Source organism: Podarcis bocagei, assembly GCF_964188305.1.
Source record: "Podarcis bocagei genome assembly, chromosome: 11".
NCBI classification, from domain to species: domain Eukaryota; kingdom Metazoa; phylum Chordata; class Lepidosauria; order Squamata; family Lacertidae; genus Podarcis; species Podarcis bocagei.
This window is the reverse complement of record NC_138136.1, coordinates 2,206,361-2,464,592: the sequence shown is the minus strand read 5'-3', so window position 1 is coordinate 2,464,592 and position 258,232 is coordinate 2,206,361. Positions and strand designations below refer to the sequence as shown.

General features: G+C 43.7%; 4 protein-coding genes across 9 annotated transcripts in view; 3 read left to right on the top strand and 1 right to left on the bottom strand.

Moving 5' to 3' along the window:
* Positions 1–28,266: 28,266 nt before the first annotated feature.
* On the bottom strand, positions 28,267–53,082 carry LOC308597792 (uncharacterized protein C9orf85 homolog). The gene is made up of 4 exons (XM_081213929.1): positions 52,848–53,082; positions 34,383–34,489; positions 32,006–32,119; positions 28,267–28,627 (listed from the first exon to the last, which is right to left on the bottom strand). The coding sequence occupies exons 1-4, from the start codon at positions 53,043–53,045 to the stop codon at positions 28,456–28,458; spliced, it is 591 nt and encodes a 196-aa protein (XP_081070055.1). The 5' UTR covers positions 53,046–53,082; the 3' UTR covers positions 28,267–28,455.
* A 169-nt stretch (positions 53,083–53,251) lies between these two features.
* Positions 53,252–68,980, top strand: ABHD17B (abhydrolase domain containing 17B, depalmitoylase). The gene is made up of 4 exons (XM_081213865.1): positions 53,252–53,301; positions 57,981–58,455; positions 63,541–63,720; positions 64,336–68,980. The coding sequence occupies exons 2-4, from the start codon at positions 57,989–57,991 to the stop codon at positions 64,553–64,555; spliced, it is 867 nt and encodes a 288-aa protein (XP_081069991.1). The 5' UTR covers positions 53,252–53,301; positions 57,981–57,988; the 3' UTR covers positions 64,556–68,980.
* A 10,017-nt stretch (positions 68,981–78,997) lies between these two features.
* Positions 78,998–143,769, top strand: CEMIP2 (cell migration inducing hyaluronidase 2). Of its 4 annotated transcripts, none has more exons than XM_081213548.1 (24): positions 78,998–79,020; positions 94,532–94,874; positions 98,718–98,858; positions 100,817–101,378; positions 107,733–107,902; positions 110,722–110,910; positions 113,666–113,835; positions 114,403–114,612; positions 115,712–115,917; positions 121,203–121,272; positions 124,911–125,039; positions 127,352–127,440; positions 128,222–128,353; positions 128,568–128,603; positions 128,922–129,077; positions 130,470–130,647; positions 130,791–131,006; positions 133,360–133,571; positions 134,343–134,522; positions 137,433–137,652; positions 138,913–139,011; positions 141,288–141,436; positions 143,055–143,158; positions 143,371–143,769. In XM_081213548.1, exons 2-24 carry the CDS (start codon positions 94,544–94,546, stop codon positions 143,565–143,567), a joined length of 4,146 nt encoding a protein of 1,381 aa, XP_081069674.1. In that variant the 5' UTR covers positions 78,998–79,020; positions 94,532–94,543; the 3' UTR covers positions 143,568–143,769. The 4 variants fall into 4 exon arrangements, with proteins under 4 accessions (XP_081069674.1, XP_081069672.1, XP_081069673.1 ...); XM_081213546.1 differs by lacking the exon at positions 78,998–79,020 and adding an exon at positions 82,395–82,511; XM_081213547.1 differs by lacking the exon at positions 78,998–79,020 and adding an exon at positions 83,044–83,066.
* A 64,197-nt stretch (positions 143,770–207,966) lies between these two features.
* The window catches only part of TRPM3 (transient receptor potential cation channel subfamily M member 3), a gene marked incomplete at its 5' end in the record, with an annotated part of 449,010 nt that continues 398,744 nt past the window's right edge, over positions 207,967–258,232 (top strand). For 2 of the 3 annotated variants that reach the window (XM_081213522.1, XM_081213517.1), the window contains one exon: positions 251,876–252,058. In XM_081213522.1, coding sequence (XP_081069648.1) covers positions 251,876–252,058 — 183 coding nt within the window. Of the gene's footprint in view, positions 208,193–251,875; positions 252,059–258,232 lie in introns of those variants that run through there. The other variant, XM_081213521.1, reaches the window with a different exon arrangement.

Here is a 258,232-nt window from a genome sequence, read left to right as displayed (position 1 = left end):
GTAGTTTTGTGGTTTTTTCATTATTATTATTATTAAGGAATTTTCTTTTGTAATTTTGGTTGTCTATATTTATATGTATTTGTTTAAAGCAAAATAAAAGTATTTTTAAAAAACACATACAAAAACCACTTGATCCCACTGTGATTGGTTCACTTTGAGAGCCATTGCTATCTGCAATTGTTGCTGTCATATTATCATGGAGGAGTTGAAGGACGTTCACAAATTTTCTGGGCAGCCAATTTTCAGAAGGACAGTCCACAGGGCATTACGATTTACGGTGTCGAAGGCCTTAGTCAGGTCAATAAGTGCCATATACAGAGGTTGGTTTTGCTCTCTGCATTTTTCTTGAAGGTGTCGAGTGGTGAAAATCATGTCCACTGTCCCCATAGAAGATTGAAAACCTTTTTGGGATTCAGGAAGGGTAGCCTCTGATATTGTTAGGAGACGGTGTGCTAAGATCCTTGCAAGAATTTCACCGGCCGCAGCTAATAAAGAGATGCCTTGATAGTTTCCACAAACCGTTCTATCACCTTTTTTAAAGAGATTGATAATTTTGGCATCCCTAAGTCTGCTGGGATCTCCTCTCTCTCCCAGATTTTTTCGATGAGTTTGTGAAGTTGTTGTGTAAGTTCAGTTCCGCTCACTTTGAAGACTTTGGCAGGTATCCCATCAGGTCTGCTGGCTTTGTTGTTTTTCATTTGGTTAATAGCCGTACACAACTCTCCCAGATTTGGAGATACTGCAAGCTCATCTCTAACTTGTTTTTGCAGAATTTGTGAGAGGACCTCAGCAGCTACGTGGAGTTCACAGAGAAACTTTTACAAGTTAGCACAGGCTTCCTTAACCTCGGCCCTCCAGATGTTTTTGGACTACAACTCCCATGATCCCTAGCTAGCAGGACCAGTGGTCAGGGATGATGGGAATTGTAGTCTCAAAACATCTGGCGGGCCGAGGTTGAGGAAGCCTAAGTTAGCACATACCTATCTCCACATGGAAACAATGCGCAGAGCCTACAGTCGTACCCTGACGTACCCAGCATGGGTGTCATAACCCAGTTTTTATTTTTCAAAGATAGAATAGGTTTCTAGCACTTGTAGAACTTCAGATATGAGGCAAAATATATGAGCACTGTTGTAATTTGTTTTGTTAGCTTGCCTTTCAGTTGTATTTCTTTGTTTGTTTGGAGTATTCACTTCCCTGCTCCCTGAAAATATTTCTGTGGATGTCCATGGTACCCACAATAAGGTTTCTAGATTTCTTTCAGATTCTATATCTGGTCTTAATTCTGGAACAGTTGTATAAAGTTAAGTTTCATTTAACACAGAGTTGGTTGCATTATTGGTTTCTAAAATCTGTGACATCTTTATACCACTTACTTATCACCCCTAACTTTGTAAATGATCCCTTATGTCCTTGACAAGTGGTACTTGGTGAAGAAAAGGACTAGGTTCAGATTTAGGGATTTTTACAAAAAATGAGACTCCTATTACAGTGGTGTAAACCACTGAGCCTTGGGCTTGCCGATCGGAAGGTCAGCAGTTTGAATCCCCTCGATTGCGTCAGCTCCTGTTGTTTGGTCCCTGCTCCTGCCAACCTAGCAGTTTGAAAGCATGTCAAAGTGCAAGTAGATAAATAGGTACTGCTCCGGCAGGAAGGTAAATGGCCTTTCCGTGCATTGCTCTGGTTCGCCAGAAGCGGCTTAGTCATGCTGGCCGCATGACCCGGAAAAACTGTCTGTGGACAAACGCCGGCTCCCTCGGCCAATAAAGTGAGATGAGCGCCGCAACCCCAGAGTCGTCTGCGACTGGACTTAACTATCAGGGGTCCTTTACCTTTACCTTTTTACAAAAATGAGACTCCTATTACTTTTCATTGGCAATCTGTATCTTAAAGGTCAAGGTCAAGGTACCCCTGACCATTAGGTCCAGTCGCGGACGACTCTGGGGTTGTGGCATCTATACTCAGGTAGGCATTTGCATATATTTTTTTAGCTTAAGGTGGTGGCGGCCACCATGAATGTGAGCCAGGCTTAGCTCCCATTCAGAACTTTGCCACCTGTCCAAGTCCCCAGTGGAGGATGGTGAGTGGCACTCCACCAAAACAGAGGCAGCAGAGAAAATGCATGGTGGCAGCTGCCATAGCCATGACAAGCAGGGCTGAACCATGTGCTGGTTGGAGGGTCTTTTGTTGGTGCCATGCCAAGGGGATCCAGAAGTCTGACACCAGCTCTGTGGAAAATGGGAACACCATGTAACTAACGCAGTATGTTATTGTGAGAACGGACAAGGTAAGAAAGAACTAAAATGTGCTGTGTAAATTACCCACAATTATTAAAATGTTTCAAATATATGTTATAATAATAATATGTTGTTGTTGTTGAACTTAAAAGGGAGAAAGAAATCTACCCAAGTGTGATTTTGTACGTTGCCTTTAATAACTATGTTATTTCTGTATGTGGTTTGCTTTGAGGATTACTCTTTGCTGCCTTTATGTTATGCTGCATTTCAGTAGCAGAAATCTTTGTTATAAGAACATGGGAAGCTGCCTTATATTTGTCCATACAGCCCACTATTGCCTACTCTGTCTGGCAGCTGTCCAAGGTCCTTAGACCAGTGTTTCCCAACCGGTGTTCCGCGGCACACTAGTGTGCCGCGGGTCGTTGCCTGGTGTGCCGTGGGAGGGAGGCGGGCGAGTCGGGCGGCGAGAGGCGGGGCGGTGGTGGCGAGGATCCGCGTCGAGCCGGGGGCGGCTCCACGGTGGTGGTGCCGAGGTTTCTCTCTCCATTCTCCCCTCTCACACACACAGGAAATAACACAGGATCAGCTGACAGGACCCGGCCAATGGGGCGGCGGCGGGGCAGTGCGCGCAAAAGGGAGGAGCGCGAGACGGCGGCAGCGCAGGGCGGGAGGGCGGCGCATTGCGCGTGCTCAAACCCGCCCTCCGAGGCGCAGAGGGGAGCTGGGCAAGCGCCTTCTTCAACCACGCGCTCGTTTAAAAGTTTCTCTTTCAAAAAGGAAACGTGGGTTTCTTCCACCCCATTGGCTGCGACTCCACCCACTCCGTCCTCCTCCCCCTTGCCCGCCCGCAGCGCCTCGCTCCTCAGCCTCCGCCATGTACCGCTCGCTCCGCTCCCTCCAGCGCCTGAGTTGCACCAGGGGCGCCGCCGTCCACGCGCGCCAGAGGGGCCCGCCGACCTGCAGCCGCCACGCGCAGCCACGGAGGATGGTGAGCGGCGCCCCCCCCGCTGCGCGCGCAATGGAGGGAGGGAGGGAGGCGCAAGGGTGTCAGAGGTGACCTTTGCCGGCCTCTTGCGGGACAGGCGCCTCCTGCGCGGCTGAGGGGCCCCTTCCCGCCTTTGTGGGCCTGACGCGGCCCCAGGGTTCCCTCCCTCTCTCCACATATATAAATTGGCTTTTATTATTAGCGCTTTCGCATTCCTTTTTCTCCCTCCCAGGAGCTCCGGTGGGGGGGGGCGGGCGGGGCTCCCCGCCATTTACCCCCCACAACAACCCTGTGAGGGAGGCCGGGCTGAGAGGATTCCAACCCGCGTCCGCCCCCGCTGCTTCCTTCAAGTGGCGTCCTGGGCGAGGACAACATTTGACGGCCCCTCCCTCAAATATCCCTCATTTTCGCAATAATTCATTTTGGTACAGCTGCTTTTTCCAACGGATCTGTTCAGTGTTGTTATTTGCGCCCCTCTGCCGCCAGCAGCATCCCAAATCCAGCGCTGCTCCCCTCCTTAGGATGCCAAGCACTCTGAATTGGGAAGTGGCCCCCTTGGGAAGAGGGAGGCTTGCCTCCAAGTAAAGATGAATATGAAAGTACCTTGTTTTTAAGGGCCTGTGGTGGTGGTGGCTGTTTAACATCCAAGGCTCACAACACAAAAACACAAAACTACATTACATGGGACAGTGGTACCTCGGGTAACTGAGGCTTCAGGTTACAGACTCCACTAACCCAGAAATATTACCTTGGGTTAAGAACTTTGCTTCAGGATGAGAACAGAAATCGTGCTCCAGCATTCAATTTTTTTATAATAATCTAAAAAAGTTAACTACAGCTTTGAAACTTCCCAGGAGAGGCCGCCCAGCGCGGGGCTCTCACCGTCTGCCTGCCTGGCTGCCTGCGAGCTCGGCGGGCAGCGCCTCCGTCCGCAGCGCCCGCCTCGCGGCTCTCATCCCCTGCCCCTGCCAAAGCTCACCCAGCCAAGCCGCGCTCTCCTTCCTTCCTCGCTTTGCTGCCTCCCCCCCCCACCCCAAAGCTTGGAGGTTCCCTGGCGCCGGCCCGCAGGTTTGACCCCCTTCTCACACCTGTTCGTGCTCCTTGCACGGAATGGGGCGGATGGGGAGGAACGGGGCTCGCCGCTGCCTCCGCTCGCCCTCCCCCCTCCCCCCCTCCGCCGGCGGTCCCGCGATTCTTGGCTTTTTGGCGGTTGGCACAGAAGGAAGGCAAGGGGGGGGAATTGAAACTTACACTTTCGTGCGTCCCTCCCGGTGTGACGCTGCGCGCTGACGTCACGGGGCTGTGGTGTGCCTCGAGATTTTTTTCATGAAACAAGTGTGCCTTTGCCCAAAAAAGGTTGGGAAACACTGCCTTAGACAAATAACTTTGCCATCGCTTGCTACCTGATCCATTTACCAAGACCTCCCAGAGGTTGGCGCAGAGACTATGCGCTTTTCCACTGAGTGGGGTTCCATCCCTTTGCTTTCTTGTGCTGAGGCTAGTGTTCATATTCATATTGGAAACTAGGTTGCACAAGCAATTACTGCACAAACCATTCTTTCAACAACAGCAGTAAGAAGGCCACAGTTGTAGAAGGTGATAATTCATCTGTTCCTTTCCTTTCAGCTGTCTGAATCCTCTTAGTACATTGTACTCACTGTTGTACAGGAAAATTATTTAAATGTGTTGTTTTCTGGTAGCTGCTAGGTAGAATAAATAAGACCCCAACAGTGTTTCTAGCAGAAAGAGATTCACGTCAAGCCTTGCATTACTATGGTATCATAAATGTGGACTGATGGCTAGTCTTTGTCCATAGTATACACATTTTGTATACTTTGTGGATTCAACCAGGACTTAGCCTGGTTCAGAGTAGACCCACTAGGAATTACTAACTTAAGCTCCACTTATTTCATTGGGTCTAATCTAAGCACAGGTAAGTCTGGATCCAATTCTGCGACATGAACAGAAAATTCTATGAACCCATGGAATTTAAAGCATTTCCTTGGAAAATAGATGTTCCTCTTTATGGTAGTTAATCATTATCCTACCACAGAAGCCTGCTAACTTTATAAGTATAGGTCTTGATTATGCAACTGGGTTACAATAAAATATTTATCAGCTGGAACTTTGAACTCTCTTTGTTCCAGGCACCCCAGTCCCCAGGCTGTACCCTTCAATAGCTCTGCTTCACACCCTTCATGGGAGTTTTTGCCTAGATGGAATGTGTCATTTAATTTTGATTTTAACAACCTTGCTGGTCTGGTTAGAGAATAGAGAGGGCACATGCAAGTGTGCATTACAAAATTAGCCTTCTCTAGAAAGGTAACATATGTTGCTTGACCATCTTTGCCTCAGCCGTTTTTTACCTTTGGCCAGGGGAGTCAACTTGGGCCCCAGGTTATGGGTGCCCAGTGCGCATGACATCATAACATCACGTGCAACATGACGTCATGACGTCACAAGCACAAGCTTCTGTGGCACTGGAAGTCGGGTTCCGAAGTCTCGCAAAGCCTCAGACATCATCTCTGATGCCTCACAAGGCCTCAGAGATGCTATCCGAGGCTTTGTGAGACCTCAGGTGTTGTGTTGGGGCCCTGCGGTGTGGGTGCTGAGCACCCACAACAATTTTTTTGTAGGTGCTCAGGCATCCAGAGCCCCCTGTAGTTGGCGCCCCTGCCCTTGACTTTGTTTGCAGGGGTGTCCAACCACCTGCCCTCTTGATCTTTGCTCATGTTGACTTCTCATAGCTAGCCCTCTTGACCTTGGCCATTGACTGGATGAGTCGGGTAGGGAATCCAATAAAATAATAATATCCACAACACAGCTTTGAAAAGATAAGATGACAAAATGGAAAACTGAGGAATAGAGTGAGCCAGCAGCATCATTATCTGTATATTCTGGGGAAACTAAGTGAACAAGTCATAAAGGGCTGGTTTGGAAGCAATCTATGTATGACATAATTCCGTTGCACACCAAAATAGTGTGAGATTCCAGTGGTCTGTGTTTCCTTTTGGAAATGAGGCTCAGCAAAGACTGTGGTGTCTTTTTGATATATGGTTTATTTACACATACATACATGGCATGCTGGTTTGGTATCTACAGAGTACCTGACAGAATGATGTGGACAATACTCCACACAATTGTCTTTTGATCCTCATCTTCTACTCAATGTTATGCCAAGCTGAGCCACCTGGTGCTGTTAATTGCAGAACCTACCCAGTTCCTGGAGAGGAGAGCACCAGCCCTTATTCAGAGTACGCTGCTCTGCGTTTTCAAAATCATAGAATTGTAGAGTTGGAGGGGACCATGAGGGTCATCTAGTGCAACCCCCTGCAATGCAGGGATCTTTTTGCCCAACTTGGGGCTCAAACACACAACCCTGAGATTAAGAGTCTCATGGTCTACGGAAACGAAATATTTTTTTAAATAAAAAAAATATAGATTCAAAAATATATCCAAGCATCTAGAGCACTTCTTCAATTCCTCTGTGGGGCATGTGCACACCTGGCTGCAGATGTGATTTAGAGCTTGTTGTCAGTGTTAGGGACAGATTTTGGCCAGTCTTTGTTCTTATTGTGGCATATGTTACCCATTGCCAAGGTCACTCTTCTCTCATATGTTGATTGCTTTGCTGTAGCTTTTGTGTGTGTGTTATTTTCACTTATAGTGGGAACTAGCTGCCGCTTTTCAAGTGCAATTTCAGATCTAGATTTGTCTAGCTTGTATTTATATTGCAGCTTTCTTCCTGCTTGTGAATGTCAGATTCTGAAGATTCAAATTTCCTTTCAGTGTTGTTTAGCATTTCTTATAACTGGCTGAATGCAGTAGAGAAATGATGCCATTGCTTCTGTGATGTTGCCTCCTGATGTCTTCCTAAAAAGGTTAAACCTTAGAACCTTCCTGACAACAAAACACAATCCTAGTCATGCTTACTCAGAGTAAAGCCCACCACTCAAAGATAAGATCCATTGAACTAAGTGAGACTTTCTTCTGGGTACATGTGCATAAGACACTTTCAAGAATGCGGTTAAATATGGCTGACCACACTGGAGAACATGTGCTGTACTGTTCCATTCAGTCTTTGATGCTGGATGACACAGTAAAAGGGAGGCCTCTCTAGTGAAACGGTCTAGTTTTAGTTTGGTCACAATTGTTAATGCCACTTCAAGGATACTAACATATCTCTCTGAAGGATATTGCTGTGACTCACAATTGACATGACTCAGAGAAACTTCTGGTGTAGATGTGTGTTCCAAACCTTAAATAGCTATAGCGAAGAACAAAAGTTCACGAGTGATACCTTTTTTAAAAAATGAGAATGCCACCCTTGAGCACTTTGTGTTCATTCAAAAGCTTCCTGTGTTAAAGTGGTTTTTTTGGAGGAGGGATAGTTTTGCTCAGGTACAAAAGATATCCAAAAACAATAATAGAACTTCACAGCTTCATTTTCTTACAAAAGAAAAATAAATACAGCTACCTATGCAGCTGTGGGAACAGAGTGAAGATCAGGGGAGCCAACTTGGGCCCCAGGTTATGGGTGCCCGGTATACATGACATCATGATGTCACATGTGATGTGACATCATGATGTGTGCTTTTTTTAATAAAAAAAATTATACCATAACCTTGTGAAATTAATGGCATGAAGCTACAAAATTAGCAAATGCTTTGAAATCTATATACAAAACATAAATTACCTCTACTTTTAAACTCAGTTTTTTGTGCACCACTTAGAAGTATTTTAAAGTGGCACCCAAAATAGCCATATACCACTCTAAAAAAGGAAATTGTTCCGTTAATATCCTACCCTCCCATTTCTCCCAACACTCAGATCTCAATACACAACTAGTCATCATGTTCACAGACATTTCCAAGGTGATATTTCATGTTCCGTTCTCATAACTTCTGGTTGTCGGAAAACCCATGCTTTCCTTGGTTGAAAGAATTTGGTCCTACTGAGGTTGGAGTATCACTTCCAATGTTCTTCATGCACATTTTAGCTTCTGGTGGCATCAAAAGAAAATTAGAGGCCAGAAGAAGAAAGAAGTTTTGGATGAAATAATTAAGAAAAAGAGTTAGCTTAAAACCCAAAAAAGGAAAGCATTAAACAGACAATTAAAATATTACAATCACAATATTCAATGATAATTAATCAAGAAGTAGAATGGAAAATTAAAATACTAAAGCAAAAGAACTTGAGTATGCAAATAAGCCAGGAATATTACTAGCAAGGCAATTAAATAAAAAGAAAACCAATAACCTGATCAACAAGATAAAAGTAAATGACAAAATAATAGATAACCCTAAAGAAATTAGAAATAAATTTGTTAAAGATTTGTCAGATCTATACCATAAAGGCCCAAAAAACAAAATAGAAATTGAAAGATATATACAACAAAAAATGATAAATTAAAGTTATTAAATGCTCCAATCAGTAATCAAGAAGTTTTAGAAGCCATTAAACAAACCAAAACAAGTAAAGTCCCAGGCCCAGATGGGCTGATGGCAAAATGTTATTAAAAATTACAAAAATGGCTTGTTCAACCATTACAAAATGTAATGAATGGAATATTAGTAACAGGGAAAATACCAAAGACCTGGGAAGAGGCATAAAAAGGTAAAGGGACCCCTGACCATTAGGTCCAGTCACGGACGACTCTGCGTTTGCGGTGCTCATCTCACTTTATTGGCCGAGGGAGCCGGCATACAGCTTCCGGGTCATGTGACCAGCATGACTAAGCAGCTTCTGGTGAACCAGAGCAGCGCACAGAAACTCGTTTATCTTCCCGCTGGAGCGGTACCTATTGATCTACTTGCACTTTGACGTGCTTTCAAACTGCTAGGTTGGCAGGAGCAGGGACTGAGCAACGGGAGCTCACCCCGTCACGGGGATTTGAACCACTGACCTTCTGATCGGCAAGCCCTAGGATCTGTGGTTTAATCCACAGCGCCACCCGCATCCCATGTACATTAATGTAATGTATGGGAAGAGGTATACATTACATTAATTCCAAAGCAAGAGGTAGATAGATTGGAAGTTAAAAATTATAGACCAATTTCATTATTAAATTGTGATTATAAAATATTTGCAAATATTTTAGCAAAGAGAATGAAAGGTCTACTATTAGAAATAATCCATCAAGACCAAACAGGATTCCTCCTAGGTCGACAAATGAAAGAAAATATTAGAAATATAATAAATATAATTAAACATTTGGAGGTGAGAAATGATAAACAGGCAGCATTGATATTTATTGATGCGGAAAAAGCTTTTGACAATGTTTCATGGACCTTGATGTTGAAGGCCCTAGGACGGAAAACTTTGAAATTACATTTGTAAGAGGCATAGAAGTTATCTACAGTGGTACCTCGGGTTACAGACGCTTCAGGTTACAGACTCTGCTAACCCAAAAATAGTACCTCGGGTTAAGAACTTTGCTTCAGGACGAGAACAGAAATTGTGCAGCAGCAGGAGGGGGCCTTAGCTAATGGGGCATTAGCTAAAGTGGTACCTCAGGTTAAGAACAGGACCTCCAGAACAAATTAAGTTCTTAACCCGAGGTACCACTGTATTCTAGGCAAAAGGCGAAATTGATAAGTAATAATATTTTTAGTGAGTAATGTAAGGCAGTGTTGTCCACTCTCCCTGTTATTGTTTATTTTAGTATTAGAAGTTTTGATACGAAATATCAGAGCAGATGAGAAAATTAGAGGAATAAAGGTAGGAATTTAAATTGAAAGCATTCACAGATGATTTAGTAATCACTGCAGAAGATCCAGTAATGTCACTTGAAGAGGTTATATATAAGATATATATAAGATATATATATGTTTAGACAAGTTGTGGTTTCAAACTTAATAAAAATTAAACGAAATTATTAGTTAAAAATATCCCAAAACAGGATAAAGAAAAAATTCAACAACAAATAGGTATAAATATTCACAACAAAGTGAAGTACTTAGGGATATGGCTAACACCAAGGAATATCAATATATTCCGAATCATGTCATGCGCGTGTGCAGACGCGGTGCTGCGGGTTGCGAACGTGCCTCCCGCACGGATCACATTCACAACCCGAGCGTCCACTGTAGTTACAGTGGTGCCCCGCAAGACGAATGCCTCGCAAGATGAAAAACCCGCTAGACGAAAGGGTTTTCCGTTTTTCGATGCGCTTCGCAAGATGAATTTCCCTATGGGCTTGCTTCACAAGACGAAAACGTCTTGCGAGTGTTCCGATTTTTCCCCCGCTCCCCCCCTTTTTCTAAGCCGCTAAGCCGCTAATAGCCTTTTAGCCGCTAAGCCGCTAAGCCTTTAATAGCCGCTAAACCGCTAATAGCGCTAAGCCGCTAATAGGGTTGCTTCGCAAGAAGAAAAAACCGCTAGACGAAGAGACTCACGGAACGGATTAATTTCGTCTTGCGAGGCACCACTGTATATAATTATTGTAGCATTATAGTTGTAATGCTAATTATTCAACTAAACAGAACTGGAATGGGTGAGGTGTTTGTTCCCACATGGGAATTCACCAGCAGATGAGCTGAACTGAGAAAGAAGATTCTGGAAGACTTTCTGGGTGGCTCGGCTGACTGAAACCCCCAAACGACTGACAGACATGGTCCCTGGCATGGTGCCCTGGCCGTGGAAGCTCAGGCTCAGCGAACTGCGTCTGCCTGCGCTAAGAGACGGCCAAAGTCCGTCAGGGCCAGGTGGGGAAAGGCCTGCAAGGCAGGGAGCCGGTCTTCCAGATCTCACAGCCAAGATGGCCAGTTGATGATGGGAGAGTCTGGGTCAGTTTTTATGGGGAGAGGCGGTCTTTGAGGTATGAAGTCCTGAGCCATTTAAGGCTTTCTAAGTCAAAACCAGCACTGCTGCTGTGATGGAGGACAGAAATTAATAGGAAGCTGTTTGCCCTTGCCCCCAACAAGATCTTTCCCTTCATCATAGTCACCAGGGCCAGTCCTAAGAATTTAATCAAAATATTGGGCCAAAATATACTTCATGAGGCTCACAAATAGGCTGCCTGATTCCTAATTGTAGCAGGTTCCAGTTACAGATAGATAGCCGTGTTGGTCTGCCATAGTCAAAATAAAAAAATTCCTTCCTGTAGCACCTTAAAGACCAACTAAGTTAGTTCTTGGTATAAGCTTTCGTGTGCATGCACACTTCTTCAGATACCCATCTGAAGAAGTGTGCATGCACACGAAAGCTTATACCAAGAACTAACTTAGTTGGTCTTTAAGGTGCTACAGGAAGGAATTTTTTTATTGTAGCAGGTTCAGTTATTGCAAAGCTAGTCTGGATCAGGAAATGCTTTATTGTTAATGTTAATGATTATATATATATTTATTATATATATTGTGGTTTTTATCTTTTCTGTGAACCGCCCTGAGACCTCCAGGTATAGGGCAGTATATAAATTATTATTATTATTATTATTATTATTATTATTATTATTATGAACAACAACAACAACATGTCAGTACACTCTAGAATGCCATATTTTGTCTCCGCTTTTTGATCCAGTTCTTCATACTACACACACACACACACCAGCCAATGTATGTTGGTTCAGTGCCCTAGATAGCTGTCTTATATCCTTCCACAGTGAAGGTGGAATTATTTCCATCTTCCATTATTTCCAGCTTCCAGCTTCTTTGCAATATCCATATTCCACTGCCTGTTGGTCCAAGCACTTTCCTGCTCTGTCTCCTCCTCTCCGCTGATGTTGCGCAGGGAGGAGGAGGCTGAGCGCGGAGCCCAACTCTGTGCTCCCCATTCCCCACCTGGTGCGCAAGTGCCGGCATCGCAGCGGTGGGACGCCCGCACTCTCGTGCTAGGTGGGAGCGGGATGCATCACGTGATGTGCCCCTGCAATATGGTCCCTTGACTCCAGCGATGGAAGGGCACTGAGCCCACATCCAACAGCCCCTCAACTGGCCTTTGGATGCACCAACATGATGACCTGTGTTCCTTGCCTCTAGATACACATTGGCATGAAGGAAGGACTAAATTAAACTGCATTACCAGAGAGGCAATGTCTGTTCACAGAATACTGACAGTTTTGGATAGTGCACTGTTAGATTTGTATATAAAATTAGAGCTGCTGCAATCACCATGGTTACCTACTCTGCCAAACAAACACAGTGCTTCTGGAATATAAATTGGGCTGCCCACACTTGGGCTCCAGTTCCCTCCTCCCTCACATTTCTTTGGCTGGGTGTTTTGCACCTCAAAGAAAAATATCGACAGAATATCAACAGTGAGTCATTTTCAGTACAGGTGGATGTCCTTCTGGGAATAAGGGTATGGTGGGAACAAAGTGTCGTATCTTCCATTGAAGATAGGGCCGGCTCACCCACAAGGCCACGTGAGGGGGCCGCCTCAGACAGCATGGTCCCCAGGGACAGCAAATATTGATGTCAATCTCCCCCCCCCTTGTTCCTGATGTAGATCTTCGTACACTTGGCAAAATCTCCAGGTGTCCCTATTTTCCGGGGACAGTCCCAGATTTACGGAAGCTGTTCCGGTTTTTTTATATAATCCCAGAATGTCCCGCTTTTCCTTAGGATGTCATTATTTTCATCGGATAAATGTTGGAAGGTATGGAGTTATGCAACCCCTGAGCCAAGAAATGCTTCCCCACTTCTCTTCACAGGAGAATTTGATGAGTAGAACTCTGCTTGTGGATCTCTGGATTCAATCTATTATAGTTGACTATACTAGTACATGTAAGATTTGCAGCCAGATTATTCAGGTCCCAGTGACTGTCAAAGTTGGTTAGGAAGAACTAAAAATTAGGCCTGTTCAAATTCCTCAGAGGGGCACCAGGCACCCTTGGCCCAGAACACTTAGTAGCAATCTCTGAGAGTTGTGGTAAGTGTACTACTCTTGGTGTGCTGCATACACCTACATCTTTTCTCAAGTTTGAGTGAGAACTACAATGCATGGCTGGATTGTGGTGCTTACAGAGATGAACACATAAATTTAAAGCAACATCACACATTCAGGGCAGTTGTGGTGGATCATGCAGGCAAATATTGGCATCTGCTGATTTTATAGCTCAGAACAATCTTGGGAGCAAACATTCCTTCCTTTACTTCAGTGACACCTAGTGTCCTAAATAATTTCTGCACAACAGACATTAACATAAAAAGGTAGGATGCTAATTGCGTAGAAGAACTTCTTTTTTTTATAAGATATTTATTAAAGTTTTCAATATATTACAAAAGAAAAAACAAAGTAAAATCAAAAGGAAATACAGAAGATAAAAATAATTAACAAAGTAAAAAGAAAAAGTAAAAAGCAAACCCCTTCCCACCGTATAAAAAAGAAGAAGAAAAAAAGTTCAATAGAAAGAAAACAAAAAAGTGGCAAAAATACAAAAAACCTAACCTTTAAAAACATTTAAAAACAAATTCATTGTTTTCAGACCCTTAACTGTCATAGCCTTCTTTCTTAGACTTCCTCCTCCTCCCTTCCTTTGTATCCTAGTTATTAATTATCCCAGCAAATCCTTTCCATTCCATGTTTCATAAAATCCTGTCATTACATTACCCTAGACTATTTTGATCCTATCTTTCTATAATAGAATAAACCTTAAAATTTAAAACTTAAGTCTTAACCTTACCAGCTTCTTATAATCATAATATTCTTTCATAACTCTTTAAGCATCTTTGCTAAAGCCAGGTAATTTCTTCCAACATTTTTTCTATCATTCATCAACTTTATAAAACATTCTAGTAATAAAAAAAGAAGAAAGGTACAAACAAATCCAATTTTTTTCCAACGTCCCTTCCTCCTGGTTCCGGGTTTTGTCAGTCCTTATTCTCATCAGACTAGCCCATTAACCTGGCAGTCTTATGTCCGAGGCCCTCAAGTCACTTCCATGGCCCTTCCGCGGCTCTTCTTCATATTTATAGCTGTAATTTCCCTTATCCCCTGCTCGTGGTAACTCCAGCTTGACAATGTCTCTTGCTCGTGGTAGCTCCCACTTGACAAAGTTTTTAACCCTTCTCGACAGATCAGACCCTTTTCCATATTCGTCGCTGAATTCCATGTAGAATTTAAAAGCATGTTTCAAGGACCCTCCAAAATTGAGAGCCCCCTGTTCTGTCAAAACACACTCCTGGTTTAAATCCTGAGTGGGCTCCACATGTTTTCCCACTGTCTGGTCAAAATGTTCCACTGCCTGTTGAAGATTTCTAGTTGAAGTCACCATCCAGTTCACCTTTTCATGTAATTTTTCCAGTAGAGCATTTGTTTTGTAAAAAGCACACAACAAGGCTTCTGAATGCATTGTCCTACAAGGTCACGCACTTGTTCCCACAGTTATTCTGTAACAGCTGTCAGTTCCCTGGAGTTATTTACAATTTCACAAGCTTCCCCTAGGGGGAAGACTTATGTTTATTCTTGCTACAGAATTTCCTTTTTTGAGATACTTTGAAATACTTTTGAGATACTTTGTCCATATATATTCCTTTAAAATGCAAAAGGGAGCAGTAGAACCGCAAAATTTCTCTTTTAACTATCTGTCAAAAAGCAGTTGTCTTTGGTCAATGAACTTCCACGTCAGTCCTGACACCCCGCTCCAGGGTCAGGATGGAGGAAAATTACTTCCCTTTAAAATCACTTCAAACAATCCCAAAAAAAAGATTCACAATTTACTTCCTGTTTAACCCTTTCCGTTCCGTACCAAATTCAAGTTAAGTTTTTTAAAGTCCGATTCTGTCCTACTCACACATCTTTGTTTGATATTGTTCAAACTCTCAGTACTCACAGGTGCTTATTTTAGAGTCCAAATTGTCCCAGGAAAAAGGCAGCGCTCTCCGGCAACAGCTATGCGGCTTCGCTCCACGGAAATAGCGATTGACTCACAGCACCGCGCCGCTTCCCCCTCCTCGCTTCGGAGCCCGTTAGTGGTCTCCTTAGCGGATTGCGGGGGCGCTAGAGGTGCCCGCCGAGTCCCACGGTCACAGGCTTCATCCGCCTGTGATTTTAAAAGGGTCCCCGCTTCGCCGTAGCGGAGAAGACCCTGTTTACCGCGGAGCCAGTCCCTCCAGTTCAGAGGGAGTCCGCCATTGCCGGTGGCGCCACCCCGGAAGTCCTGCGTAGAAGAACTTCATTTGTTGACGTATTAGAGGTATATCCTGCCCAAATGTTAAAATCTAGTTTCCTCAGCTACTTATTGTCACCAACCAAGCTTAATTACAACTGCAGTTATATGCAGTCCTTTCAAAATATGGGGTTTCTTCTTCTGGTGAACTGTTTTTGCACTTGAAGTAAATGACACTTGGGACAGTTTTAAAGGTCTTGGTTTTTCCAATCTGTGGCCAACATAGTGTTCCATTACTCTGCGTCAGACCTTAGCTAGATGCATTCATTGTCTGCATTTCTGTTATTTTTATTCTCTTGAAAACTAATGTTTAAGGCAAGAGTAACCAATGTAATGTCATCCAGAAGTTGTTGTCCTCTAATTCCCACCCCCACCTGAGCCAACATGCCCAATAGTCAGGGGTGATGGGAGTTGTAGGCCAAGCTGCTGATTTAAAAGGATTTGGAAATATGTCACCACAGAGATGGCTCACGTGTAGCCCTCCAAATGTTCCTGGGCTATCCATTCATCATCCATTACCATTGATGATGGTACCAGTACCCATCATCCATTACCATTGACTAAGCTGGCGCCAATATCTAGAGGGCCCCAGGTTAGCTATCCCTGCCCTATGGGATATTCAAGCAGGCCTGTGGGGGTCCAGTTGGTTGCAGAGTCAATGATGTTGGAGGGGGTGTGGCCTTATGGGAAGGAGCAGCTGGGGGAAGGGCATATGCCCTATATATTAGCACTTAAGGGGTTGGGCCAAAGGAATGTCAAATAATTTCTGGCGTATAATATTCTAGGAGGATTGTTGGCTTTTGGCTGCTGTTATAGTGCTATCTGTATAGATATGCCCATAGGTCCTCTACTTGTTCTGATATTTGAATACAGCCACTGGGGCCTGGTTTGCACATTGGCTTAATGTGAATGCATGAGTCTGGGGCTCCCAAAGAATTCCCAGCTGCACAACTCAAGAAACACAGCCCAGAATAACGAAGGAGATAGTACAAGAATACTTGGCTAGTTTAGATGTATTCAAGTCTTCAGGGCCAGATGAACTGCATCTAAGAGTATTAAAAGAACTGGCAGAGGTGATCTCAGAACCACTGGCAGTCATCTTTGAGAATTCCTGGAGAACAGGCGAAGTCCCGGCAGACTGGAGGAGGGCAAATGTTGTCCCTATTTTCAAAAAGGGGGAAAGAGAGGACCCAAATAATTACCGCCCAGTCAGTCTGACATCAATACCAGGGAAGATTCTGGAGCAGATCATTAAGCAAACAGTCTGTGAGCACCTAGAAAGGAATGCTGTGATCACCAATAGTCAGCATGGATTTCTGAAAAATAAGTCATGTCAGACTAACCTGATCTCGTTTTTTGACAGAATTACAAGCCTGGTAGATGAAGGGAACGCAGTGGATGTAGCCTACCTTGATTTCAGCAAGGCATTTGACAAGGTGCCCCATGATATTCTTGTAAAGAAGCTGGTAAAATGCGGTCTTGACTATGCTACCACTCAGTGGATTTGTAACTGGCTGACTGACCGAACCCAAAGGGTGCTCATCAATGGTTCCTTTTCATCCTGGAGAAGAGTGACTAGTGGGGTGCCACAGGGTTCTGTCTTGGGCCCGGTCTTATTCAACATCTTTATCAACGACTTGGATGATGGACTCAAGGGCATCCTGATCAAATTTGCAGATGACACCAAACTGGGAGGGGTGGCTAACACCCCAGAGGACAGGATCACACTTCAAAACGACCTTGACAGATTAGAGAACTGGGCAAAAACAAACAAGATGAATTTTAACAGGGAGAAATGTAAAGTATTGCACTTGGGCAAAAAAAATGAGAGGCACAAATACAAGATGGGTGACACCTGGCTTGAGAGCAGTACATGTGAAAAGCATCTAGGAGTCTTGGTTGACCATAAACTTGACATGAGCCAACAGTGTGACGCGGCAGCTAAAAAAGCCAATGCAATTCTGGGCTGCATCAATAGGAGTATAGCATCTAGATCAAGGGAAGTAATAGTGCCACTGTATTCTGCTCTGGTCAGACCACACCTGGAGTACTGTGTCCAGTTCTGGGCACCACAATTCAAGAAGGACACTGACAAACTGGAACGTGTCCAGAGGAGGGCAACCAAAATGGTCAAAGGCCTGGAAATGATGCCTTATGAGGAACAGCTAAGGGAGCTGGGCATGTTTAGCCTGGAGAAGAGGAGGTTAAGGGGTGATATGATAGCAATGTTCAAATATATAAAAGGATGTCACATACAGGAGGGAGAAAGGTTGTTTTCTGCTGCTCCAGAGAAGCGGACACGGAGCAGTGGATCCAAACTACAAGAAAGAAGATTCCACCTAAACATTAGGAAGAACTTCCTGACAGTAAGAGCTGTTCGACAGTGGAATTTGCTGCCAAGGAGTGTGGTGGAGTCTCCTACTTTGGAGGTCTTTAAGCAGAGGCTTGACAACCATATGTCAGGAGTGCTCTGATGGTGTTTCCTGCTTGGCAGGGGGTTGGACTCGATGGCCCTTGTGGTCTCTTCCAACTCTATGATTCTATGATTCTAACTCCTCTCTGGCTGTTTTGCCATGCTGAGCTTCGTGTGTCATTTGAACCCTGGCTTGTGGTTTAGCTCTCTATTGTTTACAGCTCATGGTTTTTCTGGGAGAACTAAACCACAAACCAGAGTTTGGACAGCACACTTAGCTCAGTGCAGCAGCAAAAGAAGTGGATAGAAATGTGGCTAGGAGCCTCTCTCCAGAAGCCAGAATAGTTTGGCTAAGTGTGGTGTGTAAACTAGGCCTGTCTGAATTTCAGTGGCCACTCATAGCAACCTCATCTGAAAGGACAACATCTGCTTTTCACTTGCTTTGATGTACATTTTTATATGCTTTAATAAATTATATATTATGCATGATAGTTTTTGCTGCCCAGGGACTCCATCCAAGTGCCTAAAGATTAATGAGTTGGAGACAGAGGCCTGATTGACAGCCCTGTAAGATACCGAGGAGCAGTAGCTGCTTCTTACTGAATTGTGCAAATTGACTGGTGCTGTTTAAATGAGATGGTGTGCAAATGCAATTTTTGCCATTGTGAAGTGTGCTAAGGATAGTGTTCGTTTTTAAAAGAGAGAGAAACTTGAAGCTTCACTGTTGCCAGGCCTAAACTGAGGACTGCGTTCAGCTTAGCAAATCTAGGCAGAGGCTTTTTTCCCCTGAAGCTGCACAGAGCAGCCATTAAAATCAATGAGACATTTTGCTTGGAACAAAGGAGCAATGTGTACCTTTGTTTTTAACGGCGTCTTGCATGGCACACTGAGGGTGACAAGAATGCCTGCATTTCTCAATTGATATTATTGAAAATGGCTGCATTTATGAGTGCCGTTTCTTTGGCCTGGATGGGAGCAGATGGCCCTCCAGATGTTGTCAGACTCCAGCTCAGCTCCACCCCAGCCAGCATGGCCAATGGTCAAGGATCCTGGGAGCTAAAACACAGTCAGGTGAAGGCAACACAGCCTAGCAACCGATTTTGAGTGTCTGGTGACTTTAACTATGTCGATGCAGATGGCTTGTGTTGTTGTGCTTAAAAGCTGTGCACAGGAAGCCCCATACATGAACAGCTCACCATGTAAAGCTGCTTCTACATTTTGAACAAGCACCCACACCTCTGTTACCTAATTGTGCCACATTTATTAGACATTCCAACGGCTGTGCTGGTGCCTACTGTAAATGAACCACATTCGCAACCTGTTTGCATATGCATCTCCCTAAAGGGTTTGGGCAAATTTTAATTACCTGGATCCATGCTAGTCTGGGTTGCGGTCTAGATTTGGGACCAAACCAGCCCTGGTTGCCCTGATTAAATACCTTTATCAAGAGGAGGACAAATGTGGGTGTTGGTGCATCTCTGCTCCCTTTGCTCTCTCGGCAGCTTTTGATACCATGGTATCCTTTGACTCTTGTGGGTTGGGTATTGGTGGCACTAAGCTTGGGTGGCTCTGTTCCTACTATTTTGTCCCCAGTATATGAAGTGATTGGGAGTGGTCACCAGGAGTTCTGGGGCAAAATATCATGAATATTCTGATGACAGTCAGCTCTATTTCTCCATTATGTTTGAGTCAGCAGACACTGTGCAAGTCCTGGAGCGATGTCTGGATGCAGTGGTAGACTGGATACAGCTCAATAAACTGAGTTTGAATCCTGGAAAGGCAGAAGCCTTGTTGGGTGGGTGGTTCCCGTGTCTGGGACATGGGTCAACTGCCTGTTCCGGGCAGGGTTGCATTCTGAAGGAGCACGTATGTGGTTTGGAGGTAGTCCTTGATCCATCTGAGACCCAAATGACCTCTGTGGCCAGCAGTACTGGAATGAGCTCCAACTGCTACACCAGCTGCAGGCATTCCAGGACTGTGACAGCCTAACCACAGTGCCCTCGTAACCTCAAGACGTACTTGCAGTAATCAACATGCTTTATGTGGGGCTGCCTTTGTATCTGGTCTGGAAGTTCAGCTGGTGCAGATTGCCAGCAACATGCTATTCTGCTGCTGAAAACTGCACTAGTTGCTAATTTGCTACCGCACCAGGTTCAAAGTACGTACTTGTGTTAATTCACAAAGCCCTACACAACTTGTGAATAAAAGTGCCTTAAGGAATATCAGATCCCCTATCCTCCACTTCGCTCACTGAGATCTTCTAATGGGGAACTGACAGAAGATGCCCAAAGTCCCCAAAACTCAGTGGGCCTTTACTAGAGTGGCAGGCCCTGCCCTGTGGAAGTCAGTGCCAGAAGAAGTTTGGCAGGCATCTTCCATGCTGTCTTTTATACTACTTCTAAAAACAGTATTGTTTAGACAGACCTTTGCAATATGGTTTTATTTTTCATTTTAACCAACCAGTATTTACTGCTGTTTTTACTGCAGCATTTACTGATTTCATTATAATCTTTTGTATGTTGCATACTGCCTTGATGTACTTTTATGAAAGTGTGCATTATAAATACTACAATAAATAAAAAATAAGCACAATGCTGCAAACAACTTTAAAAAAGGATGACATGATTTAAATAAGCCGCATATGGAACAACTCCACATGGTTACTTTTTTAATAGGTGTTCACAAGGCTGTATGAAAATTTGATTTGGGGCTATGCCAAAGAAATGGTGCGAGACTCTGCAGCCAGCATTTTGGTAATGTTTCTAGATAGATAATATTTTATATTTAGGTATCCATTAAGTTTATGGCAGATATAGATAAAGGGTGTAACAGAAAAGTCACATTGTAGGAAGAACTAAATGTCGTCTTTCCTCTACTCCCAATTCCTGTTTTGGCGTTTGGGGCATGCCATCTGCTTGCTATGCTTTGCCAGCTGTACTAATAGGCTTAGTCACTATTACAGCAAAAAACCCGCACTTTAATTCTCAGAGACTGGCAGTTCTAGGATGTGTTTTCCTACCATAGCAGGATTTCCTCTCACCTTTGGGTGTAATGGGCTGCATCATTAGCAGTTTTTTCCAACAACATGGAAAGGATGCTTGTCATATGTATATTACTCTCTTGAGTAAAAAACTGGTTGCATTTGACAGTCAGGATTCTAGTTTCTGAGTTCCATGTCAACATTTCCAAGCAGGTGCAGTTATTTTTCGATACGCTAGTACCTGCACTGATGTAGAGACTGTAGGAAGGTAGGCAATACCTGCTGCAGCCCACGTCAGGAGGACCCCATGGGAGAATTTCTTTAGATAATAGTGAAATTTGTTTTTCAGTGTCAGAGTCCAAATTCCACTTCCTATTTGACCAGACAGTCCAAGCCATAAAGTGCTGAGTTGTTGTTTATCCTAGAAATGGTTTTAAAAGTCTTTGAACAAATTGTTCCACATTGAAGCAAACTTTCATTTGCTTTTTATCCATAAAAAATATCACCACCATTTTTTATCAATTGCCTTCTATACAATCTCAATTAAAAACAGCAAAAAAATTAAAACACAAAAAGCAGATATATACATTTAAAGCAAAACTAAGACCAAACAAAATAGACACTTGAGGCAAAGACCCATTTAGCCAGCTGGGAAAGCCAGCTGAAACAAAAATGTCTCCAGTCATTTCCCAAAAGTGCAAATTAGCGGGGTGGAAGAGCTGGAAAAAATTCAATTTTCTTTCATGTTTGATGCTGTAAAATTGAATGGGGGGGTGAAGGTTTATGATCATTTTGGGGGGGACAAGATGGCCTTTGGGGTCCCTTCCAACTCTGTAGTTCTATGGTTCTATTATATTGGGGGGGGGAGCTAATCCTGATGTATATTTTGCTCTAGGTGGCTTAGTTTGGTCAGAATCGAGAATTCACTTCCAGAGTTAATGCTAAATACTCATCTGCCAGAGGGCCGTGGACATGTGTACTGAACTTTTTAGACTCATCTGCCCATGTAGTACCTTGGCTGTCAGGTGTGAAATATATTGGCATTATTTTCAGCTCTCTCGCCCCACTAGATAGTGGGTACCTTTTGTATCTGAACAAAAATGCCATTCCACAGAACAAGGACAGCCACACTAGAAGCCCTGGTTAATGTTGCTTCTGAGATCTTTGGAACTTGCAGGATAAACTCTCCTGCAGACTACACACACATGCATTTATTTCCACTGTTTCAAATACTGGAATTAGCTATTTTATATTTTAATGTACATTCTGCACCATAAATGGGTAACTTATGTTCTGAGGCGAACTGGTCCTAAAGACAATTTTAACTCAGCTCTAATGTTTCCTTAAGGGAGGTGGCTGTAAAACTCTCCTTGGAGCCACAAGATTAGAGGCTTGTTGCTATTGTTCTTTTTCCTGGGCATGTTGCCCAAGTGGTTGCCATGCAACTCCAAACCTCCTGGATTAGTTTCCTCCCCACCCTCCCTCTCCCTGGACTCCTTTCAATTAGGCTTTAGGCCAAATATTGGCACAAAAACTGTTTTGCTCAGCCTGGGAAGATAAGGGGAGTGGAAACCTCGTACTTCTTCCTCTTATCAGCTTCTAATACCTGCAATCAAGTGATCTTTCTAGACCAAGGATAAGGAATCTGCAGCCCTCCAGACATGGTTGTACTACTGGTCTCATAATCCCTGACCATTCGTCTGGTTGGCTGAGGCTACTGGGAGTTGGAGTGGCAGCATCATCGGGGAGGGGGGGCAAGTTCCCCATCCCTGTTCTAGACTGACAGGTTTTGCTGGGATAGAGGGCACTTGATTATGGTGGTTCTAAGACAACCATTTCCAGAATGTGCAGCTGGGGGACTCCAGGTTCACTCCATGGATTCAACATGGGGGCCAACGTGGCTCACCTTGCCTGCAGGCTCTTTAGCTTCTATCTCAGGGTTGGGTGACACAGGGCCCCCACGGTGTGCAACAACCCCACTATCGTTGACCCATTAGTCACATTCGATGGGGCTGATGGAGGGGCACAGACAGCTGTTAAGGAATGGCACCTGGAGGATGGCAGTAAGGTACTGTCATTTATATAAATGTTTGGATCAGTAATTTCATTCTTAACATCTTCCTGATCCAGGTAAAAGGCATAACAACTGAACTTCAAATTTGTGCTGTTGCCATATTGGTTGGAGCAACCCTGTCACACCAACACCCCTGGAGTTCTGTATTTCTGTATTATGGAAACATTATTAATTTTCTAACTGTACACATACAAAAGCACACCTTCAAAGTAAATTAAGAAGTCTGGTCTGGATAAGATATAAGGACCTACTTGAAAATAAAACCCCAAGGTGGTTCTCACCGATGGAAGCGAAGGCTCAGAAAAAGCTCAATATGGAGGCCAAATGGCCGAAATATTGGGAAATTTTGGAACAAGAAGGAGACATATTGAAATTGCAGAGTTTCGAGAAATTAAAAAACAAAGTGAGAGATTGGTTTCATTATTATCAGATAATGGAGGCATATAATTTGGATAAGAAAATTGGCTTCCAGGTGGAAAAATCAAAACTAGAAACAGAACTGCTAGAACCCAAAACTAAGAATTTGTCAAAAATGTGTAACTTGCTGTTGAAATGGAATACTCAGGATGAAACGGTGAAATCTGTTATGATTAAATGGGCACAAGATGTTGGACATAATATTATGTTTGCTGACTGGGAACAGTTATGGACCACAGGTATGAAGTTTACGGCATGTAATGCCTTAAGAGAGAATATTATGAAAATGATATACAGGTGGTACATGACCCCAGTCAAGCTTGCAAAAAATTATCATTTGCCCGATAATAAATGCTGGAAATGTAAAGAAACGGAAGGTACATTCTTTCACCTTTGGTGGACGTGCCCAAGGATTAAGGCTTTCTGGGAAATGATATATAATGAATTGAAAAAGGTATTTACATATACCTTCTTGAAGAAACCTTTCTTCTGGGCATTGTCGGCCTTTCTTCTGGGCATTGTCGGCCAATTGGTGCCAAAGAAGGACAGAACTCTCTTTATGTACGCCACACCAGCAGCAAGAATACTTATTGCAAAGTATTGGAAGACACAAGATCTACCCACTTTGGAAGAATGGCAGATGAAGGTGATGGACTATATGGAATTGGCAGAAATGACTGGCAGAATCCGAGACCAGGGAGAAGAGTTGGTGGAAGAAGACTGGAAGAAATTTAAAGACTATCTACAGAAATATTGTAAAATTAATGAATGATAGAATGATGTTGGATAGCAACTAAGGGGTTTCCAGCTGTAATGATTTAAGAGAATATGAAAAAAGGGTTATAAATGGGTTAAAATCTAATGGTAAGGATTTGCTGAACCAATAAATTGAAGTGGAATACAAAAAAGGGAGGTATGAGGAGGTCTGGGAAATAAGCTAAAAGAAAATAAGTAAAAGAAAAAATGTATGTTTTTAACTGTTTTTATTTTGTATTTTTCTTTTTTCTTTTTCATTTTTACTGTTATATTTCAAAAAAAATTAATAAATATTTTATAAAAAAACAACAAAGTAAATTAAGAAGTCTGAATATTTTAATTCAAACTGTGAAAATAGAAATTAAAGCAATTACAGAAACTGATCACTAGGTGATGCTCTCACTTTCTCCTTTCTAAGAACACAAGCTGTCAGTGAAGTGATAAGAGGCAATGTCTAGGTAAGTCAGTAATTATTTCAGGTAACCAAAAAAATGTATTTTTGAAATAATCTGCTTTAAAAGGAAAGCTGAATTTAACATGCTTAAAGCCTATGCTTTAATGATTGTCTATCAAGCACCGTATTAAAGAGCAGTAGTAAAGGCTGCTCTTCTACACAAGATAAAATGCTATTAGTAATAAAATACAGAACATCAAAATGCTTGACCTATGATGTTATTTCTGAGATATACGTCACAAAGAATAATTGCTTATGAAGGTCAGTCAAAAACAGGGCTTTCAAGCTCACGGCACCGTGTAAGCCAACAGAAAGTGGCTCCACAATCCTCTCCAGTTTTCCCCCTGAGGACCATTTCTCATTTGGCAGCTTCTACTGTGAGAGTGAATAGAAGAATGGTGGTCAGGACAGTGTTGGATGGAGGGACAAGTGGCATGTTGAAGGACAGTTGAGAGACAGTGAGGGACAGAATGAAAGCAGAGGCAAAAAGAGCGAGGAGAGTCATGTTATTAGATATTAATAATTACCAGAAAAGTCCTTTCTAATGTTTCCCTTTCATCAGGATTAGAAACATTCTTTCCACAGTGGTCCCAAAATGCTGATGACAGGAAGCCTGCTATTCTAACAGGCATTGGCACTACGGCTTTCAATGGGGTCACCAGCCTTTTTGGATTAGTGGAGACATTTGCAAGCCAGAGAAAACTGCCATGGGCACCCCACACACCATTTGATTTGCTACAACCAATGGCTGCTTTCAAACCCCATCTCCCCAGGGGCAGGAGCCCATGGGGCCATGTTGGTGAACTCTGTTTTACATCCTCAGCACCAGAGATCTATCTATCTTCCACTTCACTCACTGAGATCTTCCGATAATAAGAAGACAGGTAGGAAAACGAGACAGACAGGGAGGTCAGTAGGAAGCCGGGTCTGTTTCTTTCAGGCTGTTTGTGAGATTCCCAGAAGCATATTTGTGTCATTGTTGGAAGGAGGATGCTGCACTAGCTTAACGTTTGGTTCAATCCTGTGGAGTTACTGTTACAGTCTTATGGCAGGCCTTGATTTTTTAAAAGTAGTGATTATTGGGCAGAGAAAGGGTTGCTAATGACAAAGATATACAAAGATGGAACAACAATGATTCAGACAAGGCCTTGTTGATTTAGTCAGAACAGAGAAGAAAGCTGAAGGAGCAGAGTGAAGTCCCTTGACTTACCAGGCATGTTTCGCTCCAGGTGCAGGCCCAATTGTGACTGCGTAGAGATTTCTGGGTGTCAAGTTGGCAACTGACTTCTCCACTGAGCGAGTCAACTCATGGGCAGCAAAAGACACCTGCCTTGTGCCTCTGTGCTGCCACACGAATCATGCACCCCTTGTTGGGCATCTGAGTCCTCCATCATCAAGGAAAGTAAGTGGAGGGCTGAGTATATTTGACTGTGCTGCAGCCTTTCCATAGACCAGTGTTTCCCAACCTTTTTTGGACAAAGGCACACTTGTTTCATGAAAAAAATCTCGAGGCACACCACAGCCCCGTGACGTCAGCGCGCAGCGTCACACCGGGAGGGACGCACGAAAGTGTAAGTTTCAATTCCCCCCCCCTTGCCTTCCTTCTGTGCCAACCACCAAAAAGCCAAGAATCGCGGGACCGCCGGCGGAGGGGGGGAGGGGGGAGGGCAAGCGGAGGCAGCGGCGAGCCCCGTTCCTCCCCATCCGCCCCATTCCGTGCAAGGAGCACGAACAGGTGTGAGAAGGGGGTCAAACCTGCGGGCCGGCGCCAGGGAACCTCCAAGCTTTGGGGGTGGGGGGGAGGCAGCAAAGCGAGGCAGGAAGGAGAGCGCGGCTTGGCTGGGTGAGCTTTGGCAGGGGCAGGGGATGAGAGCCGCGAGGCGGGCGCTGCGGACGGAGGCGCTGCCCGCCGAGCTCGCAGGCAGCCAGGCAGGCAGACGGTGAGAGCCCCGCGCTGGGCGGCCTCTCCTGGGAAGTTTCAAAGCTGTAGTTAACTTTTTTAGATTATTATAAAAAAATTGAATGCTGGAGCACGATTTCTGTTCTCATCCTGAAGCAAAGTTCTTAACCCAAGGTAATATTTCTGGGTTAGTGGAGTCTGTAACCTGAAGCCTCAGTTACCCGAGGTACCACTGTCCCATGTAATGTAGTTTTGTGTTTTTGTGTTGTGAGCCTTGGATGTTAAACAGCCACCACCACCACAGGCCCTTAAAAACAAGGTACTTTCATATTCATCTTTACTTGGAGGCAAGCCTCCCTCTTCCCAAGGGGGCCACTTCCCAATTCAGAGTGCTTGGCATCCTAAGGAGGGGAGCAGCGCTGGATTTGGGATGCTGCTGGCGGCAGAGGGGCGCAAATAACAACACTGAACAGATCCGTTGGAAAAAGCAGCTGTACCAAAATGAATTATTGCGAAAATGAGGGATATTTGAGGGAGGGGCCGTCAAATGTTGTCCTCGCCCAGGACGCCACTTGAAGGAAGCAGCGGGGGCGGACGCGGGTTGGAATCCTCTCAGCCCGGCCTCCCTCACAGGGTTGTTGTGGGGGGTAAATGGCGGGGAGCCCCGCCCGCCCCCCCCACCGGAGCTCCTGGGAGGGAGAAAAAGGAATGCGAAAGCGCTAATAATAAAAGCCAATTTATATATGTGGAGAGAGGGAGGGAACCCTGGGGCCGCGTCAGGCCCACAAAGGCGGGAAGGGGCCCCTCAGCCGCGCAGGAGGCGCCTGTCCCGCAAGAGGCCGGCAAAGGTCACCTCTGACACCCTTGCGCCTCCCTCCCTCCCTCCATTGCGCGCGCAGCGGGGGGGGGCACCGCTCACCATCCTCCGTGGCTGCGCGTGGCGGCTGCAGGTCGGCGGGCCCCTCTGGCGCGCGTGGACGGCGGCGCCCCTGGCGCAACTCAGGCGCTGGAGGGAGCGGAGCGAGCGGTACATGGCGGAGGCTGAGGAGCGAGGCGCTGCGGGCGGGCAAGGGGGAGGAGGACGGAGTGGGTGGAGTCGCAGCCAATGGGGTGGAAGAAACCCACGTTTCCTTTTTGAAAGAGAAACTTTTAAACGAGCGCGTGGTTGAAGAAGGCGCTTGCCCAGCTCCCCTCTGCGCCTCGGAGGGCGGGTTTGAGCACGCGCAATGCGCCGCCCTCCCGCCCTGCGCCGCCGCCGTCTCGCGCTCCTCCCTTTTGCGCGCGCTGCCCCGCCGCCGCCCCATTGGCCGGGTCCTGTCAGCTGATCCTGTGTTATTTCCTGTGTGTGTGTGAGGGGAGAATGGAGAGAGAAACCTCGGCACCACCACCGTGGAGCCGCCCCCGGCTCGACGCGGATCCTCGCCGCCGCCGCCCCGCCTCTCGCCGCCCGACTCGCCCGCCTCCCTCCCACGGCACACCAGGCAACGACCCGCGGCACACTAGTGTGCCGCGGAACACCGGTTGGGAAACACTGCCATAGACCACTCAAATGGAGCTCATTGACCACCGTTAAAAAAACTCTGCCTTAGTCCATTGTCAATACCATTTCCCTTCCTACTGTGTGCGCTTCTCCTCCTTGCATACTGGGACAAGTGATTTGTTGTAAAAGCAGACTATAGTCAAGCAATGTGGTTGAGATCGTGGAATCGTAGCATTGGAAGGGACCTCAAGGGACATCCAGTCCAACCAACTGGTGAATAGACATTCTATTGTAGCGACTGTAATCGAGGTTTCAGGTGTCTTTGGTGCCTAGCTTATCTATCTGAGCTTCTTCCACTGTCACCTACAGTATGTTTTGGGAAAGGCGAAGGGGCAGGCGCCCGGGGGAATCAACAAGCAATGAAGACACTCATTTGAATGCACAAAATTACTCTAATCCATTTTTAAAGAAAAGTTTATTAAATGGTAGTATTCTCTAACAAATTTTAAGAAAATGCAAGCATAAGATTTGTGCTAACTATTCCTGATACCGTGAACCTTAAACTGCAAAAGTGTCCAATAATAAGCAATCTCCTGGCTGGAAATGGAATTTGTACTCAAATCTTCTCCCTGGAGAGATAATTAGACTCAGGTCCTTTCAGGCTTTAAGTTTACAATTTTCTTCACCAGTAAATCCAGATCTTCATCTTCCTCGCCACTTAAGTCCAATTCATGGCTTTCTTCAAATTCAACATTTCTGTTTCTTGCTTGATCGTTTTTGGAAGGTTCATGCTCAGTGTTCTCTAGACTTGTCTGAATCCTATGACAAAATACACAAAGTATCATTTCTCCAGCTTTCATCCCTGAATTTTGAAACTGGGATGTGATGCAGGAGGAGAAGAGACTTTTCATACAAATATTTCATACAAATATTTTTATTTACTTACGTATTTAATTACTTACTTACTTACTTACTTACTTACTATACCCGCAGGTCTCAGGGCAGTTCACAGAATAAAATCAAAATATAAAACCACAAAATACAATATCAAAATAAAAACAACCACCACCGAATAACCTCCCCCCCTTAAAAAAAACCACATTTTGATATCAACCAAATCAACCAAAGGCCTGGTTAAAAGGGAACATTTTTGCCTGGCACCTAAAGGTGTACAATGAAGGTGCCAGGCGAACTTCCCTGAGAAGAGCATTCCACAGACGGGGAGCCACTGCAGAGAAGGCCCCTCCTCATGCTGCCACCCTCTGGACCTCTTGAGGAGGCGGCACACAAAGGGGGGCCTGGGAGATGATCTCAGGGTCCGGGTAGGTCCCTATGGCATAGATTAGGGCAGGCATGTCCAACTTGGAGTAGCCTGTGGTCTACGATCCACTATAAAAACTGGCAGTTATCTACCACCCAGGGGTGCAAGGTGGGTGGGCGCGCACCGCCAGCTGCTTCTCCTGAGGAGGCAGGGATGGGTGGGCACTGACTGTTTCCCGAGGGGACAGAGATGGGTACAGGCTGGGCGGGCACTGGCTGCTTCCCCTGAGGGGGCAGGGCTGGGTACAGGGTGGGTGGGCGCTGGCTGCTTCGGCGGATGCCAGATGCTCCCCCCGCCCTTGTCAAAGGGAGCCGTGCAGGCAATCCTGATCCCGCCTCCCCCCTCAAAGCAGATGAGCTGCGGAGCTCTGGGCGATGCTTCTCCTCTCCCCCACCCCACCCCACCCCCCAACCAGCGCTCTCTCTCGCTCTCTCTCTCTCTCACACACACACAGAATGCCTTTCCGTCTGCGTGTGCCTCCTCCGCCCTCTTCCTCCTCCTGCCGGCTTCTCCTTCTGCCTTTGTTGTGCGCATGCATCTTTCACGCCCATCTCTGGCTGCCTCGGCCCGCGATCGACCAAGATCAACCCCGCAATGGACCAGTCAACTGCGGTCGGCAGGTCCGACATGTCTGATCCGGGGCAACCATGAGGGTAATGCAACCTCAACCCATCAGTCATGCTGGCCAGAACAGCACAGTAGTGCTTCATGGGAAGCAAGGAGAAACTGCTGGTGTGGGAGTCAGAAAGAGAGCTGTTCTGCTCTATATAGGTCCGGTTTCTCTTTTTTGTTTAATGTATTAACTATGAAGCCTCATTTGACACATCTAAGGCATTTGTCATCCATTTTTTCTCTGTCTCAGGATCGCAATACCTCAAGGACCACTTCTCCCCATGGGAACCAACCTGCAAGAGATTTGGAGGGTGGCAACATGAGAACGGGCCTTTTCTGTGGTGGCTCCCCACTTGTGGAATGCTCTCCCTGGTGAGGCACAGTTCTCTTTTCCCAGGTCTTTGGCTAATTAAACAATCTATGGCTTTTTAATCTGGGGGGAGGTAACTGTTTTTGTTTGTTACCATGTTATTCATTTGGGGGTTTTTATACTGTTAATTGTCCTGTGATCCTTGGCAGAAGGGCAGCAGAAAAATTTACTAAATGAAATAAATAAAGAAATAAAATTTTGTTTAGTGTTTGCATGTGGGCAACAGTTTTAATCATAGGCAGTTGACCAAAATGGGAAGGTATTATTTTGTTATTAAAAAAAAAAGAGCTGTGCTCTCATGCCATTAAAGGAGAGTGCCCACAATTCACATAGCATATCACTGAATACCAGTATCTCCTCCTGGTTTATTTTTTAATGCCTAGATAAGTGCTGACCCTGCTGTAATATTACTGGAAACAATTAGCCTCCAGATCTGGAAGCATTTCAGAATATAGGAGTTCCTGAAATGACCCAGATATTATGTGTTTCGAGTGAGAGAGAAGAGATTGCTCACTACAAGTGAGGTCAGCATCCAGGTAGTTATCAGTCATATAACCAATTTCTGTAAAAATGCTATAGATATGCTAGTTAGGAAGAAAACAGCATTTTTCCAGTAACACATTGCTGTCTGACTGTTGCAAAATTGATGCATATCAGAACAATTATACTGAAAAAACTCATAGCACGTTTTAAAAGCTATTGTGCTAAAAATCAACATTTGGTGAGGTGCTTAAAAATGATTTCCACAAACAGCTCAATTAGGTTAACTCTGGTAGTTCCAGCCTAGGCATGTATATAAATAGATGCAGCCAAGGTGTGAGCATTTGCATTACTAATGGAACTCCTTTATGTAACCAAACTCGTACAGTTTCATCAGTGTGCCCCATTTTGTTGTAGCAAATTACCATTTGGCCACTTTACTGGAAAAGGGAAGGGTCCAAGCTTGTGGTTAAGATGGCAAACCTAGGCATCCTCATGTGGAAGCACTGAAGTTGATGACTCCTCCTCTCCCACAACTGTCTAGCAACAATCATTCCATCAGGATACAAAGACCTAGGAAGCAAGGCCACTCTGTTGGCTCTACTAAGAGACCAGATTCCTCTGGTTCCCTCACTCTCTTCAAACAGTTTCCATTCATGCTGGTTATTATGAGACTTTGGTGACTTCAATAACTGGTGCCTGACTTTGTTAGTTTTCCTCTTCCTTCCTCTTCCTGCCTTTTGGATTGAAAGCCCTAGGGGAGGGGATGCCTTGTTCATTACTGATCTTTTGTACATTGCTCTTGGCGCCTATAGGGGTGAAGAGCAGGGTAAAGATGCTTTAAATACTAAATTTAGTGTCATCATTACTGAAAAGCTGAGGAGGAGGAGGAGGAGGCGTAAGAGGCCACACTTAGTTCTCCAACCAGCACTGCAACACATCTGCCCAAAGAGAGATGGAGACGCTTCACATGCAGGAACAGCATTTGCACGGCACAAGGAGACTGTGCCAAAAGACACAAGACCTGCATTTAGGCCGTGATAAACAAGACACATGGAGCATGGCAGATGCTTGCGTTTCCTTCCCCTTCCATCTCACATTCAAAGCTACTCCAAGACCAGTTAAGATGATTATTACACACATCAAATCTAAGGTACAGATCACAAAATAATCCATAGCATAAGCAGGGCTGGACAATTTAACTTTCACTGCCACGGTGAGGAGGAAGCTGTTACTTCCTCCCAGCTTTGGAGCTTGGTCCAAGCCTGGATTCTGATGTGGCTTTGAACTTGCTCCTGCCTGCCCATTAGGCAAGGAAGGTCCAGGCATCAGAATGTTTCTGGCTGGACACCAAAGTTTGCCAACACCTGTGTGAAATAAACTGGGATACACAAATGTTAAGTGAAATGCTTACGGAATCACGATTTCTTCTTTCTTTCCACATTTAGCACATAGCTCTAATTCATGAGCACACAGTTTGCAGATGATGTGGTAAGAATCTTTTACAGTCTTCTTCAGACATTTGACACTATTAAAAGGAACACAAAAGTTGAATTAAAATGGTTAACCAGACTGTTTGTTACAAAAGATCGCTGCATATCTTTCAAATTTCAGATAGCCAAGTAAGAGAGATGTTTGAATGATTTTCAGAAGCTTTGAAATCCTGTGAGAATGAGAGGGTTTTGCTTGTTTCTTTCTTCTTCATTTTGCAATATGTAATACCCCTTTTCTTCCCAAAGGGGTAGAGAAGGTTCGCCTCTCCTGCATTACATTCTACATCCCTGGCACAAGGCTTCTTCAAAGCAGATTTCCCAGCTGCACATATTCCCCAGACGCACAAAATGTTAAAAAGACAAACCAACACAAAGAACGCTTTGCTCGTTGCTTATACCCTGTATCAGTGGCACTTTCTTCAGGAGTCAGTAGTTCTCATCTTCTCTACAGTAAGGTAACAGTCCAGTATAAATCCCAACTCAGTGACCCTGAGCAAGGGCCACTGGCTTACTCTGAAAGTTATCTATCAAATTCTGCTACCGTATTTTTCGCCCTATAGGACGCACTTTTTCCCCTCCAAAAATGAAGGGGAAATGTGTGTGCGTCCTATGGGGCGAATGCAGGCTTTCGCTGAAGCCTGGAGAGCGAGAGGGGTCGGTGCGCACCGACCCCTCTCACTCTCCACGCTTCAGGAAGCTATCCGCAAGGCTTGCAAGCCCGTAGGGATGTCCCGCGGGCTCGCAAGGCTTGTGGGCAGCAGCCTGCAGCCCCACAAGCTCGGGGGATAGGGGGATGGTGGAGCGCCGCCACCCCACTATTCCCCGACCTGATCTGGAGGCTGGGGGGGGGGGAGAAGCAAGCTTGCTCCCCCCCCCCGCCAGCCCCACAAGCTCGGGGGATAGGGGGGTGGCGGAGTGTCGCCACCCCGCTATTCCCCGACCTGATCTGGAGGCTGGGGGGGGGGAGAAGCAAGCTTGCTTCCCCCCCCCGCCAGCCCCACAAGCTCGGGGGATAGGGGGATGGCGGAGCGCCGCCACCCCGCTATTCCCCGACCTGATCTGGAGGCTGGTGGGGGGGGGAGAAGCAAGCTTGCTTCCCCCCCCCGCCAGCCCCACAAGCTCGGGGGATAGGGGGGTGGCGGAGTGTCGCCACCCCGCTATTCCCCGACCTGATCTGGAGGCTGGGGGGGGGGGAGAAGCAAGCTTGCTTCTCCCCCCGCCAGCCCCACAAACTCGGGGGACAGCGGGGCAAGCTGTCCCTGAAGGCAGAAGAGGGAGACGGAGTGCTGCGTCTCCCTCTTCTAGCTTGGGGGTGGCTGCGCAAACCTGGGGGGGAAATAAAAATTTTTCCCTTGATTTCCCCCCCACAAAACTAGGTGCGTCCTATGGGCCGGTGCGTCCTATAGGGCGAAAAATACGGTACTTCATCAAACTTGGGCCACCAAAACATAGCCCTTACTTCTAAACATAAAATTGCCTTGTACGTCCCAATGAGTTTGGCAGGACTCACTCCTATGGAAGTGTACATAAGAAAGCAGCCTTAGTCACAAAGGTCGTTTCAAACACACCCTTTCCTCCTCGCAATAGAGACTTTGAGTGATACAACACTTTCAAAAACAAAGGCAAGCCCAAAGATTGTTTATAACTGCAAGGCGTTCCTCTGTATGAATCACCTAGTTATGCAAAGGTATTACTCCTTCTGAGAAGCAAATGACACATTGAGCAAAAAACAAGTCACAAAGCCCAGATTTTTGTTTTGTATTAATGAAAAGCAGACAGGCTTGATTGTAAGTGAATGGAAAGGGAGTGCTTAAATCTCTCCCTCTCAAAACGGTTTCCTCCCCATGCAGGGTCCTGCATACCCTATCATTGCCCTGCTCAAAACTGCAGACTCCTGAGGCTGCTTCTCATTTAAAAATGAAGCTTATTTACATGCATGCCTGCATACATCATTTGTCTCTGAATGTATGGAAGAGCAACTAATGATTATTCAAGCGATGGAGGTCTAAGATAGTTCAAAGTCCACTGAAGACTATTCACCTAGATTAATTTTAAGGAAGTGTTCCATAGCTCCAATTTAATGACAGTCTTTACTTTGCATGGCTTTTGTATCAGCATTTCTTCAGCATGCCTCACTACTCACAAATTTATTTCATGAAATCACAAGACTGTGGCTGTGTCCACACCTTGGGTCATCTTGACATCTGAATACAGTCAAGTATCTTCAGTACATACTGGTCTGCACTGAGCACATGTAATAACAGCAAAGTGGTAAGCTATGGAACAATATTTACTCACCATTTTTTAGGTTGCGTTAGTGGCTTGTATTTGTTGAATTTTACACGCCATTCCAGGACTTCCTTACAATGCTGACATAGCCCTTCATGGATTTTTGCATTAATTTTCTAAAAGGAATATGAAGAGTTTGCATTTACTTAGTTGAACTTGAAATACAAAATCTCACAAATCAGTGACAACTTCATTATTTCTAGTTTTGAAAACTTTAAGAAACCATATGCGATGTTGTGGCATCTGAATATAGACTGCATTTTTAATCAAGGCATATATTGGCTTATATCTTGATCAGGTTCCTAAATTAAATGGGCTTAGATTTTCAAATGTTATGCCAGGCTGAAGACCAACTGCCTAAGTACTTTGGCAAGATGTTTATCCCCCTTGATTTATAGCAGAAAACAATTCTCAAAGTCGTAAAAAGCTGGAATTACAGGCTGAAGAACAAGGTTACACAGACCAAACATAAATAAAACCGTTAAACTTGAGCCACAGGACAAAAGGCCAAGAGCACATGGAAACAAAGCAACTGGCTGGAGAAGGGGGGGGGAGTGTAAGCAGGGGAAGAGGCTTTTTTCCCTATTTTATTTTGAGGCTGTAAACTGGTCCATCCTTTCCTTTGAGAAAGCTTATTCTTCTTAAAAGGCTACCTATGTTATGTATTAAATATATTTGCTTAAATGTAATTATACAAAGGATCTAGAAAGAAAGAAATGTTAAATTCTTATTTCATAGAGTCATATTGCTGTAGGAGACCAGGGGGGCAGATGAGCCTAGCCCCCTGCCAGACAAGAGACGCCAATCGAGCACTTATGACAAATGGGTGTCAGGCCTTTGTTTAAAGACCTCCAAAAGGAGATATTTCATTGATGATGCATGAGAATATGCACCCAAGGTCTCTGACATCTGTTCAAGATAAAATTTTAAAATTATTAACCATCTGTTTTGGAGGGCAAGGAAGGCAAGAGGTGAGCTGGTAATTAAGATTCCTTGTTGAGACACATGTAAGATATATTACTACTTATTTGTCATTTATAGATGTAACAATATATAGCTCTTTGTGTTCCATATAAGGACAGGAGGATATGGGTGTATCTTTTAAGATTGGTTATAGCAAACAACCAATAGAAATTTCAACCAGGCTGATTGAACAGAGGCAGCCACAGGAGGAGCAAAGGGGGGTGGATTAAGGAAATATAAGTGCTGGCCATAATGGCAGGAGGCCAGGCCAGAGCTTGGTAACCATATACCACTGTGCCTCTCATTTATTTGTCTGACAAATAAATTATTATTTTAATTTCTCTATTGCTGCGTTGAATATTTCATTCCAGCTAAGCGTTAACCACAAGCAGGGTGCTACAATGTAATGTGTATGATCTATGAAAAGCTGTTTGAAATTTTGTCAGCATTAGTTACACTGTTTTCTGGATTGCTTGAGGAAAGGCACATGCTATGATTTTTATGGAAAGAATGAACCAATCTACTTATTGTCTGACTGCAGACTTAGTTGGGTACATTCAAAAAAGCTTTCTGGATTGCAGCCAAAAGCCTTAGAAATACCTGGTGAGATTTCTCACGTCACTCTTTTAACCAAACACACAGTTCCATATTAAACAGCTTTTGAAAATCCCATCAGCTGTGAGTCAGACACATGTTGTCAGACACAGACAGCTGAAGAAAAGAACTAGCAATATTATAACACCACCAAGGGCTCCAAATAAAATCACAACCATTCTCGGCTTGGCCTCCGTCACTGCAAGGATGAAGGGAAGCATTTGCAAATGTTCTCTCTAATCAGTCAAAATTAACACTGCTCGCAACTTTCTTATTAGAGATGTTTACAGTAGTGTTAAGCATCATGTATTAGCCTGTGAACATCACCATGCTAGGCTAGTTTGACACTCTGGCCAAACATCAGTGCATAGTAAATTTCCCCTTGTACCTACTGAGAGAGAGAGGTGACTCAGCTATTCCAACCGTGAGCAGGAAGCTACTCATCCTACGATCGCAACATTATCTCCGCAAGACCTCGACTCCTTGTTGACTCATCAGATTTAACTACAGAAGCCTCACTACAGATGCCTCATATATTCCAGTATCCTGTTCTCACAATGGCCAACCAGAAGCATGTGGGAAATCTGCAAGCAGGATCTGAGCACAAGAGCAGACTTAGGGTTGCCTCCTGTAGAACACAGGACTGTCCTGTATTTCAATGTAAAATGTAAAATTCAATGTAAAATCCATGGTGTGTGTGTGTGTGCATGTGACAAATTCCAGAGATGCAATCCAGTTAGGTTGCAATAGATTGTAATGGGTTGCTTTCAAGTCACTTCAGCACCAGAATTTTTTAAAAAAATTGTCCCCCAACCGCACCGCCCTACTCTGTCCTGTATTTTGCCAGAACAAAGGTGGGAAGCCTAAGCTCACTCGTCTCCTGTGGCTTCTAGCAACTGGTATTCAGATGCATTGCTGGTGTAGTGGTTAAGAGCAGTGGAGTCATAATCTGGTGAACCGGGTTCACGTCTCCGCTCCTTCACCTGCAGCTGCTGGGTGACCTTGGGCCAGTCACACTTCTCTGAAGTCTCTCAGCCCCACTCACCTCACAGAGTGTTTGTGGTGGGGGAGGAAGGGAGAGGAGATTGTGAGCCGCTTTGAGACTCATTCGCGTAGTGATAAAGCGGGATATCAAATCCAAACTCTCCTTCTTCCAGCTTTGGAGGCACATCATAGTAAGCTCCTCCATGAATTTGCCTGATCATATAGTCCTACAGGTTGGTGGCCATCACTGCCGCCTGTGGGTGCTGTGTGAAGAAGTATTTATTTTTATCTTCCCTGAACCTTCCAACCTTCAATTAAATTGGATGTCCATGAGTTGTACTGTTAGAGATGGATAAAAACTCTTCCCTATCCACTTTTCCATGCCATGGATAATTTTATAAACTTCTCTAATGTCAGCTTATACACAGATTCAGAATTCAAAATGACCATAACAGATTGGAGAACTGGGCCCAAAGTAAGTTTCAATAGGTACAAACAATAGGAGTCAAACTTACAAGAAAGAAGATTCCGACTAAACATCAGGAAGAACTTTCGGACAGTAAGAGCTGTTTGACAGTGGACCGGACTCCATCAGGACCTTGTGAGCTCTCCTTCCTTAGAGGTTTTTATGCAGAGGTTGGATAGCCATCTGTAAGGGGGTTGTGCTAGATGACCCTTGGGGTCCCTTTCTAACTCAACACAATTCTGATTCTATGAACATTTGGGAATCACATGTGCAGCTGATGGTCCCAAACTGCCAAGCGAAGGCTCTGATGAGTATTAAGATTGCCTTTGCTGATGTATTGCAGAAACAACAGTGAAAATTATATTTCATTAGGTACATGCACAATTCCTTTAGCCCCTTATAAGCATATTCTTTCTTGTATTCATCCTGTCCTCGGACCGTTAGGACAGCGTGGAGTTAAGACTGGCACTATGCTCTCAAGTTTATTTTTCACAGCCATAAGAACCAGAAACACAGTTTAAGAAACAAAGCAACAACTACCGGTAAATGTGAAAGCTGAGCTTTCACAATTATGAATTCCACATCTGCTACGGTTACCCAAATGATATTCAGTACAATACAGCAGCCCCTTCATGGATCACTGCCTTGCCGTGGCGAAGGAGCTTGAATAACTCAGAGAAGCTATGAGCTATGCCGTGCAGGGCCGCCCAAGATGGACAGGTCATAGTGGAGAGTTTTGACCAAACGTGATCCACCTAGAGCAGGAACCGGCAAGCCACTCCAGTATCCCTGCCAAGAAAACTCCATGGACAAAGGCAACAGGCATATAAAAGCTATGACGCTGGAAGATGAGCCCCTCAGGTCGGAAGGCGTCCAACATGCTACTGAGGAAGAGCGGAGGACAAGTACAAGTAGATTCAGAGCTGATGAAGCGGCTGGGCCAAAGCCGAAAGGACGCTCAGTTGCGGATATGCCTGGAAGCGAAAAGAAAGTCCAATGCTGTAAAGAAAAATATTGCATAGGAACCTGGAATGTAAGAACCATGAACCTGGGTAAGTTGGATGTGGTCAAAAATGAGATGGCAAGAATAAATATTGACATCCTGGGCATCAGTGAACTAAAATGGACGGGAATGGGCGAATTCAGTTCGGATGACCATCATATCTACTACTGTGGGCAAGAATCCCGTAAAAGAAATGGAGTGGCCCTCATAGTCAACAAAAGAGTGGCAAAAGCTGTACTGGGATGCAATCTCAAAAATGATAGAATGATCTCGATACGAATCCAAGGCAGACCTTTTAACATCACAGTAATCCACGTTTATGCACCAACCACTGGTGCTGAAGAAACTGAAATTGACCAATTCTATGAAGACTTACAAGACCTTATAGAAGTGACACCAAAGAAGGATGTTCTTCTCATTATAGGGGATTGGAATGCTAAAGTAGGGAGTCAAGAGATAAAAGGAACAACTGGCAAGTTTGGCCTTGGAGTTCAAAACGAAGCAGGGCAAAGGCTAATAGAGTTCTGTCAAGAGAACAAGCTGGTCATCACAAACACTCTTTTCCAACAACACAAGAGACGACTCTACACATGGACATCACCAGATGGGCAGCATCGAAATCAGATTGATTATATATATTCTCTGCAGCCAAAGATGGAGAAGCTCTATACAAGTCAGCAAAAACAAGACCTGGAGCGGATTGTGGCTCAGATCATCAGCTTCTTATAGCAAAATTCAAGCTTAAACTGAAGAAAGTAGGAAAAACCACTGGGCCGGTAAGATACAATCTAAGTCAAATCCCTTATGAATACACAGTGGAAGTGAGGAACAGGTTTAAGGATTTAGATTTGGTGGACAGAGTGCCTGAAGAACTATGGATGGCGGCTCACAACATTATACAGGAGGCAGCAACGAAAACCATCCCAATGGAAAGGAAATGCAAGAAAGCAAAGTGGCTGTCCAACGAGGCCTTACAAATAGCGGAGGAGAGAAGGCAAGCAAAATGCGAGGGAGATAGTGAAAGATACAGGAAATTGAATGCAGATTTCCAAAAAATAGCAAGGAGAGAAAAGAAGGCTTTCTTAAACGAGCAATGCAAAGAAATTGAGGAAGACAACAGAATGGGAAAAACCAGAGATCTGTTCAAGAAAATTGGAGATATGAAAGGAACATTTCGTACAAAGATTACCATAATAAAGGACAAAAGTGGTAAGGACCTAACAGAAGCAGAAGACATCAAGAAGAGGTGGCAAGAATACACAGAGGAATTATACCAGAAAGATATGGATGGCTCGTACACCCCAGGTAGTGTGGTTGCTGACCTTGAGCCAGACATCCTGGAGAGTGAAGTCAAATGGGCCTTAGAAAGCACTGCAAATAACAAGGCCAGTGGAAGTGATGGTATTCTAGCTGAACTACTTAAAATTTTAAAAGATGATGCTGTTAAGGTGCTACACTCAATATGCCAACAAGTTTGGAAAACTCAGCAGTGGCCAGAGGATTGGAGAAGATCAGTCTACATCCCAATCCCAAAGAAGGGCAATGCCAAAGAATGCTCCAACTACCGCACAATTGCACTCATTTCACATGCTAGCAAGGTTATGCTTAAAATTCTACAAGGAAGGCTCAAGTAGTATGTGGACCGAGAACTCCCAGAAGTGCAAGCTGGATTTCGAAGGGGCAGAGGAACCAGAGACCAAATTGCAAACATGTGCTGGATTATGGAGAAAGCTAGAGAGTTCCAGAAAGACATCTACTTTTGCTTTATTGACTATGCAAAAGCCTTTGACTGTGTCGACCACAGCAAACTATGGCAAGTTCTTAAAGAAATGGGAGTGCCTGATCACCTTATCTGTCTCCTGAGAAGTCTCTATGTGGGACAAGAAGCTACAGTTAGAACTGGATATGGAACAACTGATTGGTTCAAAATTGAGAAAGGAGTACGGCAAGGCTGTATATTGTCTCCCTGCTTATTTAACTTATATGCAGAATTCATCATGCGAAAGGCTGGGCTGGATGAATCCCAAGCTGGAATTAAGATTGCCGGAAGAAATATCAACAACCTCAGATATGCAGATGACACAACCTTGATGGCAGAAAGTGAGGAGGAATTAAAGAACCTTTTAATGAGGGTGAAAGAGGAGAGCGCAAAATATGGTCTGAAGCTCAACATCAAAAAAAAAGAAGATCATGGCCACTGGGCCCATCACCTCCTGGCAAATAGAAGGGGAAGAAATGGAGGCAGTGAGAGATTTTACTTTCTTGGGCTCCATGATCACTGTAGATGGTGACAGCAGTCACAAAATTAAAAGACGCCTGCTCCTTGGGAGAAAGGCGATGGCAAACCTAGACAGCATCTTAAAAAGCAGAGACATCACCTTGCCAACAAAGGTCCGCATAGTTAAAGCCATGGTTTTCCCAGTGGTGATGTATGGAAGTGAGAGCTGGACCATCAAGAAGGCTGATCACCGAAGAATTGATGCTTCTGAATTATGGTGCTGGAGGAGACTCTTGAGAGTCCCATGGACTGCAAGATCAAGCCTATCCATTCTTAAGGAAATTAGCCCTGGGTGCTCACTGGAAGGACAGATCGTGAAGCTGAGGCTCCAATACTTTGGCCATCTCATAAGAGAAGACTCCCTGGAAAAGACCCTGATGTTGGGAAAGATGGAGGGCACAAGGAGAAGGGGATGACAGAGGACGAGATAGTTGGATAGTGTTCTCGAAGCTACAAACATGAGTCTGACCAAACTGCAGGAGGCAGTGGAAGATAGAAGTGCCTGGCGTGCTCTGGTCCATGGGGTCACGAAGAGTCGGACACGACTAAACGCCCAAACAACAACAACAGCAACAACAACACAATACAGCAGATCAGGAGAAAGTAAAGTTAAATAGATAAATAGATAAATAAATAAATAAGAAAAAGTCAATGAAAAATACCTGCTTTAGAATGCAAACAGTTTGTTTCTGTTTGTAAGGGTGGTTTAAATTGCCTGTATTCATCCCATTAAAGTTTCTTCATGGAAACAGTGTAAGCACTGAGAAAACTAAGATGACTCAGACTTCAAGGTCAAGCGTTGGCAGGAAAAACAAAGCAATTTTTAAAAAGAAAAAAATGCTTTGCATATTACAAATGTATACAGTTAAAATTACAAACAAGTCACATCACAGAAAACACAAAGCAAAGAAGAATTTGCAGGGGCATGATAATAGCATCAGTAGAGATATAATGTGAAAAGAGCTTTTGTTTTTTGCAAAGGCAAAAGAAAAACTTGGATAAGCCCAGTTCAAAAGCTAAGGTTGTAAGGCTTGGAGTGGGAAAGATTAACTGTAAGCTAATTTATTGCAAAGGCCATTGTGGCAATCATGATGGGTACAAAGATTTTAGACTACAAGAGGAAAAGAGAAGTTAGCTTTTAAGTCATTTAATTCACACTTCCTGAATATATTAGCTAGAATTGTGAGGTTTTTATAAGGCACTTAGCTAATTTTAACTGCACAATCCAAAGAAAGATGCTACACAATGAAAACTGTCTAATTCCTTCCTACAAGAAGCCTTCAGTATTTTGTTATATGGTTGTTTCAATTGAACTAATTACAATCCAATAGATGTATTTATGTGATTGCAATCACAATTTGTTATAACAAAATGTGATTTTAAAAAATATGAATTGTCAACATTCTGAGGATTGTAGTCTATACATTTGAGAATTCTACCATGATCCCCATCACTTGATTCAAATGTTGTCACTATGTATTATTACATATTAAGAAAAGATAAAAGCGCTATTCAGTTTGTTAATGGTTCAGAAACTTGAAGGCAGAAGGTAAATGTGGAAAGACTAGAAGCAGGGACCCAAAAATGAGATGCTTAAGGGACACTTGACTAAATGAGGAGAATTGTAATGTCAGCATTTTTGTTGCATTGTTGTCACAGCTCGTGAGAAATGGGGAAAGGGCTGTGCTACCACAAAGCGTGCTGGTAGTCACATTACAGCCTTCAACTTATGCGAGACAATAGAATCAGAAATATTTATTTACCTGATCTACTTAGTGACATTTGCTTGTCTAGCCTTCCAAGTTCTATTATCAAACAAGAATTACAGCGGTAACTCAACTACTGAAGAGCCACTGTATTGCGGTTAAGGCTTACAGTCATACCTCGGGTTACAGACGCTTCAGGTTGCGTTTTTTCAGGTTGCAGACCGCCGAAACCCGGAAGTACCGGAATGGGTTTCTTCCGGGTTTCGGTGGTCACGCATGTGCAGAGGCGCTAAATTGCGCTTTGCACGTGTGCAGACGCGCCAAATCGCAACCCGCGCATGCGCAGACGTGCCGCTGCGGGTTGCGGATTGCAAATGTGCATTCCACACAGATCACGTTCGCAACCCGAGCGTCCACTGTACAGGGAAATGATACATACAGTTGTACCTCGGGTTAAGTACTTAATTCGTTCCAGAGGTCCGTTCTTAACCTGAGGTACCACTTTAACTAATGGGGCCTCATGCCCCCGCTGCCAGAGTACAATTTCTGTTCTCATCCTGAAGCAAAGTTCTTAATCCGAAGTACTATTTCTGGGTTAGCGGAGTCTGTAACCTGAAGCATATGTAACCTGAAGCGTATGTAACCCGAGGTACCACCGTAATGAAATGAAAAAGATGTTTAAAATAATGTTTGTAAAAAACCCAGCAGCTTTTCTCTTGGGAATTACAGGGACAAAACTACCTAAACTGTACAGAAACTTATTAATGTATGCGACTACAGCAGTAAGAATGTTTTGTTGTTGTTTAGTCATTTAGTCGCGTCCGCCTCTTCGTCACCCCCTGGACCAGAGCATGCCAGGCACTCCTGTCTTCCACTGTCTCCCGCAGTTTGGTCAAACTCACGCTGGTAGCTTCGAGAACACTGTCCCACCATCTCGTCCTCTCTCGTCCCCTTCTCCTTGTGCTCTCCATCTTTCCCAACATCAGGGTCTTTTCCAGGAAGTCTTCTCTTCTCATGAGGTGGCCAAAGTATGTTAGAATGTTACTTGTATGTAAGAATGTTACTTGCCCCAAAATGGAAAGAAGTAGTATTCCCAGCAAAGGAAGAATGAATACAAAAATGGAATATGTAGAAATGGCAAAACTTACTGGAAGAATAAGAAATCAAGATAACCTTTTTATAAAAAAGATAACCTTTTTATAAAAGAATGGAAATGGTTTATTGAATATTTAGATAAATTGTAAGAGTATATTTTTAAAGAACGCTCTGCCTCATGAGACCAGGGCCTTGCGGGATCTGATTTCTTTCCGCAGGGCCTGTAAGACAGAGTTGTTCCACCTGGCCTTTGGCTTGGAGTCAATTGATTCCCTCCCCTCTTTCTTTTTTCCTTTCTCCTCCTGTGATGAGGCTGCATTTTAATATTTTAATGTTTAAATATTTTAATGTTGTATTTTAATTCTTGTTTTTAAGTTGCATTCATTCAACTTGTTTTTATTATTGCTTGTTAGCCGCCCTGAGCCGGGGAGGGCAGGGTATAAATAAAATTTATTATTATTATTATTATTAATAATAATAATAATAATAATAATTAGTGTTGTTGTTGTTGTAATAAAATCATCATCGTCAAGGTTGTGGAAGGTGTTTCAACAACAGCTATTAGTAAGCTTCATTCTTTTTTAAAAAGGTGCATATCCCCTTTTGTAGGGCATATGTTAAAGACAGCAGGACAAGCCATAAATTCCCCGGTTTTAGCAAGATTGCCAGTCTTCTGAATAAACATATAAGCAGAACACTATGAGAAATAGTTTTAAAATTCACAGCTAGCTTCTACTTACTCTTCCTCACATTTCTGGTTTGTATTCATTAGTATGCAAAAGCAAACAAATGAAAAGATACCGTATATTGTATTCCTGAGAGCATTCTGGCATCTTTAACCATTTTAATAGTTTGGGGAGGCACCAGGCAAACTTCAAAACTGTTCTAGGCTTCAGCACTGAAAGAAAACTTGATGTTGCTAAGCAATGTCCTCTTTGAGGGGGGAGAGCTTTCCTTCCAAATACTTTGCTATTCCATTAAGGGAGTATGACATCACAACTGGAAAGGGAAATGTTTCAAGGATAAAGGCAGGCCAGAAACGTTAATGTACTTGAAATGCAAGCAGGCATGGCCAGAAGTGCTCTGTCTGAGCAGCTCTGAGAGGAGTGCAGACATTTCCCAAGGGCTACGTAAAGTCATTCATTACCTACAGCTTGTCAAACAGGAATCTATGATAAAGCAAGAGGATCATTATTTTAATGGTAATGAAGCATGAAATACTGTAATTATGAAACCGAGGCACAACACTCACTTCCTGTTTGACCTATGCTTCCTACTCTAGACTTCTATCTCTCTCTCTCTCTAGCAATCACTGGATACATGCATTGCTTTACATTAATAAGGAAGTATGTTTAATTTTCTTTTTAAAAATCAGCAGTATGTTTTTCTTTCTGTAACTCTTCCGTTTATGCTAAGGCTATTCTAAATCTTTATATTTGTAAATTATAGGAAGAGTAGAACTTCACCCTCCACTTTCTTTTTTTTAAAAATGGATTTATAGCTATGAGTAGGAATTACTATTATCAGTTGCTCTGCGTAACTGCTGACAAAATGAACAAGCTATACGTCACTTAACTGCACTGCAGCAGCGCTCAACTACATATTAGCACCTGGCTCCAAGGAACAATACCATACACAGAGCAACCCCAACTGCAGTCAGCCAGAATTAGAAGATAGTTGTCTATAATAAGAGTTGCCCCTTTTAAATGATAGGCAAATCTAGGCACAAAGCATTGCCAAGTAATCAAACAGAATTGAAAATAACTGCTTACAAGGAGATGCTCAGAAGCTGCAGCCAAATTAAGAGAAAAGGAAATCAATAAGATTCCAGGCCCACACCAGCGGCCCTCAGAAAAGGAGGGGTGGGGTTGCTCTTAATATCCCACTGCTGGGGAAACTTCTTTGAAACAAAGGAAACTTTGCCAAACAAAGAAAAATAAATCTTTGCCCACAAGGTCGGCTCAATATCAGTTGATTGAAATAAGGGTACTTAAACAGACAAAAGACTGCAATTGGTCAAACTGCTGGATAGTTAAACTGACAATGCAACTAGAGCTGCTGAAAGAGCAGAGAGTTGAAAAACCTGTCTGGCAACTGTGATGACTCTGGCAAGAAGCAAAGGGAACTCCCAAGACCCCGATGTATCTCCTGAAAGGGTGGGGGGGAGGGAGGGAGGATGGGTGGAGGGAGGAGGAAAGCGTGGGGGGGGAGTTGGGAGGGGTGAGGGGTGGGGGGAGTAAAATGAACATGCTGGGCAAGGAAGTTTTTGAAGAAAAGGAAAATAGCTGTCCTTTACAGTGAGCCAAAAAGAAATGGAAATATAAACCGTGGGTTAACCTGGACTTTTCAGTAAGGTACTATAAGCCGAAAACTTTTGTTGTTGTTGTTGTTGTGTAAAAGTGGTTTTCTTAGGGAGCCTGTACTGGCAAGTGAAGCCAGTGACAAGAACCAGGCAAAGGCACACCCTCAAAGGTTTTAAACGTATAGACATGGAGTGCTGAGGAATGGTTCCCTGATCAGAAAGCCCTGAGTTGTCTACCCCAAGCCCTGCCCTATTTCTTCCCCCAAACATCAAGCGAAGGGGGGGTGACTTAGAGAAACCAAGAGGGGTGAGGTTTAAGCGCACAGTCTATTCCAAGCCCCGGCAGCCTTTAAAATTTTTCAGGGGGCTCCCGCTTCAAGTGCTACCAATGGAAGGGATGGCAGGGTAAATTAAACCCACACTAGAAGAGTAATAAATAAATAAACGGCAGGCACAATAAACAGCAAGCACAAACACACGCTGCAAGCACACACACACACACACACAACTTAAAATTAGAGAGGAAGAGGAAAGGGAACCCTGAGGATCATCTAGTCCAACCCAAGCAATGCAGAAATATTCAGCTGTCCCAAACAGGGATCGAACTTGCAACCTAGGCATTGTCAGTGCCATGCTCTAACCAACAGAGCTATCCAGGCTCTCAAGGACAATGGAGAGGGAAAACGCGCCAGCACACTGGCCAACAAATTAAAATGTAAGGCAAACCCACTCAGTCACCCAGACCAGCCATGCAATTGGACAGGTAAGGGCAATAGAGGGGAAAACGTACAAGCACCCTGGCCAAAAATTAAATAAAAACGCACTGCCACCAAGGCAGAGGCAGGGTAAGGAAAGCGAGGATACGAGGAAGAAAGAAAGACGGAGCCACACTCACACTCAGACCTCGCTGGGGGCATGTGCTGGGCAAGGGAACAAGCTGCAGCTTAAGAAAGGTTAATTCGCACTCAGGCTGCACAAACAAATCAGGCACCAGGAGTGGGGGGGAAATAGAAGGTTAAATGTAGGTTTTTACCCGGAAAAGAAGACACAGCAAGGCAAACCTGGCTGCCTGGGTTTTTAAAGTTAAAAGGCAAGCCAGGAACCAGGCAGCCTCCACACACACAGACCCCTCCCCCGACTCCAAACCTCATGGCTCTTCCCTGTGATAACTGAGATGACTCCTAGCTGATGACTCGCTGAGGGACTTCCCGAAGAGGCGACGACGGAGAATGAGGCCGGGGAAAGGCTGTCGCTGCAGCAAAAGCTGCTGAACACGCCCCCTCAGTGGCACCTGGTTGGGTGGCCCTCCGAGGGGGCGTGAGCGCCAGCCAGGTGAGCTGAAGGCAGGGGGCTACGCCCCCTGCTAGGCGGGGCTCAGGCTCCCGACCACAACCCCTCCCCTCTCTTTCAGGGAGGAGAGTCTTTATAGGAAGAGTAGAACTTCACCCTCCACTTTCTTTTTTTTAAAAAACCCACACACAGAGACACAAAGACACGAAGATGGATGGAAATGTACAGATTTATTGCAGTTAACACTACAAGTCTGAGAAAGAATATATATTTGAAGATCACACATCATTTCAGACAAGGACTACAATCTCTAGACTCTAGAGCAGTGTTTTCCCCTTTGAGAGTCTTGTCTTCCTGGTGTAACACTTCTCTGGGGGTAGTTTTAATAATACTATTTTATCCTTGAATTGTTTTCTTCAGCTAAAAAACTAGGAAAAATTACAGAGTGTACCATCCAAAACCCTTTCAAACGGTACCACACTGTGGAATGGCATTCTTTTATTTCACACACAGCGAATACTGTAAGACACTTTTCAGACAAGCATCATCACAAACTTGGTATATCTTGCAATTGACTTGAATGTCATACATAATCCTTTTTCTTATGTTAACCCTGCTGTGTTCCTTATATTGCCTTACTTACTTACTGCTATATTCATATTCCATACTAGGGGCTGCCATTCACAACACATCTTGCCCTGCATGTGGCCAACCCCTTTCCCTTTTACATGCATGCGTGACCAAGGCAGACAATGCCTAGTACCTAAAGGATGACAAAGACAGTACTAGGTGGGTATGTCTAGGGAGGGCGTCCTACAATTTGGGAAACGCCACAGAAAAGGTTCTTTCTCCAGTAGCCACCAGCATAACCTCTGAAGAAATTACAATGCTCTTGTAAGCCAATGCAGCTTTCAGAAAAGTAGAACCAAAATTCTAAAGTCAGGTGCAAAGGTAAGGATGAAGACAAAAAGTACTGAACACCTGAATGGGGCTATTTTAGAAGCACTTGATTCTCGCCGCCCCATGCCATGCATGTGCCCAGTAAAGACCAAACCCGGTCTATCTGCACAGCAGAAGTGATGGTTATGGAGCCATGCCAAACACCTGCTCTAATCACGTAAGATGAAGTCAGCATAGCTTCTTCTATGCAACAATCCTCCTTATTTGGGCCATTTCTCTTGTACTTCAAGTTTGGTGCCAGCATGTCAAGCCTGGAATGAAAGATGTTCCTGAGCAGATGGAGCCAGGGCCACGGAAGAGCCTGCCTGCTATACTGTTCTCATGCCCTGCCTTGTGCAGTAGTGCTGAAAAGTGAAAGTGACTCAAGTCTCAGCAGAGCTCAACCGCAGGATAAACAAGAACTGTAAAGGATTGGTAGGTAAGATATGTGCACATGATAAGACACATGCTTATTAAGCATACAGTAAGTCATATGACAAAAGCGGTTTCTTACCTGATGACATTTGCAATAGAACATCTCAGTTTCTGAGTACAAACAGAAAACTGCCTTGTTCTTTTTTAAAAAGTAATACTATAGTTCAGAGTAAGTCTTAAACTTGCCTCATGGCTACATTTTTGCTTTCAAGAAAGCCAGGTGTACAGCATTAAAACTCAGATTCAAAAGGGGAGTGTACTAAAAGAGGAAACACTAAGATATTGTGCACTGGTGCTCTATCAGTCATGGAATCATAGCAAGAAACTGAGGCATACGCAGAAAAGAGAACTTGGTTGTATTCATCTATTTTAACATGTCCCCTCTCACCACTATACCACAAATCCATTATATGTTCTTTTGGATTATTTGAATTGTGAAGTACAGGCGCAATAATATATTTTAGTTGGAAAATTAAAAACAGAAGCAAAAATAAATAAAAATTAATTACAACCAAATGGCTTATACCAGGGGTCAGCAAACTAAGATCCGTGGGCTGGACAAGGTCCGAGGGGCTCTTTAATACAGCCTGAGGACCCTGCTGCCCGCCTGGTCAGTCCCCACACTAAATTGGCATTGCGCAGCGACGCCTCACTGCACGGGGACTAACTTCCACGACAGGCACACAGGCAGCTTCGGATTGGCTCCAGGAAGTTCCCACAGCCAATCCAAAGCCACGGATGCCGACGGTGGCCAATCCGAAGCTGCACCGGGTTTCCTCAGCGCGCGGGCGGCAAGGCTTTGGATTGGCCAGCATCGCAGCCATGGGCAGAGAGGCTGGTGGGTGTGTCACGGGGCTTCGGCTGGAGCTTGCAACACCTGCTGACCCCACGCCGGGTGCCCGGGAAAGCTCTCCCAGAAACAAGAGGCACCACCACCATCGTCGGCTCCCAACCACTGCCGGAGGAGATAGGAAAGCAGGAGGAGGGGCTGGGGGAGAGAGAGCAGCCCCCCTCCGTCCGTCCGTGTGCACATGCATGCGTGTGTGGTCCGGCCCGCCAGAAGATTTGAGGGACAGTAAGCTGGCTTGCTGGTAGAAAAGTTTGCTGATCCCTGGCATATACCAATTCATACCCAATGAAAGAGTAGCAGTGGGGATGCCCAAATTTACAGAATTTATATGGTTAAGTGATGGTAAAAGAGAAGACACCCATTTGAAATGCTTTAGTCTCCCTATGCTATACTAGATTCAGTACGTAACCGTGTTGGTCTGACACAGTCAAAATAAAAATTAAAAAATTGTCTAGTAGCACCTTATAGACCAGGGACGCAGGTGGCACTATGGGTTAAACCACAGAGCCTAGGACTTGCTGATCAGAAGGTCGGCAGTTCGAATCCCCGCGACGGGGTGAGCTCCCGTTGCTCGGTCCCTGCTCCTGCTAACCTAGCAGTTCAAAAGCACGTCCAAGTGCAAGTAGATAAATAGGTACTGCTCCAATGGGAAGGTAAACGGCGTTTCTGTGCGCTGCTCTGGTTCACCAGAAGCGGCTTAGTCCTGCTGGCCACATGACCTGGAAGCTGTACGCCGCCTCCCTCGGCCAATAAAACGAGATGAGCGCTGCAACCCCAGAGTCGGCCACGACTGGACCTAATGGTCAGGGGTCCCTTTACCTTATAGACCAACTAAGTTTGTTCTGGTATAAGCTTTGCATGCACAGGAAAGCTTATACCATAACAAACTTAGTCTATAAGGTGTTCCTAGACAATTTTTTACTTTTTTATTTTTATTTATACTATACTAGTTATATAAAGCCCCCCCCATGGAATTGTTCAGAGCTTTATGCTCTGCAAAAATAAATGAAAAATACTTTTAACATGTTTTAAAATCTGCTCCATCTGTGGCCTTTGCGCACGCATGCGCGCACATCCACACACCCCGTGTTTCAACTTTAGTTAAATATCAATGGTGCTCTTTCTTCTTTATTTGCGATATGTAGATTGGATTGCATCCAACAAAGGTGCCCATTAGCACCAGGTGTTCCACCTGCACAAACAGGACCTCCTCTTCCTCTCCTCTATCCCAATTTTTATTTTCACCACCGGCTAAAACACTCCACCTTTCTCATTAAATGCCAGAAACTGACCTTTCCCATAGCAATGTGGTTTAGGTGTGTGATCAAACTGGACTACTGTCTGCAGTGTACAAATGTTTCTCTTTCAAGCCCTGCCATTAAGGTATGCAGCTATAGATCAATGACATAACTCTATCCCGCATGGAATGTCATAATACAAGAACACCCCTACAACTGCATCTATTCATGGTCAAAAACATGGTTGCCCAATAAGTAAATAACTTCAGAGGGTGGAATCAGCAACAGACTAACACATTTCCAGAGCAGCAAATGTCAGAAAGTAGAATGTCCACCATTTATAAAGACTCTCTACATATCTTCAACGTGAATGTAGAAATTATTGGAAAGCTGCCCTCATGCAATTGTAGAAACAACAGTTCTATAGTAAAAAGTACTATTAAAACTGTTAAATAAAAATATTACTCATTTAATGTTTGCAGGCTTAGGCAATTCTAAATCTTATTGAAAGCACTGGTATTAATATGAACAGTTAAAGGCCTTAGGCTACATTTCCAAGGACATATATTTCAAAGTACCAGTAAATGCCAACAGGTCACACTATCAAACAAATATAATCACAACAGGAGGATCAGTCATATTGACCACCATACACAACAGGCACACACAAAGAAAAGAGAATTCAGATGACAACAAAGCTATTTATTCAGCAGTACACCCATGTCACCCTGCTTGTACCTTAAGCTCTGCTTTGGAGGTTCTCTTTGTGTGCCCACCCATTCCGTCAGAAAGTTGTGTGGCCATGACGGAGAGATCTTTCTTTAGGGTGGCTCCACCGCTGTGGAATTCCCTTCCACTGGACCTGCACCCAATCTCTTTGCTGCAAGCTTTTTGGAAGGCCCTGAAAAATTTTCTTCAACTGATTTTCCAGGCATGATGCCCATTCGTTGGGTAAGGTTTTTAAATGTCTAGTGTTATGAATTTGGTGTGTTTTAAATATTATAGTGTTTCTATCATTTGTTTTTATTACAGTAATAATTGCTTGGGGAAATTGTTTGCTCAGAAAAGAAGCCTAAAATATTTGCATTGTTATCATCTTGCAGTATCCTGAAGTTCATTGCTCAATGAGTATTTGAGGCTATTTAGTTGAGAAAAAAAGGTAAATAAAAAGAGCTTGAGACAGACGTTCATGAAATATCACATGATATTATATTATATCACATGCATAGCAGCTTCTTGTGCCTGTAACTGGTTACTCCGATTCTGCCAACTGGGAAACTCAGGTACCAGAGACAGTAGGAATGAAATTAAACCCAGGAATTTGGGCCTGTGCTGCAGTCCCTATTGAAACTCATTCACCCATAGGTGGCATATTGGGAGAAGCAAGGTAGAGGGCCTGACATGAATTTAACCAGAGAGGGCTTTCTCATTTCTGGCACCTTGCTTATATGCTGCCTTCCCCATTAAGGCTCACCTGGCATCAAAACAGATGCTCTTCCAGTGCAGGTAGAAACTTGATTTACCTAGGCTTTTCAGCATCTGATTATTTTTATAGGCTGCTACTGGCTTTTATTTGTTCTGCCATTATTAGTTTACATTGTATTTATTACCATTGCAAGCTAGTTTTGTTTAAACATGTAAACAAACTCAGAACTCTGCTTGCTTAAAAAATCCTCCTTGTTTTCAAAATAAAATTGGTAAGGCTCATCATTCCTTAGTCCACACCCAAACAAGAACTTCCACCTTAAACTCCGTCACAGGTGCATCTTCAGCCAGCCAACACTTCATAAGGGATGGTTACAGTGATGAGTATTTAAATTACACTTGAAAGATGCTGCTTTCTATGCATTGTGGGTCCTGCCTGACTAGAGAGATCAGTCCGATTAAGCCATGCAGAACAGGAACAGCAACCTGGGGCTGCAGTTCTGTGGTCACACACTTGGAAGCCAGTTCCATTGAACCCAAACATGGACAGGCCTGGATTACATTGCATTTTAAATAGTTTGATGGAATCTGCCCAGAGTGGCGGGGAAACCCAGCCAGGTGGGCGGGGTGTAAATAAATCATGATGACATGTCAGACCATTATTAGCCACTCTTCCTACCGCACACCTTCAGCCACACTTTCTCAACTCATCTTCGGGGGGGGGGGCTCTGGCCCTCGGGCTGCTGGGGCTTCAGCTTCTGTCCGCCTGGTCAGTGTTCCTTGGTTCCACCCAGGCCAGGCCCGGACCACCTGGAGGGCCAGAGGCTGCCCCGGAGCCTGAGGGGGAGACGCGCCAGGCGCGCCCGTGGTGCTTCCGAGGGGCCCCCGAGGGCGCGGGGCGCCTACCTTGCGCCGGGCGCTGGCGTCGTGCCTGTCGTTGCGGAAGGCCTGCGCGTTCCGGTGCCGCTGCGGCCTCGTGCGCGCCACGTTCCCCCGCTGGCAGCTCATCCTCCGGCCCGGAAGTGACGCTGGCCGGCTTCCGCCGCTCGGCGCCCCGCGACGCCGAATGGGCCGCGCGCCGCAGTGTCTCCTGAGCGCCCGCATTGGCCCGGGGACGCCGGCGCGAGGCCGCGGATTGGCTGCGCCCGCGCAGAGCCCGCCCTCCCCTCGGCATCCCGCGAGGGCGACGCGGAGGCGACGGCGCCGCTCCATTGGTCGCTGCTCGGGCTGCCTCGCTCGCCCCGCCGCTCCGGCCCGAGTCCAGCCTCGCCTCGCCCCAGCCCGGACGCCGCCTCATCCCCGCGCCTGAGGGAGCGAGCGCGGCGCCCCGCCGGAGAGGCCCCTGAGGCGGAGCTGCCAGGTGAGAGTCGGGGGGGGGTCTCGGGCCTGGCGGGGAGGGAGGTGCGCGCGCAGCCGAGACCCCCGCCGCCGCCCCCAGCCCCTCGGAGGAGCCCCGGAGCCCACAAGGAGCGGCGCCCGCGCTCTCCCGGGGGGGGGGGTCGTCGAGTCCGTGAGAGGCAGAAGCGGGCCGGGGCCTCGCTAGCCTGCCAGGCGGCCGGACTCGGCTTCCCCCTCGGGGCGGGGGCGGGGAGGGCCGCCTCCCTTGCTGCTGGGAGCCGGCCTTCCTGCCCTCTCTCCGCTCCAGGTCCCTCCTTCTCTGCCCCGCGGGGTCTCAAGACTCGGCAGCCTGGAGCGGAGTTGGAACGAGGGCAGGCTTGTAAACAAGCATCTTTTGCTGCTTCCACTGGGCTGGAAAACACGTTAGTGTGTCCTTGCTGCTGAGGCTGTGAGAGTCCCCAAGTCTTGTGATGGTGCGAAGAGGTACCAGTCTGGGATGGTAAAAGGCACACAATGTAGGATTTCAGCTCTTATGAATGGGCAGATTGTGTGCTCTTTTTTCTTTTTTTAAACAGAAAGTGCTATAGTGTAGTTCTTTGGCATGTGAAAATATTGAGTTAGAATTAGTTGCAGTATCATTCCGTTTCATGGACTTTTCTTGGTAACTTCATTCTCTTCTTGGGGAGAAAAACTTTGCTTACTTGAAACAGATCAGGTGTTCTTTAGGACTTTGAGCTAGACTTCTTGTGACACAAATCAGGAAAATGTTTCTTAATATTACTTGCCGTTAATTTCTACAGGAAGCATGTGTGTTAGTTCCCAGTTGCAATATACAGTGGTACCTCGGGTTAAGTACTTAATTCGTTCCGGAGGTCCGTTCTTAACCTGAAACTGTTCAGCCAGATAGTGGAGGTGTCAGTTGCCAAATGTGACAACAAGACATCTTCATTTGGTCACAGTCGTGAAACGCACCTGATGCCTGGGGAATTTCGAACACTGTGCCTGGTACCTTCCCATCAGTGAGCATTTGTGGATTCTTTTTAAAATAATAATAATAGTTTTTTATTAGTTTTACGTAAAGTTATACACAATAACCGTAACCATTCCAAAACATGAAAATAAAAAAGGTTCTTTTGAACCTTCAGACCTCCTTCCCTCCCTCCATGGATTCCATTTCAAAAGGTTTATTCTTTTTTTCCTGCATCTTTTACCGTTATCCATCTATTACATAATCATAGTAACCAAAGTTCATTTCACTTTATAAGTGTCATTGTATTCCTGCCAATGATTTCAACTGTCTACAGTGGTCTTTTAAATATATTTAAAAATTATTCCAGTCTTTTAAGAATACTTGGTCTTCCTTGTTTCTGATTTTCCCCGTCAGTCTTGCTATTTCTGCGTATTCCATCTGTTTGGTCTGCCACTCTTCTCTGGTCGGTACTTCTCCTTCTTTCAATCTCTGGGCTAGAAGCATCCTTGCTGCTGTTGTTGCATACATGAACGGTCTTTTATTTTGTTTTGGTAGTTCCTCACCTATTATACCTATCAAAAAAGCCTCTGTTTTTTTAACAAAAGTTTTCTTAAACATTTTCTTTTACTCATTATATATCATTTCCCAGAACACCTTTACCATTCCACAGGACCACCACATATGATAAAAGGTACCTTCTTTCCTTTTACATTTCCAGCACAAATTTGAGCTGGTTCTATACATTTTCGCAATTTTAATCGGAGTCAGATACCAACGGTACAGCATTTTCATATAGTTTTCTTTCAACGAACAGCAAGCTGTAAACTTCAATCCTCTTTCCATAACTTTTCCCATGATGAAAGTTGTAGATTATAACCAAAATCTCTTGCCCAATGTATCATCACTGATTTAACTTCTTCATCTTTAGTAAACCATTCCAAAAGTAATTTATACATTTTTGAAAATAATTTCACATTATTTTCCAACAGATCCCTTTCAAACCTTGACATCTCTGTCAAAACCCTTTTTTATCTACAGTGGTACCTCAGGTTAAGAACTTTGCTTCAGGATGAGAACAGAAATCGTGCGGCGGCAGCAGGAGACACCATTAGCTAAAGTGGTACCTCAGGTTAAGAACTGTTTCAGGTTAAGCACGGACCTCCGAAACGAATTAAGTACTTAACCCGAGTTACCACTGTAATTTGAAAACATCATTTAATTGATGATATTGTAACCAATATGTTAATAACTTTCTAATGTCTTCAAAAAAATTCAATTTTAATTGGTCTTCCACTTCTATTAGCAATTCTTTGTAAGTTGCCTAATCACCTCTCATATTTAATTTTTTAACCGATATTGTTTCTAATGGGAAGAGCCATGGTGTCCTCCACTCTAATAGATTTTTATACCTCTCCCATACCTCGTAGATTGATTTTCTTATCAAGTTCAGGAATCCCTTATGCACTCTTGTTTTTCCATACCATCAATATGCATGCCACCCATACCTGTTATCATGACCCAACAGGTCTAATATATCTGTATTTTTAACACTATCCAATCCCAAAGCCAGCATAGGCAGGACGCTTCATAATATAACTTCAAGTCTGGCAGGGAGAAGCCACCTCTTTCTTTAGAGTCTATCAACAACTTATATTTAATCCTTGGTTTTTCCCCATGCCAGATAAATTTAGATATCATTTTTTGCCATTCTTTAAAGAGGCCTGCCCTACTGGTCACAGGTATTGATTGAAACAGAAATAACATTTTTGGTAGCACATTCATTTTTATAACCGATATCCTTCCCCAGAATGATAAATTCATCCTTCCCCACAGCTCTATTTTTTATTTATTTATTTATTTCCATGTAGGTATGTAATTGTCCTTAAAGATATTTATATTTTTTGTGGTTAACCACACCCCTAGGTATTTGACCTTCTTTTTTACACTTAATTCTGTGATCTGTTGTAGTAATTCTTTAGATTATACTGTCATATTTTTCACCAAAATTTTGTTTTTTATTTTATTAAGCTTAAAACCAGCAACTTGTCCAAACTCCTGAATCTTTTCTAATACCTTTGCTACACTTACCAAAGGTTCCTCCACTGTTATTACAAGGTCATCTGCAAAGGCTTTCAGTTTGTATTCTCTATTCCCCACCGTAATTCCTTTTACTCCATCATCTGCTCTTATGTTCCTTGCCAGGATTTGTGGATTCAAATAGTAATCAAACACTGGCATTGGAAGAAGTTGGTATTGTTAGTGGTTCTTGTAAGCCCTTTTAGGCTGAAGAGCTGGATAGAAAGTTTGCATCAATACAAAGAAACTTCTCGTTCTGAGCTTTCCCCAAATCAGGTTTGTGGCGTTTGATCATGTCATGAATCCAAAGTGAGTGTCTTCTGTTATTTTTGTGGCCATTGAACACACTCATTTGTTGACAGGTGGCACCCCTTTAAAAATGGTTTAATAGGTTAATTATCCCGTTTTGCATCTATAGCATAACTTACATATTGTATGGGTTTTCAATTTGAGCTTATTAATTTGGTTTTCAAATTATCAAGATAAGGTGTTTTTTGGTGTGTGTTTTGAGACTCTTACTTGAAAAAGTGTATAGTTCCTTCCAGATGCGTTATCATCTCCAAACTTGATTTACTATGCTCCATTCTTGACTGTTCATCAGTTAAAATAATTCTTGGAAAAGCCAAATTGTACTGTATGCAGAAGAGCCACCTGGGCTGTGAAACAGCAATATCTTTAGAGCAGGGACAGGGAATCTGTGGCCTTCCAGGTGTTGTCTGATTACCACTCTCTTGACCAATGTCCATGCTGTCTGGTAATGATGGGAGTTAGAGTACAACAACTCTGGAAAGCCGCAGGTTCCCCATTTCCTGCTTCAGAGAGAGAGAAGATCTGTTAGGAAGTTGCCTAAGTGGTTTCAACCTGACTATTTTTTCTTGACTTGGATGCAACAAACAGAGCTGCTTAACAGATGCCTAAAACCATCTTGAATTATTTATCCTAATATTGCTTTTGAAATAACTAAAATATCTCACTTAGAATTTGAACTGCTTTAAAAATTACCAACTTAAGAGTTCATAGGAAGAGTAGGTAAGCCCTTTATTTAACATGCTCCTATTTCTTAATATAATCAGAAAGAGGGTAATTTCTGCAGTGGTATACTAATAGTAAAATTCTCTTTCCGGACAAATTATCATGGCATTGACATTCCTTCCAACGTATATGCTGATGTTACTCTATATGCTTTCTTTTCTTACCTGACTTGTATGTTGGCTTTTTATTTTTGTAAGCAGCTTTCAATAAAACTTTAAGTTGAAGAAATGTGTATACATTTCTTAAATAAGTATCTAGTTTTGTTTGATATTACTGGCTTCTCAGAAAGATATAAGCACTGACCAAGTACTAACCTATAACAACCTAACATTTGCCTAACATTGAAAAAGAAAAATAGAATGACAAGTCTTTAAACGAGAATCAGTTGGGTGATAGCATACTTCACAATGGACCCACTGAAAAATGGACTTAAATTAGTAATGTTTGCTGATTTTGGTGACTAATTCTTGGTTTGATGGAACTTAGCATGTTTAGCTTAGATGTGAAAAGTTTTTTTGTTCTGCAAATGTAGACAGGCAAAAGAATCCCTGGTCTGTTAGTGTTTGATAACATGCATGTATGGGAATCTTACTAGAAGCTCACACTTTTCTCTCTTATTTCAGATTGGAAGATGAATAATCTTTCGTTTAGTGAACTGTGCTGCCTATTCTGTTGTCCACCATGTCCAGGAAAGATTGCTTCCAAACTGGCATTTTTGCCCCCAGATCCTACATACACACTGATGTGTGATGAAAGTGGGAGTCGCTGGACACTACATCTTTCTGAACGAGCAGACTGGCAATATTCCTCTAGAGAAAAAGATGCCATTGAATGTTTTATGACTAGAACCAGCAAAGGTAACAGGATTGCCTGCATGTTTGTGCGTTGTTCCCCTAATGCCAAGTATACTTTGCTCTTCTCACATGGGAATGCTGTTGACCTGGGCCAAATGAGCAGCTTCTACATAGGACTTGGTTCACGGATTAACTGCAACATATTTTCATATGATTATTCTGGATATGGAGCAAGTTCTGGAAAACCAACCGAGAAGAATTTATATGCTGACATCGATGCTGCTTGGGTAGCTCTTAGAACAAGGTAAATAGAAATGCATTATTTGTATGTGTATATGCATATGTATTTATGTTTAATTTGGATAAATGTTTCCATTTAATCAGGTGAGCTTTGTACATCAGTAGTCTGTCCCATATTTTGCCCTTTCACCTATCAGGAAGAGAGAGAGAATAATACTAATTCATTAAATAGCAAAGAAAAATAACAGTTTATATTGGCAGAGCCCATAGCAAATGGATTAGTTATTTCGTAATTTTACATCAGGAAGGAGAGCCAAGTGAGAGTCTTCTTGCTCGAATTCTTACTGCTGATTCATCTGTTTAGAAAATATATATTTCTGTTCTGTAACTGAACCATTTCAGTCCAGTGGAGATTGAGTGTTTGAATGTTTCCATATTTCAGAAAAGAATCTGCAGATATGTAGAGTCTGCATGTTAAGAATTGGAATTCTAGCCAGCCTTCTTTCTGGCTTGCATACCTATAGCCATTCATTTGTGTTTACCAACACTGGGGGTCCTTTTCTAAACAAATGGCTCTGAATTCTTAAAAGGCAACTTTTCAGTCCAGCTGACTTTAAGCAAGTCTTGCAAATCTTAGTTTTCCTGTTCGCCGCCATCTTTCCATTCACTTACATTTACATACATCTGTGTATACATTCAGACACAAGCACACCTACTAATTTTCTGATAAATTCGAATTTATCAACTCCCCACTTTCTTCTTGTAATTGTGGTTGTCGCTCCTCACTCTTCAAGGGTGGAAGAGACACTTGTTTCTCCATGATGTTTTTGACCCAAAGAATGAGCACTCTGCAGCTGTGTGTACAGCCTCTCTGACCAGTAAGGGTTAAGCTGTGCGTGTGTCACACGTTCCAGGCTGGAAACAGCACTGTAGTGCTAATTACTCTTTGAGAGACAAAATAGAGTTTGTGGAGACTAGAACATGTTATTTACCTTGGACCAATTGCTATTGGCCCTAGTAAGTAGTGAAGTGCTTCTTCAGCTGTCACTGCAAGAAACAGGCAACATTTGTGAAAACCTGAAACTCAAATCTCTCAAATGTCTACTGAAGTTAGATATTGTTAAAAGTTGAACAACTAAGGGTGCTTTCTGATCAAATAGTTAAGATTTCTTTAATATGAGGAGGCTGTTGTTTGTCCTTCATTTAAAGGAATTATACATTTAGACTGGTTGATATTTCTGAGGCATTGTGCAGAGATTAACTACTTTCTGCATTCATTATCTACAGGTGAATTTTTAAGACCTTTCTACTGCCAGGTATTTATCCTCTGCAGTGATCTAACATTTTAATTACTTGAAAATAAATCTAAGAGTAGGAAGAAGCTTTTAGGCTTGGTTCTGCTCTACCTTCTAACCTTTTTTCCACCTGGTAGAACATTTGAATTTTAAATACTTGCATATATATAGATATATGAGTAAAAATAGAGCTATATTTTTATTGCATAGGTTTCTGCATAAAATAGTGTAGAAAAAAATGTGCAAATTGTATATTTTGCTAAGATTTGTGCAGCTTTTTGTGTTCTGATATTTATTAGGAACTGGTCATGCACGTATTGACTAGAGGTGTGTAGGTAACACTGGATGTTAAGTGAAAGGATCTGGTAGTTGCACAGATACTGCAAAGCATTCCCTGTCCTACAAGTTCCTGGGAGTCTTTCTCAGAAACCTTTTGAATTCATAGAATCATAGAGTTGGAAGAGACCACAAGGGCCATCGAGTCCAACCCCCTGCCAAGCTGGAAACACCATCAGAGCACTCCTGACATGGTTGTCAAGCCTCTGCTTAAAGACCTCCAAAGAAGGAGACTCCACCACACTCCTTGGCAGCAAATTCCACTGTCGAACAGCTCTTACTGTCAGGAAGTTCTTCCTAATGTTTAGGTGGAATCTTCTTTCTTGTAGTTTGGATCCATTGCTCCGTGTCCGCTTCTCTGGAGCAGCAGAAAACAACCTTTCTCCCTCCTCTATGTGACAATTCATATGGCTCCAAACATTTAGGGAGTGATTCAGTGTCGTGTGAGTCGGTGTCAGCTCCTCTATTGAGACTTCTCCTGTCTGCCTTTCCCTGTCCCCGTGGGACCATCCATAACAGATTGGGGAGGGCTTGAGGGGGAGAAGAAGCTGAACGTCTGGTTGTACAAGTAGATTTGCTTTGCACAAGATAATGAACATCAATAAGTGTCACCTTAAGAGATTTATTTTATAGCAATAAGGGCTAGTTTTTGATAGTCATGAGTAACACATATAGGTAGTTGAGTGGTGGTATTAAAACAACTTGATAATGAGGCAAGACAGGCATTTTTTGGGAGGGTTTCCTATCATTGGTAAATTCAAATTTGGAAGTGAGACTTAAATTTGAACAGAGAAAGTGATAGTTGTGGTGTAGAACATTATTGAGGATTCTGCGTTGTGGTAGTCAAAGATCCTAAGCTTAAAAGCTGCATATTGAAAGCTTTGGGTTCCAAAGTTACAAGGCTGCCTCCCCAACCCCACCATTATTCACCTTCCATTTTTCTTTTTACCCTAAGATTTATATGCCTGCCAAAATAATTATACCAAAGAACATTCACAATATGCACTCATATTGGTTGTGAGGCCAACACCAACATTTTCTTTATTGTTTCCTCCTTTCTAATATGGAGCTAGGAAACAGAAGAGAGAATGGAAAAAATCTTTTCATCCTAAAATTGTTTCCTAAACATTTTTAATGATTCATTATCTACAGTCTGGCTGCCCATAAGGTAAAGATACCCCTGCCCGTACGGGCCAGTCGTGTCCGACTCTAGGGTTGTGTGCCCATCTCACTTAAGAGGCCGGGAGCCAGCGCTGTCCGGAGACACTTCCGGGTCACGTGGCCAGCGTGACGAAGCTGCTCTGGCGAGCCAGCACCAGCGCAGCACACGGAAACGCCGTTTACCTTCTCGCTATAAAGCGGTACCTATTTATCTACTTGCACTTAGGGATGCTTTTGAACTGCTAGGTGGGCAGGAGCTGGGACCGAAAGATGGGAGCTCACCCCGCCGCGGGGATTTGAACCGCCGACCATGCGATCGGCAAGTCCTAGGCACTGAGGTTTTACCCACAGCGCCACCCGCGTCCCCTGGCTGCCCATAACTTTTATAATAAATGGTATTGTCAATATACTGTAGGCAGTGCCATGAGCCCCTTGATTATAGAAGTCTGCCATTTTAGCCAGTCGACATTAAATTAGTATCGCTCTTTCAAAGACCTAAGCACAGGCTATTCAAAATCATATTGCTGTAATTTAACTGGTGTGTACTCTGCACCAACTGCCGTGTTCTAATTTTAATTTTATGTAATAATCATTCTCTCCATATTGTGTATGTTCAGGCATGAGTACTCTTGCATAAAACAGCACCTCTCATTCATACAAGGGGGTATTGGTAGCCTTGGGGTACCCCAGGGTTTGCCAAAGTACAATTTCTTGCCTTTGGAGAAAATTAGTTGATGCTGTAAAACACCCCCACACACCCTCCCTCACCCTTGCTGCTGTATTTTATTAATGATTGGTTTTAAGTATTGTACCCTATTGGCCTGAATATAAGACACACCTGCAAATAAGCCCCACCTTTAAAAATCAAGGCTTATTTGCGGGTGTGGCCTGCCTCCCAGCACTACCGCCCTGAACGGGGGGTAGCTGGCGCTGAGCGCCCTGCTCCCCAAGCCAGCACTGATGCTCGATTTTGAGTGTGCTGTGCACCCACCTCCTGGCACTACCGCCCTGGGCGGAGGGGGGAGCAGCTGGCGCCGGCACTTGCTTCCAAGTGCGCTGCGTGCCTGCCTCCCGGCTCTACCACCCTGAATGGGGGGCAGCCAGCGCCCTGTTCCCCAAGCCAGTGCTTTGTTCCAAGTGCGCTGCGTTCCCACCTCCCAGCTCTACCGCCCTGAAAACTTAGTGTTCTATGGCCAGTGAACAGTTAGTTTGCAGGTGGTGATGCAATAGAAAACTGGGTGGATAGGAGAATGAACTACCACGCAGAAGGGATGACTGGCTGCTGGCATGGCCAGTGAACAAGATATGGCCAGTGAAACTGCCATATTTTGCTGCCGATCCCACCAGTGTATCCTGCTTTCTAGCTTTGTTTCATGTTTGATACAATGAGTGCCTATTGGGTTTGAGTTGGTTGCAGTATGAAGGGAAAATGTTTTCTGTGTCTAAAAGGAGCAATTGGAGAGTAACTGGAAGGTTTGAGTCCCTCTTAGTTTCCTTGTCCAACTTCACAAGAGACACCACGCTAACAGTAAGTTGCGCCGGTCTCCCGAGGGTTGCGCAGAGCTGCCTGCATTCTGAAGCCTGGGGCGCGCTGAAGAGCGTGCCCGGGCTTTGCGCAGCTCTCCGCAAGCCTGGGGAGACCTGCGCGACTTCCCGCCGGGCTCCCTAGGCTTGCAGATAGCAGCCTGTTCTCGGGGCTGGGGTCGGGGGAAGCTCAGGCTTCCCCCACGCCTGGGGGGGAAATATATTTTTTCCTTTATTCCTCCCCCCCCCCAAAAAAAAACCCTAGGTGCGTCCTATGGGGCGAAAAATACGGTATTTGAGGAGTTCTCTGTAGCCTGGACACAGCCACTTGTAATATTTCTCTATAGAAATGTATTTGCCGGCCTTTTTATTACCTTCCCCTTCTGGCACACCCTCCAAGGTAGGCAATAAGGCTTGGATGTGGTTTTGGTTGCCCTTTTTAGACTAGTTTAGAAAATGTGTGTTTGTAAATAGTTTTTATTCCTGAATTTGAGAAAGAAATACAGACCCTTCTGCCATGCAAATAGTGAATGCCACTTTCATACAGAATGTGCAGGCTGTTTTTAAGAAGGAGCAGCATCTGCTGCATTGATTGGGTCTCAGAAGTAGAATGTTTTACCTACACCTTAAAAAAACACCTATTTTTTAAAGCAATTAATTTTATCACAAATTGCAGTATTTGCAGAAATCAAGTTATTTCCTGCCAAGTTTGTTACACTTGATGAAAGAAGGAAAAATGATTTATGCTTTGGAGTTTGTATGAGTTTTCTGAAGTGAACATTTATATATTCAGTAATTTTACTCATGGAATGACATGCTACTTACTTTTTCAGGTACGGAATCCGCCCTGAAAATGTGATTATATATGGACAAAGTATAGGAACGGTGCCATCTGTGGATCTTGCTGCTCGTTATGAAAGTGCTGCTGTAATTCTTCATTCTCCTCTGACCTCTGGAATGCGTGTAGCTTTTCCTGATACCAAGAAGACCTACTGCTTTGATGCATTTCCAAAGTAAGCTGTAGTATTTTCATACAGTTAGATGAAGCACCTAGTAAGCACTTCGTAAACAATGAGTAGGGAAGTCACTAAGCTTAAAATAAAGAAGCCTTAATCAGTTCAAAGCTGCTTGACTTTGAATTTTGCTGTGAATGAGACTGTTTAAAATGTCGTGGTCAAAACAATTCCCCCCCCCCTCGTCAAACTGGTAACTTCCATATGAATACTTACTACTTTCTAGTATGCCTCAACAGTCTCCCTGTTGGCATTGTGTCAGTTAAATAAGGCACACTTCAGATAAACAAAGAATTCAAAGCTAACAGGTGATAGCCAATATCCGCTAGGGTGGAGGGGCTTACCCTTCCTCTCAAGACCCTGCACTCCCCACATCTGCTCTGGAGGGACCACCAACATGCTGGATCAGATTTGGCAGGCATACAGGCAGCTGCCAGGGGGCTTGGAAGGGGGCGCCTCAGTCTTCTCACCAAAGCCCACCCCCTTCACAGGCAGGCCCAGCTGGATATTGCCCAGGGTGCATCAACAAATGTCCCAAGGATGGCTATTTGTGAAGTTGTATACCTTTGCATACTGATTTGTTGTTGTTTTTTTGTTTTTTTTGTGTTCCTATAGCATTGACAAGATCTCTAAAATTACATCCCCGGTGTTAATAATCCATGGGACTGAAGATGAAGTGATTGACTTTTCACATGGCCTAGCATTATTTGAGCGCTGCCAAAGACCCGTTGAGCCACTGTGGGTAGAAGGGGCAGGACACAATGATGTTGAGCTTTATGGACAGTACCTTGAAAGATTAAAACAGTTTGTATCACAGGAACTGGTGAATTTGTAAATTGCTTTATATATTATTTGCTGTTGAATTTCATGGCAGAACTGTATATCTTTATAGCCACAGCATAAAACCTGATGGTTTTGTTTTCAAATTGGGTCAGTTGCCTTCAAGCGCGTACAGGTAATGATTTGTAAACCTAATTAATGAAGATTTTAATACCAGTATTAGCTGGAACAGTGGATGTTGGGGACAAGCTTGCGTAGTTCATCTATTTTTTGCAAGTTTTCTTAGACTAATACATAAGTCAATTTGAAAGTTTTTCTTAAGATGTACAAAAACCATAGAAAAGAAGGAAAATTTTAATTATGTAAAATCAAATGCTGTAAAAGTGTTGCCAAATGCTTTAGCATATCAAACAAGTTTATATACAATATTTTTAAAACATCTCAAACTGTACTGTGATCTACTCTGTTGCACAGGTATAATTGAAGCAGTTGTAAAGTATAAATAGCCATTATATTTGAAGGAATAGGAAAAAGGAAAAACAACCACTGGAATTTACAGGCCCTATTATATAGGGAGCAAGTCAAAACATGTGTTTTATTATCTTTCATGTCTTGTTCTCAATGTTTTCCTCTTTTCCTGAATGACTAATGGCCAAAAATACTTATTTAGCCATTTGTGTTGCTCTGCAAAACAAAGGCACAAAATTGTGATTTTTAGAACTACCCCTGTTAACAGGGTACATAATAAGCAACTAAATGCAGTGGTTTCTCTTAAATCGGTATGAAATACGAATATCATTGTAAATGGCCATTTTGGAAATCATCATGTAAAGAAACAGAACTTAATAATAAACTAATATTTCTCTAACTTTTTTGTACTGGCAAACATGCAAAGTTGCAGTTGTCATTTCAGATTTGATTTGAATGTTTGTAAGTGTAGGATTAATTGTTTCAATTATTATGAAAAACCTACTAATGTACTCCTATATAGTGAAATGAATGTTGACAACTCATAGTAAAATAAGTTGCCTTTCCCTTGAAATTTTTTGCTTGAATAAAATATAAAATAGACCTAAAATGTAGCCTAATTTGTAAACAAAGTAATATTCAAATACACACTGTGCTTCTCATTTTAAAGCCTTACATAGTTTACTTGTTTGGCTCATTTTTGTGATTGTCTGGGGAAAATGTATTTTGTATTGTGAATGCCTAGATTCTGATATGTTTAACTCAAATAACAGAAATTCCACACACTTGATACTGAGCTTTTCCTGCAAAGCATAAACAGCAAAGTTCCTGACATAGCACAATTCCCTGTGTGACTAAAACATCTTGCCAAAATCTGCTGCTTCCATTATCTTGACCTCTTTCTCCAGTTCTTTGCTATTTTCATAATCCATTTCTGCTTGAGAGAGTCAGCTTGTCTCAGTGTACACTTTGCTTAAATGAAGTCATGCTAGCTTCTAATTAAAGCTTAGAGTAGCTTTAATGTTTTCATAAATGAAGGAGTGGACATATTAAGCATACAGGGTAAATGATTTATGGCTTGTCACAGTGCGTAGCAAATATGCTGAAGTTACTGGTTGGATTCAGAGGTGTATCCTATTGGTCCGTTCCACTGTATATAAACAAGCATGCAGTATGGTAACACATTTTGTGCCCCTCCCCAATAAACAGAACAAATTATGCCATGATCTCCGTCCTTGTTGCAGGCATCCCCCTGTTCCACCTGCATCACACTGAAGTTGTCCCTTGACTATGTGGAGAGTCAGTTGCAGCAGGTGGGGGGGGGGGTAAACAAGCAGACAGCATCTATGAACTGACCTGGAGTTGTGCTAGTTGAGTTAAAAACTTTCTGCTGTTGCTATTTGAAAGAACACACACACTGTGCTTAAGATTTTATAGATGCCATTATGATTCTGTTTGTTAAATAAGTTGAGACCACAAATTAGAAATGTATGCACTAGCGTAGCATCATACTCTTTGAGGTCGTTTGACTCGACATAATGTTAAGTGCCTATGTAAATTTTGGCTTACAATACTGCAAAATATGCATACATTCATATTAGTTTGGCCTTTGAAAGAGTCACTGAACTTACTGGAGCTGTTATATACTGTGAAAGTTGAGTTTTTGTAGCTTGATAAGGAACTATAAAGTACGCGGGTGGCACTGTGGGTTTAACCACAGAGGCTAGGACTTGCTGATCAGAAGGTCGGCGGTTCAAATCCCCACGACGGGGTGAGCTCCCGTTGCTCGGTCCCAGCTCCTGCCAACCTAGCAGTTCGAAAGCACCCTTAAGTGCAAGTAGATAAATAGGTACCGCTCCGGCGGGAAGGTAAACGGCGTTTCCGTGCGCTGCTCTGGTTCGCCAGAAGCGGCTTAGTCATGCTGGCCACAGGACCCGGAAGCTGTATGCTGGCTCCCTTGGCCTATAGAGCAAGATCAGCGCACAGCCCCAGAGTCCTCCGTGACTGGACCTAACGGTCAGGGTACCTTTACCTTTTTAACTTCACAGGTATCTCTTTACTCCTCTGCACTAGTGAAATTAGTTGTTATACTTTACTGAAAGCAGAAATCTATTTAGTCATCAAACTCCAGCTTCACTCCTGTGTATTGTTTAAACATTGAGTAGTTCTAGAGAAGCTCTGCTAAATTTTCCCTCTATCTGGTCACTTTATCAGAAATCCATCCCTCAAACATCATTCCTCAAATTGTTTTTATCCAGATGGCCTGTTTTGACATGAGGGGGCAATTGGCTCAGTTAATTGCTGAGAGAAAGCTTAACAGTTGACTTTCACCTCATATTAGTACAAGACATATAAGACTGTGTTCTTTGTTTTCTGTTTGTCTGTTCTGTATGATTCAAAACCTTAATAGTTTTTCACATGAAAAGCTGCTCCAATAAAACTCAACTTAATTCCAAAGTACACCATCACAGAAACTTACATTTATTCTAGGGGTTGTTTTATTTTTTTTAATGAAGTAAAATCAGGGCAGCGATATAGGTGGCCATATAATAGCTGTTAGAGCTATCCGGGGTTGGTAACTTAAATTAGTCTACATGTGAAATTCACATTTGTCTTTGGGTAAAGCAGCTTGTAAATTCATGGTAGGATTACAGTTGTATTATTAATATATAACTTATAGTTGTGTAGGAAGCTAACTTTTATTATGTCCACACTATCCCACATTTCTGATTGTAGCTGCGAAGAATGTGGGAGAATTTACCTCACTGTATAGCTTGATGCTACAGACAGCCACCCCCCTGGATGGCGCTGCCTTACAGTGACTTGACAAGTGGCTGCTATGTGCCATTGTCCTCTCCTGTCCATCCTGGAGGGTGTTGTGGGCAAAATGATCCATTTTTATCAGCTAGTAAAGAGGCAGGCTGCAGCCTCTGGATGTGGTTGGCCAGAAGATAGTAATTATTAGTGTGAAAAAGCATTAATATACTCCCCCCCCCTTTTTATATTTAGAGAAGTATGATGTGCTTTGCCATGCCAGGACTAATTCCTAATGATTTAACAAACTTGGGTCATGCCCAACATATTAGCTGTGGAAACATTGATGCAACCTAGTAATCTAGACATAGACTACCATAATATACCTTTTGAAAATACTGGAAATAAGTTCGAATTTGCTTATGCTTAGGTAGAATCAAATTACACTACTCAAAACACATTTTGCACGAGGCATTGGGGTTGGGCTTTTGGTCAAGAGCGGTAAGTATGGCTTCTAAAAATGTATTACAGTAGAGCTTTGCATGGGCATTAATGCCAAGCCCTGTCGCCCAGCATACACTCCATAGTTCCAAGTAAGGCTTGATGCTCATTCTGTACTGATACTTTTTAAATGTATACAGTATAGGGCTGATAGTGGCAACTGGAATAACTTTTGCAAATGATCACTGCATCTTTTCACTGTCAAGTGAAAGGGTAGTGGCCAGAAAAAGCTTGTCATCTTTATTTTAGAATTGGTGCTAAAAAGCAGTATGAACTAGGAGATTCATTTCATTCCTGTGCGTTATAAGCTTGGCAACGCTTGATGTTCATGATTTTGGGGTAATGAAGGTGGTTGAGTTGGATCCTATAGCCTGAGAGCAAAATGGGCACATGATGTGTGACTTCAGGCTGAGCACTACCTCAAACTGGTCTGGTTACTTAGGGATATTTGAGACCCTCACAATTGAAAGTGTGCTTCAAATACAATTATGGAAGTGTTGCTTTGGTAAAGAGGTTAATTAATGTTTCTACAGGCAATGCAAGGAATTATCTGAAATGGAAACTATTTGCATTGACTTAAATCTAAACCACGTTAATGCTACTAATGTTTTGCTTGTGTTATTTCTCTTCTCTTAAAATTCGGTTTATCTAAAGTTGGGTCTAAGCTTTACCCGCTGTTAACTGTTTAAACATTCTGCTGATTATTGTACATGAAGACAACTCAAAGACAACACAAATAAAGCCTATCTTTTGACTATTTCATTGTTTCAACATTTTTGTTGTGATTCTTTACAGCTTTACAGAAACTGATTGGAGCAAATGTTCATGAGATCATACATTTATTGTATATGAGCCAGTGGATGCTAAAGGTGTATTAGTACAAACATTAGAATATGAAGATGGATTTGGTTTTTGCTACCTAGGAATTAGCAAATCATTTCCTACCTGTAATATATAAAGTCTATACAAAAAAATACCCTTTCCCCCTCTGTCGTGGAAGCATATTAGTATAGTATAAGTGCCCTGCGCCATGGCTGATATATGGTACCAGTATATGTCAGAGATGAGTGGTCTCTGGCCCTCCAGACAACAGACTATGATTTGCATAACCAGTGATCGTTTGCCACATGGGCTGGGGCTGAGGAGCACTGAGGAGTCCAACAGTATAGGGAGGACCACAGGTTTCTCATTCCTATTATCTGTAGTTGAAATCTATTTTTGCAGGAATTAGCTCACTTGCAACATAGAAACGCAGGTGACGCTGTGGTCTAAACCACCGAGCCTCTTGGGCTTGCCAATCACAAGATCAGCAGTCTGAATCCACGTGATGGGGTGAGCTGTTGCTGTGTCCCAGCTTCTGCCAACTTAGCAGTTCAAAAGTATACTAGTTCAAGTAGATAGGTACTGCTGCAGCAGGAAGGTAAACGGTGTTTCTGTGCACTCTGGCACTCATCATGGTGTCCTGTTGTGCCAGAAGTGGGTTAGTTATGCTGGCCACCTGACCCGGAAGGCTGTCTGTGGACAAATGCCAGCTCCCTGGGCCTGAAAGCAGAGATGAGCGCCACCCCGCATAGTCGAATTTGATTGGACTTACCGTACTTTTCCGTGTATAAGACAAGGTTATTTTATTTAAAAATTATGTTAAAAATTGGGGGTCATTTTATACACGAATAGTGCATGGGAGGGATGTGGGATTGGTTGCTGCCCGTGAGCCGTAGATTGTCAGCCGGTATTTGGCTTGTTATTGGTGGCTGCGGCAAGTGCTGATGTTGATTGACTGTCGCTGCGGCACTAGGACGGGCGAATGGCAGCTTCTGCTGGCGTGGGGACAGACGGTAGGTGTGTTTTGGGAAGCGTGTGAGTGGCACCGTAGGTCAGGTGGGTGAGCTATTTTCGCCAATCCCCCCTAAAATAAGCTCAACAACCCTGGGGCACCCCCCCCCTCAAAAAGCTCAACAACTCAGGGAAATCTCCCCCCATTTAAAAAATTTTGTGTCTCCCAAAATAGGGGACATGTTATACACAGAAAAATACAGTCCAGGGGTCCTTTACCTTGCAACATCTACTTGTTTTTTAGCCAATGATCCCCACCCACCATGGCTAACAAATAAGAACTCTGGGAATTGTAGTTTAGCGAGTTGCAGTCTAGCAGCATCTGGAGGGCTCCAGGTTCACCATCTCTAAGCTGCCCCAAGCACAGGAGGTAGAAGCAAGGTGATCTGGGAGAATATACTGAAGATCACATGTATACAAGATCGGTTGTATTCTATTTTTTTTTAATGATATTTATTAAAAGTTTAACAATTACAGGGGAAAAAAGAAAACAACACAAAATTTAACAAGACATACATTACAATACATAAAAAGGAAACCATAAAAAACAATACAACAATATAACAAAAAAGAACATTAACACTAAAAATCCAATATTCCATATCTTTATCTTTCATTTACTTGTTTCATCGACCTCCTCACACCTCCCTTTTTGTATTCTAGTTCAATTAATTGTTTCAGCAAATTCTTTCCATCTTTCTCAATTTTTGTTCTATAATTTATCTTAACAGTCTAACCTATTTATTAACTCAGCAAATCCTTTCCATCTTTAACTGTATTCTGTCATTAAATTACCTTAATTTATTTTAACCTTATCTTACCATAAAAAGCCTTAAAACTTAAAACTTTATACTTATTTATACATAACTCCTTATATCATTTCTACTAAAGCCAAGTAGTTTCATTCCAACATTTTTCCTAACACTCATTAATTTTACACTAATTCTCAAAATGAATTTTTAAAAAACTTTCTTCCAATCTTCATCCAACGTCTCTTCTTCCTGGTCTCGGGTTATGTCAGTCCTTTCTATCCATTCCATCTAGTCCATCAACCTGGTGATCTTCTGTCCGAGGCTCTTAAGTCTTTTCCATGTCCCTTCTGCAGATCTTCTTCTTGTTTATACCTGCACTTTACTTTGTCTTTTGCTGATCTTATTCTTAATTTCCTTCCTTTCTCATTGAGGAGTAGGTCTCGGGGAGACTCCAGTCCAACCATGTCTCCATCCCCCCTCGGCAAGTCAGCCCATTCTCCACAGTCAGCACTGTAATCCAAAAAGTATTTGTAGGCATGTTTCAAAGTCCCTCCAAAGTTAAGAACCCCCACAACTCCAGACTCCCCCTGGCCCAAAACCATATCCCAAAAGCCGAGACATCCCTGCATAGGGGGGTCCATCCAACTTCCCATCTCCAAACCAAACAGTACTCCATCTCTCCAAATCTGACTTTCTCCAGATTCAGTTGTCAAAGACAGCAGCTTATGTTCCAACAAGGCCTCGGGTCTCTCCATTTGTGTTACTTGAGGTTCAACAACAACCTCCTCCATTATCTTCTGTAAAAGCAGATTCCTGGGTTGGTTCCTGAGTGGTTTCTATATGAGTATTCACTGTTTGTCCAAAATTACTGACTGCAACAGTCATCAAATCCATCTTCTCATGCAGCTGCTCCAACAAAGCACTTGTCTTGCAAAAAGCAAGCACCAAAACTTCTTCTAAGCACATTCTTATCCAAGGTCAAAGTCTGGTCTCACGATCCTTAATCTCCACAGCTGTGGAATTCCCCAGATCGACTCCAGCAACAGTTTAACAAGCTCCCTCTAGAGGAGACAATTTCAATTTGTATCCATCTTTTGAAAGCAGGTCCAGCAAGAAAGAAAAAAAATACTTTCGTTTTTCAAATATTTTGTTTCTTTTAAATGCAAAAGGCAACATTGGAATCAATATGTTTCTCTTTTTTAACTATCTGTCAAAAGACGTTTCATTCACAGTCGATGAACTTCCCCAAAACGTCTGTCTCTGACACCCCGTTCCCAGGTTCGAGACGGTGGAAATTTATCTTTCTTTACTCTCTCTCCTGCACGTTTAAACAATCTAAGATTCCCCCCCTCTTCTCCTGCTTCCAATAGGGGTTTTGGTAATTTTAACTGAAGGAAATTTAGTCCTTTATAGGACTTTCCAGACTTTAGCTTGCAAAATTTTTGCTTCAGTCTATTTACAAAAGCGGAAGGCGGACTTCCTGTTTAGAACCTTCCCGCTTCGGTGCCAAATTAAAATGTTTCGTAGTCCATTTTTCCGTTCTACTCATGGGTAGTTGTTTAGAGTCCAATTGTCCACAGAAAAAAGTCAGCGCTCTCCGGCAACGGCTATGCAGCTTCACTCCGTAAAAGTAGCAGTCGATTCAAAACACCGCGCTACTCACCCCACTTCGCTTCGGCTCCCCTAAAAAGGGTTTCCCCGCGAGTAGAGGAGGCGCTCTTGGTGTCAGCCGAATCCCACGTTCCCAGGCTTCCTCCGCCTGGGATTTTTTTTAATGATATTTATTAAAACAAAAGAATTTTTTAAAATTACACAAGAAAAAAAGACAAAATTACAAAAAAGAGAAAAAAGCAAAAACATAAGAAGAAAAAGAAAAAAGAAAACCATCCTTTTCAAATTCTCCAATTTCCATTACCTTCTTTCCACAACCTCCTCCTCCTCCCATCTCTTGTATCTTGATTATTAATTGTCACAGCAAATCTTTTCCATAATTCATAATATTTTATCATTACGTTACCTTACTCTATTCTCATTTTGTCTTATAAAAACGACCTTAGAGCTTAACACTTAAATCTTTTTTACTAACTTCTCATAACCATTACCTTTTTGCCAAATTCTTTAAACATTTTAACAAGAGCCAAGTAATTTCATTTCAGCATTTTCCCAACATTCATAAAACATTTCTAGTAATAGTAATACAAAAAAGGTACAATAAAATAAAAGCAATCCAGTCTTCTTCCAGTGTCCCCTCCCCCCGGTCCCGGGGTTGTCAGTCTCTCCCCCCCCCCCATTAATCTGGCACATTAACCTGGTGCCCTTATGTCCGAGGCCTTCAAATCTCTTCCATGTTCCTTTCGCAGCTCTTCTTCATATTTTCCTTTCACTCGCGGGAACTCCAGCTTTGTAGTGTTTTTGACCCTTTTCAACAAATCAGCCCCTTTCTCATAGTCCAGACTAAGCTCCATGTAATGTTTTAAAGCATGTTTCAGATTCCCTCCAAAATTGGAAATCCCAACAGCTCCAAACCTCTGACGGCCCATTTCCAGACTCGGAAAGTCCAAACATCCCTGCATAGGGGGATCAGTCCAACCCCCCATTTCCAGTTCAATCCAAACTTTATCTTTCCAAGTCTGGTTTTTTCCAATTTCATTTATCAAATCCAAAAGCTCACTTTCCTGCTGGGCCAAGAGTCCCTCCATCCCTGGCGTCCCAGATTCAGCAAGGTCCTCTTCTTTCTGTTGTTCTGTCGTGGCACACTCCTGTTTTAGTTCCTGAATGGGCTCCATATAGTTTTCCACTACCTGATCAAAGGCTCTGGCAGCTTTTGTCATAAAATCCATCTTCTGACTTAACTGGTCCAATAGGGCACTTATATTACAAAAAGCACCCAACAGTGCTTCTGAAGGCATTGTCCTGCAAGGTCACAAAACTCTTTCCCACAGTTGTAATCAGTAAACAGTTGCAAGTTCCCAGGATTTAGTTACGGTTTCATAGCTCCCCTCTAGGGGGAGAGACTTCTGGTTGTTCTTTTCCTTGAAAACAATAGCAACAGAGTTTCTTCTTTAAGATATTTTGTCCATATTTGTTCTTTTTTTAAAAAAAGCGAAAGGAAACAATGGAATCACAATGTTTCCCTCCTTTTAACTATCTGTCAAAGCATTTATTTCTGGTCAATGAGCTTCAATCGTCAAATCTGACACCCTGCTCCAGGGTCAGGACAGTGGAAAATTACTTTAACTTTATTTCCACAGGTTTAAACAACTCAATAAAAGTCCCCCTTCTTCTCCTGCTTCCGAAGGGGGGTTCCACAATTTTGAATGATGAAAGACGATCCTTTAAAAGTGATTTTTAAGGCTCTAGTTTACGTTATCTTTGCTTTGTTGTAGCTACAAGAGAACGGAAGGGTGACTTCCTGTTTATCCCTTTCCGTTTCAGTACCAAATTGGGGTAGATTTTAGAGTCCAAGTGCCTTTTATTTCGCCAATTCTTGTTTAGAATCCAGGTATTTAGCGTTCCAGTACTCACGGTTAGTTATTTTCAATGCTAAATTGTCCCAGGAAAAAGGCAGCGCTCTCCAGCAACGGCTGTGCGGCTTCGCTCCGCAGAAAGAGCAGTCGACTCACAGCACCGCGCCGCTTCCCCCTCTTCACTTCGGAGCCCGTTTCTGGGTTCCTTAGTGGGTTGGGGGGGCGCTAAAGGTGCCCGCCGAGTCCCACGGTCACAGGCTTCATCCGCCTGTGATTTTCAAAAGGGTCCCCGCTATGCCGCAGCGGAAAAGACCCGTTTCATGCGGAGCTTGTCCCTCCAGTTCAGAGGGAGTCCGCCATCACCGGAGGCGCCACCCCGGAAGTCTCCCACCTGGGATTTTTGAAGGGTCTCTGCCTTCGCCGCCGCGGCAAGACTCGATTTTCACGGAGCGGGTTCCTCTCGGTCAGAGGAACTCCGCCATTGCCGATGGCGCTAACCCGGAAGTCCAAGATCGGTTGTATTCTAATCCATCTTCCCTCATGCTGCCAATAGTGGTGAATTAAAGTTTACAGTATTTTTATCCCATGAGTTTTCACATCAGCTGCTTTCTGAACTGAGAGCTGATTTGGGCACCTGAAAAATAATATATGCAAGCTGAGTAAGAAATGCATGACAAAAGACACCTGAGTGGGGTGCTAGGTTTATTGGGCCTCTAATGGGGGGGCTTTGTTACTATGCTTAACCCATAAGCTACTCTTCTGGTGGGCTAAAAATGGCAGTTTCATAATGGACATCTGTGAATGGATTGTTGCAGACAAAACACTGCACTTAGGTGCCAGCCATGGCGGGCATAAGAGTCTAATGTAGGCTGCTTCAGTAATGTGAGCACCAAGCTCAACCAGACCTTCTGGGCAAATAAATGTTCAGAGCTGAGGCAGGTTTTTATCCTCGTCCTGTGCCCACTTCACTTACATTGTTCAGGAGCAAGGGTTGCAATGTCTGTAAAATAACACTCCCAGTAAGACTTCCCTCCTTGTATTTGGTATCCTAAGGGCTGCTTAGACTAAAGGAAATACTTCGTTAAACTATGGAATTCACTGCCACAAGAAACAGAGAGGGCTGTCCAACTTGGTCAGCTTGAAAAGGACAACTTCATGGAGAATAAGTCTGTCTATGACATGTTTATAAATTACCTCTGGGAGAGGCATGTTGCACCCAAATCTGGTGAGCTTCCTATAGGCATTGGATTGATCCCTGTGGGAACAGACTTCTAGACTAAGATAAGCTTTTGGTCTGATCTAGTGGGCCTGTTAGATTCTAGCATCTGTTGTGGCATAACCTTGCTTGCACTGGAGTCATTGAAAAGCTCATGTGATAACAAATCTTGCAGCTGTTAAGGCGCCCCAAGATTCATTCTTTTTGTTGCAACAGTCTAACAGCTACCATGAAAAATGACACTGCGCTTCAGAAAGATGGCAAAGCTAGAACTCTTCTCTCTGACTTCTAAGTTTGAGGGATTAACATTTTTTTCTGAAGCACCTCAGTGAAAATACAGCGTTTTGAAGTGTAGCTTAAATCAAACCTGTTGGGCTTTGTTAGAATGAATATGCGTGCCCTCTGCTGACGTATTGCTGGAATGACTAATAATAGTTAACTCTCCTAGAAGTGTTTGTAACCAACCATAAGCTCATGTAATGCATACATGTAATGCACGAAAACTCAAAAACCCAGTTTGAGTCTTACAAATTAAAAACTCGAGAGGGGGAAACTACCCTGTTTAAACAAATTACCAAAAATCCCCACTTTAAATCCCATATATAACTTGTCAACTTTATGAATTTAAAACCAATAAGATTATTTTAAATTTTTGTGTTACTATATTTATGGATTTTATAAATTGATTTTTATTTTACACTTTTGGTAACATTGTAACAGTAGTTCCTAAATCAGAAGCAATGAGACATTTCAAAGTACCTACCAGTAATACGTTCTAAATTGAGGCAAATAGAAGAGAAAGTATCAATATATCACCCTTATAGCTGCTGTTACAGTAATTTATTTTTTAAAAAAATACCATCTTTCAGTAAATCTTGACTTCCAAAGTAATTTTTCAAGCTAATTTCTTTGCATATAACTTATATAATTTGTTTATTGGTTGAAGTAATTGAAACTTTCAAATTCAGATTTTGTTCTTAAGTAAAAATATTTGCACATCAATTTATTCATGCACTATCTTATGTGAAAACTGCAATCATGCATCCATATTGTTTTTCACTGCTACATAGAATTACATCTAGTTACCCCCTACTACAGTAATTCCTGTATAGCAGTTAATGATTTTAGCTTCATAAGAGAGAGATAGCCCAGATTCCATGTGCTGGTATCATGGGTGTAGTCAAGGGGGTAGTGCAGGGGGGGCAACTACCCCCCCCAGTCAATAAAAATACTTAACTGAGGTTCTGTCTCCCCTAACAAAAGCCTGCCCCCCCCCACAAAAATCCTGCTACGCCCATGGCTGGTACACTGTTCATTTTTTAAAAAAGCCAGAAACTGCTTTTTATTTTTATTTTTTAAAGTTTTTTATTGGTTTTACAAAATTTTTATAAACGCAAACAAACAAACAAACAAACAAACAAACAAACATGTATAATTTCATACCCTTTTTTCCCCCTTAAACCTTACTTCGTCGACTTCCCCATACCTCCCCTTTCTACATTCCAATTTCCAAAACTATTTCAGCAAATCCTAACACTTGATTTTATCGGATTTTTCCCTTATTCTTTTCTTTACTTAGTCTTTTTCAGCTGTAAACCCCTTTTTCCCTAAGATCTCGACATTTTAACACTCATTAATTTTACAATATTTCTTAAGATAAACTTTGAATTTCTTCCAATCTTCTTCCGCCGTCTCTTTCCCCTGATCACGAATTCTGCCGGTCATTTCAGCCAGTCCCATATAGTCTATCACCTTCATCTGCCATTCTTCCTGCTTTTTATGCTGATCACCTCCACCTGTCTGCTATTTAGTTAGATTAGAGGAGTTTGTCACCTGTCATCATGGTTTTGAAGATGATAAGGAGCTGGCTAAAAAGTTCAATAAATAAATGGTTATCTTATCCCCATGAAGTGAGGATCTTTTACTTTACTGAAGTAATATGGTGTCTGTGCTTAAAACCCTTGAGATTGAGGCTACCCTGGGTTCTATGCAGTGACTGATCACGTAACATATTGGAACTCACAACAAGGCAGCAAATTCACAGCTTAAAGTGGTTTTTATTTGAGAGCCAGGAAGAGAACGAGTATTCTGAAAGAAGCCCATGTACAATAAGGGGACACAGATCAGTGGGACTTAGATAAATATTCCAAAGTCATGTGTGTCTTCTAATTAACCAAATAGAGTGGAAGATGAGGAGTCACAGGGGTTGGGAGTGAATATGTATGAATTCAACAGTGCTTACGGTACTTTATTTTTTGGTTGCTGTTAATATTGTTTAAAGGTTATGAATGCTGTAGTACTTTGTGAATCCTGTAATATAACTTTTGTTGCAATTGAGCCATTTAGCTTATTTTTTCAGTTGTTTTTCTAATAGTTTTATAAATTGTAATTGTCTAACTAATGATTCGTAATTGCTTAGCCAATTATTTGTTAATTTTTCTATATAATTTCTGTTGTATTTATGATGTTCTATTATGTTATTGTTATTTGCTGTTTGTAAGTCGCTTGGCCATTCCGTTGAATGAAAAGCAGCATAGAAATATAATAAATCAAACAAATCCAATCTGTCATTTGTATAACTGCTCTAAAAGGCCAAAATGTTGAGCTGCTAAATAATGTACACCCCTTTCTTTCTGTGTTGTACCGTACTGAAGGTAGCAGGAGCAAAAACAGTTGAGTATTTTTGTCTTGACATAAAACCACTGGAAGTGGCTAAATGAAATTGAACTGAAACTTATAACCTGACCTGATTCCTGTCAAATTTGGATGTTCAGTCTTTCCCCTTTTGCATATCAAAATGTTTCAGACTGGAGACTTGATAGAAATAGCATTGATCAACATGTGCGCAGATTTCAAGGCCTACTGTGAGATCTGGCTGCCACCAATGTCTGTGATGATGATATAATTTCATTATTTGTACCCCACCCATCTGACTGGGGTGCCAGTAAGCACATTCTGTGGGGGAGGAGGCAAGGTTCTTTGCCTTCTAAAGCAGCAACAGCTCCTGACTTTGCATGTTTCCTAGAGCTGCTGTGGTGTAGTGGTTAGCATGCCAGGCTAGCACCTGGGAGACCGGAGTTCAAATCCCTACCTGACCATAAAAGCTCACCTTGGACCTCTCAGCCTAACCTATCTCACAGGGTTGTTGTTGGGGTTAAATGAGGGAAAGAAGCTTGAGTTCCCTGGAGAAAAGGGTGAGCTGTAAATGCAACAAATAAATAAATAATAGACAAAGCCCTTGCATTTATTAAGTAATTAAGGCTCTATCCCATCATCTCACATGGTGCTCCCATGGAAACCGGCTTGTGGCTAATAGGCATTCTGAATCAGCGGATGTAATCATATGTGTTGAGATGGACGATCCTCTCCCCAATCTATTTTTATTGTTGCCAAAACAGCAACAAAAGCTCATAGCTACTGTGCCGGGAAGTACAACACGGAGGACCCACCCGTCTCAACTTCCCGCTTGCTTGCCCGCTGCTGCCACTGCTGACTGGAGTGACGTCTGGAGCTCCTGTCCTCTGTTCTGGTAAGTGACGGCCAAAGAGATGACTGCTAATCAGCTCGCTGGGGAGACTGGGCTTGCTTTTGCTTTTTACTATTATGTTATGTGTCTTGTGCTTTTATGTTCTAAACAGCCACGAGATCTTTGGAAGCAGGGCGGTGTGTGTGTGTGTGTGTGTGTGTGTGTGTGTGTGTGTGTGTGTGTGACGGGAATGTGCTCTCCAGCATTTCAGCCTGGACTCTTTCCCCGTTCCATCAGGAGATGCTAGTAACTGACCTTATGCATACAAGGCAGATGATCTACTTCTTAGCTACGTATGGCCTTAATCCTAAATTAGCTCTAATCATGACCATATATTTTCAAGTTATAATAGCCTTTTTAAGAAAAAGAGGAGGAAAATGTCTTTTATGTACATCTTGCATTGCTGTCAAAGAATCCCTGCTTATGAGATTTTTATTAGAAGCAGGAACAGCAGCAAATAATAATATTTTATTGGTTTTGGCATTCTTCTGCATAGCCCAGTGAGTTTTATGGGAGGTAGGAGCTGAAGTTGGTCCATCTGGCTTGTTTTGTTAGTGCATTTTTGTAGCATTAAAACAAGGGATATTAAATCTAGAAATATGGAATGAAAGTTTTTGTAAAGGAGAAAACATTGGTTGAAACTGCAAGCGGGGAAAAGCGCAACCCACCCGTAGTTAACTTCGAATGCCACTGACTGCATCAGCGCAGTGTAGTGGTTAAGAGCGATAGACTCGCAATCTGGTGAACCGGGTTCGCTTCACTGCTCCTCCACCTGCAGCTGCTGGGTGACCTTGGGCCAGTCACACTTCTCTGATAGATAGATAGATAGATAGATAGATAGATAGATAGATAGATAGATAGATAGATGTGAGGGTGATCTGGCTGCGACATCTGTCACCCCATTGATCGCCAGGGTTGATTCGGCTGATCTGGCTGGCTAGGCGGGTGTCCCCTTCCTCCCTCACCACTCCATGTGCGTCCCTCCCAAAGCTGCGCGCTTGGTGGAAGAGGACGACCATCCCAGATAGAAGGAGTGTACCGTTCTTCGGTCAAGGGTATACGATAGCTGCGCTCCCCTGCTAGAACCTCCAAACAAGCTCAAGTTCTCTGAAGTCTCTCAGCCCCACTCACCTCACAGAGTGTTTGTTGTGAGGGAGGAAGGGAAAGGAGAATGTCAGCCGCTTTGAAGGGAGTGAAAGGCGGGATATCAAATCCAAACTCTCTCTCTCTCTCTCTCTTAAAATCAGTGGGATTTTAAAGTGCTGAACTTTGGCTGAATCATCCACAAAGCAATTATGAAGAGGCCATGAAATTAGTTGCTTTCCTCCATGTTATCTCATCCTAATGAAATTCAGTATTATGCGTACCCCCCAAAATAAATTTGAGATTCCAGTTACAAATTATAGCATGCCTCTTTATGATTTTTTTCATATGTCATGTATATCATGAGGCAGCTTTCCTGGGTTTTATTTTTCCGGTAGCTTTACACTCCTCCTTCAAGAATTAAAGGCTAATGTCATGTATCATTAAAAGGTTTGCACATATGTGCAGCTGTATTCAGAGAAGTTCTCTAGGGACTCATGAATCATACTGCATCACAAACATTTTAGCTTTCCAGTAATTGTTGGCATAGTTGCCAGGGACAAGAACACACCAGCAATTATATTCAAACCCTATTTGACTTTTCCAGTTTTATTTGTGGAAGAAAACAACTTCTTGTGAAAGAGGCATATAGGTAAAATTGAACAGGTGTGAAGTAACCCGAGTTTATTTCTGGACTGTTGGAGGCGGCATTACCTAATTAAAATATCCCATCCAATGTAGTCAGTACATTCAAATGATATACTGTATGTGAAATTGCAAGAACTGGTTTAAGCACCGTTGCATTGTGATCTTATATGTGTTTTCTTAAGTGCAAGGGTCACTGGAACTTTGCAAAGGATTGCCGACTTAGCCTTAATCCGTTTAAAAGAGAGATGGGGAGCCTGTGCCTAGATGCTGCTAGACTGCAACTCCCATCATTATTGGCAATTGACCACACTGATTGGAGCTGATGGAATTTGGAGTCCAACATCATCTGCAGGACCAGACTCCTCATGCCTGGAGGGTTCTCTAAATGAGGGGAAGTAGTTGTGTTCATCATTGCGCATATACAGTCGTGCCCCGCAAGACGAATGCCTCGCAAGATGGAAAACCCGCTAGACGAAAGGGTTTTCCGTTTTTGAGCTGCTTCGCAAGATGAATTTCCCTATGGGCTTGCTTTGCAAGACGAAAACGTCTTGCGAGTGTTCCGATTTCCCCCCCGCTCCCCCCTCCTTTTTCTAAGCCGCTAATAGCCTTTTAGCCGCTAAGCCGCTAAGCCTTTAATAGCCGCTAATCCGCTAAGCCTTTAATAGCGCTAATCCGCTAATAGGGTTGCTTCGCAAGACGAAAAAACCGCTAGACGAAGAGACTCGCGGAACGGATTATTTTCGTCTTGCGAGGCACCACTGTATAAAATTTGCTTTATCACAGTTACCAGATTAATTCAATGAGGTACTGAAGTGTAAAATACTAAAAAGAGGTGCCAGATGTCACGATTCAGATACTCACAGTAGCCTATAGACTTAATGCTATGTCAAAAAAGAGAACTTTGTGAAGTAGTCATGCATCAAACCCTGAGTTAGAGTCTGCAGATTGCAACATTTAAAATATATCAAGAATCGGTATTTTGTTTGGTTTGAACATAAACCAGTTTTCAATAAAATAAAATAAAATTACAGTGAAGATAAAACTTAAACCAATGTACTTAAAACGGTTGTTCCCTGAAAGAAATGTTACCATCAGTATCTCCATGCCAACCCAGTGATTTCATTATTTCAGTTTTACACATGGGAAAGTGAGATAGTGATTATCCTGTGAATCCGTGACCTAGCATGGATTTGAGCCTTAGTCCATGTACAACCGTCTGCCCAATGGTTCTGTATCCATTGTTCTGATGCTGAGCAATTGCATCTCTCTAGAGAAAGAGGGATCTATTCATAATCAGCAATACCAAATATATTAGCTCAAGTAAGGGATGAAGTCTTTGCATTTAAGGCAGCAATTGCCCTAGGAGCAAGCCCCACTTTATCGGGGCTACTTCTGCCTAGGACTGTGATTCAATTCATTTTACACTGAAAAGTATCACCGGTAGTAATAAACCATTGGATTTGAAATGGTTGCACAATCCCTTGACCAACAATATTTGGCTTGCATGGATGTGTCACATGAGACAATTCCTGTTTTTGTAAGTCAGAAAAATAAGAATCTGCCGTGACATCCTGAACAGAGAGGATGATAGATAATGCTTTTCCTGTTAGCAGCGTCAAGCCTTTATATTCATTCCCTGAAAGCTTAGATTGTTTGCTCATTTGTTGACTGTCCATATAGACAGAAAACTGCAGCTATTGTGTGTGAGAAAAGGATTTCTAGTTCTTTGCAGATCATTAAGTGTTTTGTATACTCCTAACCAGGTAAGTGTAAAAAGTATTTTATTCTGCAATGTTATTTTGAAAGTTATAATTAGGTACTCAGATATTCTATTAAAATATTTTCACTACTGTTGTATCAGAATGTGCAGGATTGTGACAACTGAAAGTTCAAGTGAGCTGCACTTTACTTTTCAATAAATATTTGTGTCTCAGGACCTCTAATTCTCGCTTATGTTTTATTTTTGTTTCATTCTGTTTCCAATTTTGCCTATTTTGCCAATACTTTACTCCCTACCTGAAGTGCCCATATTTATCATGGTTACTGAACCTTACTATGTTTTCAGTGAAACAAACAATGCTGTTTAAGGATATATGCATCCTCTCACAGGAAGTTAACTGACTGCAAAATCCAGATTTCCACTGACCCAATAGCTACTAGTTGTCAATAATTAAAGAGAAATTACACCTTTTTGTTTAACAATTTCCATTGAATTGATGCTGCAAACCTGTGCTCAGGTAAAGCGACCCCTGACCGACTCTGGGATTGCAGCGCTCATCTCGTTTTATTGGCCGAGGGAGCCGGCGTACAGCTTCCAGGTAATGTGGCCAGCAGGACTAAGCCGCTTCTGGCGAACCAGAGCAGCGCACGGAAACGCCGTTTACCTTCCCACCGGAGCAGTACCTATTTATCTACTTGCACTTTGACGTGCTTTCGAACTGCTAGGTTGGCAGGAGCAGGGACTGAGCAACGGGAGCTCACCCCGTCGCAGGGAGTCAAACCGCCGACCTTCTGATCGGCAAGTCTTAGGCTCTGTGGTTTAACCCACAGCGCCACCTGCGTCCCTTTTACCAGTTGCCTGGTAGTAACTTTTAAATGGGTTTACTTCTGAAAACACACAGGATTGCACTGAAAACGTGCAAACATATTAAACAATAGCTGTTCTCCAACTTTGTAGTGAAGCTCTTTTTAAAATAGCATTTAATCCACTACATTATAATTGTGGTGCAATTACTGTAACTTCTTATGTTCTAATTTTCAGAAAGAACTCTACTTTTTTGTTTTTCTTGGATCCAGAAGATAATTTTCTGACATGGCATCAGTTCAAACTGTAAATACCAATTGCATACAAAATGGCATTTTGCCATAAGGTCATATAACCTTCAGGAAGAAAAAGTTGAATTCCATGCTGCTTATTTAAGCAGAATGCATATCTGTGCAAATCCTTCTTTATTTGCTTTGGATAAATAAATAGTATGTAGTGAATACTTTGATAATGACACAGCAGCAGAAAAATGTCAAACAAATATACATGGAAAGAGAAGAAAACAGAAACAGGGACTGCTTCTCAGATGGTAATCCCAGCACCTGCTTTTCTGGGCACCTGATGGCAGTTTTAACTTCTACATTGTCAGCCACAGAGCTGTACAAGCTGGCATGTGAAAACAATGAAACAATTATTTGCTTTTACTGGGGTGAGTGTTTTAGGAAAACTTGCACACAATGATCCTGTTCTCTACTTTATCCATACTGAGCAAGATAGAACTGACCCAAAGTGTGGCCCTGAAATAGCACAGCATGGCAATGTCCACTGGGGTAATGCTACTCTTCCAGCAGCAGCAAGGTACCTTGGCCAGTGGTGAAAGGGGGAAATTAGTGCTGAGGCGTTTTTCACGAGGAATCCCTTGCTTGGCTGTGTGCCTAGGGAGTCGCTCTGTTTGGGTTCCAGCCTGATGTCTTCCCTGCACCTTCGGAACCCCAGGTCATTCTTGCCGGCAGAACATCCAAAAGGGAAGCTTGGCAGCGTGGTGGGACTCAGCCCCACATCTGGCTTTCAGGCTTCACTTGGGCATCTGGCTGGGGAAAAAGGGGGCTGGGCCAGAGGGCCCTTTTCCCAACCGAGCCGGGCTGCTCCTGCTTCCCCACGGCAATGCACTTCCCTCGGGTTACCAGGCTGCTGCTGCTGCTGCTGATCCCTGGCACCTTTCTGTGGCGGTTTCTGCTCTTGTGGTTGCAGCCTTTTCCCTAGCAAAAAGTTTGCCATGTCACTAACCCAAGTCCCTGCATGTGTGGAGCTGTTCTGAAGGGGGTTTGGGGCAGGGCCAAGTCCCAAGGGAAGTCCGGCCTGGCGCGCAGCACAGGAATCCGGGCAGCCCCCGCGGGGAACTGGGTCGCGTGGTCTGGAGGCCGCTTCTCTCTCTGGCCCCCGGCGGCGGCGCCAAGCCCTCGGGGCCGAAGGAGCAGCGCTGCCGCCGTCCGCGCCGGGAAGGGAAGCGCGCTCCTTCTGGCTTGGCGCTGCGCTCTTCCCCTTCCGGAGCCGCCCCAGCGCCTCGCCGGGCTGCGCAGGGGATCCTGAGGGCAGCGCCGCCTCGGGGGAAACGGCGGGGGCTTGGCGGAGACCAAGGCGCCCAGCGCGCCGGCCTGCTCTGTTCCCCGGGCGGCCCTCGGCGGGCTCCGCCTCGGGGCGCTGGGAGGACGCCAAGCGAGGAGGCTCCTCCCGGAGGGCGGGGCGGGGCCCGGGCGGCGAGGCGAGGCGGCTGCGGCGGGGGAGCCGGCGGCGTCGCTGCGTGAGGAGGGAGCCCGCCATGCCTCAGCCCCCGCCGCCCTGAGCGCGCCTCCTTCGCCGCCTCTTCCGCGCTCGAGGCCTCGGTGAGTGCCGCCCCCCCCCCGCGCCGGGCTCCAGGCCCCCTTCCTGGCCCGGCCTCCGCGCTCGCCGCCCCTCCAGCCCCGCCTCGGCCGCCTCCCTCCCGGGCTGCTCGCGCCCCCTTCCTCGCCGCCCCGGCCTCCCCGCTCGGCGGCAGCCAGACTTCGCCGGGACTTCTCCCTCGGCTTGGCTGCTTTCTCCTGCTCAGAACTCCTTCAGATCAGTTGGGCAAGAGCCGGGCATTCATCTTCTAGGAATCCATATGGAAAGGAGGAGGGAAGGCAAAGGGGGCGGCCTGGTTCTCTAAGCCCCCCCGCCCCCGCCCGCGGAAGGAGCATCTTCTTCCTGGAGGTCGGAGGGTGTGAGCCATTGGGTGAGCATTTGATTCCTGTGCAGAGGGGTTAGATGGCATTGCACCCCACACTTTTCTGTCATCTCCCTCATCACTTTCCTCATTGCTAACAAAAAGAGTGGAATTGGATTATTGAGCAACACGTCCTAATCAACTGTAATGGCACAGCACGACTTTTAATGAGGTTGAATCCCATCTGAAAGTACAGGCAATGACCATTTTCTGTGTGTTTAAAGCACTTGCGACCATGCACATGCACAGTGCCACAAACCCAGAAGTGGCAGGAAAAGGGGGCAGGGCACGCTAATGTGCATTTATTTTTATACCTGCTCTGCCATCGTGCACAATGACCCAGAATGCAACCCCCCCTCCTGCAAATTCCCTGTATCAACAGTTCCCACATTCCTCAGCAGTTTCTCATCTCAAACAGCAGGGACACTCCCCCCCCCCAAATCTTCCATACTTCACTCTGAATCTGAATCTGATCTGCTCTCTTGGGGGAGGGACTGTAGAAGTTTGGTAGTAGAGCATATGTGTTGTATGTAAAAGATCCAAGGTTTAATGGCTGTACGAATCACTGGTCTGATATCTGCTGCCAGTTAGTGTAGAAAATGCTGGGCCAGTTAGACTTTCTGTCCATATCTGTACAAGATGGGTTCCTAGGTTCCTGACCTTTCCCAGCCCTCTTGGCACTGCAAGAAGGAAGCAATTTACAAGTTGACTTGTTAAACTGAGAGGGACGGAACCTGGCATCCTATACTATGTTGCCCATAGGAAGCCCATAGGAAGTTGACTTGCACTGAGTGGGAAGGGGCAGCTAGTCCAGCTCCAACAGTGCAGGAATCACAGCTACATGGATCAGCCTAGTTCAGTATTGTCTTCTCTGACTGGCAGCAACTATCCATGGTTTCCCAGCCTTTACCCAGAGATGCTGGAGTTTGAATCTGGGATCTGCTCAGCTACAGTTCTTCCTTTGTTGGAAGTGGTGATGCAGAAACAAAAACCAGTCACTACAGTAAGGAAGAGACTTCTCCCATCTCTCCAGTTATCCTACCTATGCACACACCTACTTTTGCTTGAGACTTGGCAGTCAAACTGAAAACTCCCTCCAAAGGTGAGAGCTGGATGGAATAAGCCAGCAGTCACTTACACTTGAACGCAAGTGTGCAAGGATTCTTGGCTTCTCATACATATATGAAAATTCTTGCATGTTGGGCAGTGTCCCTATTTATGGCCATTGCTTGCTGCTCATTTCATGAATTGTCTGAGATGCTGCCAAAAGTACTGATTTTGTTGCTGGAGCCCATTCTTCACCCCACGTTCTCTGGTACCCCCAGATAAAAGTAACTTGCTTGCACTTAATCTGCATTCCCTTCATCAGATGTAAGTTACTAGCTTTCATCTTGTTTTGATCATACTGTTTGATCAAGTATGAAGAATTACATTGTCAGCAAGTATGTTGATCATGTCCTCATCTGCTAACAGTACAGAATAAAACTTAGTTGGTGTTGTATGGTTCACGTTATTTGAGCCACATCGCATGCATTTAGACTTTCATGAAGCCATATGAAAGCATGCAATGCAAAAGACATTTCCTATCATATTGTAGATAACCTTTATGGTGTGTGCCAGTCGGGGCAGTGGATATCTCTGATATCTCTAAACGTAGTGCTTTTTCTCAGGAAAAGCTCTCAATGTGAATAATCGTGGCAGAGCTGAAATAGATTGTTGTTTCTAGGGATGGGTGGACCACAGCAAGCTTTCCTCCTGTATAGCTTTTTCAAAACAATAGAGAAGAGCTACAACTTGGCCTCATTCACAATCATGGCTAAGTAGGAATTAACCCGTGTGCTGGTGCACAGTTAGAAAATCTTGGCCACTTCCCTCCTCCCCTGCTCCCAGTAGTGCAGCCGAAGGAGGGGAGGAGAGGAGCAGCCGTGAAGATCTAACTGCACCAGCACACGGGTTAATTCCTACTTAGCTTTGGTTTGGTTTGGCTTAGCATTGCATTCAAGCCATTTCAAGGTTTAAAAGAATGTTTTTCTTAATACTGAAGTTGTGTCCAGTGGTACATCAAATAACCCATCAAATGTGCCATGGACCTTGTAGTATGAGATTCCTTGTTTTGAAAAGAACTTGATATGGAAAATCAAAATATTCCATTAGGTTGCATCTTTGTGCCCACAGAGTAGCATCACTCCCCAAACTCTCTCTCTCCCTCTTGATGCTACCCTAACACACACCCCCCCGGCTTCTCCATCTCTGATGTTCTTTGTTACAAGTGAAATGTCATTTATTTATCTGGGGTATTTTAAGTCTGCCATTCATCCAAAGGTCCCAGGAAAGAATTAAAAATATCACAATTAATATTAAAGATTTAAACAAAACAACAGTATAATACCAGAAGAAAAATATTGCCATGTACTTATTCCCTCCCCGTCCCCCACCGCCTGCGAAAGGATGGGGAAATGACACTAACTGTACCACTTTGAATGAAAAATGTTTTTTTAAAAAAACCTACTCTCTTAATTGAGGTTAATGTTAATTGGCAGAAAAATATATCCTGTTGGCTCCCAGTCTCTGGAATGCCCTTCTCTATATGTCTACTTCATGTTGTTTTTGAGCGTTCGGTGCCAGCTTAAAAAAATATTATTTGCCCAGGCCTCTTAATTCAGCTGTTGCTGTTTTCTTGCTACTGATTCGTATGTTTACGGCATTACTTTCTTTCTTTTTTTAATTGTGGTTTTTATATTCTAAAGTCTCATTGGAAGTTGTTTTGAGGTGATAAGGATGTAGTAACTTCTTGGCCAGAAATGAATCAGCTGTCAAAGCAACTGCACAAGGACACTGAGCTCTGTGCCTGGCTGCTGACTTAGAACTTATACTGGTATATAAATATCACAGTGTATTGATTGACATGAAAACGTAATTGTAAGTACAGCTAGATGGCAGATAGATAAAGACATCTATTCTAAAAACCCAACCGTATGCACCTCTGTTTACTCCCAGGTACAGTGGTGCCCCGCAAGACGAAATTAATTCGTTCCGCAAGTTTTGTCGTCTAGCGAATTTTTCATCTTGCGAATCACGAAATCCCATAGGAATGCATTGAAAATCAATTAATGCGTTCCTATGGTCAAAAAAAGTCCAAACAAAGCCAAATTTGGTACAACAACAGTTTATTAACTGCTCTTTAAAGTCACACATACTGTAAAGAGCAGTTCAAAAATTGAAGGGAAAATAAATTAACTTTATAAACAAAACATGTCTTTGTTTTTAGACAAAGGAAACAAAGTCGCGAGACGTTTTCGTCTTGCGAAACAAGCCCATAGGGAAATTCGTCTTGCGAGGCAAATCGAAAACGGAAAAACCTTTCGTCTAGCGAGTTTTTTGTCTTGCGAGTCATTCGTCTTGCGAGGTACCACTGTAAATGTAGGATTGCAGCCAAGTAGTCTGTTCCCCAGCCCTATTTTAGGGTACTTAAAATAGGGTACTTTATCTACAGTGATACAAATGTCACATACTGTACTTAAGGAGTGCAGGTGTCTGTATTTTGCTTCCCCTTGGGGAGTGGGTAACTTAAAGGCCAACGAAGGTGCTTGGCAGAAAAAGTCTATAGCAATGGCCTTTAATTTCTGAGGGCCTTCATTTCATGCTGACCTGCACCAGAGGACCACTTAAAACAAAGTCACAGAGCAAATCTATGCATGAGCTCAGAAGGTGGTAGACTCTTCTTCATTGGAGAGCAAAGGCTGGATGGCCATCTTTCAGGGATGCTTTAGTTGTGATTCCTGCATTACAGAGGCTTGAACTAGATGATGATGATGATGATGATGATGATATAATAATAATTTTATTTATACCCCACCTTCCCCAGCCAAGACCGGGCTCAGGACGGCTAACAACCAATAATAAAAACAAGTTGATTAAAAGAAAATTTAAAAGATTAAGACACAACATTAAAACATTAGGATGCAGCCTCTTCACAGGAGGAGAAAAGAAAAAGAAAGTGGGGGAAGGAATCAAACTGATTCTAAGCCAAAGGCCAGATGGAACAACTCTGTCTTACAGGCAGCGGCATAGCGTGGGTTATCAGCACCCGGGGCAAGGCAAGTAATTTGCGCCCCCTAACCCGGGGCAAGGCAATTAATTTGCGCCCCCTAACCCGGGGCAAGGCAAGTACAATAATTTACTCTCCCAAGCAGCAGCAGCGAGGCTTCTCTTTCCCCCGCGCTCTCCTGGAGCTGCCTCTTTCCTTTCCTTTTTTCCCTTTCTCCAAGGCTTTTCGCTTTCTCTCCTTAATTGATTCCTCCTCCACACCGCAGCGTTTCCTGGCTGCTCCCCCCCCTTCCCCTCTCTCTCCTCCTCGCTCTGCTTGCCTTGCCCTGCCCTGCCTGAGGGCGCCCTGAGGAGACTCCGCTCTCCTTTTTGACCAGGCGAGGTGGAAAAGTCTCTTCCAGTCCCCTCGCCAGACTCCCTGCTCGGCTCGGCTCACTACCCAGGCGGCCAGTGGAGAGAGAGCCGCAATTACCATAAAGCTCCTCTCCCTCCGCTTCGCCAAGCTGTCAAAGCCCGGCAGCAGCGGCAATGGCAGCAGCAGGCGCAGCCAGACCCCCGCCAGCCAGCCAGCCAGCCCGCCCGCCCCCCCGCCCGGCTTCCTCTCCTTTTTTTGCCCGCGGCAGAAGGCTTCGCTCTCCCCCTTCCGCGACCTCCTCGCCAAGCCGAGCGAGCGCGGGCTCCCTAACCCGTGGATTTTAGTAGGGGCAGAGAGCTGCTAGTGCGAGCGCGCCCCCCGCCCATGTTGCGCCCGGTGCGGCCGGCCCCCCTGGCACCCCCACGCTACGCCACTGCTTACAGGCCCTGCAGAAAGAAATCAGATCCCGCAGGGCCCTGGTCTCATGAGACAGAGTGTTCCACCAGGCTGGAGCCAGTGTTGAAAAGGCCCTGGCTCTGATTGAGGCTAATCTAACTTCCTTAGGGCCCGGGACCTCTAGGGTGTTGCTATATATGGACCTTAAGGTCCTCCGTGGGGCATACCGGGAGAGGCGGTCCCGTAGGTACGAGGGTCCTAGGCCGTGAAGGGCTTTAAAGGTCTGACCCTGTACTCCACCGGGAGCCAGTGCAGCTGGAAAAGCACTGTTCCCATGGCAGAGACCCCGTGAGGAGCTTCACTGCAGCATTCTGCACCCGCTGGAGTTTCTGGGACAGCTTCAAGGGCAGCCCCGCGTAGAGCGAATTACGGTAGCCTGGAGGTGAGTGTGGCCAGGTCGGGGCGGGAAAGGTCCAACTGCTTGATACAGCGAAGGTGGAAAAATGTCGCCTTGGCTGTTGTTGTTACCTGTGCCTCCATGGAAAGGAGTCCTGCAGATATTTTAATCTCCTGCTCAGTGATCACCTCCCTGTGACTTTACAGTTTTATAAATGTTTCTGATTCTGCATTCATTTGAAAGAGGAAGGAAATACTGAATACTTTATATTCTGAAGTTTCAAAATTAGAATAGCTGAAGGAAGAGAGAATATGTACTCTACAAATAAGTAATCTGGCATAAAAATTCTTTTGTTACTGCTTCAAATTAGGGGGTATGGGTGGGGATTTGGCTGAAATTTATACTGTTTTTTGTCAGGCTCCAGAACAGCACATACACTTGTGCTGAAAGAGGACTCTCAGAAAATGGCCCCAGGACATAATTTGTATTATAGGTTCTTACTGTTATGAGCATTTGCCACATTTGGAAATGTGTGTGCTGAGGCCTGGGCTGTTCAGAGAATTTACTTGACTGTCCTGTGATTTGTGTCTGCTTTGTTTCTTGTTTAGAACAAAGGAAATGGGTTAAACACACCATGTCCAACTCCTTGGTTTTTATACTGGGCCGACCATTTTGACTGAAGCCTTGGTGACACAGGGAACAGGTGCAAGAAACATGAAGGACTTGTCTACCCTGTACTCCTTTTAATGTTTTGATCCTGTCTGGCAGGGCATTGTCTCCTCTGAAAGCATTGGGCACAATGATCTTATCGCAGTGATGAATTGGACTCTGCAGCTTTGACATTACAAAGAAAGAGTTCTTGCTATGTTTCTGCATAAGATTTGAGATTAGCTGCTATATTTCATTTGTTTTTATTGTTGGCCCGTTTCAGTCCTTCTGAGCATGCCGTCTATAGTTGAGCACACCGGGCATCAGTTGGCATACTCTGTACTTTCTTTTTTTACAGGAATTAGAGCTTCATAGAAAGGTATCTGGGTTTAGGGTTAATCTTGCTTATTCAAGTTAAAGGCATCAAGATTCCATCTAAGGAAATGAGAGACCCACAGTGATTATCCGCAGTTACAGGGAATATTTAAAACCTGCTAATACTTAGGAGGGTGGTTTACCCCTGGTTGGAGGGAGCAGGAAACAAGGCCATGTTCTCTTATTTGCAAGCTTCCAGGGGCCTCAACCCATAGTTGAGTGGGGGGCAGATGCTGGTCTTCTCTGAAACAGGAGATGCTGCACTAGGTGGACTTTGGATCTGATCCAGCAGGGCTCTCCACGTTTTTATATGGACCATATCCTGGTAATAGAGGAAATAAATTATCACATTAGCCTGTGTGTACAATTGGGAAACAGATCTGCAAGTGGAACTGAAAGTGGAAGACTGGCATAACATTTGAGAGAGCTGTTCATCTTTTATTATGTGACAGTTTTAAATAGCTGTCTTAAAAATCCAGATGGTAGGTGGCACATGATCTCTCTCTAGCTCATTTTTAAACCACTGTTGGGGCAGGTCAGTGCTTGGGAGGAGGTATTTCAAATAGCAGATTTTCAACATGTGGTGGTGTGGGATAAAGAGGTCAGAAAAGCTTAGCAGGAATGACCATGCCTTGCTGTAACTGCTTGCATGGCAAAGAAAGAGGAAACTTGTGATAAAACATTAAGAAATCACTGAGAGTAGCCAAAAGGTAATGCCTTATAAGGTATTAGGACGGTTTGTGGGTGATTCAAAACCACAAGGGAAAAAGGAGGAAAACAGTTAGAAAGCTATTGCACTTGCTTAAAAGGGCTGTGAATATTAGTCAAGCCGCCCCTGGTGGAGCTAAAGCTAATCAGCATGAAGAAGGGGGGTATGTAACGGTGGAGGTACATATCAAGGGGAAAACATGAAATAGGTGGACCAGGAAGTTGGTAAACTGCAATTTCCTAAACAATAGGAGATTGTAGGAGGGAAATTTGGACGGGCTTTAGCGTATAAAGTACCTTTGATGTGCCCTCTTTGCAGCATGAGGTTGGGGAGTTGCTCGCGCAGCGCTGTCTCAGGAATAAGCAACCTTTGGTTTTGCCTGATCTCAGTGTCCGACTCCTTCTTCTCACAGAGCAATTGACTCCCTTTAGGGAAGATTCCTGGGGCAAATTTGTCCAACAGGTGGGGATCTGAAATTTGTATAGGACTTTTGGTTTGAACAGCAGCCAATTTCTCTGCTCCCCGTCACTTGTCTTTTTCTTTTAACCATCTAGCCTGCTGAAGAGTTCTGGGGACCTTGAAAGCTTGCACACTATTTTCTGGCATCTTGGTTAGCCTAATAAAGATGTTTTCTTAATATATATTGGACTTGATTGGCACATCAGAAGCTCCAGCCTATATCTTGCTGTATTTTAATGCCCTGAGGATGATACCATCACCAGTCCACCTATTGTTTCTTATTTAATGTTGGCAGCTCAGCCAGAGTTAGCTTAAAGTGGAATTCTTGAAAGGTAAGGTGTAGAATTTCTTCACCGCCGAGATGTTGCGGACAGTGTGTTTACTTTCCTTGAATCTATTCATTGAATATTCGAGATATCCTGAAAAACCAGAAAATTGTATAATTTTTTTCGGCAGGAGGAAGGAGGTCAGCTGCTAAAACTAATTCAGTTTTATTATCCTAATAGTTTACTTGCGATTGCAGTTTATGATAGTCCTGTTAGCATGGCATGAAATGGAGTAATGGTTTTTAACAGTGCTATAGATTTTGAAGCAAACTCCTTCAAAGGTTATTCCAATGGCTATAAAGACAAATCTTTTGTGTGTGATCTTGTGCAAATGTGGCAGAACCTGGATGAAAATTGGCATATGCTTTTGAGCTCTGTTTTTTTGCAGAAAAAGTCCTCTAAATATTTGGGACTGGCCAGATGCTGACAAGCGTGCCCTGGGTGAAGGGGTGCTGCAGACTGGGGGGGGGGGCACTGGTCTGTAGGGACCTGTACCAGGCAAGAGGCAAGAGTCAGAATCAGAGGAAACTTCAGAGCTGGAGGAAGAGGCAGACCAGGCAAGTGAAGGAGAGGGTGCCTCTCCACCCTCCCCTGTACCACTGTCTCCAAGAACCAGGAGAGAGCAGAGTGAGTGCAGCCCGTCAGGGAAGGTGCATCAACTGGTGGAAGGGGGCTGGTCCCCAGTTGCTGCAACAGCGCCATAGAGTTCAGACCTAGGAATATCTGGCTAGCCAATAGAGTGATGCGCGTAGGTTTCCAGAGCTGTTATCTTGGATAATAAAAAGTTAACTTTCTGCTGTGTCCTTGGCTAGGAAGCACCATTGGCACTACATTAGCTTTGGAGTAACCTGGTAGAATACATAAAAAGGTAAAGGACCCCTGACAATTAAGTCCAGTCGCAGGCGACTTTGGGGTTGCGGCGCTCATTTCGCTTCACAGGCCAAGGGAGCCGGCGTTTGTCTGCAGTTTTTCCGGGTAACGTGGCCAGCATGATTAAGCCGCTTCCGGCTCAACGGAACACCAAAACCAGAGCAGTGCAAAGAAACGCCGTTTACCTTCCCGCTGGAGTGGTACCTATGAATCTACTTGCACTTTGGGGCGTGCTTTCGAACTGCTAGGTTGGCAGGAGCTGGAACCGAGCAATGGGAGCTCACCCTGTCGCGGGGATTCAAACCGCCGACCTTCTGATTGGCAAGCCCAAGAGGCTCAGTGATTTAGACCACAGCTCCACCCGCGTCCCTGGTGGAATACATACTCCCACATAAATAATTTCAGGGCATAACTAAAGCGACTCCTCTCACACTTCAACATTAATCTTTTTCCCCCCTTTTGTTTTTAATCTAGTGATTGCATAACATGCAAGCCGCTGATCCCAGAGGGAGGACTCCTGCCTTCCTTCAGCCTCAGAATGGAAGCAGCCATAAATCTTCTGGCTATTTCCCTGGAAGAATTGTCCCATTTCGTCCTCCTCCTCCTCCAAAGAACCAAGCTTCAGCCAAATTTACCTCTGGAAGACAGGAAGCTCGTGCAACAGTAGCCTCCTCAGCAGATGAGCAGCGCAGTCAAGCGGAAGCGAGCAGAAAGAAAAGACACAAAAACACACTCATCTGCTTTGCTATGTCTAGCTTTTCATTTTTTATTGCACTTGGCATTATTTTGGGGATAGCATCAAAATATGCTCCTGATGGTGAGTTTCCATTTCCACTACTTAGTACCACTACTAAGTGCCAATAGAAAAATCCAAATATTTGTACTGCTGTTTTGGAAGAAGATTGATAGTTTTTAAAACTAGTTTTTGTATAATTTATAATTGTATAATTTAAAACACACATAATTATTCCTCTGTTGAAAAAGCAAAAGAAAGGGACCTTTCTCTATTGTTGACACTAGTGACTGTGATAAAGGCCCATTGGCTTCATCTGTTCTCACGTTCTGTGCTTCCACAGCAAAGTTACATAACGTAGCAGTAGAGAACTATTTGTCAGCATCCATATAGTCCCGCTCAAGGTGGCATTTTCCAGAAAAGTGTGTACCGTATTTTTCGCTCCATAAGACACACTTTTTCCCTCCTAGAAAGTAAGGGGAAATGTGTGTGTGTCTTATGGAGCGAATGCAGGGGGGGGGCAGGCAGGAAAAGCCCCCCCAAAGCCGCACACAAACTCCGTGCGGCTCTTGCGGGCTTTTCCTCAGGAGGGAGAAGGGACTGACGCGGCCAGTCAGTCCCTTCTCCCTCCTTGTAGAAAAGCCCGCAGGAGCTTTTGCGGGAGGTGGGGGTATTGCCATAGCCGCATGCAGCTATGGCTCTTTGCTCTTTGGGGCTGGGGGGGGGGACCTGGGCTTCCCCGGCAGCCCCAAGAAGCTCGCGGAGCAGCGGGAAGGCCGCGCGCCTTTCCGCTACTACCCAACCTGCTTTTTGGGGCTGTTGGTAGGCTTCCCCCCGCCAGCCCCAAAGAGCAGGTCGAAATGAACTCCCGCCGCGCTCCGGAGGCTTCGGGTTGCCTTCACTGAAGCCTAGAGAGCGAGAGGGGTTGGTGCGCACCGACCCCTGTCGCTCTCCAGGCTTCCAAGGTAGCCACCTGAAGGCGACTGAATGCACCTTGAATGGCACATTGTTTTAGAGGGGGAGAACAAGAGGGGAAAAATTCTCCCCCCTCTGCGCAGCGCCTCCTGCCGCTTTGCTGAAGGGGCGCTGGGCAGAGAGGGAGAATTTTTTTTTCTTGTTCTCCCCCTCTAAAACAAGGTGTGTCCTATGGTTGGGTGTGTCCTATAGAGCGAAAAATACGGTAAATGTCTTTCCTCGTCTCATTACATGAACAGTGTTTTCTGAACAAAATACAGGACTGCATTGTACACACTGCAGTAGCAGCATGTCTGTCAAGAACACTGGCAGGAACAGCAAAGAACCAGAGCAGAGTTTCTCCAGGTGACAAGTATTCTTGTGCAGCGTCATCACAGCTGATATTCCTTCACCCCACGTGCCCAACAGCTAGATGTCATCATGCATTTAGGGTTGGATTCCCATAATGAGCCCCTTCAGCGGAAGCCCTGCACAAGGACTTTTGCTTGCACAGCGAGACTTCCTGCCCCACCTCTTACCCCTCTGTGCCCCACCCACACTTCCTGAGGTTGGGGGGAGAAATCATTCCATCTGAACATAAAATTCCTCACGTAAACCAATTATTTATTTATTGCATTTATAGTCCAGCCTCCCAGGAGCCCAAGGTGGTGTACATAGTTCTCTTGCCCATTTTATCCTCACAACAACCCTGTGAGGTAGTTCGGCTCAGAGTGCGTGACTGGCCCAAGTCATGCAGTGAATTTCATGGCTGGGTGGGAATTTGAACCCTGGTCCTGCTCCTACACTCTAACCATGCTGCTTATTTGACTAACCCTGCAGTTCTTGCTTGGTGGTAATTAAAGTAACTCCTCTCCTTATTAGTTCTGAGATTCACTCCTAGAATGTAAATCAATTACAATGAAGGGAGAAAGAGCTTCTAACCCATTTGAATCCCATGTTTATTTCTATACTGTTATTGGGCTGTATCTCTTATGTTAACGTGATAGAGTTGACTCCAGAGGAGAGACTGGATTAGAATTGTTTAAAAAATGCATCTACCCTCCTCTTCAAACACATCCAATTATTTCTTCTTCTTTTAGCCTTCCCTTGGTCATTTAATGATCCCACAGTGGGTTACAATGTATAAATAAAACAGATCCAATCAGAGATCCCAACCACATAAAAATGCAAATGATAACAGTATTGCTTGCAAACCTGCACTCAGTAGGGGGCCATATTAAATCAAACTCCTGCAAAAACCTTGAGGGAAGAGATGGAGTTTAGACAGTGCATTTAAAACTAAGTCTCTCATAAAAATTACTACAGTGTCAAATAACATTTATCAAGTGTTTCTGATAACTGAAATAGTCAACAAGAATTGTCTAATTACTAAAATTCATTAATATAGTTTTAACCATCATTAGCATTTGCATTGATAATTGGCACAGATGGTTTGAAGAAGTGTGCTTAAGATGAGTGATGGGGAGAAATTCCGAATCTCAGATAACCGGGAAAGGGCAAAAGGGGAGGGATCACAAATGCAAGATCACACTGCAGTATTGCTGAGAACCAGTAGTACTACAGGTTGATTTATCCATGGTCTTTGACTGGCGGGTCATGGTCCTATCAGAGGTTAGTCGTAACAGAATACGACCGCCATGCAAGTATAGGGTGAAAGATTGAGGAATGAAGTTCCCAAAGCATGTTTGGTTAAAAGTGGGTCCTTGGTCTGAAAAGGTTGAAGATGAGAGGATTGGAAAAAAGACGGGCCTTCCAGAACTGGACCAAATGTCCACCTAAGATTGTATTAAGTTTACAGCAATTGGTTTGTCACAAATGACTCATCCTCATGTCTAAAATTGTGTGGTTGTTTTGTTAAAACATTTATTTTGCAATTTAAGCTGCTCCTGGGAATCTCTATAGTGAAAAGGGGGGTGTTGCATATTTTAAATAAAAAGCACAGTCATTTTTTTTCATTTCAAACTGCATTCAGAAGGGTTTGGGTTTTTTGGCAGGGGAACTCCACATGCACGTGCAAGTGAGCAAGTGGCCAAAGTAACAAGAAGCTAAAGAATAATAAGAAATCTATTGTAATTAAGGGGGAAAGCACTAAGCAAGAGAGGGAATCCAAAGTAATTATGTTTCATCAGCATGAGCCAAATAAGTTTAATAGCAGGAAGCAACTCCTAATAGTCAAGTGAAACGTACTGTAAAGCTTTCTCTAAAAGGAAACAGGAGCAACATGAGTGTAATTTTCACAATTTTATTGCATCCAAGTAAAGTATTGTATCAGGAAATGTTGAATCACTGGTAAGGAAGAATAGAGAGAAGGGAAATGAGTAGTTTGGCTGAATGAGTCAGTAACTTGTTGATATTGTACATGACTCATTGCAGTACATGGGGGCAGAATGGAGCTAATGGCTCCCTTTTTTCACAGAAGGGCTGAAAAGGAGGCCATTGCAGGCTGTGATTAAAACAAACAGAAAATGGGTATCTTAAACAGTAAAAAATGGCAATTGGATGAAGATGCCCTGTAAACACTGGGACACATATAAAAATGGTCTTAAGGTGGGCCAAAACTCATAAGCTGAAGAGCAATGGTATTTCCTAATGTGAAATGTATACCCAAATGAATTATGGGAACAGCTGAACAGAGAGAAGAACTGAACAAAAACCCCAGGCATTTTGCATTGCCCTCTGAAACTCAAAGAGGGCATGCTCCTTTTCAGGGGCTATAAAATGAAAAGGTAAGAAAGACTGCTGAGTATTGATTGGCTAATGTGAAAGTGCAGATCACTTTACTTGAACTTCATTCGGATTCAGAGGATTTTTCTTATTCTCATGGGTAGAATGGGGAGCTTTTTACTGTGTCTTTATTCAAATCTGATACCAACAGAGTTGGATAAAAATGCTTGAAGCGTGAGTTGGCTGCCTTGATACTTCAGTTATAAGTGTTTCTTGCTTCTATTGCAGAAAATTGTCCAGATCAAAATCCTCGCCTTAAGAACTGGAATCCTGGACATGATCGAGAAAACAGAGTTGTACTCAGACAGGGAGATTTGTTTCGCCTCAGTGTGGATGCTACAGTGCACTCTATAGTGATACAGGATGGAGGTATGTAAAGTGACATCCCAGCTTCAACATAGCTTAGGGCCAAACGGACAAGATGAAGGAGCTGTGTTGACTTATTCCTATGTTTTTTCCATTTACAAGGAAAAAGGAGTGTGTGTGTATAGCCTAAATTTTAGAATGGTATAGTAATATAAGTCTAGAATACGCAATTTTAATAAAATACTTTTATAATTACAATGTTTTATATTTTATTTATTATAAAGTTACGATCACACACACACAGTTTTGTGTGTGAATATAAAAAGGTGTAAAGTGTTGGACTAGGACCTGGGGGACTCAGGGATGAAGCTCGCTGGGTGGCCCTGGGTGCTAGTCACTGCCTCTTGGCCTAGCCTGCCTCACAGGGCGGCTGTGGGATTTCAGTGAAGGAGAGAGAGACCCATAGGCTTTACACTGTGCTCCTTTGGGGGGAAAGGTGGGGTCTTGATGTCGTCATGTGGCTGAAGGGGGGAGCTGCACACTCCTCACTCTTCTTGGTTGTGCTTGGCCACCAAGACATTTTTCTGGTATCAGATCTGGGCCTTCAGGAGGAGATGGACAGGATTCTGCTCCCCTCATAGGCATAAGCTTTCTGTTGTAAAGAAACATCTCCATCCCTACTTCCCCTCATCTTTTGTTCTGATAGTTTTGGGGAGGTGTACTAACACATTGAAAGGATATCCTGGGTAAACAGTGTGAGGAAAAACTAACACTTTATTTTTCTCAATATTTCTTCCTATCTAAGGCATTTTCTATCGCAGCACTATATAAAATAATGTTGCACATAATTGGTCCATTTTTGAAATTGTTTTTTAGAATATAGCGTTTGAAAAGATATTTGGCGTGAGGGGAAAAACATATGTCCCTAAAACGTAACTTGTATTGTTATATTTGTGGATATTAACAGATCTCCAAGAAATGACTATCATACTGCAAATGACATAATTTTTTACTGTTTACATTCAGTACAAGTTATATTGGAACAGGGAGCAGGCAGAGCTGAATAACAGAGCAGCTTCAGAACAGGCATTTGAACCCAATCCATCCAAAAGGAAGTTTCCTCCCAGTTTACTTCCTGTGCAGTGGAGAAAGAAACATTCTCTTCATAGCAGTTAACTTAGAGCATTTGTAGGAAAAAGCAATGGGAGAAGTTTACACTGAGCTCTGCCACCTCTCCCTCCCTTACCTGGGTTGCTCCTGTGGGGCAGGTGGGGCGCTCATTGGGGCCTCTTTGGTTTCCGCTGCCTCACCCCATGCCATGGGGGGACCGCCTCTGACTTCAGATGGCCTACAACTTCCGTCAGCCTCACGCTGTAGTCCAAAATATCTGGACACCTGGTTGGTGGTTTCTGTTCTAGCCATCCTTATCCTGCTAAATCCTCAGAGGAAAGTAAGCACGGCCATGTTACTTTTACAACTGTTTTCACTTAATTTGCTTCTTCCTTTTAATATCCTTTCCAAGTCTATACATCTGCATATCTTCCCCATCTAGCTACTTCTTTGTTATTATGTTGTCGTTCTGGTCTGTTTTCAACATTTATTACTCCTGACTTCCTTCGGTACATTTTTTGCAGCTGTGCCAGGCATATCTAATACCTGCAGATTAAAAATACTGCTTGGTCATCAGTGTTTAAGAGCCTTACACAGCAAGATTTGTTTGGTAACTTTGCAAGGGCAAGATCCGGCTCGTAGGATGCAGTGCAGAATGTTTTGTTCAGCTGCTTTTGGTTCTTTGTACTTTTCCTTCCTCTGATAACTCCTTGACAAACTGAGTCATGCAGTTTTCCTTTTGAAAACTGCTTTGTGTATTGAAATATAATGCTCACTAATTTTTTAAAGCTTTGTTATTAATGCAGTGATTAGTGTTTTTTTTCTATACCACAGCAAATTTTTATTCCTCAAAAAATAGTTGGTTAATACTTACTTTATTGGTTGCTTACCAAAAACATTGTTCCCTATAGGATTGCTCGTCTTTGGAGATGATGAAAAAGGATCCAGAAATATAACACTACGAACACGGTTTATCCTGATAAAGGATGGTGGAGCGCTTCATATTGGAGCAGAGAAATGTCGTTATAAATCCAAAGCAACTATCACCTTATATGGCAAAATGGATGAAGGTGATTATGTGCCAACATTTGGCAAAAAGTTTGTGGGTGTTGGCCCTGGTGGAACACTGGAATTGCATGGAACTCAGAAGTTATCATGGACTTCTTTGTCAAAGACTCTGTATTCTTCAGGATTGGCCTCTGGCTCATATACTTTTGAAAAGGATTTTTCCCGAGGCCTTAATGTGAGAGTTATTGATCAAGACACTGCACAAGTTTTGGCAATGGACAGATTTGATACTTATGAATCTCAGAATGATAGCAGGAGACTTCAGGATTTCCTAAAAGGCCAAGATTTTGGTCGCATTGTTGCTATTGCTGTGGGAGATTCAGCTGCTAAAAACCTACTAGATGAAACCAGAACAACAATACAGAATCTTCTGGGAAGTAAGCTTGTCAAAGGATTGAGTTACAGGTAAAAAATAAAAAAAATGTATTCTGTGCTCTTGTGGGGGAAAAGAAACTAATTTAAATTTCCTTTGGAGTTCAACCTGTATGTTCTAGCTCATGTTTTGACTTCTGCAAATGTATGAATATGATAGGTTGTGCTTCAGAATATATCTTTGGAGGCAGCACAAGGAAGATGGTTAGTTTAATATTTTAAAGTTATAAACCCTTGTGAATTATAACAACTCAGCTTGAAGTTGTAACTGTATACCCTTCCTCCCTCGAATTAGGGTATTTCAGTAATATGACCATGCAACACTCCAAAATTTCATGCATATATTTTCCTTTGGGTATTCGTCATGCTGCACCCCTATATTCAAATTTACATTGCATCAAAGTCTTCCCCCTCTGTTATTTTGGTTTTCATTGCAAGAATTAATACTAGCTATACAGACAAGTACCACAACACTGCTTCTCTTCGTTGTTTTTGAATGTCTGTGTGCCAGTATTTGAAACTGTAAACTTGGTATGCAAATTTTTAGAAATTTTTATTTTAAAATTGACCTTAAATATTTATTTTCTTACATTTCTTCTATCATGGACACCAAAGCCCATGGTCCCTGGGTGGTCACCCATCCAGGCATTGACCAAACCTACCTAGCCTTCAGGACATGCTCTAGGAATATTGGAGGTTTTGGGCTGGGGGAGAGCCAGAAGTTGCTAGTTGAAACCATATACATATTTATTGTGGATCGTTTGGTATAATAAAAGTAAATTCCTTTATTCAGTTCTTTGATTTGTGTATTTAACAACTGATAGTATGAAAGCAAAGTCTTTCCTTCGCACATGAGTCAACTAATCCACCCCTGCATACATGCACTGCAAACATGACACATGCATTTGTTACATGGTACATGTAACGTACCTACAGTTTTCCCACATACAAATACTATATGTGCAGGAAAACCATCTTCTAAGAAGCAGCCATAAGACTCACTTTGAATTATGTCCCTTCTGTGAAAGATCTTGAAAGCAGACCCATCCTGTAAAATTCCCTGGTGTGCTTTTACTCTGCCCTGAAACGGCATCTAAAAGTCATGAGGAGGAAGGGAAGGGATTCCAGGTATAATGATGAAACATGCTGTGATTGGTTTACCTTCAGCTCTTGTAGTCCTGAAATTGTTTAAAAGAAAAATGTGGAAAGTTTATTTCATTTCTCTAGCTAACCTCTGTGCAAGATTCCTCTGACTGTCCAATTGTTTTAGAAGACAGATAAAACCCTTTTCATTTTTCAAAACATTTTCTTTTATTGTTTGCTTTAATTTTTTTATATGATATTTCTGGATTGTATAAAAGGGTACTACTGCTTTATTTCAGTGTGGATTCATTTCAGATTGTTTTTATAGTTCGTTGTAGGCCACCGTGATGACACTTATTGTGAAAAGACAGGGTAGAATTGTTTAAGCCTGTGCCAGTCCAGTGTATTTGAAATAATAGAGGAGACAGATTCATCTCACTACTGTGTGCAGCCGTTCTTTCATTTCAAGTGAGAGGTATCTCACTCTTGGTGCTATAATGGCATTAGAGGAAAGGTTAAGGAGTAGATTGCTTTCCAGTGTTGTTTCCTAAGTGAAGTGGTGATTCATGCTGAGCATGAATTAAGAAGTGGGGGATATTTCTGATGGATTAGAGAGAGAATGTCTTGTTGCATGGCCTCCCTAGTACAGTGGTGCCCCGCAAGACGAATGCCTCGCAAGACGGAAAACTCGCAAGACGAAAGGGTTTTTTGTTTTTTGAGCTGCTTAGCAAGACGATTTTCCCTATGGGCTTCGCAAGACAGAAACGTCTTGCAAGTTTGTTTCCTTTTTCTTAACACCGTTAATACAGTTGCGACTTGACTTCGAGGAGCAACTCATAGCACGCGGTGTGGTAGCCTTTTTTGAGGTTTTTGAAGACTTTGGTGATTTTTGAAGCTTTTCCAAAACTTTTCCGATACCGTGCTTCACAAGACGAAAAAAATTGCAAGACGACAAAACTCGCGGAACGAATTAATTTCGTCTTGCGAGGCACCACTGTAAATGTAAATTTGACTACTACTTTAACTTGGTGTGTTTTAGCAGGCTCTTTTACTTCAGACTTGCGCTTCTTTGCCTCATGGGGTGACTGGGCTATTCAGAACCAGAGCTTTGGTCATCTTTATATGTCACCTGAAGATACAGGCATTGGAAGTTGAGCTAGGAATTTCCTTCTCATTCTGTTTGTCCCCCTTTTAATTTTTTTTAAAAAGCATGTTCATCTTAGCAACTTGGCTGCTGGCTTGGTAGCTGGCTGAGTACAGGCCTGAGATGGGCAGCTGACTTTGGCCAGAGGGATTTGTCCCCCGGGGGCACTACACCACATTGACTCTCCTATGAGAGCCAGTGTGGTGTGGTGGTTAAGAGCCAGTGTGGTGTGGTGGTTAAGAGCGGTAGTCACGTAATCTGGGTAACCGGGTTCGCTTCCCCACTCCTCCACCTGCAGCTGCTGGGTGACCTTGGGCCAGTCACACTTCTCTGAAGTCTCTCAGCCCCACTCACCCCACAGAGTGTTTGTTGTGGGGGAGGAAGGGAAAGGAGATTGTTAGCCGCTTTGAGACTCCTGAAGGGGAGTGAAAGGTGGGATATCAAATCCAAACTCTTCTTCTTCTTCTTCTATGCTGGCTAAAATTCTAGCCCTGCGAGGGCCTGTACTTGACAGTTGCACCATGTGGATCTGGCTCCAACAATACTGAGCTTTTCCTTGCGCTTGAAAGGCAGAAGCTACAACTGCTGCAGAGCCAAGGTCACAAGCAAGCCGACTGCTGCTCATTGCTGTTTCATACTTAACTCCTTGCTGAAGGCCCCCTACTACACTCCTTGAACTTTCCAGCTAGTGGGAGGGTTGCATTTGCAGTCCCTCTTGAATCATGCCCCGTGCTTATACTAGAGAAACACTATAGAGTTGTATCCATGGGTGTTCCTCACACGGACAGCAGGGTCTTTGATCCAGTGGAGGCTTCCCTCAATGGAATAGGGTTGGGAGGAAAGTTTCACAGTTTTCCTATTTTCTCAGGAGCCACCCAGCTCGGAAGCAAATTTTGGGGCATGTGGGGACTGATGGGGGTTGATGAGGATTTTGCAGATACTGCCTTTCTCTTATCTACAGCCAGAAACTTCTACTGGATCAAACAACCTTCCATTATCATGAATGCACCATTGGATGCAACGTAACCCAGTATCTTATATTCTTAAATAGAATTGTAAGAAAACTATTCCATTGAGTTGAAATTCTTGGATAATTTGAAATGCAGCATCAGCAGACTTATGTGCCCAGCAAATGTATTCTGTAGTTCATAACCATGTTACAGTGGTGCCCCGCAAGACGAATGCCTCGCAAGACGGAAAACCCGCTAGACGAAAAGGTTTTCCGTTTTGGAGGTGCTTCGCAAAACGAATTTCCTATGGGCTCGCTTCGCAAGACGAAAATGTCTTGCGAGTTCCTGTGGTTTTTTTTTCATTCCCCCCCCTTTTTCCCAAGCCGCTAAGCCGCTTATCAGCTGATCCGCTAATCCGCTAAACCGCTTATCAGCTAATCCGCTAAGCCGCTAATAGCGCTAATCCGCTAAACCGCTAATGGGCTTGCTTCGCAAGACGAAAAAACCGCAAGACGAAGAGACTCGTGGAACGGATTCTTTTCGTCTTGCGAGGCACCACTGTATATGAATGATGTAACATAGAGTGAAGACCTACTAAGAGCTACTGTTCTAGTTTCAAATAAGAATGCCAATTTTATAGCAGTTCGAAAGCACGTCAAAGTGCAAGTAGATAAATACCGGTAGGTACCGCTCCGGTTGGAAAGTAAACGGCGTTTCCGTGTTCTGTGCTGCTCTGGTTTGCCAGAAGCAGCTTAGTCATGCTGGCCACATGACCCGGAAGCTGTCTGCGGACAAACACCGGCTCCCTCGGCCAATAAAGCGAGATGAGCGCCGCAACCCCAGAGTCGGCCACGACTGGACCTAATGGTCAGGGGTCCCTTTACCTTTTTATTATGAAGCAACTGGGTTAAAAGCACTGGTCTGGGGGGGGGGAGTAGAAATTCTATCTCTTCCCCCCTTTCCTAACATCTTGCCATTCTCTATGTTGTTATTAAAGCTTAATTTGTGAGTCGGATCATTTCAGGCACTTTGCTGTACCAGCTGCTTCTCTCCCAGTTCCAAACAGATATTTCAAATGAAACCATTAATTCTGCATAAAAAGTAACTCTCCCTGAAAGCTTAAGCCTTTGCTCCAACTGAGGGTGAAGACAAAAGTCCTGTCTAAATATGCTGGGAGCCTTGTGCACACATTTTCTGTCCTGAAAACTGATGCCTTGGAATGCAGTAAATGTTCATTCAAGGCATTTCCAGTCACATTTTAGGGAGCCTGTGTGTTTACCTTAACACGGCCAGTTCTGCATCTACTGACATCCTTGTGCAGCAGCCTGCACCCTCGATGCAGTGTTAGGGTTTTGTATTCTGTGCTAGGTTCTTTGGTAATGCTCAGTTTGTGTCTTGCCTCACACATGCTGCCTGTGGTTCTCTATCAAGTTCATCTGGCGAATCTTCCTTAGCATTCTTGTGTCTTGGCAGGGAGGGGAAGGGCTGTCCCTCAGCGATGGAGCATTTGCAGAATGCCCTAGATATCTAGGTATAGGGCTGTTTGAAAGCCCTAGAGAGCAACTGCCTGTCAATGTCAAAAATACTGAGCTAGTCTGATCTGATTCAAGGCAGTTTTTAAAGTTTCTATGAGGAGCTTATAATGTGGAAGCTGGAGGGACCTGGAAGCTCCTTTTAAGAGACACCTTCTCTCTCTCTCTCTCTCTCTCTCTCTCTCTCTCTCTCTCTCTCTCTCCCTCTCCCTCTCCCTCTCCCTCTCCCTCCGCCCCCCTCATTTGCATATGAGATGGGGAATGTGTGTGCTCTTATGGTGTTTGCAGAGCAGTTCATGGTTTTGGAGCGCAGTCTTGCAGAGTCCTCACTGCTCTGATTTTGAAAGGGAAGCAGTCTGCTGTTGCCACTCCCTTGTCCCCTTTAAATCCATAACCTGCAACATTGCAGAGGTTCATAGTACAGTCTATGCTTTTTCACTGTAATGGTGTCAGCCCTCTCCGCAGGCATCCTAGCCAATTCAAACGAGAGTGGATAACATCCATATCTGAGGTGCCTGGACTTGCAGTTGGACTGTTATGTTTAAAACTGGTGACTGTACAAGCTTTTCATAAAGAACACTGAGCTAAAAATATCACACAACAGTTTTCTTGAGCAGTTGTGTGCTGTTTAAATTTAGCTCTCCACTTGTGGAGGTTCTAAATGTAAGAATTGCTGGAAATGTTGATACCAGTTGGCATGCAACTTGAAGGAAAAGAGGGATGGTTGGAAGAAAACGAAATCCCTTGGTTTTGGTGCTGCCAAGTCAGAGCTGGCTTAGATTAAAGCTAATAGGAAAATCAGGAGTAACTAGAGGCATGGACGTAATGCTAGGGCAGTATAGCTTTTCAAAGCTGGGGTTAGAGAAGAGAGTCTGGAGGAGGCTCTTGGCTTGCCTTCTGCTCTTGAACACGTAATTTATGGGGTGTCTGCAATGAGGGCTCCATGCCAGCCTACTCAAATGTCCAGCTGCAGCGCTGGCAATCTTTTATCAGCAAGGCTCCAGAAAATATAGGCATGGAAATGTTTTTCCATTATTGGTCTTCAGCATGGACCTACCAAAGAGTTATGGCAAGGCACTGTGGTTCAAAATGCCAATCCTGTTTGCCTCTTTATCAGTGAGGCATAACACCCTCTCCATCCCTACCAGTTGTTTCAACACAATAGAAAATGTAATGAATTTCACAGAGTTAGGGATGTAATATCATTTACTCGTTTTATGATTTTCCTTTTTATTGGATAATATACAAATATATGTCATTGGTTTCCATTTAGAGGAGAAAGTACTCCTTTCCAGACAATTATGGGATTTAATTAAAGTCTAATGTTTCCATTTCCCATACTGAGAGCTGGGCTTGCACTACTTCTTCACAAGCAGTTGTGAGTAGGACACAGCAGTCTATATACATCCTCAGGGTTTTTTGTGGGGGGAGGGATATGGCAAGTGTTGCAAATTTTTGTGACTTCTGACAAGGGAGATGATAGCAATAGTACTTACAGCCTTATGCCCCAAAGTTATAAAATTATTTCTCCTTTTTTAAAAAACGGATTTTGAAGAATGTTTCAGAAAACTAAGAATAACAGTTTCTATTACATTTGTACATGCTGCATTCTTGCTACTTGTAAACACCTGCACTAAGGAAGAATTTTGTACTTAAACATGTATTTTATTTTTTCCAGGCAGGCCTGGGCTTTAGTTGGTGTAATTGGTGATGGAGATTCATCGTGTAGTGAGTCTGTGAGAAACTCTGAAAACCACAGCACGGGAGGGAAAGCTATCGCACAAAGAGAATTTTTTACTGTGGACGGTCAGAAGTTTGCTGTGAGAGCTTTCAGTGAATGGGATGATGGTATGAATATACTTTATTCTTTTTAAAAAAAGCAATACAGGTAATGCAATAATTGAAAACAATCTTGTATAGCTGGAACTACTTAACTCTGAACGCACCTTCCTTCCATGCACCTGTGCTGTCCACTGTCTGCTGTGATCCTGCTGGAAACCAGAAGTGTCTGTTCCAAAGCAAAAATCCAAAAGGGAATGTAGTTTGTATTATTCTGTTCATGGAATCAAAGAATTGTAGAGTTGGAAGGGACCCTTAGGATCATCTAGTCGAACCCGCTGCAGTGCAGGGATATGCAGCTGCTCCATAAGGGAATCGAACTTGCAACCTTGGCATTATCAGCAGTCCTGTGCTTATAGCCAAAATAATAGAATACAGCAAGATGGAAGGATAGATCAACCTGCTGCTCCAGAGAAGCAGCTCCAGAGAAGCGAACACGGAGCAATGGATCCAAACTACAAGAAAGAAGATTCCACCTAAACATTAGGAAGAACTTCCTGACAGTAAGAGCTGTTCGACAGTGGAATTTGCTGCCAAGGAGTGTGGTGGAGTCTCCTACTTTGGAGGTCTTTAAGCAGAGGCTTGACAACCATATGTCAGGAGTGCTCTGATGGTGTTTCCTGCTTGGCAGGGGGTTGGACTCGATGGCCCTTGTGGTCTCTTCCAACTCTATGATTCTATGATTCTATGATTCTATGATTCTATGCTGCCAATAATAATAATAATAAAGTTAAACTTATTTGCAGATGTTGAATATTATTATAATTATTTGTTTCTATATATATTGAGTTGTTGTTTTGGAAAACTGTCAGAAATGTGCAAAAGAAAAAGCGTCCCAAAGCGCCAAAATCCTGACACACTTTTTCCACACAAAAGGTGGCAAACATATACCATCAGTCCTGGAAGTGTTCCAAGCTAAATCCCTAGCACAGCTATTATATGGGGCTCAGATCTGGACTGGCACTTACCTTGTATCTACGTAAGCTGTCCAATCAAAGTTTCTAAGGCAAATTATTTCTGTGCCACCCTGTGTCCCAAACCCATCATTACACTTAGAGGCCAATCTCCCTTCGGAAGAATTACGGATCTGGCGCAGGAGATTTGACTTCTGGCTTCGCCTAAAATCCCCCCGGTCTAATATCGCTAGTGCTGCAAGACTGTCACAAGAGTGCCTGATCTAAAATAGTCTATCAAAAACTGCACAACCCCACAACAGCTACTCACCGTGGGTTATAGTAAAGCAAACAGTCTAACTTGTCAATGCCTAAATGATATCGATCGTCAGAACAACTTGGCCACAATAAGGAAATTTTGCCCATGGTATGACCACTTTCCCACTTTGATTCTCTGGCACCCTGTCTGCATAACCTAGCAATTCCAAAATACAGACACGCTTTTGCTCTCGCAAGATTGAATGTCTTGCCCTCGGCTGGACTTGGGGGACGATTCCAACAGATTCCATACAAAAAACGCTTATGTCACTGTGGAGATGGCAGCACCGAATCAGTGGTGCATGCTCCCCTGGCTTGCACTTTTTACAAAGACATTATGACATTATCACCCCTCTTTTATTGTCCATTCCGGGTCGCCCAACCACTGCCACAGTGTCTTGTCTCCTGGCAGATCAAGAGGAGCAGATGACAGCAAAGGTTGCAAGGTTTCTAGCTGGGGCAATCAGAATAAGGTCCGCAATTTGACTGCTGATTCAGCAGTGTGTGTTATATAATTGACTGCTTATTTTGTTCTGTGTATGCCACAATGTTTTTTTGTTGCTATGGCTGATGGCTGACGCAAAAAAAGTTTTCATTCATTCATTCATTCATTGATTCATTAAACTTACTGTTTAATAAAAGGTCAACAACTTTGGGACACCCCCCTCAAAACTAAGCTCAAGAACTTTGACCTGCCCCAACCCCCCCATGGGTAGATCACTGCCACCCCCCCCAAGTAGATCACAGTCTCTTGGGAGTTGAACGTCCCTGAGATAGATGGTTCACTCTTTTTTCATTGGTCTTTTCCTCTGTCTTTAGTTCCCCACCATTCCATTCTCCTTCCTACCTCGTTTTCAGTTTGTTTCCTCTTAATCAGAATTGTGTGGTTATTGAGTCTCTATTTAGGCTGGTGTTTTGCAGGGTGTTTACCCCTTAGGATTGTTGTTGTTTAGTCGTTTAGTTGTGTCCGCCTCTTCGTGACCCCCTGGACCAGAGCACGCCAGGCACTCCTGTCTTCCACTGCCTCCCGCAGTTTGGTCAAACTCACGCTGGTAGCTTCGAGAACACTGTCCAACCATCTCGTCCTCTGTCGTCCCCTTCTCCTTGTGCCCTCCATCTTTCCCAACATCAGGGTCTTTTCTAGGGAGTCTTCTCTTCTCATGAGGTGGCCAAAGTATTGGAGCTTCAGCTTCGGGATCTGTCCTTCCAGTGAGCACCCAGGGCTGATTTCCTTCAGAATGGATAGGCTTGATCTTCCTGCAGTCCATGGGACTCTCAAGAGTCTCCTCCTTTTCTACTAAAGACTTTTTGTTTTGCATTTCTGTGAATTTTTAAGTAAACCACAAGTCTGCTGACACCTCCCTCTGAAGCATGGATGGTGCAGTGTTGTCTTTGCTTCAGTAAGCATGGGAATATTTTGGGGGGTGGGGGGAGTGGATAAGGAATCACATGAGAGAATAAGCAATTGATAATTTCCTCTTAGCTGCTGTACAATGTTTTTAATCTTGTTTATTGGTTTTAATGTGTAAATGTTTGAGCATTTGCGGAAATAGTATTCATATGTTTTTAAAATAAATTAATATGTTTTGTTTTATTTTATTTATTTATTTGTTTAAGGTGTTCCAAAGTCAGGTTTCCAGGTGGAAGCAGTGCATGGTGTGATACTGGATCTGTCAGAAGATGTTAGTACCTGGAAGCCTGAAGACCAGATTGTTGCTGCCAGCACTGACTATTCTATGTACCAGGCAGAAGAATTCACCCTCCTTCCTTGTTCAGAATGCAATAGATATCAAATCAAAGTTAAAGGTATGGTGCAAGCTTTTGCTTTCCCTGTGTCTGTGGTCCTGATGCCTAGTATAAATGCAGTCACATTGACTTTCCGGCATTGATAAACTTTTCCAGCTGCTTAACATTCACTGCAGCCTAAGATCCTCATTTGACCCTGACATGACACATACACACACCATTGTACGTATCAGCACAAAGGAAGGGAAGTTTCATATCTCAAGTGTAGCATATGTCAGTGCTAAATTGTGTTTTGCTCTGGACATGATTGAAATGCAGCTTGCCCTTTTGTGCAAAACAGCTTCCCTTTTTACTGATTAATGTCCTATGCACTTTCCTTTCGCTCAGTTGTTTTGGGCTGCTCTCTTAACCACACAGGCATTTATCATTCTTTGCTGTGTCACTGCTCTTTCTTCCTTCAGTGTTTGTGCCATATCTGCAACATTAACAGCTGGAGATCTCTTGTATGGAGTTAGGAGATCAGGATAGTAGTTCCCCTCCCTCCCTAGATCATTTATTCTGTTATCGCCAGGTTGGGCATCGCTTTCTCTTGGGTGAAGACAGAGGCAAAGTTCCGCCTTTTCTCTGTCACCCAGTAGCATCTCTCCATCTTCCCCATGCAGAGGACCTACCACTTGCTTGTTGAGCTCCAGCTAGGAAAAGCAAGCTGATCTGTGCAGCTTGGAGCTGTGGTGAGACTGGGAGTTATGGTTAGGTGATCACGGTAGAGATGGTTGGTGGTGTATATTTGCGGTTCAAGGCTTGGATGTGGGGTGGCAGGAAGAGTTGGAACCATCCATACCTGGACCTCGTAACTGTAGGGGGAAGGGAGAGGTAATTCAAGCCAAGAGATGCAGGTAGCATTTGGATACACATTTAGCTGTGTGCAAAGGTAAATAGCCTAAAGTTCTAGGAAGTGCTGTCTTAGAAATTTTTATTTCCTCTTGTGGTCTGTGCAAGTTTCATATGATTTCTGAGGATTCTCTGGGGCAAAACCTTTCTGGTGTGCCCAGCTGCTCCTTTTGCTTGAAATACATATCTCAGCATCTTACTAGTGAAATTTAATTTCTGCTTCTTGGACTTCAGCATCTGCAGATGCCCTCTCAGATGAATGAGGAAAGGCAAGCAAATTACTCCCATATGGAAGCAGTTCTTCAGCTTTCTGTTCATTTAATATCCAGTTTCCTTCAGTGTTCCAAAAATGTGTCAAGAGCCTCATCCCTTCCTACTTTTCAAACGTGTACAGTCTTGCTAGGTTTTGATGGGAGAAATAAACTTAATTTGAGCTGTTAACATCTGGAGGTGTACATTAAGTTATTTTCTTTGTTACTTTTTGTAGTTCGCATGCTAACGAGTTTGATTTGAAACTGCATCTATGCTATGTGCATTTAGAAAAAAATATGTTCCCTACATGGTTATGAAAGAGCTGTTGCACAGGTGGTCAATAAAAGTTTTACAGAACTTGCATAGCTAGACTGAAGTGTTAGCTGGACACTTTCAGAAAAGAGTAATTTGGAACTTAAAGCTTTTATTGAAGTGAGACCAAGATACATGATAGTTTAGCTTTTTTCCATTTTGGTGCTTTGTTATTGTTCTACTCTATGCCATGAAACCAGCCCACTTAGTAAAGAGAATTTTCACTATGGCAAAAGTGGATTTGGTAAAAATACTGGATTCTGCTAGATAAAAGACCACTTTTAAACAGGAGAAGTTTGATTTTGGGTTGTTTTTTTAAGGCGAAGTAAAGGAATATGTGATAAAACATTGGAAAGAGAGAGAGAGAGAGAAATTAAATATTATATTTATTTGTAAAATTATTCCTAACTGTATCTATGAGGCCTGGGAAGCCATATCATATTTTCAGCTTCTGAAGCTACAGTGGTGTCCCGCAAGACGAATGCCTCGCAAGACGGAAAATTCGCTAGACGAAAGAGTTTTCCGTTTTGGAGGTGCTTCGCAAAGCGAATTTCCTATGGGCTTGCTTCGCAAGACGACAATGTCTTGCGAGTTCCTGCTGGTTTTTTTTTCCTTTCCCCCCTTTTTCTAAGCCGCTAAGCCGCTTATCAGCTGATCCGATCAGCAGATAAGCCGCTAAAAGCCGCTAATAGCGCTAATCCGCTAATCCGTCAATGGGCTTGCTTCGCAAGACGAAAAAAACCGCTAGACGAAGAGAATCACAGAACGGATTCTTTTCGTCTTGCGAGGCACCACTGTATTAAAGTAGCTCACTCACTTTCCTTGTCTAATGTAAGTGTCCTACCCTAAATTTTGGTGTGAATGTTAAAACTACATAAATTCAGCATGATAAAGGATTTGGAAGAAAGTAATTCTTGACTGCCACATCAACCGTCTCTCATCTCCCATTTATGTTTTTGGTCATCTATCTGCACATGGCCATTTTAGACCACTTTTCATTCCAGATAGTGTTCTTAGAAATAATTTGTATGGCAGAATCATCTGTGAACAAAAGAATGAACGCTTGTATGGGCTTCATTCCTCAAATTTGTACAGATCCTAGGAAGGTTTTCATAAGATCAAACCATATGTGGAAACTTCAGCATACCTGTTCATTTTCTTTCTGACACATGGCAGGCATAGGACTAGATCACATGAACTCCAAGGTGGGACAAGATTCATCTTCCACTCCATAGCTCTGCCTTTCCAGGAATGAAGCTTAACTGTGTTAGCAGGTTGCATACATTCACAACAGATAAGAATCAGAGACCTCCATTTTTCACTTGCTTTGCCTTTGAACATGAACTTTTCTTTCAAACAGAAATCCCTCAGTTCCTTCATATAGGAGAAATTGTTGATGGAGTGGACATGAGGGCTGAGGTCGGAGTTCTCACTCGGAACATCTTAATAAAGGGAGAGATGGAAGATTCCTGTTACACTGGCAAAGAGTGCCAGTTCTTCCATTTTGATACTTTTGGTGGACATATCCAGGTATGGACGGGGGGGGGCATGCATGTGGGGGTGCTAAATTGCTACCTGTCATTGCCCCAGTAACTTTTGCTGATGCAGACTTTCCATGGTGATCATTCCCTTCCTGTTTTGAGATATAATATTTAAGTTGCCATATATATTTCAAAAAGTAAAGGCCAGGACACTCCAAAGTTGTTGATCCAGGAGAAAGCACTGGCTCGGACAGGAATTCTGCTTTTGAAATCCTGGTAGTGTCCAGGAAAATCCAGACGTATGGCAGTCCTATTACATGTACAAGTAAGGCTTTACACTGAATACAACTATGGCAGTCTTGCCTATAGCAGGGGTAGCCAATGTGGTGCCACTCGTGACTTGACCTGGAGCCTTACTCGTTTCAAAACTGTGCTCTGTTTATTACTCTTCAGTGTAATTGGATTTCCAGTGTAATAGTTTTGATGCCGTTCTGTATTGTTGTGTGTTTATCTGGGGGAAATGGGTGCTTTAAAGGTTGTAAATCAATGAACTGTTGTTGATCTGGGGGGAAAAATGAATTGGTAAACAATGAGATTATTTTTTGTGCTCTTCCAGATTCTGAAGAATTTCACCTCTGTTCACCTCTCTTACGTGGAACTCAGACAAATGGGTCAGCAGGTCCATGGAGCTTACCCTGTTCACTTCCACCGCTGTGAAGATGTGGACGAGAAAGGAGGGTACAACTACAGGACTTATGTAGAAGGCCTCTCAATTCACCACTGCTTCTCTAGATGTGTGACTGTTCATGCAACAAACGGCTTGCTGGTAATAGCAGTGCTCCTTCGCCTTCCCCTCTACTTCAAACCTCCTCTGTTATTGACCTCTTTGGATCATGCCATGCTAACCATGGTTAGTTGCAAACTTCTATTTGCAACTGTGGTTAGAAATGGTGTTGCAAACTGCCAGTGGTGCAGGCATAACACGAATCAAGGTTACAGCTGCAAAGGGAAGGGAGGAGAGTCTCTGGGGCACTCAGGATCACATGGTCATGGTTAGGAGATCGGGCAGTATTTTCATCTGCACAAATCTCTGGATGTGGGTTTTTGGATTTATTACTGTGCCTTTCTCTTTCAGTCCCTATGGGTATTAGCGTTTGTGAGGAGGTTTCGCCCTAACTGTAGGATCTGATAAACATGAATTGGGCAGTTTGTAATCGTTTACTTTTCTTCAGCAAAGAGGATGCACAGGTGTATGGAAGACACATCATTGCTTGGCCTAAGCGTCAGCATCATCTAGAAGCATTTTAAATTTGATTGACTGGTCTAAGTTTTGATGATAACACTAAGACCCACTTCAGTGTTCTTGGCCCTGGGAACCTGGAATCATGAGATTGCCTTTCCATGTTATCAGTTGCTAGTATGAAGTGTTGGCTAGATGATTTGATCAAGTGCTAACCATGTCATGGAAATAATATTGGGGAGTGGGACAGGGCTTTCCTAGCACATCAACCGAATAACATGCCACTGGCTTATGTGTCCCTATGAATACATGTGAAAATAGGGTTTAATGTTTTCATAAGTTTTTGTTTTCTTTTGGGAGTATGCTAGAATATTTTTTTATAATTTTTGAAATCTGCATTTTGCTCCTGAACCTTATGATTATTGTCAGCTATCTATCAACACATCTGGATAAAGTGATGTATGAGACATAGTATATAAACATATCTGGCAAGAACTTGAAGCCTAAGTTCATCCTAAAGTTCTGCATTGGTGGGCAGAAAATGTGTGTGGTTCATTATTCTGATTTAACTATTACATTGCTAACAGTAAAGTGTCTGTCCTACTGCAGCTGTGTCAAAATAGTGGAGATGTAATGCAGTTCTCAATATAGGCTTTGGGAATGACATAAACTTTTATTTCTGCAGATAAAAGACACCATTGGATATGACACACTAGGTCATTGTTTTTTCCTGGAGGATGGCATTGAGCAGAGGAATACACTGTATCATAACTTAGGGCTAGTCACCAAGCCAGGCACACTCCTTCCTACGGACAGGAACAGCACAATGTGCCTGGCCATGAAGGATCATGTCTATGGAGCCTATGAGCCAGTTCCAACCACAGACTGCATGTGAGTGACTGGCTAAATGGTTGGGAGGTGGGGCTGGAATTTCAGGTGCTGATTATTTGATTGGTATTCTATACAGAGGTAACTTCTTTTCAATAAACTACCCACAGTCTGTGTACGTGGCTTAAGTCAGTGTTTCCCAACCACTGTTCCGCGGCACACTAGTGTGCCGCGAGATGTTGCCTGGTGTGCCGCGGGAAAAATTAAAAAATTCGAAAGATTTTTTTTTTTTAAGTCAAATTTTCGATTGGGGCGCCGTCACTAGATGACCCCTGGGGTTCCCTCCCTCCCTCCCGCTCTGCGCCTCCCTCCTCCTCCTCCTCCGGGGAGGCCCTTCCTGGCTCTCGGCCAAGGCTTGGCGGCTGCCACTCACTCGCTCGCCCATCCGTCCCTCCATCCCTGCACCCGGCCTCTCCCCCTCCGTCCCCGGCGCGGGGGCTGACGGGATCCGTAGTCACCTCGCCCTTGGGCTCCGCGCCCGTGCGGGGTGCGCAAACTACGTTTCCCAGCGTGGCCTGGCGGGCCGGGCGTTTTGTTTGAAGCGCTCTTCTCCCGGCCATGGAATGAGCGCAGCTGCGGCGGCCGGGCGGGCAGGGGCTCTTCCGCGCAGACCCCGCGCAGCCTGCCTGCGCCCCCGCGGAGATCGGGCGGCAGGATGGAGCCCGGGGATCCCCGCGGAGGCGGAGCGGCGGAGGCTGCCCCCCAGGTAGGGCTGCGTCGGGGGGGGGTTATTTTTGCAATGCTGCATCCGCGCCGGAGGGGACGCATCGGACCGCGGGGAGACCCCTTGGCGGGCGTGCAAGGCAATGCATGCGTGCAGGCGTTGCATGGAGTGCAGTGCAATGCAATGGCAACGCGGCGCCCTGCATGCATGCATGCAACTTCCACCGGCGCTCCGGACTTGGCAGGTGAGGGGGGTCCCCAGTGGGCGGCAGAGAGAGCCGGGAGGGCGAAGGGGAGCCGGGGGGAGCAGCGCTGCTCCCCGAGCCGAGCCCGGGGGGAAACTTCGGCGTCGTTGCGCCGGGTGTTGGAAGCGGAGGCTGGCGGGGGCCCCTCACCTGCAAAACCTGGTCGCCTCTCATATATTTCGTGCATTGCATTCATCGCCCGCTTTCTCCTCCAAGGAGCTCCTGGGGGCGCGCGTGGTTCTCCCCGTGTTATCCTCGCAACAACAGTCCTGTGAGGTGGGTCAGGCGAGTGGCCCAAGGGAGCACCCAGGGATTGTCCTGGCCAGGTGGGGTGATTTGAACCCTGCTCTCTGCCCGGTCTTCGTCCTCATTTACCCCCCACATGTGCATGACTGTGCATGACTGAGGTTTTCCCCCCCTCGTCTTGGCTATGGTGTGAGTCTGTGCTGTTAATTAATGGGGTTCTGCCTTCGGAGAAGATGAGCCAGCCCTCAATAAGAGACACGGGGGAATGATTAATGGACTTCAATGTCTGTACACTAATGCGCAAAGCATGGGAAATAAACAAGATGAGCTTGAGCTCTTGGTACAGCAAACTAAATATGACATAATAGGCATCACTGAAACCTGGTGGGATAAGTCCCACGATTGGAATGTAATAATGGGGGGATACAATCTATTTCAGAGAAACAGACCAGACAAGAAAGGAGGAGGAGTGGCGTTATATGTCAGGGATGTGTATACCTGTGAAGAGATCCAAGATTTAGAACCTCAAAGCCAAAGTGAGAGCATTTGGGTCAAAATTAAGGGAGAGAAGAATAACAGAGACCTCATTGTGGGAGTTTACTATAGATCCCCAAGCCAAACGGAGGACATAGATGATGCCTTCCTGGAACAGATGGCCAAGCATGCAAAAGGAAGGGAGATAGTAGTAATGGGGGACTTCAATTACCCGGATATTTGTTGGATGTCAAACTCAGCCAAGAGCATAAGGTCAAACAGATTCCTCACTGGCCTTGCAGACAACTTCATTGTCCAGAAAGTGGGAGAAGCAACAAGAGGAACAGCCATTTTAGATCTGGTCCTAACCAATGTTGATGACTTGGTTAGTGGGGTAGATGTGGAAGGATCATTAGGCGCGAGTGATCATGCTCTTCTGAAGTTTACTATACAGCGGAAAGGAGCAGCCAAGCATACTAGGACTCAATTTCTTGACTTTAAGAAAGCCGACTTCATAAAACTTAGGGAAGTGCTGGGTGAGATCCCATGGACAGCAATACTAAAAGGAAAGGGAGTTCATGATGGCTGGGAGTTTGTTAAGAGGGAGATAGTAAAAGCACAACGTCAGGCAATACCATTGAGACGGAAACATGGAAGGTGCCTAAAGAAGCCAGGGTGGCTATCTAAAGAACTTTTAACTGAATTAAGATTAAAAAAGGATGTGTACAAAAAATGGAAAAGGGGGGAAACCACCAAAGAGGAATTCAAACAAATAGCCAGCACGTGTAGACACAAAGTCAGAAAAGCTAAAGCACAGAATGAACTCAGGCTTGCTAGAGAGGTTAAAAACAACAAAAAAGGTTTTATGGGTATGTTCGTAGCAAAAGGAAGAACAAAGAAACAGTGGGGTCACTCAGAGGAGAAGATGGTGAAATGCAAACAGGGGACACAGAAAGGGCTGAACTCCTCAATGCCTTCTTTGCCTCAGTCTTCTCCGATAAAGAAAACAATGCCCGACCTGAAGAATTTGGAGCAAATGATTCAGCAAAGGAAACACAGCCCAGAATAACTAAGGAGATAGTACAAGAATACTTGGCTAGTTTAGATGTATTCAAGTCTCCAGGGCCAGATGAACTGCATCCAAGAGTATTAAAAGAACTGGCAGATGTGATCTCAGAACCACTGGCAGTCATCTTTGAGAATTCCTGGAGAACAGGCGAAGTCCCGGCAGACTGGAGGAGGGCAAATGTTGTCCCTATTTTCAAAAAGGGGAAAAGAGAGGACCCAAATAATTACCGCCCAGTCAGTCTGACATCAATAGCAGGGAAGATTCTGGAGCAGATCATTAAGCAAACAGTCTGTGAGCACCTAGAAAGGAATGCTGTGATCACCAATAGTCAGCATGGATTTCTGAAAAATAAGTCATGTCAGACTAACCTGATCTCGTTTTTTGACAGAATTACAAGCCTGGTAGATGAAGGGAACGCAGTGGATGTAGCCTACCTTGATTTCAGCAAGGCATTTGACAAGGTGCCCCATGATATTCTTGTAAAGAAGCTGGTAAAATGCGGTCTTGACTATGCTACCACTCAGTGGATTTGTAACTGGCTGACTGACCAAACCCAAAGGGTGCTCATCAATGGTTCCTCTTCATCCTGGAGAAGAGTGACTAGTGGGGTGCCACAGGGTTCTGTCTTGGGCCCGGTCTTATTCAACATCTTTATCAACGACTTGGATGATGGTCTCAAGGGCATCCTGATCAAATTTGCAGATGACACCAAACTGGGAGGGGTGGCTAACACCCCAGAGGACAGGATCACACTTCAAAACGACCTTGACAGATTAGAGAACTGGGCAAAAACAAACAAGATGAATTTTAACAGGGAGAAATGTAAAGTATTACACTTGGGCAAAAAAAATGAGAGGCACAAATACAAGATGGGTGACACCTGGCTTGAGAGCAGTACATGTGAAAAGGATCTAGGAGTCTTGGTTGACCACAAACTTGACATGAGCCAACAGTGTGACGCGGCAGCTAAAAAAGCCAATGCAATTCTGGGCTGCATCAATAGGAGTATAGCATCTAGATCAAGGGAAGTAATAGTGCCACTGTATTCTGCTCTGGTCAGACCACACCTGGAGTACTGTGTCCAGTTCTGGGCACCACAATTCAAGAAGGACACTGACAAACTGGAACGTGTCCAGAGGAGGGCAACCAAAATGGTCAAAGGCCTGGAAACGATGCCTTATGAGGAACGGCTAAGGGAGCTGAGCATGTTTAGCCTGGAGAAGAGGAGGTTAAGGGGTGATATGATAGCCATGTTCAAATATATAAAAGGATGTCACATAGAGGAGGGAGAAAGGTTGTTTTCTGCTGCTCCAGAGAAGCGGACACGGAGCAATGGATCCAAACTACAAGAAAGAAGATTCCACCTAAACATTAGGAAGAACTTCCTGACAGTAAGAGCTGTTCGACAGTGGAATTTGCTGCCAAGGAGTGTGGTGGAGTCTCCTACTTTGGAGGTCTTTAAGCAGAGGCTTGACAACCATATGTCAGGAGTGCTCTGATGGTGTTTCCTGCTTGGCAGGGGGTTGGACTCGATGGCCCTTGTGGTCTCTTCCAACTCTAGGATTCTATGATTCTATTCTATGATTTAAGGAGGTGATTATGTAATTTGCTAGCAATTCATGTCCCTCCCGGCGTGACGCTGCGCGCTGATATCACGGGGCTGTAATGGTGGTGTGCCTCGAGATTTTTTTCATAAAACAAGTGTGCCTTTGCCCAAAAAAGGTTGGGAAACACTGGCTTAAGTGCTGGTATGTTGAAGGAGGCACTGTCGTACAGTGGCTAGCTCTCTATGCTGAGCCATTGAAGACTTGGATTCAAATCAGTGCTGAGCAGTGTAATTCATTAGGCAACTTTAGGCTAGCCAAAGAGATTGATTTGACAGGTTTGTTGAAATATGAGCTTAGCTGAATATATATTGCAACATTTAGCCTGTCTGAAGTCCGTGGAATGCAGCAGGAAAGGTAGTGGGACTAAGACTTAGTGGCTTGGATCCAGAGCTGCCATGCTCCAATTCTCAGGGCTCTCTTCCATTCACGGAATGGCTTTACTCCAGTGGAGGTTTCCACCGGTGGAGAGGAAGGTGATTTTCGTTGATTTCCCTTTTCCCTTGTAGCCACTTCCCATGCTGCTCCAGAGGGTCCCCCACTCTCCAGAGCACATTTGGAGAAACTGTGGGGAGAATTGGTGAAAATCATTCTCCTCTACCTTTTCCCACCAGCAGGTGCATCCTGTGAGAGGCATTCCACTCCTGAGATCTCAAGATCCAAGCCAAATATTCCTGTTTTAGGAAACAAAATGCATAGCGTTCCAAATGACAAAAGGCTATTAATGAAGAGATTGTGTTAAATACATCCTCTCTTCCACAGATGATTCAGATAGTATGTGATTTTACTTCAGGGCCTTAAGTTTAAGTATAGGAAAGCTATATTTGAATTGTTTGTTTATCTACTCTTTTAAGCATTGTTGCTCAATCTGCAGAGATCCCTCACCCCAGTAAAAATGAACGCTGCAAATTTACGCTCTTACTGTGAGACATATGAGTATCCGTAGGACCTGCTGCTTACACTCTTTCCATTTGTGTCACTTTGCAGGGCTGTTTCCACATTTTGGATTGCTCATCCCAACAATCACCTTATAAACAATGTGGCTGCCGGCTCCCAGGTGAGGCTCTTGGAGCACTGGGTTAACTAATTCTACAAAATGGAAGCATACTGGAAGCATATAACGTTCATTCAACTCCCTTCGTTTTCTTATCATAATGTCCTCATTTTTATATTTAATATGCATAAATGATGCACTGTTCAGAAAAGCTCATAACACCTATATTATAAATCACAGGTTGAACTTGAACTAAGTTAGTTGAACTCAATTAGTTTCAGTGGTAATTAACAGGGCAATCCTAACCCATTTCTTATTAAATTCACTGGGGCATATTTCTAGGTAATTGGGATTAAGTTTGCAGCCTAAATTCAGCGAATTTAGCCTGGATCCATTCCCATGTATTTTGCTGAATAATATTTTTCACTTTGCAGACCTTTTCCTTCATGAACAAAGATGTTTAAAGAAGATTTGTTTTTATCTTTTACAAGCCAGTAAAACTGTGTTACTTCAAATGCATTGAAAAATCTCCCTATTCCAAAGAAAAAAGTTACTTTTTGTAAATGAGAGGTTGTTAATTTAAGCATAAATCTCTGTGGTCCAACTGGTTGGATGTCTGTTTATTTTAAATGGTAGCTTAGTTTTAGTGCTGCTGAGATCTAAATTGGTTAGATTTTATTTGAAAACTCATTTGACTCAATATTTTACTTACACAGGTAGAGTGCTGTACTATTCACTATGCAGTAAGAAACAATGAAATTTACATTTTCTATTCTTACGGTATTCGTTAGTGGGTTTTGTAATGAAGCTGGAGATTAGGGCCTAAGACTAATCTTGACTCAGAAAAAGGCCCATTGAATCCATTGGAGCCTACAGACAGGGGTTGATGGGGAGTTGGGGGAGGGGTAGTGCCTCGGCTTGTGCTCCTTCTGGGGTAGTTGGTCCACTTTGTACGCCGCTTTCTGGCAGCTCCTGCAGCCAAGCTGGTGCCCAATGCCTTGCTCTGCTTTCCTTTGGACCACATCAGTGAGGCTGAGAGGGGTCTTGGCACCTGGGCAGCCCAGGAGCTCCAGACACGCGGCCCAGGCTTGTGTCCCAGGAAGGCCACTTCAGTGCTGCTAATGGAGCAGTGTGACTTCACCCCCAGAGGGACACTCCATTGTCTCCCAAGGCAAGCAGATGCCAACAACTCTCAAGTAAGTAGGGGTAGGAGTGCAGCCTTAAATGTAATGAGAAATGTAAAGTGTATCAAGGAAAAGGAATAACACTTGTGTATTAGAATTCAGAATAAAGATGATCGTGGTGATAACTGCATTTTCCTTTAAAAGAAAAGAGTATTTATGAGTTGCTATCGAACTAGATAATAAGTTGGGAGTCCCAGTAGTGGTAATGTTTGTTTGGCATATGAGTTAAAAAAGCAGAAGCTGTCCTTTATTGTCTGTCAGTTTAAAGACAGTTTGAAGGGTTGAATCAGAATTCAGGATGAAAAGACCAGATGTGAAGAGCTTATGCATGAACCAAGAGCGCGTGCTTACATGCGTGGGAGTTCATAGGTTAGTGGGGAGCACTGAAAATTTGGGTTGTATGTTAAGGCAAGCTTAACTATTTTGAAATTTTGAGGTGTAAAATATATGGGGAAATCCAGGGAAGATTTGAAACTGATGAATAAATATTGTGAAGGTTTCAAAGAAGCTAGAGCTTTGCCCAGGGCGTTCTCTGCTGAGAATTTTCCAGGCTGGGTCTTAGGGGTACAGATAGTGTTTTCCACTCAGGCTGCAAGGTGACCCTGGAGAATCACCATGGAGAGTCTTCTGAGCTGTGGTCACCTTTTGCAGCCACTCTTAGAGCTGCACTGCTTGTTCTGGTTGTTTTTTTGCAGTGGCCTCTTTGCGCCCCATGGTTATGGGTGCTTTTCTGTCCCCAGACTCTGTGCTTAAAAAATGGAAACGATTTCTGCACAGCCTCCTGGGCTGCAAATGACAAAGAGATTCATGCAGCCCAGGAAAAGTGTCTCTCACATGTGCAGCCAAGAAGGCTTCACTCTCAGGAAAGGAGGGGAAAGAACTAGGTGGCTTGATGGTTTAATTCAAGCAGACCACTGAGAGGGTTTCAGTGTGTGTGTCTGGATGTTGTTGTTGTTGTTGCTTTCTTGCTTGCATGCTTGTTTACTTGATTGTTTGACTTGACTGGTTCACCATGCAAACCTTCACTTGCCTCAACTTGGACTGGACAAGGAGACATATTGCAAGGGCCAGGGAATTTTTTGTTTGATCCTGTGCTTCTTGAATCTAGAAGGAAAAAGCTTCTTGAATCTACTTTCCTCTGAAGGAGAAAACCTGTCAATAATCCTTTAAGAACTGAAAAGGTTTTTTAAATAGCATTGCTTTCCTTGGCAACCCCAGGAAGAACAGTAGGAAATGAATTTTATAACAACAGCATGATACGAATGATATAAAAGTAGTTATTGTTAATGTTTTAAGATAAGACCATGAGAAGAGCCCTGCTGAGTCCTCCTTGTCCAACTTAGTCCAGCAGGAGTTTGTTGAATTAGGGGCCATCCCCGTATCCTGGGGTCGGCATTCAACAATGTGCTGTGTGAAGAATTAATTCTTTTTGTCTGCCCTGAATTATTCCTCTGGTTGGAACAGAAAGACCCCTCTCTCTACATCCTGTACAGTTCTATAAAGCTTTTATAATGTTCCTCCTTACTCACCTTTTTTTCTAAACCTGAAAGCCCTGATAGGTGTCACTTTCTGTAAAGGGAAGGTGATTCAGCCCCCTGATCATTTTTGATGCCTCTTTCTGCACTTCCCCAGCTCTTCATGCTGGTTCTTGAGGGGTAGTTAACAGAACTTTAAGCTGTATTCCAGGTGTGTGTAAAAGTGTTACTATACTAACTTTTTAAAAAAATCAATCTCTGGCATGGAATTCATTTTACTCAGTGAGCAACAGCTTAAGAGAACATTTTTACTGAGCTGTTCACCACATTCTTAAGAGTTTTCTTAGCTAGTAACCACCAGTTTTTTTATTTTTTTTATTTATAAAATTTTCAAATGTAACAATAAAAGAAGAAGATTCCATTTGAATTATACATCCAATTCTAATCTTTCCAATTTCAGACTTCCTTCAGTCTATCTGGGAATTTTCATGTTTTCACAGTTATTCACATTTCTTGCATCTGTATTGTATTGTTATTGTTTTTTAACCCAATTAATCTTAGCAATTATTATAAAACAATATTTCTTTCCATTATTATCACAGAGCTTCTTGAAAACCTACAAACGTTAATTGACCTTCGCTAGTAACCACCAGTTGACACCCCATCAATGTGAAGTTGGGGGGGAGGTTGTCCCAGTGTTCAACACTTGCTATTTTGTTGCCCATTCACCTATTTTGGAGAGATACTTTTTGAACTCATTGCACTATATTTTGGTTTTTACTACCCTAAATAATTTGCTAGCATCTGTAGCTTGGGTCCCCTTGTTGCTCACCCCTAATGCCAGAAAATTTATGAACAAGTTTAAAAACACTCACTTGTCCTTATACAGATCCTTGGAGGACTGTAATTAGCTGGGAGTAAGAAGCATAATGTGCTTTCTAGGATTAGAAAGCGCATTATGTAGTAGTAATTATGATTGTGTTGCTGTGTTCCTATCCAAACGGATCCATGACTAAGTTTATTTATCACCTCTTGTTTCCAGGATGCTGGCATATGGTACATATTTCATAAAGTGCCTACAGGAGAGTCTCATGGGTTGTTTCCTGAAACCAAAGCTGAACTAACACCACTAGGAATTTTCTATAACAACAAGGTGCACTCCAACTTTAAGGTAAATAATTCTCCAAATGAACTGAAAAATTATGTATGACTTCTAGTCTAAAGTACTATATTTTTCTCTCTATAAGGCGCACCTGACTATAAGGCGCACCTAGTTTTTAGAGGAGGAAAACAAGAAAAAAAGAATATTCTGAATCAAATGTTGTTGGAGAGGAGTTTTAGGTAGGGAGGGAAGAAAAAACACTGAAGGGACAAGGAGCACACATGGGGTGTATGGAGAAGGAGGTGGCTAATGATGCAGGAGAGGGGTTTAAGGGGAGGGAGGAAAGGAAGGCAAAAGTTCTCCCCCCCCCCCGCCCAAGCCAGCCCTCTCTCTCTCTCCCCCTCACCTGCATGTTTTCTGGCACCTGCGTGTCCATGGCATGCTTCCCTGGACGCAGCACCGGAGCACAGAGAGGAGGAGGCGGCGACAGCTGTCATTTGCGCTCCTAGCCGCCGGAAGCTGAGCTGGGTGGGCTGGAGCCTGCGCGCCGTCACCTCGCAGCAAGCAGACACGCTGAATAAGGGGAATGGGCCATCACTGGCCCGATCCGAGCAAACACAGCAACCGAAAACACAAGAGGGTGGGCAGTAAGACCCTGAGGCAGAGGGCAGGAAAGGAATTCACTGCATCTGTGTGCTCCCTGCCAGAAAGGTACAAGAGCAGCAGCTGACTTTAACCGCCCAGTTAAAATCGTACACAGCGGGGAGCGCAAACCAAAATAGGAGTCGCAATTGAATCCTTAGGAAGGTGCTACAATAATTAGAGAAGGGGAACAGGGCTGATGAACAAACGGTAGCCTTGGGATGCCGTACAGATCGAGAGGCTCCACACACAAGGACACTCAAGCACCCTCTTTAACCACGCACTCTCCCGTGCAGCAACACGACTCACACTCCTCCACACACACACCAAAATATGCTCGATACAGGAACCCCAGCAGCCTCCTCTCTGCAGCCTTCCCTCCTCCGTGACACACGATCCGATTTTCACCCCTGCACTCTGCCGATTCAGCTCCAGGGACCACACATTCACTCCATAAGACGCCCAGACATTTCCCCTTACTTTTTAGGAGGAAAAAAGTGTGTCTTACGGATTGAAAAATACGGTAATTGCAAATGATGATGATGATGAATACTATTTACCGTACTTTTCCATGTATAACATGCCCCTGTGTATAACACACACACACCCCGCCAATTTTGGGGGACCAAAATTAAGAAAAGGGGGGATTCCCCAAGTTCTTGAGCTTTTGGGTGGGCATAGTTGTTGGGCTTTTTTATGGGGAAATGCAAAAAGTCACTCACCCGTCAGACTGACAGTGCTGCTTGCGCACGTAGACAAAGCAACCTATCCTCTTTCCCATTGCTGAAAAAGCCAATGGGAAAGCGACAGCCAATCAACAACAGCCCTTTCAGCAGCCACCAATAACAATCTCCAACTCGTGGCAGCAACCAATCCCATGCCCCACAATGCACTACCCATGTATAGAAGACCCCTAATTTTGAACATGATTTAAAAAAATAGGCTTATACATGGAAAAGTATGATAATTTTTTACATTTCTGTACTGTCCTTCATCTGAGGATCACAGGGTGGTTTACAATATAAAAACACAAAAATGCATACCATAGTAACAAACAAAACCAATAACCTCCTCCCTGACGCCCTCTCCCCAAATTGCAGACAGACCCATCTTTTCTCAGGATTTGTGGCCAGATAGACATTCTGAGCATCTCCAAAGAGCCCAGCAAAATCATACTACTTGACTACATTCAGAAATTGACTATGACGAATTGCCTCATTGGAATGAACTTGACATTGCCATAATTTTTCATATTCTTGTCATCTTTCCCATTGGTTTTTGATGTCCTTCCAACATTTTCTTGGTGTTCTTCCAACACCAGCCAAGCCAAAGGAAAGGCTTCATATTATTGTGGACATGCTAGGTAGGTTCTGCAAATAGAAAGAATGCATGCTGGCATTGTCCAGTTCATTGTCCTGGAGTCCTAGAATTTTAGCTGAAAACACATTCCAAGTCTTAGGTGTGGTAACACGAACTCTTCACATCCGTGAGATGGCTGCTTGAGAAGAAGATGGCATTTTACTGGCTATGGCCTAGGATAGTATAGTGGGTGGAATATTCTGAAATGTTCAGTTTCTAATGCAAGAGACAAGACTCCTGATTTATTTCAGTCTGTGAAAGCTTCAAGAATATGTTCCCAGGCACTTTTTCCTTCTCATATTAGCTGTTGTCATTAAGAACTGCAAGACTATAAACACCATACTGGTTATAAAGTTACTTGTATCTTTTTATTATTGCAGGCTGGATTGTTCATTGATAAAGGTGTGAAAACTACCAATGCAAGTGCTGATGATAAAAGGGAGTATCTGTGTTTGGACAATAACGCAAGGTAGAACATACTATGTGGAAGGAAATGATTGAGGATTAAATACAGGAGTGTTGTTTTTGTTGTCCAGAATTTGCAAACCCTAGCTTAATGCACATGGAATGCCTTAATGTAGTTGTGCACATGTTTTGGCTGTTGAATCCACAATTTTTGCAGTCTTATTAATCATCTGGATAGTGAAACACTTCCAGTTGTTACTCCCCCACCCCCCAGAGGCTGCCACTGAAGTGCAAGCATGTTGTTGCTACCTCACTCTTTCATTCAGTTCTGTCTGTTCCTGTTTGTTGAATTGCGGTCCATGGGCACACTCACTATTGGGGTGTATAGAGAAGGGTTGGTCAGTCTCCCAATTACCATTACCTCTGCACAGCCCTCTGTGTAGATAGAAGCATTCCAAACACCACTGGATTTTGTGTTCTAGAATTAGGTAGCCATTAAGTACTTGCAGCATTTTTCTTACTTTTTTCCACACTCTCATAAATAAAAGGGAGGAAAGCTTCAGCAATAAATTCCCTCTAGGACTGAAGCATCTGCATCTGTGGGTATGTTGTCCTTTTCCAGTATGAGATTACTGGGGATTGCTTTATGCTGTGGGAATTAGGTTTTGCTTAGTGACAAAGACCCTTGGAGTTCAAAAGTAAAACCTGTTTCTTTTTTGCCGTATGCGTGTGTGCATGAGCTGATTTTTTGTAAGCATTTGTGTGAGGCGCTGTCGCTTTTATACTGATGTACGCAGACTTGCAGGTGTGCAGGTCCATTCACACCCCCTCCCTTCTTTTCCAAGGTTTCGACCACATCAAGATGCAGATCCTGCAAAGCCCCGAGTTGCTGCTCTCATAGACAGGCTAATAGCGTATAAAAACAATGACCATGGAGCTTGGGTCAGAGGAGGGGAAATCGTTATTCAGAACTCTGGGTAGGTGGCCCTTCAGCAAATACCTGCACATTGTTACAAGTAAATAAAACAGCTGCCTTGAACAGACTTCCACAAGGTGACTGTGCAGGTAAAACTTTGTCCTGCCAATTTCTGGAAATGTAAACTATCGTCATTTTCACCTATCTGGATTGGGGCTTTAGGTTTAGGTTATTGGTGTTTTTCCTGAAATAATTGGTTGTTTTTTCTCTTCTAGCTTTGCTGACAATGGAATAGGCTTAACCTTTGCCAGGTTAGTGCTGTTTCCTTTTTGCTACTTTTGTATTAGTCTGTCTCCTTTGAAGTTTTAAATGTCAAATCAGAAAACAGATCCTAACAAGTCTGTGCCTAAGTTATTGTTGGACTCCAGGTCAGAGGCAACGCTGCCCTGCTGGCTTTCGCAGATAGCTTCAGTAGTTTTTAGCTGCTGTGTTGCACAGGTAGAGAATATTCTCTTCAGGTTCTTAAATAAGCAAGGTTGTAGTTGAAAGTATTATTATTATTATTTATTTTATTGTTGTTGTTGTTGTTGTTGTTGTTGTTGTTGTTGTTGTTGTTATTTTATTTGTAGTGATGGAAGCTTCCCAAGTGATGAAGGCTCCAGCCAGGATGTATCAGACTCTCTGTTTGTTGGTGAAAGCAATAATTATGGCAATTCAGGCGGCCAAAACAAATACTGGGGCACTGGAGGAATAAACAATAAAAATCGTACTTTGCCTAGAAACCGGTAAGCATACAGTGCCTGAAACAGAGTGACCTTTCCAGGGGCGCAGCTCTCGTTACCCTCCCTGTGAGAAACTCTACAAATATCTCACTATAAATTTCTGACTTGAAGTTGGGTTTCTCCAGCTCTCTTCTTTTTATTTTTGGCACATGCCAGCCCCCCTTGCATTCTTAGTAACACAGGCCCGCCACCCTGTCCAAGCACATTCATGTCTGGAGAGAGACTTCTGGATCCCATCTTCTTCCCACTGACTTGTTCCTGAACCTTCTTGCTAGAGCCGACATGCACTTGCGCACTGGGACATTCATGTGGGCAGGCCTCCAAGTAATGCTCTTCTAAATTACCTTTTGTGTTTCACAACTCCTGCAGTTTTTCTTACACAGTGTTTGCATTTCTGTTAAAGGAGATGAAAGAGCTCTAGTGACCTTTTAGGGAAAATGTTTGTTCAGCTTTGGGAATGCCAATTTGACTCCGCTTTGCATTCCTGTCAGTAAAAGAGTCTGGATCTCTTGCTGACCTTGCCAGGAGACCTGCTTGCTTAAAAAAAGAATATTTGCTGTCTCCTAGAATGATAGCTTCATGTCAAGGTGCAAGTAGAACCACATACACAAGAGAGTTGATGTGGAGGGAGTCAGTTTAAGTCTGCTAGCAGCTGTCAGTGGCGTTGGACAATGAGCATTTGTGACCAGTTTCCTGAAGCTGCTTGCAAATAAAGTCCTTTGGAGGTTTGGGCACTCTAATTAACAGTATTAACAAGTTTTAGGCTTACCATGCTAGTCTGAATGATAGGCTAGAACTGAGCAAGATCAAAGTGCAAAAGTTGGACTATTGCACAACATCTACCTGCTAATTGGTACCTCTTCAATACTTTCCTCCACTTTCCTATTTAACCAGCTGCAGGGGATTCAGCTGTCTGCAGATGCCCTTAGGATAATTAGAGTAGAAAGAATAAGGTTAGAGTTCATAAATTCCTATATTTAAATAAGGATCATTAGAGATACACTCACTTTAAAAAAAGGCTGAGTCCTGAGCCCTTGAGATAGAGTAGAAATAGGAGTTATATTAATTGGGTGTGGATATGGCCAGAATAAGCATGCATTGCTTGCAATTAGAACCTAAAAAAAACACAAATACTGTCTCAGCATTGCATTTAAATTCAAAAAATTGCTACAATTTTAAGGCTATGTTAGTATCTTTTAGCCATGAATATTTTATATATACAGCTTAATCCTATGCATGTTTACTCAGAAGTAACTCTCACTGTGTTGGGTGGAGCTTACATCCTCGTAAGTGCCATGGATATTGTCTGCCTAGTCCATATCTAAGTAAATAAGTGTACTTGGCTGCTGCAGGCAAAAAGGGGTCTCTAAATATGTACCTATCTACTTTTAACAGGACGTATCCCATCAGAGGCTTTCAGATTTACGATGGACCTATACGTCTCTCCAAGTGCACATTCAACAATTTTGTGCCAACTCCAGATAGATTCACTAGTGCCATTGGGTTCCTAATGAAAAACACCTGGCAAATTACCCCCCAAAACAATATTTCTCTTGTGAAGTTTGGTGAACAGGTAAATTTTCAGATTGAAGCTGTTTTTCCCAAATGGGTAAAGGATGACTGAGCAATGTTTGGTGGAAATGCAGGGTACAACAAACAAATATTTATTGATAAAAGATTATTGCCATAAAATTAATGTTGCTCTTGTCTTTTAAGGTTTCTCTGAAAGTCTTTTTTGGTAAACCTGGGCCTTGGTTTGAAGAGGCTGATCTGGATGGCGACAAGAACTCAATATTTCATGATGTTGATGGATCTGTGACTGGCTACAAGGACACCTATGTTGGCAGAATGGATAACTACCTGATTCGACATCCTGACTGTGTTAATCTCACCAGGTGGAATGGTGTGCTCTGCAGTGGGACCTTTGCTCAGGTGAAAGAGAGGCCATTGTTAATATGCATAAAACTTGAGTAGCTGATGTTACTGTTTACCCATTTCTTCCAATTTTTATAAAAGTTATAGTAGAATTCTTTATGTCAAGGGATGGGCAGTCCCCCCCCCCTTGTCTTTGTATACTGTCTTAGTTTCATGATGTTAGCTGCCCTGAGCCCGGCTCCGGCTGGGGAGGGGAGGGTACAAATAAAAAGATTGATTGATTGATTGATTGATTGATTGATTGATTGATTGAGTTGTCTGTCTGTCTGTCAGAGAGGTGGGCCAGACCAGAAGCAAAAGTGGCTGAGGGCTGTGTCCCCTGTTTCTGTCTCTCTTTCTGCCCCTGCCCTTTCCCTTCTTTTCCTTTTGTTGCTTATATGTGCATTAAATTAGACCAGGGGTCACATGACATCAGACTGAGGGCAGCCTGTGCTACTTGGGCCCCAGCTTGTCATTTCTGATTTACATCCTTATTTATATTCAGAGCTCAGCCTACTGAATGGGTGCTCTCTTTCACACTCATAGACCATCTCCCTGCTCCCAAATTGTCCGCTATTTTTAAAACAATGAATAGGAAGAGGGCAAACACTTTCATCAAGTGCAGGATTAGATGTATGAAGACAGAACCAGCACTCACAGAGAAAAAAGACTTCCTTTATCATATTTGCACAGCTTAGAGGCGGGAACCTCAGAACTTCATTCTCTGTTATCATTTCACACAAATACTGAAAAAGGCATTGGGCAAGTCACTTTATTTTATTTTTTTACTTTAGCTCTTGGTCTGTGATAAAGTACTTCCTTTATTTAAAAAAACTGTAGAACTACTATGGTTCCATATAAAGAGTACAGTGTTGTTGTTTAGTCATTTAGTCGTGTCCGACTCTTCATGACCCCATGAACCAGAGCATGCCAGGCACTCCTGTCTTCCACTGCCTTCCACTCCCTTCTCCTTGTGCCCTCAATCTTTCCCAACATCAGGGTCTTTTCCAAGGACTCCTCTCTTCTCATGAGGTGGCCAAAGTATTGGAGCCTCAGCTTCAGCTTCACGATCTGTCCTTCCAGTGAGCACTCAGGGCTGATTTCCTTCAGAATGGATACGTTTGATCTTCTTGCAGTCCATGGGACTCTCAAGAGTCTCCTCCAGCACCATAATTCAAAAGCATCAATTCTTCGGTGATCAGCCTTCTTGATGGTCCAGCTCTAACTTTCATACATCACTACTGGGAAAACCATAGCTTTAACTATATGGACCTTTGTTGGCAAGGTGATGTCTCTGCTTTTTAAGATGCTGTCTAGGTTTGTCATTGCTTTTCTCCCAAGAAGCAGGCGTCTTTTAATTTTGTGACTGCTGTCACCATCTGCAGTGATCATGGAGCCCAAGAAAGTAAAATATCTCACTGCCTCCATTTCTTTCCCTTCTATTTGCCAGGAGGTGATGGGCCCAGTGGCAATGATCTTCGTTTTTTTGATGTTGAGCTTCAGACCATATTTTGCGCTCTCCTCTTTCACCCTCATTAAAAGGTTCTTTAATTCCTCCTCACTTTCTGCCATCAAGGTTGTGTCATCTGCATATCTGAGGTTGTTGATATTTCTTCCGGTGATCTTAATTCCGGCTTGGGATTCATCCAGCCCAGCCTTTCACATGATGAATTCTGCATATAAGTTAAATAAGCAGGGAGACAATATACAGCCTTGTCGTACTCCTTTCCCAATTTTGAACCAATCAGTTGTTCCATATCCAGTTCTAACTGTAGCTTCTTGTCCCACATAGAGATTTCTCAGGAGACAGATGAGGTGATCAGGCACTCCCATTTCTTTAAGAACTTGCCATAGTTTGCTGTGGTCGACACAGTCAAAGGCTTTTGCATAGTCAATGAAGCAGAAGTAGATGTCTTCCCCCCAATTCCTGGAAGTGGTTTTGTTTCTACCTGCTCTGTCCAGGCAGTCATGTCTTGGGGGATCCAACAAGTCTCTTCCTCTCTCCTGTGTGGCCCCTTTCTCCACTTCGTATTTAACACTAGCCATAGCTTGTCATCATATCAAAATTTTATTACTATTATTGAAGGGGATGGTGTAACAGCAGCTAATACCACCAAACGATGGTTTCTGATCTTGGTTTCCAACTGAGGTCTCGTATGAGCAGAGGGACTTTATCAAAACTTTCCATTAAGTATGTCATGTAATCCAATGGTAAACAACCATTTTTTTCTTAATTCAAAGTTTTTGTTATCCAAATATATTTAGATATCCTCTAGGGTAGGCCATCCAGACAACTGAAAGCTGGACTGTTTGCAACTGATGTGGTATAATCTATCCTAGTTTTTACATATTCTGTTTTGATAACTGTTAGGTGTACATTCAGACACGCAATCCACAGAATCTTACCATGACTATGGTGCGAGATGAATACCCTTCCAGTCCTATGATACTGAGAGGGATTAATAATCAGAAAGCTGACTACCAGCAATACCAGCCTGTGGTGATGCTTCAGAAGGGCTACACAATACATTGGAATGGACAAGCCCCACAAACAACATTTCTGTACCTCATTAACTTCAACAAGTAGGTTGCCTTTCAATGTCCAGTTTTGTTTAAAAATGCAGATATATTCCATGAACTCTCATCTACCTCATAAAGCAATGTGAAGCATGTATTTCTTTGTTAGTTTTTGAAGTATAATAATGTATTATTACAAACTGAGCAAAACTCTTATCAGCTGTAGACAAACAGCAATGACAACAAAAGGAAGAACACATGGTTTATATCATAGCATAATCCTCATTGACAGCACTAACAATGCAAATTGGCTAGCTTGATTTAATAAATGATTTAAACTTCCTCTCAGATGAGAAAACCAAGTTCTGTGGCACAGGTCATCAGCTGTCCTCATGTGCAAGCCACGTTGAATGTTCCTGTGTCCTTATCAAAAGAACATTGTGCAGCAGAATATTTTTCTCTTTTGTTCTAATTTTCCCAGCAGTCCTTTCAACCTTTCAGTAGTATTATGTTGTGAACAAATATGCTCAGTATACAGACAAAATGAGTATGGCATGGTGGACAGAACTTTGGAAGGTCTTGGTTTAAAATTATAGCTAAAATAGTTCCCAAAGAACTTTGTTCATTCTGCTGCAGCTAATTTTACTTCCACATCTGTAAACTAGGAATTACAGTTGAAACTAGGAATTGTCTTGTTGCTGTGGTAAGGACACTTATAAACAGTATTAGAAATCATTTTAGTACTATATGGTCATGCTGAATGATAACCATCGCAAGCAGCAAATGAAAAAGCTTTTATAAGCATATGGTAATGTTTTTGTCACTTTCTGTTTTCAGGAATGACTGGATTCAGGTGGGTCTCTGTTACCCACCAGACACTACTTTTCAAGTAACTTCTGATGCATTCCGAAGGCCTGCACCTCCCAATAGTGTGGAAGATTATGTGTCTGTATCTTCAATGGCGGAATTGCAGAAGAGTCGAATGGAGAGAAAGTTTTATTTTGATAACAGCACTGGGTAGATATTTGCCACAAAACCAAAATTTGTAGTATAATTAAATGTTCAGTTTTTCAGTATCTATAAGAACTGGATGACTTGGTTTTTTGTCAGTGGAGAGCTATAGCATGAATGTAATTCTAAGAGGAATCGTCAGGATTTGTGGTTATGTATGCAGTAGTTTATCAAACTGTCAATTCCCCAAAGGTCACTGCAGTGTAGGCTGTTCTGAGTACACAGAAAAATATGGAGTTTACATTCAACAAATGCTTTTGTTATCCATCTCAGGCCATTCTGGGTAGGGCTTTCCCCCACCCACCCAAGATTTGAATGCATTCTTTCAGACCACCAGGCTTCCCAGCAATCTGTGCAAACAGTGCACTCTGCACAGAGGAAGAATTGCAGACTACATCTTACTTCTTTCCTCCCCTTCCTCTCTATGTGGTTATGCACTAAAGATGCAACATACAGTGAGGGGGGAAAGTATTTGATCCCCTGCTAAATTTGCCTGTTTGCCCTCTGATGAAGAAATGACCAGTCCATAATTTTAATCGTTGGTTTATTGTAGCTGTGAGAGACAGAATAACAACAGGGAAAACCCCAAAAACCCAGAAGACAAAAGCCAGAGATTGATGTGCATTATAATGAGTGAAATAAGTATTTGATCCCTTTGCAAAAGATGACTTAGTACTTGGTGGCAAAACCCTTGTTGGCAATTACAGAGGTCAGATGTTTCTTGTAGGTGGCCACCAGGTCTACACACATCTCAGGAGATATTTTGTCTCACTCTTCTTTGCAGATCCTCTCCAAGTCAGTAAGATTTCGAGGCTGATGTGTAGCTACTCGAACCTTCAGCTCCCTTCACAGATTTTTGATGGGATTAAGGTCTGGAGACTGACTAGGCTACTCCAGGACCTTCATGAGCTGCTCCTTTGTTGCCTTGGCCGTGTGTTTTGGGTCATTGTCATGCTGGAACACCCATCCTCGACCCATTTTCATTGCCCTGACTGAGGGAACGAGGTGCTCACCCAAGATTTGACGATACATGGTCCTGTCCATCATCCCTTCGATGCGGTGAAGGTGTCCTGTCCCCTTAGCAGAAAAACACCCTCAAAGTGTCCCCCTCCATGTTTGATGGTGGGGATGGTGTTCTTGGGGTCATAGGTAGCATTCCTCCTCCTCCAAACACGGCGAGTTGAATTGATGCCAAAGAGCTCGATTTTGGTCTCATCTGACCACAACACACTCACCCAGTTCTCCTCTGGGTCATTCAGATGTGCATTGGCAAACTGCAGACAGGCCTGTACATGTGCTGTCTTGAGCAAGGGGACCTTGTGGGCTCTGCAAGATCTCAGTCCTTCATGGCGCAGTGTGTTACCAACTGTTTTCCTGGTGACTATGGTCCCAGGTGCCCTGAGATCATTGACAAGTCCCCCCCCCCCATGTAGTTCTGGGCTGCTTCATCACCGTTCTGATCATTGCAACTCCACGAGATGAGATCTTGTATGGAGCCCCAGACCAAAGGAGGTTGACAGTTATTTTGTGTTTCTTCCATTTGCGAATTATTGCACCAACTGTTGTCACCTTCTCACCAAGCTGCTTGGCAATAGTCTTGTAGCCCAGTCCAGCCTTGTCCCTGACATCCTTGGACAGCTCTTTGATCTTGATCATGGTTGCTAGTTTGGAATCTGCTGGATTGATTGCTTCTGTTGACAGGTGTCATAGAATCATAGAATCATAGAATCATAGAATCATAGAATCCTAGAGTTGGAAGAGACCACAAGGGCCATCGAGTCCAACCCCCTGCCAAGCAGGAAACACCATCAGAGCACTCCTGACATATGGTTGTCAAGCCTCTGCTTAAAGACCTCCAAAGTAGGAGACTCCACCACACTCCTTGGCAGCAAATTCCACTGTCGAACAGCTCTTACTGTCAGGAAGTTCTTCCTAATGTTTAGGTGGAATCTTCTTTCTTGTAGTTTGGATCCATTGCTCCGTGTCCGCTTCTCTGGAGCAGCAGAAAACAACCTTTCTCCCTCCTCTATGTGACATCCTTTTATATATTTGAACATGGCTATCATATCACCCCTTAACCTCCTCTTCTCCAGGCTAAACATGCCCAGCTCCCTTAGCCGTTCCTCATAAGGCATCGTTTCCAGGCCTTTGACCATTTTGGTTTCCCTCCTCTGGACACGTTCCAGTTTGTCAGTGTCCTTCTTGAACTGTGGTGCCCAGAACTGGACACAGTACTCCAGGTGAGGTCTGACCAGAGCAGAATACAGTGACACTATTACTTCCCTTGATCTAGATGCTATACTCCTATTGATGCAGCCCAGAATTGCATTGGCTTTTTTAGCTGCCGCGTCACACTGTTGGCTCATGTCAAGTTTGTGGTCAACCAAGACTCCTAGATCCTTTTCACATGTACTGCTCTCAAGCCAGGTGTCACCCATCTTGTATTAGTGCCTCTCATTTTTTTTTGCCCAAGTGCAATACTTTACATTTCTCCCTGTTAAAGTTCATCTTGTTTGTTTTGGCCCAGTTCTCTAATCTGTCAAGGTCGTTTTGAAGTGTGATCCTGTCCTCTGGGGTGTCATCTGCAAATTTGATCAGGATGCCCTTGAGTCCATCATCCAAGTCGTTGATAAAGATGTTGAATAAGACCGGGCCCAAGACAGAACCCTGTGGCACCCCACTAGTCACTCTTCTGTCTTTTGTACAGGTATTGTAACGAGCTGGGATTACAGGTAAGACCTCTCCCTTACAGCAGGTGCTTCTAATCTCAGCTCATTACATACAGTGAAGATACCAGGTAGCCTGACTTCTGGCAAATGGCCTCATGGGAGCCATGTGAAATAAGGAATAGTGCCAGCACTGCTGGTTTTGTAATAAAGTGTGATCTGTTCTTTGTTTTTGTGTGTTCATGTACAGGCTGCTGTTTTTGTTTCTTCAAGCCAAATACCACAGGGATGGCCACAGTTACTGTTCCTTTCGGGGATGTGAAAGAGTCAAGATTCAGGCCAGCTTTCGGCCAAAGTCTGTCAGTAACTGCTTGACAAAAGCTTACCCAAAGTACTTCCAGAAGCCAACTGTGGTGAAAAGAATGCCCACAAAGACTACGGGCTCCTGTCAGAAATGTGGCTCCACTCAGGTGGGAAAAGGGCACAGCATCAAGAGCGATATGGTTGATTAGTGCATAACCTCTTGCAGTTTCTCCCAGGGTTTTCAACCGTGTTGACAGGACACTCGCAGTCATGAGTAAATGGGGCAGGATTTGAATGTAAGAAGAATGAGGTGGCCTGATGGATCAAAGCAGAGACTGAAGGATGGGATGGATAGAGATGAGATGAGATAAGATGAGAAGTTTTAGGAAATCACATTGCTGAACAGCATCATGTTTAAAATCTCAGCAAAACTTGAAATCAATTGGAAATGACTGCATCCGCATGATATGTATATTTTGAAAGAATAAGAATAGAAGGCCCTTCTAAATTAGGCCAGTGGTCCATCTAGTCTAGCACCCTGTTCTCACAGTGGCCAACCACATGCCCATTATGGGAAACCCTCAAGCGGCAGCCAAGCAGGGCTCCATTATACAGGAAGTGGATAGACAACAGTTTCTCTCTCCCTCCCTCCCTCCCTCCCTCTCTCTCTCTCTCTCTCTCTCTCTCTCTCTCTCTCTCACACACACACACACACACACACACACACACACAGGAGGGCTTTTGCCCTCACATTCTGTTCATGGGTTTCCCATAGGCATTTGAATCACCATGGTCAGAAATGGGATCCTAGGATAGATTGACCTTGGTCTTATCCAGCAAAATTCTTCCTAATAGCACTGCATCTCAGTGTTAGCTGCTAGACAGATACGCAGGGTGGTGAATGTGCCTGACCAGAAACTGCACAGCTGGACCTTATTTGTAAGGGAATCCTAAGTGGGATTGGGGAAGAGCAAAGCAGCAGATCCAGCCCTGCATCCCAACCCTTCCTAGGGGGCAGGTGTAGCTGAGGATCCTAAAGATCTAACTTGGGGAAAGTTGAGGAAAATAAGCCAAACAGAATCACTTTAATCTTGCCTTTCCATTATGCTTTTCAGGCTTTTGTTTTTTCTTTCTTTCACGTTTCTCTGTGCTGTGCTGTTTTTTTCTGCGGTGTGTTTTTGAAGCTTTCCTTTTACAGGAAAAAAGGCTTTTAATGAACTGAACAACTTTTTAAAGCTTCAGCAGGAATATAAGGTTTTCCATCTTTTATTGTATGATGCTGTACTTGTGAATATACTTTTTCTAGTCCTCACCCAAATCTCAGCACAGTAGGCTTCTGCTGCCTGGCATTCCTGTTCTAAGGTAAAAATTATACACTATACACTCATATAATGGCTACTTTTAAACATTAATTGTATTCTATTCAGATGGCATTTACCAGTGATCCTCATAAAACCTACCTCCTTGTGAAAATTCAGTCTCCGGACACAGTTGAATTGCAAAGGAACGAAGAATCTTATGTCTCAGTAAGTATTCTTGCAATCTTGCTTTACCACAAGCCTTTATTAACATCATGCAGGAATGCCATTACCTGTGTAGGTGTTTGAAAATGGATCATTTAGGAACAAACCATATCAGCATAAGCTTGGGGGAAAAGAATAAGAGAATAATTTGGCATCCTCAACATTCCTGTTATTTGCTGCATCTTTGCATATTGATTTGTTTTCAAAATACCATTGGTAAAATTTAAATTTAAAGTGTATAATAGTGATTTAGAATAAGATACACTCAGGTTTCTTGAGACGTATCCCAAGTTCAGTCAAGTAGGAGACAATGTGTGCAGAACTAGGTTTACACATGATGGAATATTGGTTGTGGGCCAGCACTATAAAATACTGGTTGCATTGCCATTGCCATTGCCAACCTTCGAGTCTGCTTCTTTCTTACTTAAGGACTCTTATAAATCCAGAGGGTTTCAACTCAGATCTTTTGGTATTGCCTTGGAACTCTTGTATAATTCAGGTGATCAATATATTTATGGCAATATTCAAGCCAGATTAAGGGACATTGAAAAACAAAACATCGAGTCAGGTGTAAATAAAATTTGGTTCCCCAAGTTCTATGATCCAGCAGATAACAGGGTCACTTATATTTCAAAAATAATAATTCCAGTCCAACACATGGCCTTTATGTTAGCCCAACTGAACATTTTCCCCTCAGCTTTTGTCAAGGGCAGATATTTAAACATCCCCAGAAATTATATACATTGCGGGTGTTTTTTGAATGTGCCGGACACTGTAGAACATCTTCTTTTGTGCTGTCCATTGTACAACCAGCTATGCAAATGCTTGCTGTCCCCCTCTTTGGGTAGTCTGACATCGTGGCACAGTGAAAACATCAGATTCTAATCTGTCTGACATTAACCAGGAAGCAACTTCAAGGGGGCTGAGTTTTTGTCAATACAGTGGTACCTCGGTTTAAGGACAGCCCTGTTTACGAACAATTCAGTTTACGAACTCTACAAAACCGGAAGTAGTGTCCTGGTTTGCGAACTTTACCTTGGTCTAAGAACGGAAGTCGAACGGTGGGAGGGCACTGGCAGCGGGAGGCCTCATTAGGGAAGGCATGCCCCGGTTTAAGAACGGACTTCCGGAATGGATTAAGTTTGTAAACTGAGGTACCACTGCACTATTTCTTAAAGTGATGGATGTCAGTAGTGCACTGGGCTTCTCACAATTACATGTTCAGAGGGGTGTGGAACCTGTGGTCCTCCAGAAGTTGCTTTATCTTTATTTATTAATTACCCACCCTTCACTCTTAAGGTCCCCGGGAAGTTGCAACACTTAAAGCACAATATTGCTGCAACTCCCACCATCCCTGACCATTGGCTGGGCGGGTGAGGTTTGTGGCCCTCCAGGTGTTGCGGGACTCCAGCTTCCCCACCTCTGCCTTAAAACTATGATTCAGTCAGAGGATAGAGTGCTGTCGGTGGGTGGCCCTCACGAGGCAGACCCAGGAGGGGGGAGCTGCTCCTGAGCGCCAGTCCTGAGTGCAGGTTTCCCACAGGCCTCTGGCTGGGCACTGAGAAGAGGAGGCTGGACTGATGGCCTTGGCAGGATCCAGCAGGGCTGCTCTTACGTTCTTAGACGGCTGAGATGGGGATATTTACTTCAGCTCTAAGGGGTTAAATGTAGTGATGAAAAATTAGTTCTGGTTTGGGGCCAAATGTGCGGCTGGGAAATGAAGGTCTACAGGCATCAGAGTTTGAAGGTTAGAACTGAATCAGTGGGCAGGTAATGCACTTGAATCTTTCAGAGAAATTGGAGAAAAATAGAGTTGCAGCATTAGCATTTTTAATTGCCTTAACATGGCAAACTGAAGCTTCTGAGAATGGTTCTCATCTGATTTTTAAAAGGGGCTTTGAACCCCTTTCACTGATGACAGAGATGGCCTTCCTAAGACTAAGCAAAAGAATAATTGGAGCTCTGTAATCACTGGATCCCTTATTACAGGGTCCAAAGGGGGTTTGTTGAAAGGACATGGATATGTGTCAGTGGCTTCAGTCACACAAAGAAAACAGGAAAGCCCTAACCTGAGGGCCATAGAAATCTTATCAGCAAAGATTTTGAAGAAAAAGACTAATTCATAGGAAATTGTTCACTGCCAGGAATACACTATTGCCATCTGTAAGCCAAATGATGATAAATGCAGTTGAACTGTGAATTTACAGCAGATTATTGTATTTACAAATTACTGGTTTGGGGAAAGGGGGGAGTGTGATTTATGAGGTCTGTAATTTCAGGTCCGTGGCATTAAGTTTCCCTTGAGTGCTGTGGGTGTTCTTACTGTAGTCATTGATGCCTGCACTGGCAAAGTAACAAAAGAGAGATTTTTCTCTGAAGCAAACGTAAGGAATCTAGAAGAATATGTCAAAACTGGAATTCCTCAAAGGTATGTGATACAGAATAAACACAAGCTTGCAAACAGCATTTTTGTGGGAGTGGCATTTAAGCTATTTTGCATATCCTTTTAAAAATGCACATAGGTGCTTCTTTTCATAATACTTAAATGTTTTTCAGAGAATGGTGCTTAAGGTACCTGTGTTACTGCTATGAATTGTTCATATCACCTCACTTTCTGTGTTTGAAATTAAGGAAAGAACTCTTGTACTCTGTTACAGTGGCATCTGATGCGAATGGGATCCGTTCCGGAGCCCCATTCGCATACTGAAGCGAACGCAACCCGCGTCTCTGAGTCGCGATTTGCCGCTTCCATGCATGTGCATGACGTCATTTTGAGCACATGTGCGAGCAGTGAAACTCGGAAGTAATGCGCTCTGTTACTGCTGGGTCGCCGCAGAGCGCAACCCGAAAATGCTCAACCCAAAGCTACTTCACCCCGAAGTACGACTGTACTTAAAAAGCGGGTGGGGTAGTAGGAGTTGTATTCCAGGGCACATCTTGCATATGCTCGAAAGAAATCTAAATTCTGTGTCCATAAAAGCTTGATTCTGTAACTTTTGCAACTAAGGCATGTGATTTGTGTTCACCTAATTCTGTTTTTGTTAGCCATATAAGAGGACCAATTCAATAAACATCACTGAATCCTCATCTCCACAAGGCTTCTGAGACTTCTTCAGGAACTGCCCAAATGTTTCCAAGATGACCTTTGCCAGCCCCAAAAATTAGAAATTTGCTTTTTTAGGAAAGTAGAAAGTTCCACTCCTATGCAGGTCTACTCAGAAGTAAGCCCCACTGGTTTTGGTGGGCTTACTCTCAAATAAGTATTCAGAGGATGTTTCTGGTACAGACAGACAAATAAAGCTACTGTTCTGGAAAGCAAGTGAAAACAATCCCTTCCTAACTTCAGTGTGATTCCTTCCTTCCTTCCTTCCTTCCTTCCTTCCTTCCTTCCTTCCTTCCTTCCTTCCTTTCTCTCTCTCTCTCTCTCTCTCTCTCTCTCTCACACACACACACACACACACACACACACACGGCAGAAGCGTATCATTACCCTCCCCCCCGCACATCTGGGAAGAAAAAATAGCGTTTTCCTCAAGCAATACAACCAGGAAAATGTAAATGGAAAATTTTTATCTTTTTATCAAATGAAAAAGAAGTAAGAAGGAGATTGTGATTGCTTAAATTGTGTCACAAATGTGTTAGGCATTATGGATATTATAATTCAGTATAAATTCATACAAATTGATTGTTAGAGGTCTTGTTTTTTGTTACCATGTTTAACAAAATGTAGGTATAATGTGCTACACCTGATTAATTTGTTATGGATATGCAAATTTCGACATTTGCAAAGTAAGCATGATTTTTATTTGTAAAAAAGTTTGCTTTCTCCAGATGGCAATTTATTATAGAAAAGTGTGTTAGTCATATTGACGTTCCACATTTACGGCTCTATGAATATGATGTCACCAATTTTAACAATTTTATATGCTGCCTTTCCAAAGCAGCTTACAACAGATATCTACTTGAAACATGATACTTTTTTAGTGGCAGTAAATCAATGTTATTCTCTCCCCTTCAACCTTATCCCTTCATTTTCTTTCTCTCAGGTCTATAGTTGTATTAAGCACCAGAGGGAATATAAAAAACATTAACATTTCTCAAGCTTTAATGACCCTGGGAGCAGCAAAACCAGCAAATCTTCACAACAAGGGTGTGTTCTTCTTTTTACATATTGAAATGTGCCTTTTCCTTTTCTAGAAATGGAATGCAAAAGACGCTGTGCAAGTTGCTGTTTCATATTCAGTGTTGATAAATTTTCAAAGTTTGCTATGATATTGGAACAGAACATTTTAAATGTTGAATCCGTTGCCCGTTATTGATGATGTGTATTCTGTTCTGAAACATACATTTTCCCTCTTTCAGGGAGCATAGGCTTCTTTGGGTTCAGAGGGAACTTCAGACCATCTTGGATCAAGCTATTGACCAGTCCTGCAAGGCAGGGTCTGGGGCAGATGGAAAAGTATATCCCCCTGCAGCTGGAAGAGTACAGTTGTGCCAGAGCAAATACCAGCCGACGGAAAGATTTGGAACTTCTAAAGCAGGCTACAAGAACACAGTAGAAATCAAGGTGCATATGCACACTGAAGACAATGTGAACTAATTTATTTATTTTATGGAATTTTAAAGTGTACTATTACCCAAGTACATCACTTTGCTGTTTTTGATATGGACATTTGCCTACGCTGAATGCTTGAATGCCCATCTGTGCACCTTTTGGATTGTACAAAATATTAAAGAATTAAAGTATTTGTTTAAAAAACAGTTTTTGTAAGGGGGTGTTATTTCAATGTTTGTCCTTTATTATAAAAAGCCTTTTGTCTTCTTTTATATATATATATATATATATATATATATATATATATATTGCATTTTTGAAAGGAGAACATTGGAAGTGTCAGTCATCTTGAAGGATGGATCAGAAAACATAAAATCTTACCTTTAGATTGGCTGAAATTCTTTAAAAACATACATATATGTTTGCAATGTGGGTACCAGTTTATACATCACAATTTGTCACTTATTTTCTTTCTTTCCAACTGAACCGTGTGGTTTGCATATATGTACAGTGAACATAAGAGCCTAGGAGCTGATGGAATAGGCTATGAGATTTTCTGTTCTTTTTTTATTATTTAAAAGTTTATATCCCACTTTTCAACATGCAGGTCTAATAGTGGTTTACAACAATAAAACATAAACTTAAAATATAAATTAAACCTCCAGAATTTAACGATCCCAAACACACAAAAATATAAAACTCATGAAAAGCAATCGGCATGCAAAGGTCTCCTGAAATAAAGTTTTGACCTGGCATCTGAAACTTTGTAGGGACAGTGCCTGTTTAACTTCTTGTGGGGCAGAGAGTTGGGCCTATAACACTGAACCCACAACTCCTCATTGGCCCATAGAGGCCCATAGAGAAGCAGAGATTTCCCTGTTTCCACGACATTCTCTATTCACATGGTAAATGAAATGAAATGAAATTTATTATTACGGTCAGAGACCAGCTCGTAAAACACAAATGGAACTACAATCCCAAGAGCAAAACAAGCATTTAAAACAATATAGAACAATGGATTTTAAGTTTTAAAATGTGGTAGGCATATAACACACAAAAACTTTAAGATAGACTACCATAGAGAAATGACCGAGAGTCGCCCGTGGATCCGAGTTTGGGAATTTTCTTAACAAACTAGTTAGTCACATGGTATGTATGAGTAAGAGCTGTCTGATGAGGTGGGCAGAAAGCTAGCTATTACAATGCATGAATTTACCCCAAGGTTGATTAGTTAGCCAGACCTTGGATAGCTTCATCCAGTTATAGTTCATGTCTACTAAACAAATTTTAATGAATACATTTGCTTTCCCCTTCACTAGATGAAGGAGCATTAAGAAAGTTTTAAGTGAAAATATTTAGTAGCCTCTTCAAAAGTTCCCATGTGGTGACTCACATGGCTCCTACTCACATGGTTGGGTTAGAAGAAGTGAAGGAGGCAGGTCTGAAGAGGAAACAGACCACAGCACAAGAGGCCTTCTGTGTGGAGGGCGGGGAAGAAGACCCAGGTAACTACCATCCAGTGAGCTTGTACCAGGAAAGGTCCTAGAACAGATAGTTCAAGCTGGTCTGTGAGCATTTAGAAAAGGATGCTGTGATTTCTAAGACCCAGCATGGGCTTCTCAAAAATAAGTCATGGCAGATGGATCTCCTTTTCTTTTTTGATGGAGTTACAAGCTTGATGGCTAAAAGGAATGCTGCGGACATAGTGTATCTTGATTTCAGTACGGCTTTTGACAAAGTCCCCCATGGTAAGATGTGGGTTGAGCAAGGGAAGTATTAGGTGGATTTGTAGCTAGCTGACGTGACAAAATCCAAAGAGTACATATCATTGGTTCCTCTTCATCCTGGTCAAAAGTGACAAATGGGGTGCCATGGGGTTCTGTCCTGGGCTCATTGTTGTTCAACATCTCTAAAAACGACTTTGACGAAGGAATTGAGAGGATGCTCATCAAATTTGCAGATGACACCAAACTGGGAGGGGTAACTAATGCTGCAGAAGACACAATCAGGATTCAAAATGACCTTAACAGATTGGAGAACTGAGCCCAAGCTAAGAAAATGAATTTTAATAGGGACAAATGTAAGGTGCAATGGGACTTGCTTCCAGGTAAGTGGGGTTAGGACTGCAGGTTTAGCCACTTTTACATTGTTCCATAAGAGCTAGTAGTGCGAATCTCACCTGAGATGCATTGTACGCACACTCCCCTCCTTCAAGAAATGTTTGCCCTTCTATAAGACATCACAACCTCTTGGTGATACTACATCAGTCATCAGTTTTTAAAAGTTTGTTTAAAGACTGCATGGTGTGTCCCCTTTTCTCAGTGACGCCTGTGCCCTCTGCAAAAAGCCAGTTGGCACCAGACCTCTCAGGAGCAGCTGGCACAGAAGCACTTCGGACAATCAAAAGACTGGGAATGGACTGCTGCATCCAAAACTAGACACCCCCACCTAACAAAGCTCAGTTCCTGATCCTTACTAAGCTTTGTATGAATCTGCATACAATGTCATCATAAGTAGTAGCAGAACTTCGATTTTTTGCTAAGGAGGGGAAATGAGTGAGCCAAAGACTCAAATTCAAGAAACAGAAGAACAAGTATATAAGAAGAGTCCTGCTGGATTCATCTAGTTCAGCATCTGTTTTCCACAATGGCTAGCCAGATGCCTCCAAGAAGCCCCCCAAAGGCACCAACTCTTAGCCTACTCCCAATCATTAATCTTCAGTATGTACTATCTCTGAATCTGGAATCTTTGCTTAGCTGTCATAGCTAATAGCTTTTAACAGACTCATCATACATTAATTCTTTTCAAACATTGTGAGTTTGGTGGCAGCCAGTGCTTTTTTTCTGGGGGTATGCAGATCCCTAAACATTTTGTGATTCTAAGTTTGGCCTCATTGAAGGGCAGTATTTCAATATGAGTAGGAAAATAAGAGGACCCCTAAACACTTTGTTTGGGGAAAAAGCCCTGGTTGCAGCAACTGCAATAGGACCTTCATTATACAGTACTACATGCAGCACAATGAGAGATCAAAAGTTCACTTAAACATCAGCTCAGGTTAATTATCAGTGGGTGCACCATGCTGAAATATTTTCTTCTTCCATAACTGGGAAGGGGTGTTTTATAAAATCTTCAATCACGTTTGCTCCCTTCACTTCCATAAGGATGAAATTATGGACAGAAGCATCTAGAGCAGAGTTTCAGCGCAGAAAGCTACTGACATAATACTAACAAAGTCTGGTCTATCTAACTGACCAGTGTGCCTTTTTCTGCTTGTGCTCCTCTTTGTTTAGGATATCCTTAAGCTTTGCCCTGCTGATAAACTTTGGCTTCCTCTCAGGAAGTTCCATAACTTGCTCCAGTTACTATCTTTTCCTTACTTCCTCTTTATCCCCCTCCCTTCTCTGCAAACCAACCACTCTGTTTCAAAAGCAAAGAATAAGATGATGTCACATAAGTGCAGTGCTCATATTTGAAATGTTTTAAATTACTGTTTTAAATCATTGTTAAGATTGGGGAGACCTTGGGAGGGCTTTGCCCTAAAAGTCAGTCCATAAAAAGTTGAAATAAGTACTGATTAATCTGATTTCTTCATCATATTTTTGCTGGCCATCTCATATTATGTAAGTGGCACTTTTAAAGTTTTCCCTCTGCACTTCCCCTTTTCAAAATATTTAAATTACCTAGGGTAAAAGGGTTTTAAGCTAGTTTTGTGATTTATGCATTACCTGATAAAGAACGCATACCAACTGTTTGCTTGAAACAATTAAAACTAACACCATAGTTTGTTGCAATGAAACAGACCACTCAGGAGCTCAATCCAAAACCCTGATCAAGCAGCTCATGTGCTTTTGCCATGCATCTCCTCAGCGACAAAAGGGTATTTGTGAAGTTATGGAAGGTGTGAGGAAGCTTTGGCACCCCCAATGTTGCCCAGCTCATGCTCCCTCCAGCCAGCATGGCCAATGGACAGGGACGATGGGAGCTGCACTTCAGCAAAATCTGGAGGGCCAAAAGTCCCGTCCCCCCCCCCCCAGGTTACAAGATTCACTTTGGCTGGTCCCCTCCTACACATGAAAGGAAGGTCAGTGGCTCTGTCTGAAGACAGACTTCCAATCCTGTGCCCACTTCCCTAGGAGTAAGTTTCCTTGACCTCAGTAGGACTTACATACATCTGAGAAGACATACCTATGAGTGTGCTGGATTGTGAAATAATAAGTGCCCAGAACTTTATGGGAGCAAAGCCTGGTAGTTACTGTGCAGAATGTTTCTTCGTGAAGTGGGACGTATCCATGCTATTTCCTTGATATAAATATTGAAATAAACCCACTGTGTGAGCTCTTGTGGCATATTTAAGGTTAATGTCAAAAACATTTTATTCTCCACAATGTGATATTTTACATAGAAAGGCACACATTAGGTCTTTGTGTTACCATGTCATGAATTCAGTTTTAAGAGTTTATGTGAAGCTAAACAAATTCCACATTAAACTCCACTTTAAACCAGACTATTTTAAAGTAAATAAAATATACTTACTACCTCTGCATTTTCTTTTTTTAAAAAAATAGTGATTTTTATCCACTCTGACAGCTTTTTTTTACCTTTGGGCATTGCAAATTTATGTGCCCAAGTTATATACTAAAGAAGCTCAAGTGGAAAGTGGAAGATCCATTTTCCATCATTCTTGCATGTGTGCAGGAGCACACATGCACACTCTGACTATGCACCCATTACATGCAGTCACTCAAGGGAGGCTGTAATGAAAAGCGTGAATAGTAAATGCCAGAAATTTATCCCACACTCCTCCAGAGCCAATTAACACAATAAAGCAATCTAATGTTGTAGATGTTGAGCTTCCTGTCAGAGCCAGGAGACAAGCCTGTTAGCGTTTTCTGTCTTGAATAGGGAGTTTGTTAAGTGTCACATTAGGCTTGATTTGACGGCAGCTAGGCAATAAGAATAAATAGCACTATTGATTTTAGAAAACATTGATTCATTGGTCTTGCTTTCAATGGTCTTGCAGTGTGCTACACATTTGCCTGCCAGACCTACATAATTAATGTGAACCATTTAAAAGCAAGCACAGGAGATTTCATGACACCTTTGTTAAAAGTTACACATGAGTCTCCTTCAAAACCAAGGTTAGTAAGTTAAACAAACATTAATGAGCACGTGCTAACAGATGCTGTTTATGGAGTGCAATAAAATGTAGAGCAGAACAAAGTATTCAAGTGACTGCTGGTGAGTGCAGGATTCTATAGATACCCACATTGTTTCCCACTTAGCCCGTGAGGGCTTACAAGGCAGAGCTGTTTGTTTTGGAGCAAAACCACTTACACTTAGCTATGGGTTAGAGTAATTCCCTTTCCTGCTTATCCCATCCTCTTTTCTTGCTTAGCAAAATGAGACTGACCTGTGCCTAATACAAGTACAGTGGTGCCTCGCAAGACGAAAATAATCCGTTCCGCGAGTCTCTTCGTCTAGCAGTTTTTTCGTCTTGCGAAGCAACCCTATTAGCGGCTTAGTGGATTAGCACTATTAGCGGTTTAGCGGCTATTAAAGGCTTAGCGGCTTAGCGGCTAAAAGGCTATTAGCGGCTTAGCGGCTTAGAAAAAGGGGGGGAGTGAAAAAAATCGCAAGACTTGCGAGACGTTTTCGTCTTGCGAAGCAAGCCCATAGGGAAATTCGTCTTGCGAAGCGCATCGAAAAACGGAAAACCCTTTCGTCTAGCGGGTTTTTTTTGTCTTGCGAGGCATTCGTCTTGCGGGGCAACACTGTACACCACATTACTTACACTCTCTCTCTCTCTCTCTCTCTCTCTCTCTCTCTCTCTCTCTCTCACACACACACACACACACACACACACACACACTATTGACTAATTTTAAATAATTTTAAAAATAAATGATGGCTGTCATGGGCCAGGAGTCGGCTTCACCTGCTGAGCAGCAGCCTGAAGGAGCAGACGGTGAAGTGACTTGCTGCTGATCAGCCTTCTTGCTCCTGATGAGAACCAGCTGGCTCCAGCTTTCTTAAGCAGGGTTTCTGGCCTCAGTTAGTTGTTGGAAACAACATTCATTGTTCCTGGCCAGACCTTGCTGCTTCTTGTGACCTTGGACCCTCGACTTTCTTGACTCTCGGATCATCTGACTACATGAGATGCTCCTGACCTTAGGACTAAGCTGGACCTTGCATAGGGACTCTGTCTCCAGGCAAGTACCCCGCTGAGAATTGGCTGGTTAGCTGGCTTCTTCCTCCACTGAGCTCCGCTGTGGCTGGCAGCACAGGTCTGCAGCAATGCCTTTCCCCCTATACACAAACAATTCTCATTTTAAACGCCAATGGGCAGCTTGCTTTTGGGCAGTTTGCTTTTATCAACACCGTTTGGAAGCTGTCACTCAGGTTGCGTCTGGTGCAGCCAGAAAGGGGGACAAGGGGAGTACTGACAGTTTCAGCTGGGCCAGTATAATTTTATTGAAATGATGGTCCTCCCAAGTTCAGGAGCAAGCTTTCTTTTTAAATATGTAACACCCCTAAAATGTGTTTGCCTGTGATTTGACTCCTGCAGTTTGGCAGACATAAATGGGTGCTTCTCAGGGTTGAAGATGGGCAGGCTAGTCCCATGTGCCCTAGGAAGAGCAAGGAACATGGCTGGGGTCTGCTTTGTGTCCTGTGCATTGCTTTGCCTGTTTGTTTTACAGAATGGAAGTAATTGTGGGTAAGTGGGAAGTGGCAGAGTTTGGTGGTTAGATGCCCTGGAGCACCAAACAGGATGGTGTTTCATCTTTATATTATTTTTGTAAGGGCCTCAAAATCCATGTTAACTGGGATGGTATTCTCTGGGAGGTTGCCAATGGATTGTCCTTTCCTCAGGAAGTCAGTAGTATCTACAAGTAACTTGGAGTATTGGAGGCATACTCATACATCAATCCAGTTAATGTTCTTGATACTGCTTGCCTTTGGGGAATATTCAGGGCAAAGGAAGGAGAACCAGCACCCGTTGCGGGCTGTCGGGGGGCGGGGCATGTGCATGCGTCATATGTACACTGCATGCGCAAAGCTGCTACGTACAGTGCATGCGTGTGCACCGCTGTATATGGTGCATGCATGCGCTGCTACGTACGGCACATGTGCACCATACATAGTCCAGTTTGCCAACGGTGCCGTACGGTGTCATACGGATGATGGCGGGATCCCTCCACCACCGCTGCAGCCGCAAGCAGAGGATCCTCCGCACGCGGCTGCAGCGGTGCGATGGCAGCGGGGCAAGCCCCCCGCGGGGAGCCTTGTCACCCCCCTCAGAGATGGCACCTGGGACGGCCCGCCTCCCTCCCACCCACCCCTTCCTTCGCCACTTGCATCAGTTTTCCTATGTTCCTTTCACGCTGCAGTACCTGCTATGTTATGGCACTATGGCTTTTTGACCACTCTAGGAACAGGTCATGCTAACCATCATTCATACCAGTGGGCCTGGTGTGACACAACAAATGCAATTGGTCAGCTTCCCGTCCCCCACTTCTTCCTGTGTGTCAGAGCGCCCTGCTCTTGCCACTTACAATCTGGCCTGGGGCGGGGCCTGAAGCCTCACAAGGACTGCTCTGCTGCCCAGGAGGACTCCCCTGTGTGAGTGCTCCTTCCTGCCACTCACCACCTGGCCCAGGGCGGGGCCTGAGAGGCCTCACAAGGACTGCTCCTGCCACTTACTATCTGGCCCAGGGTGGTTGTTGCCACTGATGCTGCTACTGCCCAGGAGGACCCGAAGGGGTGCAGAGTTCTTTTTAACATGTTTTAACATGTTTTAAAATTTCCCTTTCCCTTTAGATTTTTTATATATGGGGGTGGGAGGAATGTTTGGGTGGGCTTGGGAATTTGTTAGATTTTGATGAATTTGTAATTTTTGTAGTTTTTATTTGTATTGTTTTATTGTTTTTCTGGGTTGTTTTTGTTTTTGTTTTTATTGTTTTAAGGTTTTATTGTTTTAGGCTGCGAAAGAATAACATTAATTGCCATCAATGGAGGTTACTATGAGGCTTGGGATTGCTACCGTGGAGGGGCGAGGGAGGTATGGCGGTGGGGGCAGATGTTATAGGCGAAGGGGATCGAGATATGGATATGCTCGTACCCCTTCCAATCTGCGCCCCATCCCAAGGGACGAGGGTAGGGTGAGCAAGGATTACTCACCTCTGTCACTGGTGTTGTGCAATGCCAGGTCTATAGGCAACAAAACCGCCACCCTGCAAGATTTCTTCACCTCGCAGGGGGTTGACCTGGCTTGTGTGATGGAGACCTGGGTGCCGAAGGGGAAACAGTTACCTTACGAGAGAAGGCGCCCCCGGGTTTCTCCGTCCTCCACCAGTCGCGGACTGTGGGCCGGGGGGGAGGGGTGGCATTATTAATCCGGGAAGATTGTTCTTTCAGGGCTCTGCCATTGCCATCGATCCCTGGCATTGAATGTGTTGGCCTAGTGTGGGGCTCCGAGGAGAGCTTGGCTGTCTGTCTGGTGTACAGCCACCCTGTCAGGCCTGCTGGAGGCAGTGGCCGGTTGGGCCTTGGAGTTCCCTAACCTATTGGTATTGGGGGACTTCAACATCCATGCTGATGCCACTCCCTCCTCACAGGCTCTGGACCTGGTGTCTTCCATGGCAACACTAGGGCTCTCCCAGTTTGTTTCGGGCCCCACACATCAAGCAGGCCACACGTTGGATTTGATCTTTGGCGTAGGTATAGATGTGATCATGTCTCCTTCGATGAAGGTGCCATGGTCTGATCACTACGCTCTGAAAGCCAGGATTGACTTTCCACCCCCACCCTGCTTAGGTGGCGAGCCGATTTGGGCTCGCCCGCAGAGGCTGATGGACCCTGATAGATTCTGTCAAGCCTTGTGGGACCTTGCTCCCCCTGGCGACTCACTGACTGACCTTGTTGAGGGCTGGAATGCCCAGCTCCTGGCAGCCATCGATGAGATCGCACCTAAGCGCCCTCTGCGACCCCGCAGAAACCGGGCTCCCTGGTTTACCGAGGAGCTCCGGAAAATGAAGCGGGACCTCAGACAGCTAGAGCGAGTATGGCGGGGTGCCCGTGACGGAGCCTCAAGAACATCTTATAGGGCTTTTATGAAAATCTATGAGATGGCGGTGAAGTCTTACTTCTCGGCCTCCATTGCATCCGCTAGCTCTCGTCCGGCGCAATTATTTAGTATAATCAGGTCTTTAACGTCCCTTGAGGGACAGCCAAATTTAAATAACAATTTGGCACACAGCTGTGAGGCATTTGCGAGCTTTTTTTGCGGAGGAGGTCTTGTTGCTCCGCCATGACCTCCCTGCCAATTTGGATACAATAAAGGAACTGGAGGCCCCTCGACTGTCCTCTGGTCCAGTATTGGACCACTTTGACCGGATATCCCCAGCCAATGTGGACAGACTCCTCTGAGCTGGAAAGCCCACCACTTGTCCTCTCGACCCGTGCCTGTCTTGGCTGATTAGAGCGTGTCCAGACGAGGTGCGGGCCCTCCTGGGGGATATCATCAATTTGTCCCTTGGCACGGGGACATTCCCAGGGGAACTGAAGGAGGCAGTGGTGCGCCCGCTCTTAAAGAAAACATCATTAGATCCTTTAGATCTATCCAATTACCGCCCGGTTTCGAATCTTCCGTTCCTGGGTAAGGTGATTGAGAGAGCGGTTGCTGAACAGCTTGGTGGGTTTCTGGATGAAACATCAGCTCTGGATCCATTCCAGTCTGGCTTCCGCGCTGGTCATGGGACCGAGACGGCTCTGGTTGCCCTAACAGATTATCTTCGTAGACAGCTGGATCGAGGCGGGTCGGGGCTGCTGATTCTTCTAGATCTGTCAGCAGCTTTTGACATGGTCGATCACGAACTCCTAGACCACCGCCTTGCCGACGTGGGGATCCAGGGCACAGTCCTTCAATGGCTGCGCTCGTTTCTCTCTGGTCGGGGACAGAGGGTGGCACTTGGGGGGGAATTGTCATCGCGCCGCTCCTTGGTGTGTGGAGTACCTCAGGGTGCGATATTCTCCCCGATGCTTTTCAACATCTTTATGCGCCCCCTCGCCCAGCTTGTCCGGAGTTTTGGGCTGGGTTGCCATCAGTATGCCGATGACGCCCAACTCTATCTGTTGATGGATGGCCATCCTTACTCGGCCCCAGACACACTGACCAGATGTTTGGAAGCTGTGGCTGGATGGTTACGTGGGAGCCGGTTGAAGCTAAATCCTTCGAAAAAAGAGGTCCTGTGCCTGGGACGGGACGATATGGGATTGGGGGGCAACTCCCATCTCTTGTGGGGGCGCAATTAGTGCCAGCACCGTCCGTTAAGAGTTTGGGTGTAATCTTCGACACCTCCCTTTCCATAGAGGCGCAGATTGCAGCTATAACAAAGGCGGCATTTTTTCATCTCCGCCAAGCTAAGCAGTTGGCTCCTTATCTCTCTCGCCCTGACCTAGCCACTGTGATCCACGCGATGGTCACCTCCAGGCTTGGTTATTGTAACTCGCTCTACGTGGGGCTGCCCTTGAGACTGACCCAGAAACTCCAGCGGGTGCAGAATGCTGCAGTGAGACTCCTTACGAGGTCTTCGCTGCGAGATCACATTCACCCGGTGCTATACCAGCTGCACTGGCTCCCGGTGGAGTATAGGGTCAGGTTTAAGGTGCTGGTTTTAACCTTTAAAGCCCTATACGGCCTAGGACCCTTCTACCTACGGGACCGCCTCTCCTGGTATGCCCCACGGAGGACCTTACAGTCTGCAAATAATAACATCTTGGAGGTCCCAGGCCACAGAGAGGTTAGGCTGGCCTCAACCAGAGCCAGGGCTTTTTCGGCTGTGGCTCCGATCTGGTCGAACGCTCTGTCACAAGAGACTAGGGCCCTGCGGGACTTGACATCTTTCCGCAGGGCCTGCAAGACAGAGCTGTTCCACCAGGCCTTTGGCCAGGGCACGGCCTGACTCCCTCCCTTGGCAATCTTCGCGGAGCTCTGGCCCAATTGTTGCCAGTGGCTTGATTTGAATTAATTTTATAATGAATGATTTTAGAGTGTTGTTTGTGCTGTACGTTTGTACTGTTTTATTGTTGTTAGCCGCCCTGAGCCCGGCTTCGGCTGGGGAGGGCGGGATATAAATAAAATTTATTATTATTATTATTATTCCACACATATAGCCTCCTGTTCCCCCATGAAAACAGCAGGCCCTGAATTTTATCACTTTACTCCCACGGTTTTGAGGGTTAAGGGGGCTGTAAATTGATTTTTTGTGGAATCGAATAACACGGAGATGAGTGTTGTATTCCATTAGTTTTCCTGAAGTGGCTTTTATGTCATGTGAAAGTTCAAATATAATACAGAAATTAAAAGTTAGGGAAATGCTGAGGAAATGGAATAAACTGCTGTGTGAACGCAGCCTTTGTTAGAGTGTGTGTGTAAGCGCATGTGCATGTGCACGCAAAAGAGAGAATAAATATAGTGGACAGAGTAAGGACTCGGCAAATACATAAACTCTTGAGACAAAGGCGAGTGCCTGCAAAGGTCACTTACACTCCAGGAGGCAAGAGTCTATTCCTGGCAAAGTTTCCCACCTATCCTGAGTGAATTAACTGTTGCATGCCCTGTTGAATCCAACCTCCAACCTCCAGCCTCCCCATTCTCTGTTCCCTTTGCCTGGGCAGGGATGGAAAGCCTGCAGCTCTCCTGATCTTGTTGGGCTACAGCTCCCATCATCCTTGCCCGTTGGCTGAGACTGATAGGAGTTGGAGTTCAGCAACACCTGAGGGCAACAGGCTCCTCATCCCTGGCCTAGGAGGAATCCTGCTGCAGGTCTTCACAGAAGCCTGTTATTAAAGCAGTTGTTTACCATCATCTGTGTGTGGTCCAAATCAAATACTTATTTAGTGTACCTATTATTACATTTCTGTCCCACATTTCCCTGAAGGCGCTCAATGTGGCATACGTTTCCTCTCCCTCGTCTTACAACAGTCCTGTGCGGTAGGTTTGGCTGAGTGACAGTGACTGATTCAAAGTTACCCAGAAAGCTTCATGGCTGAGTCAGGATTTGAACTCTGGTCCCTCAGGTGTTAGTCCGAGTCCAGCACCCTAGGCACCACGTGACACTGGCTCGCTATTTATAGTTCAGAACAAAAAAACCCCCTAAATTTGCTATTAACTCTTCCCTGCAGCGCCCCGCAGGTGGCGCTGTGGGTAAAAGCCTCAGCGCCTAGGGCTTGCCGATCGAAAGGTCGGCGGTTCGAATCCCTGCGGCGGGGTGCGCTCCCGTCGTTCGGTCCCAGCGCCTGCCAACCTAGCAGTTCGAAAGCACCTCCGGGTGCAAGTAGATAAATAGGGACCGCTTACCAGCGGGAAGGTAAACGGCGTTTCCGTGTGCGGCTCTGGTTCGCCAGAGCAGCGATGTCACGCTGGCCACGTGACCCGGAAGTGTCTTCGGACAGCGCTGGCCCACGGCCTCTTGAGTGAGATGGGCGCACAACCCTAGAGTCTGGCAAGACTGGCCCGTACGGGCAGGGGTACCTTTACCTTCCCTGCTCATGCGTTGATTTATTTAAATGAATGTACATTTCTAAAGTGCCTAAGCTAAACAACAGATGGGTGTAAAAATTAATAGCTCAAAATTAAAATGCAAGCAACATCCATTCCCCAAAGATGCTGCAAAACTTCATTATTTCTTATGTCAGGCACAAAAATTGTGAACCACATGTAACCCATTGCCCCTTAAAGGAAATATTCAAGCATCATTAGAGTTCTGCACAATGATACCAGACAAACTGGATATAGGGAGCAAAATGTAGAAATTATTCCATTTTAAGGGATTAATCCATTTTATTTAGCCCAGCCAGCAGCAAAATGGAAATAATTCCTCAGAAAGGAACTGGTCTGAAGCTTGGTATCTGACTGGGCTCTTGCTAGTTTGTTTGCAGGCCAAGCTACAAGGTACAGTACCAGATATCTCTAGCAATTCCAAGAACAGCCACACTGAGAACTGAAGCCAAGAGAAAGACCTTGGTAGCAGCAACCACAGGTTTACTCCGAGCGTTCTCTGTGAAGAAGGTAACATGGCAGTACAATCGCTTGTATGCAAAGCACTCCCTTGATGTTGCTGACTATATTAACATAACCAAGGATTAGGCTATGCCAAGAGTTTACTACATGCTCTGTGATACATGATTCAGCTGTAAACAATTCACATTATTATTATTATTATTATTATTATTATTATTATTATTATTATTAAAAATTTGTATACTGCCCTTCATCCAAAGATCTCAGAGTGCTTCACAGCATAAAAATACAATATAAAAGCATAAAATACATAATGAAAAGAAGAAGCAAAACTACACAAACCAAAATAAAAAAATTCCTTCCAGTAGCACCTTAAAGACCAACTAAGTTAGTTCTTGGTATGAGCTTTCGTGTGCATGCAAACTTCTTCTTTCGTGCATGCACACGAAAGCTCATACCAAGAACTAACTGAGTTGGTCTTTAAGGTGCTACTGGAAGGAATTTTTTTATTTTGACTATGGCAGAGCAACACGGCTACCTATCTGTACACAAACCAAGAATACCACAAACACATTTCACATAGAATGTTCATCAGCCAAAGGCCTGGCTGAAGAGGATTGTTTTCACCCAACACCTAAAGGCATAGAGAAGGGGCCAGGCAAGCCCCCCCCCCCCGAGAGCATTCCACAAACTTCATAAATGTGTGTAAGATGTCACTTTGTTGAGCACCCCAGTCTCTTGTACTTTTTAAAAAACAGAAACAAAACAGAATAAAATAAAATAAAATAAGAACAGCTTATTTGTCTTACCTTCCTAAGGGAACTTGAATAATATGTGTGCCTGCGAGATGGGAGAAAGGCTACATGCACACCATATATTTAAAGCACATCTTCCTCCATATAAGCCTGGGAACTATAGTTTGTTAAATGTGTTGAGAATTGTAGCTCTGTGAGGGGCAAACACTTCCCAACACTTCTTGGGAGGGAGAGAGAAGGTGCTTTCAAAGTATGGTGTGTACACAGTCAGAGATTAGTTCCGCCATCCCTCGCAACTCCAGGAAGAAATGTTGAGATTGCGCTGAAGGAATGGTTGATTCAACCATTAAGAGAAGTTTGTAATGAGATCCTTGAAGGAAAAAGGGCACCTGAATCGTGGAAAGAGGCATATATTTCACTCATACCAAAGTCAGAGACTGAAAAGACCCAACTCAAGAACTACCGCCCAATATCATTGCTCAATGTGGATTACAAAATTTTTGCAGACATTTTGGCAAAAAGACTCAAAAGAGTTTTGATGGAGATGATTCATAAGGACCAAGCAGGCTTTCTCCCTAAAAGACACCTGGCAGACAATGTAAGGAATGTTATAGACATTCTGGAAAAGCTAGAGGTGAATATAAACACTAAAGCAGTATTGATCTTTGTGGACGCGGAGAAAGCCTTTGACAATATTTCTTGGAGTTTTATGAAGAAGAACCTTCATAGGATGGGGGTAGGCCGGGGTTTTGAGAATGGTATGGCTGCAATATACTCTGAACAAAAAGCCAAACTGATTGTAAATAATGTTGTGACTGAGGAACTTAAGATAGAAAAAGGAACACGACAGGGGTGCCCAATTTCCCCATTACTCTTTATTTCAGTTCTGGAGGTGTTGCTGAATATGATAAGAAATGACCAGCAGGTTAAAGGTGTGCAGGTCGGAGCTAAACATTACAAGTTAAGAGCGTTCGCAGATGACTTAGTATTGACTTTGCAAGAGCCAAACACTAGCACGAAAAAGGTATTAGAAATAATACAACAGTTTGGCCAGGTAGCTGGATTTAAGTTGAACAAGCTAAAAACCAAAGTTTTAGGGAAAAATCTAACAGATATGGAAAAGGAGAAATTTCAAGAGGAAACAGGTTTGACTGTGGTCAAGAAGGTCAAATATCTAGGGGTTTATCTAACATCCAAGAATCAGAATTTGTATAAGGACAATTATGAAAAATGTTGGTCAGAAATTAAAAAAGATTTAGAAATATGGTCAAATTTGAAACTGTCAATGCTAGGCCGAATTGCAGTAATTAAAATGAATGTATTGCCTAGAATGCTATTTTTGTTTCAGACCTTGCAGATTATTGATAAGATGGAATGTTTTAAGAGGTGGCACAAAGATATCTCGAAATTTGTCTGGCAGGGCAAAAAGCCCCGAATTAAATTTAAAATATTGACAGATGCTAAAGAAAGAGGGGGCTTTGCCCTGCCGGACCTAAAATTGTATTATGAGGCAGCAGCTTTTTGCTGGCTCAAAGAATGGATGCTCCTCGAGAATACAGACATCTTGGATCTGGAAGGTTTCAATAACGCTTTTGGTTGGCATGCATATCTTTGGTATGATAAAGTTAACAGTGTCTTCAAAAATCACATTGTCAGAAAAGCATTGTTTAATGTTTGGATAAGATATAAAGATCTATTGGAAAACAAAACCCCTAGATGGGTGTCACCAGTGGAGGCTAATGCAGTGAAAAAACTCAATATGGAGGTCGGATGGCCGAAGTATTGGGAAATTTTAGAACAGGATGGAGATAAGTTCAAATTACAAAGTCAGGAGAAATTGAAGCATAAAGTGGAAAATTGGTTCCAATATCGTCAAATAATGGAATTTTTTAAACAGGACAGGAAAGTCGGCTTCCAGGTGGAAAAATCAAAATTAGAAACCGAATTGTTAGAACCCAATACTAAGAATTTATCCAGAATGTACAACTTGTTGTTGAAATGGAACACACAGGATGAAACAGTTAAATCGGCTATGATTAAGTGGGCTCAGGATGTTGGACATAACATTATGTCAGCTGACTGGGAATGGTTATGGAACACCGGTATAAAATTTACGGCATGTAATGCCTTAAAGGAAAACATTATGAAAATGGTATACAGGTGGTACATGACCCCAGTCAAGCTGGCAAAAATCTATCATTTGCCCGATAACAAATGTTGGAAGTGTAAAGAGACTGAAGGTACTTTTTATCACCTTTGGTGGACATGCCCGAAGATTAAGGCCTTCTGGGAAATGATCTATAATGAAATGAAAAAGGTGCTTAAATGTACCTTTTCTAAAAAGCCAGAGGCCTTCCTCTTGGGCATTGTCGGCCAATTGGTGACAAAGAAAGATAGAGCTTTTTTCATGTATGCCACAACAGCAGCAAGAATACTCATTGCAAAGTATTGGAAGACACAGGACCTACCCACTTTGGAAGAATGGCAGATGAAAGTGATGGACTACATGACATTGGCCGAGATGACAGGCAGAATCCGTGACCAACGAAAAGAGACGGTAGAAGAAGAATGGAGAAAATTTAAAAGCTATCTTAAGGACTACTATAAACTTAATGAATGTTAAAATGTCGTAGTTTCCAGAAACAAAGGGGTACAGGGACATAAGGTCAGAGTGTAAGAGAGGACTAAGATGATAGAGATTGGAAAGTAATAACTGGGAGTTGCTAGTTGAATTATGGACATTGGGATGCAGAGAGGGGGGGTATGGGGAAGTCCTAGAAAGGAGGTTTATGAAAATATGTTTGAAACTATACGTGTATGTTTGTCATTTTTAATGTTTGTCTGTTTTTCTCAAAAATGTTGTAAAACCAATAAAAATTTTATAAAAAAAAAAAAAAGAAATGTTGAGATTGCACAGTTAATGAAATCCTAATTCCTCCTGCTTTCAGAACCATATTTTGGCTCATCCTGGGATCTGAGCTGCACAGTTATGAAGCCTTAGCTGTTAATTTATCTATTTGTTTAAATAATAGATGAAACATAATATTTCATTTTATTTTGCAAGACCCCTGAAGCAAAGAGACATTGCAAGCTGCCTCCCTGGCCTCTCAATGACCTCTATGCTGAGAGTCAGCTGCGGACCTCACAGTTAAAGCTTCCTAAATCATTGCATTCCCAACAGTATCCTGATGAGTTTGTTACTGCCAATTAACTGCCAATATTCTGTCAACAGTTTTAATGTGCTAAGACCCTTTGGGGACTTCACATTTTAGCCAATGGCTAAAAGGGGAACAGAGAAGGAAGAGAAGCTGCAATCTTGGCAAAAATTGCCAGTTGCAATAACAGCGACCAAACTTGTTGACAGCCAGGAAGCTTCCAAAGAATGAGTGTGATGGTGAAGTTAGGCTGAAACTCTTCTTTTCAAAGAGAGAGTGTGCAACAAGCACAATGGATTCTTGTAAATGAAGAGGCTTTTTGTAAACAGCGTCAAAGCACAAAGTGTATCACGATGTTGCAGGAACTTTGAAAGTGCAAGAATACTCAGGCAGTTACGGGTTTCTTCCTCTGTTTAACCACTATGTATCTTCATGTGAAATTGCTCTGAAACAACAGCCTGTGCATCTTCCAACACAGGCTGTGACAGATCAAGATGCTTTTAATTTGCTTCTTTGAGTGGCCAGATGAGTATCATCAGACAGAGACTATTCAAAGAGAAATGTGTTCCTGTGCAAGCAGAATCGTTTAAGGGAAGCTACAGACCTGCTGCTTGGGGTGGGCGGGGGGCAGACAGCGCAGGCAGGCAATGGCCTTGATGTCCTGCCTGTGGGCTTCCTCTGGGCGGCGCCTGGTTGGCCTCTGTAGGAAACAGGATGGACTACACCAGGGAGCCTGAGGGCCACTTTTCCTCCTGAGAAACCTTCATTGGGCCGCACCCCACAGGGAAGTGAGGCTAAAGGTCTCAGTGGGTCCCTCTCTGTCGTCCATGAACCTTCAAGGGGGGTGCAAAGCCAGGCTGGTGAAGGGTGTGGCCTGAAGTGAGTCACAAGGGCCTGACTGGGAGCCCTGAAGGGCCACACTGGGCCCCTGGGTCTGACATTCCCCATCCCTAGATTAGATGGTCCGCAGGGTGCTTCTGATGTGAAGAGCAAACATGTAGCTCTTTCTTTTAAAAGCCACCTCAGAAGGGGTGATTGAGGCCCCAAATAAATATGTGGGCATTTATTTTTGTTTTGGTGCAGAGAAGCCAGAGCCAGATCAGGGCCAGTCTCTTGCGTCCCCGTCCCCCCACCTCACTATTTCAAAACAGCCAAACCTAATTGTGCAAGGGCCAATAAAATAAAGTCGCATCTAGTTTGGCCTTGAGGGTGGAACAGCAACAGGCCTGTTCCCAACTGGCCACCCCAACTATCTCTTCCCTGGCCAGGCTTCCCCAAGATATGTTTGCAATGGCCAGACAGTTGCTGAGGAGAGCAGCATCTTCCCTCCTGAAGGAAATTACTAGGGGGAAATGGAAGGAGAGACAACAGGATGTGGCTGTTTCAAGAGAAAGGAAGCTGCTTTGTGGGCTCAATAGCTGTGCAAGCAAACAGGGCAGGAAGTACTAAGCATTTGGTTTAAAAAGGGAAATTTCAAAATCTGTTTACAGTAACTACTCAGAGGCGATGGGCAACCTCTCTAGCTTGCCTGGAGCCTGGTGGTCGTCTTTCTGTTTTTGTATAAGTAAAGGACACATTATGAACACACAGAGAAAAATACGTCTGAACAACTATGTAATTTTATAGAGAACATCATATATTAATTTAGCTTATATGAGGAATATTTAAAATCATTAAGAAGAAATAAGAACAATACATATTATAGTAGTCTTTTTAATAATCAAGAGGACTTAATGCCAAGACGGATGGGATCTTTGAAAAAGGTTGCTTCATTATGCGACATTTCCTGTCACCAAGGCACTAAAGGATTAGTGAATCCAATTTCCACATTAGTCACACAGCCCTAAACTCAGTTTATCCAAGTGCTTTTTAACTCACACTCTTGCACATATACAGAAAGATTGTTTGTTATATGTTACTGTCTTTTCAGAAGTATGGCTTCATGGTTCATTACTGAATTATAATAGCTGTGCCACTTTTAGATGCACACGCATTTGTGTACAGAATGCATACAACTGTGTACATACACACACACACAATGGATTACACAGAATGGGTCCACAATACTTTCAGGCAGGAGTTAGATGTTGCATCACACTTTATTCTGAACTAGGCTATAGACAAGTTTCTGTCAGCCAGCTAAATTTTAGTTTTGTTTGTCATACTACATGATTTTATCCTGGATCTTTCCAAAGAATTTTGGAACAAAATGCACTGTCCCTAGTTAAACACAGATGCATAACTCTTGGAGATGTTTTCACAATGCAACAATACTGTAACAATCTGTTCATGATGTTCCATATCACCATGACCAGTAAGCCACAGTTGCCCTGCCATTCTTCCCAAGCCCTTGGTATTGTTTAGGATTGCATTGTTCAGGTTGGGCTACTTGGGTCATTTTTTAGTGAATGGGTCTGATATTAAATCTATTGATGCATATCAACGGAGGGGGAGGAACTGCTTGTCATTTGTCTCTGCTGGGAGGCTCAGTGCTGATATGCACAGCTTGGTCCTATAGGCAGAACACTCCCTGCTACAAGCATCATTTGTTGCAGCTGATCTTGGCATGTACCCAACAGAGGCTGCTGTCTGAACAAAAAATCTCCAGAGGACAAAGGGAACCAGGCGAAAGGAGTACCCATCATTCTAACTGATTAAGGTGAAGCCTTTCTCGCAAAAGGTCACTTTAATAATTAAAGTTAATGTATGCCACTAATTTGAAACTCTAATGAAGGAGGGTCTCAAAGTAACCTCTGGTTCAACCAAATTAACACTATTTGCAGAAGTTCGGTGTGAAGAAATACAAAGAGCTGTTGCTATGGATACCAGCGAAAAGTCTGGGTTGGAGGGTGGATTAAAACAGGCACCACGAATGACTTTGAATAAGAAGAGATTTTCCATTTCTGTAGCTTTTACTCTGGAGAATTAATTTACAGATGTAATTTCCATTCCAAAATATTCAGCAGATGTGGCTCATAAAAGGGAACCTGTGCAGTGGATGCTTAATAAATGCTTAGAATCATCTGTCTCTGTATAATGGGTGAGCAATGCCACTGTTTCACATCTTGTTGTTGCGGGGAAACTTATGTAACCCGAAGAAAGTGAAGGTGTGGTAAGAGTCTGGTGCCAGGCCCACGGCTTAGGAATGAAGTTGTTGTTGTTGTTGAAGCTTTGATGAGTCATGTTTTTAGATTATTTTATTTACTTATTTAGGGTACTTCCCCTCCCCCACCCAACAGCCTTTGATTTTGAAATCCCCTGAGGTGACCTAGAACACCAAAACACACATAAAACTCGGATCTGTGCTGATTCCTTCAGTCACCAACATAAATCAGTCAAAAGTCTATTATCTGGGTCATGTCTATTGCTATCTGGCAAACCTGTTTTCAGCTGATGAGCACCACTCAATGCATGGTACACAATGAGGGCACACACACTTGTATATATAACCCCCCCCCAAAAAAAAAAAACCCTGGATACAGTACCTAAATACCCTCCAAGTGTCCTGTTTTTCCAGGGACAGTACCAGAATTCCAAAAGCCATCCTGGCTTCTGATTTGATCCTGGACTGTCGCTGTTTCCCCCACCAGAGCCAAGTTTGGGGTGGAGGAGGAGCCGGCACTTGTTCCGAGTGCGAGGGAGCATCCTGTTGTCTCTCTGTGGTTGTCGCTTCTGGTCTCCTCCCTTGGGCAGATTTTAGCAACTGTTGGTGAGCAGGAGAGGAGGAGATGCTGCCACAGCTGAGGCCCATACCCTGGCAGGGGCAACCCCCGTCCACACCAAAAATGGGGCGTTTCTACATCAGAAACAAGAGGCTAATAAAATCCTCATCGGGATCTGCTGCCCCTGTGGAACCTGCCACCCGAGGCAGTTGCCTCATGTGAGCCGGCCCTGCAGTCACGCAGTTAGGACTATGCCTGTGTCACCTTATCAGATAATTGACTGCCAAGAGCACCAACAGGCTAGTGAGAAAGCTGGATTTAGTCCCAACGGCTCCTTTTTGTTGTTTGGTGCCCACAACATGTGCACACATGTGCAGAGAAATTTGGTTATGAAAAGGCACAGACTATTTAGGCTTTTATATATGCACACAAAATACCAGAACAACAAATTTTGCCCAGAACCTCACCCAGCTGCCCAGCTGACAACCTTCACCATGCAGTTTTTCTTCTTTCTTTTCCACAGTTTGCTTGAGAAGAATACAAAAATGAAGAAAAGTTAGGTGATTGTCCAAAAGTTGGGAGGAACAAATATTTTTAATTTTCAAACAATTTTTATTTTTAATTTCCCAAACAACACAACAAGGCAAGGAAAACATCAAAGGGGAAAATGCAGATAATATAATTTCAATGTCCAACACTTTTTTATTTTTATTCTTCTGTTATGGTAACAGAAATGAATGGTCTACCCAAGACTGTATTGACACAAATGAAGTGTGTGTGGAAATGCATGCGAGGCTTTTAGTAACTAGCATCTTCACCATGTATGTTTCTATTTGCAGAATGTAGTCTTAGCACTTAGCCTTAGTAGGCTGTTGATTAACATGGTGAACAAAAAACTACAGTATAGGAATGCAGAAATATTAGTGGGACCTAAATGCTGCAATGTAGAGGGCTCCTATTCAGGATCCCAGTCACTGAACCGTGCCTTTCCCAGGATACTCCATTCCGTTCCTCTCCCCTTTTTTCATTCACCCGTCTCCAATCAGTCTCAACTCCGTGCCTGTTAAATATGCCCTGCCATCATTTAGCTGTTTTAGCATCGTTTAAATCGTGCAGGTTCTCCCCCCCCAACACCCCTTAAAGATTTTTTTCATGCTTCCTCAGAGCTTGGCCGAACACACATACGCTTTGTTTGTGTTTTATGCTTTTCAGAGAGTTGCATTCACAATACTCTTCCTTGCTTAGAGCTCCTTATTTCAGCAGAGGTCGATGTAGCCATAAAACTGTCTGAAATCTGATTTCAGTGCTTAGGTTAGGTTCTTCACCCTCCACCCCCTGATGTATTCGCCTTCTGTGTACTGGGTAAGTTTAACAGGGATAGGTTAATAATATGATAGAGACTAACAGAATTGAAAATGGAGGAAAAGTGGATCTCCCTCCCTCCCTCCGTCCCCCCCCCAAACATGGATGAATCCGCAAAATGCAGTGGCCTCAGCAACAGGTTCACAAGCAGTTTGAAAAGCGATAAATACCAAGGGAAAGAACGGGACAGTGGTTTCCGTGCAAGTTCCTTTTTCCTGTTAACCAAGATATGAGCTACCATCAGTCATGTTTGCTTTTCACGTGTGCATCTCTCCCGTTCCACAGATTTCAACGACACTCTTTTACCAGCACTCTAGAGTTGTTTTTCCAGGAACTGTATTTAACAAAAGTTGCATCAGTGCAAGGAAACCATGACACACTGCCAACAAAGAGTCTTGTGTCACTTTAAAAGGCTAACACATTTTATTACATCAGACGTTTTTGTGGGCTACATCCACTACACCCGGTGCGTAACGTGGGACATGGTGGTAGGGGGCAGCATGGTCTTATGAATTATAAGCAGTTAGGCCAGAGGGAATGGAAATGCAAAAGTACAGGCAGTATCAGTTGAGTTAGTGCTAGAATATATGGCAAACTGGCAAGGGGGTGCTTTAAAATTAACCCAGCACGTCAGGCTGGTTATTTTATCACTTATCGCTGCTGTTGTAAAGCCCACGTCTGTTCACAACATGTAATGAAATAAAATTCCCAGTTCATGTTACTATTATTATTATATTCAATCTTTTTTCCAGAGAACTTTGGCCCTATCCATTCAATTCTCACAACATCCATGTGAGGGATGTTAGGCTGAGAGACAGCGGCTGGCTGGGATTTAAGCCCTGGTCTCCCAGATCCTAGTCCAGCGCTCTAACCTCTACTCCACATTGGCTAGGATTAAATAGCACTGTTTCATACCCGATTAACCTTATTCACAAATGGATGGGAACTTTATTGAAAAAGCCCTGCCTGCTGAACGAGCAGGTACTCCATCTGCTGGGTGGCAGCAAATATTGCTGTGAGTTGTCTGCTCCCTATCCCACCCAATCAGTTGTGTAAGGTTTCTGCATTCTCAAGTGATGCTTTAAAGCTGCTGTTGGCAACATTAGTTATGGCAATTCACCATGTTTTAAGGCTGCAGTTTGAATAATAAAGATTTCCTGAGTAGAGATGAACAGTCACATTTTTTTTGAGCTACCTTTTAGATCAGGCATAGTCAAACATGTGTTTTTAAAAACTAATTAACCCAGGCTAATTCCCTTGGAGTTGTTGGTCTGTGGGGTAATGAACCATTAGCACAGGCTTCCTCAATCTCGGCCCTCCAGATGTTTTGGGACTACAACTCCCATGATCCCTAGCTAACAGGACCAGTGGTCAGGGATGATGGGAACTGTAGTCCCAAAACATCTGGAGGGCCCAGTTTGCCTATGCCTGGTCTAAAAGGTCCCTTCCAACTCTGCAATTCTATGAAATTAAAATAATATTAAAAATACTTACGCCTGGATTCACAACTGTGGCACTTTATTTACAGGCAGAGGAGCTAGGGGTACATTTAACGGAATATCAAAATTATAAAAAATAAATAAATCAGAAGATTATTTTATGAGAAATTTGGACACAGTACTTGAAACACTGTATTAGCTGTTTAATGAATAAGGAAGTGGAATAAGAAAGGTTTAATCCTAAAGAATTAACATTATTTTTGCCACAAGGTGGCAGCCGTGATTTAAGCTTGGACTACAATAATTAGAAAAAGTTTATGGATGTTCAGTAAGTGAAGTAGAAAATGGATGCCAAATAATATTTCTTCCACGGGGCATTGTTAGAATTTTTAAGGCCCAATGGGTGTGGCTGGAGGTGAGACTGCTCATGGTCAAAATATACACAGTGCTTTTGCAGGAAACCTAACAATCCTGTGTCTGCCAGTGGAAAGTCAGGCTATGTTGTATATTAACACAGCTTGCTCACTGCTGGCAGCTCTGCGAGATTATTAACTTCTCCAGCACACTGGAAACAAAAGCAATCCTGCTGAATAGATTTAATTACTTATAATAAAATGCCCTAATTATGCAGCTGATGCTTATGAAAGGGTAAAAACAACAACAACAAATCAGGGAAGAGGTTATTTGTCACCATGTGAAACTTTGGGGCTTTTAGTCAACAATCTAAGCAGGGCCTGACTTTCATTAAATCAAAAGGTATATGTACTTATATGTGTATAAGAAACAGGAAAATACATTGGATGGCACTATATAGTATACTGACTTCTTTACAAGGGGGAACGATATTCTCCAACATTTTCAGCTGTTATTTTACGTCAGAGAAATCAGTTTCCCCACTCACCCCAGCCGAACACTGTATATAATGTGGCAGAAATGGTCAGGTACTGCAGTAACAAAATCCTTCCATTTTGCCAGATTGGACTGAGAGAACAAACCACTAAAGTGCAGATATTGTGAACTGAGCCACTAAGAGCAGAGGCAGCTCCCCCACCTGCATCACGGGCTGTTACTTGGTCACACTAGAATCAGGGTAGGCAACCTTAGGCCCGGGGCCGGATCCGGCCCAATCGCCTTCTCAATCCAGCCCATGGACGGTCCAGGAATCAGCATGTTTTTACATGAGTAGAACGTGCCCTTTTATTTAAAATGCATCTCTGGGGACATAGGAATTAGTTCATCCCCCCCCCAATATAGTCCAGCCCCGCACAAGGTCTGAGGGAAAGTGGACCGGCCTCCTGCTGAAAAGGTTTGCTGAGCCCTGCACTCGAAGGTGCCAGGAGCCAGCCCCCCCCCCCCGCAGACGCTTGAGTAGGGAGGAAAAAACAAAGCAATGAGATAGGAGCCTTTTCATGAGAACAAGAAGAAATTCTTTCCTATCTTTTTCTGAGCCACAGAAACATTACTCCTCCTTTCCAGTCTTGACAGAACCCGTCTCCATTCCCTCAATTTTGTCAGCCACCAGCTCACTTTAAGGGTACAACAATTTAAGGGTACAAAACCGTGCCCGGGTCATAACTGCAGCAAGGAGAAAGTTCAGAGAGATCATAACACTGTCAATCACTGTGACATCAATCAATCAATCAATTTCTTTATTCGACCGATAGTCAGAATTAAAACATTACACAATAATTATAAACTATAACATCATAGGAGATACATAGGTAAGGTAGGGCCACAGAAATAGACCTCTCACAGATAACCCACATCAAAGCATTCAGTTATACGTTTCCGACGCTTGAGTGCCAGGAAAAGAAATTTAGCCACTGACAAGGTTGTTTTCCCAGAAGACTTATTTAGCAGATATGCTGTCTGGATTCCTCTTTGTCGGGAACTGAGCTGGGGTAAGTATGGAGTTATAAGATACTGTCTTAAATCGTTGTAGAAGGGACAGCTCAATAAAATGTGCTCTGTGGATTCTACCTCACCCAATGCACAGTGGCATAATCTCTGGTCATATGGAACTCCTCCATATCTTCCCTTCAGGACCGCCGAGTCAAGAACATTCAGCCTAGCCGCAGTAAATAGTCTGCGGTATTCCATGTAGTGGATATCCGCCAGGTAGCGAGCTGGGGCAGCCCGATACAACTGCTCCCCCAGAAACAACCCAGGTTTCACACGGGCTATGTCCTCCTGTCTGGCAATATCCCTTAATCTTTGCGCGATCACCGCCTTTGCGTGGCTATACGTCATGGACTCTATATAAAGGGAGGACAACCCACACTTCTGCACTTCCTCCACTATCTCCCCTTCCCATGGAGATTTAAAGTTATCCCTCAGAATCAAGGGGGCCAAACCCACCGGTCTGAAACAGAGCTTGAGCCATAGCCATAGCTTCGCTTTCAGGGCCACATACCTAAAGGCTTGGCAACCGGTTTCCAATCTCATGATCGCGCCTGCCACGGAGGGGGGGATCCTGAGTATGGCCCTGAGGAATTGGGTTTGGATAGATTCCAATTTTTCAAAATCCCTACGTGAGCCCAAGGCAATGCCCACCAGCAGAAGAGGGAGGACTTTCATTTTAAAGAGACGTAAGGCAACATTGACAGTTTGTGCCTGTTTCTTGGAGTACAGGGTTCTAATCACCAGGGCTGCTTTGGATGCGTTCGAGGCTATGTATTCTCTGTGCACCAGGAAGGACCTATTTGATCTTACAACCTGACCCAGGTATTTGAAGCAACTGACCTGCTCTAAAGGAATACCATTAATTGACCATAAATTAGGTTTTGGTCGAGCAGCAAAGACCATTATTTTGGTCTTGGCATAATTTAATTGGAGCTCGTGTTGGGTCTCATATTCATGAAGAGCTCGAAGCATCCTCCTTAATCCAATGGGGGAGGTAGCTAATAGGGCGGCATCGTCCGCATACAGTAGGACATTTAAGGCTCGTCCTGCCAGTTTTGGTGGATGGAAATCAGCATTTGCCATATGCACCACTAGCGAATTAATATAGAAGTTAAACAGAGCAGGGGCAAGCAAACAGCCCTGTCTTACCCCCCTAGTGGTGGCAACCGGATTGGAGACTAGCCCCTTACTATCTATCCTAATCCTCAAGAGGGTATTTGTATGCAAATTAATAATCAGCAAAAGAAGGCGGCGGTCGATAGATGTCGCTGCCAATTTTGTCCATAGCTGGTTCCTGGGAATTAGATCAAAGGCCTGCTTAAAGTCTATAAAGGCGACGTGGAGGGCTTTTAGGCCATTGCCAGCGTACTTGGTGGCCAAGTGATTTAGGATTAAGATTTGGTCTGTTGTTGATCTTCCGGGGCGGAAACCCGCCTGCTCCTCTGCGATGATATTGTTGCTTTCCATCCAGGTCGTTAATTTGTTAAGTAGAAATCTTGAATAGATCTTCCCAATAACATTTAGCAGGCTAATTGGTCTAAAATTGGCCGGGTCTGTGCGCGGCCCTTTCTTGTGAATTAACACAATCAGAGCAGAGTTCCAGCTTGGAGGAAATTGTGCTGTTTTGTTTATATAAGTAAAAAGAGCTGCTAGGGGTGGACACCACCAATCCTTATTGGCTTTAATAACATCTATGGAAATAAGATCGTCTCCGGGTGCCTTGCCCGCCTCAAATTGGCCTATAAGTGTTTCCACTTCAGAGCAGGTAACAGGATCCCACTCTGGCAAGGGGGCCAAATCTAACTTTCCTCCGCTGGGTGCGTGAGCTGCATATAAAACGGAGAAGAAGCTTTCCCAGGTGTCAGCTGAAATTTGGGGTTCTATCCTTGACAACGGTCTACCCAGGTATCTGGAGATTTGGTGCCAAAAGGAGGAGGGATTTCTATTTTCTGCAGCTTTTAGAAGGTTCTTCCAATCATTTCTTTCTGCCGCAAGCTTCTTTTCCTTTAATAGTGCTTTATACCTTCTCTTGAGGTTCATAAGGTGACTGCTAGGTGCGGAGTCATTTGATGCCCTATATGCCAAGAATTCATTATATAGGTTGTTCTTGAAGTGCCTACATTCCTCATCAAACCACTTTTTATGAGAGAAATGGTTATTATTCATTACCGGGGTCTTAGCCAACGAAGGTTTTAGCAGTTCTACTAAATTGTCATATATTGGCAGTGGCTCAACTGCCTGGATAAGGGAGTCCCTTGTCTCTTGCAGTTGGTCAGACCAAAGGAGTTCATTTATCCGTTGAGCCATATTGTCGGTCCATTTTAAGGCAGTGGGCCTCATCTGGAGCTGGTTATTTGTAATAGGCACACAGGAATAGGTAGCCAATTCTCCATCCAGGGTCAGAGAAAGTTCTAATGGAAAATGGTCACTTTCCAGCCTCGTTACCACCCTAAAGTTGGAAATTTTGGGAATTAGGTCTACTGATGTCCAAATAAAGTCTATAGTAGAGGCTCGGGAGCCTGACCAGAAAGTAAATTCGGCAGGGTAGTCAGAACTGAGAGCTCCGTTTAAAAGGTGAAAATTAAGAGCCATCAAGGTTTGTCTACATTTAAAACCTGCATATGTAGCAACACTGTCTTTAAAATTCCTAGGTAAAAGGTCTGAGGTTAAAATGGGTAGTGAGGGATATTTATTATACTTAGCAAATAATGATTTATCAGAGTGAGACAATCGGCCATTGAAATCTCCTGCAACTAGGAAGGTGGCTTCAGGATATTTCTCTAGGAGAGTTTCAAGAGTCTGTTGAATTTCCCTCCATCTTTGGTCCACCAGGTTTTTCTTATAGATTGGGTGCAAATAAACATTAATCACCACAAACACTTCCTCCACTGTTTGTAGCTTTACACCCAGCATGGATGACGACTGGATGTCGATTTGTTCCACCTGCAGGTTTAAGGCCAAAGAAACTAGGGTAGCCAACCCACCTTGTGGTCTGCCAGATGATAGTAAATTCTGTTGTGCATTCAGGTAGAAGCCCTTATACCCTGATAGGGAGAAGCCCTCGCAAGCCCAGGTCTCTTGCAGCAAAAGAATATGACTGCCTTTTATGTAGGCGACAAAGGATGGATCCATCAGCTTAGGTTTAATGCCAGCTACATTCCAGGATAAGAAAGTAAGTAATCTCCTGGTCACCCCTTCGAGTCATGCTGGGCCTTGCGGAACCAGCACGGCAGAATCCACCTGGGAATGCACGCGGCGAGGGGGGACAATAGGCTGGAAGAAGGAAGTAATTGTAGCTTGCTTACCAGGCAATTTCCGGGCACCACTTACCGCAGCAGCAGCCATGGTTTGAGGCTTAATTATTGGTAGCTGCAGGGATGGATTCTGGTGCACGGGGGTATCACTTAACGACAGGTCCATAGACTCTACATTTAAAGTATGCTCTAAGATTGAGGGGGGTGGGCCTTTTGGATCTGCGGATGCTGTAGGGAACATGCAGTGTAAGGCAGGTGGAAGGCATCCTTTTCGGTTTGCCTCCAAAAGAGCATCCAGTCTTGCCACAGCTTCCGAGTTTGACCAGAGGGTTGTCGAATCTTCCACTGTATCCTGCCCGGGCTTGACATCCCGAGGCCGTGTACAGCCAGGTTGCAGATCAAAGGTCATTAAAGCAGGTACCACTTGGGCTTGTGTAGACTGATCTACAATTGGTGAAGAATTCATCTTATTTACATGAGCATGATCTTCTGAGTTACGGAGACAGAGTAGCAACTCGTCCAATCTGTCCGTTATCTCTGTCCGCTCCAGTTTTGGCAATTGGGAGAAGGATAGAAGTAACTCACGCTCCGTAGAATTCTCCAGATGTATAGCCTTTGTCAGTGGAGGCAGGGGGGCGTCAATCCAGCTGATTAGATCTGCGGCCAGGGGAGCTGGGGTCGTGGCAATTGGCGGACCCTCAGACTTATCTGCTTTCTTTTTGAACAAGCAGTTTGGTAAGAGGGGGCAGATCTTGGTATTGGTAAAGACTCTTGTAGCAAGGATTCCATAGTTAATTAGAAGGCTTCTTGAGGACATAATAAGTGCAGGGAGCTTTTTGGTTTTAAAGGAGAGCAGCACTCTCTGCCTCTGAGGTCTGCTGCTAATATGATCAATATGCCTCAGGTCAATAGAGCTAGGGGTTACCCTCAGAAGCTCCGCTAGGTGTCTCCTTATATCGCTCTTATAATGCCAGTTTATTACCTTGCCTCTAAAGGGGCAAACCGTTAGGCAGATTTTGGTAGCTTGCAGGAGCAGTTTGTGAGGAGGTGCAGACTGTTGTTCCTTCTTATTTCGCTCACCTTGCACACTTTTCTGATTGCCAGCAGCTTGGGGAATTATACAGGAGGTATGAGGTAAAACGGGTGCTCTGGGCATTTGTAAGGGCTTCATCTCAGGTGGTACATCAGGGGAACTGTCTTTACCTATTAGGGATACAAGCGAGATAATCTTCTCCAAGGATCCTCGGATGTCTTTTATGTATTTAAAGATATAGTCCACTGTTCTAGCAACCAGGTCTAAAGTAGATGAGTGTTCAAATAGTATCTCATCAATGCAGCTTTCACGGGCTCTAGTGCAAACATTCGAGTGGATGCCAGTATTATTATTGCTTGAAGGTTTAGTAGGCAGGTTATCAAAAGGTTCTTTCACACTGGTTTCCTCGTCATTCATCTCTGCTAGCAGTGTGAAAGAGTTTGAAACCGGGATATTAAAAATATCCTTTGTACCTTCAGATTCGCTAATTTTTGATTGTTTAGCAAGAGGCAGGCATCTCAGTTCCTCTGTGTCGTCTATATCTCTGGAATCTCTGGTACGTTTCCCAGTTCCTCTCCCACAAGCAGGGCTGTATAGTTGCTTAGTCATTTCTCTCTTCATGCAACCGCCCCAGTTTCAAGGTTAATGGTTGTCTCCCCGATAGAAAAAGGCGTCCTCCTACTCACTAATTTAAAACTAAGACTAAAAACTAAAAACTAAAAACTAAAGTTAAAAGTTAAAAGGTTAAAAGGTTTCTATGCTCATTAAAACAATGTTAAAAGATAAATCAGGGAGCTCACACTCACGCTGACTAAGTGCCGTTCGCCATCTTGTGACATCAACAGTGGGTCACTAGATTTGCTGAGATTTATCAATCCAAAAATACTGAACTGTAAATCTGTTTAAATTAAGTTGCCTGTAAAATGGCAGACTACTTTTGTTGTTTTCATCCTTACCTTCTCAGACAGAAAAGACGTGTCTGGCAACAGGGAAAGAATGCATGTTTTACCTCAGGAGTTTTTACCAGGATGATTGTTGCTGCATGGTGGGCAACGGTCCAACAATTATATTGAGATATAATTTTTTAATTAATAGAAGCAGAAGGTACTGTATGAAAATGTCAGATTGTACCTGCAAAATCTGCCTTGCTAGAGTGAGTCAAGACTGAAATCTAGAGGGATCAACCGGTGAGTCTGCTACAGCCAAAACAAGGTAGGTTGAGATCCAAGTGGAACTGGTGGAAGGTGTATCCAGTTTCAGCCAATTTCCCCCCAAGCTTCAGCCCTCTGTCTTGCTTCTTCATTTATGTGAGAGTAAAGCAACAACGTTTTCATCAGGCTAAACCAGTGGGAGATGAAAGGGCAACCTCTTTGGCCTCCTCGCCGATTCCTTGTTGCTTAGTAACTCCTTGTTGGTGAAGCAGATCACTTCCTTCCAAGCTTCCCTCCCTTCCTGCTTCTCCTCTAAGCCTGGTCCATGGGAGTCAGCCAATGTTGACTTCTTGGCTCTGTCTTGGCCACATGTGAAACCTAAACTTAGAATGACATTGCCCTGAGTTTTCTTTAACCTCATATTTTCTTCATCCCTTCAACCAGCAGTCTTACCAGATTCTTACTTTCTGCACACAGCTGCAATATATTTACCAAACTGGCACCAAAAAGAGCACCTCACAGGAGCCAGGAAAGCCTCTCGGAAGAAGGTATCCAGAACTGGAAAGGTCCCTTGTTTATTAGTCACCCCCCCCCCCAATTTGGCATCCAGAAAATGGCCTCAAAAGGGGAACCTAAGGTCCAAGTACCAATTGAAGCTAAAGAGTGTTGTGGCATCTTAAAGAGCAATAACTTGGTTGTGGGGTATGCTCTTGTGGGTTAAAGCCTACTTTTTCAGATGCATGAAGCATCTATGAAATTAATAGGTACATAAACAAATGTTTTGTTTCATTTTACTTTTTAATAACTCTCTACCCATGTATCTTGGTATCTGCTGGAATTATGTACAGTACTTCATGCATTTGAGGAAATGGGTTGTAAAGTCAAAGAGAACTTATGGCAGAGTAAATAAGTTAGTCTTGAATGCCCCATTGAGCTCCAGATTGTACACTGAATCCAATATGCACTCCTGGTATGATTATTTGCAAGTCTATTCCAAAGTTAACAACGGCAGAGTTTTAAAAAACAGTCAGAAAGAACTGCAGCCACAAGGAACATTAGAGCCCTGCAGGATCAGGCCCAATGGCCACTTAGCACAGCATCTTGTTCTCACAGGGGTCAGTCAGATGCAGCAGCCCTCTCCCCACATAGGTCCCCAGCAACAGGGATGTGCCTCCTACACACAAGGCAGATCAGAGCCATTGTGACTAGTAGCCGTGGACAGCCTTGTTCTCCATTCATTCGTCTAATCCTCTCTTAAAGCCCCCCACGATGGTGGCAGTGGCATAGGAAGGGACTGACAAAATGCTGGCTGAACTCATCTCGACGCTGTCTCTGAATTTGTACTCGAGGCAAAGGAGGCGCCCAGGGCGGGGGGTGGGCTGGGCACGGTCTGTGTGCGTGTGCATGTTTGTGTGTGTGTGTTTGCGCGCACACGGTTACCTCAAGGAACCGAGTGGGGTTGAGTTGCATTGCACCCCTTTCCCACCTCTGTGACCGGGCGCATGTCCCGCCCTTGCTTGGGTGCTGTGTGTGTCTGTGTGGCCGTGGTTGAAGCTGTGCTGCTCACTGGGCAAGGTGGGGTCCTTCTGGGGCTGACGCGGACTCCTGAGAAGGGCATGGAGGCGAGAGGCTGTGGTCGCCTGCTTTCGCCTTTCATTTAAGGGCCAGGGCCACACGTTACATGTGGGGAAACCCGCATGGGGTTCCTCTCTGTGTAAAGTCTTCAAGCTGTGCCTACACTCAGGTATTCATGGGATTCTTCTCCTGAGTAATGGGCTGTGTTTTTGAAGTTGTGAACAAATTAAGAGGGCAACACTTTCCTCCTCTCTCTCTCTCTCTCTCTGTGCCCCCTCCCACCTTTCCATATCTCCCCGCTTAACTGTTTCCTGCTTCACTTTAAATCCTTTCTGTTATGTACTGAAGTTCTCACCCTGGGCCAGCAGGGGGATACTGTAGATAGTTATGCAAATGAAGGATTGAAAGTGACATTCAGTGATTGGATAGTTTGTATGCAAATGAAGGATTGAAAGTGACGTTCGGTGATTGGATAGTTTTAGAAAATGGCAACAGTTACATTGTTCTGGAGCTCTATATAAGCAGGCTGGCTGAGCTCCTCAGTTAGTTCTGTTCCAGCTTACAAATAAAGAGCTGCTTTGGAAGAATCGCTGTGTCGTCTGATATGTTCACCCACAACTTAACACTTTCTCACGTGGAAAGACACCTTTGGGAAGCCATTTTGCCCTTTCAGCTCCTTTCCCCTAGAATTATGGTATTGTAGACCTGGAAGGGACCCTGTTGAGGCTCATATAGTCCAGCCCTCTGGAGTGCAGGAATAGGCAGCTGTCCCATCCGTTTTACATTTTCTCTCAGCCCTCGTTTGCCCTCCTGCTGCTATGTCAATTTACATGTCTCTCTCCCTCCCTCCCCCCCCACATGCACACGGTTGCCTCAGATGCTAGTCCTACTCAGAGTAGACTAACTGAAATGAATTTAAAATCCAAACATTAATTTCTAGGGTCTGCCCTAAGTAGGATTTATTTGGATGTAGCCTGTTATTATGACCAAAGTATCTTACCCAAAAAGATATGCACAAACCAGTTTACTGTATCTGAGTGCATTATTCTCAGGGTGGGGGACATTTATTTATAATTGCTTAATCAATTGCATTATGCTGTAAGGTCCTTTCATAAAATCTTAGAATTGTAAAGTTGGAAGGGACCCCAGGGGCCATCTAGTCCATCCCCAGCAATGCAGGGATCTCAGCTGAAGCATCAGGACGGATGGCCATCCAGCCTCTGCTTAAAAAACCCCAAGGAAGGAGAGCGCAAAGGGAGTCTGTTGCACTGCTGAAGGGCTCTTGCTGTCAGAAAAGGTCTTCCTGATATTTCGTCAGAATCGCCTTTCATGTAACTTGAAGCCATTGTTTTGTGTCCTACCCTCCAGAGTGGGAGAAAACAAGCCGTGTGACAGCCCTTCAAATATTTGAAGATGGCTCTCATATCGCCTCTCAGTCTACTCGTTTCCAGGCTAAACATACCCAGCTCCATCAAGCACTCCTCATAAGGCTTGCTTTCCAGACCCTTGATCATCTCGGTTGCCCTCCTCCTTCTCCCTCTCTCTTATAAAAATGGTGGCAATATAAATAATAATAATAATAATAATAATAATAATAATAATAATAATAATAATAATAATAATTTATACCCCGCCCTCTCCAGCCAGAGCTGGGCTCAGGGTGGCTAACACCAATAAAATTACAATAGAACATAATGGGGGAGGAACAACAACAACAACAAAAACCAGTTGATTAAAATACAGGTTAAAATACAATTTAAAATGCAGCCTCATTTTAATAGTAGCCCATAAATCAAAACCATAAGGGGAGGGAAACATAAGGGTCAGACTGAGTCCAAACCAAAGGCCAGGTGGAACAGCTGTGTCTTGCAGGCCCTGCGGAAAGATGTCAAGTCCCGCAGGGCCCTAGTCTCTTGTGACAGAGCGTTCCACCAAGTCGGGGCCACTACTGAAAAGGCCTTGGCCCTAGTTGAGACCAATCTAACCACCTTGCGGTTTGGGACCTCCAAAGTGTTGTTATTTGTGGACCTTAAGGTCCTCTGCAGGGCATACCAGGAGAGGCGGTCCCCGTAGGTACGTGGGTCTTAGGCCGCATAGGGCTTTAAAGGTCAAAACCAGCACCTTAAACCTGACCCTGTACTCCACCAGGAGCCAGTGCAGTTGGTAAAGCACTGGAATAATGTGATCCCATGGCAAGGACCCTGTAAGGAGTCTCGCCGCAGCATTCTGCACCCGCCGGAGTTTCTGGCTCAGCTTCAAGGGCAGCCCCATATAGAGCGAGTTACAATAATCAAGCCTGGAGGTGACTGTCGCATGGATCACTGTGGCCAGATCAGGGTGAGGAAGGTAAGGGACCAACTGCTTAATACAGTGGAGATGGAAAAATGCCACCTTTGCTGTGGCTGCAACCTGCGCCTCCATGGAAAGGGAGGCGTCGAAGGTTATACCCAAGCTCTTGACAGAAGGCGCTAGCACTAATTGAGAGGACCTCTGTCTTTGAAGGATTTAACTTCAACCAGCTCCCACGCAGCCATCCAGCCACAGCTTCCAAGCATCTGGTCAGTGTGTCCGGGGCTGAGTCAGGGCGGCCATCCATCAACAGATAAAGCTGGGTGTCATCAGCATATTGATGACAACCCAGCCCAAAACTCCAGACAATCTGGGCAAGTGGGCGCATAAAGATATTGAAATCATCGGGGAAAGGATTGCACCCTGCAGGACTCCACACACCAAGGAGTGTAATGGTTTCCTATATTGATTATAATGGTTTCCTGTATTCAGTCTCTGGCCAGAGGAATAGAAAGCAGAAGAAAAGCCTTGCTGTGAATCACTTTCATTTTTAAAAAACTGAACAGTTCACGTAATTTCAATTCAAGGCAAGTTCTCTGGTGAAAGTCAGGTCTTCCCCTTGCTGCAGAAAAGTTTCCAAGCTGCTCTTGAAGACTGCCTTTCAGTGGCGGAAATCAAGAGAAGTGAGAACAATGGGCTTCTACTTGTCCAAATGAGAACTAGCAAATCTCAGTATTAAAAAAAAAAAAAAGACAGCACAGGCATTAGCACCCCAACTTCCTAACAAATTTGTTGAAAAGGAACTGCCCAGGTTTTCTATATTGCTTTTAACAAGAGAAGACCTTTTCTGAAGAGGTGTTTTTTAGGGGCACAAAATAGGCAAAAGACATAGATTGCATGTGGAGTGCATTAGAATCATAGAATCATAGAATCATAGAATCCTAGAGTTGGAAGAGACCACAAGGGCCATCGAGTCCAACCCCCTGCCAAGCAGGAAACACCATCAGAGCACTCCTGACATATGGTTGTCAAGCCTCTGCTTAAAGACCTCCAAAGTAGGAGACTCCACCACACTCCTTGGCAGCAAATTCCACTGTCGAACAGCTCTTACTGTCAGGAAGTTCATTGAAAAAGACTGACTTAGTCTGAATTGATTGTAGAATAAAATACTGTTGTGTCCATAGCCTGAATATCCAGTTACATCTTCTTTTGCAAATATGTGCTTGTCACATATTTTTTACATTTTTAGGTGTCTGTGAAGAGAGTATTGGGACAATACGTGCAACCAACAGGCTCATGTGATGTACCGTAATTTATGACTGCAGGTGGGGGATGTTCTCTGGACATTCAGAACTACTAGGATGTGAGAAGACAAGGCTAGAACTCAGTGCTACTTCTGGGTACTCCAGACTACACCGTCAGGGGAAATATATAATAATCATCTGGATATAGCAAATACACAGCTCCTCCCTCACTGATATTAACCCCATATCCCAATGGTTAGTGCAGGTATGGGAAGAAGCCAGATTTCTTGGATCTTAGAGCAGCTTATTATTATTATTTCTAGCCGAGTAAGATGGTCGTCCATAAACACAGTTTTAACAATGAGTCCGTAAGTGACTGTGGAGGCCAATTCTGGATCCACACGTCCTTCCACAGTGGGGACCTTTGTTTCCGTGTGGGAGTTGATCACAGTGTGGATTTGCCAGGCGTGCCTTCCTCCTACCACATTTCTCCCTTGCGTCCTGAGTTCGAGTGTCTTCAAAGCCCATGACACCTTTGGTAAAGGCTGTTCTCCAACTGGAGCACTCGCAGGCCAGTGTTTCCCAGTTGTCGGTGTTTATACTACGTTTTTTTAGATTTGCCTTGAGACAGTCTTTAAACCTCTTTTGTTGACCACCAGCATTACTGTCAGGGGTTCAGGAGCAGAGGCGAGGGCAAGGGAGGAAACAGAGAGCGAGGGGGAGGAGGCAGAGGAAAAGATGAGTGATGACGACAACCCGAGATCTCCGAGTCTTTCCAGTGAATCAGAAGATTCACAGAAAGGAGCACCAGTGGCCAGAACAAGGGGGGAACCTAGGGGGACACCCCAGGAAGAAGGGTCCAGAGGGGGCTCAGAGGGGAGCAGTTGGAAATCGGGACCAGCGTCACCAACTGAGAGCAGGGGAGAAGAAGGGCGCCAGGTATCAAGCGCTGGCAGCTCGCAACAGGAGGGAGGGCACGAGTCAGGAGTGGCCACACCTCCATCGGGGAGCGAAGAAACGGTCAGGCGGAAAGTGGAAGGTTGGGCGCGCACGCCAAGTTCAAATGCACAGGAAGGTGGCGCAGTAAGCAGCCCGGAAAGGGAGCCAGGTCCTAAAGCCCGGCGCAAAGAGACAGGAGGGTCCGGGGGGTCCGCGTCAGAAGAATCCCGGAAGGAAGAGACCACGGGGGGCAGAGGGACCCAGAGAAGAACGGTCAGGCGGAAAAGGTGGAGTAAGACTAGGTTAGTAAGCTGGTGCACAGGGGGCGGAGACTCAGACGGAGCTTCGCCGGTCTAACCCATAAGACGTAGAGCTGCACGCAGCAGCTTGAGAATGGAAACTGTAACTCAATAAAGACTTTTATAAAGTGAACGCTGGCTAGTGTGATCCTCTGTGAGCTAGGATCTGGAAGCAGCTCTGACAGTAAGCTCCGTCTCCAGTTGTGGGCATCTACAGCCTCGCGGACAGGAGAGAAGGCGGGTGCCTACGACCCAGCTCACGAACGGCAGACAATATGACGGCAGAACAGCAGATAGGAGAACTCAGAGAAGCAGTGACACGACTGAATGCCGAGATACTTGCATCCAGGAAGAGAGAGGAGGACGCAGCTGCTGCCTACAGGGATCTCCAGGTCAGGTTGGAAGTGCTTACGAAGCAAGGGCAACTGACACCCAAACCGGAGGGGATTGGGTTGGGGAGAAGAACAGGCGGTCTAGTCTCTCACTTTGATGGGAATTTACAACAGTACCCCAACTTTAGAGCAGATGTACAGTGTGCACTGCAACTGCTGGATAAAAACTTTAGAGATGAGCAAGAGAAGGTGGGATTTATCATGTCCCATTTGCATGGAGATGCTAAAGCATGGCTGCGCAATTTGTGGAGAGATAAGGATCCGGCGCTCCAAACCGCGGATGCCTTTATTAAAGCGATGGATGGCTGCTTTTTATCTAGCATAGACTTGGATCTTGCCCGGAAGGAGGTACATGGGCTGAAGCAAGGGAGGGCCAGCGTAAGACAGTACCATGCCCGCTTTTTTGCATTGGTCAGTGCCCTGGAATGGGACAGAGATTCAGCTCTGGTCAGAGACCTATTTTGGGAAGGATTGAACAGTGTGGTTAAAGACGAAATTGCAAGGGGGGAGAGACCCAGGACCACGCAGGAGGTCGTTCAGAGGGCACTGGCGGTGGGAGTGCGGCTGGAGGAGCGTCCATGGAGCAGGGACGAAGGGCGCGGAGGGCGCGAACCAGCGAGAGGATTCTCCTTCGTTCCCAGGGAAGCTGCGCGTGCGCAATCCACGCCTCCGACAGGAGGGGGAGCGGAACCGATGGAGGTTGGCGGGGCCAGGGCTCAGTCAGCAACCAGAGCCACAGCACCGGGAGCAGTCAAAGCGAAGCCTCCTAGAGGGAACAGGAAGTGTTACATCTGCGAAAGTCCGCAGCACATGGCGAAAGAGTGTCCCCAGAGGATCCACAAACACACTGCAGCCTCAGCAATGGTAACTGCAGCAACGCAGCAAGGAGAACCACAGCAGGGAAACGACGGAGTCTGGCTGGAGACAGAGGCACTGGGGCCCAGCCAGACGTGTCAGTGAAGCAGTCCCCAGAGATTTTGCAGCCCACAGACCCCCTCCCGCCCAAACCAGTAGTGCGGCTCACTGCATCGCTCCAGCTACCCAATGGAATCACCATGGACGTGCCAATCACCATTGACTCAGGAAGCAATGCGGACTTTATAGGGCAAGACTTTGTCGACCGGCACGCTATACAGTTGCTGCCTGCCACACTGCCCCTGCAGGTTGTCACGGTGGATGGCAGGGAGTTGCTCGGAGGGCAAGTGGTGAAGCAAACGCCACCAATGGTGATGCGACTTGGGAATCACAAGGAAGTCATCAGCTTCAATGTCACTCAACTATCGGACACGCCTATTGTATTGGGCATGAGTTGGCTGGACAAGCACAGCCCGACGCTGGCTTGGTACCAGAGGCAGCTGACCTTCGGCTCTTCCTATTGTGCTGAACACAGCATCCTGCCCCGGCAGGAAGGAGAGGAAGAGGAGTCACAGCTGCAGCTAGGGACGCTGCAAGCGGTTCCCCACAAGTACGCAGAGTTTTTGGAGGTTTTCTGCGAGAAGGAGGCGGACAAGCTACCCCCCCACAGACCATACGACTGCAAGATTGACCTCCTGCCAGGGGCGGCGTTGCCAAAAGGGAAGCTGTATTCCATGTCTGAGGACGAACTGCAGGAACTCAAAGAGTTCATAGATCACAATTTGGAGCGCGGTTTCATCCGAGAGTCCAAAGCAGTGGGGGGTAGTCCTGTATTCTTCGTCAAAAAGAAGGACACGCCCCAAAAAAGGCTGGTAGTGGACTACCGAACCTTGAACAGCATGACCAAGCCATCGGACTTCCCCATGCCCAGGATCGACGACCTCCTCGCGACGGTGCGCAAGGGACGCGTCTTCACCAAGTTGGATCTGCGAGGGGCGTACAACCTCATTCGCATGCGGGAAGGCGATGAGTGGAAGACAGCCATGTTCACGCCCCTGGGCACCTACGAATACAGAGTTATGCCTTTTGGATTGCAAAATGGCTCCCACTGTTTTCAAGCTTTCATGCATCACGTGCTGGCGGGGCTCCTTTACAAGAAGTGTGTCTGTTTCCTGGATGACATACTCATCTTTTCTGAATCGCAGCAGGATCACGACAGAGACGTCAAGGAAGTGCTAGGCAGACTGCAGCAGCATAGGCTCTACGCCAAGCTGGAAAAATGCCAGTTCGACGTGTCGGAGGTGGACTTCCTGGGCTACAGGTTGTCCGACAAGGGGCTCGCCATGGACAGCGCCAAGGTTCGAGCGGTGTTGGATAGGAAAAGTCCGCGCAACCGGAAGGAAGTCCAGCGGTTTGTCGGCTTTGCGAACTTCTATCGCAAGTTTATCAAGGGGTTTGCGATGCAAACGGCGGCCATCACAGACACGCTCAGTTCCAAGAAGAAGAAGTTCATCTGGACGGAGCAGGCGGAGCAGTCCTTTCAGGCACTCAAGCGTCTCTTCGCGTCGGAGGAGCAGCTACTGCACGTCAATCCCAGCAGACAGATGAGGGTGGAGACGGACGCCTCAGACAGAGCCGTGGGAGCAGTTCTGTTGCAGCAAGACCCGCAGGGGGCTTGGAGACCGGGAGCGTTCTACTCCAGGAAGCTCACTAAGTCAGAACAGAACTACACCATCTGGGACAGGGAGTTGTTGGCCATTCATGCAGCCTTCAAGGCGTGGAGGCACTTCCTGATCGGAGCCAAGCACACGGTGCAAGTCTGCACGGACCACAAGAATCTGGAGCACTGGCGCACGGCGCGGTTCCTGAACCAGAGGCAGATACGTTGGGCAGAGTTCTTTGCGGACTTCGACTTCTGTATAGAGTATGTCCCGGGGGACACCAACATCATGGCGGACGCCCTCTCCCGTAAACCGCAATACCTCGAGGAGGCGACACCAGCGGCGGCCATGCACATTTTCGCACCGACAGCGTGGGCGTGCGCTTCAGCGACTGTTGACCTGGAGGCGGTAAGATGTGCGTTGCAGGACGACTCCTTCGCGCGAGCCAAGATGGCAGAGGCGCAAAGGGGCACGGCGGCGACCGGCGAGTTCCAGGTTCATGATGGATTACTACTCCGTAAAGGGGCCATCTACGTGCCGGGGGACGATCTTCGCGCCAAGGTACTGCAGCAGTTGCACAACGCACCCACTGCCGGGCACTTTGGCACAGAGAAGACGATGGAATTAGTCGCCAGGGACTTCTGGTGGCCCAGAATGAGAGGGGAGGTTGCGGACTACGTGGCGAGGTGCGACACCTGCCAGAGGGCCAAACCAGTACACAGACCGCCGGCGGGACTACTGGAACCGCTGCAAACCCCGTTCGAACCGTGGGAGAGAGTGGCCCTGGACTTTGTCACGGATCTGCCCAGCTCGAGGGGCAAGACGGCAGTGCTGGTGGTGGTGGACTTGTTCTCCAAGATGGCACATTTCATCCCGTGTGCGAAGGTGGCCACGGCGGAACAAACCGCCAAACTGTTCATAGATCACGTGTTCAAGGTTCACGGTCTGCCGCGGTCTATACTGTCCGACCGGGGGCGGCAGTTCATCTCGAACTTCTGGCAGAAGCTGATGGGCTTCCTGAACGTCAAGATCAACCTGGCTTCGGCTAGACACCCGCAGACCAACGGACAAGCGGAGCGGGTCAATGCCATCATGCAGCACTACCTGAGATGTTATGCAAATCAACAGCCCGCGACGTGGGTGGATTACCTGCCTCTCGCCGAGTTCGCCTACAACAACACGAAGCACGTATCCACGGGGGTGACGCCGTTCTTCGCCAACAACGGAAGGCACCCCAGAACCTTCCCGGGACTGGAAAGAATGGGGGAGGGGGAGCTGCAGACAGCAGACGCGTTCGCGTCGGAGTTGCAGGAGGTCCACGATCAGCTTCGGCGGCACCTGGAGCTGGCCAAGCACGCATACAAGGTACAAGCAGACAAACACAGGAGGGTTGGCGAAGAGATCCATGTGGGAGACTGGGTCTGGTTGGCAGCCCACGCAGTACCGGCCAGGTCGTTAGCGAAGAAGAAACTAGGGCATAAACAACTGGGACCCTACCAAGTCGAAGAGCAGGTCAACCCGGTGGCTTTCAGGCTGGCGCTTCCGGAGGGCTCCAGGATGCATCCGGTGTTCCACAGATCGGTGCTCACTCCCTACAAGGCACCTCACAGATTTCAGGAACCAGGAACGGCACCGAGTCCGCTTTGAGAGGGAACCGAGCAAGGGGGAGTGGCACGGGAGGAGCCCATCAACGAAGTCACAGAGATTTTGGACTCCAGATGGGGAGAAGAGGGAGTAGAATACCTTCTCGCCAAGGAGGGCACCCCAGCCAGTGCCAACAGCTGGGTGCCGGGCTACGCTTTGGAGGAACCTCTGCTCAAAGACGAGTTTCATGCCCTCTTCCCGCATAGACCCATGCCAGCAGACTTTTTCGACGACTGGCTTTTCACACCCACGCTTTCAGCCAGCACGTTCCAGGGGTTCGACTCGGACGAGGAACCGACACGAGACGCCCGCTCCCCGGAGGGGTCACCCTCGGGATCTGCCTCAGAACCCTCGTATTGGTGGGACGATAGACCAGAGGAGCAGTGGCGCAGGAAGTGGCTGGAGGGTCCCGGGCAAGCAACGCCCCCAGGAGGGACCGGCGAAGAGGCGGACATGGACGTGTTCGGGGACGACCCGGGTTTCGAGCACGGCGGCACAGAGATGGAAGCGGAGGTGACCGTTGTCGACGAGAGCAGGGAGGAAGAACCGGAAGCCTTCAGTTGGAGGCCCGCCACGGGAAGCGAACTGTATCCGACATTCGTCCCCATGACACGGCAGCACCCAGCTCCCGCACCGGAAGGAGGGGAGGGGGGAAGGGGGGGCTTCGAGGGGGGGATGGATGTCAGGGGTTCAGGAGCAGAGGCGAGGGCAAGGGAGGAAACAGAGAGCGAGGGGGAGGAGGCAGAAGAAAAGATGAGTGATGACGACGACCCGAGATCTCCGAGTCTTTCCAGTGAATCAGAAGATTCACAGAAAGGAGCACCAGTGGCCAGAACAAGGGGGGAACCTAGGGGGACACCCCAGGAAGAAGGGTCCAGAGGGGGCTCAGAGGGGAGCAGTTGGAAATCGGGACCAGCGTCACCAACAGAGAGCAGGGGAGAAGAAGGGCGCCAGGTATCAGGTGCTGGCAGCTCGCAACAGGAGGGAGGGCACGAGTCAGGAGTGGCCACACCTCCATCGGGGAGCGAAGAAACGGTCAGGCGGAAAGTGGAAGGTTGGGCGCGCGCGCCAAGTTCAAATGCACAGGAAGGTGGCGCAGTAAGCAGCCCGGAAAGGGAGCCAGGTCCTAAAGCCCGGCGCAAGGAGACAGGAGGGTCCGGGGGGTCCGCGTCAGAAGAATCCCAGAAGGAAGAGACCACGGGGGGCAGAGGGACCCAGAGAAGAACGGTCAGGCGGAAAAGGTGGAGTAAGACTAGGTTAGTAAGCTGGTGCACAGGGGGCGGAGACTCAGACGGAGCTTCGCCGGTCTAACCCATAAGACGTAGATTTGCGCGCAGCAGCTTGAGAATGGAAACTGTAACTCAATGAAGACTTTTATAAAGTGAACGCTGGCTAGCGTGATCCTCTGTGAGCTAGGATCTGGAAGCAGCTCTGACAATTAAGCTTTCCATTTTTAAGTTTGGAATAGAGTAGTTGCTTTGGAAGACGGTAATCAAACATCCGCACAACATGACCAGTCCAAAGAGTTGATGTTGAAGAATCATTGCTTCAACACTGGTGATCTTTGCTTCTTCCAATACACTGACATTAGTTCGCCTGTCTTCCCAAGTGATGTGTAACATTTTTTGGAGACACTGTTGATGGAATCTTTCGAGGAGTTGGAGATGGCGTTTATAAGTGGTCCGTGTTTCACAAGCATAAGTAAGGTTGGTAGTACAATAGCTTTGTAAACAAGCATTTTGGTTTCCCTGCGAATGTCCCAGTTCTCAAACATCATCTGGAGCATCACCACCAGCTGAATAACCATGGGTCAGATGTGTGGAACCTGTGGCCTCTCTGAAGTCCCTGAACTTCAGCTCTCATTATTCCTGGAGTTTAGGGTTGGCAGTCATCCGTCCCTGCTTTCAGGCTATAGAAGTGACCATTTATTGTCTTTTAAGTAATTTTTCTTACGGCTCTTTCACCATAAGAACTCGAGGTCAACATTTTATGTTATTTTCCCTTCAGGTTTAATACTGAAAGCATTTACCATTCTTAGGCTCATGCCTTTTTGCATCTTAGATTTCTGCTCAGGGTTTTAGATTTTTTTGCAATGATAGTTATTGATTTTTGGTAAAGCAGATAGATTTTCCTCTTTCACGAGGCTAAAAGGCAATTGTAAAAGTTGCTACTCCTGGAATGGTAAACCTTTTAAAGATTCTGCAGTCGGAGACAGCTAGAAGTTAGCAAATATGTGAAAGTTCAGGATTGTGATGGCAGAGTCGCCCTTCCTTACCTTAACAGCTTCAGGGCAAAATTCTTTTGTATTCTCCCAGCTGTGTTCCTGGTGTGCTTGTCTCCTTAATGATCTCAGTATAAAAGAATATTCATTTGTGATTAAAAGATATTCAAGGCAACAGAGAAAGGTAGCTACAGCAGATGTACTCAAAAAACTCTCTTAACACATCTGTGGGGCCAAGATAATAGCACACCTGGAAAGATAAAAATGAAATGAGGTGGTATTTTGATAAGAGGCAGCAATGCCTTTATAGCAGCACGAATGCATTTTGACATGGAGTTGCTGGAAGGAATGGAAATTTTTTAAAAAATGAAGGATATATGATTATTCGGGCTGATTCTCTTGATTTAACAGAACTGAAAATAAACATACATCACTCGTTGGATGCATTGGATACTTCATAACCACCAGGAAGGGACTCAAATGTGGTTTAGTCTTGAGGTGCAAACAAATTTAGTTTGATATGAATAAATGGCTCACTGCAATGCCATTAGGGGAAAAAAACATTCTTCCTTACTATCTTGTTATTTGTGCTTTGTATGTGCAGTACACAATACAAAGCTAGATAGGTCTACTCAGAAGTAAGTCCCATTAAAACATCCAGACACTTTTTAGGCAAGCCTGTCTAGACATGGAGATGTTGATGCTTTGGTTTACTTTGTCCTGGGCAAGTGGATATAGACTTGAAGCTATATCAGCCCTAAATAACTTCTTGTTGGCATCTGTCTGTCATGGGAGACAATGGGAGAGTGTGCTTTCAGGGTGAAGTCAAACTGTTGGCGAGTTACAGTGCCTGCTTTGGCTGTAGAGGCACATGTTTTGTTGCAGCTGGGTCAGATGAAGGCTTCCAGTTGTGCTGTTGCAGATGCACCATGGCGTTTCTTCTCTCTCCTCCTGCAGGTCCTCTGGTCGCTGCTGTGGATACTCAGCCTGTCTGTCTGTTTCCAGGCACTGTGGTTGTCTGCAAGGGATTCCCACACATAAGGGTTAATGTTGCCAGCCTTTGTAGACATGTTTGTATTACAGAGTTGGTCTACCAATGGGCCTGGTGCCTGGAGCCAGGTCCCCGTAGAGTACATCCTTGGGGATTCTGTCACCTTCTGTTCTGTGGACATGACCAAGGCAGCATAGACGTAGCTGAGACATAAATGTGAATATGCTGGGAATGTGGGCTTGGGACAGCACATCTTTGCATGAGACTCTGTCCTGTCATGTGATGCCCCAAATCTGACACAGTGCATGTGGAAGGCATTGAGGCATTGTTTCTGATGGGTGTAAGTTGCCCATGACTCACTTCCATAAAGCAGCAGGTTCAACACACAAGCTTGGTAGCCCTTCATCTTGGTATTGGGCATTAGCATCATATTCTCCCAAACCCTTTTGGAGAGACGAGCCATTGGCATAACTGCCTTGCCAATATGCTTGTCCAGCTCAGCACTGATGGAGAAAGTGCTGGTTATGGTGTTGCCAAGGTAGACAAAATCTTCTACCACCTCAAACATGTGGTCACCAATGCTGATGCATAGAGGCTGGTGACAATCTGACCCAGGAAGTTGGTCTTCGTCAGGCTGATGATAAGGTTGAACTACCTGTAGGCTTGGGCAAAACGGTTGGTGAGTCTATAGGGAGCTTCCTCAGAGTGCACCATCAAGGCTGCGTCATCTGCAAACAACATCTTTCTGATAAGGACCTGTCACACTTTTGTCTTGGTGATGTGGCAGGTTGAACAGACCCCATTGCTCCTTGGATGGATGTACACACTGTCTTCAGTCGAGCTGAAGGCACATGAGAGCAACAGGGAGAAGAATATACAGTCATACCTTGGAAGTCAAACGGAATCCATTCTGCCTGGATTTTCACTGTTTAAATACGGCAACCCTACATTACACAGCTCCCCGCAAATGCCAAAGACACACATCTTGACCCTGGATTTTGACACCTAAAGTGTATATTTTAAGGACCAACTTTATTTTTGTTATTGTAAGTTGTTTAAAAGTGTTTTACTATTGTGTTGCAAAGATGTAACCTGCCCTGGGACTTTAGGGTGAAGGGTGGGTTATTAGCAACAACAACAACAACAACAAATCTATACCCACCTACCTGGGATGAAGCAAACCCAAGGGGACTTAAATGGGACTTACTTCTGACTAGACATGTCTAGGATTGCACTCTTAGTTACTTTTATTATATTATTCATTTCATTTATTTGTTTCATGTTACAGTTTTTATGGTTTTCAACTTACCACCATATTACATAGAGATCGCATACCATATGCAATAGGCAAAATGTACACATGTAAAAATAAGACACAACATATGCACTATATGAAACTCTATAAAATTATTATATAAATTAGGAACATGTACGATATACATATGATTAGCATGTAACTACATTCAGCATATCTGATGAATCATTGCTGAGAAACATTTTCTGCCTTGTTTGATCACGTCTTTATTTATTTTGCTAGTGTTCAGTAACAGCGACTTCTCAAGAGGCTCCAGCTGCTGCTACTGACATCACGGTCACTTTCCTGGACAGGGCAGTGGCCAGGGCTGCTTAGATGCACTGGAGGGAGTGCTGGGTGGACTCTGCCTCTGGGTGTGTGCAGTCCTGACCTTGCCACACACACACCCTGGCCTGCTAAGCTGCAGCAATGCTGGTGACAGGAGGGCAGATCTCTGCCTCCACCCCACGAGCCACTGCTATTTATTTATTTATTGGTAGTAGTGCCTCATATAAGGAAGATTTCAATAACGCAATGTGCTGCACGAATGATTCTTCAGCACTGGTCCAGGGACTGCTAGTTTGCCAAAATGAGAATAAAAACAATGGATAGTTTCCTAAAGGGCATTGACTGATTGTCCCAGCACTCACAATCCATAAGGCCTGTGCTTGCTTATGTCCAGGTTGACCTCTGTGCGTCCAAATAGCCAAAAGATGGAGCAGTTGCAAAGGCAGCATTGTCCAGAGGCGAATTTAGGCCAGTGCAACCGGTTCCGCCGCCCGGAGCACCAAGCATAGGGGGTGCTGCAGGGCGCTGCAGCTCTGATACAATGAATTGAGCCGAATGGAAGGCAAGAGGGGAGGGGGCGCTGAATTTTGACCTTGCACAGGGTGCAACTGAAATTTGAAAGACCAAAATCCCCCCCTGCATTGTTGGCCCAGTTCTAATAAGACTTGTTGTCAGGAGTTTGTTCCTGAAATCCTGTGCAGCTTCGTAATTTACATGCCTGGTCATTGTTGCTTGCCCTTCAGCTTTCATATGACATCATATGATGTCAGCCTTCCACATTGTTGGAATAGCTTTTTCATTTCTAATTTGTGATTATTTGAAAAGTTTGGGTTGCCTCCTGTCTCTCAAATCTTGCAGGAATCGAATTCCTGTAGACAGAGATAAAACTGCGTTTCCTTCAGAGGCACAGCAATCCCTGTTCTGATAATGCCCTCATCTGTCTTTTTTTAACACATCATACTAATTAACCTACTTCAGCATGGAGGACCATGTTCCCTAACACTCACCAACTAATTTAAAGCCTTTCCTTGGCACAGTTCTCCATTATTTCCCTTTGACAAGGGCTTAAGCACATCACATGTCAGTAAACCAGTCTTAGCTGAAGCAAGCTCATAATGCCCGCCAAGATGTTCCATGAGGGCTGTGGCAGATGCTTTCAAGAGAAAAATATTTTATGCCAAATGCAAAGCTGTCAGTAGAAATATGGCTCTTTAATGCAAAGCATTTCAGTCTGGATGATTTAGGGAAAACCTGAAAAGCTTTCAAGGCTATGCACAAATTAGCTCTGTGCAAATGAAACTGAGTATGTTATATTATGCTACAGCAATTAGCACCTTGTTGTGACTGCACAAAACTGTTTGTGTGCTTTCTTGGTGTTGTTTTCAGTCTACATTAAGTAGTACATTTACAGGGGAACTTCTGTTTCACATGAAAGCAATTTAGAGAGTCTGGGGAAAATGGGTTGGTTTTTTATTAGACAACCAGCTTGAAAATATTTCCTAACTGACTTACCGGTATTATTTTAGGAGGAAAGGAAACTGTTAAATATTTAGTATAAAAAAAATTAAAGGCCTAGAAAGTCATCCAATGAAACTGACTGACAGTATGTTCAAGACAGAAAAAAGTATTTTTTATTTACTTGTTTTTTAAAAAATCAATTAAGAAACAAAATACGTAATTGCAGTGAACAGCATAAAATCAACAAAAACTAATACAAAATATGTTGCACATCAGTAGATCAGATGAACACATTAACAAAGCTGCTGAGTTTTAAGCAGGCAAAAATGACAATTGTGTTGTTCACTGAAAACATATTCCAAAAGGCAAGTGCCACCACATAAAAGGCCGGGTCTTAGTGGACATAAGAGGAATCTCAGGGGCATATTGCTGAGAGTGTCTCTCAAGGACCAAAGTGACTGGGCAGAGGTAGTCAAGGCAAGGCGTTCTCAGAGATAACCTGGGTGGGAGATGCTCACGGCTCTGTCTTCCAATAGCGTGACCTTAAACATGGCCAGGTGGCAGATCAACAGCCACTGCAGCTCTTTCAGCACTGATATGGTGAATAATTGACATGATCTATTGCTACAACATGGGATGTACAAGGTACTTTGAACAGCACTTCATGAGCTCTTTAAGAGATTTGGTACTTTAAAGAAAGCTGTTGCTGCAGCTGAAGGGGCCAAAGGCTCAAGTTTGTATTGGGAATCAGAGTGGGGTATTGTCTGGCAGTTTTTGTTGGGATCAAGATTTAATTTGGGTCATGCTTAATTTTTCTGCTGTTAATGGTATTATATTTTTGTGTCTTTATTGTTAGATCTTTCTCATTATGAATTACATGGGGATCGCTGATATGTTTCATTTGTTGTTTACTTAAACTTAGAGCATGACTTACCTGTGGAAATAAACAGAAGCATGTGCCTAATAAATTCAGGTTGGAAGAGAGAGTGATTCTGATAAATGAGGTGAAGAGAAGGTAAAGATAAGGCGTTTGAGGGAAGGAAAAAAGAAAAAGGAAAAAAGAAAGAGAAGACTTGAAGCTGCAGAGATGAGGAAGGCTGAAGTTCAAATTTGAAATAGCCCACTTTATTTTTGGTTGCAGACATCTAACATTTTTTAATGTTAGGTTGGTGCGGACAGGTGCAAACTTTCCAGTTCTCTATAGAGAACTTGATATTATTTGTTTATGGTGCTACTGATTCTTGTTGCTGAAGATTTCTATGAGCAGCAGTCCTCCATCAATCTAAGTTGATTCAATGAAATCAATATATCTGTCATTTGTCACTTTGCAGATAAAGGAGTCAGCTACATTAGTAAAGAAAAAGTGCTTTATGGAGTCCCATCTTTCGCCAATGGGATTTCCCTTTATGAAGTTTACAACGCATTTAACTGAATCGCTTTTTTCATGTGACTAGATCCAGCCATAGATATATGGGCTCACAGATCTGAAACAGCTGGCTCAATCATTCTAGAATATCTTGGGTTAATGATAGGTTTAATAGTGACCCGGGAAAATGGCTCTCTTTTTGCTACCAGCAGTCAAGTGGAATGTTTCAATGAAAGTAGGGAAAAGGTAATTGGTTTCCTGCTTTTCCTATTGGTTCAGGGTGGAATATAAACGCTTCTTAATCAAGTGTAACTCTATTGCCCTCTAGCGGTTGACTTACCACATATGACACTGTGAATAAGCACAATAAATTGCTTGCCTATATAATAAATAATAATTTATTATTTATACCCCGCTCATCTGTCTGGGTTTCCCCAGCCACTCTGGGCAGCTCCCAACAGAATATTAATAACACGATAAAACATCAAACATTAAAAACTTCCCTAAACAGGGCTGCCTTCAGATGTCTTCTAAAATTCAGATACAGTCGTTTATTTCCTTGACATCTGATGGAAGGGTGTTCCACACAAGGTGAAAATAATGCACAGATATCTCAGAATTTTATTCCAGAGCAACTCAGGTTGGTCAAACCATCACACAAGTGCTCTAAACCAGGCAAAGTGTACCTCCCCAGCAGCAGCTCACTTTTATTTTCTGAAAGGTAACTGAGTTATACAAGCTGCTTTTCAGATTTTTCAAGCTAAAGTGTCATCCCAGCTAATTTTTGGGATCCCAATATGGATACAAGCATAGGGAGACGTATCCTGGGGCTCCCAAGTTCAGTCAAGTAGGAGACAATGTGTGCAGAACTAGGTTTACACATGATGGAATATTGGTTGTGGGCCAGCACTATAAAATACTGGTTGCATTGCCATTGCCATTGCCAACCTTCGAGTCTGCTTCTTTCTTACTTAAGGACTCTTATAAATCCAGAGGGTTTCAACTCAGATCTTTTGGTATTGCCTTGGAACTCTTGTATAATTCAGGTGATCAATATATTTATGGCAATATTCAAGCCAGATTAAGGGACACTGAAAAACAAAACATCGAGTCAGGTGTAAATAAAATTTGGTTCCCCAAGTTCTATGATTTAAATCCAACAGATAACAGGGTCACTTATATTTCAAAAATAATAATTCCAGTCCAACACAGGGCCTTTATGTTAGCCCAACTGAACATTTTGCCCTCAGCTTTTGTCAAGGGCAGATATTTAAACATCCCCAGAAATTATAGACATTGCGGATGTTTTTTGAATGTGCCGGACACTGTAGAACATCTTCTTTTGTGCTGTCCATTGTACAACCAGCTATGCAAATGCTTGCTGTCCCCCTCTTTGGGTAGTCTGACATCGTGGCACAGTGAAAACATCAGATTCTAATCTGTCTGACATTAACCAGGAAGCAACTGCAAGGGGGCTGAGTTTTTGTCAATAGTATCTCTTAGAGTGGTGCATGGCACGATTTAGCGGGAAGAAATCCCAATGAAAATCCACATTATATATTTTACATGGCTATTTATTTGTGTATATTTTTAAATTTTATATAGAGGTTTTATGATGACCTATACTTGTAATGACTAATAAAGGTTTGGCTAAGCAAGTAAGAAAGAAAATAAAAAAGTAGGCTCAACAGATCTCAGCAAGTAAACATAAAGGAGGATTTGCTTTTATATGCGACTTTTAAAAAACACAGTGCTGTAACAGTTTGTCTTTACTGTATGTCCATATCTTACGTTTGCAAATTTAATGCCGTTGAACTTGTTTCTAATGGTTTGCAAATTATTTTGAAGACAGAATTAAAGGGATACAATGTTTTAAAAACTAAAACAAAAATGCCCCCTCAAACAATTGTTTAAAGATTTAAGAGAACCGTCCATTTATAAAACCAAGGAGTAGCTTTGGACAGTGGCGTAGCGTGGGTTGTCAGCACCTGGGGCAAGGCAAGTAATTTGCGCCCCCTCTGCCCTAGGGGCAGAGAGCTGCGAGTGCGAGCACGGCCCCCCCCCCGATGTTGCGCCCGGTGCGGCCGGGCCCCCTTGCACCCCCCACGCTACGCCACTGGCTTTGGATGCTAGATGCTGAATCTGAAGCGCTCTCTCTCTGTCTGTGTGATATTTATGGGTCCTTTTTATACACAGTGCTTTAGAACCAGTTTGGAAGATTGGCAACCTAAGGGATGTGGGCTGCCATGTGGCCTGCAGCCAGGCCGTTCCCCACAGAAAAGATCTCTGTTATCTCCTCCCTGCCCCCCATGAAGCAACTTACTTTGGCATGAGACTTTACACTGAGTCAGCAAAACACTGCTTGGGTTAACAGAGCACTGGTGGGTAAGGCAACGTATCGCGTTTGGCCCAGAATATTGCTCAAATGGCACCACTTTTTGAATAGAGAATAAAAAAAATTTCAGCAAGCAGATTATTGGGAGAAAGCCAAATACCTGTAATGAAAGCAGCCACCTATGCAAGCTGTGATTCATCCATTATATTTTGCTTCTTCCTATTCCTGACAAGTTATCTATTGCCCTTTCCCCCAGTCTTGGAGCCATTCCCAACTGCTCTTGTTTGCGTAGTTGAAAGCTTAACTGAGTAAGAAGGCTGAAAGTGTAAATCCTTATTATATCAGTAAACTCATATATATCTTAAGACACCCTCAAAACTGGCCTACAATATCTATGCATCAGCTACACACCTGACTCTGGCCCCCAGCCCCAGCCCTCAGCAACAAAGATCCTGGAATTGGCTCTTCTGGGTGCTGGAAATGGTGAACAGGCTGCCTGGAATTCCAGGTGCCAAGAAAACAACAGAGGAAATATGGTAGGCAGAGAAGCAGCTAGGAACAAAGGAAGCTGCCCTAGGCTGGGTCTACACAGACTGGGAGAGGCTCCCCAGGACCCCAGACAGGCGTCTCTTGCAAGCCTACCTGGAAATGCCAGGGACTGTAACTGGGTCCTCCTGCCACTGAACTGCAGCCCTTCCCGGGGGGCTCCATATCGTTTGCCAGTGGAACCATTTACAGTGGTACCTCGCAAGACGAATGCCTCGCAAGACAAAAAACTCGCTAGACGAAAGGTTTTTCCATTTTCGAGTTGCCTCGCAAGACGAATTTCCCTATGGGCCTGCTTCGCAAGACGAAAACGTCTTGCAAGTTTGTTTCCTTTTTCTTAACACTGTTAATACAGTTGCGACTTGACTTCGAGGAGCAACTCATAGAAGCAGTGTACATAGTAGCCTTTTTTGAGGTTTTTAAAGACTTTGGTGATTTTTGAAGCTTTTCCAGAACTTCTTTTGCAGCCATTTGGTAAGTTAAGTTTTAAAAACTTTTTTGGGGGGTTTTGGATTTTGGGTTCGGGTGTTTGGAATTCAAGGACTTGGTGTTGGGGAGGGGTTTGCAAGAATCTGGAAGCTTGTGTGTTTTTTTCTGCATTTTTATGATTTTTTGTGACCATTGGGGCACTCTGCTGTTTTTTCAAAAGAAATTCTGGATTTGAATTTCTGTGTGCTGGGTGGCTGGGGGAACAGTTGGGGAGGGGTTTGCAAGAATCTGGAAGCTTGCGTGTTTTTTTCTGCATTTTTATGATTTTCTGTGACCATTGGGCCACTCTGCTCTTTTTTAAAAAAAATTCTGGATTTGAATTTCTGTGTGCTGGGTGGCTGGGGGAACAGTTGGCGAGGGGTTTGCAAGAATCTGGAAGCTTGTGTGTTTTTTTCTGCATTTTTATGATTTTCTGTGACCATTGGGCCACTTTGCTGTTTTTTTAAAAAAATTCTGGATTTGAATTTCTGTGTGCTGGGTGGCTGGGGAAACAGTTGGAGAGGGGTTTGCAAGAATCTGGAAGCTTGTGTGTTTTTTTCTGGCATGGAGAGGCTGCCAGTTCTGATGTTTCTGCGGCTGAAGACTTTGCAGCGGAGTTCCTGGAGGTTGTGAAGACAGAGGGCTACGTTCCACAGCAGGTCTTCAACTGCGACGAGACCGGGCTGTTTTGGAAGAGGATGCCCAAAAGGACTTTCATCACTCAGGAGGAGTCCAGGTTGCTGGCCACAAGCCCATGAAGGACCGTCTGACCCTGCTCTTCTGTGCCAACGCAAGCGGCGACCTGAAGATCAAGCCCTTGCTGGTGTACCACTCGGAGAACCCACGGGCCTTCAAGAGACACAAGATCGACAAGGAGCGGCTGAGTGTCATGTGGCGATCCAACAGCAAGGCTTGGGTCACACGTGTGCTGTTTGTGGACTGGGTCAATCTTGCTTTTGGCCCTGCTGTCAAGCAGTACCTGCTGGACAACGACCTGCCGCTGAAGGCTTTGCTTCTGATGGACAATGCTCCTGCCCATCCTAAAGGCCTTGAGGTGGACTTGTTGGAGGAGTTCAGCTTCATCAACATCATGTTCCTGCCGCCTAACACCACGCCACTGCTCCAGCCGATGGATCAGCAGGTCATCGCCAATTTCAAAAAACTCTACACCAAGGAGCTTTTCAGGCGATGCTTCGAGGTGACTGACTGCACCACCATCACCCTGCGGGAATTCTGGAAGGACCACTTCGACATCGTCACCTGCTTGAAGATGGTCACCACGGCCTGGAATGGGATCAGCCAGAGAAATTTGAATTGCGCTTGGCGCAGCCTGTGGCCGGACTGTGTGGCACCAAGTGACTCTGATGCACCAGAGTCAACAGTGGTGCAGGACATTGTTGCCTTGGGGAGGACCATGGGCCTGGAGGTCACGGAGGAGGACGTCTGCAAGCTGGTGGAGGAGCACGACGACGAGCTGACCACCGTGGAGCTGGTCGAACTGCAGGCAGAGGCTGCGCAGGAGCAGGCCTCACTGGAAGAGGAGGAAGCAACTGAGGAATGGCTGTCCTCCGAAAAACTGAGGGACATTTGCCTGAAGTGGAAGGAGGTGCAGACTTTTGCAGATCTACACCACCATGAGAAGCACGTGGCACATGACGCTGGGAACTTTTATGATACGAGGGTCATGTCGTCTTTCAGGGAGCTGCTGAAAAGGCGGATAAAGCAGCAGACTATGGACAGGTTCTTGAGCAAGAAGCAAAGAGTGGAAGAGGAGCCTTCTTCGAGTGGTCCCCCAGAGTCTTAGAAAATGTACTGTACACTTTGTTGATTTTTAAATGTTTTTCTGTCATGTTTATAAAGTTAATTTATTTTCCCTTCAATTTTTGAACTGCTCTTTACAGTATGTGTGACTTTAAAGAGCAGTTAATAAACTGTTGTTGTACCAAATTTGGCTTTGTTTGGACTTTTTTTGACCATAGGAACGCATTAATTGATTTTCAATGCATTCCTATGGGATTTCGTGATTCGCAAGACGAAAAATTCGCTAGACGACAAAACTTGCGGAACGAATTAATTTCGTCTTGCGGGGCACCACTGTACCTAGATGGGTGGTGGGATACTGGGCCCTTTTTATTGGGGTCCCGGTCAGTTTCCATTGCTGCTGCAATGGGAGAAGAGGGGCTGACAGCCACTGAACATTAGCCCTGCTCTCTTCTGAGACGTCACTGTTTAAGGAACTCTGTTTAATGTGAATCTATGCTATGATTTGAAAGCATACAGAGACTCTCTCTTTTTAGATAGTGGGGGAAAGAGAGCAAATACAAGGCTCTCTCCCCTGTCGGGCTTGCACACAGTCCCAGATTCAGTCCCCAGATAGGGCTTGGGAGGAGAGCTGTTGCCTGCCACTGTGGGCAGCACTGAACTAGATGGAACAGAGGTTTGACTCAGGACACGACCAGTTTCCTGTGTTGATAAGTTTTTTAAAAAAATTAAGGCATTTATATCCTGCTCTTCATCAACTGATATCAGAAAGGCTGAAACTATATTTCCTAACTATTCTCCATGAAACTGCTCATTCCCTCTTCATAATAATTTTAGTGCCATATCCAATTTTGATCAGGTGGCTTGTGTACTTTTAAAATAATTGATGCAGAAAAAAGTATGGCTTTTTATATTCTTGAAATATTCATCTGCTATTTTATTCTCAGTCAACTTATGTATAGACTGTACATGTAATTCTTCTGGGTTCAGTAGCTGCTTTCCAAATAAAAGGCAACCTTTAAAATGGAAGGAAGACATTTGGAAGAAAAGGAAGTTGCCAGCGGTAAATTACCGTATTTTTCGCTCCATAGGACGCACTTTTTACCCCTTAAAAACTAAGGGGGAAAGTCTGTGCGTCTTATGGAGCAAATGCAGGGGGGAGGCAGGCAGGAAAAGCCCTCAAGAAAAGCCCACAAGCTTCGTGCGGCTCTTGCAGGCTTTTCCCCAGGAGAGAGAAGGGACTGACGCAGCCTTCTCCCTCCTCGTAGAAAAGCCCGCAGGAGCAGCGCGCTCCTTAAAGGGTGTGCGGCTCCTGTGGGCTTTTGCGGGAGGTGGGGAAATTGCCATAGCAGGGAGAGGCTGCGCAAGGCTAAAGAAGCCAAGGCAGCGAGCGGGATGGATCGCACTCGCTGCCTTGGCTTCTTTAGCCACACTTCTTTAGCTGCGCTGGAGAGGTTTAGCTCCTGGCTGGAGAGGTTGCGCAGCTATGGCAGAAGCCAAGACAGCCAGCAGGATGGATCCCGCTTGCTGTCTTGGCTTCTTTGCTCTTTGGGGCTGGGGGGGGGGTTAATATTTTTTTTCTTGATTTCCCCCTCTAAAAACTAGGTGCGTCTTGTGGTCTGGTGCGTCCTATAGAGCGAAAAATACGGTACTCTGGATGGGAGGCGTCACTGTATGGTGAAAATATCATATTTGAGCATAAATATGATTTGGGGAGTGACATAATGGCCTGTGTTATTTCTCTAAGAGAAACATATGCCAATCTGTTGCATAGTGTTTTACATAATGTATTTATTATTCACTATAAAAATGAGGTGGCCAATTGATAGACGTTCTAGCACAATGCACCAAAAAATGAGTATCTGAGGGTGCAGTCCTACAGCTGCAACTATAAATGCACATTCTAGAGAGTTTCACCTTTGGACACAGTGGGACTTATTTCTAAGCCTCCTTTGCCAGCTCATCCTTTGTCTCCCATTCCAAAAAGATGTTATAGATTTTAGAAAATAATTTCTTGTTTGTCCCTAAAATTATTTCCCCAAATTCTGATTCTTCTTCTGCAAACCCTTTCTCTTTGTCTTTCCTGAACAGCTCATTTATTTGAAAGAACTGAAACTAATCTGTCACAAGTTCTGTAGTTTCTTCCCTTTTTTAGCCTTATCGAATAACCTTGGAACTCCAGAAGGTCTTTGTAGATTCCCCACTTGCACCCCATGTTTACTTTCTTAACGACTACTGCCTCGGTAAGCGATATCCAGTGGGGGGGGGAGTGTCTTTCTTTCTAGTAGGTCACTGTGTCTAACTCAAACATACAGACTCCTTCTGATCACTTGGTTGAAGAAGGCCCCGCATGTTCTAGTTTTATCATAATATAGGTAGCCGTGCCTACCGTACATTAAATCATGTCCTGCTAAGTCTAGGGTTCCTGTTGTTCAATCCACCCCTTCATCTATACCAAGCAAGCAGCCTCATAATACAATTTCAGGTCGGGAAGTGATAATCCTCCCCTGCTCTTGCTGTCAATTAGGATTTTATATTTAATTCTTGGCTTTTTCCCTTGTCAAAAAAGTTTCCCTTGCCATACAAAGTTTGCCAAGTCTTTTTTCCATTGTTTAAAGTAGTGCATGTTTCCAATCACTGGCAGTGACTGGAATAAGAAAGCCATCTTCAGAAGGATATTCATCTTTATTGCCGCTATCCTCTCCCCCATATTTTATTCTGAAACTAACAGGCAAACCCCCCTGTGAGGAAATTTTGCATGTATGAATAAATACTTTTGTGGATTTTTGTTTTTACAAAGACTCGATAGAATATGCTTGCAGGTGTTTACCAAATGCTCTGAAATGGGACGGTGCTTATTCTGTTCTCTCTTAAGACAAGGAAATATTGACAGAGAAAAGCTAAGTGGCTCTCTGAAATCTACTCATGGCTTCAAATGCAAATACAGCAGGAGTTTGTGTATGCTGTTCCACAGGAACTGGTTTTCTTACAAACATTTGTAGTTGTTGTACTTTTCTCTATAAGCTCATGTTTGCCTAAAGTGTTCCCTTGGAATAAATGCCATCCATTTCCCCCAATTCTATGCAAAGGTCACATTTTTATCTCTGCATTGTCACTCTTTCTATTGTGTTCCCTCCAGTTATTATCCATACTGACTGGCTAACAATATCCTGTACGTTGGTCGTATTTATTACTCTCTGCTAAGCAGTGATTTAAAGTTAATAGGTTCCTTCCACTGATCTTTTTGAACTGTTCTCCCATTAGTTGAGAAGAAGGTGTGAGTTTAGATTTTTTTAATGATGATTATTAGTATTATTGCAGAAATAAATTCACTGAATCATTTCCATGGGAGATAGGAGACAGGAAGGGAGAGTTATGAACTAAGGAGATGTTTTAGTTCAGTTTCCCAGGGGGTGATGCTCAGATTTGCATTTTTTATCTCTAAGGTTCCACAGACTCCATCCTCATACAATTCCTCAGATGGAGAGGAAAAGAGAAGAGATAAATAATGCATGATGTTATTGACCAAGAAATATTGCGAGAATTCACTTCAAACAGCATACTCTATTACATTGTTAGATTCTCTGAGCTGTTCCATTAGGGCTCATCTAAACATGTAATATTTCCCAATTAAATGTGTTGGTAGAAATTATTCATTTTAATAATTAAATAGTTTCCAGAGCTCCCTGAAGAGCGTTACCATGGAGGATTGACCCACTGCTGGGAATATTCACAGCATGCAAATGTACAGTGTAGGGTGGCTGCTTAATGTCAGAACTGCATATGCATGAAATCCAGGCTTGAGCATTGGTAGCGAATGTGTGCGAGTCTTTCGATTTCTCTTTCTACAAAGCAGCAGTCAGTATTGGAATAAGACTGTTTGCAAAGAATTCTGATCTCATAGTTTTCAGTGGGAATGTTCCCACAACTATGGGCTAGTTCACACATACTTGTGTATCACCTGATCTCTTACTACTTTGTGTCTCACAGCTGCATGTGTGAACTACTGACTCTGTTGAATAGCGTAACACTGGGAGGTGGTGGGACATTAAATGAAAGCCTCTGACTCTCTGTAACGCCTATTCACACATGTCAATCTTCACTTGATGCAAAAGTCAAAAGAGGAACCTAAAGATGTCAGTATCAGACTTTATGCAACCTTCCTTTTGTTCTGAAAAGTCTCAGAGAATAATACAGAGTTATTATAGAATTGATTTCAAAGTTTTTCTGTTCTTTGGAAACCATCAGTTCAGATCTCTGAATGTGTTTAAGGGGAAAGGTATCTTTATTATAATTTACTATTGTAAATTGACTAATTTAAGGAATCTCATTCTAATACAAAATGGTCCAAAACAGGACTTTCTATGCATCCCTGTACAACTAAATATAAAACTAATGTTGACTGTAATATCTGACCACACAGACATCCCAGTATAACCATCACTACCACTGCCAAGGTTTTTGGACAGTTGTGAGCAGCATGGTGATGGTGCATCTTGCTGCATGAACAGAGCCTACAGACCTTACATCTTTTGAGTTTTGATAGAATGGCTGCCCCGTGATTGCTGGGCATCTGTTTCTCACACATTCTGCACCCTCTAGAGTTAGTTGAGAAGCTGATGGGGGGATGAGAAACCACAGACCAATTGTTTCATGTCAGACCTGGGTGGAGATCCTTGGCATTAAGCTAGGGATAGTGGATATTTAAATGAAAATTGTGTCAACTGAGTAGCAGAAATATCTCTAAGGTTGCTCAAGTGAACTAATACTGTTCAGTGCCTCTCTTATTTTTAGTTGTGTATATTTAGCGTTCTACTGTTCCTTGACCTGCTGAATCTCTTCCCATCACCTCGTCCTCCTCCACCCACCTCCAGCTGCCTGCCAGTCTGTGACACTCTTGCTCATTTGCCACAGTTGTGTGAGCTGGTCCTGCTGTCCTTGGGAAAACAAGCTCTGCCCCATTTCCTTTCAGCACTGCAATCCCATATGGACGCAGTCAAAACAGAACCTTCTAGAACTACGTTACTATGGTAACTGCACTTCTACCTCTTCCTTAAGCCTTAATTTCTCAGTGATGGCATATAGATGGTATTTGAATTTTTATTTTAAAACATACAAAATAGGGTAATGTTGCTTAGTTAATAAAACAAGCAAAATTTCATGGGTGAGCTAGTTCAATTCTGGAGAGGACATACATCCAAACAGAATCTTTGAAATAGATCAGTTTGGGGAAGGTATTATAGAGTGGCCTCTTAGACCCCCCCAAGAGGAAATACATAATCAAAGAGGGGTCAAAAAATAATACTTATTTGAATAAAACTTGCACATGCTAATTTGCACATGTATATATGCAAATCTTGAAATACATAAAGAATATAATTTTCATTGTAGTGGAGAAGATTGTGGTCAAGTGACCTGCCTGGGGGTCAGCTCAGTTTGCTGCCCAGCTGCTGAGGTGCTGATGAGCAGCTCCAAGCCCCCCCCCCCCCGCTGCTCTCCCTTCTTACAGTTCCTTAGATGAAGCTCTGCAAATAGAGTGCTCTTCATAAGTAAGACACATTGCCACCTGAAATTATTACCTTATTAGTTTTATATTTTAAAAAGACATGCTAGCAAACATGTTTTGATGTTTCTATTCATAGCAAAGTCAGGGCCTTCAATTTCCTGGGGAAATTTTGCACACAGACCCCAAAATGCTCCCAGGGCAATCTCCCCCCCCCCCCACTGGTTGCATTGATTTCCACATGAGTTGCAGCTAATAAGTCCTTTGTAGGCAAAGCCATATATACATAGGTAAACTGCTGCCTTAGCTGTCAGGGTTCTATAAAGCACATAAAGAGAGGGAGAATTACCATCTCAGTCCCTGTGGTGCTTCAGACTTTGGATGGTGCAGTATTTCTACCACTAGGAGAACATCAATACCACAGAGCTCTGTCACACCAAGGTGATGTTCCATCTCAGAAAAGTCCAGTCTGGAACAAAAAGACAGAGAGACAGAGAAGTGATTTTGGATAAGGTTTTTGGAGAGGTGATTTTCCATAAATGGTGTGATCGCTAGCATTTCCACCTCTGCAATTAGCTTCTTTTGGACATGGTCAAGTTATTGCCTCCTGGCTTCAATTTGCTTCTTCAGCAGAATAATAGTGAACTACCATCAAACAGAGAAGCACACACATTCATTTTAGTGAGAGATTCCTTCTTAATAACTGTCTTCAGTCATGAATGGGGACCTGTGGCTCTCCATATATAGTTGAACTAGCCACCTTGACCAGTGATCAGGAATGTAGTGGCTCCCCATCTCTGATTTCAAATGAATGCTGAGGCATATCTTTTAAGCTGTATTTGCATATAAAGCAGGAATATCTTGGGTTGGGGGGAGAAATAGGTGCTCATGCATAACTTGCACCCAAACGCAGGCATTCATGTTGCATTCATAGTGATGTTGCATTCATAGTTTCTATGTACATTCTTATCAGGGCTGGATTAAGGTTTGATGAGACCCTGAACTACTGAAGGTAATGGGGCCCTTTATATGTCCAGCTGTCCTTTGTCAACTCAACAAATGGTTGCTGTATTTTGTGTTGAATATATGCTAGATGGTAATTTATGGACCTAATAGGTATCTAAAGACATTTGCACATAACAAAATATGTATTTTATCAAGGTAATTGTTGAACTGAAATACAATTAAGAAGTAGTATGTTAATAGTGAAATACAATTAAGAAGAAGTGTATTAATGGTGAAATAATTATTAAGCTCTAACTGTATGTAGGTTTTATTTTATTTGTTTTTTATCTTATATTTTGGAAATGTACATCCAGTTGTTTTTTTTCCTTTAATTTTTTTGGGGCCCCCCAAGAGAGTGGGGCCCTAAACTAGAGCTTGTTGAGCTTATACATAAATCCGGCACTGATTCTTATGGTTCAATCCATAATATGTGCTAGTATGAGCATGATTTACACAGAATCCATAGCTGAATTCACTTTCTATAGGAGCTGGGATTGTGAGGGGGGATCATTAAGGCAGCAATATGCAAAGTTATGGTAGGTAACTCTGAAAATGATTCAGAATCTTCAGAATGCGGCTGCTGTTGACATGTGCAAGGCCAACCCCCCTCCCCATCACATAGCAATAATTCTGTTACAACTACCCTGGCAGCCTGAATGCTTCTGAACCCATTTCTGGTTTTGGCCTTAGAAGCTCTTTATGGCTCAGGACCCCAATATATTCTGGAATGCATCTCCTCCCTGGCCCCTTAGATCTCATCCAGAACCCATTTCCAGGTCCTCTCTCTGCCTGACACAGACCTGGAAGATGGTGACAAGGCACAGGGCTTTTTCAGTTGGAGTTCTGTGAAACTGCCCTGATGCCTTTACTAACATTTTTCTTACTTACCTTTCCCACAGACTTTTGGCAGGCTATTATATTTTGTTATAAGTGTGCTGCCAAAGTTTCCTGTGACTGTTGCTTTTAGGATGTACGTAATATGTTTATATTAATGCTTTTTAATGTGTTGTAAGTCACTTGGGGACCTCCAAGAATCAAGCGACTAACAAGTCTTAATAATACTAAAATCCTCCTCCTCCTTGGATCATAATATTGTTGATGGGATGGGAAGATCAAGTACAACAAAAATAATGTAGTGGATTAATGTAGCAGATTCTGTTGTGTTTTTAAAAATTGGGTAAAACTCACTTTTTAATAAAGTATTTCCAAAATGTTGGATAAAACCAGTGTTTAATATACTACCACTGTCTACAGTGTTGCCTGTTAGTATTGGTACTGTATTTGTTAGAAAATGTATTTTACAAAGAATAAATTGTCAAGGGGAAAAGAAAACATATGTAATATGCCCCTTGGTCTGCACTGCAATATGTCCTGTTTCATGGGGCTGGAGGCTCCCACAGGGCACCATGCCACTGGTCTGCTTACAAGTCCTTACTTGGATAGGGTTATTTGTTGCTGAAACCAATTTCCAGATTTGCTCCAGCCTGATCCCCATAGCTGTCAACGTTTCCCTTTTTTAAAGGGAAATTCCCTTATTCCGAATAGGATTCCTCGCAAGAAAAGGGAAAAGGGCAAGAAAAGGGAAAAGCTGACAGCTATGCTGATCCCCACAGCTGTCTGTCTTGAATGATTTGCTCCACCCCATCTGTCTGTAGAGACATCACCTGGAGTTGAACACCAGGAGATAAAATCATTGGGCTATAAATAAGTGCAACACACCTTGTACTGTCAGTGAAGGCATCTCACTACCACCCAACACAGAGGAAATGGAGTGAGGCATAAACATCGTCTGCACGCACCATAGAAGGCTCACTGACATCTCACTTGCTAAGGCAAGGACCTGCTGCCTCAAGACTCTTCCATGTACGTTACAGGAAGTGCATGTGAGTCACACTTTGTCATTGTGCCCACTGGATGAAGGAGGTACTTGCACACCTTTCTTTGGAGTGCCAAAAGGAGGACTAGCCCCACCACCCTCTCCTTGGTGTGGTGCTCTGGAAGAAGAAGCAGAGGAATCAGGATCTGCCCCGGTTCCACTTTCACGGATTCCTCTTCTGTGAGAAAGATCCATTGTTCCCTACGGGTCATAGAAAATATTAATGAACATGACAGACACTAGAGCATGAAATACCATTTCTTAAATCTGCAGAACTGGCACATTTACAAGTGCCACATGTGATGTGCTGTTCACTTGCAAGAAACGTATCTTTTGGTGAGGCAGCACCTGCACTTCAGAAGTCCCAGCCCATTGATATTAGGCAGGCAACTTCACTCTACTATCTTTGGTGCCTGCTTAAATAATAAGAATAATAATTGCTCTAGCAAGCCTACCCAGGCATGTGAATTTAGTTAAGTGTATGGTGGTGGTGGTGGTTTGTTTGTTTTTAAATTACTGGTTTTATTTTGTATTTTAATTTTATAAGCTAAGTTGGTTTTAGTGCTTGTATTGGTATTTTAAATGAATGTCTTAAATGAATACAAATCACTTACAGATCTTTTATTCTAATAAGTGGTATATAGATATTGTTAGGGACGTGGGTGGCGCTGTGGGTTAAACCACAGAGCCTAGGGCTTGCTGATCAGAAGGTCGGCAGTTCAAATCCCCACGACGGGGTGAGCTCCCATTGCTCGGTCCCAGCTCCTGCCAATCTAGCACTTTGAAAGCACATAAAAGTGCAAGTAGATAAATAGGTACTGCTCCGGTGGGAAGGTAAACGGCATTTCCATGCGCTGCTCTGGTTCGCCAGAAGCAGCTTAGTCATGCTGGCCACATGACCCAGAAGCTGTATGCCAGCTCCCTCTGCCAATAAAGCGAGATGAGCGCCCCAACCCCAGAGTCGGCCACGACTGGACCTAATGGTCAGGGGTCCCTTTACCTATACCTAAATATTGTTACACAAGAGTGTTTGATCCCAACACAGCCAGCACTTCTCTGTTTTCATCAATTCAGAAATAAATAAATTAAAGATACTGTTATATTAATTAAGCACTTTTCAGTGTTCATCAGCTCAGAAATAATGAAATAGCCTGTTAGTGTTAATTCTTCCGACCATTGGTTACCTATATAGTGCCATTCCCTGTGTCAAATGGTACACATTTATTTCAAGTAACAACTCACTCTGTGGAGAAAAATACATGGCAGTGTGCTAAGGGGAAATTTGTTTCCTTAAGAATCCAGCAAATTTCAACCAACAAAACTGCTCAGTCTACAAACAGATGCAGACCCAAAGGTTTTCTTATGTCTGAAAGCATTTAACACCATTATTAATAATGTGGCGTAGTTCACAGAGCACTTTAAAACCAGCTGGGATAATTATCACCTAGTTTTAAAAGCAATATAAGCACCCAGATGAGGAAATTGATCAGTTTAACTCAGGTGACAGATGGCAGCCCCCCACTTCCTCATGAATTGATTATCTCCACAGCTGACAAAAACACGAGGGTTTTATTGTAAGAGTCAGCTTAGGCACAGGGTGATTAGGGCTTCATTCCCACATCTGCAGCTCAATAGGCAGCAATGTCAGAGAAGAGCAGATCAGCCAAAGCCAGTCACTCCAACCTGTGGCAGAAGCAACACGCCAGAAGTCTTAACACACTCCTTGCTCTCCTCACCTGCACAGCTGAATGCAGATCTGCTGGCTAAACTTGCACTTTTGCTGTATGTAGACTTCACAGAATGAAGAACAGACAAGTGGATTCGTACTGGTCAAACTGTTAAATAAAGCTCACCTGCCCCAATGAAGAACAAACCAGCCAATTTGGTGAGTCTTGCATTTCTCTGGAAAGTTCTGAAATTAGATTAACATTTATTTAAGGGTTGTCAGATCAAGGGTGGGATGAGACCTCTGGGCCTTTGATAGTGGAGAACAGAGGATTTTAGCAACATTGACTTTTCCCTTAATTGTAGAGCGATGATTAGAGAAGCTGCGCCTGATGCAATTTTCTGTTTGACACAGCTTTTTATGTCACTGATTTTACGAATCCTAAATCTAGAGCAAACTCCAGGGTTTAAAATGATTTGCAAATGAAATCTGAAATACAGTACAAATTCAAAGCAAATAATCTGGTGAATGATTGTTCAGAAATACTGCCAGGAAATATCAATAGGATGCAATAATAACATGCAGTCAGTTCTGAATCTCTGGGGTTCTCCAGATTTCTGGGCATGGGGGAGAAGACAATCCCTTGTGAGTGTTTCCTAATTCAGTATAGTTCTACCAGGGAATATGATGCAACTGCAAAAAATACAAATTATAATACATGAGAACAGTTTATTCTGAAATAATCAGTGGACTATATATTATAGTAGCATGTTATTATGTCCAGTGTTAGGTCAGTGTATTATATGTTTATTATTTGTTCAGATTCTTTATATATCCATTAGTATATATTAATAAAACAAATAATTTCACAAATATATGAAAAAGTATGACATTGTAAGCTATAAAATATCAATTTATCTGCTATATGACTGAATATCACTGTACAATTGCAAGTCAATGATATATTGTATTATTTTGGAACAATAGAGTTTACACTGTATTGAAGCTTTCTAGAATTTAAATATTGCCTGTTGGCCTGTTGGCCAGCAACAACAAAAAGCCTGGATTATTTAAAGTTTTTCCTACAGTTATTTAGAAATGTACCTACACTATTATAGAGCTGGTAAAAATAAGGTCACCATCCAGGGTAAGTTAAGCACTGTTAATTCTAATTGATTCTTAATAGGACAGTTAACCATGTGCTTCATTTTTTCTTTGTTAAGTAAACAGGGTTTAAAAGTGCTTACTTTTGGCAGTTTTTTTGCGCCTTTGGAATTGTATTTTGCAATATTCAGGCAGAATTACTACAGTTCTGAGAACAGTCTCAGTTAACACAGCGTTTCATAAGAAACGTAATATGGTAAAGACAAATGGCAAATGTTACACTGTAATCTTTCTGGACTTGATGCATTTTATTATTACATTGACAATATTTGAGAAAAGTAAGTTTTCTGAACAATTAAAAAATAGGTAAATTTAAAACTTGATATGCCATTACAGTTTCTGTTTGTTATTTTTCCTAGTTTCCTGATCACACAATTTTCGGCAAAACACTTTTTTGGTTTATTTGTTTTTTGTGAGTCCAGTGTTTTAAAGTCACCTACTGCAAGAGCAAGTTAGCAAAATATGTTTTAGTCATTTATTTGTGGGTTAATAAAATCTGTGGGATAGATGAAACAGAGTCAGATTATTTCACATACATATTAATTTTATACCCGAAAACAACAATTACATATTGGATCCCACCCCTACCCCCCAATTTTATTTACAATCCTGGCTGCATTTACTGCAATTGGAATCTTTTTCTACACTTGCTTGATAGCTCATTTAATTGTATTTCAAACCTGAAATGCCAAAACTCTCCAGTAATGCAATCCTATACATGTCTACTCAGAAATTAGCTCCATTGCGGATTGCATCTTAATTTTCCTAGCCAATAGACCAACCTTCATCTCCAACTTTGTGGCCTCCAGATATTTTGGAATGAAACTCCCGTAAACCACCATCAGCATGACTGGGAGAGATTCAGAGGGACTGACCTACATAGTTTGGTACATTAAGAGAGTTTGAATTTGTCATGTAGGTTTCTTTGTTTCTTTGTTTATCTTCCTAATTAGAATTGGAGTTTCCTGTCTTGTATTATGCTCATTGGATAAGTTTGTTTTGGTTCTAAAACTAGACTCAGGTGAATTTGCCTTTAAGTAGTTTACATCAGTACAGATATATGTTGCAATTTCAAGTGAAAATAGTAAATGTTATTTGCTTTACAAGGTTCAAAAATGCTTTTTAAAGCACATTTCTCTCTGTTAACTTGGGGAAGTTAATGACTTCATCACCTTTTTGTTCTTTTAATGCAGACATTTGCAAAATATGTGGTGATTATGAATTCAGCTGTTAGTTGTTAGTGCTGCTTTTGATGACTTGATAAACTCTGCAGCAATTTGTATGTTGTAAACAGAGGATTTAATTTAAAGCTTAAATGAGAAGCAGCCACTAAGAGGATAGTCTGCAAAGCAAAAAACACCTGTTTTCCCCACATCTTCCACAAAGAACTTGAAAATAACGAAAATACCGGAAAATACCAGTAACAACAGAATTGCGTCCTGGTGGGCTTTTCTTAGCCATGCCATGCAATTGACAGTTTTCTTTCTCAAATATCCATTAACAAGACTGTAGAATCTGGATCACCTTGGAAGAAAACATAGCTTGTATTAGGTGATATTTCCATTTATATTTCTTACTAATTAATGAAAACTTTAGCTTTCTGGTACAAACTACAATTAGAAAATCTTCCACTGAAAGTTATAATTACAACACAGTAAACTACATTGACCACAAAAAGCTGTAGGTAAAACTTGCACTAACTGCTTCCCTAGTGTGAAGCAGAAGTTGCACAAAGACAATTTCTGACAATAACTGAGCCTTGGTAGTCAGCATCTACAATCAGTAACCTGTTGAAGTATTTGTATATTTCACTAACATATACCAATACTTCACAAATGTAGGTGTTGTTACTAATATTATATTGCAAGCAAACAAATATTGTCAGAGGTAGGCATACCATATCAGAAAAATTGCCTTCCCTTTTTCGGTACAAAAGTTTCAGACTGAGATAGAGAAAAGCACACCTTGTGTACAAAGTACATCAGTAGTTTTTGCCAGCTTAGCTTTGTTTCATTCTCTCACCTCATCATTCAGAGTTTTAGAGACAGACTTTTTGAGCGAAATCCTTTAAGCATGCAAACTTGATCAAGTATTTCAACATAAGTAACAGATTAGCAGTGTATTTTTTATCAGGACTAATAGAGAGGATGTGCATGGAAACAGGCCTGTAACAGATGAAACAGGCCTTTCACACATGCAAGGTAGCTATTTGGACAAGTTGATATAGGTGATCGGAGATTTTATCAATGGATCATAGAATCATAGAACTGTAGGGTTGGAAGAGACCATGAGGGTCTAGTCCATGGGTAGGCAAACTAAGGCCCAGGGGCCGGATCCGGCCCAAGCGCCTTCTAAATCCAGCCTGCGGTCAGTCCGGGAATCAGCGTGTTTTTGCATGAGTAGAATGTGTCCTTTTATTTAAAATACATCTCTGGGTTATTTATGGGGCCTGGGAATTCGTTCATTTTTTCCTTCAAAATATAGTCCGGCCCCCCACAAGGTCTGAGGGACAGTGGACCGGCCCCCTGCTGGAAAGGTTTGCTGACCCCTGATCTAGTCCAACCCCCTGCAATGCAGGGATCTTTTGCCCAAAGAGGTGCTCGAACCCTGAGCCCTGAGAATAAGAGTCCCATGATCTACCAACAGAGCTATCCAAGCTACTGTAGCACAGAGAGAAGCTTAGTCAACTGAAAGCTAGAAACCAGGGAATATATTTCACTAATCAGCTTCTTCCTGTCTCTAGCATTCCAAACCAATGATACTTTGCTCAAAGCCTCCATCCAACATAGATGCCTAGGCTGAGAATCCTTTGTTTTCTCCTGCTGGCAGGTCCACCCTGTGACAGCTATGTTCTGGGAGGTTCCCATTGTTGGAGGAATGGGAAGGCAACTCTTCCCGATTCCCCCTTTCCCTTACAACCCCAGAAATCTGCTCCAGAGGGTTGGGTGATTCTCCTGAGCATTGTGGGGTAACTGAAGGAGGAAGGATGAATAAGCAAAAATTGCTTTTCCCCACCCTTCAAGCAACATGGTCATCTGTTGGATCTTGGTCTTGTCCATAAATGGAAGAAGCCCTTCCTTTTGAAGCCTAGTTAGGATCCAAGCTAAAGCCTCCCATTAAGGGGCATTATACATGCACTCCTTGCATACAGACCACTTCATTACGGTTGCAAATACCCGAATGCATTTTTTTAAATGTTCTTTTTTTGGGCGGGGGGCAATTCAACACTACTAGGGAGTATAATGTGAAGGATAGAACTTTGACAATAAAGAATAGTGCTTTGTGTTAGCATATTGATTATAGAAGAATATGCTTGAGAAGCTTTTATCCTGTTGAACAGTGTATGTTCAGCTAACATATTAACTATCTGTTGAACTAAATGAACACAAAGGAAATTTAATACTTTTCTCTAAGCAATAGCCTCATAAAATTATTGTGGTATGTTTCCTAGGTGCCCTCTTGCTTGTATTTGTTAGTCAATACTTGCTCTTTCTGTCCTTTGCTGTGTTTGACTGGCCACAGAGTGGCAATGCAGCCTCGAGAGAAGGCATCACTCCACACCAAAAGCAATGGAGTCAAGGTGACTTGCCAAAACTTTCGAAAAGGAATAAAATGTCTTACACTTCTTTCACCTTATGGATAAAGATATTCAAAACAACAAGATAGAAGATATTTCAACTCATAAGAGTAGCTCAGAGAATAGTGTGACTCAAAATAATTTTTTAGCATGAATGAAAAGCTGCACTTACCACACACACACACACACACACACACACACGACTTGCCACTACAAACCAGAGGATACCGCCAATGAGAAATGAAACTGGCAGAGCAACTAAGCACTGCTTACATTGCTGAAGGTACTCCAGGCTGTTGATCTACTGCTATGCTGAATTAGAATTTTCATTCTCTAGGGTTTTAAAAATATTTTAATGCATGTACAATGTACAATTGCCATGTTTTGGAGGGCGGCAGGTTCTGTCCTTACAAATGCATATTCCCTGTAGCTTTTGAAAATACCCCTGTAGATGCAGTTGGCTTTGCAAAGAGCTCTGGAGGAGCAGGGCGCCCAGAAGTGCCAAGAGATCTGTCCACACATTCAATAGCACACACTGGAATTATTCCAAGTGGGTAGTGAATGCATATATGTTGGGAGGGCAAAGCCTACTATCATGATGGTGCCCCCCCATATATATTCATTGCCTGAAAAGGATTGTTTCTTTCTTTCTTGGACTGCCAGCGGGAGTCCGCACTTTCATTCTGCAAATGGAAGGGTTCCTCCCAGTTATGGAAGGAAATGAAGAACTCCAGCAGATGCTCCCACTAGTAAAAGAGGGAAAGGTCATCACTACTAAATTGAATTTAGGGGGCAGCGGGGACTGGACAACAGACTTGCAAAAGGCAAGACAGACAAGGGAAGGGGCGAGGAGACATAGACGAGGGAGATCAGTTCAGGCCAGGGTGATCTTCTTTCTTGTGTTCTTGCTCCAGTAGTGGTGGGTGTAGCCAGTGCATGGGGTACCTTTCTGCAGGCCCAGGGCAACCCGCCATGGAAGCAGAGTTCTTGCTGGCAGGGAGGGGATAGGAAAGCAAACTCTCTGCAGCTGCTCAATGATGGATGATGATCCTCCCAGGAGAATAGCAGTCCAGCATTTGGGTGGCCTTTGGCACCCTGGCTGATGGCAGAGAGGGCAAGCTTCTGTTGCCCTTCAGCTCTGGAAACTATGGCAATGGTCAGTTGGACCCAAGTGTTTTTTCTGACAAGCAGACTAACTGGTGATTGCTGACATGGCTGTTTCTAGATTCCCAGTATATCGCTGAATATTAATCTATTAATTAAAGTTCTTTAAACAGGTGCTAAGCTAGGGCACCTAGTACCATTCTGTCATGCCAGTACATGAAATTGTTTCCTCCAGATGGTCAGGCGAGTGAATGTCTTTCTGCAAGGATTCCCTCTTGAGATCCTGCTTAGCCCTCTTTAGTTGCAATACTCATTTAAATAATTCTGCATTTTGCACAGAAACTGGGTTAAACGCTATTATGTGACTTGCAAATTACACTTCCATTGCACTTTCTGCAATCTAACATTTATATCAGCAACAGCAGGTCTCAAATTGCTCAAAATGTTCATGTTAGCCATGAAGATTCCACTGGCAGATGTTAACATGGTACATAAGTGGTTAAATGAAAACTGAGTGGCGTATATCTACATACAATATTTTGGGAAATAAACATAGTAGAATAATGAGGTTTTGCATTATCCCCCATTCCTGGTATCCTGAGTCTTAATTTGTTTTTAAAATATTTGCTTGTTGATTTTGGTGGAGAGTTTATTTGTGCTACACTTTCTTTGTTGGTGTTGACCTTTAAAGCCCTAAACGGCCTTGGTCCTGTATACCTGTAGGAGCGTCTCCACCCCCATTGTTCTGCCTGGACACTGAGGTCCAGCTCCGGGGGCTCTTGGCGGTTCCCTCACTGCGGGAAGCAAAGTTACAGGGAACCAGGCAGAGGGCCTTCTCGGTAGTGGCGCCCGCCCTGTGGAACACCCTTCCATCAGATGTCAAGGAAACATACAACTATCTGACTTTTTCAAGACATCTGAAGGCAGCCTTGTTTAGGGACGTTTTTAATGTGTGATGTTTTATTCTGTTTTTAATCTGTTGCCAGAGTGGCTGGGGAAACCCAGACGGATGGGCAGGGTATAAATAATAAATTAGTATTATTATTATTGTTTCTTGTGATTTCTATCCAATGTTCTTCATGCTTAGAGGAAACCCATTGAAATTAATGACATGTCTAATGTAGAAATAAAAAAATTCCTTCTAGTAGCACCTTAAAGACCAACTAAGTTAGTTCTTGGTATGAGCTTTCACTTCTTCAGATACACTGAAACAGAAGTTGCCAGATCCTTCTATATAGTGAGAAGGTGGGGAGGGGTATTACTCAGAAGGGTGGTGGGAATGGGAGATTGGCAGATAGCTGAGATGAGCCTGTTGATGACAGGCTCATCTCAGCTATTCATCTCATGGGAGGCTCATCTCCCATTCCCACCACCCTTCTGAGTAATACCCCTCCCCACCTTCTCACTATATAGAAGGATCTGGCAACTTCTGTTTCAGTGTATCTGAAGAAGTGAAAGCTCATACCAAGAACTAACTTAGTTGGTCTTTAAGGTGCTACTGGAAGGAATTTTTTTATTTTGACTATGGCAGACCAACACGGCTACCTCTCTGTATGTCTAATGTAGGTTCAATTAATTTGAATGGGTTGCCTCCGAGTATAACTTAGTTATCATTCCGTAAATAATAAAGGATGGGGAAGAGTCAGCTTTATTTTTCATCATAAACCTTTTGCAAAATAAAGCTTCCCTCCTTTTTTCCTTTTTTTTTTACATGCACAAGAGTTCTGTTTAATGTTATATTCCATATCTATAATCCAATTTATTCCGTCCTTGCTTGTACAAATATAATTACTTGAACTAACATTCAGAGGAGGGTTGCCGAATTATAAATGTAGAGAATAAAACTTTAAATTAAGAAATCATAAGCTCCCCTGCTCCACATCTTTTGCACCGAATGAAATCTTATCTTAAATTCAAACCTTAAAGTCCTTGCAGATGTTTGTTCTGCAGTTTATGATCTCATCTCTTCTAGCGCGCACCTGTACTTTAGTCCAATTAAGCTCTAATTAACAGGAGAACCTCTGCTTCTTAATGGCAGCGTTGGAGGGTTTTCTCCAGGTGAAGTGTTTTGCACTCAGCACCTCGCTGCCTCCTGCAATCCATGCCTGAGTGAGAGCCAGGTACCAAGACGAACTGTGAGTGAAGCCTGTTCCCCCCTGTCCCTGGGGGAAACTTGGAAGGATAATTACCCTCAATCATCCTTGTTTTTCCTTCACCAATGATCACCGCCGTCATGTTGGCTGCCACCATTAAGGCAGAGTGGAACGGGAAGCCATCACATGGTTCCTTTGATCTTGTGTTGTGCTAATGCAGGCTTCCTCAACCTAGGCCCTCCAGATTTTTTGAGGCTACAATTCCCATCATCCCTGATGACTGGTCCTGCTAGCTAGGGATCATGGGAGTTGTAGGCCAAACCATCTGGAGGGCTGAGGTTGAGGAAGCCTGTGCTAATGGTTCATTACCCCACAGACCAACAACTCCAAGGGAATTAGCCTGGGTTAATTAGTTTTTTAAAACACATGCTAATTTTCTAGACTTAAGAGTTATCTGATACAGAACTCAAGATGTTTGCTCAGCTACATCAATTCTTTCACACATTCTAATTCCAGAGAATTAACAGCATCTAGCACACAGCTCAAACACACCTGGGTCTTGCATCCATTTTAACACGCAGGATCTGGCATCCAGCTTAACACTCGGGGCTTAATTAAATCCTGCCACTCACTGGACACAATTAAATTCTAAGATGCAGATATACTGAAGGATTTGAGAAGACTATTCATGTACTCAACTACAGCTATAAGGATGCTGCTTGCCCAGAGATAGAAACAGGAGAAAATGCCAACGAAAGTGGATTGGCAGATGAAATTATTAGAGTATGCAGAGATGGCAAGACTGACAGGGAAAATCAGAAATGAGGAAGATCAAAACTTCAGTAGGGAATGGGACAAATACAGACTGTATGTAAAAGAACACTGTAATCACTTGAGTTGTTTGGCAAGCTTTTAGTAACTCTTGCAATGCTAGAAACACTTTGGAGGACTGTAATGTGGAAAAACTATAATATGCAGCTGATTTAGATATATAAAGGACCCATGGAGGGGAGGAGGGAAGCCCTAAGATTTGGAAGAATCTTGTTTGATTTTAAAATTTAAATGTGGTACAGTAAATGTGAGATTTATTTTGTAAAATCAATAAAAATTCTAACATGTACTGAGTTCAGAAATTAAAATCTTGCCCCAGTTTTAACACACACACCAAACCCACAGAAGTCTGACCTCCATAAACAGATAACATTATATTATCTAATAGTACCTAATGTATGCATCAAAGCAGCGCTAAGCAATGTTTACTTTGATGCTGTTATTCCTTTATATGGAATGCAAAGGGTCAATTAGATTATAATAATAATAATTTATTATTTATACCCCACCCATTTGACTGGGTCTCCCCAGCTACTCTGGGCGGCTTCCAACCAAATATCAAAAACAATACAGATTGAAGACAGGGGTGCCCCCAGGTACTCGATTCAGCCCTGCCTGCGACCCCCCTCTCTCACCTTCCTGCCCCCAACACCAATCAATTTTACTTGATGAAAAAGATGAAAAACGATGAGCTCTTGGCAAAGGATTTACAGCAGAGGCAGTTTCTGAGAAAGGGACTGGTGGTGTCACAGAGGTGCTCTTGCAATACTTCAAATAATGTTGTACAATGTTGATGTAATGGCTTGGGTCTCTCCCACACACGTGAGATGACGCCGGCAGTTACTTATTTCAGATTTATTAGTCAAATCAAAAGGTCGGAGCTCAGCTAATCTCCATTATCCTCAGAAAGCACAGATGCCGGAACTCCCCCCCCCAACAGGAAAACCCCCACCTTCTCTTCCTGTCCTTTCCACGCTTCTTGGCCAGTCTTATGAGCTACGAGATTTTGGAGAAAGCGCTCCCTGTATTCCTGAGTCTGAGCCAGGCATAGGCAAACTCCGGCCCTCCAGATGTTTTGGGAATACAATTCCCATCACCCCTGACCACTGGTCCTGTTAGCTAGGGATCATGGGAATTGTAGTCCCAAACATCTGGAGGGCTGGAGTTTGCCTATGCCTGATCTGAGAGGACAAGTTGCATTCTTTCACTCTGGCTCTCTCTCTCATTTTCCCTGTGTCCAGAGATCAGGTTATGGCTGCTCCCTGCTGCCTCTCCCTCCCCTCTGCATTCCCCTCTTATCTGCTCTCTCTCTATGCCTGTGTTCTCATTGCCTCAGTTACAGATGGGTAGCCGTGTTGGTCTGCCATAGTCAAAATAAAAAAATTCCTTCCTGTAGCACCTTCTTTAAGGTGCTACAGGAAGGAATTTTTTTATTCTCATTGCCTGTCAGTGAAGGAACGGAGCTGACAGTTGAGCATGGTGAGTCCGCAATAAAGCACAAATGCAAAATGAATACATAGCACATGTAATTACCTAAAAGTATACACAGTAGAACTGTGTAAGTACTAAGAATATACACAGGAGCATTGTAATTATGAAGAAGGAATGTTATATAATAAGACTAGATGTTCTTTAGCTGTCAAGGTTAAAAGTATTTACTAAAGAAACCACAGAGCCTAGGGCTTGCCGATCAGAAGGTCGGCAGTTCGAATCCCCGCGACAGGGTGAGCTCCCGTTGCTCGGTCTCTGCTCCTGCCAACCTAGCAGTTCGAAAGAACGTCAAAGTGCAAGTAGATAAATAGGTACCACTCCAGCGGGAAGGTAAGCGGCGTTTCCGTGCGCTGCTCTGGTTCGCCAGAAGTGGCTTAGTCATGCTGGCCATATGACCTGGAAAGCAAAATGAGCGCCGCAACCCCAGAGTCATCCATGACTGGACCTAACGGTCAGGGGTCTCTTTACCTTCTTTACCTAAAGAAACAAATGTGCTTCTCTTCATGAAGTGACAAATTAAAACACCATGGGCAGGCCAGCTCTTTCAAAGTAGTGAATTCTTTAAATACACAAACAGTAAGTCTATAAAGTTTTGGCACTATTTGTCTCTCAGTCTACAACAGATTCAATAAATAGTGGTTATTCAGTAGTCATTGCAAGCAATCATTCAGGTCATCTGTATTTCCAAATATTTGCATGAATTTTATTTCTGCTTTAGTTAGAAAGGGGGGAGGTCTTGAAATTATGAAACATTATGGGTTTTTTTTAAAAAAAAATATTTCAGTGAGCAGATAACCTGCAATAAATTACATTGTGAACTTCACACTAATTTGTATGCACTTCCTGGGAAAATAAATTCTGCATGGGCTCATATTGTCTCCCAGAACCTCTGATTCACTAAGGAGGTTTCAAATTCCATTTTCGTGCATTTGCAGCCCCTCAGGAGCTCTTTCCTTTGTCCTCTTCTTATTGACTTTCCAGAGTTGTTATTTGTCATGTATAGTATTGAGCACTTTCATCTTCTTTCATACAGCTATGATCTTATTTTCCTGATAAAAATTTAAATCACAAAATACAGATTACTCTCATCACTTCATTGTAACAGTAATCATTAAACAATAACAGCGACTGTTAAACTACTTGCGACTAAAAATACATCTGCAGAAAACCCACATGCTGTACCTCAAGACTCAGGCATGAATTGTGTAGGTACATTTATTTTTAATTACAGCCTGGCATTAATGTGGCATGTGATAATGTTGGCTTTGTTAAACCTTTGTTACAGAGAGCAGATACAAAGACTTGGTAGACAAGCATTTTTAAATATGCACATCTTTGAAAGGTTTCACTTTCTTTTTCTGATTTTCTGTTGACATGTCAAAATTTCCATGACGGGGAAAATTAAGTCTATGGAGATATTTTAAATGTTTGTATAGCGGTTCTCCATAGGTCATATTATATACTTAGGTTTCGCAGTGCTATCTGCAGAGGATTCTGGTTATGGGCCTCATTAAATTAAGTCCTACTCAGAGTAGGCTCATTAAAATAAATGAGCCCAAGTTAATCATTCCATTACCTTCAATAGGTCTACACTGGGTAGAACTAGTTTTGAATAGCACCTCATGTGTACTCTCCATATATCTTGTCTGAATGACTTGGCCATTCACATTCAATATAATTACTCCACTATAGGTTTTAATTTATGTGGCATCATTAGCCATCAAGCTGAACTAGTCTTCCTCAACCTGATACCCTCCATATGTTTTGGACTACAACTCACATCAGTCACAGCCAGCATGATGAATGCTCAGAGATAGGATCAGATCGCCCAGTGGTGCAGAGGACACAAATAGTCACTTGGAAGGGGAATTGTTGTTGCTTAGGGCAAGGTGATGGTGAAGGGCTGTGCAGATGCACCAGCAGGAGTTCGGGTTTGGCTCTACTGGCGCACTCACACAGCCCTGACTCTCCGCTACTCCTGGCTAGGGATGATGGGACTTGTAAATTGCAGGCCACAAGGTTGCAGGCGGCTGCATCAATGGTTTAGTGAGTTATGAAAGAGTCTAGCCTCCTTCTGGGCAAGCACCTTCAACTCTTCTCATGTGCAGCCAAGAGGAGAAGCTCAGAAGCTTCCAGTTCCACTTTAGGTTAACCACAGTTTCTTTTCATCCAGACTGACAAACTGTGGTTGACATTAACTATGGTAGCTCATCCTCCAACCTATGAGCTGCTGTAGGAGGACAGATTTGCTTCCCTTACAGCTAGCCATGGACAAATCTGTCAGTTTTAGTTTCTTTCCATTTCCCAGTTCTCCAGTTCTCCATATTTTTGTATCAGTTTGCAAATGTTTCTTTTGTTCTCAAGAAAATTTGTCAGCATTTTAAGGCATTTCTCCCCTGATATACACATTTTGCTTGATATACACATTTTTAAAGCAATTTCCCATAATATAATGCATTTTATATGTTAATTTCCCCTAATATATGCACATTTATGCACACTTTCCCCTAATATATTTATGTTTCTAAGTACACATTTAGCAATAAATGTAGCTTGATAGTGATGACATAAGCTACTGGTGAAATACAAAGAAAGAAAGAAAGAAATAGTTGCCAAGTTTATTGCAGGTTTCTGAAATTGGCCCTAACAAGTAACTATAATGGAGGGAACTTTCTATAACTCATCCATTTCACAACCCACAACTTCCTTAGTGATAATATAAGTGCAGATATGTTACCTTTTGTTATACCTTGTGCTATAGCTCTGTAGCATTGTCCTATGTATGTACTTTATGATATCAAGAACAAATTTATTTTTAAAAAGATATTGCCACCAGCTTGGGGAAATCAAGAGTATATTGTCTCTCAGCTGTTCATATGATGGACATCTAGACCTGCGGGGTGGGGGGGAATAACAAATGAGAAAATAGAAGCTATTACAGATTCTTAGTGCCCTGTATGTTTTAATTGTGTTTAATATTCCAGTCAAAAGACACTAACTGAAGCATAATGAAGCCAAATAGTATCTATAGGCCCCATCTCCATGACAACAAGTTTTACTGTTTAAAATTATAAATTGGATAGGCTGAGAGACATTGAATTTTGGTAAGGGAAAATGTTAACTTCTTAAATTGATTGACTTAGGCTCTTCACTTACAAGTTGGAACTTTCTCAGTGATTAATACTGCAAAAAGAAGCCTATTTTAATCAGAAACTTTTCAATGGCAGACGTTCAAGTGATTTGAAGAAAAGAGAACCTTTAATAGCTGCAGCCATTCTGGGTCTGTTTACTTCCTTTTCCTCTTCAGTCCTTCTAGCAGTGGATCTGTGTCCATCGCCGCCGCCTACTGGTTTGCTCTTGCCTCTTCGATTTTTGTGTCACTGGCTTCTTTTTCCATTCCATGCTCATTTTCAGCTTATTTGGTGCTTTCAAATAATTGCATTCTCTTACTTCTCTTCTGCCTCTTAATGCTGCATGTTTTCTTCAGTCTTCAGATATTCCCAGAAAGGTTTCTAAACCTTGAATAAATCCTTCTGCCCGTTGCTTCTGTTTTTTAACTTTGTAGCCCCATCATTGCTTTGGGGCCCCCTACAATTTTTCCCCCGCAGGGCTAAAATTCTCAGATTGGTTTAACAGCTGGTTATACTGTGGGAATCATAGCTCCATGAGTGGAAATGGGGTGGGGTGGAGGTGTCTCAGCAGCCTTAACGAACTGCAGCTCCCAGGAGTTTTGGGGGAAATCATGACTCTTTGAAGTGAGACAATATTGCATTACAGTGGTACCTCGGGTTACAGACGCTTCAGGTTACATATGCTTCAGGTTACAGACTCCACTAACCCAGAAATAGTGCTTCAGGTTAAGAACTTTGCTTCAGTTTAAGAACTTTGCTTCAGGATGAGAACAGAAATCGTGCTCTGGTGGTGCGGCGGCAGCGGGAGGCCCCATTAGCTAAAGTGGTGCTTCAGGTTAAGAACAGTTTCAGGTTAAGAACGGACCTCCGGAACAAATTAAGTACTTAACCCGAGGTACCACTGTCCATGTACAGTGCAGATGCAGCCTAATGGAGAAAGAGGGACCTCACATCTAATCCCTTGTGCAGGACATGCATAGAATTTGCTGCTTGTTCTGGGATGGTCCCTGCGTTTTGTAGTTTCTGAAAAAGATATTTTTAAAAACAAGTGCTTCTTATTCGAGTTGAATATTTTCTTGCTATTGTTTCACCAGCACCTGTTTAAGACATAAATAAAAAGGTGCTTCCACAAAGTTATCCACTGATTATCTCCACATGGGAGTTGTTGGTACCCAGTATAGTAATATAGCACATTGTTTTTGTACATATTGCAAGAGTGATCTTAAACGACATGCTGCAAGATTCCTTGCTGGTATATAGGTAAGACCCCAAGGCTATGGAAGTTTATTTGGGTACAAATCCCATTAAATGCAGAAAGAGTTCTTCCTTCAAGGAAACAAACATGCACAGAATCAGGCTGCAGGTTCAATTTTTCTTTTTTTTTAATTTATAAATTTCATACATGTGTAGTAAATGTAACCACCCACTAAATAACCTGATCACTATATTCTTTGGCTTTATTGATTTCACACATTATAAAATTGGCTGTATACAATTTTTTTTGTTCTATACAGCAAAGCAAAGCAGCAGCAGCAGCAAGTTATATATAGTTTAAATTACTACCTACCTACCTACATAGATGGTTTGATGTTCTATAGACAACTAGATAAACATCTTATGTAGGCAAGTTTATTATTATGAACAAATACTACTGAGCAGGAAGGAGATTGGAACAATCATACCATTTTGCCCTCCAGGTAAATGCATGTATATGAAGCAGCCATTTGTTTCCATAATCTAATTTGTATTCAGATCTTATTTTTTCTAATATTACATGGGCGTCAGATTATTTTTGGACATCTGAAGTTATGTGTAGCATACTACATTGTATAGGGGAGGGCTGGAACACTCATATTAATTTGTCTCCTAAAATGATTTATTTGTATATGTGCAACCATCTGTACTCTTGATCCTATTTGTATTCTGCCTTTCTAAACTAATATTATATGGTCATCAGATTATTTGGGGACATCTGAAACACACTTCCCACTTGCTATTTTGTGAGTAATCAGAAGCTAAGCATTGTTGTTGTTTAGTCATTTAGTCGTGTCTGACTCTTCATGACCCCGTGGACCAGAGCATGCCAGGCACTCCTGTCTTCCACTGCCTCCTGCAGTTTGGTCAAACTCATGTTCGTAGCTTCAAGAACACTGTCCAGCCATCTCATCCTCTGTCATCCCCTTCTCCTTCTGCCCTCCATCTTTCCCAACATCAGGGTCTTTTCCTGGAAGTCTTCTCTTCTCATGAGGTGGCCAAAGTCTTGGAGCCTCAGCTTCAGGATCTGTCCTTCCAGTGAGCACTCAGGGCTGATTTCCTTCAGAATGGAGAGGTTTGATCTTCTTGCAGTCCATGGGACTCTCAAGAGTCTCCTCCAGCACCATAAGTCAAAAGCATCCATTCTTCGGCGATCAGCCTTCTTTATGGTCCAGCTCTCACTTCCATACATCCCTACTGGGAACACCATAGCTTTAACAATACTGATCTTTGTTGGCAAGGTGATGTCTCTGCTTTTTAAGATGCTGTCTAGGTTTGTCATTGCTTTTCTCCCAAGAAGCAGGCGTCTTTTAATTTCATGGCTGCTGTCACCATCTGCAGTGATCATGGAGCCCAAGAAAGTAAAATCTCCCACTGCCTCCATTTCTTCCCCTTCTATTTGCCAGGAGGTGATGGGCCCAGTGGCCATGATCTTCTTTTTTTTGATGTTGAGCTTTAACATAGCCACCTACGCAGGTTTCAAATGCAGGCAAACCTTGCTGGCCCTCAATTTCCTTCTGCTAAATGGGGCAGTCAGCTCGGACTACCCTGCCGAATTCACCTATTGGTCAGGTTCACGTGCATCCACTATTGACTTTGTATGGATATCTCCTGACCTTACCCCAAAAATATCCAGCTTTAAGGTGGCTACAAGATTGGAGAGTGATCACTTCCCTCTAGAAATTTCCTTGACTCTGGCTGACGAACTTGATAGGCACTCCTTTGTGCACCTATCAAATGATCATCTGGAGATAAGACCTACAGCCCTTAAATGGACCTCCAATTCGGCCCAGCAGTTGAACGAACTTCTCTGGTCTGATCAGCTCCAAATAAAAAGGGCTTCCCTTATGCAGGCGGATGAGCCTCTACCAATATATGACGATATAGTAGAACTTCTAAAACCAACACTAGTCCGGTCCCCCACAAAGCATGGTAAACAGTTTTTCCACAAAAAATGGTTCGATGAGGAATGCAAAAACTTCAAGAATCATCTGTATAATGAATGGTTGGCATACAGAGCATCAAATGACCCCATGCCAAGTAACCGTCTTATCACCCTCAGGAGAAGTTATAAAGCCCTACTAAAGGAAAAGAAGCTTGAGGCAGAAAGAAACAATTGGAACAACCTTTTGATAGCTGCAGAGAATAGAAATCCAGCCTCTTTTTGGCAGTTAATTTCCAGATACCTGGGTAGGCCGCTTGCAAGAATAGAACCCCACATCTCAGCGGACACTTGGGAAAGATACTTCGCCGATCTGTATGCAGCCCATGATGCCTGCGGAGATACGGTGGAGCCGGAAGCACTGCCCGATTGGGACCCAGTTACATGCCCTGAAGTTGAAACTCTCATAGATCAATTTAAAGCAGGCAAGGCCCCCGGTGATGACCTTATATCCATTGATGCCATCAAAGCAAATAAAGATTGGTGGATCCCACTTTTAGCAGCACTTTACACGTATATAAACAAAACAGCAAAATTTCCCTCTAGCTGGAGCTCTGCGTTGATTGTATTAATACATAAGAAAGGCCCACGTACAGAGCCGAGCAACTTTAGGCCAATCAGCTTGCTAAATGTCATTGGGAAGATTTACTCGGGGTACCTACTAAACAAACTATCGAAATGGATGGAGGACGACAATATCATTGCCGATGAACAGGCGGGTTTTCGCCCTGGAAGATCTACTACAGACCAAATATTAACCTTGAATCACCTGGCGGAAAAGTATGCCGGCAAAGCCCCAAAGGTTCTTCATGTGGCTTTTATTGACCTTAAGCAGGCATTTGATCGAATCTCTAGAAAGCAGCTATGGACAAAACTGGCTGCAACAAATATCGATCGTCGTCTCCTTCATCTGATTATCAGCCTCCATACAAACACCTTTCTGAGAATCAGGCTAGACAATAAAGGCCTAGTCTCCAACCCCGTTACCACCACTAGAGGGGTAAGACAGGGTTGTTTATTGGCCCCAGCATTGTTTAACTTTTACATTAACTCACTGGTGACTCACATGGCCAATGATGCTTTCCACCCCCCCAAACTAGCAGGCTGATCTCTGAATGTTCTTCTGTATGCGGATGATGCCGCACTTCTTGCTAGATCCCCTATTGGACTGAGGAGAATGTTGCAAGCTCTACATGAATACTGTGATCAGCATGAGCTCCAACCCAACTATGCTAAGACCAAGATCATGGTCTTCTCTGCCCGACCGAGACTCTATCGATGGTCGATGAACGGGATCCCCCTAGAGCAGGTTAACTGCTTTAAATATCTGGGACAAGTAATACGGTCAAATAGGTCTTTTCTGGCCCATAGAGACTATATAACAACTAATGCATCTAAAGCAGCCATCCAGATTAGATCTCTATATGCTAAGAATCAGGCTCAATCAGTGACGATAGCTTTGAGACTCTTTCAAATGAAAGTCCTCCCCCTTCTTTTGGTGGGCATCTCTTTAGGCTCCCGTAGGGACTTTTTGAAACTGGATTCTATCCAAACGCGATTCCTTAGAGCCATCCTTAGGATTCCCCCCTCGGTAGCGGGTGCAGTTATGAGATTAGAGGTTGGCTGGCAAGCTCTACGGTATGTGGCCTTGAAGACGAAGCTCTGGCTATGGCTCAAGCTTTGTTTTAAACCAGTGGGTATTGCCCCCTTGATATTGAGGGACGATTTCCAATCATCGTGGGAAAGGGAGGTCACTAATGAGGTTCAATCCTGCGGATTGTCTCACCTTTACTTTGAGTCTATGTCGTACAATCAAGCTAGAGCTGTGATCTCCCGGAGACTGAGTGACATTGCTAGACAAGAGGACATAGCCCAGGTAAAACCAGGGATGTTCCTAGGGGACCAGATCTATCGGACCATACCAGCCCCCTACCTTGCAGAAATTCACTATGTGGAATACCGTAGACTTCTTACAGCGGCTAGATTAAATGTCCTTGACTCTGCGATATTGTGGGGAAGGTACAGGGGAGTACCATACGCCCAGAGAACCTGTCATTGTGCCATGGGTGTGGTTGAGTCCACCGAACACATTCTCTTGACTTGCCCTTCTTATGCAGAGCTTAGACAAAATTTTATAGACCCACTTCTATGTCAATTTAGCTCCCTACCCAGAGAAAACCAGGTTTTACACTTGCTGAATAACGTCACTAGAGCTATACCTTCCTTGGTGGCCAAATTTCTTTTTTTAGCTTTTAAGCGTCGCAAGACTTTAATTGATTGTATTGATATGGGGCTATCTGTTTAGCCCATTTTAGTGTTGGCTAAGCTCAAAAATCTTCTTGGATGTTTTAACTGTGTATTGACAATTGTACTTTTTTCTGACTGACGGTCGAATAAAAGGTTGATGATGATGATGATGTTGAGCTTCAGACCATATTTTGCGCTCTCATCTTTCACCCTCATTAAAAGGTTCTTTAATTCCTCCTCACTTTCTGCCATCAAGGTTGTGTCATCTGCATATCTGAGGTTGTTGATATTTCTTCCAGCAATCTTAATTCCGGCTTGGGATTCATCCAGCCCAGCCTTTCGCATGTTGAATTCTGCATATAAGTTAAATAAGCAGGAAGACAATATACAGCCTTGTTGTACTCCTTTCCCAATTGTTGTTCCATATCCAGTCCTAACTGTAGCTTCTTGTCCACATAGAGATTTCTCAGGAGACAGATGAGGTGATCAGGCACTCCCATTTCTTTAAGAACTTGCCATAGTTTGTTGTGGTCGACACAGTCAAAGGCTTTTGCATAGTCAATGAAGCAGAAGTAGATGTCTTTCTGGAACTCTCTAGCTTTCTCCATAATCCAGCGCATGTTTGCAATTTGGTCTCTGGTTCCTCTGTCTCTTCTAAATCCAGCTTGCACTTCTGGGAGTTCTCGGTCCACATACTGCTTGAGCCTTCCTTGTAGAATTTTAAGCATAACCTTGCTAGCGTGTGAAATGAGCGCAATTGTGCAGTAGTTGGAGCATTCTTTGACACTGCCCTTCTTTGGGATTGGGATGTAGACTGATCTTCTCCAATCCTCTGGCCACTGCTGAGTTTTCCAAACTTGCTGGCATATTGAGTGTAACACCTTAACAGCACCATCTTTTAAAATTTTAAGTAGTTCAGCTGGAATACCATCACTTCCACTGGCCTTGTTATTAGCGGTGCTTTCTAAGGCCCATTTGACTTCATTCTCCAGGATGTCTGGCTCAAGGTCAGCAACCACACTACCTGGGGTGTACGAGACATCCATATCTTCCTGGTATAATTCCTCTGTGTATTCTTGCCACCTCTTCTTGATGTCTTCTGCTTCTGTTAGGTCCTTTCCACTTTTGTCCTTTATTATGTAATCTTTGTACAAAATGATCCTTTCATACCTCCAATTTTCTTGAACAGATCTCTGGTTTTCCCCATTCTGTTGTTTTCCTCTATTTCTTTGCATTCCTCGTTTAAGAAGGCCCTCTTGTCTCTCCTTGCTACTTTTTGGAAATATTTTTTGGAAATCTATTTTTTGGAATTATTTTGTGAGTAATCAGAAGCTAAGCATATATATTAGCTTTTCCCAAACTTGGATCTCCAGAAGTTACTGAAATACATCTGCCCTAATCACTGTCTGTGCTGGTTGGGGATGCATGAGATTCTTAATGCCCCATGTTGGACAAAAAGATCCCTGCATTGAGGGGGTTGGACTAGATGACCCTCGGGGTCCCTTCCAATGCCTTAGAATTCTATGATTCTATGATACTTGTGATGGGATGATGAGCTGCTTGTGCGTAAAATCCTAGTCCCTCAGAGTTTGTTCAAGTCCGCAAACCTCTGTCTGTAACGGAGCCCCTTAAGCATGGCTCCGTCAGTCACTGGCAGATTCCGACAGTGGTTGCTTTCGGAATCGCTTCCAACATAAAAGCTCCTTAACGGAAACACGTCTTCTGGACTCACGGCGTGACAGTTTCCGGCGAGGAGTGGGTCTCCCTATGGGAGGTCCAGAAACCTCCCCACTGTTCTCGCTGGAAGTGTCTCTGAGCCATTCCTCCTGCTCACTTTCCCTCAGAGACCCGCCTCTCCCCTGCTGGTTCCCTCTTCAGCTGCCGAGTCTCTCCCAACCTCCGTGAGCCCTTCCACCACCTGTCCTTCCGATGGCAGTTCCCTGACAATACTATTCCAAAAGCAAATAGTTGGAGGAAACCAACCAAGACTGAGGAAAGTTGATATCTATCTATAATGCTTATTACATAGACATGCTACATATTTACTCACTGTCTTCTATATACCGTATGTCCCTATTTACTAGGAGCAGTTCCTGTTTCCTGGTTCTTGCCCCTGGAAAATAAATCATCCTGTTTTGTTCCTGTTTATACGTTTAGGGGAGACAGGGGTATTTGTTTTTTAAAAGTAAGTGCAGTTTATTTATTTATATTTTTAAAATTCTAAGAAAGCATTAGAACATGCTCTGAGAACTGGGGACAAAATCGAAACCTTTCTGAAAAATTGGAGAATAAATTTTGCCACTGCCCAGCTCCCATCCTTTTTTTTCTTTTTTCTTTGGCAAATTGTATATTCAATGAAAATAATGCCTTCTGTGTGGTTAGAAATTCGTGTATGGTCTCAATCTCACAGTGTGTCCTAATTATGTAAGGCAGCCTTTAAAGAGAACTAAAGCGGCAATCCTAACCCCATCTGTGGGTTAAACCACTGAGCCTAGGACTTGCTGATCAGAAGGTTGGCAGTTCAAATCCCCGTGACGGGGTGAGCTCCCGTTGTTCTGTCCCAGCTCCTGCCAACCTAGCAGTTCGAAAGCACGTCAAGTGCAAGTAGATAAATAGGTACCGCTCTGGCGGGAAGGTAAACAGCATTTCCTTGCTCTTCTCTGGTTCTCCAGAAGCAGCTTAGTCATGCTGACCACATGACCTGGAAGCTGTCTGCGGACAAACGCTGGCTCCCCTTGGCCAATAAAGTGAGATGAGCGCCACAACCCCAGAGTCGGTCAAGACTGGACCTAAAGGTCAGGGGTCCCTTTACTTTTACTTAAACCCCACTGAATAGGATTTCTAAGTCGTAGTTAAAATTACACTGTCAGGAAGGAATTCAATGTTGTGTCTGCTGATCGTAAAGTCAGGGCAAGTTTTTCTGCTTGTCAGATAGAATGTTCCCCCTTCCTGCCATGTGCTGTTCTGGAGGGGATTTGGGAGAGGGGAGGGGTGCATAGGAGAGAGAGGAAGCCCCATTGTACTGGGGGGGGGCTTGACCTGGCTTCTGCCACCTTACTGTGTGTAAACTTGAAATCTTATCCGATTTATCTGAGAATAAGCCCCAATCAACACAATGGGACTTACTGATGAAAAGAGGTGCATAGGGTTGGATTACAAATGAATTAAGAAAATGTATCCGCTTAAGTAAATCTGGAAAAAAATTGTGGTAAATATTTTTTTAATTCACTGAATAAATAAAATAGACCAAACTTACCAACCATTTTGCAATTGTACTCAAATGTCACCTCAGTTCTTCTGTCTTCCCTATGCAAGTCAAGATAAGCACAATAATCATTTTTTACATTATGATTCTGGTAAGTTCAACAAATTTAATGTGAATAAAACCAATCTCTCTGCATTATACATTTAAGTAGATAGTTTATCGCTTTTCATGGTTTTTCTTTTATACTGGCGCTCAAAGGTGCAAAAAAAGAAAAACCATCAAAAGAAACAAAGGCAAGTCCTGTCTGTAAATGATAAAACTTAATTACTCAGAGCTGCTGAATGTGCTGAATGTGAAGCTGTTGAGCAGTGAAAATCATGTCCACTGTCTTCCTAGAAGGTCGAAAACCATTTTGGGATTCAGGAAGGGTAGCCTTGGATATTCTTAGGAGGCAGTTTGCTAAGATCCTTGCAAGAATTTTGCCGGCTGAAGTTAATAAAGAGATTTTTTTAAAGAGATTGATAATTTTGGCATCCCTAAAGTCTGCTGGGATCTCCTCTTTCTCCCAGATTTGGAGATACCTGAAGCTCATCTTGAATTTGTTTTTGTGGAATTTCTGAGAGGGCTTCAGCAGCTACGGGGGAGTTGTGGTTAAGGAGATGCTGGTATTGTTCTTTCCAGTACAGTACAATAGCTTTTTAATCTTTTATCTTTTTTATTACAGGCTATGCAAGAAAGAATGCTTGTGCTCTTCTTATTCTTTTGCTGATCTCATAATTGTAAATAATAGGATTACTCTAAAGAAGTATTATTAACTTGTGCTGAACAGAGCTCCAGTCATGCTGGAAAGGGGGAGCAAGAAGGTGATTGTTGTCATTTCCTCCTCCTCCTCCTCCCTGCAGGGTTCCTTCACTCCCTGAAAAGCAGTGTGGGAGGTGGCTCTGAGATCAGCCGGGAGGAGGAATGGGAGACAATCACTTCTTGCTCTTTCCTTCAGTACTAGCCTCTGCAGTATCACTGGTCCCTCTAGAAATGAAGGGAGACCTGTCAGTTGTGGACAGGCACGTCTAGATCCAATATAACAGTGGAAGCCCTGTGTAACCTTAAGGCAATACATACGTTACAAGTGCATACTTTTCAGAATGCATAGTAGATATTTATTTATCCTAGATGTATGCAAACCAAGACAAACCACAAGACCTTTCAATATTGGATTACGAAAAGGAAGTCCACAAAATGTTTGCTACTTAATCTATCTTTTTAGTTTTGTACTTTAATTGTAAAAGTTGTGCATAAGTTCTGAATCTCTCTCTCAAGAATGCTTAAGAGAATGTTTTCCATTAGTCATATTATGTCCTGGGGCCTTATATTCTCATTATCAATTATTTGTTTTTGTTACTCTAGGGCCAAGTGTCATGCAACTCAAATAGAGATTAATGTTTTTTGTGGAGAACATATGTTATCTAATGATAAACTGCAGATTAATGCTAAATCACATGGAAAGAATAAACCATATTATTATACACATTTTGGGGGGGATGGAACCTCAAATGTGTTCTCCCTCTCAAAATAATGCTGTTTTGAACCTAATAAGACAAATTGTTCCCAGTGAAATTTGGTTCACAACTAGATGCTGCTGCTGCTGGTGGTGGTGGTGAAAAGTCGGGCATCACATTATTGTAAGTAAAAGTAAGTGTTTAGCTTATAGCGATACAACAAATACTATGGAAACAACAAACAATGTCATGTAAACATATTATCCTCTTATCAGGTTTTGCTTCATTAGTTTACAGGGATCTCTTTTTCATATTTAAAGTGCACAAAAGTTGAATGTATCTCTCTAGAACAGAATCTGAGAATAAAATAGTATCACACTTCTGGCTTCTTTTCAAATTTATTTCTGCCAGACATTTTCATTAAGTAGTGCTCAAAGAACGTATTTGTTAATTCTATAACTGTTACCATGGCACCCTAAGTTTCTTTACTGTCCTGAGCTGTGACTGTTTTGCAAAGTAATGTGATTGCTCCTATACTCACAGACACATGGACTGTGTTTGCACATCACTAAACAAAGGTGGACACCTTTTTTGTGTTGATGGCCACATTCCCTTTGGGTAATCTGCTGCATGCCTCATGTCAACTATGGATGGGGCTGAAGCTATTGGTGGATGGGACACCCCTTTCTCTGTCTATCTCTCCTCCCTAATGGGTGAGGGACAGATTCCCTTTGCCCGAGATCTGAACTGATTGGTTGTAGAGGGCTTTGAAATTAGGCTGAAGGAAACATGAAATTAGGCTGAGGACCACATTGGAAACATGCTGTATGTTAGCAGTCACCAGGTTGTGTGGGCCTTGGGCTTCTGCACCCTGCTACTCCCATTTCAGCCTCCTACACGCCCAGGGACACCTCTTGAGTTCTACTTTTTGTTTTCCTCAGTCTCAGCTTGTCCTTGTTTCTGAATTTGGGATCATGAACTAACCAAGTAAGGTCACTTTCGGAGCAAACCATCTTCTAACCATTGCTTCTGAAGTTTGCTTGTTTAAGTTAACCATGATCCCAAGTACAGACAAACCCTAGTTCGGGCAAATGACAAAGGCAATTATTGCGGTGTTGGGTGTTACAGTTGCCTGGAGTAATTATTCTCATTTGCTGTCTGTTGAATGCTGGCCAGATCTTGCTTAGAGTTTATTTAAGCTAACACATTTTGGGATTATTTATATCTTTTTTAGAAGGGTATTGTCAGGGAACTGCCATCAGCTCAGAGGAGAGAGATGGAAGGGCAGGTGTGTTACAGAGAGCCTCTGAAAATCTTGCGAAGCAGTTGCGCTTCCGGGGAGGAGGAAAGCCCCACCTCCAGTGGAGAAGAGAGGCAAGGGCCAGAGGATGGTAGGGAGAGCCTTAACACCAAGCCTGAGCAAACCGGAGAGGTGGGAAGCACGCCCTTGCCAGTGCCCATTCTGCGCAGTAGTCTTTGGTACAGGGAGGGGCAGAAAAGGCTGGGGGTGACGTGACTTTTATTTTGGGGGAGGTACAAAGACTGACCACTCCCGGATTCTGCTAGCGATTGAACCAGCCATGAACTTACAATGCTCTTCACTGTAAATAGTTTGCACCAAGAATAAAGCCTGTAAAAGACAGGTCGGAGTCTTGCCTGGTTACTCTCAAGCTACCACAGCAGCATCTGACAGGTATGTTACCTCATGGTCCAAAGCTTTCAGCAATAAACATTAGTTAGCTCTTTCTGTAAATTTTATTCTTATTCAAAACCATTCCAAGGCAAAATTTATTCTTAATATTTGGATTAATGGTGTTGGTGCAGAGTACTCCATGAATGTTGTTCATAAAACTTGCACTCCAGTTCATCTTGGTTTGTCCACTGTCTTTTCTTTGTACCAATTCTTTGGATAACTTGACTAGTCCCAAATATCAGCTATCTTTTTGAGTACTCTATTTAATTGCCTGCTTTCCTCTATACTGGTTGGTCATTCTGGGTTACTCACAATGAATGGTTCTGTCCCGGTGGGGATACAGCAACAGAAACCCTAATGTGTGTTCTTTTTTCCTACGTAGCTTTTACAGAGATGACCAAAATATTATATTTACTCATGGGGGACTAAAATACATAGGAAGGACTTTTGGATTGTATTTAGTCTACTTATTGGCAAAACAAAACAAAATGGACACTTTCTCTCTTCTGCTGCAAAGATTTGTAAAGGAGTTTTGTCAGCTTAAGTGCAGTTTGGGTGTTTTTTCTGTTTTAGATGTGTATGTTATATCTTAGCAATTTTTTTTGGGGGGGTGACATTGTTTTTTCCATGTATTGGTTTTTAAAGGGTCTGTAATGGCTCAATGCATTTGACTGATGTCACATTACAATATAAAAATATTCCTTCCAGTAGCACCTTAAAGACCAACTAAGTTAGTTCTTGGTATGAGCTTTCGTGTGCATGCACACTTCTTCAGATACACTGAAACAGAAGTTGCCAGATCCTGTTGATGACAGGCTCATCTCAGCTATTCATCTCATGGGAGGCTCATCTCCCATTCCCACCACCCTTCTGAGTAATACCCCTCCCCACCTTCTCACTATATAGAAGGATCTGGCAACTTCTGTTTCAGTGTATCTGAAGAAGTGAAAGCTCATACCAAGAACTAACTTAGTTGGTCTTTAAGGTGCTACTGGAAGGAATTTTTTTATTTTGACTATGGCAGACCAACACGGCTACCTACCTGTAATTGAAACATTACAATATAATTAGCCTTTGAAACTTCCACCATTGAAAATGATGGGGGGGGGATAGATAAGTCAGCCTTCAGCCCTGAATGGTGTTATAAATGCACCTCCCAACTTTACTTCTAATGTCTCAGGGCATTTCCAGTCTGCAGCTATTTTCAGGTGTGATTCAGTCACACACCAGCAAATTCAGGGTTCACAATTACAGTGGAGTGGAACCCCACCTCCTCAAATTATCATACTTTTTGATAAGGAAAGTGATTGGGAAATGCTGGGGAAATGGGAAAATGATGATCGAAAGTTTTGGATAGCATTTGTTTCGACACAACATCATCCAACCTCCCAACAAACAAATCAGAATGAATGATTACTTAATTTAATTTAATTTTTCTGCAAACAAATCAGGATGAATGTCCAATAAACAGGTCATTTTGAAGCATCCTCAACCTTCAAGGGAATTTCACATTGCTGAGTATTTTCATGCTTTCCGGCCCATTTAAAATCAGTGCAGGGGTTAAACTGAGACAAAATATACCGTACATAAAATTTCTTTCTGATACTCAAATTGCACAGCAATCTATTAAAAAAAAATTCTTGTCCTCCTTGAAAAATGGGTGGAAGATGAAGCTGAATTATTGTAATTGAAATATTGTCCCAAATTTGCACACAATCTTTCATTCCAGTTTCTCAATATTTAAGGGCGGTATCACATTCCATCATATTTAGATACTAGGCTTTTCTTCTCCGGGAGTAAACAGATCAGGTGGATCTGGTGAACTTAAATTGATGAAGTGTGCTCAGAATGGGTGTTCTGGATTTAATTCCTGTATTTTAGTGGTCAAGTGTGGTTTGGTGTTTTTTTTAAGTTTCCAAATGGACTAGCTAAACCTTTATTTGTAATGGTTGTAAAATCAGATGAATAGTGACTTTCCAACTGAATAGAATGCAGACATGCTGGGTTCTGTTCCTGGTCCGTGTGTGTGTCAGCAAAGGGTGTATAAGTGCAACCACCCCATTCCGTCCTTTTAGTGATGGTTTCAGGTCACTTCCGGGTTCGGTGCTGTGCACACATGTGTGATCGTGCATCATTCAGATGCACATTAATTGGTTGTTGCCTGTACATTGTTGAGAGTTGTCTGAAATATCTGAAATGAAAGCAGGAGGGAAGCACAGAAATTAAAAAGAATGCAAGTAGGAGAAACACATTCTCAACTATTATTGTTTGTTGTACTTCAAAGTGCTCAGGAATTAGTGACATAGCATGGCTTGCCAGCGCCTGGGGCCGTGCAAAGGGGGTGAGGTGGGAGGGAGAGAAATGGATGGAGTCTTCTTCTTTGGCAATCCTTCGTAGACAAGTAAGATTGTCTTCCATAAACACGGTTTTAACAATGAGTCCATAAGTGACTGTGGAGGCCAATTCTGGACCCACACGTCCTTCCACAGTGGGGACATTGGTTTTGGGTGGGAGTTGATCACGGTGTGGATTTGCCAAGTGTGCCTTCCTCCACGGTGTGGAGTACACATGCACATTCAACTGCATAACGGTGCTTGCGTCACTCAGGAGATCGCAGTTGCAGAGTCATTCCATTATCTTGAGTCAATGGAAGAGTTGTTCCATTGCCTGGAGAGGTCACTTCCTGGTTTGCATGGAGGAGCTGTTTTCAATGGAGCCCAGCAACAGAAGCGTGCAGCTGTATTGAGGCAGCCCTGGGTGGTGGAATTTTGCACCCCTAACAATTTTGCACCCAGCATAACCACCCCCACGCTATGCCACTGTCAGAAACAAAAGTTCCTTCTTCAGGAGCAATCCTAGACTTTCCAAGGCAACTCATAGAATCACTCCTGCCTTTATGGCACCATTAGGAAGATATGTGTGAACTGCTTCAGAGCATTTCTGAAAAACTTAATTTCTGAAACACATTGTTTAGAGCATAGCACTTAGAAGAGAAACGAGAGAGGGCAAATATCACACATCCAAAGAAACATAAATGATTTGAGTTCCATACAAATCATGTATATTTAAAATACAGAAATGGCACAGGAACCTGGACCATAAGAGGTAAAAATCAGCAATAGTGAATCTCGTTAGGAAGAATTTCATTATTTCTGCTGATTTCAATTAACTACCCTGGAAGGTTCATGCACACAGGAAAACAGAAGCCTTTCTGTGGACTCACACCAAGGCGAGTCTGATCCCTAGATCAAAACCGATGCATCACATAACTTTTAACATCATTATGTTTTTGGACATAGCATTTGACCTGCCAAACAGAATAATCTTAACTATGTTTTTTAGTAAAGTCAAAACACATTTTTGTAATCCACTATTCAAGCCTTGCTTAGATTAGGCTGCTATTTTATTTAGCCACCTACAGTGCCTGCCTAGCTCCAGAAAAGCAATTATTTTGCAGTAACGAGGGATTTCGGTGACACACAAACACCCCTCCTGACAGATGTTTTTAACAAGCCTTTTAACACATTCATGTTACACTGTATAATTTTTTAATGTGTGCATGAGTAGGAAGTGTTTTGTTGTATCAAAGTTGCAAAAATAAATAAATAATAATGTTGAGGCAAAAAGTGTGTAGGTGGTGCAAAAAAAAACCCACCACCACCTCTTGCTGAACAAAGTCAATGCAGTTTCACCTTTTTAAAATGCTATACTTACCTATTATATTATATTTTGTTTTAATTTAATTTAGCTTTTTAAATATACTGAAGCTTATGGTTTTCCCAGTAGTGGTGTATGGAAGCAAGAGCTGGACCATAAAGAAAGCTGATTGCCGAAGAATGGATGCTTTTGAATTCTGGTGCTGGAGGAGACTCTTGAGAGTCCCATGGACTGCAAGAAGATCAAACCTCTCCATTCTTCAGGAAATCAGCCCTGAGTGCTCACTGGAAGGACAGATCCTGAAGTTGAGGCTCCATTACTTTCGCCACCTCATGAGAAGAGAAGACTCCCAGGAAAAGACCCTGATGTTGGGAAAGATGGAGGGCAGAAGGAGAAGGGGATGACAGAGGACGAGATGGCTGGACAGTGTTCTTGAAGCTACGAACATGAGTTTGACCAAACTGCAGGAGGCAGTGGAAGATAGGAGTGCCTGGCATGCTCTGGTCCATGGGGTCATGAAGAGTCGGACATGACTAAATGACTAAACAACAAAAATGAAATCTTGGTTATGTATATTGTGATGGATGAAATAATATGCATTTCTCACATGCTGCTAATATCAGTTACTTTGTACTAAGAACGTCCAAAAGTTATTTTTGCAATCTTGTTAGTGAAATGGAGGGAACCACTTACACTCCTGCTTAAAATGAAGGAGATAGACCTTTAAATGCTGGTAGAAATATAAATATTAGAAATTTACCCACTAAAACTACCGTATTTTTTGCTCTATTGGACGCACCAGACCATAGGACGCACCGGACCATAGGAGGGGGAGAATAGGGGAATTTTTTTTTCTTGTTCTCCCCCTCAAAAACAAGGTGCGTTCAAGAGCAGGCCTTGCCGCTGCCCCCCGAGCTTGTGGGGCTGGCGGTGGGGGGAAGCGCTGGTTTCCCCCACTGCCAGCCTCAAAGAACCCTTGAGGCTTGAGGCTTTGGCGACATCCTTTGTAGCCTCCACAGGGCGGCAGGGTGCCCTGCCCGTACGGGCCAGTCGTGACCAACTCTAGGGTTGCGCGCTCATCTCACTCAAGAGGCCGGGAGCCAGCGCTGTCCGGAGACACTTCCAGGTCACGTGGCCAGCGTGACGAAGCTGCACTGGTGAGCCAGCACCAGTGCCGCACACAGAAACGCCGTTTACCTTCCCGCTATAAAGCGGTACCTATTTATCTACTTGCACTTAGGGGTACTTTCGAACTGCTAGGTGGGCAGGAGCTGGGACCGAACGACGGGAGCTCACCCCGCCGCGGGGATTCGAACCGCCGACCATATGATCAGCAAGTCGTAGGCACTGAGGTTTTACCCACAGCGCCACCCGCGTCCCCTTCCAGAAGTGGTAGGGGATGCTTTATCCCATGTTGATGGCCTTTCAGCTGATTCCCTGGTGGCCCGCTGGAATGTGGAGTTAACCAGGGCTATTGACTGTCTGGCTCCGAAGTGCCCTCTCCGATTGCATGGAGCCCAGACAGCCCCATGGTTTTCCCTGGAGCTGAGGGCAATGAAACAATTGCTGAGACGGCTAGAGTGCCTGTGGTGGAAAACTCATTCTGAATCGGACCGGACACAGGTTTGAGCTCAATGTCGAGCCTACCAAGTGGCGATAGTGACGGCAAAGAGGAACTTCTTCACCGCCTCTATTGTATCTGCAGAAAATAGCAGCAGGAGACTCTTTCAGGTGGTTTGCAATCTAACGGAACAACCTTTGCCATCAGGGCCCGGTAAGTTTTTTTTTTTAAAAAAAAAAATATTTATTACATTTAAACATTACAAAAAGGAGAAAAGAAAAGCAAAAAGAAGAAAAAGAAAAAGAAAAAACAATACAATATATAAACAATACACAACACAACATTAACACATTAAACAAAACGAAAGCAAAAACAATTCAAAAAACACACATCATACCATCTCAATATCCTCTCTTTCATTCCCTTGTTTCATCAACCTCCTCTCACCTCCCTTTTGTATTCCATTTCTATTAATTATTTCAGCAAATCCTTTCCATCTTTCTCTATTTTCTGTCATATGATTATCTTAACATATTTTAACCTTATTTTCAATTAATACTATAATACTTATTTATGCTTAATTCCTTAAAACATTTCTACTAAAGCCGTATAATTCCCTTCCAGCATTTTTCTAACACTCATTAATTTTACATTATTTCCATATATAGATTTTAAACTTTTTCCAATATTCTTCCACCATCTCTTCTCCCTGGTCTCGGATTCTGCCAGTCATTTCCGTCAATTCCATATCGTCCATCAACCTGGTGATCTTCTGTCCGAGGCTCTTAACTCTTTTCCAAGTCCCTTCTGCAGGTCTTCATACATGCACTTTACTTTGTCTTCTCCTGATCTTGTTCTTTTTTCCCTTCCTTTGATGCTGAAAAGTAGATCTCGGGGACATTCCCACCTAGCAATGTTTTTATTCCTTCTCGACAAGTCAGCCAAATCTCCATAGTTAAAACTAAAATTCAAAAGATATTTCCAGTCATATTTCAAAGTTCCTCCAAGTCTGGCGGTCCCCACAACTCCAGTCTCCTCCTGACCCAAGTCCAGGTCCCAAAGGTCAATAAATCCCTGCATGAAGGGATCTATCCAACTTTCCTTCTCCAGTCCAAGCGGGGCTCCAATCCTCAAAGTCTGACTTTCTCTAAATTCAGTCATAAAAGGCATCAACTTATAGTCATCAAATTGCATCTGTGAGGCTGGTGCTTGTGCTACTTTAGGTTCCACAAAAACAACTTTCTCCCCCGCCTTCTCCTCAATTTGCCATGTCAAAGTAGATCCCTGTATCGATTCCTGAATAGTTTCTGTATTAATATTCACTTTTTGTCCCAAATTAGACACTTTTTGTTCCAAATTATCAATTTTTATAATCATCACATCCATCTTCTTATGGAGCTGTTCCAGTGAGTCATTAATCTTACATAATGCAACCACTAAGGCTTCTTCTGTCAACATTCTTAATGGTCCAAGGTCAATCCCAGATTCTCACAGTCTTATCTTGCAGCTGGAAATTCCCCCAGCTCAGCTCATGTAACAATTTCAAAAGCTTCCTCTAGGGGGAAACAATTTCTATTTGTATCAAAAGTTAGTTTCATGTTTCAATTACTTTTACTCCTTTTTAAACGCAGAAGGAGACAATGGAAACAATGTATTTCTCTTCTTTAACTTACTGTCAACAAACGATCTATTCACAGTCAATGAGCATATCCAAAACTTCAGTCTTACTAGCAGCCCGTTTCCAGGTTCAGAACGATAGTAATTTGACTTTCTTTCACTCTCTCCTGCAGGCTTACGTGGTCTAAAATTTCCCCCCTCTTCTCCTGCTTCCAAGGGGGGTTTGATGATTTTAGCCGATGGAAGTTTAGTCCTTTATGAAAAGCTTTCCAAGACTTTAGCTTGCAGCCTCTTTGCTTCAGTCTATTTACAAAAGGGGAAGGCGGACTTCCTGTTTGAAACCTCCCCCGTTTCGGTGCCAAATTAAGACGTTTAAAAATCCAATTTTCCGTTCTACTCACGGGTAGTTGTTTTAAGATCAAATTGTCCACAGGAAAAAGTCAGCGCTCTCCGGCAACAGCAATGCGGCTTCACTCCGTGAAAGCAGTCAATTCGAAGCACCGCACCACTCACCCCACGTCGCTCCGGATCCCCGAAATCGGGTTTCCCCGTGAGTAGGGGAGGTGCAAAAGGTGCCAGCTGAATCCCACGTTCACAGGCTTCTCCTGCCTGAGATTTTTTGTGGGTCCCCGCCTTCACCGTGGCAGCCAGATGCTAATTTCCACGAAGCAAATTCCTCCCGATCAGAGGAATTCAGCCGTTACTGGAGGCGCTAACCCGGAAGTCCAGGGCCCGGTAAGTTTTGGCCCCACGTTTTGTGCAGATAAAGTTACTCAGATTCGGAAAGAGGTAGACTCCACCATGGGAGCAGGGCCAGGGCGGAAGAGTACTAGCGCCCTGTCTAGTCAAGTTGCATGGGATCAATTCCAATCTGTTGCCTCCAATGATGTGGACAGGCTGTTTGGACGAGTGAAGCCGACCACCTGTCTCCTTGATTCTTGCCTATCCAGGCTCATAAAAGCAAGCTGGGAAGGGCTGGGCAATGGGCTCTGCAGGGTGGTGAAAGCTTCCCTCTGTGGGGAGCCTTCCCAGACCTGCTGAAAGAGGCAGTTATTAAACCGCTTCTTAAAAAAAACATACAGTGGTGCCTCACAAGACGAAAAGAATCCGTTCTGTGATTCTCTTCGTCTAGCGGTTTTTTCGTCTTGCGAAGCAAGCCCATTGACGGATTAGCGGATTAGCGCTATTAGCGGCTTTTAGCAGTTTATCGGATTATAGGATCAGCTGATAAGCGGCTTAGCGGCTTAGAAAAAGGGGGGGAGGAAAAAAACCCGCAGGAACTCGCAAGACATTTTCGTCTTGCGAAGCAAGCCCATAGGAAATTCGTTTTGCGAAGCACCTCCAAAACGGAAAACTCTTTCGTCTAGCGAGTTTTCCGTCTTGCGAGGCATTCGTCTTGCGGGGCACCACTGTATTTGGACCCGGCCAATATAGCTCTACCTCTCTTTTAAATCATAGAATCATAGAATCATAGAGTTGGAAGAGACCTCAAGGGCCATCGAGTCCAACCCCCTGCCAAGCAGGAAACACCATCAGAGCACTCCTGACATATGGTTGTCAAGCCTCTGCTTAAAGACCTCCAAAGAAAGAGACTCCACCACACTCCTTGGCAGCAAATTCCACTGTCGAACAGCTCTTACTGTCAGGAAGTTCTTCCTAATGTTTAGGTGGGAAAATAGTGGAAGTGAACAGCTGGCTTCGCAAATGGTGTAAACAGGAACGGTTTGGATTCTTAGATCACGGACTGCAGTTTCTTGAAGATGGACTTCTGGCAAGTGATGGGCTGCACCTCACAACGGTTGGGAGGAATGTTTTTGCCAAAAATCTCAGAAACCTCATCAGGAGGGCTTTAAACTGACTAATGTGGGGGAGGGAGACAGTGCTCCTGAAGGTAGGAGTCTATCAATTAATGAAGATGATCATCCAAATGTCATAGACCAAATGGAGCAAACAGCACGCGGACCTAGTGGTGGGAGGAAAAAATCCTTAAATAAGAGACACGGGGGAATGATTAATGGACTTCAATGTCTGTACACTAATGCACAAAGCATGGGAAATAAACAAGATGAGCTTGAGCTCTCGGTACAGCAAACTAAATATGACATAATAGGCATCACTGAAACCTGGTGGGATAAGTCCCACGATTGGAATGTAATAATGGGGGGATACAATCTATTTCAGAGAAACAGACCAGACAAGAAAGGAGGAGGAGTGGCGTTATATGTCAGGGATGTGTATACCTGTGAAGAGATCCAAGATTTAGAACCTCAAAGCCAATGTGAGAGCATTTGGGTCAAAATTAAGGGAGAGAAGAATAACAGAGACCTCATTGTGGGAGTTTACTATAGATCCCCAAGCCAAACGGAGGACATAGATGATGCCTTCCTGGAACAGATGGCCAAGCATGCAAAAGGAAGGGAGATAGTAGTAATGGGGGACTTCAATTACCCGGATATTTGTTGGACGTCAAACTCAGCCAAGAGCATAAGGTCAAACAGATTCCTCACTGGCCTTGCAGACAACTTCATTGTCCAGAAAGTGGGAGAAGCAACAAGAGGAACAGCCATTTTAGATCTGGTCCTAACCAATGTTGATGACCTGGTTAGTGGGGTAGAAGTGGAAGGATCATTAGGCGCGAGTGATCATGCTCTTCTGAAGTTTACTATACAGCGGAAAGGAGCAGCCAAGCATACTAGGACTCAATTTCTTGACTTTAAGAAAGCCGACTTCATAAAACTTAGGGAAGTGCTGGGTGAGATCCCATGGACAGCAATACTAAAAGGAAAGGGAGTTCATGATGGCTGGGAGTTTGTTAAGAGGGAGATAGTAAAAGCACAACGTCAGGCAATACCAATGAGACGGAAACATGGAAGGTGCCTAAAGAAGCCAGGGTGGCTATCTAAAGAACTTTTAACTGAATTAAGATTAAAAAAGGATGTGTACAAAAAATGGAAAAGGGGGGAAACCACCAAAGAGGAATTCAAACAAATAGCCAGCACGTGTAGACACAAAGTCAGAAAAGCTAAAGCACAGAATGAACTCAGGCTTGCTAGAGAGGTTAAAAACAACAAAAAAGGCTTTTATGGGTATGTTCGTAGCAAAAGGAAGAACAAAGAAACAGTGGGGTCACTCAGAGGAGAAGATGGTGAAATGCAAACAGGGGACACAGAAAGGGCTGAACTCCTCAATGCCTTCTTTGCCTCAGTCTTCTCCGATAAAGAAAACAATGCCCGACCTGAAGAATTTGGAGCAAATGATTCAGCAAAGGAAACACAGCCCAGAATAACTAAGGAGACAGTACAAGAATATTTGGCTAGTTTAGATGTATTCAAGTCTCCAGGGCCAGATGAACTGCATCCAAGAGTATTAAAAGAACTGGCAGATGTGATCTCAGAACCACTGGCAGTCATCTTCGAGAAATCCTGGAGAACAGGCGAAGTCCCGGCAGACTGGAGGAGGGCAAATGTTGTCCCTATTTTCAAAAAGGGGAAAAGAGAGGACCCAAATAATTACCGCCCAGTCAGTCTGACATCAATAGCAGGGAAGATTCTGGAGCAGATCATTAAGCAAACAGTCTGTGAGCACCTAGAAAGGAATGCTGTGATCACCAATAGTCAGCATGGATTTCTGAAAAATAAGTCATGTCAGACTAACCTGATCTCATTTTTTGACAGAATTACAAGCCTGGTAGATGAAGGGAACTCAGTGGATATAGCCTACCTTGATTTCAGTAAGGCATTTGACAAGGTGCCCCATGATATTCTTGTAAAGAAGCTGGTAAAATGCGGTCTTGACTCTGCTACCACTCAGTGGATTTGTAACTGGCTGACTGACCGAACCCAAAGGGTGCTCATCAATGGTTCCTCTTCATCCTGGAGAAGAGTGACTAGTGGGGTGCCACAGGGTTCTGTCTTGGGCCCAGTCTTATTTAACATCTTTATCAACGACTTGGATGATGGACTCAAGGGCATCCTGATCAAATTTGCAGATGACACCAAACTGGGAGGGGTGGCTAACACCCCAGAGGACAGGATCACACTTCAAAACGACCTTGACAGATTAGAGAACTGGGCAAAAACAAACAAAATGAATTTTAACAGGGAGAAATGTAAAGTATTGCACTTGGGCAAAAAAAATGAGAGGCACAAATACAAGATGGGGGACACCTGGCTTGAGAGCAGTACATGTGAAAAGGATCTAGGAGTCTTGGTTGACCACAAACTTGACATGAGCCAACAGTGTGACGCGGCAGCTAAAAAAGCCAATGCAATTCTGGGCTGCATCAATAGGAGTATAGCATCTAGATCAAGGGAAGTAATAGTGCCACTGTATTCTGCTCTGGTCAGACCACACCTGGAGTACTGTGTCCAGTTCTGGGCACCACAATTCAAGAAGGACACTGACAAACTGGAACGTGTCCAGAGGAGGGCAACCAAAATGGTCAAAGGCCTGGAAACGATGCCTTATGAGGAACGGCTAAGGGAGCTGGGCATGTTTAGCCTGGAGAAGAGGAGGTTAAGGGGTGATATGATAGCCATGTTCAAATATATAAAAGGATGTCACATAGAGGAGGGAGAAAGGTTGTTTTCTGCTGCTCCAGAGAAGCGGACACGGAGCAATGGATCCAAACTACAAGAAAGAAGATTCCACCTAAACATTAGGAAGAACTTCCTGACAGTAAGAGCTGTTCGACAGTGGAATTTGCTGCCAAGGAGTGTGGTGGAGTCTCCTACTTTGGAGGTCTTTAAGCAGAGGCTTGACAACCATATGTCAGGAGTGCTCTGATGGTGTTTCCTGCTTGGCAGGGGGTTGGACTCGATGGCCCTTGTGGTCTCTTCCAACTCTATGATTCTATGATTCTATGATTCTTTCTTGTAGTTTGGCTCCATTGCTCCGTGTCCGCTTCTCTGGAGCAGCAGAAAACAACCTTTCTCCCTCCTCTATGTGACATCCTTTTATATATTTGAAGATGGCTATCATATCACCCCTTAACCTCCTTCAGAACCAGTGAAGGCGGTGAAGGTCCTGTGTGAGTGTCTGGAGGCAGCTTGGAGGGTGGATGGCAGCTAATGGATTGAGGTTGAATCCCAACAATACAGAAGTACAGTTTTTGGGGGACAGGGGGCGGGCGGGTGTGGAGGACTCCCTGGTCCTGAATGGGGCAACTGTGCCCCTGAAAGACCAGGTGCGCAGTCTGGGAGTCATTTTGGACTCCATGGAGGCGCAGGTCAATTCTGTGTCCGGGGCAGCTGTCTACTAGCTCCACCTGGTATGCAGGCTGAGACCCTACCTGCTCGTGGACTGTCTCGCCAGAGTGGTGCATGCTCTAGTTATCTCCTGCTTGGACTACTGCAATGCACTCTACCTTTGAAGGTGACCCGGAAACTACAACTAATCCAGAATGAGGCAGCTAGATTGGTGACTGGGAGCAGCCAACAAGACCATATAAAACTGGTCTTGAAAGGCCTACATTGGCTCCCACTTGGTTTCCAAGCACAATTCAAAGTGTTGGTGCTGACCTTTAAAGCCCTAAACGGTCTCGGCCCAGTATCCCTGAAGGAGTGTCTCCACCCCCATCATTCTGCCTGGACACCGAGGTCCAGCGTCGAGGGTCTTCTGGCAGTTCCCTTTCTGCAGGAAGTGAAGTTACAGGGGACCAGGCAGAGGGCCTTCTCGGTGGTGGTGGCGCCCACCCTGTGGAATGCCCTCCCATCAGATGTCAAAGAAATAAACAACGACCTGACTTTTAGAAGACATCTGAAGGCAGCCCTGTTTAGGGAAGTTTTTAATGACTGATATTTTAATGTATTTCTGATCTTTTGCTACTTAGGGACGTGGGTGGTTCTGTGGTCTAAACCACTGAGCCTAGGGCTTGCTGATCAGAAGGTCGGCGGTTCGAATCCCCACGATGGGGTGAGCTCCCATTGCTCAGTCCCAGCTATTGCCAACCTAGCAGTTTGAAAGCACGTCAAAGTTCAAGTAGATAAATAGGTACCACTCCGGCGGGAAGGTAAACAGTGTTTCCGTGTGCTGCTCTGGTTTCGCCAGAAGCGGCTTAGTCATGCTGGCCACATGACCCGGAAAAACTGTCTGCGGACAAATGTCAGCTCCCTGGGCCAGATGAGTGCCACAACCCAAGAGTCGTTCGTGACTGGACTTAACTGTCAGGGGTCCTTTACCTTTAATCTTTTGCTGGAAGCTGCCCTGAGTGGCTGGGGAAACCCAGCCGGATGGGCAGGGTAAAAATAATAAATTATTATTATAAACAAAACAGCAACAAAATAAGTAGATAAGTAACATAATACTTACTATTGTTTTTGTTTATGCATATAGTGGTACCTCGGGTTAAGTACTTAATTCATTCCAGAGGTCTGTTCTTAACCTGAAACTGTTCTTAACCTGAAGCACCACTTTAGCTAATGGGGCCTCCTGCTTCCGCCGCGCCGCTGGAGCCCGATTTCTGTTCTCATCCTGAAGCAAAGTTCTTAACCTGAAGCACTATTTCTGGGTTAGCGGTATCTGTAACCTGAAGCGTATGTAACCCGAGGTACCACTGTACATGTTAAATGCTGCAATGTTTATTGTGTCCAATTGTTTATTGAAGTGTATGGCTGAATATTGAAGTGTATGGCTGTAAACTAATTGTAAAAACAATATTTTTTTTATTAAAAAAAAAACACCTCCCAAAACCCCAAAAGGTAGTTTGATGCCATTGTGGTAAGATGTTATTGACAGAAGGGTGGCTCTGCCCACCTGTCAAACTTTTCCCATGGGTGGGGGTGGGGACAATGATCTGTCGCATTGGTCAAATCCAGTTCCCTACTTCTGGTTTAATTGATGCAATTTTCTGTCACAAAATGTCATTTAGGTAAATTTAATAGCAGATTAGACAAATCATTTTAGGTCTATCAGTAGCTGTTAGCCATGAAAGCTATACAGAGCTTATGAATTCTGGCACCCACCCTGTAGAACGCCCTCCCATCAAGGAAATAAACAACTATCTGACTTTTAGAAGACATCTGAAGGCAGCCCTGTTTAGGGAAGTTTTAAATGTTTGATGTTTTATCGTGTTTTTAATAGTCTGCTGGGAGCAGCCCAGAGTGGCTGAGGAGGCCTGGCCAGATGGGCAGGGTATAAGTAATAAATTGTTGTTGTTGTAGTTGTTATAGCATTCCTTTTGAGCTTGTTAATTTGCAGATTAAGATAAATACTAAAGGAACTTGACACATTTTTCCTTACTATTCTCTTACGCAAGTGGCATATCCTTTGAGAATTTCAAAAATATTATAAGTTGTTTGAATGTTAAGAATTTGCACGATTTGGAAATTTTAGCTTCAGCAATTAGATTTGGTGAAACAGGAAACTAAGTTATAAGTAAGAAAAGGTTGAAATTTAAAGTAATATTATGTTCAACTTAAGGTACAAGTAATTGATAAAAAGTATTTTAAATCCAAAAACATAATATCTGAAAGGTACAAATAAGATATGAAACAAGGTAATAATTTGCTGATATTTTTATTGTAAAGAACGCAGGGTGAGGAAGATGCGGGGAAGTCCAGTAGGTTGTACAAAAAAGTTTTGAAAAGTTGGATTTTCTTTTTTTCTTCTTTTCTTTCTTCTTTTTTCTTACTTCCTTCTTTTATGTTTCTGGAGTTTGTATTTGAAAAATGTAATAAAAATATTTATTAAAAAAAAGAGAATTTCGTAATGACAACTCTGATTTTGTGAACTAGGAATGTCTTGTTTTTAGAACTCTGATGTCAGCTAACATTTATAATATACATAATTTGCATCACTGATTGTTTCAAACTGGGAGAGATTATTTGCATCTCTTCATGTCTTATGTTCTTTTGCTTCTACTAGTTCAGATTAAATATATTAAAAATAACTTGTTGAATACCCTGGTTCTGAATTTGAGAAGGAATAAAATACTGGTGAAATACTATAATTTTTGGTGTCTTATCTGAACTTATTTAGGATGCGTGTTTACCACTGAATAATTCACCCCACATTTAGCAGGTCAAATTATGCCATCTTTTTTCAGTTCTCTGAAAAGGCAGCCTGGGACCAGCTATTTCAGTTGAAGCAAGCAGTTCTTCACCACCCTCTAGTCCCCTTTTCTAGAAATATTAAAGATCACTTTCAGACATCACACAGAGCTCACTTGATCTGTGGTCACTGTGAAAGGTACTGATAACATACCCCATTAAAACCAATTGTGCAGCAAGCAGAGAAAGCAAAAGTAATGAACTATGATCATTACTTTCTTAAATAGGGATGTTACTGTTTTAATTGTTTTGTCCTTATTGGGTGGGATGCACTGGGTTAGTTAATTACTCACTGTAATTTTAGTGAGAGCTATCTTGTCCCACTGATTTCTATAGAATCCTAGTTCAGCTAGCTGAATATGGATCCAACTGACTGATTGTATGTAAGTCACTTTGGCAGCCTTGTCTGCTGATGAGTAGGATAAAAATGCTTCAGTTGTTTAATTAATAGGATCGATGCAAGAGGCATGCCCTAATGATTCATGAGTTTAGCAAACATCCAGGATATTTCACTAGTGCTGCTACACAAGACAATGCAACTGTAAGTGCTTTGAACAAGGAAGTCTGGGATAGCTCACTCGGTAGAGCATGATATAGGGAGCCAGAAGTGAAAAGGCCCTTTCCCTTGCCATCACCCTCCAAGCTCCTGCCTTAAAACCCTTGAGAGCCGCTGTCAGTCTTGTAGATGACACTGAGCTTGATGGATGGGTGATCTAAATTTCCTAAATTATTTATGGGGCCATCCACAGATGGGGCAAATGATGAATCTTTTTGCTTTTAAATGCACACACATTGGGTGGGGGGTGAGGACATGGCTAGTTGAAGGGGAGAGAGGTTCAGGCAGGTGTTGCAAGCAGTGCCAGAGAGCCCAGTTGAGCCTCGTTCTGTCCATCCCCACAGGGGTCAAAGAGCAACCCGGATTCCCCCTGTTGTGTATTGAGTCAAAGGATTTTATATCTGTATTATTATTGTCTTGATTTGCATTAGGGTAAAGTAACTGCCTTTTGGTTCCAGAGGGTACAGCTACTATTGGTTCATTTAAGCTGCTGTATTTGGATCCTCTGTCTTATTGGTTCCCTCCAAAAGGCAGGACTGTGATTGCCTGATATTGTTCCCTCCAAAATGTATCCTTTCTTGCTAGTCCCCTGTCCCTATAAATGTAGCTTTCCTCTCCCCAGACCTTAGTCTTGTTGCTTTAATAAAGAAGTGTTACTAGAGAACTGTCTCCAGCATGTTATATCAAGAGAGCTGAAATCACAAACCCCACGTCACAACGCCCCCCACCCCTTCATGGCTCCATTGTCGTCTCACTTCAGCAGGTCAAGTTCCCTGAAGCCTTAGCAATGCAGTGCTCTCGCCTGCCGCCTCCATCTCTCACATCCCTTCTTGCTTCCTCCTCCTCCTTGGGCAGGGAGCTGGCAGGAGCAATGATCCATAGGAGAGCCTTGGCTGGCCAGGTTGGGGTGGCCAAAACTGGAAGGAGACAAGAGGGAGGATTCACACACCCCTTCCATCCATGCACACAATCACCACCAGTATGATTTTCATGTCTGCTTGGGCCTGCACCCAGGTATGCCCTTGCATAAAAAGTGCTTTCTTGTTAGGTTTTGTCCTGAATCCATTGTCAATCTTATTGGGTGGTCACAAGTACTAATCCTGCCCATTTGGCTCAGTTTCCCCAGCCATTCTGAGTGGCTTCCAGCACATATAAAAACATAATAAAACATCAAACATTAAAAAGATTCCAATACAGGGCTGCCATTGGATGTCTTCTAAAAGTTGTGTAGTTCTTCATCTCCTTGATATCTGATGGGAGGGTGTTCCACAGGGAGTGTGCCATTGATGAGAAGGCTCTTTGGCTGGTTCCCTGTAACTTCACTTCTTGGAGTGAGGGAAACACCAAAAGACCCTTTGAGAAGGACCTCAATGTCTGGGCTGAATGATGGGGGGGGGGGGAGACACTCCTTCAGTTATATTGGGCCAAGGCCATTTAAGGCTTTAAAGCACCAACACTTTGAATTGTGCTCGGAAACATACTAGGAGCCAATGTAGGTCTTTCAAGACCAGTGTTATATGATCTCGGCAGCCACTCCTAGTCACCAGTCTAGCTGCCACATTCTGAATTAGTTGTAGTTTCCAGGTCACCTTCAAATGTAGCCCCATGTAGAGCACGATGCAGTAGTCCAAGCAGGAGATAACTAGAGCATGCACCACTCTGGCAAGACAGTCTGCATATTGGAGAATACTCAGGCATGCATGATTGTGGACTATGATTTAGGAATAAATCCTAGTGGGTCTTAATTTCAGCAATCACCAAGTTTTCTGCTGCAATTAACTTGATAGGAAACACCAAGAGAAACCACCACACACAAAGTTTTAAAGCTGGTGAATATTTTCTTACAAAGAGATTATATATTCAACTAATCAGCATTTTGAAAACAAAATGTATTTGTGGAATGTACTTTCATGCACTGCTGTGGAATTTAAAATGCTCTGAATCAAGGGGCCTTCATTCCGTATTATGACCGGATCCTATGCTCAGATACTATTTTACTACTTATCATGTTCTCACATTTATGAAATACGTTGTTTGTAGGACATTGGTTGCAAGCTGTGCAATTGACTTACAGGGCAATCCTGGGCGTGTACACTCAGAAATCTCATTAAATTCAATGGGACTTACCTGCTAGTGAACATGCTGCACATTGTTCAGGCTGCATAAACACGGGAACTGTAGTCTACCCACTCATACAAACCCTGGGAACTGTAGTCTACCCACTCATAAAGCTACAGTTCATGGCACTCTTAAAAACCAGTTTGCAGGATTCTTTGGGGAAAGTGGTGAGCTGTACATGCGCTGCGAGGGAGTAAGCCCCATTAAATTCAGTGGGCCTGATTCTGGGTAGATTGGTAGAACAGTGGCGGGTGACTGGATTTGACAGGTGGGCACAATCCAGACCTGGCCCATTCTGTGCAGGCCATTTTGTCAGGAAGGAAAGACGATTCCCCACTCTGTGGGTAAAGCCAGGATTTTTGTTTGGGGGGGGGGAGACCTTTTGTTAGGGGGTATAGAAGCTCGGTTAGCGATGTCTTTTTATTGATTGGGGGCAGAAGAAGTGAAATCTGCCTGGTCATCGGCATCATCTTCATCATCTGTTTATTTGAATGTGACTTTCTCACAACTCTGTGCTCAGTTCAAAACGAAAAATGAAAATAATGTCAAGTAATGCATAAGATAAATCCTCCCAATGTTATGTGAAATAACCTAATTTAACAGCTTAACATTTAGCAGGCAAGAGATCAATTCCCCAAACAGAAATAAAATTGTGAGATCTGAAACACGGGGCGGGGGGGGGGCGGGGGAGGTGACTTTCTTCCACAGGGGAAGTCGCGCCTCCTCGGGATTTCTTTTCTCCCACCGCCTCATCCCAGAAGGCGGTCTCGGAGGGCGGCTCGCCTCGGCCCAGGGGGAAGTTGGTCGCGCCTCGCTGCTCTTGCTTCCATCTGGCGCGAGGAACCAGGCGCCGCCGCTCGCCCGACCCGCTCAGCTCTCCGGGCCGAGAGAGAGCGCGAGGGAGCCGCGCCCGCCCGCCCGCCTGCGCGCCGCTTCTGCCTCCTCCTCCTCCTCCTCCTCCTTCCGCGCCCGAAGAAAGACCCGGCCAGGGAGAGCGCGCGGCCAGCAACCTTCGGGGGAGCCGCGCGGCGGCGGCGGCGAGATGGCAAGAGCCGCTCGGAAGCAGGTGGTGGCCCCCTAGCGCGTCGCTTCGGCCTGGCGCTCCCTCCTCGCGGCGATGGGGCAGAAGTGGCGGAGTCCGAGCGCGGCGGAGAAAGGCGCCTCCTCCTCCGAGCAGGAGGACCTGGGTCGGCGAAGAAGCCGCAGCGCCAGCCGGGGCAGGTTTGCCGAGTCCTGGAAGAGGCTGAGTTCCCGCCAAGGCTCCACCAAGCGCTCCGGGCTGCCCTCGCAGCCGCCGCCGGTAAGTGCTGCCCGGAGCGCCCGGGCTGGCGGGACGCGCCGGGGGAGAAGCCGCCTCCGGGGCCGGATCGAGGCGTCGGGCGGGCTCTTGGGATGGGCGGGGAGCGAGCCTGCCTGCCTGCCCCGTCCCGCCCCGCCAGGACCGGAGCGGGGGGGCCTCGTCTCGCCTCCCTTGGCCGCCAGTGCACTGGGCTTCGGGATCCTGGAGTCCATTGGCGCCGCCACACGGCCCTCCCGGTGCCAGCCTCCCCGCGGTCTCTGGCTTCCTTGGCTCCAGCGAGGGGGTTCGCGCGGGCTGCAGGTATTGGCAGGGCCGAAAAGTCATGTGCAGGATGGGAAGTTCAGTCTCCCTCTCGGAGAGAAAGAAAGTGCCCCAAACTCAGCAGAGAGAAGTGAATTCACTTGTTGCTTCTTGCCTGGGAAAAACATTGGCTTAGCTGTTTAACCACTCTATGAAAACGAGCCCCCTCCTTTTATTTCTGTGTTCATGTCAAGAGAACATGGCTGTGGTTGTTGAACTGGAGGCAACATTTGCACGGATAGTGGAGCAGTCTTCCCACACTGCTTTGATATGCAACTTGTTTTAACACATTCTGAACTGTAGCGTGTTTCTCTTAATCTTGCTAAGTGATGCATATTCATTTTGTCTGTCACTGCTTGTCACGTGAAAACATTTGGAAAGAGAGAGGCATTGATGCTGTGCTTCTAAGGTATGGTACTTGTTTCTGGGGGGAAACTGACTTACTGGAAAAATGGCAGAACATTGAGTTCCATGGTATGTTAAGGGAGTATATTGGTTACAGTGGTTTTTCTATGCAGATGGGTAGTATATGAAACCACCTGGAGTTGAGGTCATTCTGAAAAGGTCTGCAGTTTAGGAGAAGAGCTGTGGCTCATGGGAAGGGTCTCTGCCTTGCATGCAGAAGGTGCCAGGTTCAGTTCCTGGCATCTGTCTCAAACCGCAGAGCGCTGCTGCCAGTCAGTGTGGGCAGAGTGAGGGGTATGGAAGTGGATTACCAGCTCTGCAAAGTTTGTTTAATCTTCTTATCTTTTTAACATATATTAAAACCCCTTACTCTTTTTTTTCTTAAAGGATTCACTGATTTATGATGGTTGTGCTTCTGATTATTATTATTTAAACACAATTGATGGTTGAGCTGGAAAGAAAACACCAACAGGTTGCAGTAGGACAGTACTGAGAGAATATAAAGGCAAAGGGGGGAACTTCATGTCGAGTGGGTGCCATGACAACCAAAATCTGGAGAAGCAACTTGATTCTGACACAAACAGATGATGCAGAATAATAATAGTTATACGTATTTTTGTTAAATCTGTATTATCCTTAATCTCATGTGTCATACAAATAAGTACATGAAATTGAATATTTGACTTTATAGCTGAATTTCACAGGAAATTCAATAGCAACCTGTGACATATAGCGGTAATAGCTATAAATTACAATATAAAAAGCTGTGATATCCATCTGAAATGGATGTTGGAAAATGGCAGCAGGTTGTCATGATAAAGGGGGTGATAGGTATGTGTGAATGCACATTTATACCCTTTGCAGCATCTGAGTGGGTAAGGTGAGGGCAAATAACAAAAAATCTGTAGAGAAAAGTTGAGACACAAAGATTCAAGTGTCATAAACATACAGTACTTAAAGAGAACTAGCGTGCTAAACTTCTTTTTTTATGACACAGTTGGTGTTTTTGGATAGAAAGAACAGTTTCTGGGGAAGAATGTGTGTTTGCAAGTGTTACCAAAACGGCCGGAAAAAAATAGACAGAAAATATCATCAAATGCCAGGTAGCATCAAAATAGCTAAGGTGTTTATAGCTGTATCATGAAGAATAATACATTTCCAGTATATGAAAAAGTTCTGCATGCTGAATAGGGTTTGTGTCCATCATCTTTATTCATTTATGTCCCTTGTTACATTCCATAGAAATGTAGTCCTGGCCACTCTGAAACATGTCCCCAAACCAGAGTATTTTAATTTTGCTTGATTCTTCTGATTTTAAAATAATTTTTGAAACTTCAGTTTAAATTATAATTTAACAAAGCTAAATTATACCTAACCAAAGGGATTTGAATGTGCCAATGCTACCAAATGTGGAATGAGGACCCTAATCCAGATTAGAACTGTTTCATTGGAGATACAGATATAGATAATACGCACAAGTCTTTGTGATCACAGACAGACTACTGAAAAGCAATGAGGCATCAGAACTGTCAGGGCCTGGAATATAACATGGTACAGATTCCTTCACAGGGTAGGTTTCCCTCTGGTTTGGATACAATTTGTAGTCTCGTTATCCCAGGACCAAACTGGATGAGACACTTCCTGTCTTTCTTTTTTACTTATTTTTTTACGCAGCTCAGGGCACAATCTAAGTAATTGTGAACAGAATGATGGGGCACAGTTTGTTAATCTCCCTTCTTTGCCATGTTATATGATAGGGGAAATAGCAGCTTGCTGAGAGGGATTTAGATTGGAGAAAATGGCCTGCGGGGAGTTGAACTTCCATTAGCACTGTGTTCCACCTCCTCCTCCTCCTCCCAGGACCTGCCTTCGAAGCAAGTTTAAAGAGATAGAAAATCCTATCAGCAATCCCATTCTTATCTAGTTTGGCCCTCAACTGTTCCTAATCCTTCTTTGTTTCTGCATCACTGCTCTTTCTTTTTCTGATTGTGATGGTTATAGTGCCACTATCCACTGTGGCTTGCTAAGTGCCCTTGATCAAGCAATAGTAAGCATTCAAGCATGTCCAGAATGTTTGTGTCTAGCTGGTATATAGGTCTCCCCTCTCTGCCAAAACTCCTTATGTAGTTCAGGAAATTCTTTTGCAATCACTGCCAGTTCACCAGTAGCAGTAAAATTGCTTTCTCTCACATGCTTATTTAGTATAGACTGAAATGCGAGGTACCTTACAGTGGAGTAAGTAAATCCTATTGAACACTTGTTTTTAATTCTGATTAAATCTGTTTAGGCTTGTGATGTACAGACCTGGAAAATTATATATCACACTGAAATCAATGGGTCTTATTTCAAGCCAAACACATGTAGGAGTGAAGTTTTAGCTTTTCTTGATCTAGTTGAAGAGCACAATCAGTATGAAGTTGTGCTTTTAAATCTCATTGATTGATACTTGTATGCTAGCTACTACAAGTGCTAATTGCTGCCTCACTGCATGAAAGCAATGCCTTTCTCCTTGTGCTAGAGAACTTCGGGTTCAAGCCAGAATATTTAAGGCTCCTGTTGCATTTCCATTCGCCAAGGGAGAGTAGGTGGGTGGGTAGATTGGAAAGGGTCTTTTCTGGAGCTGTGTCCCCATTCTGAAACTCCATTTTTAAAGAAGGCTGGTGTTGGCCACATATTTGCCTTCTTTACGCAGACTGTAAACTCTTGTTTTACATGGCATTTGGTGGATTTTAAGCTTTCTGCTTTTAATAAGGCTTTGTTCTCTTTTTCTTAGTGTGCTTATCTGTATGAGTATATTGTATATCAATAGGGACATGGGTGGTGCTGTGGTCTAATCCACTGAGCCTCTTGTGCTTGCCGAATGGAAGGTTGGCGCTTCGAATCCGTGTGATGGGATGAGCTCCCCTTGCTCTGTCCCAGCTTCTGCCAACCTAGCAGTGCCAAAGCACACCAGTGCAAGTAGATAAATAGATACCACTGCTTTGGGAAGGTAAATGGTGTTTGCGTGCACTCTGGCTTCTGTCACGGTGTTCCGTTGTGCCAGAAGTGGTTTAGTCCTGCTGGCCTCATGACCTGGAAAGCTGTCTGTGGACAAACGCTGGCTCCCTTAGCCTGAAAGCAGAGATAAGCGCCACACCCCATAGTTGCCTTTGATTAGACTTAACCGTCCAGGGGTCCTTTACCTTTACCTTTTACCTATTGCATTTCATGTTATGGTCAGAAAGGAGATTCATAATCCTTCTCATAAATAATTAAACCTATGTCATAAGTGGTTTTTATACATGTCTCTCAAGCCACTCCTAAGTATCACTTACTCAGACACTAGTGCCTAGGTATTGTGTATACGTATTGCAGCTTTAATCTATGGCCCAATGAGAAGATTTGGGGCATGTTGGGAATCCGTAGCTGTGATGACAAAAACTCAGTAACTCTTTGAAAGCTTTTTAAATGGCTGTAATTGAAATACTTGTTGTCAGGGAACTGACATCGGAGCCAGAGGCGGAGGCAAGGCTCTCAAGCGATGCTGGAGAAGGGCCCAGCAGGGAGAGAGGCAGCTCATCAGCTGGGGAAGGAAATCAGCGCAACACCAGGGATAAAGGGGGGCAGATGGGGGAATCGGCGAGGGGGCTCCAGGACTCCTCGCCGGACACCAGCGGGGAGAGCATGGGTCCTCCGCTACCCATGCCCACCCTGCGCAGAAGACTTCCGCGCAGAGAGAGTAGGAGGAGACTTGGGGTCAAACAGCTTTTATGCTGGAAAAGGTTTAAGAAACGCCCACTGACGGATTCTGCTAGTGACTGAGGCAGCCACGAAGTGAAGGGCTGTCCAGACAGAAAAGGTTTAACAAGGCAACATAGCCAGGAGTGGCGGCAACTTACGCACGAGCAACCCCTATTATTATTACAGCAATCCGTCAGTCTCTGACGTTGCTTGTGCGCAGTGACAGGCAGGCAGCATCATGAGCCAAACCGGAGAAGCCGGCGCTACGGAGGGAGCAGCTGGAGTGCAAAATCTGGTGGAGAGGAACCGAGATTTGGAACAGCATGTGGCTCTTCTGGTTTTTTTAAAAAAATGATATTTATTGAAAAAAGAATTTTTTAAAAAAATTACAAGGAAAAAAGACAAAAAAAGAAAAAGAAAAAAGAAAACCATCATTTTCAAGTTCTCCACTTTCATTACCTTCTTTCCATGACCACCTCCTCCTCCCATCTCTTGTATCTTAATTAATAATTATCACAGCAAATCCTTTCCATAATTCATAATATTCTGTCATTACATTACCTTACTCTATTTTCATCTTATCTTATAAAAATAAACACCTTAAAATTTAAGACTTAAGTCTTATTTTTACCAACTTCTCATAACCATTACCTTTTTACCTAATTCTTTAAACATTTTTACGAGAGCCAAGTAATTTCATTTCAACATTTCTCCAACGTTCATCAATTTTATAAAACATTCCTAATGATAGAAAAAAGAAATAAAAACAATCCAATCTTCTTCCAGCATCCCCTCCCCCCGGTCCCGGGATTGTCAGTCCTTTTTATCCCATTAGTCTGGCACATTAACCTGGTGATCTTATATCCGAGGCCTTCAAATCTCTTCCATGTCCCTCCCGCGGCTCTTCTTCATATTTTCCTTTCACTCGTGGGAACTCCAGCTTGGTAGTGTTTTTGACCCTTTTCAACAAATCAGCCCCTTTCCCATAGTCCAGACTAGACTCCATGTGGTATTTTTTCATATTCCCTCCAAAATTGGAAGCCCCAACAACTCCAAACCTCTGACGGCCCATTGCCAGACTTGGAAAGTCCAAACATCCCTGCATAGGGGGGTCAGTCCAACCCCCCATTTCCAAATCAATCCAAACTTTGTCTTTCCAAATCTGTTTTTTTCCAAGTTCATTTGTCAAATCCAAAAGCTCATTTTCCTGCTGGGCCAAAAGTCCCTCCATCTCTGGCGCCCGAGATTCTGCAACATCCTCTTCTCTCATCTGCTCTGTCAGGACACACTCCTGTTTAAGTTCCTGGGTGGGCTCCAAATAGTTTCCCACTACCTGTTCAAATGTTCTGGCCGCATTAGTCATCAAATCTGTCTTCTGACTTAACTGATCCAATAGGGCATTTATTTTACAGAAAGCACCCGACAGTGCTTCTGAAAACATTGTCCTGCAAGGTCACAAGTCCTTTCCCACGGTTGTAATCTGTGGCAGCTGTAAGCTCCCTAGAACTTGTTACAGTTTCACTAGAGGGAAAACTTCTGGTTGTTCTTTCTTTTAAGGACAATAGCAACGCAGTTTCTTTTTGGATATTTTGTCAATATTTGTTCCTTTAAAATGCGAAAGGAGACAGTAGAATCACAATGTTACTCTTCTTTTAACTATCTGTCAAAAACATTTGTCTCTGGTCAGTGAGCTTCAAAACGTCAATTCTGACACCCCGCTCCAGAGTCAGGACGGTGGAAAGTTACTTT

Bases quoted from the DNA above. Each gene is read 5' to 3' on its own strand.
- CEMIP2 (XM_081213548.1), top strand. From the start codon at position 94,544: ATGCAAGCCGCTGATCCCAGAGGGAGGACTCCTGCCTTCCTTCAGCCT. The intron at 94,875-98,717 runs GTGAGTTTCCAT...CTTCTATTGCAG, and splicing joins ATCAAAATATGCTCCTGATG to AAAATTGTCCAGATCAAAAT. The intron at 121,273-124,910 runs GTGAGGCTCTTG...TCTTGTTTCCAG, and splicing joins ATGTGGCTGCCGGCTCCCAG to GATGCTGGCATATGGTACAT.
- LOC308597792 (XM_081213929.1), bottom strand. From the start codon at position 53,045: ATGCGGGCGCTCAGGAGACACTGCGGCGCGCGGCCCATTCGGCGTCGC. The intron at 34,490-52,847 runs GTAGGCGCCCCG...TATTCCTTTTAG, and splicing joins ACGCCAGCGCCCGGCGCAAG to AAAATTAATGCAAAAATCCA. The intron at 28,628-32,005 runs GTAAGCATTTCA...ATTTTGTCATAG, and splicing joins AAAGAAGAAATCGTGATTCC to GATTCAGACAAGTCTAGAGA.
- ABHD17B (XM_081213865.1), top strand. From the start codon at position 57,989: ATGAATAATCTTTCGTTTAGTGAACTGTGCTGCCTATTCTGTTGTCCA. The intron at 58,456-63,540 runs GTAAATAGAAAT...TTACTTTTTCAG, and splicing joins TGGGTAGCTCTTAGAACAAG to GTACGGAATCCGCCCTGAAA. The intron at 63,721-64,335 runs GTAAGCTGTAGT...GTGTTCCTATAG, and splicing joins TGCTTTGATGCATTTCCAAA to CATTGACAAGATCTCTAAAA.